The sequence below is a fragment of the Carcharhinus amblyrhynchos genome, chromosome 22, assembly GCF_965287045.1.
Source record: "Carcharhinus amblyrhynchos chromosome 22, sCarAmb.v2.hapA, whole genome shotgun sequence".
Lineage (NCBI taxonomy): Eukaryota > Metazoa > Chordata > Chondrichthyes > Carcharhiniformes > Carcharhinidae > Carcharhinus > Carcharhinus amblyrhynchos.
The window spans coordinates 3,073,801-3,314,427 of NC_137345.1; the positions used below are offsets into that span (position 1 = coordinate 3,073,801).

The 240,627-nt window shown below is 45.2% G+C and overlaps 3 protein-coding genes across 6 annotated transcripts; 1 reads left to right on the forward strand and 2 right to left on the reverse strand.

Annotated features, from left to right (window-relative positions):
• Window positions 1-29,443: 29,443 nt before the first annotated feature.
• On the reverse strand, window positions 29,444-107,854 carry tafa3b (TAFA chemokine like family member 3b). Of its 3 annotated transcripts, XM_080209716.1 has the most exons (6): window positions 107,315-107,854; window positions 59,953-60,040; window positions 55,452-55,567; window positions 44,535-44,687; window positions 38,337-38,461; window positions 29,444-30,412 (listed from the first exon to the last, which is right to left on the reverse strand). In XM_080209716.1, the coding sequence occupies exons 3-6, from the start codon at window positions 55,564-55,566 to the stop codon at window positions 30,359-30,361; spliced, it is 447 nt and encodes a 148-aa protein (XP_080065842.1). In that variant the 5' UTR covers window position 55,567; window positions 59,953-60,040; window positions 107,315-107,854; the 3' UTR covers window positions 29,444-30,358. The 3 variants fall into 3 exon arrangements, with proteins under 3 accessions (XP_080065842.1, XP_080065841.1, XP_080065843.1); XM_080209715.1 differs by lacking the exon at window positions 59,953-60,040; XM_080209717.1 differs by lacking the exon at window positions 59,953-60,040 and having other exon boundaries at window positions 29,444-30,544.
• An 8,511-nt stretch (window positions 107,855-116,365) lies between these two features.
• Window positions 116,366-159,962, reverse strand: LOC145356800 (protein phosphatase 1H-like). The gene is made up of 10 exons (XM_080209677.1): window positions 159,730-159,962; window positions 138,504-138,633; window positions 135,409-135,735; window positions 133,998-134,110; window positions 130,223-130,307; window positions 128,570-128,688; window positions 127,281-127,344; window positions 120,024-120,131; window positions 119,022-119,173; window positions 116,366-116,605 (listed from the first exon to the last, which is right to left on the reverse strand). The coding sequence occupies exons 1-10, from the start codon at window positions 159,957-159,959 to the stop codon at window positions 116,467-116,469; spliced, it is 1,467 nt and encodes a 488-aa protein (XP_080065803.1). The 5' UTR covers window positions 159,960-159,962; the 3' UTR covers window positions 116,366-116,466.
• Window positions 159,963-196,833: 36,871 nt separating this feature from the next.
• Window positions 196,834-225,719, forward strand: rhocb (ras homolog family member Cb). Of its 2 annotated transcripts, none has more exons than XM_080209698.1 (5): window positions 196,834-196,939; window positions 215,877-216,034; window positions 216,990-217,110; window positions 217,316-217,446; window positions 224,499-225,719. In XM_080209698.1, the coding sequence occupies exons 2-5, from the start codon at window positions 215,879-215,881 to the stop codon at window positions 224,667-224,669; spliced, it is 579 nt and encodes a 192-aa protein (XP_080065824.1). In that variant the 5' UTR covers window positions 196,834-196,939; window positions 215,877-215,878; the 3' UTR covers window positions 224,670-225,719. The 2 variants fall into 2 exon arrangements, with proteins under 2 accessions (XP_080065824.1, XP_080065825.1); XM_080209699.1 differs by having other exon boundaries at window positions 196,838-196,933; window positions 215,874-216,034.
• The last annotated feature ends 14,908 nt before the right edge of the window (window positions 225,720-240,627 follow it).

Genomic DNA, 240,627 nt, shown 5'->3' on the forward strand with positions numbered 1-240,627 from the left:
AAGTGGAAACTCTTTCCATTGGCAGGAGGCTCAGTGACCAGGGGACACAGGGCAGGATTTTCCAGCCACACATGCCCCAAGACCGGAAATTCCCTTCCCAGGTCAACGGATCTTTGTACGATCCACTGAATTTTCTGTCTTGTCGGCTGCGATGCCCGTGGCAGGCAGGCCAGAAAAATTCCACCCACGGTTTTCAGATAAATGACAGGAGAAGAAATGGGATGGGACAGAGATGGGGAGAAATGTTTTGACTCAGCAAGTTGTTGTGAACCGGAATGCACTGATCAAAAAGGTGGCAAACTCAGATTCAGTAACAACTTTCAAAAGGAGTTGGAGTTTTGCAGAGCCTATGGCAAAGAGTGGGGAAATGGCACGAATCAGAATGATTTTCCAAAGGGCCACAATAACAGAATGGGTCAAATGGCCTTGTCCACCGCTGTATCATTCAATGATTCCAGGCCGAGAAAGGGAGGCTGAGGGAGGTGGTGATTTCCTCAGATTCGGAGAGTTTGGAGAAAGTGTGTTTGTGTCGGGGTCTTGGACAATTCAATTTCAGCAACATGTGGGAATGAAGAGGTTAAGAGAGTAGAATAAAATAAATTAGGTGAGATACTTCGAGTGGTAAACATTAAGTTGCACTGGGGAGTCTCAGATATGAAATGCCACAATGACCAAATACAGATTGTGTGGGGAGTAGAGGGAGAGTCAAATGGAGGAGGACATTCTGCCCATCTTGACAGTGCTGGCTCTTTGAAAGAGGAAATCAGTTAGTCACACTCCCCTGCTCTTTCCCTATAGATCTATAATTCAATTATTCATCCAATTCCCTTTAGTAATATACTATTGAATCCCATTCTGCCATCCTTTTAAATACTTAAGGCCCCCTCATGTCATCCCAGATTCTTTAGCCAATTATTTGAAATCTGTCTCCTCTGGTTATCATCTCTCAGCACCTCACTGCACCACAAGCCCATGGATAACCTCACGATGCTCCACGTCTCCAGCTTCCACCCTAAACACATTAAACAAGCCATCCCGTACGGACAAGCCCACTACACAGGATCTATTCAGATAAGGACGATCGCAACAGACACCTCCAGACACTGAAAGATGCCCTCATAAGAATAGGATATGGCGCTCGACTCATCGATCAACAGTTCTGACACGCCACAGCGAAAAACTGCAAAGACCTCCTCACGACAAACACGGAACGCGGTGGACAGAGTACCCTTCGTCATCCATTACTTCCCCAGAGCAGAGAAGCTACGACATTTTCTCCGAGGCCTTCAACATGTCATCGATGAAGACGCACATCTCGCCAAGGCCATCCCCACACCCCCACTTCTTGCCTTCAAACAACCGCACAACCTCAAACAGACCACTGACCACAGCAAACTACCCAGCCTTCAGGAGAACAGTGACCACAACACCACACAACCCTGCCACAGCAACCTCTGCAAGACAGGCTGGATCATCGATACGATGCCATCATCTCAAGTGAGAATACCGTTCTCCAGATACACTGTACATACTCTTGAAACTTGGCCAACGTTGTCTGCCTGATACTCTGCAGGAAAGGATGTCCTGACGGATGGTACACTGGGGAGACCATGCAGACGCTACGACAACGGGTGAATGAACACCACTCGACAATCAGCAGGCAGGAGAGTTCAGTTCCTGTTGGGGAACACTTCAGCAGTCACAGGCATTCGGCCTCTGATCTTTGGGTAAGCGTTCTCCAAGGTGGCCTTCATGACACACAACAGCGCAGAGTCACTGAGCAGAAACTGATAGCCAAGTTCTGCACATGGCCTCAACTGAGATCTTGGGTTCATGTCACACTATCTGTAACCCCCATGACTTGCCTGGGCTTGCAAAATCTCACTAACTGTCCTGGATGGAGACAATACACATCTCTTTAACCTGTGCTTAACCCTCTCTCCACTCACATTTTCTGTACATTTAAGACTTGATAACCTGTAAAGACTCACATTCCACTCATTATCTTGTAAATTGAGTTCGTGTCTTTATATTCCCTGTTTGTGAACAGAACTCCTGTTCACCTGATGAAGGAGCAGCACTCCAAAAAATTGTGGCTTTGTGCTACCAAATAAACCTGTTGGATTTCAACCTGGTGTTGTGAGATTTCTTACTGCCTTTACTCCAGTCCAACGCCGGCATCTCCACATCATGATCATCCCTCCACCAGGGGAAATGATAGGCAGAATTTTCTGCCTGTTCACACCCCGTTCTCACTGCAAGCAAGGACGGAAAGTTTGGTGCTCTGTGAAATGTTTGTTCACTGCAGCGGGACTGGAGAATCTCACTGGCATAAGTGGCTGGATAATTCCAGCCAGTATGTCCCCCATCTACTCTACCCAAAATCTCTCTTGCTATTCCTCAAACCAACTCCAACTTGGTTTACCTCTTGTTTCCCAACCGTTCTCCATCACATGGCCCATCCTACCTTCTCTGGCCCTTCACAACTCATGGCTCCAGGGACCCGGATTCGATTCCCAGCTTGGGTCACCATCTGTGTGGAGTCTGCATGTTCTCCCTGTCTCTGCATGGGTTTCCTCTGGGTGCTCTGGTTTCCTCCCACAGTCCAAAAGACGTGCTGATTAGATGCACTGGCTGTGCTAAATTCTCCCTTGGTGTACCCGAACAGGCACCGGAGTGTGGCAGTTAGGGGAATTTCACAGTAATTTCACCGCGTTGTTAATGTAAGCCTGCTTGTGACACGAATAAATAAACTTTTAAAGCTTCGAACTTTGAAACTTGAAAAAAAACCAAACCAAGAAGGAGCTATAATTCTCCGATCTCGTCCACGGCTGGGATTATCCAGTCCCGCTGCAGTGAAGGGAGGTTTGGCTGAGTGCCAAGTCCTCCCTTCTCACTGGCGGGGGTGACAAGGCATGCGAGACTGGAGAACTCTGACCAGAAAGGACAGCGATGGCATCATACCGCCCTCCTGTAATCATTCTTTAACTGAATCGAAACCCTTTCAGAGCAGCCTGTATTTTTAGTTCATGTATTCCAATCATGTGTTCGCTAAATTCAACCAAATTAAATTATTCCTGGTTGATAGAAGCATTGTACAGATGCTGGAATATTAATAACATTCACAGTTGCCTAATTAGATTTATAGTCACATAAATACTCCGACTTTCATTTGCACACAAGAAAAGTATATTTATTTTTCAATTCCCACCAGATTTTCCTCATACTCCATCCCAAATTCCCCCGGATTGCATTGTTTATTAATCACTCTGAACATATTTAATTCACGTCAGTCTGAAAGTTTAACAAATACAAACTTTCAAAGTTATTTTCCATTTACATATTACAAATCTTTGCCACAAACCCAGACACAAAATCAAATAGGAAGAGATTCCATTCAGCTGTGTAATTGAGTGAGGTATACGGCAATGCTTATGGAAAATATAACTCAGGTTCAATTCTACCGGGCTTCTTACTTTGGTCTTTCGTTCCTTCTCAAATCCACCCAGAAATCGCAGAGCTTTACAGCACGTAGCTTTAATGGAACAATGGAAAATGAAGATTAAGTAAAATTCCATACTCGCTGACTTATTCTCCATTCAGAAGAATCATAGAATCCCTACCGTGCAGAAGGAGGCCATTCTGCCCATCGTGCCTGCACCCAGCACAATCCCGCCCAGGCCCTATCCCCATAACCCCAGACATTTACCCTAGCTAGTCTCCCTGACACTATTTGGACAATTTAGCATGGCCAATCAACCTAACCTAATCTTTGTACTGTGGGAGGAAACTGGAGAACCCAGAAAAAACCCACGCAGACACGGGGAGAATGCACAGACAGTGACCCAAGCCAGGAATCAAACCTGGGTCCCTGGCGCTGTGAGGAAGCAGTGCTAATTCCTGTGCCACCGTGCCAGCCCAGCCTCTATGCCGTCCCAGGCGCCATAAATTTAAAATTTTCACTTTAGTTTTCAAATTCCCTCCATTCCCTCATACCCTCCCCATCTCGTTAACCTTCTCTAGTCTGACAACACCCTGAGATCACTGCAATCTTACACCTCTGCCTTGAGTTGCCCCAATTTTAATCGCCAATGCCCGGGTCATAGAGATGGAATTCCTTCCCTAAACCTCTCTGTCTCTCCACCTCCCCTCTTCAAGACACTCCTTGAAATTTACTCCTTCAGCCACCTGTTCTAATAGCTCCTGATGCAACTCAGAGTCAAACCCTGTTCAAAAATTCTCCTGTGAAGCTTCTGAAACCTTTTACCACACCTAAAGCGCTATGTAAATGTAAGTTGTTCTTCTTTAAGAGAATTGCAGATTTGACCTCGGATGTGGTCTCACAGGGTGGGCCAGCCTTCATCGCCCACCCATCCTGATTTGCCCTTCAGAAGGTGGTGGTGAGCTGCCATCTTGAACTGCTGCAGTCCATGTGGTGTAGGTACATCATAGCGCTGTTAGGGTGGGAGTTCCAGGTGTTCAGAGGGACATTTAAGAATCAACCGCCTTGGTGTTCTTCTAGAGTCACACGTAGGTCAGACTGGGGAGGCAATAGTCTGGTGGTATTATCACTGGACTATTAATCTAGGAACTCAGCTATCGTTCTGGGAACCTGGGTGCAAATCCTTCTACAGCAGATGGTGGAATTTGAATTCAATAAAAAATATCTGGAATTAAGAATCTACTGATGACCATGAAGTCACTGTCGATTGTCAGAAAAACCCACTCGGTTCATTAATGACCTTTAGAGAAGGAAATCTGCCGTCCTTACCTGGTCTGGCCTACATGCTACTCCAGAGCCACAGCAATGTGGCTGGCTGCCAACTGCCCTCCAAGGGCAACTAGGGACGGGCAAAATATTCTGGCCAGCCAGCGACGCCCATGTCCTACAAATGATTGATAAAAAGACCAGCTGAGGATGGCAGATTTCCTTCCCTAAAGGACACTAATGAACCAGATGGGTTTTTACAGTGATTGAGGCTGGTTGCCATGATCATTATTACCAAGAACAGTCTTGAGTTCCAGATGTATTCATTAAATTCTAACAGTTGCCGTGGTGGGATTTGAATCTGTGTCCCCAGTGCATCAGCCTGGGCCTCTGGCTTACTAGCCAAGCAATGTAGCCTTTATACCAGCATCTCCTCTGTAAGATGTGGGGTGGGGTTTTCCCAAAATTGCACAGAATGCTGTAGCAGGCGGGAAAAGCTGTGGGAAGATCACTGGTTTCAGAGCTGTCTTTTCTAACCTTCTCATGAACATCGGGAGACCTCCCCCCCCAGGAAGATCTGGACCCTCCCCGCTACCTGGGACGTGGGTAACACTCCCGTCCCTTGCTCTTAGAGGGGTAGCCTGCCCCATCACTGAGAAACTGGGGCACCTCTCCCTCCTTCTACACCTAAGGGAAGCCCTTAATGAGGCATCACAAAGGTTGGCACAGTCACAGGGTAACAGTGCCAGGGCATGTCTCTCACCATTAAGGGGCTATGTTTACCTCTGTGCCCCCAGTGTGGTCATCACGACGGTTTGCATTTTTTAAAGCCAATAGTGAATTGCCTGAAGTGACATCACACTGGCAGGGTGTGGGGGTGTGGGGGGGGGGGATAATATTTAACGATCCCGGAAACAATAACGTTAATCCGTATAATTATATTATAATCCATTTAAGTTCATGGAAATCAGGCTCAGGCTCTGGGCATGAACCTGATTACATCGCTGGCAGGGTGGGGAGGGTGGGGGTGGAGGGGGGGCGGAGGGGAGGGGGAGGGGGGGGTGCTGAGGGGGCAGATCTCAGGCTGAAATCTCACCCCCACAAATCCCATTAAGGCGAGAGTTAGCGGCCATAACGGGATTTGCGCCCGTGGTGAATGTTTATTTATTTATTAGTGTCACAAATAAGGCTTACATTAACACTGCAATGAAGTCACTGTGAAAACCCCCTAGTCGCCACACTCGGGTGCCTGTTCGGGTTACACTGAGGGAGAATTTAGCACGGTCAATGCACCCTAATCAGCACGTTTTTCAGACTGTAGGAGGAAACAGGAGCACCCTGGGCAAGACGACAGCTCAGTGACTATCACTGATTGCTGTGCAGACACATGGATTTGGGCCTGTGTCTGTGGGAGTTTGCGCATTCTCCCCGTGCTTGCGTGGGTTTTCTCCGGGTGCTCCGGTTTCCTCCCACACCCCAAAGATGCGGTTTTAGGCTGACTGGACGTAATAAATTGTCCCGAAATTAGTTTTCCCTCAATGTGGAATGCCATAAGCATAGATCAGGGTCATGGGTGGAGGGGGGGACTGGTAATGTTGAAATGGCGGCGCGGGCTCGTTGGGCCTGTTTCCCAGGCTGTTTTTGTTCTTTGTTCTTTGTTCACCCGGAGGAAACCCACCCAGACACGGGGAGAAAGTGCAGACTCCGCACAGACAGTGACCCAAGCCGGGAATCGAACCCGGCTCCCTGGCGCTGTGAGGCAGCAGGGCTAACCATAGAAACATAGAAACTAGCATTCGGACCCTTTGAGCCTGCTTTGCCATTCATCATAATCATCCAATTTAATAACCTGATCCCCCCCCCTTCGCCCCCAAATCCCTCGATCTCTTTAACCCCAAGAACTGTATCGAATTTCTTGAAATCACACAATTTACCATGGCCGTAGCGAATGTGTTGTGAGAACCGTCTCTGCGGTAAATGATGATGGAGCGAGGAAAGTGGAGGCGGTTGGGGAAGACCAGGAGAAGGTGCTTTCCACATCCCCAAAAGAGGGATGAATTCAGTGTGGCTTAGAGGTGAAGGAAGCACTTCAGGAGAACTTTAACAAACCCAGGGGATGCTCCTGAGCTGAGCGAGGCTGGATCTGGGCAGTGCTGTTTGAATACTGATCACAGTGGTGAGGCAGCTACACCTATGCAGCAGTTCCCAATTTCACCGCGAGTTTATTCTGATCCCCTGTGTGGAACGAGACAAAGAGGAGGGCGTTGTTTGGGAGCGGTGATGTGTGAGATAATTTATACGTGTTCCCAGTTAGTAGTCATTTAATAAAAGATGTTTGACTTCATTCTCATTAAGGTCACACTAATAATATTAGATTAAGCACCAAATCCTCCAGTGCTGCGATTCTAAGCCATTCTCGCGTCTCTCAGCAAAGTCCCTCTTCACTCAATATTCCAGGTGCAGTTTTCACACAGAGAGAAAAAAATGATTACAGTTTTTTTACTGTTGCATTCAAATGTGTTCAATCTTCAATCTGACACGTGGAATATATCAAGCCTTAAGGAGGGAGGTTTTCATGGAGAATTTCTTCCTGACACTTTACATATCGTGTTTTCTTAAGCTACAGGAGAGCTGCGATTTTTTTCTGAGCGATTCCTGGGTTGAAGTGTTTCCACTCAGTCTGGACTGAAACTATCTGACTACACAAAGCTCACACATCAATGCGCGCAAGATTCCATTCAACCATCACCCTCCCTGCTCGCTGAACCCTAGTTCAGCAATGCCACGATTGTAACATTCCCAGCTGTCTTTCAAATTCTTCTACAACCACCCTGTCCCTTCCTCAGTTATCTCTGTAACCTCCTTCAGTCCCATGTCTGAGATCTCCGCCAAAATATACAATACAATCCCTACAGTGCAGTAGGAGGCCACTCGGCCCATCGAATCTGCACCAACAACAATCTCACCCAGGCCCCATCCCCACAACCCCACTTATTTGAATCCCTCTAACCTAATACAATACAATCTCTGTGCTGCTCCAATTTTGGCTTCACGGGCACTCCCCAATTTAATTGATCCAACATTGCGTGACTGCGCCTACAGTTGCCTGGGCTATGTGGTCTGGAATTCCTTCCTTAAATCTCACCGCTTCTCTCCTCCTTTTAGACTCTTCCTAAAACCTACCCCTTTGCCCAGGCTTTTGGTCGCCTGCCCTCACATCTCCTTGCGTGCCTCAATGTCAAATTTCTCCCTGAAAGTGCTTCTCTGAAGCACCTTGAATTTATTAGCTAGAATCGTAGAATACCTTCAGTCAGAAAGAGGTGATTTGGCCCATCGAGTCTGCACTGACTCTCCAACAGAGCATCTAACCTGGGCCCAGTGCTGCCCTATCCCCATAACCCCACACATTTACCCTGCTCGTCCTGATAACCCCCAACGTATTGTGGGACACAAAGAGACAATTTAACAAGGCCAATCCACCTAACCAGCACATCTTTGGACTGTGGGAGGAGACTGGAGCACCCAGAAGAAGCCCATGCAGACGGAGAGAATATGCAAACTCCACACAGTCACCAGAGGCTGGAATTGAGCCCAGGTCCTTGGTGCTGTGAGGTAGCAGTGCTCACCACTGTGCCACCCTTAAAAACTACATTAACAGTGCTTTAAAGATGCAAGGTGCTTTTGTCCAGTGGGTAATAGGTTGCCAAGGGTCAGCATACCTGTAGTTATCTATTGGTTTAGAGAATGCTTTGATGATTGCAATGCTCGGTCTCTGAATTGGAGCTCATCACACATAACTGTGTGCTTTATCGCTGCCCCAAATCCTCTCTCTATTGCTCTTCTAAACTACCTCTGCACCCTCTCATTCTCTCAAAACCATATCTATAGCCCCTATCTCTCTATTAACTCCCCTCCTGCCCCCTCAATCTCTTTTCAAAATTATCTCCCAAGTAATCTATCCCTCTCCTAAATTCCCTCCTGCTTGATTGGCACCCCATCCACCATGTTCAACACTCACTCCCTCCATAACCGATACACAGTGGCAGCAGTGTACCACCGATAAGATGTACTGTAGTAACTCATCAAGGCTCTTTAAACAGCATCTTCCAAATCCAAAACCATTTCCATCTAGAAGGATAAGGGCAGCAGATACATGGGAGCACCATCACCTGCAAGTTCCCCTCCAGGTTACTCACCACCCTGAATTGGAAAAATATCGCCCTTCCCACACTGTCGCTGGGTCAAAATCCTGGAACTCCCTCCCTAACAGTACTGGGGGTGTACACACACCTCACGGACTGAATATTTTTAACAAGTGTCAACAATCTCTCATGACGACTCTGTCAAAATCTTTCATGCTTTTAATAACTTTTATTAGTCAGTCACCCTTCAGCCTGACTCTGAAGAGAAAAATAATCCAGCTGTTTATTCTTTCCTGACAGGTTTAACCTCACAGCTCTGGTATCATCCATGTAAATCTATTCTGCACCCTCTCGAGTGCCTCCTTTTCATAATATAGTAACCAGGACAACACCCAATCCTCCAACTGTACTTGAACCAAGATTCAATACAAGTTTATCCAGTGTTGATTTTTCAATTCTGTCAATCCAGACTTCAGTGTCTGCTTTATTTTGTCTCAATGTTCTTGGTAACCTATCTCACTACTTTTGGAGATTTGCATACTTTTCTTTCAGCCTCTCCACTCTCTACAACACTTTGGTAGTCCAAGCAATATGTGACCACCTTATTGTTCTTGCCAAAATGTAATGCCCCATTCCAAAAAAATCACATTAGCATTCAAATTACCATACACAGATATGTACATTTTCACATACACACACTCACATGTACACATACTTTCACATACACATACTCACGCATACATACACACACTCACATACTCACATACACATAGTCACATGTACACACACTCTCACATACACACTCACGCATACACACTCTCACATACACACATACACATAGTCACACTCACAAAAACACACACATACATACACTCACATGTACACACACACTCATATACACACACTCACATGTACACACTCTCACATACACACACTTACACATATGCACACACGTATACACACACATATATGAAAACATACTCATTACTCACACTCTGATGCACACTTACACGCACTCACCCACTTACATTTACACTCAGATACACACACACATATAGCACATCCACACATACATACTCACACACACTCTCACATACAATAGACCCACACATACACACAGTCTCACATACATACTCACATGTACATGCACTCTCACATAAACACACTCACATGTACACGCACTGTCATATACACACACACATGTACACACACTCTCACATATGCACACGCACATGTACACACACTCTCACATACACACACTCACATATACATACTCTCACGTATACACACACACATATGCACACAAGTGTACACAAACATATATGAAAACATACTCACTACTCACATTCCCATGCACACTCACACACATTCACTCACAGTTACACCCAGGCACACCCACACATACAACAGACTCACAATTACATTCTCACACACACACTCTCACATACAACACACCCACACACAACACACATACTCACACATACAACAGGCCCACACATACACACACACACTTTCACCACTCACATTCCCATGCACACTCACATGCACCCTCTCTCACACTTAGATACACACACACAACACAGCCACACATACACACACACACACATTTTCACATACACACACACACACATTTTCATGTACACACACTCACACATGCACTCACATGTACACACACTCACACATGCACATACTCTCACACTTTCACACACCGTGCACTGACCCACACATTAAGGGATGTACTTGAATAGCAATCGGAATTTACACCAGGAAGAAGCAGCAGCTTTCAGGAGACAGAAGGGAGAAGAGTGGAAATAATGACAGTGTATTGACTATAAGTTCAAGAGCTCTACTTACTATTTAATTGGCCTTCTGTTGTAAAACAATCCTGACAGTTTTTGTGTGTTTTCTGGGGGATGTGTCATTTTTTAGCAGAAACTGTGTAAAGTGTCTGGTGAAACTGGTCTAAATACAAGTGCAGCAACTCAGAGCAGAAACCTTTCAGGATTTCAATCCAATGGAAATGTTGCGCGGTTTATTTTTTGCAAAGTGCTGTGAAGTTAAAGAGGAATATCAACATCTTACATCAACGGACCTACAGCAGACTGAAGACAGCATCAGTTCTGGGGGTCAGGTGTCAGCTTTACATTGGAAATCTCAATCTCAAAACTGATTTTCACTTGGACTGGATCAAACTTAGAGATTAATTTTAGAGATATCAAATCCTCAATCCTTAAACCTTTCCGTCCTGCTCTGTGATATAACAACAACAATTTGCATTTAATTAGCACCTCCAAAGGAATAATACATTCCAAGGCAATTCATGGAGGCAATTAGAAATTTGACTCTGAACCGTGTCAAAAAATACCTGGGGGGAGGGAGGGAAGAGGAGGAGGTTTTCCAGCCGCACTCACCCCAAAACCAGAAAATCCCGCCCGGGGTTAATGGACATTTGCAGGGGCAATTTTTTTCACACAGAGGGTGGTGAGTGTCTGGAACAAGTTGCCAGAGGTAGTAGTAGAGGCGGGCGCAATTTTGTATTTTAGAAAGCATCTAGACAGTTACATGGGTACGATGGGCATAGAGGGAGATAGGCTGAGTGTGGGCAATTGGGATTAGCTCGGGGTTTGAAATAAAAGGGCAGCATGGGCAAGTTGGGCCGAAGGGCCTGTTTCCATGCCGTAAACCTCAATGACTCTATAAGAATTTGAAAATAAGACACCAGACACAAGGGCTGGAATTTTTCCGTCCCGCCCACCATAGGAATCGGAGCGGGCGAGGGGTGGACAGTGGGAACGTCCATTGGCCTCGGGTGGGATTTGATGGTTTTGGGATGTACGAGGCTGTAAATCCCGCCCAGTTTTTCCCTGAGGAAAAGGATGCTGTCAGATGGAACACAGGTTCCCATTTTCCCAGTTGGGAATCACACTGAATTCTGGGCAGGACAATATCTCCGTCGCAATGGTTTTCTGACCATCACAGGCAGGCTGTCTGGAGTATATGACCCATCCAGTGGGGCAAGGTGACAGAAATGATCCTTTTCATTGAAAATTTCACTGAAAGTCAATGTTGCTGCCATTGCCAAATGCAAGAACTTGAATTTCTATAGCACCTTGCACATTCTCAAGAGGCTGCCAGTCTGTGCAATAGCAAGCTCACACAATCAACAATGTGATAGGGACCAATAACCTATCACTTCTTTACTGATGTTAGCTGAAGGATCTCTCTCTATATCCCATTGTGTCCTCTGACTATCCCAGGCACTATCAGCAACTCCACCAATCTTTGTGTCATCTGCAAACTTACTAATCAGATCCCTCACATCTTCCGCCAGACCATTTATATATACTGTAAACAACAGAGGTCCCAGCACTGATCCCTGCAGAACATCACGAGTTACAAACCTCCATTCAAAAAAACACCATTCCACCGCTACTCGCTTCTACAGCCAAGCCAGTTCTGAACCCATCTAGCTAGTTCACCCTTGACCCTGTGTGATTTAACCTTTTGTACCTGCCTGTTATGGGGGACCTTATCAAATGATTTACTAAAGTCCATGTAGACAACATCCATGGCTCTTCCCTCATCAATTATGACCTCCCTCGTACAAAACCATGCTTTCTGTCGCTAACAAGACCATTTAGTTCCAAATGTGGATGGATCCTATCCCTAAGAATCTTCTCCAACAATTTCACTATCACTGACATCAGGCTCACTGACCTATAATTACCCGTGTTATCCTTGCTACTCTTCTTAAATAACAGGACAACATTGGCTATCCTCCAATCCTCTGGGACTTCACCTGTGGCCAATGAGGAAACAAAGATTTCTGTTAGAGGCCCAGCAATTTCCCCTCTTGTCTCCCTCAGTAATCTGGGATAGATGCCAACTGGCCTTGGGGATTTTTCTACTTAATGCTTTTTAACGCATCTAACACTTCTTCCTTTGTAATGCTGTTTTGCTCTTGAGGGTTTACACATCCCTCTGAAACACTAATCAACGTGCCCCTCTGCTTTGTGAATACCGAAGAAAAATAAGGGTCTCTCCACTTCCCTTGGTTTGACACATAATTTCCCTCCTCTGTCCTTGAGTGGACCAACTCTTTCCCTAGTTACTCTCTCTTAGAAGAGAGTGACTAATAGAGGTATAAAATGCATTGTGATTTCATACATATATTAGAAACAACGACAGCATCATTGATAGTTGTTCTGGGTGTGGTCTGGTCAGGGTTTGGCGAGGGTTGGTGGGCTATCTCTACCTTCCTTAAGTTGATGTTTAGCCCATGGCCATCAGCCAATTTTTGAAAATCCTTTGAAGACCGTGCTGAGAATGTGACACCTTGGCACAGTGATCGGCAGGCAATGTGAATGGGTTAGTATGTACAGAGTTAGCGGTGAATGTCTTATCCCCAGTATATGGCTTTGGGGAATCATGTAGCACATTCACTATCATTCACTTAGCGTTTAAATAAAGTAGGAAATAACATTGGAATCAAACTAACGGTTCAAGCTACATTATTGAATCAGTTTAAATTGCAGGATAGTTAACACAGAGAATCAGGAAGACATAGACACAAACTAAAAATAAAATAACCAAAATATTGTCATTATTATGGAATATTCAGGTGGAAAAATATTGCAAAGTGGTTCAGAGGAGTATCTTCAGAGAGAGAAATGGAGATTATGCTAAACATTATGATAGACAGGAGGTCTGGAATACACTGCATGAGAGTGTGGTGGAGGTAGGTTCCTCTAAAGCATTTGCCAGAAAAGAGAGGTAGTTTTTAGTAATCACCCTGTCCACATCGATGGGGACAAAGTAGAAAGGGTCGAGCGCTTCAAGTTTTCAGGTGTTCAGATCACCAACAACCTGTCCTGGTCCCCCCCCCCCCCCCCCCACCCCCCTCCATCCCCCACCCCATGCTGACACTATAGTTAAGTAAGCCCCACCAACGCCTCTACTTTCTCAGAAGACTAAGGAAATTTGGCATGTCAGCTACAACTCTCACCAACTTTTACGGATGCCCTATAGACAGCATTCTTTCACAGTGTATCACAGCTTGGTATGACTCCTGCTCTGCCCAAGACAACAAGGAACTACAAGAGGTCATGAATGTAGCCCAATCCATCACACAAACCAGCCTCCCCTCCATTGACTCTGTCCACACATCCCTCTGCCTCAGCAAAGCAACCAACATAATTAAGGACCCCACGTACCCCAGACATTCTTTCTTCCACCTTCTTCCTTCAGGAAAATGATACAAAAGTCTGAAAATACACATTAACCGACCTATGAACAGCTTCTTCCCTGCTGCTGTTAGACTTTTGAATGGATTTACCTTGCATTAAGTTGATCCTTCTCTATACCCTAGCTATGACTGTAACACTACATTCTGCACTCTCTTGTTTCTTTCTCTATGATCAGTATGCTTTGTCTGCATAGCGCGCAAGAAACAATACTTTTCAGTGTAAGTTAACACATGTGACAATAATAAGTCAAATCAAATCAATCAAAGGGCATTGAGTAAGTTGAGTTTTATGTTTCTGTGTAAGAAAGGGTTAAAACTTTAGCTAGCTTCTTGTTAAACAAAGATGCCTGCATGTCTGTCAGAGTTGGTTATGTTAAACTGTGCCTGCGTTTTAATTAAAGGGTTCATGATATGAAAGTAAATAGAGTTCAAACGAAACTTAGGTTGTTGCTTAGCAACCAGGGGCCACCCTAGGATTGGAAGAACCTTTGAGTTTAGTGTTTAAGTTGACCCCAGGAGAAGTTGGATTGGACAAGGGAACAGCAGGGAGTAGACTTCCCAGGACAAACATCCAGAAGCCAGGGAATTGGAACAAAAGGTACGTCTCAGGAAGACAGTTCAATTAAAGAAACTTCCAGCCTGTTAAACAGTAATGTTCTTTTGGTGTGCCTGGGTATCTGGAAGATTGTGTGGAAGCTTGAATGGATGTGGCAATTCAATGCAGAGAAATGCTGAAAGGAGAGATTGAAATCCTGGTCCTGTTGGGTGAAGTTAAAATAAAAAGCAGGGAAACTGCGTGAGTTAAGGAGACATCTTAAAAAACCCAATTAAAAACCCAATGAGAAACTAGAAACCTGAGGTAAATCAAAGATTTGTGACATCTTAAAGTTTAAAGTTTATTTATTAATCACAAGTAGGCTTACACTAACACTGCAGTGAAGTTACTGTAAAAGTTCCCTAGTCACCACACTCCAGTGCCTGTTTGGGTACTATGAGGGAGAATTTAGCACGGCCAATGCATCCTAACCAGCATGTCTTGAGACCATGGGAGGAACCCAGAGCATCCAGAGGAAACCCACATAAACATGGGGAGCACATGCAGGCTCTGCACAGGCAGTGACCCAAGCTGGGAATAAAACCTGGGTCCCTAGCACTGTAAGGCAGCAGTGCTAACCACTGTGCCACTGTGCTGCTCTCCCAGCTGTTAAACAGTAATGTGCTTTTGATGTGCCTGGGTACCTGAGAGATTGTGTGGAAGCTTGAGTGGATGTGGCAATTCAACGCAGAAGAATACTAAAAGGAAAGATTGAAATCATGGAAGTGGATCCTTGGTGAAGGCACCCAGGGAAGGTATTGTTTGGGAGAAGATTCCAAGCGTGTTCTTCAAGAGTGGAGTTTGGAAACACTTGTGTGGAAGTCAGAGTTCCAGTGAGTCCAGTTGATTCACAGTATGAGAAGCATTTAGGGAGATTTGATGAGAAATCCATAGAAGTTACACTGGGTGGCATCAGCCATTTGGTTTCAGAATGTGGTGTATCTGACCACAGTTGGGCTCTTAGTTTACAGGGACTGTGTACTTACTGAGAACATGTGAGTATCAGACAGACACCTTTTGTAACCTGTGTTATCCTTATGAATCTGTGTACATTTGTAATGATATAGTTCGGGTGAAAGAATCTTGTATTATAGTTAATCCTTTCTTATTTAATAAATGTTCTATTCTCTTATTAAAAGTTAATCAACAGTCCTGTGACTCTGTTCATCTGTGTATCTACACTAAAAAATAGATTCAAGTTATGATCTATTGAGCCAGGATTCCGCTCAGGGATCTACTTGTCCAGTCAAAACATCAGCTGGCATTGTAATACATACAAAAGGAAATCAGACAGTTATCAGAAAAAGAGAGTGAACAGAGAAGATTTACCAGGATGGTGTCTGGCATGGAGGACATTAGCTATGAGGAGAGGTTGGGAAACTTGGTTCTCATTGGAACGACAAAGGTTGAGAGGAAGCTAATAAAAGTCTACAAGCTTATAATGGACAGTCAGAAGCTTTTTCCCAGAATCAATTACTAGAGGACATAGGCTTAAGGTGTGAGGGGCAAGGTTTAAAGGAGATGTACGAGGCAAGTCTTTTACACGGAGGGTGGTGGGTGCCTGGAACTCGCTGCCGGGGGAGGCAGTGGAAGCAGATACGATAGTGAGTTTTAAGGGGCATCGGAACAAATGCATGAATAGGATGGGAATAGAGGGATACGGTCCCCGGAAGGGTAGGGGAAATTCCGGCAGGATAGTCGGTTCAGGCTTGGAGGGCCTGTTCCTGTGCTGAAATTTTCTTTGTTCATTGGAAGAATACACAGAGCTACGGGGAAAAGGCAGGATTCGGAGAATCTGTGCAGACACCAGGGGCCGAACAGGCTCCTCCCCTTTCTTTCACACATAAATGTCAGAGGCTAAAGGGTGACCTAATGGAAGTTTACAAAATTAAACATGGATGAAGCGGATAGTTGGAGCCTTTCTTGCCAGGGTAGAAATGTCAGTTACTGGGGAACACTGGTTTAAGGTAAAAGGGGGGGAAAGTTTAAAGGAGATGTGAGAGGCAAGTTTTTTACACAGAGGCTGGTAAGTGCCTGGGTTCCGTGGTCAGATGAGGTGGTTAGAAGCAGATACAATAGCAACGTTTAAGAGACATCTTGACAGTTGCAAGAATAGGCCGGGAATAAAGGGATACGGACCCGTAGAGACAAAAGGCTTTTCGTTTAGAAAGGTGTCATGTGTCGGCACAGACTTGATGGGCAGAAGGGCCTGTTCCCGTGCTGTACTGTCCTATGTTTGTTACTTTGTTTCTTCTGCACTGTAACAATTCTGTGATCTTATGCTAATACCTTGGTCAAGAAATTAGGATTTTACAGCCTAAGGAGACATCAATAATTTTCAGCCTGCAAAATAACTAACAAAGGTCAAAGCTCCAATTACTCCAATCTGCTAACATTTCTGATGGAGGTTATGTGGGAAGGTGCTCGGAAACAGCACGCATCCCCCTGAGCTCTCCATGTGTAGAGAGGGGAGGAAGCTGGAAGCTACAGATCAAGAGGTTGCCATCAAACTATGCCCAAGTCCTTTCTTTCATGTCAACACGGAAATCTTTGACTTTTTTTTCACTCAAGGCTCGGCTACGGAAAGCGTTAAGCGTGGTTATCACTGAATCAGAGTCAATTTGACATGAAGCACTCAGGTGACTGGCAAAATCTGCCACTCCGCAGCCTCTGGAGTAGGGAAAGTAGCTGGGAGCTCACTTGCAAGAAGCTAGTGATGCAAGATGGCACAGTGGCACAGTGGTTAGAACTGCTGCCTCACAGCGCCAGGGTTCGGGGTTCAATTTCTGGCTTGGGTCAATGTCTGTGTGGAGTCTGCGCATTCTCCCCATGTCTGTATGGGTTTCCTCCCAAAAGGAGTGCGGGTTAGGTGCATTGGCCATGCTAAGTTCTCCCTCAGTGTACCCAAACAGATGCTGGAGTGTGGCGACTACAGGATTTTCACAGTAACTTCATTGCAGTGTTGATTAAGCCTACTTGTGACACTCATAAATAAACTTTAAAAACTTCATTTCCAAATGAGGTGGTGTGTGTCTTGGAGGGGAACTTACAACAGGTCACATCTGCCTATGATCTGATCTGGCCTATATGTGACTCCAGGGCCACAGCAAGGTAGTTGACTCTCTACTGACCCCAAGCAGCTAGGAGTGGGCAATAAATGCTGGCCCAGCCAGTGAGACACATGTCCACAATCGAATAACAAGTAAATTAGGTTGTGGAAGTGAAGGTGAGTCGGTGTATGAGGCATTTGAATATTGGGAACAGTGTGCAGAATGAAGGAATGTTGTTTCACCGCTCCCCACGTGCTAATTTTAACTCTACAATAAAGCATTTACCTAATGCACTGCTGTTTACTGCATTTTAATTTCCAGGAGCCAGACTTTGACAAAATATGTTAATGATCAAAGCCTAATCAGCAGTGCACAGGTTCACTATATGTGGAGTGTTATTATCTGTAATGGTGTCGCTGTGAGTTCTGTGTACGGTGCTGTGGCTGTACAATGTGAATATTGCGGCTATCTAATGGATGCAGAAGAGAACAGCCGGAACTGTTAAAGGGATGGAGTGATTGGATGATGATGACATCAATTAGACGTGTTCTCACTGGAAATCAGAAAGGTCAGAGGTGACATGATATTGGCGATGTTCATTAAGAAATAAATCTTACTCAGGGCACAGGGGATAAATCCCTCCCCCCATTGCCCTGCCCGACCTTCTTCAGAACGTTCCATATCTTTTCAAGAGTGGGTGGGATCCGCCCTGAAAGACAGCACCTCCGGCAATGTCGCACTCCCTTAGTAATGGCACTGGAATGTGACACTGGTTTATGTACTCAGGTCGAACCCATAAACAATAGAGAGAAGAGTATTAACCAGGGCTGGTATGGGTTATCATAGAATCCCTACAGTGCAGAAGGAGGCCATTCAGCCCATCGAGTCTGCACTGATCACAATCCCGCCCAGGCCCTACCCCCGTAACCCCACATATTTACCCTGCTAATCCCCCAACACGAAGGGGCAACTTAGCATAGCCAAGCAAGCTAAGCCTCACATTTTTGGAATGTGGGAGGAAACCGGAGCACCCGGAGGAAACCCACACAGTCACAGGGAGAACTCCATGGTGGCACAATGGTTAGCACTGCTGCCTCACAGCGTCAGGGAGTGGGGTTTGATTCCCGGCTTGTGTCACTGTCTGTGTGGAGTTGTCAGACTTTTTACTGTGCGGAGTTTGCACATTCTCCCCATGTTTGCGTGGGTTTCTTTCCACAGTCCAAAGGTGCGCAGGTTAGATGAACTGGCCATGATAAATTCTCCTCTCAGTGTATCTGAATAGGTGCCAGAGTGTGAAGACTAGGGGATTTTCACAGTAACTTCATTACAGTGTTAATGTAAGCCTACTTGTGATTCATAAATTTACTTTACTTCCCCACACAGACAGTGACCCGAGGCTAGAATTGAACCTGGGTCCCTGGCGCCGTGAGTCTGCAGTGCTAACAACTGCGCCGCCATGCCTCCGTTTGAAGGGACTCAAACAATAAAACAATTTCAGTGAAACACGAGATTGTCTGGAATATGGCACAAAACTGAGCAACATTTACTCTACACAAATACCCTGCTTATTGTCAATGTGCCTGTGGCTTCTGCTGCATTATTTAAGTATGTTTGTTTCGTTTGAATGCAGCAAGACTCCAACTGAGGGTGTACTTTGCCAAGGTTAACCTGGTAAGGCTTATTAAAATCCGTTCCATTTGATTTACATTCCGGGATGCATAATGTGTTGTAAAATTCCTTAAGCGCCTCATTAATTCCAATATAGTTCCACTCCCCTGACCCTACATCATTTTAACAAACTATTATATTTGACAGTTCCATTCTTCTGCTGTGTCCAACAACTGACTTCACCACCTTTTGTTCATGTTCAAAGCTTCCCAGCTTGGTCCTGTCCAGTTTTGACAACAACATGTGCGGCGAGGAATTAAAGGGCAAGATCTCGGCAAAAAAAAAACATTGAAGCGACAACAAAATAGCAGAGGTCGCATAAGCTAAGCAGTTGCTACAGACATGGCCCTCTGGCATTAAGGTAGCGAAAGGGGATTAATATTTCTATAGCACCTTTAAACAACATCGCAAAGCACTTTACATGCAATATTTTTGCAGCATAGTCGCTTTCGGAAAACACGACAGACAATTTGCGAGTAGGAAGATCCCACGTAAAAGATGCTGGGATAAATGAACAATATATTTTAGCGGGAAAAAACAGAAAACGCTGGAAGGTCTCAGCAGCTCTGGCAGCAGCTGTAAGGAGAGAGAAGAGCGGACATTTCGAGTCCAGAATGACCCTTTGTCAAAGCTTTTTATTAAGAACATAAGAAATAGGAGCAGGAGTAGGCCACCTAGCCCTTCGAGCCTGCCCCGCCGTTCAATAAGATCATGGTTGATCTGAAGTGGATCAGTTCCATTTTCCCGCTTTCTCCCCATAACCCTTAATCCCCCTGTCTATCAGAAACCTATCAACCCGCGTCTTAAATATATTTAGCGAGGTAGCCTCCACCACTTCAACGGGCAGAGGATTCCAGAGATTCACCATCCTTTGAGTGAAGAGGTTATTCCTTTTTTCTTTTTTGGTTTCAGATTCCAGCATCCGCAGTAATTTGCTTTTAGCGGTGCTGATTTTGATAGGACACTAGGGAGAATTTTGCTACTTCCTGTCCAATAGCAGGAGTGTGCATCCTCGAAGGAAAACACTGGGTGGAATTTTTCCGCCTCGTTGCAGGGAGATCGGGGACCTGAAAAAGCGGCGAGCTGTCAAAAAGTCTATTGGCTTCAGCAGGAATGGAAAATCTCACCTGCAGGAGGGACGGTCCGTAAAATGCAGCCGAGTGTTTCAGTTTAAAGTTACATCCAAAAGCTGACATCTCTTGATAGTGCAGCACTTACTCAGTACTGCAGTGTAGGTGTGAGTGGTGTCTGCCTGTGTCTGTGCGGGTTTCCTTCGGGTGTTCCGATTTCCTCTCACAGTCCGAAAGACGTGCGAGTTAGTTACGAGGGTTACTCGGATGCAACCGGGACTTGATGGTTTGAGTTATGAGAAGAGGCTGGATAGACTGGGACTCTTTTCTCCGTAGCGTAGAAGGCTGAGGGGTGATCTTGTAGAGGTCTATAAAATAATGAGGGGCACAGATCAGCTAGATAGTCAATATCTTTTCCCCAAAGGTAGGGGAGTCTAAAACTAGAGGGAAGGTGAGAGGAGAGGGATACAAAAGTGTCCAGAGGGGCAATTCTTTAACACAGAGGGTGGTGAGGTCTGGAACAAGCTGCCAGATGTAGTGGTAGAGGCAGGTACAATTCTGTCTTTTAAAAAGCGTTTAAATAGTTACATGGATAAGATGGATACAGAGGGATATGGGCCAAATGCGGGCAGTTGGGATTAGCTTAGTGGTTTAAAAAAATAGCAGTATGGACAAGTTGGGCCGAAGGGCCTGTTCCCATGCTGTAACTGTGACTCTATTTGGATTGGCCATGATAAATTCTCCCTCAGTGTACTCGAGCAACATATTATATTAAAGGAGGAGTTGATACCCTGTCTATCTATGGGTGGCACAGTGGTTAGCACTGCTGTCTCACGGCGCCAGGGTCCTGGGTTCAATTCCAGCCTCAGGTGATTGCCAGTGTGGGTTTGCACATTCTCCCTGTGTCTGCGTGGGTTTCCACCCACAGTCCGAAAGGTGCGCCGGTTAGGTGGATTAGTCGTGCTAAATTCTCCCTCAGTGTACCTGAATAGGCACTGGATTTGATTTATTATTGTCACATGTAGTAGCATACAGTGAGAAGTATTATTTCTTGCGTGCTGTACAGACAAAGCATGCTGTTCATAGAGAAAGAAACGAAAGAGTGCAGAATGTAGTGTTACAGTCACAGCTAGGGTGTAGAGAAAGGTCAACTTAATGCAAGTTAGGTCCATTCAAAATTCTGACAGCAGCAGGGAAGAAACTGTTCATGAGTCGGTCGGTACGTGACCTCAGACTTCTGTATCTTTTTCTCAAAGGAAGAGGGAGTGTGGTGACCCGGGGATTTTCACGGTAACTTCATTGCAGTGTTAGTCTAAGCCGACTTGTGACATTAGTAAATAAACTTTAAGCTTGGTTCATTTTTTGAAAGGGCCGTGAAGATGTGCGTGACATTTTTAAAATCTAGAACGGAAGGAAATCCTAAACCTAATTATTGGTTGGAAGCTAAATATCCAACCAGGAGCATAAGCAAGTTCATTCCATGCTAAAAGTTGCTGCATTGGTAAAGGCTCCCACAGGACAAAGAACAAAACAACATAGGAACTGGTCCTTTGGCCCATCAAGACTGCACTGACACCTGATGCCTTCTTAAACTAAAGCCCTTTTGCCTTTACACAGTCTGAAAAAAAAGAAAATCCTGCATCAGGATTTAAACTAGACCCCAACCAGTATGACCATGGGAATCAGCAGCATATCGCCAATGACGTACTTCTCTGAAGTGTCATAGAATTGTGACAGTGCAGAAGGAGGCTATTCAGCCCATCGAGTCTGCACCGACCACAATCCCACCCAGGCCCTATTCCCATAACCCCACATATTTAGCCTACCAACCCTGTGACACCAAGGGTCAATTTAGCATGGCCAATCAACCTAGCAGGCACGTCTTTCGGACTGTGGGAGGAAACTGGAGCACTGTGGGGGAAGTCCACGCAGACACGGGGAGAATGTGCAAACTCCACACAGACAGTGACCCAAAGGCAGAATTGAACGCACAGCCCTGGCACTGTGAGGCAACAGTGCTAACCACTGTACCACTGTGTAGTCACTGTTGGAATGGCAGAAGTGTGGTACCAATTTATACACAGCAAGCTCCCACAAACAGTATTGTGATAAAGACCCAGCGAATCCGATTTAGTCATGCAGGGCGAGGGATAGATTTCTGGCCAGGAATCCATGATTTGCAATTGCCGGAGTTGGACTGAGGTAGGCACAGGGATTTGTCTCACCAGGTTAAAGTCCAACAGGTTTATTTGGTAGCAGAGTTTTCAGAGCACTGGATCCAGTACTGATTGTGGGGCGAGATTGTGATCGATGGGATTCTCAGAGAATCCAGACTCCGAACGTGTTTTGTTACAGATCAGACACACGTAGTCCTTTGTGCTTCTAATTCCAAAGCACTCATGTCAAGTAATAATCAAGGCTCATGTATTTTTTTTTGAGATTATATATCAGTAAGAGGCCTATTGTCCACCTGCTGAAAGCAAAGGAGATATAACAGGATGACAATCTAAATGTTTACCAGGGAATCCGACACGGTCTCAGGTTTGTAGAGCACAAAGAAGGAATGTACCTGGAATCAAATCAAACAATTAGACCACTCTGCTGTTCTGAGATTTATTACCCTGACAGTAAAGCTCTGCCCCAGGAGTTTAACAGTAAATTATATTTCTATAATGTCTTTTACATAAGGAAAAATCCAAAGATTCACCACAGGAACATTATAGAACAAAATGGGCCACTGAGTTACATCTGGATAAAAGCAAATCATTGTGGATGCTGGAATCTGGAACCAAAGAGAAAATGCTGGAAAATCTCAGCGGGTCTGGCAGCATCTGTAAGGAGTTATCTCTGTAACTCTATGCATTTATCCCATTAATCCCCTTAACCTTCACATCCCGGACAACTAAGGGGCAATTTAGCTTGGCTAATCTACCTAACCTACACATCTTTGGACTGTGGGAGGAAACCGGAGCGCCCGGAGGAAACCCACGCAGACACAGGGAGAACGTGCAAACTCCACACTGACAGTGACCCAAGCTGGGAATCGAACTCTGGTACCTGGCAGCAGGGTTAACCACTGTGCCAATGTGCCACACATATGTGTCTGAAAGGGGAAGAGAGAGACAACGAGCTGGAGAGGTAGAGAGAGAATTCCAAAGCTTCTGAAGGGCAATTAGAGATGGGTAATAAACACCATGACGTCGATATCCAATCAGCAAATAAATAAGAAAATGGAGGCAAAACCTACATTTGTGAAGTGGTTAAAGTCGGATATGTCAAGGGGCCTGAATTAGGCCAATACAAATATCTCAGAGGATTGTGGGGCTGGGACATTGGGAAGTTACAGAGATAGGGAGGGAGGTGGGGCCATGGAGGGATCCGAAAAGAAGGGCGAGAATTGTAAAATCAAAACCCTGCTAGACTGGGTTTGTAGGCCAGTGAGCACGAGGTGATAGGGGAGCGAGGCTTGGTGTAAGCTTTGGATGAAGGTAGGATGTTGGGGGCCATCCAGAAACGCACTGGAATAATCTGGAGGTAACCACGGCATGAATGGAGCTGTCATCAGCAGATGAGCTGGGATAAGGAGTAAAGTCGGGCGATGCTACAGAGATGGGAGAAAGGCAGTCTTAGCGATGGCACTAAGGTTGCAAGCTTATCCAGCAATCACAAGGGGCAAAAGATTGCAATCAGATTGGCTTAATAGAAACCTAGAAGCAGAAGTAGGCCATTCACCCTTCAAGTCTGCTCCGCAATTCATTTTGATCATGGCTGATCATCGAATTCAATATCCCAATCTCCCCTCCCCCCCCATATCCCTTGATCCCTTTAGCCCCAAGAACCATTTCTCAGATTGTTGCCATGGAGAGAAATGGAGACGGTATCTAGGGAGTGGAGTTTGGAGAAGGAATCCACAGCAATGATTCCAGTGTTCCCAATTGGTGGAAATATCTGCTCCTCCAGCACTGGATGTTGGATGGCAGTCCGATCATTTAAAGGGGTATTGTCAACGCAGGGACAAACTGCGCCAGTGCAAGAGGAAATTCACAAATGGGTTTCAGGTTTAAACAGGAACAAATTTCCTCTCCTGTTTTACTGATTCCAACATCAGCCAGAACTACCTCCTACAGCAATGAGTTAGTGCGAGTGGCAATGTGTATGTACAGTATAGAATGAGGGATGGACAAATGGAATCTGTTGCTGCATCGTGTGGTGTTTAAGTTTTAAGTTTATTTATTAGTGTCACAGGTAGCCTTACATTAACGCTACAATGAATTTAATGTGAAAATCCCCCACTCGCCACACTCCGGTGCCTGTTCGGCACATCTTCCTGACTGTGGGAGAAAACCAGAGCACCCGGAGGAAACCCACGCAGACACGGGGAGAACGTACAAACTCCACACAGAAAGTGACCCAAGACAGGAATTGAACCCGGGTCCCTGGTGCTGTGCGCCAGTGTGCCACTGGTGTCAGTTGTGGTACGCTGAGTAACACTCTCACCTCTGGGTCAGGAAACGCTGGATATAAGTCCCCTTTCCAGAGAGTTTTAAAAATCTAGGCTGACGTTCAGGACGAACAAATGATGCACTGTTCGATCATAAAATCCCTACAGTAACAAAGAGGCTATTCCACCCAGGGCCCATCCCCACATATTTACAGCTCTAATCCTTCTGACACTAAAGGGCAATTTAACATGGCCAATCCATCTAACCCGTACCTCATTTGGACTGTGGGAGGAAACCGGAGCACCCGAAGGAAACCCACGCAGACACGGGGAGAACATGCAAACTCCACACAGTCACCCGAGGCCGGAATTGAACTGGGGCCCCTGGCGCTGTGAGGCAGCCGTGCTAACCACTGTGCCACCCGACATGTTACAGTTTGTGGGAGCTTGCTGTGCACTGATTGGCTGCTGCGTTTGCTACATTACAACAGTGGCTACATTTCAGAAAATTACTTAATTGACTGTAAATCGAGTTTCCGGGTGTCCGGAGGTGGTGATGTTCTTCCCCTTTTATCAGGAGAGAGAGAAAATGGTAAATGCAAATTGAATCTCAAATTCATCGGGATGTAATCCGAGTATTATTCCTGCCTGTTCCAGAGAGCTGTTTGAAAAGAGACTATTAAGTGAAACAGTAACTGGTCTAATCAGTATTGCTGATCTGTTTCCATGTATCGCCCTGCTTCTCAAAGTGATCTCAGAACAACTTCTGCTTTACCCACAGTTCAATAAATCTCTCCAACAATCCAGCAAACCTGTCGAGAGAGAGAGAGAGAGAGTTGGCTTATTGATTACCTAAGTCACAGGCTGCCGCGCCGTAATGTCAAACATTCAGTATTGTGTTCATTCTTGATAAGAACATCACCAGCTGCACATTGCAGGCACCAAGTGGCCGTTCTGATGTGAATCATGTTCAACCGCATTCGGGGATTTAAGGAAGAGGGTTCCCTTTATCCTGAAGTAGTGTAGGACAGAAATCGAGGAGCCAGAGACAAAGCAACATCAGAGTAACCTTCATTCTTTAGATAGGAGCCAAAGGGGAGTTCCCAGCTAGCACAATGTGAGCTGTGAACAACCGCAAGTTACAGAATGATTTGCGATGTTTTGTATTTAGCTTTACGCAAATTACAGCTTGCCTTCAACCCCACTGTGAATTTTGTGAAATTGCTATATTTAAATGCCAGTTAAACTCAGCACACAAACTTAGGGCTGGCCATTAAGAAATCTTTGAATGAAAATTTATGTTGGTGCAATTCCAGTCAACCGACTAGCTTAGCGGCTCAAAAAAAGGGGCGGCATGGGCAAGTTGGGCCAAAAGGCCTGTTTCCATACTGTAAACCTCTGTGATTCTTTGACTCCAGCCCAAAAAAGAAACAACTAAACTAGTGCAGTCTCATTCCTACAACTACTATACTCTTAATAGGGATATTAAAATGTTACGTTTGAATTTTTGTGCTCATTTTTCATAGAACATAGAACACTACAGCGCAAACAGGCCCTTCGGCCCACAAATTGCACCGATCACATCCATGCCTACCAGGACATAGAACTACCTGTAACTCCCAATCCCATTAAATCCCATGTACTCATCCAGAAGTCTTTTAAAAGAGCCCAGCGAGTTCGCCTCTACCACCACCGACGGCAGCTGATTCCACTCACTCACCTCCCTCTGAATGAAAAACTTACCCCTAACATCTCCTCTGTACTTGCTTCCCAGCACCTTAAACCTGTAAACCTGTTTCCTTTCCCCCTCCGCCCAGTCCTTCTTCTCCTCTCTTTATTTCTCTCTCTGTCCCTGATTCGAATCAAATTCTTCCTGTTTGCTTCCCTGTTGCCCCTTTCTTTCGTTCTTGTAATGACTTCAAGCAGGCCTCTCAGGTTGGCCTATTGGAGCATGAACTCCCTGATTAAGGGTCACCCGGTGCAGAGTAGGGGGCGGGGAAGGAGGAGAACCTCCTCGTGAACCTGCTCCTGGGCCTAGCAAGGTGCTCCATCTACAGGTCCAGGTAGCAGGTGATCGAGGGAGTCGTCCAACCTGACTGTCTGCCCTCTACCACTACATTCACAGCCGGGTGTCCCTGGAGAGGGAGCATGCAGTGTCCGAGGGCGCATTTGATGCCTTCCATGCCCGCTGGGCACCGCAGGGACTGGGGTATATTATTGACTCCTTTAATCACATTTTAATTTGATGTTTTAAGTTTCCTTTCCGCTTTGTCTTTTGTTTCTGGAGGTTCCTCTCCTTTTGGAGAGCTGCCCCTTTTGAGTTGTCCCCGAGTTAATTTGCTTTTATTTATTTGGTTGGGGAAAAAGAGTTCCCCAATTAAGCATCCAATTAATGGGCTAATCAGGGAGTCTTTGCCTTGTATTCAACTGGGAGTGTCAGTTCCTGTCAGTTCCACTGTCTGACTGCGAGCACTTTGTGTACTGTGGTTAGGGGTTGTAAATAAAGGGATTTTGGAGAAGGGACTTCTGCCTCTGAAGATTTATTGCAGTTCTCAATCCTAATTCCCCTGGGTTAAGGAGGTTGATATTGATCATATCATTCTAGAAGGTTGTAGATGCTCTTGTTGCCGTTATCAGCTCACACCCCCAGCAATGTGGAGGGCAAAATAAATGTTTGTGTAAGCAGTGAGGCAATGAGTTCTAACTAACAGGACGTGCTACAAGATGTCCCACTGCAGGAAGCTTGGCCCATTACTGAGCACCTTAAGTTGGATCCAATTTTTTGCTCCATCAATAATTGTTAGGCAGCAGCACAAATTCCACTGAACGATACAACTAGTCATTCCCCCCAGTGTGACTTCAGGATTTGGTGGTTTGCACTACCCCCAGCTGCTTGTATTGGGACAAATCACTAAAGCCCTTTGACCTCAGTGTGTTGCATGGAACCACATCATGCTGTGGAGGTGCCGGCGTTGGACTGGGGTAAATGCAGTAAGAAGTAACCTGGTGTTGTGAGACTTCTTACTGTGGAATCACATCATCCAGAGAGGAATATTCAAATAACTCATAGAAATAACAAGTATTTATGCCGCAGATTATTGAGCATGTTAAAGGATTGCAAAGACTGGCCAAGTGTTCTATCTCAACAAAGAAGTTCTGGGATATTATTTCTTTCTGAAGTTCTGGAATCCACACCTCACCCCCACCCCTGCAATGCCAAACCTCTCCTCGCCATGTCCTTAAGGACTCTCCTTATAACTCATCATTTTGACCACATTTTCAGTAACTCCTCCCAATTTCCCTTCAAAGCTTATTTTTGCTTCATTATGTTCCCAGAAAGAACCAGGGGACGTTTTAAGGTATCAGTCATCGTTCCCCACACTGGGGTGGCATGGTGGCACAGTGGTTAGCACTGCTGCTGCACAGAGCCAGGGACCCGCGTTCAATTCCTGGCTTTGGTCACTGTCTGTGTGGAGTCTGCACGTTCTCCCTACGTGGGTGTGTGTGTGAATTTTCTCCGGGTGCTCCGGTTTCCTCTGATAGCCCGAAGATGTGCTGGTGAGGTGCATTGGCCGTGCTAGATTCTCCCTCAGTGTCCCTGAACAAATGCTGGCATTTGGTGGTGAGGGAATTTTCACAGTAACTTCATTGCAGTGTGAATGTAAGCTTACCTGTAAATAAACTTTACTTTGAAGCTTAAATTATTCAATGTCCTGTCACCAATGAGGTATCTTCTTCTCCCCCAGCGCAATTGAGAAAGGGATCCACAGAATCATATTTTTATTCATTTGAGGGACACAGACATTGTTGGCTGGTCAGCATTTATTACCCATTCCCAGTTGCCCTGTGGGGGACAGTTGAGAGAGTCAACCATATTGCTGTGGCCCTGGAGTCACATGTGGGCCAGACCAGGTAAGGACAGGAGGTTTCCTTCCTCAAAGGACATTAGTGAACCAGATGGGTTTTTCTGACAATCGACAATAGTTTCATCTGTAAATTCATAATTCCAGATTTTTATAAATTAAGTTCAAACACCACTATCTGCCATGGCAGGATTCGAACCCAGGTCCCTAGAATATTAACTGAGCTCCTGGATTAACAGTCTAGTGATAATACCACTAGGCTATCACCTCTCTTTCAAATGGTTTCAAAATCTGAGGCAACATGATCGTAACTTTAAATTTGGTATTTACGATTCCTTCAGTGTAACAACAAGAACCTGCATTTACGCAGCGCCTTTAGAATGGTGTAATGACCCAATGCATGAACATTCACCCAACTGAATGACGGGGGAGAGGCGATGGAGGTGAGCGGTGAGATCAGACAGGTCAAAGGCTGCCTACAGGGCCTGAAGGATGGGAGTGGGTCAGCCTTCACAGTCAGTCACATAGCCAGTGAATCTTTGTTCGGAGTTGGGGAAGGAATGACTAAGTTTAGAGAGATAGATCTTTGTCCACCAAGTCTCAATTTTAACTGAACAAGCCCAATGAGAAGTCAGTAGCAATAAATTTAAAAGACGTGGCATTCTCTTTATCCGACATGAACATGTATTAACTCTGCTTTTGTACAGTAATGATACAATCTAACTGGGGGATTACAGAAGGTCACAAGATCTGATTCATTTCACTATTCAATCTTGTCTACAGAGTCACAAGGAGCCAATCAGGAGGCCCGTTATAAAAATACAGAAGTGGCATTGCGGCAGGCTCAGTAATGGAGGAGGGAGTGAGGACATCAGATCGAAAAAGAGCAGCGATCCCAGGAACCGTGTGACAGCAAAAACCAGTCTTAGTGTTGGTGAGTAAAACCTTCCGAGGAAAAAGACAGATTGGGCCCAGTCAGATGCAGCAGCAGGCGATTCTCAAGTCACCTCAACGCCGAGGCAATGATGCTGGCCATCTACTCAAGTCCGCCAAGACATCATGACTTTCGGACGTTAGTATTTACTGTCACATTCACCCATCCTGTGGACTGTGAAAATATTACAGTTCAGTCACACTCTCTGCCATGGTTACCAATGGCCACTCCAAGAGTACTGCCCACTTGTAGCAGTTTAGAGCTTTGATGACCGGACTTGGAAAGAGAGAGATGAAAAGCTAAGTTTTTTATTCGGGTAAACTTTCTTCTTTACTTTTGAAGGTGGCTTAACATCGGATCTTGAAGATCACGCACTGAGAGGCCTCGTAGAAATCCCTGGGCTGGGTGATTGAGCAGGGAATTATTGTCCCTCTGGGGCAAAGATGGAGGAAGAGGGGTTTTCCTTGTGCGCCAGGTTCTGGTGTGCTGAAGGGAAGTCGCGCTTTCAGCCCACCCAGTGTCCATTCCCCAGGAAGAGGAGTATATCGCAGCCTTTATCATCTCCGGCATCCCAGTGTTCGCCCGTCACCAGAATCCCATCGAAGCATCCTGTTCTCCCGTGCGGTGTCTCAGGTGCCCTCATTATATCTGATGTTCCTTTGGGAGCCCAGGCGATTCCCATTCAGACACAAGCAGCTGCTTGGGAATAAACGATATGTCAGGTTAACCGCTCCAATCTGTGTGGCCCTCAGTTGAAAGACGGAACACTTTTCAGCTTTTAAAAAATAAAACACTGCCTCCCGTATTCCCAAAGGACTATCGAGTGACCTGGAACACAACAAGAGTGAACAGTTAAATCAATGGTATGCAGTAGCGAGTCACCGTGAAGCAATGCCTTGTGCCGGGGACTCCACTTCTAACCCTCAGGCCCCACAGCTCCTGGCTGAGCCGCTAACGTCACCATCACAGTTCAAACTCACCACCCAGTTCAAACACCTCCACAGAATATCTCACTAACAAGGATCACACTTCACTCTTACGTGGGATTACACAAAAACTTATCTTTTAATTCATTCTTGGGACATGGGTGTCGCTGGCTGGATTTACTGCCCATCTCTAGTTGCCTTTGAGAAGGCGGTGGTGAGCTGAACCACTGTAGTCCATGTAGCGTAGGTATGCCTATAGCGCTGTTAGGGAGGGAGTTCCAGGATTTTGACCCAGCAACTGCGAAGGAACAGTGATATAGTTCCAAGTCAGGATTGGGGCACATTGCTGAGAATACTTCAGCCTTATCTTTTGCACTGATGTGCTGGGCTCCTCCATCATTGAGGAAGGAAATATTTGTGAAGCCTCCTCCTCCAGTAAGTTGTTTGATTGTCCACTACCATCCATGGCTGAGTATAGGAGGACTGCAGAACTTAGATCTGATCCATTGGTTGTGGGATCGCTTAGTTCTGTCTATTACTTGCTGTTTATGCTGTTTGGCTTGCAAGTAGCTTCACCAGGTTGACACCTCATTTTTAGGTATGCTCCTGGCATGCCCACCTGCACTCGCCATTGAACCAGGGTTGATCTCCTGGCTTGATGGTAGTAGTGGAATGGAGGATATACCGGACTATTAAGCTACAGATTGCGATTAAGTACAAATCTACTGCTGCTGATGGCCCATGACCTCATGGACGTGTATCTTGAGTTGTTTGATCTGCTTAGAGTCTGTCTCATTTAGCAGAGGGTATCCTCAATGTGAAGACGGGACTTTGTCGCCACACAGATGGTCACTCTTACTGATACTGTCATGGACAGATGCATCTGTGGGTTGGTGAGGCTGAGGTCAAGTATGTTTTTCCCTCTTGTTGGTTCCTTTCCCCACCTGCCGCTGACCCAGTCTAGCAGCGATATCCTGGCTTCGACCAGCTTGGTTTGTGATGGTGCTAATGAGCCTTCTTGGTAATAGACATTGAAATTCCCCCACCGGGAGTACATTCTGTACTCGCCATCCTCAGTACTTCCTCCAAGTGGTTCTGATTCATGAGCTGGGGTGTGGGGTGAGGGGATGGGAAGGTGGTGGTGCATTTAGATGTGGTAGCTGGAGGTGCCCTGACCTGGTGCCTTAAGACCTCTTGGTATCTAGAGTCAAGACTCTGGATACCCAGGACAACTCCCTCCCAATTATGCCATCACCTCTGCTGGGTCTGTCCTCACAGTGAGACAGGACATAGAGACAGAACATACCCAGGAATGGTGATGGTGATTCTGGGACATTATCTGGGGCATTATTCTGGGACATTATTAAGGTATGCTTCTAGGAGTATGACTATATCAGGCTGTTCCTTGTCTAGTCTGTGAGAAAGCTCTCCCAATTTCAGCACAAGGTCCCAGATGTCAGTAAGGAGGAATTTGCAGGGTGATCAGGACTGGATTCGCTGTTGTCGTTCCTGGTGTCTGGGTTGATGCTGGTTGTCCGTCTGGTTTCATTCCTTTGAGATCTTGCAGCAGGTTAAATACAATTGGGTGCTTGAAAGACCATTTTAGAGGGCATTTCAGAGTCAACCACATTGCTGTAGTCTAGAGTCATATGTAGGCCAAACCAGGTAAAGATGGCAGGTTTCCTTCCCTAAGGGACATTTGTGAACCAGATGGAACTCCACAGTGACCAATGACAGTTCCATGGCCCCATCGAGGTTTACAGCATGGAAACAGGCCCTTCAGCCCAACCTGTCCGTGCCGCCCAGTTTTTACCACTAAGCTAGTCCCAATTGCCCGCATTTGGCCCTTATCCCTATATACCCATCTTACTCATGTAACTGTCTAAATGCTTGTTAAAAGACAAAATTGTACCCGCCTCTACTACTACCTCTGGCAGCTTATTCCAGACACTCACCACCCTCTATGTGAAAAAAATTCTCCAATGGACCCTTTTGTATCTCTCCCCTCTCATCTTAATCCTATGCCCTTTAGTTTTAGATTCCCCTACCTTTGTTGGCTATCTACTTTATCTATGCCCCTCATTATTTTACAGGCCTCTATAGGATCACCCCTAAGTCTCCTATGCTCCAGAGAAAAGGCCCCAGTCTATCCAGCCTCCCTTATAACTCAATCCATCAAATCCCAGTTGCATCCCAATAAATCTTTTCTACACTCTCTCTAGTTAAATGATATTCTTAGATTTTTAATTCCAAATATATTTTAGTGATTTCAAATTTCACCATCTGCTGTGGTGGGATTTGAACCTGGGTCCCCTGGTCCAGTGACAATACCACTATGCCAATCCCATCTCTAACACAGAAACATAGAAGCATTGGGCCTTTCGAGCCTGCTCCGCCATTCATTATGATCATGGCTGATCATCGAATTCAATATCCTAATCCCCCCTTACCCCATATCCCTTGATCTCTTTAGCACCAAGAGCGATATCTAACAACTTACAACACAGAAAAAGGCCATTCAGACCCATTTTTCTTGACCAGTGTTATTCTCCACACCTCCCACGCTGCTTCATCTCGCCCCATTAATATTCCTTCCACTCTCATGTGTTTATCTAAGTCCCACTTCAATAAGTTTTTGCCTCAACCATCATTGTGATACTGAGTTCCACATTCACAACACTCTTTGTGTAGAGAATTTTCTCCTGAATTCCTCACTGGATTTATTCAGAGCTATATTACACTAGTAATCTATTTTTACTAATCTATTTTTGGATTCTCCTACAAGTGAAAACACCCCCCATGCCTGTCTTATCAAAATCTATCATAATTTTAAAGACCTCTCTCTCTCAGGCTGCCCTCCAGCCTTGTCCCTTCTAGAGAAAAGTGGTTAGACTGTCCATGGCTGACAAGAGGTGATCGTGTTTGAAAATGTTATCTCTCATGTTCATTAACCCCACTCATTAGCAAATAACTGTTAATTCAATTCAATTTAACTGTTCATCTCCCTGTTAAACTCACCAAGAGGTGATGGTTTAAAGCCCCAGTTCAGGATTTGAGTTCACACAGACTGACCCTTCAGTGCAATGCTGAGGGAACACTGCACTGTCAGAATTCTCAAATAAGATGTTAAACTAAAGCCCATCCAGTGAAGATAAAAGATCCCAGGGCACTATTGTGAAGAAGAGTAGACAGACAGACAGAGTAGGCGACACGGTGACACAGTGGTTAGCACTGCTGCCTCACAGCTCCAAGGGCCTGGATTCGATTCCCGGCTCGGGTCACTGTCTGTGTTGAGTTTGCACATTCTCCCCGTGTCTGCGTGCGTTTCCTCCGGGTGATCTGGCATCCTCCCACAGTCCAAAGATGTGTGGGTTAGGTGAATTGGCCGTGCTAAATTGCCCCTTAGTGTCCCAGAATGAATAGGTTAGAGGGATTAGTGGGGTAAAAATGTGGGATTACGGGGATAAGGCTTGGGTGGGATTGTCGTTGGTGCAGACTCAGTGGGCCAAATGGCCTCCTTCTGCACTGTAGGGATTCTATGATTATCATTTGTGTCCTGGTCAGAACTTTTTGCAAACACAGCAGTCACCAGTTTCACCGTGGCTCAGTGCTGGTTGTGGGAGCTCGTTGTGCACAAATTGGCTACTGCGCTTTCAACACCAGGTAACCAAACTTCCAGAAAACACAGTGTTGGTTGAGAAGTGCTTTGGGACATCCTGCGATGTAAAAGCAAACCCTTCTTGGTGAGTTGAAATAAAGGGACACAAAGTGACTGAACAGTTAGACCACTCCATTGCTTTGCAACCCAAAAGGTGCACATGGCTCTTAAATCACTCTTTGGTCACTAATCACGGATTTAACATAATTGTCAAAAGATCTCAAAGTGAATTGAGAGAAAAACATTCAACATGAATTGTTGATAAAAGCTTTGACAAAGACTCATCCGGACTCGAAACGTCAGCTCTTTTCTCTCCTTACAGATACTGCCAGACCTGCTGAGATTTTCCAGCGTTTTCTCTTTTGGTTTCAGATTCCAGCATCCACAGTAATTTGCTTTTATATTATGAGTTGTTGCGATCCAGAAAGGGCGGTGGAAGCAGATTCAATAGTCATTTTCAAAATGGAATAGGATTAAAATCAGGAAAGAGAGATATTTGCGAGGCTACGGAGGGAGAATCAGATATTCTTTTTAAAAAGCTAGCACAGGAATGAGGGATAGAATGGCCTCCTGGTATGCAATCTGATTCTATATCTGTGAAAATGGCACGTTCCCATAAAAACACACTCTGATTCTGAGATGGAAATGATCAGTGATTGGATTAAATGCTATTAGCAGCCTTCCTGCACATTATCTGGTTACATCGAAGAGCTGAAAGATTGCAAAGCTTGACCCTCACATTGTCTTTCAGCCCATCTTCTGCCTTGGCTGTGTCCAAAACCGATGTATTTCTTCTAGTTCAGCGCAGCAACAGTGCAACAAACATCCTGCAATTCTACCCGGCAACAAATACAACAGCTTCCATTTATATAAATATTCCAAAGCCGATCACAAAAGTGTAAATCCAACAAAATTTCGCACCAAGCCACATGACAAGACGTTAGGAATAGGTGACTAAAATCTTGATCAAAGAGACAGGAGGATCTTAAAAGAGAAAAGAGAGAGAGAGAGAGGTGGAAAGGTTCAGAGAGAGGGTCTCAAGGTTTAGTGTCCAGACAGGTGAAGGTGCGGCTGACAATGAAAGAAATTAAACTCTGGGACGAGCAGGAGGCTAGAATTGGAGTCACGCATAGATCTCAGAGAGCTGGGCAAGGGTTACAGACATAGGGAGGAGTGAGACATTGGGGTGATTTGCAAATTAGAATGAGAAGTTCGGAAATGAGGTGTTGCCAGGACTAAAAGACAGTTGGATCAGCAAGTGCAGAAAATAAATGCATCTCTGACGCAAATTGAGGTTAATGGGAATGATCTTACAGCCACTGCAGAGCCACGGTTACAAAGAGATCAAAACTGGGAACTAAATATTCAGGATTTTGTGCTTTTTCATAAAGACAGGCAGAAGGAAAGGATGGTGGGTTCTCTCTGTTAGTAAGAGATGGAATAAGCACAATATAATCTATAGGGAAACATATCAAATCCTGATTGGACTGGCAGGATAAGTACAAGAAGAATGTAACCAATGTTGGGGAAGTGCAGAACTAGGGGTCAGAGTCTAAGAGTAAGGCGCAAGCCATTCAGGATTGATATGAGGAAGAACTTCTTCACTCAGAGAGTTGTGAACCTGTGGAATTGTCTACTACAGAAAGCTGTTGGGGCCAGTTCATTAGGTATGTTCAAGAGGGAGCTGGATGTGGCCCTTGTGGCTAAAGAGATCAAGGGGTACGGAGAGAAAGCAGGAGTGGGACACTGAAAGTGCATGATCAGCCATGGTCATACTGGATGGCAGTGCTGACTTGAAGGGCCAAATGGCCTACGCCTGCAATTATTTTCTATGCTTCTATGTTTCTATAAGAAATGATCTTGGATCAGTAGATGTAGAATCCTTATGGGTGGAGGTGAGAAATAACAAGGGGAAGAAGGTGTAGCCTATAGACCCCAAAACGGGAATTATACTGTAGGACTGAGAATAAATGAGGAGATAATGAGGGCACGTAAAAAGGCAGTACCCATGGGTGACTGTAACCTTTATGTGGATTGTGAAAATCAAATTGGAGAGGTAGCCATGAGGAAGAATTATTGAGTATATTCGGGACAGTTTCCATAAGACTCTATGTCGTGGGTCCAACCAGGGATCAGAGTATTTTGGATCTGGTAATGTGCAATGGGGCAGGTTTAGTTACAACCTCAGAGTAAAAAATCCCCCAGGAAACTGTGAACAAAACATGGTAAAATTTAACATTCAGTTTGAGAGTGCGAAAATTGGATCAGAAATAATCGTGCTAAACTTAAGTAAGGGAATGACAACAGAACGCGGGCAGAGGTGGCTGGAGTGGACTGGGAAAGGAGTTTAGCAGAAATGATGGTCAATCAGCAATGGCAAACATTTATGTAAATATTTCATGACCCGCAACAAAGATATATCCCAGTGAGGAAGAAGGATTGTAAGGAGGGGATAAATCAATCAGGGTTAACCAGGCAAGCTACGGATAATATTAACCTGAAAGGGAAAACATATTGTGTGGCAAAGACTAGCGGTAAGCCAGAGGATTGGGAACGTTTAAAAAAAACAAAAGAAAGGCCAAAAGATAAAAAGAAAAAAGATAAACTGTGAGGGTAAACTAACAAGTGATATGAAAACAGACAGTAAGAGCTTCTTTAAACATCTAAAGAGGAATTGAGAGGTGAAAATGAACATAGGCTCCTTAGAGAATGAGACTACGGGAATAATAGTGGGGAACTAGGAAATGGCAGAAGGGTTAAGTAAAGATTTTGGGCAGGATTTTCCAGCACGCTCGACCTCAGGTAAAGATATATTGGCATTGGAGGCAGTCCACAGGAGGTTCACTAGGTTAGCCTGGGTAGGGAGGGATTTTTGTATAAGGTGAGATTGAGTAGGTTGGGCCTGTACACGTTGGAGTTGAAAAGAATGAGAGGCGACCTTACCAAGACACACAGGATTCTCAGGCTAGATGGTGAGATATTGTTTTCCTTGTGGGAGAGTCTGGAACCAGAGGGCATAATCTCAGAGTCAGGGGGTCGCCCATTTAAGACAGAGATGAGGAGGAATTTCTTTTCTCAGAGGGGCACGAATCTGAGGAATTCTTTACCAGAGAGGGCTGTAGAGGCTGGGTCATTAAGTATGTTCAAGGCTGAGATAGGCAGATTTTTAATCAGTAAGGGAATCGAGTGTTATGGGGGTAAGATAGGAAATGGAGTTGAGAATTATTTTATCTTTCAGACATGATCACATTGAATGGCGGAGCAGACTCGATGGCCCCTGTTGGATACAAGGTGAGGGTGGCACTGTGGTACAGTGGTTAGCACTGCTGCTTCACAGCTCTAGGGACCTGGGTTCAATTCCCGGCTTGGGTCACTGTCTGTGTGGAGTTTGCACATTCTCCTCATGTTTGCATGGGTTTCCTCCGGGTGCTCTGGTTTCCTCCCACAGTCCAAAGATGTGTGAGTTAGGTTGATTGGCCATGCTAAAGAATTGCCCTTAGTGTTCTGAGATGCGTAGGTTAGAGGGATTAGTGGGTAAATAAGTAGGGATATGGGGGTAGGGTCTGGGTGGGATTGTGGTCGGTGCAGACTCAATGGGCCAAATGGCTTCTTTCTGTACTGTAGGGTTTCTATGACCGAATGGCCTCCTTCTATTCCCACACCTTCTGATCTTATTGTCTTTAACTGCTGCGGCATGTCCCTATCCTCCTCTCTCCAACAGCAGACAATTCTCAATGAAATCTCTCCATGTTTCTGAAGGAATGTGTGAGGAACATTCTACAGATACTCTGGTGGAAAAGCGATGCTAAGATATTGAACAATTCCATTTGTTTGTCAGTAACTCGGGCCAGAATTGGAGGAGTGCAGAGATTGCAGGTAGCTGTAAGGATGGGGGGCTCAGGAGAGGGAGCTAATACCATCCAGGAATTTGAAAACAAGGGTGAGAATTTTGCAATGAGGGTGGATTGCACAAGTCCGAGACTAGTTGTGCATTGGGTGGGTGTCGCTGCAGCGTTGGTGAAAAGCTGGGACTAACCTTGGTGGTTTTGACTTTGTTTCCGGTGCTACAGCTCCAGCCACTGAGATCTGGGAGAACCTTACACTCTTCACCCTCCAAACATGGTTCCATGTGACACCACCACTTCTGAACAACAATGGAAGCTGCAATCAAGAGAAAGCACCCACAGTGAGACAGAAACTGAATTTCTCCCCATCACCTTCTCCCAGTGCTGGGCTTCGCAATGAGAGAACACATCCTAAAAGATCCCAAACCTCTCTTGCTTTTACAATGCAGGGTGACTAACATTAATGCTGAGAACAAACATTATTAATAACAAATTTTCATGACATAACACACAATGACAATGCATCTGCAGCCTTGGTACAAACTTCTCATATGTGTGATCTGACCTTCAAACCCCAGGTAATGTGTACCATATAGTATCTAATACTGGCATCTATAACCACAATCAATTATTATCACAGCATTTCCTTTTCTCAAACCAAAAACAAAACACTTCAGATTAGTTTCTGTTGGAAAAAAATAGAGTGTGAGTACAGCCTATTCAAGTACACAAACTTCACCACGTCGCCCACCCAGGAACTGGGGCAGGGAAAGTTCGCAGAACAGAATTCTCTGCTGGCCCCGGGTGAGATTTTACGAGCCTCACCCAGGCAAGGTCGTAAAGTCCCGGCCAAAATCTCTGATCTATTCTTTTGCCCTCTGTTTTGATCAGTTTACTCTGTCCTTTACTCATCTCTGTATCTCTGAGGGATTTTTTTCACAATTCTTTCACTGGATGTTCTGAATGGTGACAGGGGTGATTTTGATGTGTAAGGTTCTTCTCTGGCTCTGAGACCTGAATGTTACCATCCTGCCCACCAACGGGAATCGGAGTGGGTGAGGGGCACACCATGGAAAGGTCGGTTAACCTTAGGCAAGATTTTACAGTTTCAGAACCTGCGGGACTGGAAAATCCCAGCCCGAGTCACTTTCACTCCTGTGACCTTTTCGGGACTCTCAGGTTTTATCCAGTTATCTGTTGCTTCACTGGAGTATTCTGCTTCTTGATCTATAACTCCCCTTTCTGGTTCAGAGCAGGGTCATGTTTCATTTGTATTCTGTAGGGATTTCTGGTTTCTCCTGTACTGTTGTCCGTTTGGAGTCTGCACTGTGGAGTCTGCACCTTGGTTCTCCTGTGAATGTAGCAGGGTTCTAGCTCCCATCCTGCTGAAAGATAAGAACATAAGAACTAGGAGCAGGAGTGGGCCATCTGGCCCCTTGAGCCTGCTCTGCCATTCAATAAGATCATGGCTGATCTTTTTGTGGACTCAGCTCCACTTACCCTCCCACTCACCATAACCCTTAACTCCTTTCCTGTTCAAAAATCAATCTATGTTTGCCTTAAAAACATTCAGTGAGGTAGCCTCAACTGCAACTCTGAGCAGGGGATTGTAGAGATTCACAACCCTTTGTGTGAAGAAGTTCCTCCTCAACTCAGTCCTAACTCTGCTCCCCCTTATTTCGAGGCCATGCCCCCCTCCTCACTGTCTCTCCCATTTTCAGTTCAGACTGAAATTGAGCATCTCGTTTGAAGCTTTGTTGCTGCTTCTGCTGTCTCTGTTTGAGCACACAAACTAATTTCAAAAGATTTATAACAATGTTGCTGCTCTTCTCCTTTCTCGATGTGGAGATGCCGGCGTTGGACTGGGGTAAACACAGTAAGAAGTCTGAGAACACCAGGTTTAAGGGCGTTGTCAGACTTCTTACTGTCTCCTCCTTTCTCAACAGCAGCCCAGACTCAAATACTCGAGTAATAATCCACTGCTCAGTCAGTACTCACTGTTGTCAAATTTGGACAAGTCCTCGCCATCTATTTGCCAGGGAATACCTTGTGATTGAAGTTGTTCTTTTTGTAGTGATTTGCTGTACTCAGTGCACACACGTTCACCATTTCCCGGGTTTGTGTTCCTTTTCCAGTCCAATACATTTACAGCTCGAGCCCTTCTCCTGCGTGTTTTTATGCCAAGACGACTTGCATGCCAGCGTTGCAGCATTTCTCTCCTCAGTGTTGCAGGAAGTATTATCTTTTTTCCCTTGAAAAGTATCCCCTCTGTTATATGAAGTTCCTCACAGAAGTTCCGGTACTCCTGCAGTGTGGGCCAGCCAGTTTGCACAATTTGTGGAACTTTTTTCGGAGTGATGACATTCTTGGTCACTTCCCTGATCTCAGCCAGTTTGGTTACATCCACAGGTACGTCCTTTGTCAGTGTGTGAACCTGTTCTTCTGTAATGAGTGGGTATACATGAGACAGTGTCTGCAATGTACATGTCTTTGCCCGGTTTGTATTTGACTCTGGTACCTCTGCAGATGCAGTAAGGATATTTGGATTCTTGGTGGTCACAGATCAGGGAATTTTTAAGTGCAGCTTCCAAAGGTAAACGATCAGATTCTACCTCCATATCTTTGAAAGACAAACAGGTGGAAGCGTTCCACACCAAACACAACTGTTACCATTTCTATCTCTATAAATGAGGGGTGATAGATATAGGACAGATGTCAGAGAGTAGTAAAGGCATGGAATGCCCTGCCTGCAACAGTAATGGACTCGCCAACATTAAAGGCATTTAAATGGTCATTGGATAAATATATGGATAATATTGGAATAGCGTAGGTTAGATGGGCTTTAGATTGGTTTTTACAGGTCGGCGCAACATTGAGGGCTGGAGGGCCTGTACTGCGCTGTAATGTTCTATGTTCCATTGGAGCAGAACGTAGCTGTGTTTCAATCATTGTCTTTGAAGTGGATGCCATTTTTTGCAGGAAGCCAGCCCCCAGGCAGTTTTGGGAGCATCCACTGATATTTTGACTGGCTGATTGATATTGTAACACTTCAACACTGCTAGAAAAGCAGAATACTGTGGATGCTGGAATCTTAAGAACATGCTAACAAGAACAGCTTCTCCCCTGTTGCTGTCAGACTTTTGAATGGACCTACCTCGTATTAACTTGATCTTTCTCTATTCCCCAGCTATGACTGTAACACTACATTCTGTATTCCCCTTTCCTTCTCTATGAACAGTATGCTTTGTCTGTATAGCACGCAAGAAACAATACTTTTCACTGCATGCTAATACATGTGACAATAATAAATCAAATTAAATCTGAAAGAAAAACAGGAATTGCTGGAAAATCTCAGCATCTGTGGAGAGAGAATAGAGCCAACGTTTCGAATCTAGATGACCCTTCGTCAGAGCTGCTCAAATGCATGTTGGTCGGAAAAATGGGAAGGCAAGTTATCTAAACGGGGAGAGACTTTGGGGTGCTCCGGTGCAGAGGGATCTGGATGTCCTTGATCATGAGTCACAGAAAACCAGCATGCACGTACAACAGATAATAAAGCAAGTGAATGGAATGCTGGCATGGATAGCTAAAGGAATATAAAGGGAAGGGAGTATTATTGCAATTATACAAGGTGTTAGTGAGGCCGCACTTGGAGTATTGTGCACAGTTTTGGTCACCTTATTTGAGGAAAGATGTAGTGGCATTGGAGGCAGTTCAGAGGTTCACTAGACTGATTCCAGAGATGAGGGTTTTGTCGTATAAAGAGAGATTGAACGGTTTAGGCCGATACTCTCTGGAATTGAGAAGAATGAGGGGAGATCAGATTGAGGTATACAAGATGATAAAAGGTATGGATAAAGTAGATGCTTCCTCTTGTGGGGCATTCTAGGGCTCGAGGTCATATTCTGACCTCTACTTTTCCCAAAGGGTTGTGAATCTGTGAAATTCGCTACCCCAAGTTCCAGCTTCTCACTGCAACTGGGGCTACAGATTAAAATGCTGCTCTGGCCAAACGCGCCCTCATGCTGAGAATGAATTCAAAGGAATCCCTGCTAACCACAAGACTGATGCTTCCATCCAGTCACAGCCCCAACCTTTGTGTGTAATGGCCCCATTATCAAATGGTTCACAGAACCCCATCATCAATAAGGAACAAGCGGTAGTTCTGCCTGCTGCATATAATGGGCAATTATTGCACCAATTCTGTGCCTCCTTCAGTTTATCCCCTTGCCCTGCTTAGCGCAGGGATAGTGGGCAGGGAGCAGGATAAAGAGAGGGCCGATGTTAAGGAAGATCTCTGTGAAGTACTTTGGAGTTTCTAGCCTGACCCATAACAATAGATATAAGTTATTGCTAATTGTCTTATTATGTATTCTTAAATAAACTTTAGTTGAGAAAAGCTCCCTAGTGGATCACTTGTATCATACTTGAAGTGAAGCATGCGCTCATCCATACCAAAGTTCAAAGCAAAACCTATGGTCTAGGCTGACTTCATAACACACATTAACACACCTCCAGACCTGGAGCCTAACACTAATAAATTAAATAGTGAATTCAGGGGCAATTTCTTTACTGGGAGAGTGCTGAGAATGTACAGGGAGTGTTTGAGATGAATAACATTTAGAGGAAATCGAGATAAGAGCCTAAGGGTGATAAATTGAAAGGTGGTGAGGATGAGGGACTTCATTTGTGTAGTGAGAGTAACGAGTTAGAGGTCTTTTTTTTAGAGAAGAAAAAGTTAAGAGGGGGATTTAATCCTGATGGGTTTTGATCGAGTAAGTAAGGAGAAAGCGAATGCGCCATCAGAAAGGTCAGCAACCAAAGGCCACAGATATAAGGCCACTGGCAAGAGAAGCAGATACGAGATGAGGAGGATGCTTTTACACAGCAAGTTATTGGAATCTGCTACAGGAAATGGTACTGGAAGCAAATAACTTCCACAAGGAAATTAGCCCCATGCAGGGGATAGGACAAGGTGGGGGCTAGTGGAGCTAATTGAGCTTATTTATTAGTTACAAGTATTCTTACATTAACACTGCAGTGAAGTTACCATGAAAATCCCCTAGTCGCCACATTCTGGTGCCTGTTCGGGTACACCGAGGGAGAATTTATCATGGTCAATGCACCTAACCTGAAATCTTTGGGCCATAGAAGGAAACCAGAGCACCTGGTGGAAACCCCCGCAGACACGGGGAGAACGTGCAGACTCAGCACAGACAGTGACCCAAGCCGGGAATCAAACGTGGGTCCCTGGTGCTGTGAGACAGCAGTGCTAACCACTGTGCTACTGTGCTGACTGTTGGATTGTTCCTCCAAAGAGCCACAGCAGGTACAAAGGATCAGAGCATTTTATTCTGTGCAGAATGATTTAGATGGTATGGTGAGATGGAATTGGCTGACGGGAGGTTCCTTCTCGCTCAGGTACCACACCCTAAGAAAGCATTGACAACCATGGACTTCCACTGGATTGGTCCATGATTACATTTGGAAAAATGCGGCACTGGTTTGCCGTTGCCTTTTGCAATGTGACTGACGAGGAAACTCTCCCATTCCTGCCACCTGTCATCAGGTGTATCGGAATGATTAACAGGCTGATAATCAACCTGTTTGACCACATTAGACGCACACCTTCCATGACTTAGAATGCCGTGTACAGTTCTGCTCATCCTATTACGCAAAGAATATTATTAAACTAGAAAGAGTGCAGTAAAGATTTACCAGTTTGCTACCAGAACTTGATAGTTTGAGTTATAAGCAGAGGCTGGATAGGCTGGGACTTTTCTCCCTGAAGTGTAGGAGGCTGAGAGGTGATCTTATAGAGGTCTGTAAAATATTTAGGGGCATAGATCAGCTAGATAGTCAACATCTTTTCCCAAAAGTAGTGGAGTCTAAAACTAGATGGCGTAGGTTTAAGGTGAGAGGGGAGAGATACTAAATTGTCCAGAGGGGCAATTTTTTCACACAGAGGATGGTGAGTGCCTGGAACAAGCTGCCAAAGGTAACAGCAGAGGCAGGTACAATTTTGAGTTTTAAAGAGCATTTAGGCAGTTACTTGGGTACGATGAGTATAGAGGGATATGGGCCAAACGCGGGCAATTGGGACTAGCTTAGTGGTTTAAAAAATGGGCGGCATGGACAATTTGGGCCGAAGGGCCTGTTTCCGTGCTGTAAACCTCTATGACTCTATGACCATCAAACCTTAGAGTGAAACTTGGGTTCAGAGCTTCTGGGTCAATGGTTGGGTTGTTACCCACTCTGCCACTATAACAGGAGGCTCATATGGGGAACAAACACCAGAACAGACCCAGTGGTGTCTATCTCGTTCCCTATCTGCCCATGGTGTCAAAAACCTCACTTGCAATAATTTCAGTTTAGTTGGATCTTCTTACCATCAACACAGGATGGGGCCGCTCGCGTTGTCCCAGCCACCTGTCCAGGAAAGCAAGAGCATTTCACCGTCTGCGAACGTTCCTCGATCTTGTTCTTGTTGCAGCACCGATGGGCAGCGATCACCTCACATGTTCCAGCTTTAACATGAACCACTGCAAAACACAAACAAGAGTGAAGAGCAAATCCCTTCAGCACTCTCTCCATTGAATAGCGTGCATCAGATTACCGCCACGTGGGTTTGGGGATCCCACACGACTTGACGGGATTATGCCTTGTTTGATAGCACCCTTATTTCTCAGTCAGCAGGCTGTGTGTTCAAGCCCCACTCCAGAGATCCACGCTGACACTCCCAGTGCAGTACTGGGGGAGTGCTACACTGTTGGGTGAGACATTAAACTGAGGGCCCAATCTGCTGTAAAATACCCCAAGACACTTTCTGAAGAAGCGTCCTCTCTGGTTATAGAATCCCTACAGTACAGAAGGAATCCATTCGGTCCATCGAGTCTGTACTGACTCTCCAAATGAGCATCTTACCCAGGATCATACCACCTCACCTTACCCTCTTAACCCTGCAAGTTTACCATGGCTAATCCACCTAAACTATACATTTTTGGATTGTGGGAGGAAACCAGAACACTCAGAGGAAACCCATGAAGACATGGGGAGAGCATGCAGACTCCACACAGACAGTCACCCAGAGCTGGAATTGAAGCCAGGTCCCTGCACAACCATGCCATTCATGGTTTCTGTACAATATTTATCCCCTCAATCAACATCACCACTGAAGATTATCTGACCTGATTATCATTATCATACTGTTCTTCATGGAATCTTGCTGTGCATAAATCTGTTGCCATATTTCCCACATTGCTAAAGTGACTACACTTCAAAACACTTCATTGGGAGTGAAATGCTTTGGAACACCCTGGGGTTAAGGACAATATTGAAATGTAAATTTTATCTTCTATATTTATTGTGTTTGTGAGAGATGAATACAGGTTTCCACAGGGAGAGGTTCTGAAACACATTCTCCAATCTTCCTGAATCCTGGCTATAAATTCAATCCCAATTCCAGCCTGTCTGCTTCTAGAACTTTCAAGCCCCTACATCCTCTACACTGTTTGATATTAAAAGAAATAAATTGTATTCCTATAGCACCTTTCCCATCCTCAGGCAGTGCAAATCTCTACCCCGGCCAATGAAGTACAGTGGCACAGTGGTTAGCACTGCTGCCATACAGCCAGGGACCCCGGTTCGATTCCCAGCTTGGGTCACTGTCTGTGTGGAGTTTGCACATTCTCCCCGTGTCTGTGTGGGTTTCCTCCAGGTGCTCCAGTTTCCTCCCACAATCCAAAAATGTGTAGGTTAGATACATTGGCCATGCAAAATTGCCTCTTAGTGTACCCAAATAGGAGTGTGGCGACTAGAGGATTTTCACAGTAACTTCATCGCAGTGTTAATGTAAGCCTACTTGTGACAGTAATAAATAAACTTTTAAAAAAAGATAATCGTCATCTGGTCATTATGTTGAGTGAGGGATGAATATTGACCAGGAGACCGGGGAGATCTTCCTTGCTCTCACTCAAAGTAATGGTGGTGGGCTCTTTGCTACTGATCTAAGGGGATAGACAAGACCTTTAATGTCTCATCAAAAAAGTGTCACCTCTGACAGTGCAGCACTCTCTCGGTCCTGCACTGAGCAAGAACGTTTTGCCCATGGATACTGAGTGTGCAAGTCAAACACAAAGCCACAGTTTTACTGAGATGTTTATAAAGAATGTTTATTGACTATATTCCACTCATCGTAAAAATGATGCATTATTACAGGTTTGGTGACTGATGGGACTGTGATAAAAACTAAAATGACTCCCCACAGACTGACTCTATTTCACTGCTTATTTTACTAAATGAAATTGGTACAATCTCGATCTTTGTGAGCTCGACATAATAAAAATCATCTCTCCAAAAGTGATTAGGAAGATTAAGTTTAAATAGTTTGTTGCTTTAACCCTGATTAACATTTAATGCGTCTCTGTGCTGTTGAGTCAATAGATTTTGAATGCAGCACGTGCTGACGGCAACCCAGTACAGTGAGTGCTGCAGCGTTTAAACCCATTTGCCAGGGAATGTCACTGAGTTAGACAACATTTCGTTCATCTGATTCACTGGTTGCTGGTTTTGGAAAGGGCCAATTTTCCTGGTCCTTTCTTGGGAAAAAGAGAGGGCATGAGGTCATGGCCTCCAGCAGCTAACCAATCAGCTGGTACCACTGCAGTGAGAATGAGCTGAAAAGCCACAGAAAGGAGTGATAGTAAAAGAGATAGAGATAGAGCAAGAGAAACACACAGAAACGTAGAGAGACTAAGAGAGAGAGATTGAGCAAAAGAAGCACACAGAACACTAAGAGAGAGAGAGATCTGAAAATGCAGAGAGCCACAGGCAGACAAACACCAATACAGGCAAGCAGAGAAAGGCGGAAAGAGGCAGAAAGAGAGGAGAGACACAGATAGAGAAATAGAGTCAGACAGACAGAGAGTCTGCACAGATCAATGGTGAAACACTGAAAAAGACAGCCATCCACAGATAGAGACGTAAGGAGATTGAGAAAGAGACAGAGAGAGAGAGAGGAGGAGAGACAGGAGAGAATAAGGGATGGACAAAGTGTGATGATACTGTCTGTGTCTTTAAGAAATTTATTTGAGTCATGTATCATAGAATCTCTACAATGCAGAAGGAGGCCATTCAGCCCATTGAATCTACACCAACCACAATCCCACCCAGACACCATTCCCACAATCCTACACATTTACCCTACTATTCCCTTGACACTAGGGTCAATTTACCATGGCCAATCAACCTAACCTAGACATCTTTGGGCTGTGAGAGGAAATTGGGGCACCTGCAGGAAACCCATGCCGACGTGGGGAGAGTGTGCAAACACCACACAGACGGTGACCTGAGGCTGGAATTGAACTCTGGTGCTGTGAGGCAGCTGTGCTAACCACTGTGGCACCGTGCCAACCCTTGTGCAGGATTGTTTCATTTAACAGTTTTCTAATAGTCCTTCTAACCTGTGCCGCAGGGTCTATAACCAGCGTCTTCTATTGTTACTGCAGCAGTATAATTGCTAGAATGCTTGTTTTAATCTGGACTGTTGTTCTGATGTTTTTAGTGTTCCTGTGTGTTTTGCAGAGTAGGGCTTGATTAGGATGATTGACAGGGAACAAACCATGTGACTGGGTGGAGCTCGGCTTTCATAGATATTCAAGTCAGATGCCACTTGGAGGTGTTAGAGAGCAGTGTCTCTTGTTTCCCCTCTCTGACATTGGAATCTGAGAGGAAATAAGTCTCTTTCTCTGAGATTCTGCTGTTTGTTTCCAAAGAAGGGATCTATGTGGGGTTACTGCTAAATTGGAACAATAGAATAATGGAACCATTTCCACTCCTAAGCCAAGAGATCAAAGTCAGGAAAGTTTCCAATTCTTCAGATTTCTATCTGGGTAGGAGTGGGGGCAGGGCTATGCTAACTGGTATTGGCCCATCGACCCCAGAAAGAGTTCAGAGTCAGCAACAAAGGTTGCTGGGTGCTGGGACAGATTCATTAAAAGGCTCACTTTGCTGCTCTTAAACTTTGTCCCATTTACCATAAAATTAGTCTTGTCTCTCACAACCACTCGCACCCCTCCCCACCCCCCACACTCCTCAGTCCCCACTCATGCCAACTCATGCCACCTCACCCACACTCTCCAAGACATATTATGCCTTTTCTACCTATCCTCATTGTCCATCATACCCTCCATACTAACCAATGCCACTCTACACACTCCCATAGCCTTTTATAGCCCTTATATCAACATCGTGCTGACTCATGCCAACCCAAGATCCCCAACCTGCCATCCTTTGCTCTTACATGTTCCAAGCAAACTCACCTAGCATCCACCACGGGCAGACCTCAAGAGCCATGTTGAGATGAAATAAAATACTGTTTGAAGTGTATATTGCAGATTTCATTTTAAAAAACTTATTAATGAAATCCCATTCAAGAGATTTAAATTCCTTCAACTGCTTAATGCTTTATGAAAATAAGGTGTGGGGGTTGGTGACAGAGATGGAGAGGGGTGTGGCCATGGAGGGAATTGAAAGCAAGGGTGAGAAATTTAAAATTGATGTGTTGCCAGACCTGGAGCATAGAATCATACAGCACAGAAGAGACCCTTCAGCCCATCAATCTGCACCAAAACACAAGTAACACCTGACTTCCCACCTAATCCCATGGGCCAGCACTTGGCCTTTGGCTCTGAATGTTATGACGTACCAAGTGCTCATCCAAGGATCTGAGACAACCCACCTCCACCACCCTCCTAGGCAGCACATTCCAGACCATCACCACCCTCTGGGTACAAAGGTTTTTCCTCACATCCCCTCTAAACCTCCTACCCCTCACCTTAAACCTACTTACCTCAACAGGAACAAATGTGATGGGCGAACAGTTCTTGGTGTGAGTTGGGACACCTGGCTGGTGTAAGCTTACGGAGGAGGGGAAATTTGATTTAACTTATTATTGTTACACGTGTCAACATACAGTGAAAAGTATTGTTTCTTGTGCACTGTACAGGTAAAGCATACCATTCATCGGGAAGGAAAGGAGAGGGTGCAGAATGTAGTGTTACAGTCATAGCAAGGGTGTAGAGAAAGATCAGCTTAATCCAAGATAGGTCCATTCAAAAGTCTGATGGGAACAGAGATTAGCTGTTCTTGAGTCAGTTGGTACATGACCTCAGACTTCTGTATCTTTTTCCCGAAGGGAGAAGGTGGAAGAGAGAATGTCTGGGGTGCGTGGGGTCCTTAATTATGCTGACTGCTTTGCCGAGGCAGTGGGAAGTGTAGACAGAGTCAATGGATAGGAAGCTGGTTTGCGTGATGGACTGAGCTACATTCATGACGGTTTGTAGTTCCTTGTGGTCTTGGGCAGAGCAGGATCCCATACCAAGCTGTGATACAACCAGAGAGAATGCTTTCCAGGGTGCATCTGTAAAAGTTGGTGAGAGTTGTAGCTGACATGTCAGATTGAGAGGAAGTGCAAAGTTGGAGCAGTCAGATCTGGGCATGGATGAGGATTTTAGCCGCAGATAAGACAGGGTTGGACAGAAGTGGCCTGAAATACGGAGGTGGAAATATTTAGGTGAGGGAGGAGATATGCGGTCGAAAGCTCAACCCCGGGTCCAGTTGGACACTGAGTTTATGAACAGTCCTGTTCAGCCTGAGACAGGAGCTGGGCATTACTGTACTCCAGGTCTGCGAATGGATTTATTCACAACACAAAGGGCCTCGAGTTCAAATCTCACCAGAAAATTGTAAAATTGAATTCAATAAATCTGATCATTTGTGGGCTGGAAGACAGGAGGAAAAATACAGTGAATTATGTCAGATTATCATAAAAACTCAATTGGTTCAAAAATATCCTCCAGGGAGGGGAATCTACCACCCTTATTCCATCAGTCTACACTTTGTGGTTGACAGTAAGGCGCTGAGAGTAACTGGGGATGGGAAATAAATACGGCAGCAAATAAAAGTGGGATTACAGCAGCATGGTGTCACAGTGGTTAGCACTGCTGCCTCAAAGCGCCAGTGACCCTGGTTCAATTCCAGCCTCAGATCACTGTCTGTGTGAAGTCTGTACGTTCTCCCCATGCCTACGTGGGTTTCCTCCGTGTGCCCCTGTTTCCTCCCACAGTCCAAAACATGTACTAGTTAGGTGGGTTGGCCGTGCTAAATTAGCACTTAGAGCGGAATTTTCCCATCTCACCCACCACGGGAAACCAGGTTGACCACAGGTGGGATTTTCCAGCCTTGGGACAAGCATGACCGAAACATACTGCCCTCTGTGTCCCAGGATGTGTTTGTTTGGGGGGATTAGCAGTCAAAACACATGATGTTCTAGGGATGGGGTCAGGGTAGGACGCTCTGTTGGAGAGTCGGTGTAGACTTGACGGGCTGAATGGCCTTCTCTTGCATTGTAGGGATTCTATGATCAATAGGGCAATTCGTTGTTGTTAGGTTACCAAAGCAGCCCAACGGTTTCTCAAAATAAATTTACTGCTGAATGGCTACTTCATTATCTTACACACTTAAGCTTAAGTTTGTTTATTAGAGTCACAAGTAAGGCTCACATTAACACTGCAATGAAGTTACTGTGAAAATCCCCTAGTCGCCACAGTCTGGCGCCTGTTCGGTTACACTGAGGGAGAATTTAGCATGGCCAATGTAACAAACCAACACGTCTTTCAGACGGTGGGACGGAGGAAACCGGAGCACCCGGAAGAAACCCATGCAGACATGGGGAGAACGTGCCAATTCCGCATAGACAGTGACCAAAGCCGGGAATCAAACCCAGGTCTCTGGCGCCATGAGGCAGCAGTGCTAACCACTCTGCTGCTGTACTTCCCTCGTACCTATATTGTATCTAAAATATCGTGCACACAAAGCTGTACATCAGCATTTTCTACTGCTTCTTTTATGGTAAACAATTAAAAAACAATTTATTTCAATAAATGATCTGCTACAGACACCTCCAGTCCCGGGTCACACTCACAAGTGGCAAGAGAATTGACCTGAGATTTATTTCAATCAAAAATATCCTTGAACAAGATTAGATGGTTTGCAGTAATGAATTCAATTAAGTTCCTTGCAGACGGGGTCCTTGCGAGGTGTCTTACACAGTAAAACAATCTTGTTCATACCTCATAATCCCAATGAAACACTAACTCCACTGTCAATTTAACTTTACTGGAATACTGACCAATGTGCTCAGACTTTGACGAGATGGGTACATGTTAATGAATCTCGCTGAGGGCTTTCACTTCTCTTGATTAATTATTCATTTCTTACATCTGTGTTCGGCAGAAGACATTTGATCCATTTGGGTAATGGAGTGCCTCATCTGTCCTTTCCGGCAGTGGTGAAACATCCCCAGGCAAGATTCGGAAGATGAGCAGGGGGGACCCCCGTGTCCTGGCCAATGTTTATCCCTCAAACTACATCGCCAATATCTGGTCGTCATCACATCACTGTTGTGGGAATTTGGGGTAACTTAGCTGCTGTGTTTCCCACATTGCAACAATAACCACAATCCAACAGCACTTGATTGGTTGTAACATACTTGGGAATGTTGCTAAGAGAGGCACTATATAAATTCAAGGGCTGCACGGTGGCATAGTGGTGAGCAATGCTGTCTCACAGCGTTAGCTAAGGACCAGGGTTCAATTCCAGCCTTGGGTTGCTGTCTGTGTGGAGTTTGCACATTCTCTTTGTGTCTCCAGGTGCTCCGGTTTTCTCCCACAGTCCAAAAATGTGCAGATTAGATTGATTGGCCATGCTAAATTGCCCCTTAGTGTCCAAAGATGTGTAGACTAAGTGGATTAACAGGGTAAATATGTGGGACTATGGGGACGGTGCTTGCGTGTGATGCTCTGTTGGAGATTTGGTATAGGCTTGATGGGCCAAATGGCTTCTTTCTGCACTGTGGGGATTCTAAGTCTTTTTTAACAAGATAATTTATATCAGTGGGTGTGGATGCAGAGGAAAATGTTAGTCACAATAACAGGAAGAACTCATCTGTTGTTCAAAATAATTTAATGGGATCTTTTATAACTACCACAAGATCAAACAGGGCCTCAGTTTAATGTCTTATCTAATAGCTGATACCACTGACAGTGCTGCACTCTCTCAGGATTGCATTGGGCGTATCAGCCTAGAACTTGTACTCAAAGGTAGGATTTGAACCCATTGACAAAGATGACATCGACATAGAGACAAAGGGATTGTAAATGATGCTGATCATGGCTAGGAAGGGTGCTAATAGCGGCACATTAAGTAATCAGAATGTGTATGTGGCAGAACAAAGATAAGCAGAGCGACTGAGGACAACCTGGAACAGTTAACATCTAACATCGCTATATTCAATTGTTGCAAAAACCCATTTGATTCATTGATGTCCTTTAGGGAAGGAAATCTGCTGTCCTTACTTGGTCTGGCCTACATGTGATTCCAGTGCCACAGCAATGACTCTTAACTGCCCTCAGTTTAAGGGCAATCAGGGATGGGCAACAAGTGTTGGCCTTGCCAGCAATGCCCACATCCCATGAAAGGATAAAGGAAAAAAGCTATTGATGCCGTGTTTATGTTCCATTTGAGCTTCCTCCCATCTATCCTCTATTTCTACCTTTCTCTTGTGTTCATCCCATTTCCCCTTAAATGCATCGATACCATTCATACCAACTACTCCCTCCAATAGCAAATCCCACATTCTTTCCTTGAAGAAGTTTCACCTGAATTATTTATTGGATTTCTTGGTAATGTTGGATGTCTGGCTACAATCAACACAAGGCACTAAGAGCAATTAACCTTACAAGCTTTATTATTTGGCAGTTATAGTTAATTATAGCAAAGGATAAACAAGCAGCTTTACCCATAGAATCCCTACAATGCAGAAGGAGGCCATTCGGCCCATTGAGTCTGCACAGACCAGAATCCCACCCAGGCCCTATTCCTGTAATCCCACATATTTACCCTGCTGATCCCCCAACATTAAGGGAAACTTAGCATGGCCAATCCATCTGACCTGCACATTTTTGGACTGTGGGAGGAAACCGGAGCATCCGGTGGAAACCCACGCTGACACAGGGAGAATGTGCAAACTCCACACAGACAGTGACCCGAGGCTGGAATCGAACCCAGGTCCCTGATGCTGTGAGTCAGCAGCAGTGCTAATCACTGTGCCGCCCCCTTTCTAATCCTTCATTTGCATATGTAGTCTACCAATCATAGCACAGCTTTTTGCCCTTTCTTATCAATAGAAAACTGTCTCCTTCATTAGCATAATATGCTAACATGTCTTTTTTTTGGCATTTGTCATGGTAACTTGTCTTTGTTTCATCCTGTGGCCAAGGCCTAGGGAATGCAGTGTTTATGAAACTGACACAAGGTTAGATTAGCCTCTTTCCTGAGTGCACAACCACATTCTGTTTTTTCCCATTCTCACTGACAAGAGTTGCCTTGTTGTTGTAATTTAATTTCCACATCAGCATCTGCAGTTTTTAGCTGCTTTTAACTGTAGTTTCACAAGTCCAGCAACCCCAAGGTGCTTCATGTGAAGTGAGCAGCCTTAATATTGCAGAACAAAAGTGAATTAAATGTTTGACCATAGCTGGAATTACAATTTCATTTCCACAGTAACTATGTTATATCGATGACTCTTCCCCACAATTGGAAACATTCTTTCTGTCTACTTTATCAGAACCTTCCAGCATTTCAGACATAGGAAAGGGGAGGAGTAGGCCATTTGGCTCCTCAAACCTGCCCCATTTTTCAACTAGATCATGGCTAACCATCTACCTCAACAACATTTTCCTGCACTTTCCCCATATCCCTAATCTACTTCATACCTAGAAATCTATCAATCTTTGTCTTAAACATATTCAATCACTAGGCCTCTCTAGTTCTCCAGAGTAGAGAATTCCAAAGATTCACCACCCTCTGAATGAAGAATTCCTTCTCATTGCAGTCCCAAATGGTCAACCTTTGATTCTGAGACTATTTCCCCCTAGTTTTAGACCCATCCTCCCCATCCCCAGCTAGGGGAAAACATCCTTCCTGGATTTACCCTGTCAGGTCCTGTGAGAATTTTGTAAGCTTCAATCGATCACTTCTCATTCTTCGAAACTCTCAAAGACCTCGATTGGGTCACCTGTCTGCCTAATATTCTCGAGAGGAAAGTTTTCTTCAGAAAAAGTTGTTCAGTGCGATACCTTCTGGTCTACTTGCCTTCTGGACCACATACCATCAATCTCACAAAGGAAAACATGTCTTAGAAAGTAGGCCAATCAACCCTGCAGGTTTATTAAATCGTGACTGATCTGTATCTCAAAACCATTTTGTTGCATTTATTCCGTTTCCCTTGATACCCAACAAAAATCTATCAATCACAATCTTGAGAGCTTCAATTGACATAAAACATCCAGAATCTTTTGGAACAATTCCAGATCTCCATTATCCTTTAGTGTGGGAATCTGCTATCTAATTTCACTCCTAAATAGTCTAGTTCTAATTTCAAAGTGATGTCCCCATTTTCCTTCTCTCTAGTTTCTCTCCACCTATTAAATCAAATCCCTTTAACATCTTAAATACCCCAGTCAGATCGCGCCTACATCTTCTACACTTAAGGAAATACAAGCCTTGCGTTCTCACCTGAGGAAGGATGCCCTTGCTGTAGAGGGAGTGCAGTGATTCTGGGGTGGCAGGACTGCCACATGAGGAGAGAATAGGTCAGTTAGGATTCTATTCATTGGAGAGGGGATCTCAAAGAAACTAACGGGATTAGAAAGGATAGATCCAAAATGTTCCTGATGGTGGAATAGTCCAGAACTAGGGGCCATAGTTTGAGGGTAAGGATAAACCTTTTAGAACTGAGGTGAGGAGAAATTTCTTCACCCAGGGAGTGGTGAATGTGTGGAATTCACTGCCACAGAAAGTAGCCAAAACCTTGTGTGATTCCAAGAAGAAATTAGATATAGCTCTTGGGGCTAAAAGGATCAAGGGACATGGGAGGCAGGAGAGATCAGGATATTGAATTTGATGATCAGCCATGATCAAAATGAATGGCAGGGCAGGCTGGAAGGGCCAAATGGCCTCCTCCTGTTTCCTGTTTCTATGTTTCTATCCTCATAATTTAACCCTTTGGCTCAATTTGGTGAATTTCTTTGCATTATTCCTGAGCGGCAGTGTCAAGAACTGAAAGTTGTGTTCTAGATACAGATGCTGTGTACAACTGAAGTCTTCTGAAATGTGGCTATCTCATGCCCAGAACAACAGAAGGTACAGATTTAAAATACACGGATGATATATATATATCTACGTACCTGAGTGGCTTCGATGGTGGGTTGAAGCCAGAGTCACTCTTCCCCAGATTGTTATCAGGCACACACTGAGCAGGATTATCCACTTGCCAACGTTTTGTAAGTAGTTCCCACTCATCCTGTAAGCAATTCACAAAAATAGAGATGAAATTAAATAAAATAATTACTCTTTCTCTCCCGAAGGCACTCACACTTACTGGAGTATGTTTCCAGGGCACCTGGGATCTTCCTGTGCCTCATCCAAGTGGGAAACAGGGGTGAATTCTGGGATAATAGCCAACAATAGGGAGGTACAGAAAAATAATCGGTTGGGATTATGGGTGTCACCGCGAGCATTTCTTGCTCATCCCTTAGTTGCTCCCTTGGGAATGTGATGAGCCGCTTCCTTGAAGCGCTGGGGTCAGGGAGGGAGGTCCAGGAGGTTAAAGAAACAACAACGAAGGAATAGTCAATGTATGTCCAAGTCAGGCTGGTGTGTGACTTGGAGAGGGAGCTCAGAGGTGGTGGAGGCCACAGATTGGGGGGGAGGGGCGCATTGGTGAGTTTCTGCAGTGGAAATGCTAAACCAGTCTTACACCCAAATGCAACAACCATTCCACCAAGGGTTTGCAGGATCTGAAGGTGATGTTTCAATGCTTTACTCAGGAGTGCTGAGGTTGATCCCAGCATCAAAGGCCAGCATACTCTCTCCGAGCAGCTAACCAGGCATAAACCAAGGTTCCAACTTCCGATCTACACGGCTCAACCTTCAACAGTTGGGAAAAAAACAGAACTTTATAAACTTTCATTTACTGATGCCGAACTCTGAAGACTTCTTGAAGAATTGTTCCACCGTTCCAACTCTTTAAAACGCAGAGGTCATTATCTTTTATCTATTTCCATTTTTGTTTTGTCAACAACCAGCATGGTTCAATAATTCTGAAATTTTGACATTTCCCCGTGGATTGTCAATCGATTTACAAAAAGGAAATTAAATTATGAAGAGGATGCACCATTTACAAGTGATGTAATGGAACCTGATGTGATGGGGTTTGGAGTGACAGGATTTGGAGTGACACTTTGTGTTTCCTTTATTAATGATGCACTTCATGTGTTGGACCAGGGACAGGATGGACAGGAAGCAGCAACTCTGCTCTTGGCCAGTACCCCTGGGATGTGCTGCCATTATGTTCCATGTTAGAGAAAAGTGAACAATTCTAATCTCCATGTTACACAAAGGATATAAAGGCACCAAAATGAGGGTGTAATCAGAACAGAGAGACTGTAACTATCAGGAAAGGCTGAACATTCTGGGACTCCTTCCCCTAGAAAAGGGCAGGCTGGAGAACAGGGGGTGAAGGCGCTGGTAGAGGTATTTAAAATTATGAAGGGGATTGCTAGGGTAGATGAAGAGATGATAGCCAATATTTTCCAGCCCCGACCACCAGCGAGATCCTACAGTCCCGGCGAAGGCAATGGGCTTTTGGCTGGCTCACAGCATCCACCAGAATGGAATTCGCCGTGGTGAGGACAAAAAGTCCCAGTCTTTGCTTTTATTCATAGGAGAGTCAAAAATTAGGCACCAGAAATATAAGATATTCACTAACAGATCTAGCAAAGAATTCAGGGGAATAATTCTAACCCGGCCTGTCATAAGAACGTGCTCCTGCAGGGATTGGGTGAGGTGAACAACACAGATATAGGAGGACTCTGTATAAGGATGTAAGGGGAAAGGAATAGAAGGATATCCTGGTGAGGTTAGAGCCAACAATGCATGCCATATCCAACAATGCATGCCATATCCAATAATGCACGCCATATCCAACAATGCATGCCATATCCAATAATGCATGTCACACCAAATGATGTTCCTCAAAGCCAATAATTGATGTCATATCTAATATGGATGCCACACCCAACCATCCCTTTTATCATAGAATCAGAGAATCATAGAGTGAAGAAGAGGCCCTTCGTCCCATTGAGTCTGCACCAACACATTAGAAACACCCAAACCTCCCCCCTCATCCCAACTGCCAGCACTTGGCCCATAGCCCTGAATATTATGGTGTGCCAAATACTCATCCAGATACTTTTTAAAGGATGTGAGGCATCCCGCCTCTGCCACCCTCTCAGGCATTCCAGACCGTCACCACCCTCTGGGTAAAAAGGTTTTTCCTCAAATGCCCCCTAAACCTCTTGCCTCTCACCTTGAACCTATGTCCCCTTGTGATTGACCCTTCAACTAAGGGGAACAGCTGCCCCTTCTCCGCTCTGTCCATGTCTCTCATAATCTGGTACACCTCAGTCAGGTCACCTTTCAATCTTCTCTGCTCCAATGAAAACAACCCAAGCCTCCATAACTTAAATGTTGCATCCCAGGCAACATCCTGATAAATCTCCTCTGCACACCCCTCCTCCTTCCTCCCTCACACCCCTCCCCCAACCCTCCCACAGTGCCCTGCAGTGCAATCACACCCTTCCAATCATGTGGAGACCAGAACTGCACACAGTACTCTAACTGTGGCCTCACCAAAGTTCGATACAATTCCAATATGACTTCCCTGCTTTTGTAATGTATTGATTGATAATGGCAAGAGTCCCATATGCCTTTTTCAACACCCTATTAACATGCCCTTCTGCTTTCAGAGATTATGCCCAACAGTATCCCTCATGCCCAACAAGGCATGCCACACTCAGCTTATTTTCGCAGCCAACAGTGCACGATACAACTAACAATGCATGCCATGGTCAACAATGTGCTGCCAACAATGCATATCCCACCCAATTATGCATGGCACAGCTAGGAATAACATGTGTGCCACCAACAATGCATATCACAACCTAGAAGCCATGATACATATAACATGGCATTCGATCCACAACAATGTATGTTGCAGACATACATTGATTCAGCAAGCCTGTCCCAAACTGTCACAAACTGAACTCAACATCATGATACCCAGAGTAACTTTCACCATGTAGTCATGTAATTCACTTGGATGGACAAAGAATTGTGCTCATAACCCACGTACCCTGTAGGTCATTAAACTGAGTTCCAGGAATTCACAGTGACCGTGAGGTACTAACTCAGAAATGACCCACCTTTTGCACTGAGCGATATTATTCACAGATTTGTTATTCACGGCCAGTTCCCCTCGTACCCTGAAGGTGATTAAACTGAGTTCCAGGAAATCATAGTGACCATGAGATATCTTTTGTACTGAGTGATATTATTCACAGCAATGAACTAACCCAACCCTTTTTCATTGGTTAAGCGGCGAAACACGGGAACAGATAACTTGTTCCAAATCTTAACAATATTCAAGAAAACCTTCCTGATATTTATCATAGTCCTAGACTTATGTACTTTATATAGATGACCATTCACCTTCTTAACATGTCCAACTCCTGTAGTCTCACTGTACAGGCACAGACAACACAAGAACATAAGAAATAGGAGCAGGAGTAGGCCATGTAGCCCCTCGAGCCTGCCCCACCATTCGATAAGATCATGGCTGATCTGATAGTGTTTCAGTTCCATTTACCCGCCTGCTCCCCATAACCCTATTCAGCATTTTAAATACTTCAATTAAAACTCCCTGAAGGTACTGGGTGGGATCATCCAGCCCTCCTCCCTGCGGTGTGGTTAGCAGCTATGGAGGCACCCTACCATTGGCTAGTGATGGGATCGTTCCGGTCCCACTGCTGTCAACGGGGTTTCCGCGGCAGGGGGTCACCATCAGCAGGCGGGATTGGAAAATCTCACCAGCAGGAACAACTGGAAAACCCTGCCCCGTGTAGAAAGACACAAGTTGCTGAACCTACCCTTAGAACAAATGGAATGGCCTCTGTTGCGCCAACAATGCATGCCACACCCAGCAATGCATGTCACTGCCAATGTTGCAAACGTATCCTCCCTGACAATGCAAGTTGCAAATATCAATGCATGCCAGAAGCAACAATGCAGGCCACAGTTAAGCATGCATATGACAGCCAGAAATGTTTAAAAGGCATTGCATGTCGTACCCAACATTATATATTGTAACCAGCAATGCATTCCACAACCAACAATGCACTCGATGGGCCGAGTGGCCTAATTCTGCTCCTATGTCTTATGGTTTTAAGTCATAGTGTGTTACAAACTCAGGATTCCTCCTGCCTCACTAAAATCCTAAGTCCCAGCAAGAATCCCTGGGACAGTGCTGCTACAGTGCATCCTGACAGATCACAGCCTGTCTCAACACCAATTCAGTGTCCTCTTAATCCTGTCAATCTTTCTTTGAGGAGCTGTCAGAGTTTTGACTCATTTCACCAAATTCAGTCTTGTCAGGAGCAGTGATGGATGGTATCTGTTAGAAGGGGGCAAATATAGTTGTTGGGAAACACTGCAGCTTATGCTCTGGTTTTCAAATCATTTGTATTGGCTTCATGCGTTATAGAAAAGCTGCAACCAGCGGCAGGCTTCGACATGAGATTAACTAAATGTGCAGTGGGCTAGGTGGAAAGGAGCGACAGAGCGCTGTACCTTGTTAGCAGCTGCAATCTTATGGAGTGTGCATTAGCCAGTCGAAGCTCAATGTTCTCCTGAAGCGGAGCCAAATATATGGATGCATCTGGAAAGAAGCAATTCAATTAGGGATGATCTACAGGGAACCCATGCCCTGCGATACGCATTAAACCTATAACAGCAGCTGCATAAAAACGAAGGGGAAATTGTCTGTGGTGCAGCCCAAATTGAATGTAGAGTATGGGATACTCATAATTACAGTGCGGCACTCGGAACCAAGAAGTCATGGGTTCAATTCCCACCAGGACAAGGATAGCACAGTGATTAGCACTGTTGCTTCATAGCACTAGGGACCTGGGTTCGATTCCTGGCTTGGGTCACTGTCTATTTGGAGTCTGCACATTCTCCCCGTGTCTGCATGGGTTTCCTCCGAGTGCTCCGGTTTCCTCCCACATTCTGTAACATGTGCCGGTTAGGTGCATAGGCCCAGACAGGCGTTGGGCTGTGGCGACTAGGGGAATTTCATAGTAACTTCATTGCAGAGTTAATGTAAGCCTTACTTGTGACTAATAAATAAATTTTAAAGATGTTAAATTGAATTCAATAAATGTGCTATAAAATTACACAATGTTCAGCGCAATCTCAGAGTTTCTTCAGAAGGAACTCTTCAAAACTTACTGCAACTTATAAATCAAATAAACGGTTTAATAAAGGACCATCATTACTCCAAACTTGAGGCCTCACCCATGGCCACTCCAAGCTCCCCATAATTCTGCGTAGTTCCTTATTTATAGTGAATCAGCTGGTCAGCTGACTATTACATCCCTCTGTAATTGGTTCCATGTTCTACTCGGTCAGTTGACCCATATGTCTTTTCCCATTGGTCACATTACGTCCAATCAAAGTTGTCACCAATTACATTCTAATACTCAGATTGTCTGAAACCTGTACACACTCAGAGTGTAGTCACTGTGATAATAATTTGATAATTGATTTGATTTATTAACATCACATGTATTAGTATACAGTGAAAAGTATTGTTTCCTGCGTGCTGTACAAATCATACTGTTCATAGAGAAGGTAAGGAGAGAGGGCAGAATGTAGTGTTACAGTCATGGATAGAGTGTAGAGAAAGATCAACTTAACGTGAGATGGATCCATTCAGAAGTCTGACGTAGCAGGGAAGAAGCTACTCTTGAGTCAAGTTGGCATGTGGTCTCAGACTTGTGTATCTTTTTCCCGACAGAAGAAGGTGGAAGAGAGAATGTCCAGGGTACGTGGGGTTCTTGATTAAATTGGCTGCTTTACTGAGGCAGTGGGAAATGTAGACAGAGTCAATGGATGAACATGAATAGGCCAAGTGGTCTTTCAAACATGCTCCATCATTCAATAAGAATATGGTTGGTCTTCAACCTGGACTAAAGTTTAACATTTATTTATTAGTCACAAGTAGGTTTACATTAACACTGTAATGAAGTTACTGTGAAGATCCCCTAGTCGCCACACTCCGGTGCCCATTCAGGTATACTAAGGGGCAATTTAGCCTGGCCAATCCACTTAACCAGCACATCTTTTGGACTTTGGGGGGAAACCGGAGCACCCAAAGGAAACCCATGCAGACACAGGGAGAACGTGCAAACTCCACACAGACAGACACGCAAGCCGGAAATCAAACCCGGGTCCCTGGCGCTGTGAGGCAGCAGTGCTAACCACCATATCACTGTGAAGCTTAGTGTCCTACACTATTCCCACAGAATCCAAAAATCTATCAATCTCAGTCTTGAATAGGTTCAGCAACTGAGCACCCCATAGCTCTGTGAGATCGAGAATCCCAAAGATCCTCAACCCTCTGAATGAACAAATTTCTCTTCATATCAGTGCTGATTGGCTGACCCCTTATCCTGAAAGTCTTACCCCTAGTTTTAGACTCTCCAGTCAAGGGAAACAACCATTCAGACAGTTACATGGGTAAGATGGGTCGAGAGGGATCTGGACCAAATGTGGGCAATTGGGCAAAAACTAGGCAGCATTGACAAGTTGGGCTGAAGGGCCTGTTTCCATGATGTAAACCTCTATGACTCTATAACCTATCAGCAATTACTTTATCATTCTAAGAAATTAACATATTTCAAGAGATCATCTCTATTTTTCTAAACTCCAGAACATATATCGCCTTCTGCTTGATCTCTCCTGTGGGACAGCCCTCTTGTCCTAGGAATGAATCCGGTCAACACTTGTTATCTCGCTTCTAAGACAAATATCAATTTCATTTAAATATTAAATGAAACTTGAACTATGGAAGTTATTCTAAGTGTGGTTTCACCAAAGATCTATATAATTGCAACAACACTCCCTTACTCCCATTCTCCAATCTCCTTGCAAGAAAGGCTAACATACCATTTGCTTGCCTCGTTTCTTGTCTAGATGTCTTACAGATTATTTGGGGGTGATCTTGTCTTCATCCCACAACTTGATGGGTGGGGTGAGCTGGTAAGGTTGAGAGAGAGACACCCCAATTATTGCCTCTTGTGATCTTACCAGGCCTGGATTTCTGGCAAGATCAGCCTCACGCCCGGGAAGGGGACCTGTTGTGATGGCCTCACCAGTAGGACCAGAGGCCATTGAAGCCCCCCCCGGCGAGGTAGGGGGCAGAAGGGTGCATCTTGGGCTGTGCCACCCAGCACACTGACAGTGCCAGCCTGGCACCCTGGCACTGGCACCCTGGCAACCTGGCAGTGCCCACCACTCACCCAACAACAACTTGCATTCATCCAGCACCTGAAAGATAGTAAAACATCCCTCGGCACATCACGGGAGCATTAGCAATCAGAATTTGGCACCACTTCACATAAGCAGGTAATAGGACAGGTGACCCAAAAGCTTGATCAAGGTGGTAGGATTTAAGAGGCATCTTAAAGTTGGAGAGAGAGGTGGAGAGATTTAGGGAGGGAATTCCAGAGTTTAGATTCCAGGCAGTCGAAGGCCCAGCTGCCAAGTCTGGAACAATTAATACCAGGATGCGCAAAAGGCCAGAATTGCCGGAAGGTAGAGATTTCAGAGGATTTGGTGACTAGGAGAGATTACAGAAATAGGGAGCGGTGAGACCACCGAGGGATTTGAAAGCAGGATGAGAATTTCAAAATCAAAGCATTGCTGGATCGAGATCCATCCGAATCATATCAGACCACAATCATTGAGTTGAGATAGTGAAGGGTGTTATTATAGATTGTGCTGTGCTCAAACAAGAATCAGAATCATAGGGTGGTTACAACACAGAAGGAGGCCATACAGCCCACCATTTCCACCCTAGCTCTCCTACTCACATTCCGTTACCTTTCCCTGCAGCCCCACAATCTGCTTCTCTTCAGCCAATGACCAAATTATCTTTTGAAAGCTGCAGTTGAAATCTGTCTCCATCACTCTCTCTGGCAGCACATCCCAGGTTCCAGCCACTCGCAACATGAAACAACTTCCCATTTTGATGTCGCTTTTGGTTTAGCCAATCGCTTTAAATCTATGTCCTCTGATTCTGGACCCTTCCACCAGCAGGGAGAGCTTTGTAGAATAAAGGGTTAATCAGCCTCCCATCCACAGACTCTGTCTACACTTCCCGCTGCCTCGGCAAAGCAGCCAGCATAATTAAGGACCCCACACACCCCGGACATTCTCTCTTCCACCTTCTTCCGTCGGGAAAAAGATACAAAAGGCTGAGGTCATGCGCCAACCGACTCAAGAACAGCTTCTTCCCTGGAGCTATTAGACTTTTGAATGGACTTACCTTGCATTAAGTTGATCTTTCTTTACACCCTAGCTATGACTGTAACACCACATTCTGCACTCTCTTGCTTCCTTCTCTATGAAGGGTATGCTTTGTCTGTATAGCACGTAAGAAACAATACCTTTCACTATTATGTTCATACATGGGACAATAATAAATCAAATCCAACCAGAAGGATACATGATGCTGATGTAATAACAATACCAGGTCACATGGCTGAGAAGAGAGAATGGGAAAGAGGAGAATCTCCTACGTTGTGTGGGGGCCTAAGTATGCAAATACTTGCTGTAAATAAAGAATAATGGTTTTAGGAAACTGCCCTAGAATTGAGTGGCTTGTTTGTCCATTTCAGAGGACAGTTAAGAGTGAGTCATATTGCTGTGGGTCTGGAGTCACATGTAGACCAAGAATACTTTGGAAGAATAGACAATGCCCAAAAGCCCTGCCTAGGACCCAACCATCCAACAAAACACAGATGGCACGGTGGCACAGTGGTTAGCACTGCTGCCTCACAGCGCCAGGGACTTGGGTTCAATTCCTGGCTTGGGTGACTGTCTGTGTGGAGTTTGCAGGTTCTCCCCGTGCCTACATCGGTTTCTCTGGGTGCTCTGGTTTCCTCTCACAGTCTGAAAGATGTGCTGGTTGGATGCGTTGGCCATGCTAAATTCTCCCCCAGAGCACCTGAACAGAATGTGGCAACTAGGGGATTTTCACAATCACTTTGTGCAGTGCTGATGTAAGCTTACTTATGACACTAATAAAGAAAATTTGAATAAAACAAGTTTCTCGTTCTAGCGAACAATCAGTGACCAGAAATGTTCACTCTGTTTCTCTATCCACAGAAATGCCAGAACTGCTGAGAATTTCCAGCACTTTTTGCTTTTATTATAACAGTGTACTTGGAGCGACTATATCCATACCTACTGATAATATCATTAGTGGAGGCATTAAGTGGGAGAATAGAAAGTCTCAGTGACGGAGCTTAGATCTTGTTGGGAAGAAATGAAATATTTACATTGTCTGTCACCATCTCAAGACATCCTAAACCATTTTACAGCCAATCAAATGCTACACTGAAGTGCAGTCATGGCTCTGAGGTGGGAAACACAGCAAGCTCCCACAGAAAAAATGAGGTGCTACAACTGAGAGCAACCTGCAGTTTTGGTCTCCATAAACATAGAAGCCCTACAGTGCAGAAGAAGGCCATTTAGCCCAATAAGTCTGCACTGACAACAATCCCACCCCAGGCCCTATTCCCATAACCCCACACATTAACCCCGCTAATCCCTCTAACCTACACATCCTGGGACACTATGGGCAATTTAGCATGGTCAATCAGCCAAACCCTCAAATTTGGACTGTAGGAGGAAACCGGAGCACTCGGAGGAAACACAGACACGCAGAGAACGTGTAAACTCTACACAGACAGTGATGCAAGTCAGGAATCAAAGCCAGGTCCATGAAACTGTGAGGCAGCAGTGCTAACCATTGTGCCACCGTGCTGTGCCAAGAATATACTGGCACTGGAGAGAGTACAGCAGAGGTTTACTCCATTGGTTCCATAAAAGAATGTTGTGTTATGGTGGGAAGTTGAGTGGGCCTACACTCTCTGAAGTTGAGAGGCATGAGAGGTGATCACAGTATAATGAAGGGGTTTGACAGGGTGGACACAGAGATTGTTCCCCTTGGATGGGGAATGTAGAACAAGGGAGCACAGCCCTAGAATGAGGCATTGATCATTTAGGGCTGAAATAAAGAGATGGAAGGAGAAGTTTACGGTCAAAAAGCCATGAATCGAGAAAATTCCTCATCCAGGAGGACGTTCCATCATCAAAGAGATTTTAGACTGGGTGAGATGGATTATTATTCAATTAAGGAATGAAGTGATTTGGAGAGAAGGCAGTTGTAGCAGATGTTTAACTGTGCAGGAGAGATAGTCACACAATGGTAAGATCATTGGGCTAGTAACTCTAAAAATCACAGGCTAATGTTCTGGGGACCTGGTTACAAATTCCACCATGGAAGCTGGAAGAATTTAAAATTCAACTAATAAGATCTGGAATTAGAAATTAGACTCAGTAACAGTGACCTTAAAACCCATCTGGTTCATTAATGTCCTTTAGGGAAGGAAATCTGCCATCTTTACCTGCCTACATGTTACTCCAGAGCAATGTGACTCACTCTTAACTCACTCATAGGGCCGAAGGGCCTGTACTGCGCTGTAATGTTCTATGTTCTAACTGTCCTCTGAAATGGCCAAGCAAGCCACCCAGTTCTTGGAGAATTTGGATGGGCAACATTGGCATTGTCAACATTCCATGAAAGAATAAGTTGTTAAAAATTATCTTGAATGGCAGAGCAGGTTTGATAGATTGTGGTATGATTTACCTCTCATCCTAGTTTGTTACATTCTTATGAGATAAATATTCTGTTTTTAGTGGTGAGGGCCGTAAGGTGTCTCACAACACCAGGTTAAAGTCCAACAGGTTTATTTGGAATCATGAGCTTTCGGAGCGCCTGATGAAGGAGTTACCTGATGAAGGAGCAGTGCTCCAAAAGCTCGTGATTCCAAATAAACCTGTTGGACTTTAACCTGGTGTTGAGAGACTTCTGACTGTGGCCACCCCAGTCCAACACTGGCATCTCCACATCATGTCATGAATGGCGTTAGCTGATAAATCGTTATTGACCAGCACACCAGGGAGAAATCCTACGATATTTATTTCAGTTAGTGATCCTTCACGCCCACCTGAAATAATAGACGGAATCCCGGATTAGCCTTTCATTTGAAAGGCAGCACCTCCTGCAGTGCAGCACTCCCTCAGTCCTGGCATGGAGAGAGATTAACACTACAGAGGCACACTCAAGTATGTTGGGAAATCAGACCAGAACTTTCACAAACAAAAACATCGCCTCCTAAAAATAAAAATAGATAATGAAATCATAAACAGGAAGCAACGATTAAAGACCCACTTCTGAGAAGTTGATATAATTCCAGCTAATGCATCAGAAACAGGATTAGCAGCTATGTTGTTGCAAATGTACAGTTGTCAGTGGCAACGGTGCACTTAGATTTTACATACACTGACTGAAACAGAGGCAAGATCTACGCAAGTTGACGAGGAACCTGCTAGCATTGCTTTTACTTGTAATTAGTCCAATTAGTTTAGGTTAAACTATGAGTCATTGTGTGAGTAAATCATTAGTTACTTCAGTTAGAAATAGAAATACTGAGTGGATTTGGCAGCATCTGTGGAGAAGGAAAAAGAGTTAATGTTCCAGATCGATAACTCTTTGTCGGAGCAGGTTCGCATTCCACAAAGTGGGCTGAGGAAAACAGGCACTAAACACCCCCCTCTCCCCACCTCCCCCCGCCCATCCTTCACCCCCCACTCCCAGGAAGCACGAAAGGCCAAATTCCCCCGTCATCTCACACCATCCTGAAACTTTACATAGGCATCTGAGATGAGAAATCAAAATGAAATTACCTGTCCTGAAATAATAACTGCAGCAGACGTGAATAGAGTCGGAGAGGTTTAAACACAGAGCAGGGAAAGGGGGAAATCTGTGAGTGGATGGATATCAGTGCCCTCAGTACTGCTCTGGAGTGTCACTTTTATTTTTGTTCTCATATCCTGGAGTGGGACCTGAACTCACAGCCCGCTAACTCCGATTGAGGGCACTATCCACTGATGCACAGTTAACGGGAAATACAGTTCTGCTGCTAGCTGCTGGGTCAATGTTGTCCAGGGCGTCTATCTTTAAATGAGATCTGAGATAGATAGGTTCTTGATTAATGAGGGGATGAGGGGTTATGGGAAAAAGGCAGGAGAATAGGGATGAGAAAAATATCAGCCATGATTGAATGGCGGAGCAGAGTCAATGGGCCGAGTGGCCTCATTCTGCTCCTATGTCTTATGGTCTTACCCTTTTACATTCACCAGAGCCACCTGGTGGAGACTCAGTTTAAAGTTCATCCAAAATATGTACTTCTGCTAATGTAGCACTCCCGCAGCACCACACACAGAGTCAGCATGGATACTGGAAAGTTGGAGGAAGGTCTGAAGCAAGAGTGTTACCGACTGAGTCCGGCTGAAAAAACTGGGCTAGTTCTGTTTAGAGTAGAGAAGATTAAGAGGAAATGGAACAGTGGTTTTCAGAATTACGTTAGGTTTTGGTAGAGTGGACAAAGATAAACAGTTCCTAGCTGGCAAAAGGATCGCCAGGAGACAAAAATGTAAAGTAATTGGCAAAAGAAGCTGAGGAGAGAGGAAGAGATTTATTTTTTCACAACGAGTCATTGTGTTTTGACGGGGAATGAAAGTGTCGAGGAAGCTGATTCATTTGTAACTTTCAAAGGGAATTGGATCAACATTGGAGCAGCAAGGAGAATGAGGCTGATTGGCTGGCTCCATCAACGAGTCCAGTGGGCCGAATGGCCAACCTGTCTGCTGTATGAATCTAGGATGGGAGAGGAGTGTACTGCTCCTATCCACCCCCCCCCCACTACCCCTCTGACCCCAAACCCACCGTCCCCCTCTACCCTCTCCTGTCCACTACACCTCACCCCAACACCCCCAATCCCCCCACCCCCCCACTACCCCCACCTCTCCACTACCCCTCAGCCCCAACACCCCCACTAATCCCCACCCCCACTACCCTTACCCCAAATCCCCACCCTCTACTACCTCCCCACCCCAACTACACCCCCACCCCAACATCCCCTACCCCCGACTCCAACCACACCACCCCGCACTCCACTTCCACCCTAACTCCCCCAACCCCACCCCAACCCCCAACCTCCACTAACTGCACCCCCCACCACCCACCATCCTCTCGCCCCTCACCCCCTCAATACCCCCCAACCCAATAACCCCCACACCCCACCCACCCCCATCTAACCCCCCCACTACCTCCCTACACCAACACTCCCCACCCCACCACTACCCCCCACCCCAATAACCCTCACCTCCCCACTATCCCCCCACCCAACAATCCCTACCCCTCCACCCCAACTCCAACATCCCCTCATCCTCTCACTATACCCTCCCCCCATGTAAGGAATGTAGGTCCCACCCCAACTAAAGCGATGTTACATAAATGCACCTTCAAAGATACAAATTCCATTTTTTCTTTATCTAACTGGATTCTCAAAAACGGAAGCCCTCCTGCAACAAGGATGGGGTATCAACTTTCTCACCAATCTCACCAACCCATTATAGGGAAGGATACATGGCAGGTGGGAGGATGGCGGGCTGTCATATTTGACATGCCACCCTGCCTTCTGCCTGGGGGTCTGCGGGGGGGATGCGGGGGTGGGGGGGGGGTGTGGGGGAAGCGGGACAAAGTCCAACCCTAGACTTTGCAGCGAAGGGTTGTGAGATTTTCAGCCCTCCTCCCCTCGATCCATCGGGTTCCTCGCTCTTACGCAGCATGTTTATCTGAGACAGAGCCTGACAGGGTAGCCAGCCATGTCTGAGCCGGGGAATGGAATGGCAATTTAGCATTTCGGAGAGAATGGGAAGATTAATATTGGAACTTTCCACTAATTAACTTGTCAGCTGAGTCGAATGTTAAGAGAAGCCAAAAAAACCTTAATTGCATAATGTGTCTAATTTTCAGTTCAGTCACAGTAATGATCATTAAAATCATTAATTAATAATCAGAGTTTAGAAGCTGCAAACATTATCCAGTCTTTAACCTCCTACTAACCAGTCAGCAGATCTTCCTCCTGCCACTGCTGCTGCTCCCTACAGATTTTAACCCTTAAATGTCTATTTTCTCGGCAGAGTGAGGTTAATAGTTAAACATACCATCAACATGCAACACAATGACCTGATTAATGTCTAGTACAAACAGGGTCACATCTCCAAGATGCTTCTTTCCTCTCTCTACAACAAAAAAACATTATTTTACAATAATGACATTTATTGACTTTATTGCATTTGAGACCATTTCTCTATCACAAGTCCACCCAACTTTATTATTATTATTGACACCATCCTGTTGAATAAGCAACTCCGATTTAATCCAGAACACAGAGTTGGAGATGGCCTTGTATTCACCACCAGGGCAGCACAGTGGCACAATGGTTAGCATTGCTGCCTCAAGCGCTAGGGACCTGGGCTTGATTCCCAGCTTTGGTCTGTGTGGAGTTTGCACATTCTCCCTGTGTCTGCATGGGTTTCCTCCGGGTGCTCCAGTTTCTTCCCACAGTCCAAAGATATGCAAGTTAGGTGCATTGGCTGTGCTAAATTGCCCCGAGCCCTCTCCAACTTCCAGTGTTCCCTCTGAGCCCTTTTCCCAGCTCCTCAGAGGTAACAGCAGCACCTTAACCGCACCAAGCTTCTTTCCTCTCCACCTGAAACAAAGTGCCTCAAGAAGAGTTACTCACTGACCCATAAACCTATCGAGACTTTCTCAGAGACTGACCTCCCTGGTTATTAGGCAGGACCCAATGTAACAAGCACTGGAACATCCTGTACCTTAAATATTACGACCTTCACAGATGACTATTTTAACACCCAGGAACACGTAGGTTTAATGACAGTTTCCACGTCCACTACTGCCACATCCGAACCATCATCATTATTTAATTCGAACTTTATTCAAGCATTTTTTTGAAATCTCTGACCAGAATTAAATTAAATGCCACACTTCTACAAGTTCATTTTTGGTTTCCCGAGAAGTTATCTGATATTAATGAAAAGTTACTGGGCCCAATTTTACCCATCAAGTTGCCCCTGTTTTTGGGCGTGAAAACCTGGTAAAGTCGGGCGTGAGGTGAGTAGCGCTATCCGCCCTCTACACAGCGCCGTCTCCCCCTTCACCAAGGCCCAAAAATGGCCACGATTGGGACTGCGCCCGAAACGGGTACGATGGCCATTTAAGTACATTTGCATGCATTTAAATTGACTTACTTGGCTGTATGCCCAATTTTACCAGCACTTCCCCCTTTACCGTCACTTTTGCCCATCCAGGATTGGCGCGAAACAGACGAGCTCCACAAAAGTGCATTTTGGGCACTCCAGTTGGTGAGGAGGTAGGTGCCAAATGTCCGATGGCTCTCTGTTTGACATCGCTGGGGGGGGGACTCAAGGGTCAGCTGCTACTCTACCTGAGACCAATGGGAGAAAGGGGGGTTCCGCTCCCGCTCTGCCTGAGATCTGCCTGGGGGGGGGGATTGGCGGGTGGCAGGAGGATGGGGGATAAGGGGGTCAGTAATGTTGTGGGGGGTGAGGCAATGTCTGTAAGGTCAGGGGGAGGCATTATCCAATCTGGGAGGGATGTGGCAGGGGAGCGGCATTCTCTGTTTTTTCTGCACATGCGCAGTGAGAGGCGCTGATCAGAGCTGCAGGATTTCGGGTGCCCCCCACCCACAGGCTTGTGCAGCACGATTCGGAATCACTGACATTTTTGCAGGCAGTGCGCGTATGAGAACGGGTCTAAAAGTCAGATCTGAAACACTCCAAGTTTCAAGTCCGCCCAGCACTTAGAATCAAAATGGTAAAATAGGGCCCAGTGTCTCATTAAAAAGGTATTCCAACTGAAAGGACTCAACTTTCTATGGTGAGTTTAGCCCATATCAAGGAAACCTGTTCAGGGATCTCTTGCTGTTCACTACATTCTCACAGTCAGCCAGACAGCAAGATCTCAGGTGGAGACGTTGGAACATTGGAACAGGAGAAGTCCATTTGTCCCATTGAGCCTGCTCCAGCATTCAATGGGATCATGGCTAATCATCCCAGTGCCACGTTCCCACACTATCCCTATCCCTATGTCCAGAAATCTATCAATTTCTGCCTTGAACATGCTGAATGAGTGAGCTTCCACACCCTCTGGGCTAGAGAAGTCCAAAAATTCCTCGATGACTATAAAGTGAAAGAGTACGCTTCAGAAGGAAATCGGGGGGTGGGGTGTGCAAAAAGAGGGTTTGAGATGGATCTGGCAGGTAATGTTAAAGAAAATCCCAAGAGGTTCTACATCTATATTAAGGGTGGCTAGAGAGAGAATAGATCCTCTTAAAGATCAGCATGGCTGTATACGTGTGGAGCCACAGGAGATGGGCGAGATTGTTAATGAATATTTCTCCTTGGTATTCACTGAGAGAACATCATGGGTGCTGAAGAAATAAGGGAAACAACTGGTGATGTCTTGGGCAACAAGCAGATTGTTTAAGAAGGTAGCAAAGACACGCCATGGAATTACAGGCCAGTGAGCCGAATATCAGTGTGGGTAAGTTACTGGAGGGGGTTCTGAGGAACAGGATCTACCAACCTTTGGATAAGCAAGGTCTGATTAGGTTTAGTCAGTGTGGGCTTTGTGCGTAGGAAGTCATGTCTGATAAATTTTTTAGAGTTTTTTGAAGAGGTAACCAAGCAGATGGATGAGGGTAGGACAGCAAATGTTGTTTATATGGACTTTAGCAAAGCCTTTGACAGTCTCACATGGTAGGCTAGCCTGAAAGGTTAGGTTACATGGGATCCAGGGACAGCTCATAAATTGGATTGAAAATTGGCAGGATGGTCGGAAGCAAAGGGTGATGGTCGAAGGTTGTTTCTTGGACTGGAGGCTCATGACCAATGATGTGCCTCAGGGGTTGGTGTGGGAGCCTTGTTGTTTGTTATTTATATAAATACTTTGGATGTGAATGTGGAAGGTGTGGTTAGTAAGATTATGGATGATACTAAATTAAGAGGTACTGTTTATAGTGAAGGTTATCAAAAATTACAGGGGGACTTTGACCAGTTAGGGAAGTCGGCCAAGGATTGGTAAATGGATTTCAATACAGATAAGGGTGAGGCGTTGTCTTTTGGAAAGTGAAACCAGGGTAGGACTTATACCGGGAAAGGTAATGCCCTGGGGTGTGTTGAGGAACAGGGCAACCCAGGAGTACAAATGCATAGTTCATTGAAAGTGTCATCATAGGTAGGCAGGATGGTGAAGAAGGCATTTAGCACACTGGCTTTCATCAGTCAGGGCATTGAGTATAGGAGTTGGGACATGGTGTTATAGTCTGTAAGTCATATGAGGCCATACTCGGAGTATTGTGAACAATTCCTGTTATAGGAAAGACATTGTAAACTGTAAAGAGTGCAAAGAAGATTTACGAGGATGTTTCCAGGACTAGTGGGTCTGAGTTATAGGGGGCAGTTGGCCAGGCGAGGACTTTTTTCTTTGGAACGTAGGAGAATGAGGGATGACCTTATTGAGGTATAAAATCATGAGGGGCAGAGATAGGATGAACACACATAGTCTTTATCCCAGGGTAAGGGAATAGAAATCTAGAGGCATGGGTTTAACATGAGAGGGGAAAGATTTGGAAGGGACACAGAGGGAGGTGCCTATATGGAACGAGCTGGCAAAGAAAGTGGTTGAGGCACATTCAATAGCAATATTTAAAAAGCATTTGGATAAGTATTTGGATGGGAAAGGATTAGATATGGGCCAAACACAGACAATTGGAATTAGCTGGGAGAGCACCATGGTCGGCATGGACCTGTTGGGCCGAAGGGTCTGGATGCTGTATTCCTCTATAACTCTATAACCCTGAGTGAAGCAATTACTCATCATCTCAATTTTAAATGGCCTACCCAACATCCTGAGATTATGTCTCCTGTTTTTAGACTCGTCAACTCAGGGAGACTACATTCACCCTCCCGCGCCCTGTAAGAATTTTATAAGTTTCAATGAGGCAACTCTCATCCTTCCGAGCAGTAGGGAATACAGACCCAGACTCAAACATTCCTCATAAAACAATCCTGTCACCCCAGGGATTAATCTGGTGAACATCTGTTGCACTCCTTCTGTTCCTAGCACATTCCCCCTTAAATAAGGAGACCAGAACTGTGCGTAACACTCAGGTGAAATCTCCCCAAAGCTCCATGTAACTGCAACAAAACACCTTGCCTGTAATCAATTGCCCTCGCGATAAAGGCCAACACATATTAGTATTCCTAATTGTTTGCTGCACCTGCATGCTAACTCTTAGCATCTCACAAACAAGGGCACTTTTGGACACCCACATTTCCCAACCCCTCACCATTGAAGAAATATTCTGCCTTCTTGGTTTTTCTATAACAGAGAAAATCTTCACACATATTTACGTTATATTCTATCTGCCATGTTCCAGTGCATTCACTTAGCCTGTTGAAGCCCCCTTGACACAGTAAGAAGTCTCACAACACCAGGTTAAAGTCCAACAGGTTTATTTGATAGTAAACACTACTAGCTTTCGGGGTTTGCCCCTTCGTCAGGTGAGTGGGGAGTTCTGATCACAAACAGAGCATATAAAGGCACACACAGTTTACAGAATACTGATCAGAATGCAAATCTTTACACCTAATCATACTAATCAGACTCACATTCTAATCAGTATTCTGTAAACTGTGTGTGCCTTTATATGCCCTGTTTGTGATCAGAACTCCCCACTCACCTAACGAAGGGACAAACCCCGAAAGCTGGTGGTGTTTGCTACCAAATAAACCTGTTGGACTTTAACCTGGTGTTGTGAAACTTCTCACTGTGTTTATCCCAGTCCAACACCGGCATCTCCACATCATGAAGTCCTCTTGAACCATCCTTGCATCCTCCTCCCAACTTACACCCACTTCCAGTCTGGTGTCATCAGCAGATTTGGAAATATTACAATAGCTCCCCATATCTAAATCATTAATACAGTTTGTGAACAGCTAGAACTGGACCTTGCAGCACCCCATTAGTAACAACTGCCATCCTGAGAACGATCTGTTTATTCCTACATCCTACTCTCTGTTTTCAGTCCGTAACCAAATCTTAACCCATACTAGTATATTTCCCCCAGTCCTACGTGCTCTCATTTTATTTACTAACCTCTTGTGTCAGATCTTCTCAAAAGCCTTCTGAAAATCTGAATACACCACATCTACTGGTTCTTCTTTCTCAACGCTACTAGCAACACCCTCAAAAAACTCTACCAAATTTGGCATTTAATTTTTCCCTTTCCCATGCTGACTCTGCCCAATTTGACCATTATTTTATAAAGGTCCAGTTATTACTCCCTTTATAATAGATTGTAATATTTCCTCTACTTTTGACATCAGAGTAAGATGTCTATAGTTCTTCATTCTCTCTCTCTCTCCCTCCCTCCCTTCTTAAACAGTGGGATTACATTTACTACTTTCTAGTCGACAGGAACCTTTCCAACTCCATAGAATGTTGAAAAATAATCACCATGCATCCACTATCTCTCTAGCCACCTCCATCAATACTCCGGGATAAAGCTCATTTGGTCGAAGGGATTTATCAACCTTCAAATTTTTGAGTACTACCTCTTTACTAAGATTAATTTCTTTTAGGTTTCTCAGTTTCACAAGTCTCTTGGTCATCGAGTATTTCTGGGAGATTTTCTGTATCTTCTTCTGTAAAGCTAGACGCAAAGTAACTGTTCAGTTTTTTTTACTATTTCTCTGTTCTCCACTATAAATTCCCCTGTCCTTGCCTGTAATGGGCCCACATTTCTTCTAGCTAATCTTTTCCTTTTCACATATCTAAAGAGGATTTTACAATCTGTCTTTATGTTCCTCGTTAATTTGCATTTAGATTCTCTTTTTCCCTTTTGTTCAGTTTCCTAGCCCTCCTTTGCTGGGTTCTAAATTGCTCCCAGTGCTCAGTCTTTCCACTTTTTCTGGTATCCTTAGAAGTCACTTCCTTTGATCTTATAAAATACAATCCTTACAGTGCAGAAAGAGGCCATTTGGCCCATGGAGCCTGCACCAATAACAATCCCACTCTAGCCCTATCCCCATAAGCCTATGGATTGACCCTGCCAATCCCCCTGGCACTAAGGGGCAATTTATCATGGTCTAATCTGCACATTTTTAGACTGTGGGAGGAAACCAGAGCCCACCGGAGGAAACCCACTTAAATTTAAACTTAAAACCACGTGTAAGAACATTAAGAGACACAGGGAGAATGTGCACCTGAGGCCAGAATTGAACCCAGGTCGTTGGAGCTGTGAGGTAGCAGTGCCACCATGCCATCCTAACACAATCTTTAATTTCTTTCATTAACCTTGGTTGATTTACCTTTCACTTGGGTACATGAGCCTTAGTAGAATGTATATCTATCGCAGATCATGGGGGCTCTTTAATTACTAGCCATTACCTGTCTACTATCAAATCTTTTTGTGTATTTTCCCAATCCAGCACAGCCATTTTGCCCTCCATACCTTCATAATTTCCTTTCTTCAGATTTAAGACACCAGTTTCGGAATGATGTATAACGTATTCAAATTTAATTCTGAAGTCTATCTTATTATGGTCACTATTTCCCAAAGACTCCTTTTACAACAAGGTTATTAATTAGTCCTTTCTTATCACATAGCACTCAATCCAAAATAGCCCAATCTCTAGTTGGCTCCTCACGTACTGCTCTAGAAAGCCATCTCATACAGACTTCAGGAGTCCTCCTCCATAGCACTAGTGCTGACTTGTTTTACACATGATGTGGGTATGCCGGCGTTGGACTGGCGTAAACACAGTAAAAAGTCTGACAACACCAGGTTTTAGTCCAACTGATTTATTTGATAATAGACTCACAAGCTTTCGGGGTTAGCCCCTTCATCAGGTGAATGGAGAGTTCTGGCCTCAGACAAAGCATGTCTGTGCTTTATATGCTCTGTCTGAGGCCAGAACTCTCCATTCACCTGATGAAGGGGCTAACCCCGAAAGCTTGTGAGTCTATTATCAAATAAATCGGTCGGACTAAAACCTGGTGTTGTCAGACTTGTTTTACACAATCAGGATTTTAACATTTAACTACATGTCACCACCCCGCAGTGGAAATTGCTATCTCCTTTGCATTTAAACAGTGGTAAACACTCTCCATCTGTTCTTACACATGGTTTTAAGTTTAAGTTTATTTAGAGGTGTCACAAGTAGACTTACATTAACACTGCAATGAAGTTACTGTGAAAATCCCCTAGTTGCCACACTCCAGCACCTCTTTGAGAATTTAGCATGGCCAATGCACCTAACCAACACATGTTTCGGACTGTGGAAACCACACAGACATGGGGAGAACATGCAAAATCTGCACAGACGGCGATCCAAGCTGGGAATTGAGCCCAGGTCCCTGGCGCTGTGAGGCAGCAGTGCTAACCACTGTGCCACCATGCCACCTACTTCAATCCACGGAACTACCAGTTTACTATAGGGGCTTGGACGGTGTTAATTCACTGGGGTGGGGTAAGGTTTTCACTGCCAATTGCATACTGGGGGTTCATTGGTAATTGTTTTCGTGGATGCCAGTTCATGGGGCCATCCCCCTAGAGACGGGGGCCTCAAAAAGTAGCTCCATGAAAATAGCTGCTCTTGAAAACATGGACTCGTGCTGGAACCTGAGTACCGTTGTTGTTCACACTGATAAAAGCAGCAGATCGCAGAAGAAGAAATGAGTGGTGCTGCTGCTGGCTGCCTCCAGCAAGTATTATTATCAGTGGTATGTAGTGGAAAGGGAAGCTGGTTCTGGTGGAGTGTCAGCACTGCAACATGTCTTCACTCTGTAACATTGACATCTGTCCAAGTTCAACACTATTGACTTGCGTAAATAGTTAAGTTGAGTGAAGTGAGCTGTTACAGCTGTAGACACAGAGATCACATACTTCAAATCCTGTATTTTAATTGACCACTAGGCAATAAAACAATAAGTAGCAGCAAGCAATGGCCAGAGTGCAGGGTGCAGGCTTTAAACAAGGAGACCTATTTAAAAATAATCAATGGATTTACTCTTTATATGAACTTCTGTCAATGACAACTTTCATTTCCGTTTAGGTTTCTCGCAGTTTGGAGCAATCCCAGCTCCAAGACAGAAAATTGTTGATTCAGTTTTCTGAATTGAATCAACTCAGAGGCTTCACCACAAAATCCAGACCAACACTCCCAGAGCAATGCTGAGGGAGTGCCGCACTGTCAGAGGGTCAGTGCTGAGGGAGCGCCGCACTGTCAGAGGGTCAGTGCTGAGGGAGTGCTGCACTGTCAGAGGGTCGGTGCTGAGGGAGTGCCGTACTGTCAGAGGGTCAGTGCTGAGGGAGTGCCACACTGTCAGAGGGTCAGGGCTGAGGGAGTGCCGCACTGTCAGAGGGTCAGTACTGAGGGAGTGCCACACTGTCAGAGGGTCAGTACTGAGGGAGTGCCGCACTGTCAGAGGGTCAGTACTGAGGGAGTGCCACACTGTCAGAGGGTCAGTGCTGAGGGAGTGCTGCACTGTCAGAGGGTCAGCACTGAGGGAATGTTGCACTGTGGGTCAACCATAGATTCATAGAATCCCTGCAGTGCAAAAAGAGGCCATTCAGCCCATTGAGTCTGCACCGACTATAATCCCACCCTGGCCCTATTCCCGTAACCCTAGACATTTACCCTGCTAATCCCCCTGACACTAAGGGGCAATTTAGCATGGCCAGTCAACCTAACCTGTACATCTTTGGACTGTGAGAGGAAACCGGAGCGTCGGAGGAAACCCACACATTCACGAAGCAAAGGTGCAAACTCCATGTAGACATGCGGAGAATGTGCAGACTCCACACAGTGACCTGAGGCCGGAATTGAAACTGGGTCCCAGGGCTGTGAGCCAATGAGCCGCCCTAAATCTTAAGAGTTAAACTGGCAAAATATCTAAGTGCTGAACTGAGTGCCACCATTGTAGTCATGCAATAGCCTATAACTGGCTAAGGTAGCGGCCACTAAAAGTATTGCAATTTAGGACTAAATTAAGTAGAAAGCTGGAGGAAACTTGCGTTGTTCCAGAGGGTGGCATGGTGGCACGGTGGCACAGTGGTTAGTGCTGGTGCCTCACAGCACTAGGGACCCAGGTTTAAGCCTGGCCTCGGGTGACTGTGCGGAATTTGCACGTTCTCCCTGCTTCTGTATGTGTTTCCTCCGAGCGCTCCAGTATCCTCCCACACACTAAAGGCGTGTAGGTTAGGCCGATTGATTATGCTAAAATTGCCCCTTAGTGTCCCAAAATGTGTAGGTTAGGTGGATTGGCCTTGGGACACGTGTGGGCTATGGGGATGGGGCAGGAGAGAGGGCCTGGTTAAGATGCTCTCTCTGTTGGATAGTCGGTGCAGACTCAATGGGCCAAATGGCCTCTTCTGCACTATATGGATTCTATGACACTCTATAACATAGCATTAAAAATCCTGCAACAAGGGAAAAGATGACCACAAGATCTCCAGAGCTCAACTGGAAAGCAATGAATCTCCTATCTGAGTTTACTCTGCTCTGACACTGCGCCAAGCTGTTCTCTCCGGACTGCAATTCTTTCTGCACCAGGTGAGTAAGCCATTAAAATTCAAATTGCTGGGGGCAGTGAAAGGCCTCCAGAGGTTGAATGTGTTGGATCTAACCACTGAACATCTGAAAAATTACAAGTGAAGCTTAGTTTCAGAACACACATCTGGAATTCATGTCCTTGAGGTGACCACCAACAGAGACATTGACCAACTTATAACAGGATTAGGGGCATGACTGGGGCTTCCTGGCAGCAGAGCCAGCCAATCGAGCTTGCGATAGCATCTGCCCCAACGGATGCATTCCAAAAAGACCTCTTGGGCCAACCCAACTGTTACAGTACGGAAACGCTGCTGCAAAGCGGATACATGTATGAAGCAATGCCAGTGGGTAGACTGGGTCCATAGGATATACATAATTCATCCACCATTGGCACAACAGCCAATGCAGGCTCGCCCAATAAACAATGCGGGTGGCGCGGCCTCATACATGAAGCCTAGAAAGAGCTCAGCTTTTAACACTGTATGCAAGTCTTGTGACACCAGAGAGGCTCGACAGGTATTAGTCCCGCTTCTGCTGCCAATTGGCAAGCCTTACGTGACTTTTAGTGGTAGTTGTTGTCGGCGCAGACTCGAAGGGCCAAAGGGTCTTTTCTGCACTGTGTGAGTCTATGACAAGCAGCAGAACGGAGATCAGGGGTGAAATTCTCCAGCCATTGACACCGGCAGAATTCTCCAGTTCCACTGCTGTAAAAGGAGATTTGGCCGAGCACACATTCTCCATTCTCGCTGGCAGCAGCGATGGGGTCACTGAACGGCCAGAGAATTCCGACCCAGGTATGCTACACTCAGCCGACCATGTTAGACCAATCTGTACATTGTCTGATCTTCAGATAAAGAACCTGTATGATTGCTTCACTGGTCCTTGTGTTTGACTTGTGCATTTATGTTGAACAGAGGAAGGAAGTGACATTGTGCGATATTAAACGGAGGCCCCTCTGCTGTGGTGGGCAGATACTGAAGGTTGCATTATTTGAAGAGTTCTCCATAGTGTCCTGTTCAACGTTTATCCCTCAATCAACATCACCAAAACAGACCCTCCAGCATCACCTTGTCGTTTGTAGGAGCTTACTGTGCACAAATTGGCTGCTGGGTTTGGCTTTGTCACGATAGCGATTACATTTCAGAAGCATTGAATTGATTGTTGAGCTTTTTGAGGATGTGAAAGATCTCTCTTTCCACTTCTTAAAAATTGACTCCTCGCCTCTTTGAACCTGCCAATATAGTTATCAAACATCTCAAACACCACCATTCACACCTTCCAGCTTCTCTGCAAAAAAAGAAATTCGACATTTAAAAATTCATGTCAAAAGTTGCATTACTCTCTGATCGGAAGGTAATATTTTGGTGATATGCTTAGCATGTTCCTCCTATATAAATTTATTTAACAAATTCGACCTTTGTGTAAAAAAAAGTGTTATGATTTACAAAATGTCATTGAATTCTTGCTGTATCATTTCCATCCAGTTAAGAATTAAAAGTCTCGGTGAGACTGAGTGCAACAGAAACCGAACAGTTTTTTCCACAACTGCTGTCTCTGGAAAGGATCTGAATTTCATTGTGAGTTAATTTCCTGTGGAAGGGAGATAGAGCTTTAATATAGACAGACAACCTAAGACATTGAGCTGATGAGGGAGAAGTAATTGTAGCCAGGGTATTAGTGCAGACGATTCCAATCTCAAAGGCAACTCAATTTCCGTGGGCCTTTCAGAGTGAGAACAGCATCAGGCAAGCTGCGATTAACACGAGGAGTGGATGCAAAGCTCGTAATAATCTTGGGAATGCCATCCAGATGGAAGGTAGGCTTAAAAAGCATAAATACTGCAACATCCAGCTAGCCAATGCTTCCGTTCTGCTTCCTGATCAGAGGCAGCGAAAGATGAAACAAATGATTGCGTTCTACCTATTCCTGTAGGAAACACAACAGAAAAAGTCGCTCAATAAAGTAATTGCCATGGGCATCATGGAGTGAAACAGGCACTTCAGCCCATCAAGTCTGTGCTGGCCCTTAAGCCACCCAATATAACGCACAGAGAGCAAACAGGTGACACTGCCGCTTAATCTGGCAGCGTGACCACAACCTTCCTGCCATTTCAGTTCACCAGCTCACTCTCACACCCACATGTCCATCCTCGGCCAGCTGCCCTGTTCCAGTGCAGCTCAACGCAAACTGGAGGAACAGCACCTCTGCTTCAGCACTTTACAGCCATCTGGACTCAACATTGAGTTCAACCACTTCAGACAGTGAACACTATCCTCCATTCTATCTCTACCTTTAACCAAGTGCCAGTCTGTGTCTGCTTTCCACGGTTCTTCTTGGCAGACGGAGGTATCTGTTACTATGCCATTAACATTTACTCCTACCAATGTTCTGTTCCTTTACTACAACCATTGCCACTCCAGTTGCCTTTCATTCCATTACATCTTTCTCATTTAATATCTTCAACCCTCTAAGCAACCTGGCCTTTCTGCGTTTAAAACAAGACAAGATGTTTCTGCCTCTGTGTAATTCCGAAGAAGTCATATCGGCCTCAAAACTCTAACTCTGTTCCTCTCTCCGCAGATTCAACCAGAACTGCTGAGCTGCTGAGTGCCGGAGATCCAGGTTCGATTCCTGGCTTGGGGGATCGCCGTCTGTGCAGAGTTTGCACATTCTCCCCATGATTACGTGGATTTTCTCTGGGTGCTCTGGTTTCCTCCCATACACCAAGGCTGTGCGGTTTAGGTGGATTGGCCATGCTAAATTGCCCCTTTGTGTTGTAGGGACGAGCTAGGGTAAAAGCATGGGGTTTTGGGGATGGGGCCTGGCTGGGACAGTAGTTAGTACAGACTTGAATGGTCTCCTTCTGCACTGCAGGATTCTAAAGTGTAACATTTGAACTCACAATTCTAGATCACCTCTCAAAGAAGAAAAATGTGATAGCATTATCCCTGGATGAGGGAGTCAGGAACTCCATGCTGTAAACCTCTATTGGAGGATTATGTAAGTTCAGAAAGCATCAAATAGTTTATTTTTATTGTGACAGGACATCCAGAACACTAAGGAGTTTGACACCTGGTTTGATGCATTTTTTACCATTTTGACATTGATGAGAATGAACCAGGGTGTCATTTCTGTTATTTTTAAAGTAAAATCCATCAATATTCCAAACCCACTCCCAAACTTTGGCAGTTTTGCATGTTACCAGGACAAGAATTGTCAAATAAATCCTGTTAATGGATTCATACCTGGGAAAGTTTGAATTATCTGAAACAAACTGTTACAGCTCACATTAAAGAGGATAAACTCTTACATAAGGTAACAGCCAGGAATGACCCAGAAAGTTTCATCTGAGTAAAATAAGAAACTTCTAGAAGTTTTGACAGCATAAATAGAAAGAAGTAGCACGTTTGCCAACCTTTGCACATCCCCAAATACTTTAAGGCCAATGAAGGATACTGCAGCGTTCCATGTCCATATACAGCAAGGGTCAGGCTTGGATTGTTAAGTGGCAAAAACATCCATGCGATGACCATCTCCAACAAGAGGAAATCTAACCATCTCTCCTTGGCATCACCATCACTGAATTTTGATTTTGATTTATTATTGTCACTTCTATTAACATACAGTGAAACGTATTGTTTCTTGCGCACATTACAGATAAAACATACCGTTCATAGAGAAGAAAAGGACAGAGTGTAGAATGTAGTCATAGCTAGGGTGTGGAGAAATATCAACTTAATATGAGATAGGTCCATTCAACAGCCTGACAGGGAAGAAGCTGTTCTTGAGTCATTAGGTATGTGATCTCAGACTTTTGCATTTTTTTCCCAATGGACAAAGGTGGAACAGAGTATGTTCAGAGTGCTTGATAATGTTGGCTGCTTTGCCAAGGCAACGGGAAGTGTGGATAGAGTCAATGGATAGGAGGCTAGTTTGAGTGATGGACTAAGCTTCATTCACGACTCTTTATAGTTTCTTGTGGTGTTGGGCAGAGCAGAAGCCCATACCAAGCTGCGATACAACCAGAAAGAATGCTTTCTATGGTACATCTGTAAAAGTTCATGACAGTCGTAGCTGACATGCCAAATTTCCTTAGTCTCCTGAGAAAGTAGTGGCGTTGGTGGGCTTTCTTAACAAGTGTCCATGTGGAAGGATCAGGATAGGTTGTTGGTGGTCTGGACACCTAAAAATTTGAAGCTCTCGACCCTTTTTACTTTGACCCCATTGACGTAGACTCGGGTGTACCCGCAATTACGTTTCCTGAAGTCGATTAATATCTCCTTTCATTTTGAGGGAGAGATTATCCTTGTCGCATAATATTCCCCACTTTCAGCAAATCATAAAATCAGCAAATAAATAGAATTCCCCACGATCAACATCTTGGAAGTTTCTATTGATCAGAAACTGAACTGGACCAGTCATATAAATACTGAGGCTACAAGAGCAGATCAGAGGCTGGGAACTCTGAGGTGAGTAACTCGCCTCCTGACTCCCCAAAGTCTACCTACCATCTACAAGTCAGGAGTGTAACATAATACGCTCCACTTGCCTGGATGAGTGCAGCTCCAACAGCACTCAACAACATCCAGGACAAAGCATCCCGTTTGATTGACAGCCCATCACCACATTCAACATTCAGTCCCTCCCTCACTGGCACACGTTGGCAGCAGTGTGTGCCATCTACAAGATGCATTGGAGGAACTCACCAAGGTCCCTTTGACAACATCCTTAAAACCCACAACCTCGTCACTTAGAAGGAGAGGTGCAGCAGACACAGTGGAACACCACCACCTGTAAGTTCCCCTCTCAGACCCACACACCGTCCTGACTTGGAAATATATCGCTGCTCCCTCACTGCTGCTGGACCACAGATAGCACTGTGCATGCAGCACCACCACAGACACTGGAACGATTCAAGAAGGCAGCTTGTCACTTTGCAAGAGCATTAGGAATGGACAACAAATGCTAGTTTTACCAATAACACCCATACGAAAGTATAAATAAAAGCACTTTTGAAATATAGTCACTGAAAACTTGCTGTCCATATTTTATCTCACTCAAAGCCCCGTTCACCCATCACCTCTGGGCTTTCTGACCTGCACTGTCTCCCCATTTAGCAACATCTCAATATGAAGATGATCCTTCTTTGTTTTCAAATCCCTTCAGCGCTGACGAAGGGTCATCCAGACTCGAAACGTTGCCTCTATTCTCTCTCCACAGATGCTGTCAGACCCGCTGAGATTTCCCAGCATTTTCTGTTTTTATTGAAGGGAAGCGAGGATTATGGGGAAAGGGCAGGAAAGTGGGCGTAAGGAATGTTGGATCAGCCATGATCCGATTGAATGACGGAGCAGGCTCGAGGGGCCGAATGGCCTAACCCTATTGCAATTTCTTTTGGTCTTCCATGTCTTCAGCAGCCCCCCCCCCCCACCTATCTCTGTTACCCCTTCCAGCCCCAACAGCCTCTTGAGATATTCAGAGTTCATCTAATCCTGGTGTCTTGATCATTCCCATTTTGTCTGCCACGCCTTCAGCTGTCGGGGTCCTAAGCTGTGCTAAATATTTCTGTCCCTCTCTACTTCTCTCTCCCTCTTTAAGACACTTCTGTAAACCTACCACTTTGACCAAGCTTTGTGACATCTGTTGTCATGTCACCATAGATGGTTCAATGTCAAATGTTGCTTTATAACTCTTCTGTAAAGTCGTAAAATCACAGAGTTGTTACGGTGTAAAAGGAGGCCATTTGGCTCATCTGCGCTGGCTCTCCAAACGAACGTTACGACTTAGTGTCATTCCCCTGCCCTTTCTCCATGCCCCTGTTCCTATTCAAGTAGTCATCTAATGTCCTCTTGAATGCCTCAATTGAAGCTGCCTCCAACACAGTTCCAGGCAGGGTATTCCAGTCTTCAGCCGCTCGCTGTGTGGAAAAGATGTTTTCACATCACATTTGCTTGTTTAGCAAATCACCTTGAATCTGCGCCTGCTCGTTCTCCATCCTTTTACGAGGACAGTTTCTCTCTATCTATCTTGCTCTATAAACGTCAGTTATTATTGTTTGTAGTATAGGAAATGGAGAGAAATCATTTCCACTGGCAGGCGGATCAGTAACACATTGACACAGCAAGTCACTGCGATCTGGAAGGCACTGCCTGGAAAGACGGTGAAGCAAATTCAACAAGAGCCCAAAACAGATATAGAGAAATATTTCAAACAGAAAATGTGTGCGGGGGGATAGGGGACTGTAGCACAATGAGAAAGAGAGTGAGATTAGTTGGATACTTTTTGGATAGAAGTCTTTAAAGTTTATTTACTAGCATCACAAGTACATAGAACATAGAACATAGAACATTACAGCGCAGAACAGGCCCTTCGGCCCACGATGTTGCGCCGACCAGTTACAAAAACAATGACCCACTAGCCTATACCAATCCCTTTTCGTCCATAAACCTATCCAGAGATCTCTTAAACGCCCCCAAACTAGACGCATTTACAACTGCAGCAGGCAGGGCATTCCAATCCCTCACCACCCGCTGGGTAAAGAACCTACCCCTGACATCCGTCCTGTAGCTACCCCCCCTTAATTTAAAGCCATGCCCCCTCGTGCTAGCTTTCTCCATCCGAGGAAAAAGGCTATCACTATCCACCCTATCTAAACCTCTAATCATCTTATATGTTTCAATAAGATCCCCTCTTAGCCGCCTTCTTTCCAACGAAAACAACCCTAAATCCCTCAGTCTCTCCTCATAGTAGGCTTACATTAACACTACAATGAAGTTACTGTGAAAATACAGGCTCTGGCGCCGGTTCGGGTTCACTGAGGGGCAATTTAGTATGGCCAACGCACCTGACCAGCACATCTTTCAGACTGTGGGAGGAAATCAGAGCACCCAGAGGAAACCCATGCAGACACAGGGAGAACGTGCAAACTCTGCACAGACCGTGACGGGAATCGAACCCGGGTCCCTGGTTCTGTGAAGCAGCAGTGCTAACCGCTGTGCCACCATGCCACCCCCAGAGGCAGCACAGACACAACGAGCTGAATGGCCTCTTTCTGTGCTATACCTTTCCATGGTAGGCTGACACACAGGCTGAATCATTGGTTGCCATGAGTGCATCATTATCACCATCGTTTCTTGGTGTTAACATCAGAAACGAGAGCGAGGATTGGTGGCCACTCAGCCCTTTGACCCTGCTCCACCGTTCAACTTCATATTCCTGCCCGTCCACCCTCCACCCCATCCCCCCGTAACCCTCCACAACTCCCTTGTCAATCAAAACTCTGCCTAACTCAATCCTAAATATATTCAGCCACCCCCTGCTCTCTGGAGAAGAGATTTCCAAAGATTAACGGCTTTCCGAGAGAAGAGATTCTTCCTTCTCTCCTGTGCCTGAGTCCAGTGTGAAATGCTCCTCTAGCCAAGAGCTTTGTAACCAAATCAATGTGAGTGCGATGCGTGAGGACACTCTAAGTACAGCACTTCACTCTGACATTTTGTCCAGCACACTTGGCCAATCAGTCTCAATGCGATTGATTCTCCGAATTCCTGGCAGCTGGAACTTTGGATTCAAGGAATTAATCTTCAGAAGAAACAAGATGTTTCTCCTTCCTTATCAACAACTCCACTGCAATCAATAAAGCCATTGAACCCTGGTGAAGATTAATTCCTTTTCAAGAACCACTTTTTCACTGTGGAATAATGAGTTCCGAGAGCTACAAGGTTTAGGCAATAAATGCAAGTTGAAGACCACAGGTTGAAGTTGTGGGCTTCACGTGCATCGTGCTGTGTGGCACAGTGTGAAACACACCTTCACAGCTTCACCAGCGAGGGTTTAGTGGGATGAGAATTACCACTGACATGGTGCTAAGACAAGTGACTGTTCAGTGACCTCTGCAAGGCTGCCTCACCTCTGATTCTGGGTCAAAGTTTTAAGTTTAGATTTTTTTATTGGTGTCACAATTCGGCTTACGTTAACACTGCAGTGAAGTTACTGTGAAAATCCCCTAGTCGCCACACTCCAGCGCCTGCTCGGGTACACTGAGGGAGAATTTAGCACAGTCAATGCACCCAACCAGCACATTTTCGGAGGAAACCAGAGCACCCAGAGGAAACCCACGCAGACTTGGGGAGAACATGCAAACTCCGCAAGACAGTGACAAGCTGGGAATCGAACCCGGGTCCCTGGCGCTGTGAGGCAGCTATGTTAACCACTGTGCCACCATGGGACTAGACTGTTCTGCTCAATCTTCACAGAAGCTAAAAGACAGAAAACTGTTTTACAAGTTTGGCAAAACAACAGCAACCGGAATGTATTTATTAAGGAAATATGCAAGCAATGTCAGTGTGAAGCAAGACTTAAAAAACAAGAGCAATAAATTACAGAGCATGATCCCATTGCAGATTGCAGTGGGTGCATCTGGGAGTGTCAATTTGGGGAGTGTGTAGGGGGGGTGTCAGAGTGGGGGTTGTGTTGGGGGAGGCAGTTGTAGGGAGTGTCATGGTGGAGTGTGTGTGGCAGAGTGGAGGTCAGAGTGGACATCAGTGTCAGAAACGGTGGCGGGGTGGGAGGGTGTCACCATGGGTGGTGGGGTGGGTGGGGTTTCCAAGAAGGTGTCAGTGTGGAGTGTGTGTCAGAGAGGGTGACAAGGTTGGGAGGGGCGGTGGTGTCCAAAGAGGAATCAGGGTGGGGGAATGTATCAGGGAAGGTGTTGGCAGGGCAATAGGGATAGCAGAGGGAATGGCCAGATTGGGACGGTTGACAAGATGGGCTTGGTTTCTTCATGTGGACGAGCAGAGTGTGAGGAACGGGCAGAGGCTGGGTCAGGGGCGACAGAGAGGGGGATGGCAGGGTGTGGGAGTGGGTGTGAGGATGGGTCAGGGATGTCAGGGGAGCCGTGTCATTCCTCTTGTTCTGCAGCTGATGTTGCCAGCTGTTGGATTGGCCATCACAAATTCATCAGAGTGAAAGGAATGAGAAAAGGGAATGAAAGTGAAAGGTGAAGAAATTAATTAAAACATTCAATCAAAGTCACAGTGACAGCCAGGACTGAAATGCAGAAAATCCCTCCCACAACATTCCATAGGATGTCCTTGTATTAAATCCATCCGACTCCATACAGGTTAGATACACAATAAAACTCTCTCTACACTGTCCCCATCAAACACTCCCAGGACAGGTACAGCACGGGGTTAGATACAGAGTAAAGCTCCCTCTACACTGTCCCCCATCAAACACTCCCAGGACAGGTACAGCACGGGGTTAGATACAGAGTAAAGCTCCCTCTACACTGTCCCCATCAGACACTCCCAGGTTTGTCTGTTGTCTCTGTACTGATTTTACGAATAATTTGATTTGAGCAGTGAGTGCTGGTGACATCACTCCAGATGAATTTCCTGAGGTTTTGTCTGAACAGACTGTGTGGGGGCGATGAACTAACAGGTACAACTTCAATCTTCAAACTCCACGATTGCTATCTTTACATCTCCCTTGATAAGCCTTCCTCACATTCAGCGCTGAGTAATCCTTACGTGCTTCCTGTGGGTTCTATAAGCTGACACTGTACTTAGGTCAGCTTTTCCGCACTAAAGACAACATTCGCATCATTAGGGCCAGGACTAAATGCTTGCTGCTAATTCGTCAGTATCAGTTGGACACACATGTGAGACGGGAATATTGTAAAATCAATCTGAGAATCACAGAATTATAAGAACAAAGAAAATTGCACACAGGACAGGCCCTCCAAGTCTACACTGACCATACTGCCTTTTCTCCGGAAGGTGTTGAGCTTCTTGAGTTTTGCTGGAGTTGCACTTGTCCAGGCTAGTGGTGAGTATTCCATCACACTCCTGACTTGTAGGTTGTGGACAGGCTTTGGGAGTCAGGAGGTGAAACCTGTCCCTTTGACCAAGTGTTGCTCACCTTGCCTGGAATCTCCTGATGTGGCTTGGTGTCAAGATGTGTTTGATAATCACTCCTGTGAAGTTCATTGATGATTTATTTCATTAAAAGGTACAATATAAATACAAGGTGTGTGAAAGTTTATTTCCCTCCAAACCAACTGCAGCCAATCTATTTAGATAATTGAGAATGTGCCCTGGAGAACTGTTTAAATATCATTATTCTTGTAACTACACTTTTAGAATTGCATTTGAAGAACTCAATGTAATTCCCGAGAAATCATTTACAGGCAAGATTCCAGGTATTCATTCTGTGCAGAAAGAAAACCAAATATCAAGGAAAAACAAATCAAACTGATTTGTTGTCCATTCTTATTGACGACTGAAGAGGTTAAAGGGATAGGGTAGCGAAGAATCATTAATTTTATCTTAAATATCAGAGACATGGAATTGCAGCTATATTAAAAATTCTACACACTGAAATCTGGTTCTGAAATATATTCCACTGTTACTGGATTTTGTGAGAGCATTCAACACATTACTCCCTGCTCCTAGTTCTGCTTCACGGTTCTCCTCGCACAAGAACATACTTGTTACCGGTTAGACAATCTCTGATGGACTCTTACGCCAGAATTTTACCGCTCCGCCTGCCACAGAAATGGAACGGACAATGGCTAGGTGCATTGATCTCGGGCAGGATTTAGCGGTTCTGGGATGAGAAAGGCCATAACATCCTGCCCTCACTGTCTGGTAGACACTCTCTGTCTGGTAGACACTCTCTGTCTGATAGACTCACAGTCTCTGATAAACTCTTTCTCTCTCATAGACGCGCTGTCTCTCTGATAGACACTGTCTGATAGACACTCTCCCTCTGATACACTCTCTCTGATAGACTCTGTCTGACAGACACTCTCTCTCTAATAGACACTCTCTCTCTGATAGACACTCGCTGTCTGATACTCTGTCTGTGATAAACACTCTCTGTCTCATAGACACTCTCTGTCTGATACTCTCTCTGTGATAAACACTCTGTCTCATAGACACTCTCTGTTTGATACTCTCTCTGTGATAAACACTCTCTGTCTGATAGACACTCTCTCTCTGATAGACCCTCCCTGATAGACACTCTCTGATAGACACTCTCTCTCTGGTAGATACTCTGCCTCTGATAGACACACTCGCTTATAAACACTCACTCCCTGATAAATACTCTCTCTCTGATACACTCTCTCTGATTGACACTCTCTCTCTAGTTGATACTCCCTCTCTGATAGACACACTCCCTTATAGACACTCATTCCCTGATAGACACTCTCTCTCTGATAGACACTTACTCTCTGATAGACACTCACTCTCATAGAGTCTTAAAGGTTTACAGCATGGAAACAGGCCCTTTGGTCCAACTTGTACATGCCATCCTTTTTTTTAAACGCCTAAGCTAATCCCAATTGCCCACATTTGGCCCATATCCCTCTATACCCATTGTACCATGTAACTATCTAAATGCTTTTTAAAAGACAAAGTTGTACCCGCCTCTACTATTACCTCTGGCAGCTTATTCCAGACACTCACCACCCTCTGTGTGAAAAAATGCCCCTTTGGACTCTTTTGTATCTCTCCCCTCTCACCTTAAACCTATGTCATCTAGTTTTAGACTCCTCTATCTTGGGAAAAGAGATTGATTATCTAGCTGTTCTGTGCCTCTCATTATCTTATAGATCTCTGTAAGATCACCCCTCAGCCTCCTACGCTCCAGAGAAAAATGTCCCAGGAGGTTTACTAGGCTGATACCGGAGTTGAGGGGGTTGAGCTATGAGGAGAGGCTGAATAAACTAGGCTTGTACTCGTTAGAGTTTAGAAGAATGAGGGGAGATCTCATTGAGACGTATAAGATGATGAATGGGATGGATAGGATAGAGGTGGAAAGACTCTTCCCGCTCAAAAAAGACAGTAGGACTAGGGGGCACAGCCTCAAGATAAAGGGGGGGCAGTTCAGAACGGAGTTGAGGAGGAACTTCTTCACTCAAAGGGTGGTGAATCTCTGGAATTCTCTGCCCGTTGAAGTGGTGGAGGCTGCCTCGCTAAATATTTTTAAGAAGCGGGTTGATGGGTTTTTGATAAGAGAGGGGATTAAGGGTTATGGGGAGAGGGCGGGAAAGTGGAACTGAGCCACGACAGATCAGCCATGATCTTATTGAATGGCGGGGCAGGCTCGAAGGGCCAGATGGCCTACTCCTGCTCCTATTTCTTATGTTCTTATGTTCTTATGTTCTTAAGTCCTGGTAGCATCTTAGTAAATCTTTTCTGCACTCTTTCTAGTTTAATAATATCCCTTCTATAATAGGGTGACCAGAGTTGCACACTGTATTCCGAGTATGGCCTTACCAATGTCTTGTATAACTTCAACAAGATGTTCCAACTCCTGTATTCAATGTTCTGACCAATGAGACCAAGCATGCTGAATGCCTCCTTCACCACTCCGTCCACCTGTGATTCCACTTTCAATGAGCTATGAACCTGTACCCCTAGATCTCTTTGTTCTCCCCAATGCCCAATTGACTGAGTAAGTCCTGCCCTGGTTCAATCTACCAAAATGCATCACCCCGCATTTGTCTAAATTAATCTGCCATTCGTCAGCCACTGGCCCAATTGATCAAGATCCTGTTGCATTTAGAGGTAACTTTCTTCACTGTCCACTATGCCATCAATCTTAGTGTCATCATGCCTCCTATATTCTCATCCAAATCATTAATATAAATGAGAAATAACCATGGACCCAGCACTGATCCCTGAGGCACACCGCTGGTCACAGGCCTCCAGTTTGAAAATCAATTCTCTACAGCCACCCTCTGGCTCTGTCAAGAAGTCAATTTTGTATCCATTTAGATACCTCACCCTGGATCCCGTGAGATTTAACTCTATGCGACAACCTACCATGTGATACCTTGTCAAAGGGCTTACATAAGTCCATATAGACAACATCAACTGCACTGCCCTCATCTACCTTCTTGATGACCCCTTCAAAAAACTCAATCAAACTTGTGAGACATGATTTTCCATTCTCAAAGGCATGCTGACTGTCCCTAATCAGTCCTTGTGTCTCTAAATGCCTGTAGATCCTGTCTCTCAAAATACCTTTCAACAATTTACCCACCACAGATGTGAGGCTCACTGGCCTGTAGTTCCCAGGCTTTTCCCTGCAGCCCTTTTTAAACAAAGGCACAACATTTGCCACTCTCCAATCTTCTGGCACCTCACCTGTGACTATCAATGATTCAAATATCTTGGCTAGGGGACCTGAAATTTCCTCCCTAGCCTCCCACAATGCCCTGGGATACACTTCATCAGGTCTGGGGGGTTATCTACTTTGATGCGCTTTAAGACTTCCAGCACCTCCTTCTCTGTAGTATATACAGTCCTCAAGACATCATTATTTATTTTCCCAAGTTCCCTAATACCCATGCTTTTCTCGACAGTAAATACTGATGAGAAATATTCATTTAGAATCTCTCCCGTCTCTTGTGGATCCGCACTTAGATGACCTTGTTGATCCTTAAGAGGTCCTACTCCCTCTCTTGTTACTCTTTTGCCCTTTATGTATTTGTAGAAGCTCTTTGGATTCTCCTTTGCCTTATCTGCCAAAACAATCTTGTGTCCCCTTTTTGCCCTCTCTAATAGACACTCTCTCTCTCTGACAGATTCTGTCTGTGTGGAATTTGCACTTTCTCCTCGTTTCTGTGTGGGTTTCCTCTGAGTGCTCCAGTTTCCTCCCACAGTCCAAAGGTGTGTGGGTTAGGTTGACTGGCCATGCTAAAATTCCCCCCTAGTGTCCTGAGATGCGTAGGTTAGAGGGATTAGTAGGTAAATATGTGGGGATATGGGGGTAGGGCCTGGGTGGGATTGTGGGCAGTGCAGACTCAATGGCCAACTGGCCTCCTTCTGCACTGTAGGGTTTCTATGGTTTCTATCTAAAGAACTCACTCTCTGGTAGACACTCTCTCTCTAATAGACACTCACTCTCCGATAGACACACTCTCTCTGATAGACACACTCTCTCTGATAGACACTCAGTCTCCGATAGACACTCAGTCTCCGATAGACACTCACTCTCCGATAGGCACACTCTCTCTGATAGATACTCTCTCTAATAGACACCCACTCTCTGATAGACGTTCACTCTAATAGATACTCTCTCTGATAGACACTCACTCTCTGGTAGACACTCTCTCTCTGACAGACACGCTCTCTCTGATAGACACTCTCTCTCTGACAGAAACTCTCTCTCTGATAGACACTCTCTCTCTGACAGACACTCTCTCTCTGATAGACACTCTCTCTCTGACAGACACTCTCTCTCTGACAGAAACTCTCTCTCTGATAGACACTCTCTCTCAGACAGACACTCACTCTCTGGTAGACACTCACTCTCTGGTAGACACTCACTCTCTGGTAGACACTCACTCTCTGAGACACTCTCTCTCTGATAGACACTCACTCTCTGATAGACACTCACCCTCTGATAGACACTCACTCTCTGAGACACTCTCTTTCTGATAGACACTCACTCTCTGGTAGACACTCACTCTCTGTTCGACACTCTCTCTCTGATAGACAGTCTCTCTCTGACAGACACTCACTCTCTGGTAGATGCTCACTCTCTGGTAGACACTCACTCTCTGAGACACTCTCTCTCTGATAGACACTCACTCTCTGATAGACACTCACCCTCTGATAGACACTCTCTCTCTGAGACACTCTCTGATAGACACTCTCTGATAGACACTCACTCTCTGGTAGACACTCACTCTCTGTTAGACACTCTCTCTCTGATAGACAGTGTCTCTCTGATAGACACTCACTCTCTGATAGACACTTACTCTCTGATAGACACTTACTCTCTGATAGACAGTCTCTCTGACAAACAGTCTCTCTCTGATAGATGCTCACTCTCTGATAGACAGTCTCTCTCTGATAGACAGTGTCTCTCTGATAGACACTCACTCTCTGATAGACACTTACTCTCTGATAGACAGTCTCTCTGACAGACAGTCTCTCTCTGATAGATGCTCACTCTCTGATAGACAGTCTCTCTCTGATAGACACTCACTCTCTATCACGTTATCTCTGATAGGCAGTTGTCTTCTGTTACCCTCTGTGATATCTCTATGGCAGGATTTTTTCTGATAGAGATTCTTTTTTTCTTCTACCTCCTACAACCTGTTCTCCTCCACAGACTGTTTGGGATTTCTGATGGCATTGAGCAGGTGAGAGGTTTAACTCATTAGAATCGGCCTTTTGTCCTGGTTCAAACCTTCCAAGTCCCTGTCCGTTTGCTCCCTCCCTCGCTACAATACTCTGGCAGGCATTCTGAAGAAACTTAGCGGAATCCCAAATACACCATCGTTGGGGAAATTATTCTCCCCGGTGTCACTGTGTTGGGGTAACATTTACTGTCACCCTCCCTAACCTCACAGTTGCTTGACTTCAAACTATATGGACATCATCACCTCCCTGAATCCCGTGGTGTCACCTAGCGATGTACCATTCCAGTTACCACAATACAGGAAGGATGTTGAGAGGATGCAGGAGAAGGATTGGACTGTGAGGAGCAATTATGTAAATTGGGCATGTTCCCACTGGCACCCTTGGGAGATAGCAGATGCAATATCAATTCATTCAAATGCAAATTAGATTGATTTCTTAGAGAAAATAATGCTTTAGGATACTGGGGACGAGGAACTTGAGACACGACGCACTGCAATTTTAGAAATAAACATGTAAAGTGGTCTATCAATTCACTGTCACTCTTTGATGCTATGTCACAAAGGCAGAATTACCCCCCAGTGTGATAATTGAAAGGATGATCATCCACTCGCTCTGTCAGCGAGAGGAATTCTGAAGCATGGAAGGCAGCCTGATGATAAACAGAAGTACAATAAGAACTAGACCCAAGGAAGCTGTATAACTATATAAAGAAAGATAATTGACAAAAGAACCAGAAGAGGACAATTTCCTTTTACTCAGTGAGTTGTTATGATCTGGAATGTCTGTACAGGTACTGAAGGAAGATTAACAGTGATTTTCAAAAGGAAATTGAACACAGAACATAGAACATAGAACATAGAACACTACAGCACAAACAGGCCCTTCGGCCCACGAGTTGCGCCGATCACATCAACACCTACCAACCTACAGACCTATCTATAACCCTCAATCTCATTAAACCCCATATACTCATCCAGAAGTCTTTTAAAAGACCCCAGCGAGTTCGCCTCCACCACCACTGACGGCAGCCGATTCCATTCACTCACCACCCTCTGAGTGAAAAACTTACCCCTAACATCACTTCTGAACTTCCCTCCCTGCACCTTAAATCTGTGTCCTCTCGTAGCAACCATTTCAACCTGGGGAAATAGCCTTTGAGAGTCCACCCTATCTATTCCTCTCAACATTTTGTAAACTTCTATCAGGTCACCTCTCAACCTTCGTCTCTCCAGGGAAAAGAGTCCCAGCTCCCTCAACCTAACTTCCTAAGGCATGCCTCCCAGTCCAGGCAACATCCTTGTAAATCTCCTCTGTAACCTCTCAATAGCTTCTACATCTTTCCTATAGTGAGGCGACCAGAACTGCGCACAATACTCTAAATGAGGCCTGACAAGGGTCTTATAAAGTTGCAGCATTACCTCCCGACTCCTAAACTCAATCCCTCTATTAATGAAGGCCAGTACACCATACGCCTTCTTGACCACCTCCTCCACCTGCGAGGTCGATTTAAGAGTCCAATGGACCCGGACCCCAAGATCCTTCTGCTCTTCAACACTACTCAGACTTCTGCCCTTGATAGTGTACTCGTTCATCCCGTTGGTTCTGCCAAAATGGACGACTACACATTTATCCGCGTTGAAGTCCATCTGCCACTTCTCCGCCCAGTCCTGCATCCTATCTATGTCCTGCTGCAACTTTTGCCATCCTTCCAGACCATCCACAACACCACCGACCTTAGTGTCATCAGCGAACTTACTTACCCATCCCTCCACTTCCTCATCCAGGTCATTTATGAAAATGACAAACAACAAGGGTCCCATAGAACAGTACAGCACAGGAATGGGTCCTTATTGGTCAAACATGGTACCAAATTAAGCTATTTCCTTCTGCCTGCCCTTGGTCCATATGGTAGGGCGTTGGGAAGAGTTAAAGAATAAAGAGATCTAGGAGTGCATGTTCATAGCTCCTTGAAAGTGGAATCACAGGTGGACAGAGTGGTGAAGGAGGCATTGGGCATGCTTGCTTTCATTGGTCAGAACATTGAATACAGGAGTTGGGGCGTCTTGTTGAAGTTGTACAAGACATTGCTAAGGCCACACTTGGAATACTGCGTACAGTTCTGGTCACCTTATTATAGAAAGGATATTATTAAACTAGAAAGAGTGCAGAAGCAATTTACTAGGATGCTACCGGGACTTGAGTTATAAGGGGAGCCCGGATGAACTGGGACTATTTTCTTTGGAGCGTAGGAGGCTGAGGGGTGATCTTATGGAGGACAATAAAATAATGAGAGGCATAGATCAGCTAGATAGTCAATATCTTTTCCCAAAGATAGGGGAGTCTAAAACTTGAAGGCATAGGTTTAAGGTGAGAGGGGAGAGATACAAAAGTGTCCAGAGGGGCAATTTTTTTCACACAGTGGGTGGTGAGTGTCTGGGACAACTTGCCAGCAGTCGTAGTAGAGGCAGGTACAATTTTTGTCTTTTAAAAAGCATTTCGAAAGTTACATGGGCAAAATGTGTATAGAAGGATATGGGCCACATGCAGGCAATTGGGACTAGCTTAGGGGTTTAAAACAAAAGGGTGGCATGGACAAGTTGGGCCCAAGGGCCTGTTTCCATGCTGTAAACCTCCATGACTCTATATCCCTCTATTCCTTGCATATCTACCAGCCTCTTAAACACCTCCAACACACCTGCCTCCACTACCCCTGACAGGGCATTCCAGACACCTACCAATCTCTGTGCAAAAAAACTTGCCCCTCACATCTCCTTTGAACCTTCCCCTCTCATCTAAAGTGTGTGCCCATTAATATCAGACATTTCAACCCTGGAGAAAAGATTCTGGCTGTTAACTCCATCCTCGCCTCTCACCATATTGTAGATAATTTTATATTAAAAGAGAATTGACAAGGAAGAATTTGTCGGGATATGAGGACAGAGTGGGGGGATTGGGATTCATTGGATAGGTTTTTCAAAGACCCAGTGCAGACACAGTTGGGTGGAGTTTTATCTCTCTCCGTCGATGGGTGCAGTGAGTCGGTAAAATTGGTAAATCTTTTTCACCTTTTCCAATCTTCTCTCGAGGGATGTATAATATCCATCCCCAGTCTCCGTTCTCTGTAACACTTTAGTGTGCCTGCAATGGAATGAGGGGACTGTCCCAGGAGAACAGATTGAGTAGACTCAGCCTATAGTCCCTTAAAAAATTAAGAGACTGCAACAGGTAATGTTTTTGGACAGAGGAAGTTTTGACATGAGGAAGAGCAGAGAAAATGATTGGCCACCCTAAATTGACCCTTGTTTTGGGGGATTGGCTGTGTAAATATGTGCTGTTACGGGGATAGGATTGGATTATTGTCGGTGTAGGATTGATGGGCCGATTGGCCTCCTGCACTGTAGAGATTCTTTGATTTGGTCATTTCTACGTCAGTTGGTCATTAAGCACACAGTGTTGGGGTGAACATGACCCAGTATGGATATCGGTAGCACAAGTTTTCAATGTTGTCAAACTCCTGGAGGGTGCAAAATGGGTGGCCAGCCATGAGAGCGTTGAAATAGGTGCGTAGACCGGAAGGAGTCTTTTTTCCAGTCTATGGTTAAACTGGTTAGGGATTCCAGAAAACAGCTTCGGGATAAGAGGTCGCCAAGTCATGACTAAGATGGGAAATGTCTTCACTCAGAAGTTGTCTCGGTCTGAGAGAGAACCCTGGACACCCAGTCATTGAGTATATCCAATACAGCGGTCCATAGATTTTAGCCCACCGTGAGAATGAAGGATTATGGGGATAATGTGGGTAGTTGGAGTTGAGATAGAAAATCAGACATGATCCTATTGGAACATCCTTGACTCCAGGTCTTATTTCTTATGTTCTTCATAATACCTGGAAGTCTTCAATCAAGTCACCTCTTGATTCCCTCAATTTCAGAGAACACAGCCATGTTTTGTGTAAACTGTCCTCACAGTTTAACCCTTAGAGCTTCAGTATCTTTTTTGGACTCCCTGAAAGGCCAATATATCTGCAAAGTCCAGAACCAATCACAGTAACTTCAGGTGTAGGCTAACCAGAGCTTTGCATGCCAGGAGCATGACTTCTACCTCCTTGTACTCCAAGGCAGTAGATGTAAAGAACCACATCCCATTAATCTTTTAAGTGTTCTCTGAACTTCTTTTTGACATCTTAATTATCTATGTATTTGAATGCCCAAATTAAATGAGCAACTGTTAGCTTGGGAGAAAATACAAACTAAGATAGTGTAAGGTTGAAATTTGGAACAAAAGATTGAACTAAAATTGGGACTAAGTAAGTAAAGAGGTCACTCAGTAGAGCGTATACCCCCACCATGTTCTGTGAACTCAACTTTGTTATAATTACGCAGCTCTTCCTTCAGACTTTTCCCTGCTGGGCTGATGCTCTGTAACTACCAAACTGAGAACAAAAATCTTTTTATTAAGAGCTTCCATCCCATGAGGAGGCTTCTGGCCAATCTAGATGCCACAACCTGCTCTGAAAACTCTGCTCACATTTTGACATCCGTGACACACTGCCTCCACCACAACAGCGGGCACAGTCCGCAACATTCAAAATCAAACAAACGCTAATACTCTAAAACAATCCACAACATTGCAAGAATAAGTCTATTATCCGAATTTCCCAAATTATCCCCATCTTCCTATATTAACAGATCCTTTAAAAAAATACCTGAATCCAGATCCCCATTTTCTGCAAAAACTAACCTGTTCTTCCTGAGGTTGTATCCTGTGTATCACATTTTAAAGTTAAAATTTATTTATTAGTGTCACAAGAAGGCTTACATTAACACTGCAATGAAGTTACTGTGAAAATCCCCCAGTCACCACATTCTGGCACCGGTTTGGGTACACTAAGGGGCAATTTAACATGGCCAATTCATCTAACCAGCTGTGCCACTGTACTTCCGTGCAAAACCAGCCATTGGTTTTGAGATTTATTGACTAGCAGGTGTAAATGTTACCATAATGAGATTAAAATGCAAACGCTAGATCCCAGGGTAGAATGAAAGTGAAAGATCTTTTCAATCTCATTACCAATGATCTACAAGTTTATTGTGTGATCCACCAGCAATCGGAGGATTGGACAAGTGGTTCAACATCACAGCAGGGTAATCATCGTTGCAATGGATGTATTAGGGTCGTTCCTAAGGTCAGCACCTCACAGCGCCAGGGACCCGGGTTCAATTCCCAGCTTGGGTCACTGTCTGTGTGCAGTTTGCACATATCCCCCGTGTCTGTGTGGGTTTTCTCCGGGTGCTCCAGTTTCTTTCCACAGTCCGAAAGATCTGCTGATGATGTGCATTGGCCGTGTTAAATTCTCCCTTTGTGTACCCAAACAGGCACTGGAATGTGGTGTCTAGGGGATTTTCATAATAACTTCATTGCAGTGTTAATGGAAGCCTATTATGACTTTAAACTTTGAATCTGTCTACGCACTAACCAATTGGAAGGGTATGCCTTTCCCAGCCCTTTTTCCCCACAGGTGGGTGAGTCAGAGCCTGTAGGAACAAAGAACAAAGAAAATTACAGCACAGGAACAGGCCCTTCGGCCCTCCAAGCCTGCACTGACCATGCTGCCCGACTTAATTAAAACCCCCTACCCTTCCGGGGACCATATCCCTCTATTCCCATCTCATTCATGTAATTGTCAAGATACCCCTTAAAACTCACTACTGTATCCGCTTCCACTGCCCTCCCTGGTAATGAGTTCCAGGCACCCACTACTCTGTGTAAAAAATCTGCCTCGTACATCTCCTTTAAACCTTGCCCCTCGCATCTTAAACCTGTGCCCCCTAGTAGTTGACTCTTCCACCCTTGGAAAAAGCACCTGACTACCCACTCTGTCCATGCCTCTCATAATCTTGTAGACTTCTATCAGGCTTTCCCTCAACCTCTGTCGTTCCAGTGAGAACAAATCAAGTTTCTCCAACCTGTCCTCATAGCTAACGCCCTGAATACCTGGCAACATCCTGGTAAATCTTTTCTGTAACCCTCTCCAAAGCCTCCACATCCGTCTGGTAGTGTGGCGACCAGAATTGAACACGATATTCCAAGTGCAGCCTAACTAAGGTTCTACAAAGCTACAACATGACTTGCCAATTTTTAAACTCAATACCCTGGCCAATGAGGGCAAGCATGCCGTATGCCTTCTTGACTACCTTCTCCACCTGCATTGCCACTTTCAGTGACCTGTGTACCTGTACACCCAGATCCCTCTGCCTATCAATACTCTTAAGGGTTCTGCCATTTACTGTATATTTCCTATCTGTATTAGATCGTCCAAAATGCATTACCTCACACTTGTCCGGGATAGAAAGAGACAGGCAGTAAAATTTACTCCCAGTTACATGTGCACAGGTAAAGGTGCAATTGAACTTTAGATGCAAATTGTTATGCTTCCTTTACAAAACATAAATCACTGAGAAATTCAATTTTGATGCCATTGTGACAGGTTGATGTGCTGAGCACTAATTCTCAGGACAGGTACTGAGGGGGTTAAGATGGACCAGAAGGCCGGTTCAAAGCATTCGATTCGAAACCCGTTTAACTTCTGTTCAGTTTTATTGCTGACCCACTGGATTTAGTGAATTGAGACTTTCCATTCAGTTTGATGAAAGTCATGACTTCTTGACCTGTTTTATTTTGACTTATAACCTTTGATTCTGCAATTATAAATGTCAGTGACAAGATGCTCTACATCTCATCTGAAGGTGTGTACGGAAGTACTGAGTATCAACAAGTAGGCAGGTACAGCACGGGGTTAGATACAGAGTAAAGCTCCCTCTGCACTGACCCAATCAAACACTCCCAGGACAAGTACAGCACGGGGTTAGATACAGAGTAAAGCTCCCTCTACACTGTCCCCATCAAACACTCCCAGGACAGGTACAGCACAGGGTTAGATACAGGGTAAAGCTCCCTCTACTTCTAGTGATCAAGAAGGCGAATGGGATGCTGGCCTTTATAGCGAGGGGGATAGAATATAAAAGTAGGGAGGTCTTGCTGCAACTGTACAGGGCACTGGTGAGACCGCAGCTGGAGTACTGTGTGCAGTTTTGGTCGCCGCACTTGCGCAAGGATATTTTGGCCTTGGAGGGAGTGCAGAGGAGGTTCACTAGGCTGATTCCAGAGATGAGGAGGTTTGACTATGAAGAGAGACTAAATAGATTGGGTCTGTACTCGTTGGAGTTTAGAAGGATGATCTTATAGAGATGTATAAGATAATGAAGGGGATGGATAGGGTAGAGGTAGAGAGATTCTTCCCACTCAGAAAGGACAACAGGACTAGAGGGCACAGCCTCAAAATAAGGGGGGGGCGGTTTAGAACGGAGTTGAGGAGGAACTTCTTCACTCAAAGGATGTTGAATCTCTGGAATTCTCTGCCTGTGAAGTGGTGGAGGCTGCCTCGCTAAATATATTTAAGACAAGGGTAGATAGGTTTTTGGTAGGCAAGGGGGTTAAGGGTTATGGGGAGAAAGCGGGAAAGTGGAACTGAGCCACTTCAGATCAGCCATGATCTTATTGAATGGCGGGGCAGGCTCGAAGGGCTAGATGGCCTACTCCTGCTCCTATTTCTTATGTTCTTATGTTATGTTCTTACACTGTCCCCATCAATCACTCCCAGGACAGGTACAGCACGGGGTTAGATACAGAGTAAAGCTCCCTCTACACTATCCCCCCATCAAACACTCCCAGGACAGGTACAGAATTATGACACTCAGGAACTAGTGAGTATTTGAAATTCTGCTTCAGAGACACTTCCATCATTCACTGACACATCATCTTTATGGAATGTCACAGCTGAAGATACTTATGTGAGAGATCACACACAATCAGAGGAAGAGGTGGCAGGAATCACTCTTTAGTCTCTGCAAAGCTTGACCTGTTTCGAAAGTCCATGTAGGTATATTGTAGGAGCTGTTACTGCTACAGAAGTAGCAACAATCTGACAGAATTTTTACACAACTCTCAAAGACTCTCTGCTGTTTAAATCTGAAAATATTGATCTGTTTTTCTGGGCTTTTCCACAAGGGCAGAGGGAGAAGTCTGGGAGGTGCAGTTATTTGGACTTCAAATGGAGACACAGGTAGAAGGTAGACACTCACACTCACACACTCAGTGTAAACACACACTCACACACTCAGTGTAGACACTCACACTCACACACTCAGTGTAGACACTCACACGCACACACTCAGTGTAGACACACACTCACACACTCAGTGTAGACACTCACACTCACACACTCAGTGTAAACACACACTCACACACTCAGTGTAGACACTCACACACACACACTCAGTGTAAACACACACTCACATACTCAGTGTAGACACTCACACTCACACACTCAGTGTAGACACTCACACACACACACTCAGTGTAAACACACACTCACACACTCAGTGTAGACACTAACACTCACATACTCAGTGTAGACACTCACACTCACACACTCAGTGTAGACACTCACACTCACACACTCAGTGTAGACACTCACACTCACACACTCAGTGTAGACACTCACACTCACACACTCAGTGTAGACACTCACACACACACTCAGTGTAAACACACACTCACACACTCAGTGTAGACACTAACACTCACATACTCAGTGTAGACACTCACACTCACACACTCAGTGTAGACACTCACACTCACACACTCAGTGTAGACACTCACACACACACTCAGTGTAAACACACACTCACACACTCAGTGTAGACACTAACACTCACAAACTCAGTGTAGACACTCACACTCACACACTCAGTGTAAACACACACTCACACACTCAGTGTAGACACTCACACTCACACACTCAGTGTAAACACACACTCACACACTCAGTGTAGACACTCACACACACACACTCAGTCTAAACACACACTCACACACTCAGTGTAGACACTCACACTCACACACTCAGTGTAGACACACACTCACACACTCAGTGTAGACACTCACACACACACACTCAGTGTAGACACACACTCACACACTCAGTGTAGACACTCACACTCACACACTCAGTGTAGACACTCACACTCACACTCACACACTCAGTGTAGACACACACTCACACACTCAGTGTAGACATTCACACTCACACACTCAGTGTAGACACTCACACACACACACTCAGTGTAGACACTCACACACACACACTCAGTGTAGACACTCACACTCACACACTCAGTGTAGACACTCACACTCACACACTCAGTGTAAACACACACTCACACACTCAGTGTAGACACTCACACTCACACACTCAGTGTAGACACACACTCACACACTCAGTGTAGACACTCACACTCACACACTCAGTGTAGACACACACTCACACACTCAGTGTAGACACTCACACTCACACACTCAGTGTAGACACTCACACTCAGTGTAAACACACACTCACACACTCAGTGTAGACACTCACACTCACACACTCAGTGTAGACACACACTCACACACTCAGTGTAGACACTCACACTCACACACTCAGTGTAGACACTCACACTCAGTGTAAACACACACTCACACACTCAGTGTAGACACTCACACTCACACACTCAGTGTAAACACTCACACACACACACTCAGTGTAGACACACACTCACACACTCAGTGTAGACATTCACACTCACACACTCAGTGTAGACACTCACACACACACACTCAGTGTAGACACTCACACACACACACTCAGTGTAGACACTCACACTCACACACTCAGTGTAGACACTCTCACTCACACACTCAGTGTAGACACTCACACACACACACTCAGTGTAGACACACACTCACACACTCAGTGTAGACACTCACACTCACACACTCAGTGTAGACACTCACACTCACACACTCAGTGTAGACACACACTCACACACTCAGTGTAGACATTCACACTCACACACTCAGTGTAGACACTCACACACACACACTCAGTGTAGACACTCACACACACACACTCAGTGTAGACACTCACACTCACACACTCAGTGTAGACACTCACACTCACACACTCAGTGTAAACACACACTCACACACTCAGTGTAGACACTCACACTCACACACTCAGTGTAGACACACACTCACACACTCAGTGTAGACACTCACACTCACACACTCAGTGTAAACACACACTCACACACTCAGTGTAGACACTCACACTCACACACTCAGTGTAGACACACACTCACACACTCAGTGTAGACACTCACACTCACACACTCAGTGTAGACACACACTCACACACTCAGTGTAGACACTCACACTCACACACTCAGTGTAGACACTCACACTCAGTGTAAACACACACTCACACACTCAGTGTAGACACTCACACTCACACACTCAGTGTAGACACACACTCACACACTCAGTGTAGACACTCACACTCACACACTCAGTGTAGACACTCACACTCAGTGTAAACACACACTCACACACTCAGTGTAGACACTCACACTCACACACTCAGTGTAGACACTCACACACACACACTCAGTGTAGACACACACTCACACACTCAGTGTAGACATTCACACTCACACACTCAGTGTAGACACTCACACACACACACTCAGTGTAGACACTCACACACACACACTCAGTGTAGACACTCACACTCACACACTCAGTGTAGACACTCTCACTCACACACTCAGTGTAGACACTCACACTCACACACTCAGTGTAGACACTCACACTCACACTCAGTGTAAACACACACTCACACACTCAGTGTAGACACTCACACTCACACACTCAGTGTAGACACTCACACACTTACACACTCAGTGTAGACACTCACACTCACACTCAGTGTAAACACACACACACACTCAGTGTAGACACTCACATTCACACACTCAGTGTAGACACTCACACTCACACACTCAGTGTAGACACTCACACTCACACACTCAGTGTAAACACACACTCACACACTCAGTGTAGACATTCACACTCACACACTCAGTGTAGACACTCACACACACACACACACTCGGTGTAAACACACACACACACTCAGTGTAGACACTCACATTCACACACTCAGTGTAGACACTCACACTCACACACTCAGTGTAGACACACACTCACACACTCAGTGTAGACACTCACACTCACACACACAGTGTACACATTCACACTCACACACTCAGTGTAGACATTCACACACACACACTCAGTGTAGACACTCACACACACACACTCAGTGTAAACACACACTCACACACTCAGTGTAGACACTCACACTCGCACACTCAGTGTAGACACTCACACTCACACACTCAGTGTAGACACTCACACACTCAGTGTAAACACACATTCACACACTCAGTGTAGACACACGCACACACACTCAGTGTAGACACTCACACTCACACACTCAGTGTAGACACTCACACTCACACACTCAGTGTAGACACACACTCACACACTCAGTGTAGACACTCACACTCACACACTCAGTGTAGACACTCACACTCACACACTCAGTGTAAACACACACTCACACACTCAGTGTAGACACTCACACTCACACACTCAGTGTAGACACTCACACTCACACACTCAGTGTAGACACTCACACTCACACACTCAGTGTAGACACTCACACTCACACACTCAGTGTAGACACACACTCACACACTCAGTGTAGACACTCACACTCACACACTCAGTGTAGACACACACTCACACACTCAGTGTAGACACACACTCACACACTCAGTGTAGACACTCACACTCACACACTCAGTGTAGACACACACTGACACACCCAGTGTAAACACTCACTCTCACACACTCAGTGTAGATACACACACTCACACATTCATGTAAACAGACACTCAGTGTAAATACTCACACTCAGTACAGACACACACACTCACACAATCAGCGTAAATACACACTCACACAGTGTGTAGAAAACACTAACACACTCAGCGTAGACACTCACACTGACGTACATTATAAACTAATATTTAACCTCCTCTTTCACACAAAGATTGCAGACAGGGTTTGACCTCGGAGATGTATCCAACCCGTCCCACGAATGCTTCATAACGTAGACACTTTGCACCCCACCCAGAGTCAGCACAGAATCATCACAGTGCCGAGAGCGGCCATTCAGCCCATCAACTCTACACTAGCTCTCAGAAATGTACCCCACCCAGGCCCTGTTCCCCCCACCCTCTCCCCTTGGCCCTGTGTTTTCCGTGGCCACCTCACCTGCACATATTTGCATTGGCAGATAAAACTCCAGAACAGGTGTGGGGAGTGGGGACAAGGGGGAAGCTTCATCATCTGAACCTAGTCCAAGAGTTCAATTTCACACTGATTTCACTCACCGCTGTTTTTTGCTCCTTTACCAAGCGCTTCTGTTGGTTTTAATCAGTCATTTATTTCAGTAAAAGTCACTCCGCACATTTTCAAAATTACTCAGATTAGAGTGTGAAAAGGATTTGAACCGTATTAAATTTCATTCGAACATCATTCCCGTTCCATGTGACAGCCATAAGTACAGAGAATCTTTGTACATTACTCCATAGATAGGAGCACCACCTCACAAGGAACGAATGAATGAGTTAGTAATCAGCCCTAATCAATCTGCAGAATTATCAGTGTCCGGAGAGCGGGTAGATCCAGGAGGAGTGCCCAGATTTCGAAGTTTCCAGTAGCCTCTACTTTATCCTCATTCAAAAAATCCAAGGAACACCGTACCAGTTCTCCCAGAGAAGGAAAAGGCGAGACAGAAGAAGAGTGAGGGGAGAAGGGAGAGGGGAGAGAGACGGGAAGGCAAAGAGTGGCAGAAGGAGATAGAGGGGGAGAAGGAGAGAATGAGGGAGGGAGAGAGATGGGAAGGGAGGGAGGTGGGGAGGGAAAGAGAGAGGAGACAATGAAAGAGAAGGAAGGAGAAAAGAAAAGAGAGAAAGAGGGAGAGATAGAGAGAAGGAGGGAGTAAAAGGGGAGAGAAGGAGAGAAAGAGGGAGGAAAAGAAGTCTGGAGAGATAGAGGGGAGAACAAGAATATATATTCTATTCACTCATCCCTCTTTCCACTTTCCCTTCCCTGCTCCTTACCTGCTGTCCTGCTCTGAACACAAAGGCATCAGTGACGCTCCACTCCTCTAAATCCTCCCAACATCAGGAACACCATCCCGGGATCCTCTGCAGGGCTGGAGATTACCAGCAATGCTGCTTCCCCTCTCTCACCCTTCCCTCTCGTCTCATCAACCTGAGGGTAGTTTTCTCCCCCTCCTCGAACGGTGGATTCGGGCAGAAGGGGTTGGGTCGGTTTCTGGAACAGAACCTCTTCAAACTTTCAGTCTGTCGCCTCATCAAAGTCTTGGCTTCACCTCCAGGAGAAGGTGGCAATTCTTCTGCTCGGGGAGAAGATGAGGAGGTCCACCTGCAACCTGGGCTTGAGTTAGGTTTTGTTTTTTTTTGTGTGTAGCAGTTTCTGTTCCGTGCTGCTAATAAGGAAAGATGTCTGTTGGCTCTGTCAGTGTGTGTGTGTCAGTGTGTGTGTGTGTGTCAGTGTGTGTGTGTCTGTGTCAGTGTGTCTGTGTCAGTGTATCTGTGTGCTGTGTATCAGCAGATAAGCTGTGTGAGAGTCTGAGATGCTGTGTGATGTGTGCGCTGTGTGGCTACAGAGAGCTGGGCTGGGCTATTCCACTGCTGCTGTTGTTGCTGATGCTGTCCTTGTTCCACAGGGACCCCACACTCGGTGTGTTAGGGTACACTGCCACCCTGAGAGCATTCCGACAAAGAGCAAGCAGCAACAGGAACCCAAACAAGAGTCAAGATATAACGACCCGGGTGATAAGATGACCCTTAACTAGTGGGCAGAGGCGGCCTGAGTACAGAACAAATCAGAAACACCCCCTCCCTGCCTCTGTAACCCCCTGCAGTCCCTACACCCTCTGTGTGAGTGTGTGTCTCCATGGATGTCTAAATGCATACAATTGTGTGCATCTATCTGCAAAGTAAGTCAATGGAACTAAAACTCTGCAGAGAAATGTAAAAGGTGCTGCAATTCAATATGAACTGTTATACGCCATTGTATAAAGGCCACAAGGTAAAAGGAAAAATGATAATAATGCAGAGAGATAGATCTCTGTTTAAAAATTACCCATTTCTTGAAGAGTTACTTGCTTGGTTCCTGGTACTCTGCTGCCACTATGTGGTGGCTTTGTAGATTGCTCACCACAATGCACAACACAAACTCATGACCTCTGCCACTGAAGGTGGACCAAGGTAATATTTTCGCCTGTTGTTACTGTGTGACAATACTGTGCCTTTAAGAAATGCTCTTGAGCCACGATCCTGAACAGGGTCTGTTGTAGCAGTTTTTTTAAGCACCCTGAGCTGTTGTGTCTACTAGCATACTGTATTGTTGCAGCAGACTAATTGTTTATGAAAGCTAGAATGCTAGTTTTAATCTGAATTAATAGCATTCTGCTCTTTCCCCCTGGGATTTTGCAGAGTGGGGCTTCATTTGGATGATTGGCAGGCATGGTCATGTGATGGGTGAAACTGGACTTTTCATAGATAATTCAAGCTCAGAGTTACTTGTGGTGTTGAGGGAGAGCGGAGTCTCCCTTTGCCACTGACTGAAGTTGGAGACTGAAAGCTGACAGAATTTACCTCTCTGAGGTTTTGCAGTTTTGAGGAAATTTCTCCTTCTCTGAAAACTGCTTCCCGGACCTCTGTCCAAAATGTAAAGAAGTTGAAAATCCAGCATCACGTGAGGGTGCTTAATTTTTGTGCTAACTGATTTTGAAGAAAGGTGTACGTCTATGGGGGTATTGCTTTACATTGGAATAACAGAAATAGCTAGCTGTTAAGGATTATACTTTGTGCTGTTTGTGCTGTAGTTTTTCTATGTTCTATCTGTTAGTCTTTAAGATATATTGTTTAGAAACTAACTGTTATGACCCAGGCCAAAAACTGTAAGATATTTTGTGAAATTAGCCTGGACTCTAAAGTTTTACGTTTGATTTTGGTGTGGGTGATAGGAAAGGGGATGTCTGAGTATTGTAATCAGTAAAGGTTATGCTGATTCTTTTTATTATATTCTAACTATGTTCTTAAATAAACGTTGTTTGATAAAAGCTCCCCAGTGGGTCACATGAATCATACCTGAGTGAAACACCCTAATGCTCACATGTTGTGGGGAGTTTCTTTTACGATGGTGGTCAGTTTTTAAAACTTAGATTCTACTTTAAAAACTCACAAAAGGCAGTCCACGTTCAAAAAGAAATAACCAAACTTTATTTATTTTAGAACTTAGAAATCATACAAGTCAGACAATACATTAACATACAGCCGTGAGAGGCCTTCGAATGGTCAGATAGCTCTGATTCAGCGCTACAAGACCCCTCCAAAGCTCTGGGTCACTCAGCCAAATTACAGAACAATTATACTTTTCATCATCTAGGCTACATCTTCTAATTAGCTTAGATTCAATTTCATTCAGTGTTAATATGTCAGTCCAATACAAGACAAATCACCTCAATCATTCACAATATGCCACTCGACACAATCATTTGTCCATTTAATTCTGGACATTTTTCCACTTGCCTCAGTCCACTTCCTGGTTGCTATGTTGTGAGGGACGCTTCTACTGTTCTACCGTCCCACAGGCACATTGCCAAGACAGCGAGATATACATCTCTCCAGGCCTATTAGAAAGATACTTTCTTATGTCTGGACAATGGGATGCCTCTATAATATTACATTAAATTTCAATAACTGTCCTGGGACTTAAAACTATTAATGCTCATTCTGCTGACTAATGGACTTCTAACATTGAACTTTTGAACCTTATCATTATATTTCTGCAACATTTGCAATTTTGACTGAAATGAAAAATACATTTATTAAAAATTCATTTAAAACATACATTTAATATTCCAATATATACTTTAAAATCATATTTTATCCATTTAATACTGTTATTGCATTCACATATGAGCAAACTGTTAACATTATTTTGTTAGGTTGAATCATTTAACTCTTCCAGTTTCTCTGTCGCCATAAACTAAGGACCTATCTGTGGATCTACCTAAAATCCCCTTCCCTATCACCCACGCCAAAATGAAACGTAAAACTTTAGAGTCTAGGCTAATTTCACAAAATATCTTGGAGTTTCTGGCCAGGGTCATAACAGTTAGTTTCTAAACAATATATCTCAAAGACTAACAGATAGTTTCCACTTTATAACCAGACAGGGAATGACACAAGGAAAAGCTGGTTAATTTTGGGGAGGATCCAGATCCTGGAATTATTTAAATGATCCGTTTGCTAAAGTGCAAGTTAACTTTTTGTTTGAATGTTCTGGGCAGTTTTAGTTAGAACGTTGAAGAATATTTTAGAATGTTTTGTATTGATTCTGATTTGATTTGATTTGATTTATTATTGTCACATGTATTAACATACAGTGAAAAGTATTGTTTCTTGCGCGCTTTACAGACAAAGCATACCGTTCATAGAGAAGGAGAGAGTGCAGAATGTAGTGTTACAGTCATAGCTAGGGTGCAGAGAAAGATCAACTTAATGCAAGGTAGGTCCATTCAAAAGTCTGACAGCAACAGGGAAGAAGCTGTTCTTGAGTTGGTTGGTACGTGACTTCAGACTTTTGTATCTTTCTCCCGATGGAAGAAGGTGGAAGAGAGAATGTGCGGGGTGTGTGGGGTCCTTAATTATGCTGGCTGCTTTGCCGAGGCAGCGGGAAGTGTAGACAGACTCAATGGACGGGAGGCCGGTTTGCGTGATGAATTGGGCAACATTCGTGACCTTTTGTAGTTCCTCAGCTGCGGCGGTGGAAGTTGCCACGGCAGTCAAACCGTGAGCAGAGTTTTCAGAGCAGGCTGATGGATGTGGATTGGTGAGATGGAAGCTCTTAATTAAAAGATTTAATTTTTCAGCTCACACGGTAAAATATGATTCACCGAACATTCCTCAAAAGAACAACCTTTGGTTAGGCACACAGGTAAACACTCTTTAGGCAAATCACCCTTATAGATAGAAAATGCTGCAAAAACTCAACAGGATGTGGCAAGGAGAGAAAACAGAGTTAATGTTTTGAGTCCTTTGGGTCTTTATCAGAATGTGTAGGAGCTCTGAGAGATTGCAACAAAAAGTAGCAACTTCGAGAACAAAAGATAGATGGTCTAGTGAGGAAGGGGATGCGGGTTTGCACTGAGGCGATACTTGTATGGGATGTTATTAAAAAAAAAGGTTTTAAGATTGAGGAAAATTTTTAAAATCTAAAGCTGCCAAACTCCATGTTGAGTTCTGACGTCTGCAACGTGCCACACTGGACGATGAAGTTCTGCTCCTTCAGCTTACTCCGAGCTTCACTGGAATGCTGCAGCAAGCCAAGGATGGACAAATGGGTATGGGAGTGAAAATGGCATGCAACAGGAAAGCTGTGGTCACACTCGCCAACTGAGCTAACGTGTTCTGCAAAAGCAGTCACCCAGTCTGCCTTCAAGTTTTTTTAAGTTTCTATTTATTATTGACACAAATGGACCTACATTAACACCACAATGAAGTTACTGTGAAAACTCCCCCATCGCCACACTCTGGCACCTGTTTGGGTACACTGAGGGAAAATTTAGCATGGACAATGCACCCTAACCAGCACGTCTTTCCGACTGTGGGAGGAAACCGGAGCACCTGGAGGAAACCCACACAGACACGGGGAGAATGTACAGGCTCTGCACAGACAGTGACCCAAGCCGGGAATCGGTCACTGGTGCTGTGAGGCAGCAGCACTAACCAATGTGCCACCGTGCCACCCCAATATAGAGGAGGCTGCATTGGGAGAAGCAAATACGATAGGGCAAGTTGAAGGAGATGCAAGTGAAACACTGCTTAACCTGAAAGGAGTGTCTTGGGCCTTGAACAGTGAGCAGGGGGGAGATCAAGGGGCAGGTCTTATACCTTCTGTGATTGCTCGGGAAGATGCCAAGGGAAGGGAATGATCCTGGGGGGGCATGATCCCTGTGGAATGCTGATAGGGGCGGGTGAAGGGAAGGTGTTTCATGGTGAAATCATGCTGGAGTTGGCAGAAATGGTGTAGGGTGACTCTTTGAATGAGGAGGCTGGGAGAGTTGGTATAATGTAAATGGTAAAAATCTGGCAAAAATCTGAGCAATGATTTTGTACTCGATGCATTTATAAATTCAGGATGCACCTTAAAATGCATTTGTTCAGCTTCCGCTTCCTGCATCCACCTTACCCCAGCCCCCCGCTCCCCCTGCTCCACCCCAGCTCCCTGCTCCACCTGCCCACCGTCCCGCTCCACCCCCACCCCCCACCCCCCACCCCCCAGGTATTCACAGGCATTCGGCCTCTGATTTTTCAGATAAGGGTTCTCCAAGGCAGCCTTCACAACACACAACAGCACACTGTCGCTGAGCAGAGTCGCTGAGCAGAGACTGATAGCCAAGTTCCGCACACGAGGACAGCCTCAATCGGGATCTTGGGTTCATGTCGCACTATCTGTAACCCCCATGACTTGCCTGGGTTTCCAAAATCTCACTAACTGTCCTGACTGGAGACAATACACATCTCTTTAACCCGTGCTTAATGCTATCTCCACTCACATTGTCTGCACCTTTAAGACTTGATTACCTGCAAAGACTCGCATTCTAATCAGTATTATGTAAACTGTGTGTGCCTTTATACGCCCTGTTTGTGATCAGAACTCCCCACTCACCTGACGAAGGGGAAAAGCCCCGAAAGCTAGTGGCATTTGCTACCAAATAAACCTGTTGGACTTTAACCTGGTGTTGTGAGACTTCTTACTGTACCCACCCCAGTCCAATGCCGGCATCTCCACGTCATAATTGCAACATCACATCCCTGTTCCTGTACTCGAAACCTCTCGCAATGAAGGCTAGCATACCATTTGCCTTCTTTACCCCCTGCTGCACCTGCATGCTTACCTTCCGTGACTGGTGCACAAGGACACCCAGGTCCCTCTGCACACTCCCCTCTCCCAATTTACAGCCAGTCCGGTAGTAATCTGCCTTCTTGGGATTTTGTTTCCAGAGTGAATAACCTCATGAATGAGGTAGCAATCTAGTAAATGTAACGTGAGGGCTAACAGCATTTTTTTGCATTCAGTTGCTGCTTATGAGAGAATTTACTTTGTGATCTGTCGGTGTTCGATGTGTTTTGTTGCGTGTTTTTGTTTCTGTTCAATTTTAAGAGAAGGTTGAAAGAAGTGTTCAAAATCACCAGCATGGAGTAGATTGAGAAAAACTGCTCTTATTGCTGAAAGGACAGAGAACCAGATAATACCAATTTAGTGACTGGCTAAGGAACCAACAGCAGCGATATGAGAAGCACCCTCTTTCGCAGTGAATGGTTAGGGTTCGGAACGCACAGCCCGAGAGTCTGCTGGAGGCAGATTCAAATCGTGGTCTTATAAAAAGAATTAGATAATCACCTGAAGGGAAAGATTAGCAGAGCCATAGAGCAAGGCTGGGCCAGGCGGACTAACTGAGTCTCCCTTGCAGAGAGCCAGCACAGACACAATGGGCCAAACGGTCTCCTGTGCTGTAACCATTCTGGTTGTTGCAAAGCTCAAAGGAGGTGTGATGATAAAGACCAACTTTATTCCCTCCACAAGTGTTTCTTCCTGTGTTTGTAGGTAGGTTCTTTAACAGGAATAGGTGGAAGGGGCCAATGGTCTCCTCCTGATCTTCTGTCCCTTCACAACACACACACACACACTGAGAATCTTGCATTGCCAGAGTCCACTGATTCCTATCAACTCCATCTTTTGGAAACAGACAAATCAAGTTGTGCCTCTTTATTTATGTTACTAACTTTATGACAATAGATAATATTCACAATTTATTTTTAACAGTTTCTTCCTGAGGACTGAAAACTGATGAATGTGTGTGTGTGTGTGTGTCTCGAATCATAGAATCACTACAGTACAGGAGGCCATTCAGCCCATCGAGTCCATACCAACCACAAACCCATCCAGGCCCTATTCCAGCTACCCCACACCCACCCTGCTGATCCCCCTGACACTAAAGGGTCAATTTAGCATTGCCAATCCACCTAACCCACCCATCTTTGGACTGTGGGAGGAAACCCACACAGACACGGGGAGAATGTGCAAACTCCACACAGTGACCCAAGGCCGGAATTTCAACCTGGGTCCCTGGCGCTGTGAGGCAGCAGTGCTAACCCACTGTACCGTCCCATGGGCGGACTGGGGTGGGGGACCGGGCAGGGGAGATAATTTGGTGCACAGGGTTCCACACAAATGATACCCAACTCCCACCTTCCCAGAGCTTTAGAAAGTTCATTATTTCTTATACAAGAACAAATGTTAGTGATACAGGCGGCCAGCATTCAAAGAAGTTTCAGCTGGAGAGTTGCTCATTCCTCTGTTCTAATTAAGAATGAACACAAAGAATGAACAGCTCTGGAACTTGAGGTGGGGCAAATACACTCAAACTAATCATTTAACAATTAGATGTTGGCCTGGTATGCAGATGGTGGAAGGTTCAGCTGATCAGATACACTAAAATTAACTCCACCAGCATTTAGCTTTTGAGGTGCAAGCATTAAAATGGCTCAAGGTTCTTCTCAAAAAAAATTTGGGGAATCAGAGGGTTCCTCATTCTGGGTAGAGGTATCAAAGCAAAATACTGCAGATGCTGAAAATCTGCACAGGAAGTGCTGGAAAAGCTCAGCGGGTCTGGCAGCATCAGTGGAGAGGGAAACTGACTTAATGTTCCAAAGAGGAGTCGCGTCAGACTTCTCATTTCTGATGTTCCTGGAGATGACATCACATAGATACCATCTCCTAGCTGACAAAACTGCCTTTTCCCTCCAGTCAGTATTTGGGGGGGGGGGGGGGGAAAGGATTTTTCCCACCCTGCCCACCATGGGAATCATTGCCAGCTGGGTGGCGGGAGTGGGGTATGGGACTATGCAAAGGTCCATTGACTTCAAGCAGGATTTTCCAGTCCTGCGGCGAGTGCAGCTGGACAATTCCACCCGGGAAATGCTAATGCCGAAGAGTTTTCCACCAGGATTATGTTTGCAGCCCCCCCCCCCCAGGGAATTTAATCCTTCATATCTGCTTGATCCAGGGTAATCCTGGAGGGCTGGCAATCCTAAACGTGTCTGCTGTCTGTCTCCGCTATTTCCTGTTTTTATTTCAAGTTTACAGAACACTTTTGAGTTGATTTCTTCAATCTCTCTCTCTCTCTCCCGGTCAGAGACTGGAAAGCAGAGGTTAAATACAACCAGATGAGTACGGGAGGCCAGCCTGAAATCTCAGCTCTCGCTGGGGTCAGAATCATCACCTCACCGGGCATCGCGCTGGGACCAGCAGCCTTGCCTGGGTAGGCGCTCAGTATCGCGTGCACACCGTGCCTCTTTGCGGGAGCGAGAGGTGCAAAATTTAAACTAACCCACCCACTGGGAGAGTGCAGCCCCGTTGTGGGGGGTGAGGTGCCGAGGGGTGGAGTGTCCAGCGCCAAGGTGGGGGTGGGGGGGGGAGTGTGTCTGGCGGCAAGGGTGGGAGGGTCTGGTGCCGAGGAGGAGAGAGGGTGTGGCACTGGGAGGGAGGGTGAGGCACTGAGGGGGAGGTGAGGGGTCTGGTACCGAGGTGGGGGAGAATCCAGTGCAGAGTGTGGGGGAGGGGGGGAGGGTGGTGTGGTGCAGCACTGGTGGGGAGAGGGGGTTGTGGCACCAAGGTGGGCGGGGAGAGAGTGTCCCACACCGAGGAGGATTGTTGTGGGCATCGCCTCTGTGTGAGTTGTCAAACTGAGGTCCAGTCTGTCCTGTCAGGTGTGTGTCTCCCATGGCCATATCTGGCAGAGTTGGGCATCCCTCAATCAATATATCAGTAAACACTTTTATCCCCAGGTTATTTACAGCATGGTTATGGCAGCTTGCTGTGCACTGAACAGTTCCCGCCTTTCCAACATTACAATAACCACGTTTCACATGCACTTCATTGGCTGAAAAGCACTTTGGAGATGTTCCCTGCTGAAAGGTGCTATATAAATGCAGGCTTTGCTTCTTCTGTCGATGATTCTGATGTGAAGATTTATATTTCGAGGGGAAGTGGGGGTGGGGGGGGGGGGAGATTAACAAGTAGCAAATAAAATAAATCCCACCATGGGATTGGGTAGTTGTTTCGATCCTAACAGCTGTGTTATCAGTCTTTGCGGAGTTCCAGAAACAGGTCATGTGTGGCCGTGAAGAGGAATAACAAAGACCGAGATGTCATCACCCGAGCCGAGCCTGTCATTGGACAGCCGCCAGCCACGTTCCTTCAGGATTCCGCGGGATCTCATCACCAGTTCCTGAGCAGCCAGTGTGAATCTGTGCGGAGAGAATTACACACAATCACATACAATATACAGCACAGGAACTGGCCACTTGGCCCAAGTAATATGTGTTGATTGTGATGGTGCTGTGCCTTTAAGAAATGTGTTCCTATCATGTTCCTTGCAAGGGGTATGTTTAAAATTCAGTTCTGTTCTACTGAACCAATTGGTCTGCACCAGGCAGCACGCATGCTGAGAATACAGGCTAATGACTGAATTCAGCTAGGGATATGTTCGTTCTAATCTGAGTTAATGTATTTTTCTTTATTTGGTCTTTCCCTAGGGTTTCAGAGTAGGGTTTTAATTAACAGAGACAGTCATGTGTTAAGGGGAGGAGCTAAGATTACAGGGAAAAGCAGGCAGTTACTGTCAGATTCTGAAAGAAGCAAGAAGTCTCTATCTCTCTCTCTCTGGAGGCTGCTGTTTGGGAGCTGCCAGGAGAAGTAGTTTACATAGAAGTCTACAAGATTATGAGGGGCATGGACAGAGTGGATAGCCAGAAGCTTTTCCCCAAGGTGGAAGAATCAATTACTAGGGGGGCATTGGTTTAAGGTGCGTAAAGGCGAAAAGGAGATAAGAACATAAGAAATAGGAACAGGAGTAGGCCATCTAGCCCTTCGAGCCTGCCCCGCCATTCAACAAGATCATGGCTGATCTGTCGTGGCTCAGTTCCACATTCCTGCCCTCTCCCCATAACCCTTAATCCCCTCGCTTATCAAAAACCCATCAACCCGCGTCTTAAAAATATTTAGCGAGGCAGCCTCCACCACTTCAACGGGCAGAGAATTCCAGAGATTCACCACCCTTTGAGTGAAGAAGTTCCTCCTCAACTCCGTTCTAAACCGCACCCCCTTTATCTTGAGGCTGTGCCCCCTAGTCCTACTATCCTTTCTGAGCAGGAAGAATCTCTCCACTTCTATCCTATCCATCCCATTCATCATCTTATACGTCTCAATGAGATCTCCCCTCATTCTTCTAAACTCTAACGAGTACAAGCCTAGTTTATTCAGCCTCTCCTCATAGCTCAACCCCCTCAACTCCGGTATCAGCCTAGTAAACCTCCTCTGCACTCCCTCCAAGGCCAAAATATCCTTGCGCAGGTGCGGCGCCCAAAACTGCACACAGTACTCCAGCTGCGGCCTCACCAATGCCCTATACAGCCGCAGCAAGACCTCCCTACTTTTATATTCAATCCCCCTCGCTATGTACAAGGCAAATCTGTTACTCAGAGGGTGGTGGGTGCCTGGAAGTCACTGCTGAGGGAGGTAATGGAAGCAGATAGGATAGTGACTTTTAAGGGGCGTCTTGACAAATACATGAATAGGATGTGAATAGAGTGATATGATTCATAAGAACATAAGAACATAAGAACATAAGAACATAAGAAATAGGAGCAGGAGTAGGCCATCTAGCCCTTCGAGCCTGCCCCGCCATTCAATAAGATCATGGCTGATCTGTTGTGGCTCAGTTCCACTTTCCCGCCCTCTCCCCATAACCCTTAATCCCCTCTCTTATCAAAAACCCATCAACCCGCTTCTTAAAAATATTTAGCGAGGCAGCCTCCACCACTTCAACGGGCAGAGAATTCCAGAGATTCACCACCCTTTGAGTGAAGAAGTTCCTCCTCAACTCCGTTCTAAACCGCCTCCCCTTTATCTTGAGGCTGTGCCCCCTAGTCCTACTGTCTTTTTTGAGCGGGAAGAGTCTCTCCACCTCTATCCTATCCATCCCATTCATCATCTTATACGTCTCAATGAGATCTCCCCTCATTCTTCTAAACTCTAACGAGTACAAGCCTAGTTTATTCAGCCTCTCCTCATAGCTCAATCCCCTCAACTCCGGTATCAGCCTAGTAAACCTCCTCTGCACTCCCTCCAGGGCCAAAATATCCTTGCGCAGGTGCGGCGCCCAAAACTGCACACAGTACTCCAGCTGCGGCCTCACCAATGCCCTATACAGCTGCAGCAAGACCTCCCTACTTTTATATTCAATCCCCCTCGCTATGAAGGATAGGGCGTTTTAGTTCAGACAGACAGCATGGCCAGTACACGCTTAGAGGGCCGAAGGGCCTGTTCCTGCGCTGTAATTTTCTTTGTTCTTTGTTCATTATCACCAAAGTTGAGTTCCTAAAATAATCTGGCTTGTGGGATCTTGCTGTGTTTAAACTGATGGTGACTGCTCTTCAAAATGTTGATTGACTTGGGAACATTCTGAGGTTGTGCAAGGTGCTATGTAAATGCAGGTCTGTTGCAACATTTTGCATAACTTCCTTTTTATTTCAGTGCGCCCCCCCTGGATATGCGGGATTGATTCCATGAGGGAGATCACTTAGACTTTAAGAAAACCCCCATTAAGAACATATGTTGTTATGTTCTTTAGACTTTAGGGAAACCCCCATTAACTCCACAAACCTGTTGGGATTGTCAGCCTCGCAGTTGGACAGAACGTGGATGACCGTGTCAGCTACCTCTCGGTCCGAGACCACGTCCCACAGGCCATCGGTCCCCAGCACTATCACATCGTCCACTCCATGCTCATGCTTAGTGACGTCATACACTTTCACCTGTCAAAGTTAACAGCAGAAGCTAGCTTTAATCAAACTAACACCTCAGTGACATCAGTTATGTTATACTTACAGCATGAAAAAACCAGGCCCTTCAGCCCAGCAGAACTCTGGTAGTATTTAAGCAGAAGCAGAGCTCCAAAAGCTAGTGGTTCGTGCTACTAAATAAACCTGTTGGACTTTAACCTGGTGTTGTGAGGCTTCTTACAGTATTTATCTACGTCATCCCCAATACAGTCTGCTATTATTTTCTCCCTCATGTGTTTAAGTTCCTTAAATGTAGAATTCATAGAATCCCTACAGTGTAGAAAGAGGCCATTTGGCCCATCAAGTCTGCACCAACACTCTCACCCAGCCCCTTTTTTTTCCATGCTCGTGGGACATCGCCGTCACTGACTAGGCCAGTATTTATTCCTAGTTGCCCCAAAGGCAGTTGAGAATCAACCACATTGCTGTGGCTCTGGAGTCACGTGTAGACCAGACCAGGTAAGGACGGCAGATATCCTTCCCTTAGGGACATTAGTGAACCAATAGCGATCCCTGAAGTTCCACATTTTTACCTGTAGATCCCCCTGAGACTAAGGGACAATTTAGCCTGGCCAATCCACCTAACCCATAGATCTTTGGACAGTGGGAGGAAACCGGTGCACCCGGTGGAAACCCGCACAGACGTGGGGTTCAAACTCCACACAGTCACCCAAGGCCAGAGCTGAACATGGCTCCATGGAGCTGCATGGCAGCAGTGCTAACCATGGTCCTAATGTTGGAGGGAAAACCCTCAATGGAATCAAAGTCTCTCTGCATCTACTGGATAACCCATTTTTTGATGAATTCCGTTGCTGACTCTCACCTCTGGCACGCACGACAGGAAAGGTTTGATATGGATATTGGAACAATACACCTTCAGGTTGTGATCGCCCAGTCCACGAGTCACTCCAATGGTTGCCATGACACGAGCCTGCGGGGACAGCGTCAATCAGTCAACACCTCAGTAATTCTCATTCATCGGGGTAAACCTCCCCCCCAACCCCCTCCCCAAGAGTCCGCCAAATATGTTTCTTGTACTTTGATACATGGAGAGGAAGTGTTACCCTTTGGGATGTTCCCCAACTCTGGTGGTCAGATGGTACTTTGCATAAACTGGGTCTCATAATAAACCAAAACCCGTGCTGTTATTCTCGGCTGCCCACGTGGCAGCGCTCCCAGGTTCAACGACGATGTGCCCCTTTCTCCCCAGCCCTGGCAAACTGCGTGACTGCGGATCCCCCGGGGAGCTCATCTCGCCCTCCCTCACTTCCTAAAAAAAAGGGGAAATTTCAAACAAGCTTTGCCAAGATAGTTATTTCTTTTTCAAGAAGAGAGAGAGCCCAGTCCGGGCGCTGTTATTTGTCCTTAACAAAGCGCATCAGAGTTTATCCTAATTTTACCCAACGGAAAAGGTATTTTGATTGTACCAAAACAGAATCTGGCCAACTGCTACTTTCAGCTGTTCTCTGTTCTTGTTCAGTCTAAAGAGACAATTCTCTGATTTCGTTGGTGTGTTTCACAAGTATGACGCCAGCCTTGTCCTCATGAAGGTGTGAGGGGTAAGGCTTAAACAAGGTGTACAAGGCAAGTTTTTTTTCCCCACATGTGGTGGTGGGTGCCTGGAACTCGCTGCCTGGGGAAGCAGATTCGATGGTGACATTTAAGAGGCATCTTGATAAATATACAAATAGGATGGGAAGAGAGGGATTCAGTCCCCGGAAGGGTAGGGGGTTTTAGTTCAGTCGGGCAGCATGATCAGTGCAGGCTTGGAGGGCAGAATGGCCTGCTCCTGTGCTGTAATTCTCTTTGTTCTCTGTTTTAATTAGCAGTGTGCCGGCTACACTATTGCATCGGGATTAACTATTTGATCGGATACATTTACAGGTAAAATCATCGGAATCAACAAAAACACAACATACAAAAAATTATATTCATCACAAAGAAAAGTATAAACTTTCCAATCAGCGCTCCTGTCATCGGATAGTCAGCAAATTAGATGAGGTGGTTACTCGAACAGCACCAGGATTGAGGAACCAGTTATGTTGAATTCTGGCCTCAGGTCACTGTCTGGGCGGAGTTTGCACATTCTCCCCATATCTACGTGGGTGTCCTCCAGGTTTCCACCCACTGTCCAAAAGTGTGCAGCTTAGGTGGATTGGACATGCTAAATTGACCCTTGGTCTTTCAAAATGTGTGGATGAGGAGGATTAGTGGGGTAAATAGGTGGGGTTACAGGGATAAGGCCGAGGTAAAATGTTCTGTCGGAGAGTCAATGCAGGGTCGATGGGCCAAATGGCCTTGCAGGGACTTTTTGACTCTATGACACGTAGACATTGGAGAAACTGGGATTGTTCTCAGAACAGAGCAGGTTAACAGGAGGTTTAACGCGCAGCTTTGATTAGATAACAAGTAACTTATTTCCACCCGCTGGAGAGTTGAGAAGAAGGGACCCGTGGGAAGATGTATGGGACACTGGCAGCGGTACTCAGGAAAGAGGACGTTGTTCGCTCGGGATGTGGTGCAGTTAGACAGGGCTGGGAGTAATGGCCTGGAGGAGTTGCAGAACTCACACAGTGGGGGATGTGGTTGGGTAAAGGCAAGACAAGAGAAGCCAAGACAAGAGGGGTAGGAAAGAATAGTGAGATTAATGGTAGTTTAGTTTATTTATTAGTGTCACAGGTACAAACATTTAAGAGGCATCTATTATTATTATTTTTATTACTGGTACAAGTAGGCTTACATTAACCCTGCAATGAAGTTACTGTGAAAATCCCCTGATCGTCACACTCCGTTGCCTGTTCGGATACACTGAGTTAGAATTTAGCATGGCCAATGCACCTAACCAGCACATCTTTTGGACTGTGGGAGGAAACCAGAGCACCTGGAGGAAACCCATGTAGACACGTGGAGAATATGCAGACTCAGTGACCCAAGCTGGGAATCGAACCCGGGTCATTGGCGCTGAGGCAGCAGTGCTGTGATTATAATGCATCAACAACCAAAGCCCATGCTGGAAATAGTACTCAAAAATTAAGGGCTCTTTATTGGAATGTGTTGAACACTCAACAATATAGATGAACCAGTGGCTCAAATAGAGACAAATGGTCTTCATCTGATTAGCTTTATAAGGTTCACATAGTGGGAAGGTGACCAAGTTTGGAAAATAAATATTCCAGGATGCATAACATTTCGAAAAGACAGAGTGGAAAAGGGGGTGTATAGCCCTGATAATAAAAGATGACACAAGGACATTAGTGAGAAAGGATCTTGGCTCAGAGCTCAGGGCAGGATGTACCGTGTAACCCACACCAAGTGTTTCACTGTGTCAGGAAATGGCCTGGTATTAACCAGCAATGGGGTCAGCTGGTCCCACCATGGTCAATGGGGTTTCCTGTTGAATTCATCCCTCACCACTGGAAAGCCCACAGCAGGGGTGCAACATCGGCAGGACTGGAAGATCCCACCTACGGAAAGTTCCAGGCCAGGAAGTAGAACCTGGATAGTGATGATCAGGAATAACAAGTAGGAGTAATTTATAGACCCTCTAACAATAGGTAAAATGGAGATCAGAGCATTAGACGAGAAATTATTGGAGCATGTCACAAAGGCAATTAAATCGTTATGAGAGACTTTAATCTTCGACTGGATGAAACAGATTGTAAAAGGTGGCCTCGACAATGCATTTGTAGAACAATTTCTTGACACTTTTCTGGAGCAATAGGTTGTGGAATCAACTAGGAATAAAGTTATCCTAGATTTAGCACCTGCAATGGGGCAGGGTTACTTAGTAATCTTATAATAAAAAATCCACTGAAAAATAATGTCCATAATACAACTGAATTCCATATCAAAGTCTGAAAGTGATATATTCCAATCACAAACAAGAATTTTAAACTTAACCCGAACCAATTACGTAGCTACGAGCAAAGTCACAGAGGGTTTACAGCGTGGAAACAGGCCATTCGGCCCAACTTGTCCACGCCGACTGGTATGATTGGGCAAATAGGCTAAAAGGTATGTTAGTAAATAAACATTGGGAAACATATAAAGAAATGTCTCAAAATATTCAACAAAAATACATTCTATTGAAAAACAAAATCTCTGGCTTACTAAAAGGAGGTTAAGGATACGGTTGTATTAGATTTTTTTTCAGAAGAAGGGCTGGAAAAGAATAGTAGCTCTAGAACCCAGCAAAGAACCACTAAAAAGGGGAAAAAAGTAGAAGAGTAAACTGGCCGGAAATATAAAAACATAAAAACAGATTGTAAAAGCTTTACAAGTACATAAAAAGGTAAGAGAGTAGCTAAAGCAAACATTGATTCCTTAGAAGCAGCAGCATAAATGATCACGGGGGATGAGGAAATGGCAAAGGCACTGGACAAGTATTGTGGCCAGAATTTTCCAGCCATTCACACCATTCAGTCGCTGCAAGCCGGGATGGAGAATTTGGCGCTCTGCCCAATCTCCATTCACTGCAGCGGGACCAGAGAACCCCACCAGTGTAAATGGACAGAAAACTCCGGCTTTAGTGTCAGTCTTCACACTGGAAGGAAATTAAGTTAATTAATATCAACAGTAGAAGCTATTACAGAAACTCACAGACTAAAATTCCAGCAAATCTCTAGGTCTTGGAGGCCTACATCCTAGGATTCTAACAGAGACAGCTGCAGAGATACAGGAAGCACTAAATATGATTTTCTAAAATTCCCTGTATCCTCATAACAATTCCAATCCTGGGACATACCACAATTCCTGGCAACATCATAAACCTCTCCCTTTATTCTGGGAAAGTCCCAGCAAATTGATAGTTAGCAAATGTAACATCATTAACCAAGAAAGGAAGTAGAGAGAAAATACGGAACTACAGACTAGTTAGCCTGACATCAGTCATTGGGAAATGCTCAAATCTATTATTCAGCATGTCTTAGCAACGCACTTAGAAAAATATAGCATGATCAATCAGAATCAAGATGGTTTTACAAAGGAAAATTGTGTTTGACAGATTTATTGGAGATTTTGAGGATGTGGCTGGTAGGGTAGATAAAAGAAAATCAGTAGACATAGTATATCTGGAATACCAAAACACATTCAACAAGGTGTCACACTAAAGATTAATGAGTATGATAAAGAGTCATGGAATTAAGGGCAATTTTTCAGCATATAGTCTTGGTTGACAGACAAGAAGTCTAATTTTTTTTATTATTAGTGTCACAAGTAGGCTTACATTAACACAACAATGAAGCTACTATGAAAATCCCCCTTTTGCCACACTCCAGCACCTGTTCAGGTACACTGAGAGAGAATTTAGCACAGCCAGTGCACCTAACCAGCACGTCTTTCAAACTGCAAAGCACCCAGAGGAAACCCCCGCAGACATGGGGCGAATGTGCAGACTCCTCACAGGCAGCGACCCAAGCAGGCAATCAAACCCAGTTCCCTGGTGCCGTGAGGCAGCCTTGCTAATCTCTATGCCATCATGTAAAGCAAAGAGTAGGGATAAGTGGGTCATTTTCAGGTTGGCAGCCTATGACAGATGCAGATCCCAGCAAGATTCAATGCTGGAGCCTCAGCTACTTACAATCTATGTTAATGACTTAGGTCTGAAGACAGAGAGTAATGTATCTATGTTTATTGTGATACAAAGATAGGTGGGACTGCAATCTGTGTGGAGGACCCAAAGAGGCTGCAAAGAGATATAGATGGGTTAGTGAGTGGAGTCTGAAGTAGCAGATGGAGAATAATGCGGGGGTATGAAAGGTTATTCACTTTGCTCGTAAGGATATAAAGGCACAATACTTCTAAATACTGAGAACAGAAACACTTGGGTGTACTAGTACAAGGAACACAGAAAGTTAGCATGTAGGCACATGCAAATGGCACATTTCCCTTTACTTACAAGGGGATTAGAGGATAAGAATAAGCAAATCTTGCTACTATTTTATTGGGCATTGGTGAAACCACACCTGGAATACTGTGTGCAATTTTGGTCTTCGCAGTTAAGGAAGGATTTACTTGCACTGGAGACGTTACAGCAAAGGTTCACTAGATTGGTCCCTGGAATGAGAGGATTGTTGAATGATGCAATGATGTGTAAATTCTGTACAGTTCAAAAGAGCATAAGGTGATCTTACTGAACGGTAAAAAATTCTTTAGGGCCTCAAATGGTACAGGATTTTCCACTGGCTGTCAAATCCGGAACATGGGAATAACCTCAGGATCATTTAGGGCTGAGATGGGGAGAAATTTCTTCATTCAAAGTTTTGTCAATCTTTGGAATTCTCCACGCTGAGGGTTGTCGATGCTCCAGCGTTGAATATATTTAACACTGGCTGGACAGACTTTGGTCTCTCAGAGAATGAAGGGATACGAGGAGCAAGCGGGAAAATAGGGTAGAAGACCAACATCAGCCAGAATAGTACAAAAAGGCAGAACAATTTCGATGGGCCGAATGCTTCCTCTGCTCCTATTCCAGATGTTTTCCAGAGAACGCAGATTTTAAAATAATTAACTGAAGAAAGAGAGAGAGAGAAAGAGGAAAGGGGGAAACATTTATATATCTGAAACTAACAGGTGGTGGAAACAGATTCAGTAATAACTTTCAAAAGACGGTTAGATAAAGTGAAAAGCAGGCAGAGAGAGGCTTGGGGTGGCACAGTGGTTAGCATTGATGCTTCACAGCGCCAGGGACACGGGTTTGATTCCCAGCTTGGGTCACTGTCTGTGTGGAGTTTGCACATTCTCCCCGAGTCTGCGTGGGTTTCATCCGGGTGCTCCGGTTTCCTCCCTCAGTCCGCAAGACATACTGGTTACATGCACTGGACATGCTAAATTCTCCCTCAGTGTACCCAAATAGGCAACTAGGGGAATTTCACACTAACTTCATTGCCGTGTTAATGTAAGCCGACTTGTGACACTAATAAATGAACTGTAAACTAATCAGCTCTTTCACAGAGCCAATACAAGTGCGATGGCCTGAACAGCCTGTTCCTATGGTTAGCCTTTTCTATGTATGCTTAATAAGGAAGCAGGATCTTCTGAAATGAACTGAACTTCTCCATTCTGTAGCTGGAAGCCACATGGTGACATGTCTGGCCTCGCGAGTCTGCAAACTATTGGCAACAGTGAATCACCAACATCATATCAAGGAGAATCCCTGTATGTAACCAAAATGACACTTCCCCCCCCATTCCAATGCTGCAAGTGGTGTGTTTACACACTCAAGGACTCAAAAGATTAAATCATATGACAGTGTTTTAAAGCGGAGTTCGGAAACCATGATATAAACAGTTTAGAAACCTGGGGACAGAGACATAGTTCCTGTATAGATTTTGCTCAGACCCTATCAATGGACCTCACTGAGGTTAATCCTAGTTGCTACATTACTGTTTCGCAATCCACGTACATCAACATATCCAGCCAGCTGAATAGGATGAGACACTAAACCCGGGCTGGAGTTACTATTTCACAGTTGATGGAATAGATTGCTATTTAAAAATGAGCAGAGAAGCTGCCATCCATCAGTATCCTGACCAAGATTCACCCTCAACCCCAGCAAGCAGATTGACTGATAACTCTATAGAATGTGACAACACTGAAGTGACCATTCAGCCCACTATCTCTATACTGGTTCTTTGTAAAATCTCCCCAATGAGTCCTATTCCCCCTGTTCCTTCCCCATAGCCCTGTAAACACGCTTTCGCAACTTGCTCTGCCCTTTGTGTATACACACCCCACACCTTTCCATTCCTGCACCTCATACTATTTAAGCCGTAATGATTACAGCAGACAAACTGTGAACTCAAGCAGGATAAAAGGTATTGAGGTGTCCAATCAGCCATGATTGTATTGAATGGCGGAGCAGGTTAGATGGGCTGAATGACCTCCTCCTGTTTCTACGCTGCTAACTCACTGTTACGCAGGAAAACCCAGTGGGTCAGTGGCTGTGAAACGGGTGTCCAGAGGATGTGACGGACGTTAAAAACACAAGTTTGTTGTTTCTTTCATACGTGGGCCAAAGGTTCTCTCCAGGATGTACACGATTTAAACCGTTCACCAGCTGGTTTCTGCGAAATGCTTTTACCTTTTTCCCCTCACCGTACACCAATGGGAACTTCAGATCATCTGCCTCTATCGTCTTGTATGCCCTGTAGGGAGGAGGAGGGAGGTTAGTGGTTAAAATTAGAGATTCTGCTTTAACCAAGCGTCTGAATTTTTCCAACGATCAAAGACTCAGACTTTGGAATTTTACTGGCAGGCCCATCCTGGAATCAGGGTGGGCGCGACTCGCAGAACGGAATTCTCCACTGGCCTCGGGTGGGGTTTTACAAGCTTCACCCCCCCCAGAGAGAGAGGTCAGAAAATACCGGCCAGAGAATCTTAAAGCGCAGAACAAAGACCATTTGGCTCATCATTCCTGCGCCAGCTCTTTGAAAGATCAATGAGATAGATAGGTTCTTGATTAATAAGGGGATCAGGGGTTATGGGGAAAAGGCAGGAAAATAGGGATGAGAAAAATGTCAGCCATGATTGAGTGGTGGAGCAGACTCGATGGACCGAGTGGCCTCATTCCGCTCCTATGTCTTATGGTCTTATAGCCTCCACTCCCCACCCACTCATTGCCACCACCACCACTCTCCACCCAGCTCCTCCTTCCTCCTATGCCCCACAGCCCTGCAAATATCTTTCTTTTTCCCGTATTTATCCAATACCCTTTTGAAAGTTATTATCAAATCTGCTTTCGCACTTGTTTTGGACACTGCATTCCAGAACAAAACAACTCACTGCGGGAAATAAATCTTTCCTCATCGCATCTGATTCTTTTGCCAATTACCTTGGTCGAGATGCTCCAGCCTCCCAGTACCATATTTCATAGAACGTAGAACACTACAGCACAAACAGGCCCTTCGGCCCACAAGTTGCGCTGATCATATCCCTACCTACCAGGCCTATCTATAACTCTCAATCCCATTAAATCCCATGTATGCATCCAGAAGTCTCTTAAAAGACCCCAACAGACCATACAGACATGGGGAGAATGTGCAAACTCCACACAGACAGTGACTCAAGCCGGGAATCGAACCCAGGTCCCTGGCGCTGTGAGGCAGCAGCGCTAATCAGTGTGCCACCGTGCCGTGCCGATGAGCAGGGTCTGAGCACATTCAGTGAAACACACTGTAGTAATGATGTGTTTAACCTAACGCTCACCGTGTTTCCTGTAGTTTTTTTTTCACCTGTCTCCCCACCGTCTGGGGGCCTCGCTGCCCCACAATCCATCCCTCCCCACGAAGCTACACAAAGGCATTTGCCAGTCCCCATTCCCCCCTCCCGACCCTCTCCCTCCCCGATCACTGGTCCCTGTTGGCCTCTCACCAGCCTGTCATGCTGTAATCCCGAAACAGCATTTTCCGTCCAATTTCCCGATGCTGGATTCGCCTGGGAAATTCCAAATGTGTGAACTCGTTTCCGAGGAGATGCGGTTGTAGATATCCCTAAATGACAACAACATGCATTTAAATAGCGCCTTTAACAAAGGAAAACATCCCGTCGTGCTGGATAGGAGCAGTGATCAAACACAATTTGACACTGAGCAACGCAAGGAGACATTAAAGGAAATGTCCAAAAGTTTAGTTGAACAGATAGGTTTTAAGGAGCATCTTAAAGAGGCAGAGATGTTTAAGGAGAGAATTCCAGAGCGTGGGGTCTCCGTAGTCTAAGGCATGTTTACCAATGGTGAAGTGATAAAAATCAGTTACATTCAAGAGGCCAGAATTGGAGCAGAGTTAAGATTATGGTGGCACAGTGGTTAGCCCTGCTGCCTCACAGGAGCCCGGGTTCGATTCCCAGCTTGGGTCACTGTCTGCGTGGAGTTTGCGCATTCTCCCCATGTCTGCATGGGTTTCCTCTGGGTGCTTCGGTTTCCTCCCACAATCCAAAAGACGTGCAGGTTAGGTGATTTGGCCATGCTAAATTGCCCCTTAGTGTCAGGGGGACCAGCTAGGGCAAATGCATGGGGTTATGGGGACAGGGCCAGGGTGGGATTGTGGTCAGAGCAGACTTGATGGGCCGAATGGCCTTCTTCTGCACTGCAGGATTCTATGATCTCGAAGGTTCGGGACACGGTTTGAGAAATGAGGTATGACAAGGTCCCGGAGGGATTTGAAAACAATATTGAGAATTGTAAAATGGAGGTGCCATTGGGCAGTGACTAATGCAGATCAGCAAACACTCTGCGGGTAAACTGGAGCTGATTCTGCAGCACACACACATTCCCAAACCACTGGCTCACCCACAGGTCTGGAACAGCTGGAGAGGTACACAGAATACGGGAAATACCCTGGTTGAAGTGAACTGGCTGATTGCGGTGAGCACGGCAGGAACTGGTCTTTGGGGATGGAATCATACAATGATTACAGTGCAGGAAAAGGCCATTCGGCCCATCAAGCCTGCACCAACCACAATCCCACCCAGGCCCTATCCCTATAACCCCACGTATTTACCCCACTAATCCCCCCAACCTACACATCTTGGGGCAATTTAGCCTGGCCAATCAACCTAACCCGCACATCTTTGGAGTGTGGGAAGAAACCGGAGCATCTGGAGGAAACCCACGCAGACACCGGGAATAACTCCTGATGTTGAACCCGTTTCCTCTTCAAACTGAATGAGAAACTTGTGTTTGCAAAGCACTTGCCACCACCAAAGGATCTCCCAAAGAACTTTACATCAATAAATATTTTTGAAGCGTAGTCGCTGTTGTAATGTAGGAAACCCAGCAGCCAATATGCGCACAGCAAGATCCCACAAACACCAGTGTGATAGATGACCAGACCATCCATTTTTTGTGATGTTGGTTGAGGAACAGATATTGGCCAGGCTAACGGCAGCAACTCCCCGCTGCCCTCCCTCAAAATAAGTGGTTAGATTGTCCCGGGTGCTCATAACTTGTCTGCCGAAGAAACAAAGTTTATAAAAGCATCGTTCTTCACAGAACGTAAAACGGAGAGGCAGAAAACGCTTCCTTACTAAATACTGCAGTCGCTGTCGTTCCGATTCTGGAGTGAACTCATTGGATAGTGGGATAATTTCACCGCCACGGATTAAAATGGCTCTGGAATTAAAAGGAGAAGCAACAATTAATGTAACAAATGTTAAAGTTGTACAAAACCGGCGTTAGAAAATCAAGGGGTTGTTCTTTTCCTGTGAAATACTGAATCTCTGGGACAGGCACTGACTCATGTGGTGGACATCAACTCACGGAATTCCTTTGAACAAGAACTGGATCATTGTCCGGGGGTCAGGCATCAACTCAGAGAAGGGACAGGAATAACGGGCGTTATCAGGTTCAAAACAATCTACTGGACTAACTTTGACCAATCAGGGTCGGGGAAATCAGGAAGAAATCTCCCAGATTGTCATCCACAAAATTAACTGGGATTTTTATCTGATATTTCCTTATTTGCCCGATCATAAGTGCTGGGTGAGACAATATGAGCAGATGGAATAGGATTAGAGGTAGGCCATTCAGCCCCTCAAGCCTGCTCCATTCAATATGATGGCTAATCTGTTTGTATTTCCCATCTACCCCCAATTCCCTTACCAAGCAAAATCTACCTACTACTGCCTTAAAAATATTCAGTGACCCCACCTCCATCACCTTCTGAGGTAGAAAGCTCCAAAGTCTCCAAGAGAGAAAAACTTCTCCTCTTCTCTGTCCTAAGAAGGGTGACCTTGAGCTCTGGACTCACCCCCCCAAGAAGAAACATTCTTTTCACATCCACCTTGTCAAGACCATTCAAGATCTTGTATATTTCAATCGAGTCAATCGACAGAGGTCGGAGAAACTTGGTTTGTCCTCACTGGAGCGATGGAGGTTGAGGGGAGGCCTGATAGAAGTCTACAAGATTATGAGAGGCATGGACAGAGTGGATAGTCAGAAGCTTTTTCTCAGGGTGGAAGAGCCAATCATTAGGGGGCATAGATTTAACGTGCGAGGGGCAAGGTTTAAAGGAGATGTACGAGGCAGACTTTTTACACAGAGAGTAGCGGGTGCCTGGGGATCTTTGCCAGGGGAAGTAGTGAAAGTGGATATGGTACTGACTTTTAAGGGGCGTCTTGACAAGTACACAAACAGGATAGGAATAGAGGAAATGGTCCCGGAAGGGTAGGGGGTTTTAGTTAAGTAGGGCAGCATGATCAGTGTAGGCTTGAAGGGCCCGAGTGCCTGTTCCTGTGCTGTAATTTTCTTTGTTCTTTGTTCATAAGACCACAAGACAGAGGAGCAGAATTAGGCCACTCGGCCCAGCGAGTCTGCCCCACCATTCAATCATGGTTGATTTTTTTCTCATCTCCATTCTCTTGCCTGTTCCCCATAACCCTCTTCCCCTTATTAATCAAGAACCTATCTATCTCTGTCTTAAAGACACTCAATGACCCGGCCTCCACAGCCTTCTGCGGCAAAGAGTTCCACAGATTCACCACTCTTCGGTTGAAAAAATTCCTCCTCATCTCAGTTTTAAAGGATCGCCCCTTTAGCTTGAGGTTGTGCCCTCTGGTTCTAGTTTTTCCCACCAACGGAAACATCCTCTCCACATCCTCTCTATCCAGGCCTCGTAATATCCTGTAAGTTTCATCTTTCTAAATTCCAATGAGTACAGACTCAGAGTTCTCAACCATTTCTCATACGACAAGCTCTCCATTCCAGGGATCATTCTTGTGAACCTCCTCTGGAATAACATGCACTGTGGATAAAGGGGAACCAGTAGAGGTACTGTACTTGGATTTCCAGACATCATTTGATAAGTGCCACCTCAAAGGCTATTGTAGAAAATAAAAACTTATTTGCTTTTTCCTTAAGTTTGATGGTTTCTCAAACTTCTTTAGTTAATCATAGATGGTGGGTCCTCCCCTTCTTTATTGTTGGAATAAACTTATTCTGATTATTCTGAAATATCCCCTTAAATACATGCCATGAACCTGATGTTGGGAGGGGGAATGAAGTGGGAGGATATAAGTGGATTTATTGTGACACAAAACTGCGCACATTATTCGAGATGGGGTCTCACCAATTCCCTGTACAACTGAAGCATAACATCCTTGCTTTTACGTTCAATTCCTCTGATAACAAAGGATAGCATTATTTCTTAATGATTAATTCTAACACCTTCCCCGTCATGGGCATCAAAGTCCCTCATGACAGACAGGTGCAGAAGGTGAAGTTGTATGGGGTCAGAGGTGGATACAAAAACTGGCTCAGTCACAGAGGGTAGCAGTGGAAGGGTGCGTTTCTGAATGGAGGGCTGTGACAAGGGATGTTCCTCAGGGATCAGTGCTGGGACCTTTGCTGTTTATAAATGATTTAGAGGGAAATCTAACTGGATTGATTAGTAAATTTGCGGACGACACAAAGGTTGGTGGATTCACAGATAGCGATGAGGACCATCAGAGGATACAGCAGGATATAGATCAGCTGGAGACTTGGGCGGATTGGCTGGATGGAGCAGAGAGGCTGTAACCAATCACCCATAATTGTAACTCACACATTTTACATTGTTCACCAAGATACTCAGCAATGTCTCCAGTGATGTTGGACATTTTTACAGAGATGCACATCTTAACCCCTCTGGTAAATATTTTAAAACACATCAGTTTATACAAAGGTTGCATTGGTTTCTCATGCAAATAAATACAGCAGCCATTAGTGCTGTTAGGTGACTCAAAACTAGAGCAAGATAATGGTAGCACAGTGGTTAGCACTGCTGCCTCTCAGCGCCACAGACCCAGGTTCAATTCCAGCCTTGGGTCATTGTCTGTGTGGAGTTTGCACATTCTCCCCGTATCTGTGTGGGTTTCCTCTGAGTGCTCTGGTTTCCTCTCACAGCCCAAAGATGTGCGGATTAGGTGGATTGGCCATGCTAAATTGTTCCTTAGTGACCCAAGATGTGTAAATCAGATGGATTAGCCAAGGGAAATGTGTAGGGTTACAGGGGATAGGGCCTGGGTAAGATACTCTGACAAAGAGTCAGTGCAGACTTGATGGGCCAAATGGCCTCTTCTGCACTGTTGGGATTCTGCAGTAAATGACCAGTTACGAGAACTGAGAAATTCAAGATTCTGGTATTTCCCGAATTCAGAAAGTCCAGACTACCTTACAGCCAGTAAAATGTTATCTCTGGGATTACAGGAAATTGGCAGCCAATTTTCACACAGCAAGCTCCCACAAACAGCAATGTCATGACAACCGGATAACCTGTTTTTAGTGACGTTGATCAAGGGATAAATATTACCAAGATACTGGGTATAATTCCTCTACTCTTCTTTGATTCTCATCATGAGGTCTCTTACATTCACCTCCATGAGCAGATGGGATCTTGGTTTGAAATCTTGGTAAGGGGATCAAAGGTTATGGAGGAAACGCGGGAGAAAGGGGCTGAGTAACTTATCAACTATGATTGAGTAGTGGAGCAGACTTGATGGGCCAAATGGCCTAATTCTGCTCCTATATCTTGTGATCTTACCTGAAAGATGACACATCGGACAGCACAGGACTTCCCTCATTACAGCACTGGCAGTGCCAGTCTGGATGTCGTGCCCAAGTTTCTGGAATGGGATTTGAACCCAGAACTCTCGGTCAGTGGCATTCATTCTGCTGCAGCTGGTACTTAGCAAGGTAGGACTGGGGTGGCAGGAATGGCAGGCAGCTTGAGGTCCGATAATACCTCCCCCATCTCTGCCCACTCCAATTGACCATGTGGCACTGACCCACCATGCAATCTGCCACCGGGGGGATTGGGGTTCATACCTGCTGTCACCCGCATTCGCCACGTAGTATTTCCCCAGTAGGTACACAACTGCCAGTGCACAGCAGCCTCCCAGGATTCCGTGCGTGCTCTGTTCTCTTTCAATCTGCTCATCCTGTAAAAACATCCAACATCAGATCACACACACACACCCCTGTGAACAGAGACCCTCATTACTAATCTAGCTCCTTCCCCTATAGCACGGTCTCTCCTGAAGGTGGTAGCTGCTTTCTCGGTATTACACGTTCCAGGGATAATACAGCATCTCACCAGCATCAGGGTGGCACAGGGGTTAGCGCTGCTGCCTCACAGCGCCAAGGACCGGGGTTCGATTCCCGGCTCGGGTCACTGTCTGTGTGGAGTTTGCACATTCTCCCCGTGTCTGTGTAAGTTTCCTCCGGGTGCTCCGGTTTCCTCCCACAATCCAAAGATGTGCGGGTTAGATTGATTGGCCGTGCTAAATCGTCTCTTAGTGTCAGTTAGGGGGTAACAGCAGGGGAAATTTGTGGAGATTACTGGTCTAGGACAGGGGGACAGGCATTGGGCAAGGTGCTCTTTTGGAGAATCAATGCAGACTCGATGGGTCGAATGGTCTCCTTCTGCTCTGTAGGGTTTCTATAGATTTTCACACAGTTTGCAATCAAATTCTGTTTGCATTTTAGCAGCGAGGCTGAGTCAGAATGTTGTGGTTTCAAATCCTGCCCAGGTCACAGGCTTGAGTCTCGTTTCTCTCTCTCTGCCGATGGCGCCCGAGCTGCTGATAATCAGAAACACGAGAGGCAGACAGAGCCTCGATTTAATGACTTATCTGAAAGATGGCACCGCTGACAATGTAGCTCACCCTCAGTACTGCTCATCATCAACCTCGACTTTCACAATCGAGTTTCTGCAGGGGGATTTTGGGGGAGGCGATGGCCTAGTGGTATTATCACTAGATTATTAATCCAGAAACTCAGCTAATGTTCTGGGGACCCAGGTTCGAATCCCACCATGACAGATGGTGGAATTTGAATTCAAAAAAAATTATCTGGAATTAAGAATCTACTGATGACCATGAAACCATTGTCGATTGTCAGAAAAACCCCTCTGGTTCAGTAATGTCCTTTAGGGAAAGAAATCTGCTGTTCTTACCCAGTCTGGTCTACATATGACTCCAGAGCCACAGCAATGTGACTGACTCTCAACTACCCTCTGAGGGCAACTATGGATGGGCAATAAATGCTGGCCAGTCAACAATGCCCACGTCCCAAGAATGGATAAAAACAAAACTTAACCCTACCACCCTCTATCTCAATGGCAAGACTGCAACTCAATGAATCCATGTGTCAATGAGGGCCTGTGAGAGACAGCATGACAAAAAGCAAAGCCCCAGTATCGGTTAAAGAAGGAACGAGGTTCCTGAGGAAAGCTTACCATCTGCCGAAAGGCATTCTCGATTGCGCCGATAACGAGATACTCGTGAGAGATTTCCTTCTCCAGCAGAAAGCGTGACTCACTGTCGGTCGGGGGTTCCCAGTCTCCCGGGTGTGGGGGGTTTTTCACACCGTCTCCTGTAGCCGCCCCGACACTGTTGCTGAGGCTGATGGGAGGTGGGACGTCGCTGGCTTGCAGGATGTCAACAATGTCTTGCAGCTGTTCGCAGATGTGAAGGTGAAGGAGCTTGGCAGCCATCACAGCTGCATCTGCCCCCGCGTGGCCATCAAACAGCGCCCAGTAATGGAACTGAAGTCCGTCACTCTCCTTGAAATACAAGATGTAAAAAGGACCAACTTATTGTACCCTGTGAATTACAAATTACACGGGATCTTCCTTGGTGTTTGGTTGTCAAGTAACATCAGAACAGGTACCACCGCTCTGACAAAGGGTCATCCAGACGCAAAACATTGGCTCTATTCTCTCCCCACAGATGCTGTTAAACCTGCTGAGATTTTCCAGCATTTTCCTAACATCAAAATGGCACTGGGGTGGCACAGTGGTTAGCACTGCTGCCTCACAGCCCCAGGGACCCAGGTTCAATTCCGGCCTCTGGTCTTTGTCTGTGTGGAGTTTGCACATTCCCCCCCCCGTGTCTGCGTGGGTTTCCTTCGGGTGCTCCGGTTCCTCCAACAGATGTGTGGGTTAGTGGATTGGCCATGCTAAATTGACCCTATGTGTCAGGGTGATTAGCAAGGTAAATATGTGAGGTTATGGGAATAGGGCCTGGGTGGGATTGTGGTTGGTGCAGACTCGATGGGCCCAATTGGCCTCCTTCTGCACTTTGGGCATTCTAAAAAACAGGTACCTAAACATTTAATACAGTGTGGTTTGTGGGATCTTGCTGTGTGTAAACTGCCTGCTCTGTTTCCTACATTACAACAATGGCTACACTTCAAAAGCATTTCATTGGCTGTAAGGGACTATGAGACATTCCTCACATCCATCGTTTTAACTACACGATGTGAAGAAATATTTGGAGAATGCACTTCGCAGGATTTCCCAAAGCGTTTTACCAGCATTTTTCACTGCTGTGATGCAGGAAATACTGCAGCCAATTTACTCAAAGTAAGATCCCGCAAACAGCAATGTGACAAGGAGCAGATTTTTTTTTCTCAGATTTGGCTGATTGGCCCAGACAGAACTGCCAATTCCCCTACTCATCTTAAAATATAGAGCCTCGGGGTCATTAGAACCATGGGAGGTCAGTTAGTGCCTCAGTTTAACATTGTCGGTCATATACGAACACGATAACACAGCTACGTAGGAGGTCACATGGCTGGAGCGTGTGATCCTAGGATCTCACACTGAGCACAAGTACTGGATGTAGTTGCTGAACTTAAATTATTAACTTGGCTCTCAATAATACAGGACACCATCATGGTGAAGGAGTTGATTCTTCGATTCTTTGAAGAGTCACCGTGACACGAAATGTTCACTCTATTCTCTCTCCACAGACACCATCAGACCTGCTGAGATTTTCCAGTGTTTGATTCTTACACCAGGCACATCGCCTCATCAAGGGTTCATTTAAAATACCCGCTGACTCTCTTCAGTCAGATTGTGCGGCATTTTGGTGGCTAGCGTTGCTCCCAGCTCCCACTCCTAACAACGACCACCAACTAGGGAGTAACTGTGGCATTAGTCTCAACTTCAGGTGTTGGTTAAAGGGATAGTCACAGTTTCGTGTTCATTGTTGCTGAAGCTGTGAAGAGAACCACCTGAAACCCATCAGCGGAATTTCTAGTGAACTGTCCAGGGCAACACCGACCCTTCAAAAACATTTACTCCAGAAATAATCTCTCTCGGTAAAGTTTTCAGGTTCTCTGCATTCTCCAGCTTATCAGACACTTTATAGGAGTCCTTTGGGCAGCACGCTGGCACAGTGGTTAGCACTGCTGCCTCACAGCACCAGGAACCAGGGTTCGATCCCCGGCTTGGGTCACTGTGTGTGTGGAGTTTGCACGTTCTCCCCGTGTCTGCTTTATTAATACTGAATTCATTTAGCACCAGCTTGTCACCCTCCGGCCAAGACAGACACAACTGGACTGTGATACTTGGTCAAGGAGCAATGTTACCACTCAGCAACATGGAAGGTCAAAGGTCAAAGTGTGAAACAGGGATCAGGGTCAGGGGACTAAGACTAGGCAGAATGCTCTTGCAGAGTGACAGTGCAGACTCAATGGGCCGAATGGTCTCTTTCTGCATTGGGACTTGACAGGGTAGATGTTACTTCTCCATGTGGGACAGGCTAGGACCAGCGAGCGTCACTCTGAGTCAGGGGTCACTCACTGGAGACAGTAACGAGGAGGAATTTCTTCTCTCAGAGGGAGTAAATTTGTGGAATTTTTTTTTAAACCAGAGAGGTCAAGAATTAGGGTGGCACAGGGTTGAGCACTGCTGCCTTACCAGGGACCCAGGTTCAATTCCAGCCTCGGTCACTGTCTGTGTGGTGTTTGCATGTTCTCCCCATGTCTGCATGGGTATCTTCTGGGTTCTCCAGTTTCCTCCCAGGTTCAAAAGATGTGCAGGTTACGGGGATTGGTGCAATAAATACTTGAGGTTACGGGGAACAGGTCTGGGTGGGATTGCTCCTTAGTTTCAGGGAGATTACGTGGGGTTACAAGGGTAGGGTCTAGGTGGCATTGTTGTCAGTACCAACTCAATGGACTGAATGGCCTCCTTCTGCACTGCAGGAATCCTATGATTCCAGATGGTTTAGCGGAGACAGGCACCTCCCATCTCAGAAAAGGCCAAATAAGGCAAAGGAGTGAGACTAGGCAGAACGCTCTTGCAGAGTGATAGTGCAAAGTCGATGGACCGAATGGTCTCTTTCTGCATTGGGACTTGACAGGGTAGATGTTATTTTCCTGTGTGGGACAGGCTAGGACCAGCAAGCATCACTCTGAGTCAGGGGACACTCACTGGAGGTGGAGACGAGGAGGAATTTCTTCTCTCAGAAGGTGGTGAACGTGTGGAATTCTTTACCCCAGAAGTCAAGAATTAGGGTGGCACAGTGGATGCCAACCACTCACCTTGCCCGCACTCCCATCGTCTTTGACTGTCTCAGCCGCAGTTCCATTCTTCCAATCCCTCCTCTCCACCCACACTATTTCCCGGGCTGCTTGGTCTTCATTGAGGACACTTTTTCCTGCATTAATCACCCTTTAGAACAAAACAGAACAGTGGTTGTTACTGTGGGTGTGGCAGAGAGTCCCTCACCACAGGGGTACAGACAGGTTCCAGCCATAGGGAGCTCGTGTGGAATGAAGCACATACACTGGGGTACGTATCACCGTGACCTAACTGAACGATGGAAAAGACTCATAAAATCCCAGCAGTGCAAGAGGAGCCCACTCGGCCCATCATGTCTACACCCAACTCTCCAAAAGAGCATCCCATCCAAGCCCTATCCCCATAAAGGCAAAATAATGCAGATGTGGGAATCTGAAAATGCTGGAAAATCTCAGCAGGTCTGACAGCATCTGTGGAGAGAGAATAGAGCCAACGTTTCAAGTCTGGATGACCCTTCGTCAGAACCCCATATATTTACCCCTCTAATCTCCCTAAACTACAATCTTTGGACACTAAGGGACAGTTTCCCATGGCTAGTCCCCTAAAATACACATTTTGGGATAATCGGGGACAATTTACCAATCCACCTAACCTACACATCTTTGAACACTAAGGCGCAATTTAGTACGGCCAATCCACCTAACCAGCACATCTTTGGACTGTGGGAGGAAACCAGAGCTCTCGGAGGAAACCCATGCAGACACGGGGAGAATGTGCAAACTTCAGACAGTCAGTGACCAAGACTGGAATTGAACCCAGGCCCCTGGCGCTGTGAGGCAACTGCGCTAACCACTGTGCCACCGTGCTGGCCAGGCTCAAGGGACTGAATGGCCTCCTCACATTCCCATGTCCGCAACGGCAGCATCCTGTTACTTGGCACCTTGTCACTCCACCTGAGTGGGTTAGAGCAGCAGACTGACAGTCACGATTCCTACATTATAACAGTGATGTACTATCCTGCAGAAAGACTTCAGGAGCTGTGAAAACCTTTGGGATGTCCTGAGGAGTCTGAATGGCATTGTGTAAATACAACCTTCTTTATTCTCAATGTGGGAATCGTTCCTGCAGGCGCGTTTAGGAAGAACGGCAGCCTTGCGAATCGTTAATCTGATTCAGGAGGAAACTCATCATGTTGATTTTTCTCAGAAGGGTATCTGAAGGAAGTGCTTACATGTGGTATCCAGGTTAAAATTAGCACTGGCCTTGTAAAACATTATGGCCACTTCCTGTTGCTACAGTTCTTAACTCCTAACAGCGCTAATGTTTCAATCTTCTAAACCTCTACAAGCGACAATTTAACTGTTGCGTTTTTAACTCTCAAATGATCGGGCAAATAGGCCTCTATCCCACTGGATAACTCTCTAAAAGGGCTTCACAAGCACAATGAGCAGTCCCTCCACGCTCTCGCCCCTTTGAAGTATTTATCCGATCACCTTTAGAAAGTTACAACTGAACAAAGAACGGCACAGGAACAGGCCCTTCGGCCCTCCAAACCTGTGCCGATCACGATGCCCCAATTAAACCAAAAAAGAAACTTTCTGCCCTTACTCGGTCCGTATCCCTCGATTCCCTCCCTATTCATATACCTATCCCAGATCCCTCTTAAATGTCGCTAATGAGCCTGTTTCCACCACCTCCTCTGGCAACGCGTTCCAGACACCCACCACACTCTGTGTGAAAAACCTCTCTCACATCTCTCCCGTAAACTTTCCCCCTCCCAGTGAAAATAATCCTAGCTTATTCAACCTCTCCTCACAGCCAACACCCTCGAGACCAGGTAACATCCTGCGCGTGGGAGAGAGGCTGAGCGTGAGACAGAGGCTGAGTGTTCACAGCCCAAAACTTAATAAAATCAACAAGTTCTCTATTTTCTCAGAAGACTAAAGAAATTTGGCATCTCACCAATTTTTTGCAGATGCCCCATAGAAAGCATTCTTTCTGGTTGTATCACAGCTTGGTATGGGCTCCTGCTCTGCCCAAGACTGCAAGAATCTACAAAGGGTCATGAATTAGGCCACCACCAGCCTCCCACCATTGACTCTGTCTACACTTCCTGCTGCCTCAGCAAAGCAGCCGACATAATTAAGAATCCCACGCACACCGGACATTCTCTCTTCCACCTTCTTCCGTCAAGAAAATGATGCAAAAGTCTGAAGTCACGTACCAACCGACTCAAGAACAGCTTCTTCCCTGCTGCTGTCAGACTTTTGAATTGACCTATGTCACATTAAGTTGATCTTTCTAGCTGCGACTGTAATACTACATTCTGCACTCTCTCCTTTCCTCCTGCCCTGTGTACTCTATGAATGGTATGCTTTGTCCATATAGCCTGCACATAACAATACTTTTTTACTCTATCCCAATACATGTGACAACAATAAATCAAATCAAATCTATTAAAAAAAAAGACATGGTTTATTATTTGAACCAGGGATCCCATGGCATTATTCAAAGACTGACTCTCTGGGTGTGGTTCTGTGGGAATGCTGCACTCTCAGAAGTCCCATCATTTGGAAGAGACATTAAAACCAGATTCTACTGGCTCTCGCAGGTAAATAAGACCCTGTATTTTGCACAGATGCACAACCTCAGGCTAAAGGGACAATCCTTTAAAACAGAGATGAGGAGGAATTTTTTCAGCCAGAGAGTGGTGAATCTGTGGAATTCTTTGCCGCAGAAGACTGTGGAGGCCGGGTCATTGAGTGTCTTGAAGACAGAGATAGATAGGTTCTTGATTAATAAGAGGATCAAAGGTTATGGGGAAAAGGCAGGAGAACGGGGATGAGAAAAAAAAAAGTCATGACTGAATGGCAGAGCAGACTCAATGGGCTGAGTGGCCTAATTCTGCTCCTATGTCTTGTGGTTTTATAACGCAGGGGAGAGTCCTTTCCAGTCCTCAGTCAATAATACAAAACCAGATTATTGGGCCATCATCCTATTGTTGTTTGTGGGATCTTGCTGTGCGTAAATTGGCTGTCATTTTTCACAATGCCTCGAGATGTTGTAACGACTTTAAATCAGGCCATTGGGGTGGGCCTGTTAGAATACAAGCTCCCTGATTAAGGGCCCAATCGATGGGCCAATCAGAGAGCCTCTTACTCTGTACTTAACCAGGACTCCGAGTGTGGACTGCGAACCAAAAGCACTTGGTATCTTGGTGAAGGGACTTCTAACTCCGAGGATTCCTTACAGATATGCCGAGATTGTGAAAAGCACAATCAAAGGTCTCTGGTCTCATGTTCAGGAAGAAAGCTGGAGGGAGTAACCTAGTCAGTAAACAACAGTCACTCATCGATGCAAATTAAACGTGTGACCAACTTGGCACTTGGAAACCGAAACGCAGAAGAATAAAAATAGGAAATTAGGGAAGTCACTTGTGTTTCTGTGTTTGTGCTTCTCTCTCTTCTGGATTCTGTGCAGTTAGCACCAGGGGGTGGATACGATTCACAAACCTCAGCAACGCCAAGAGAGCCAGGAAGAGAACAGATACCCACAAGCACTTTTCACCCAAGGGAACTATGGGATTCCCACAGTGACAGTTCCCTGGATTAGACCCAACCAATCTATTGGAAGACTTTTTTATTCATTCGTGGGACATGGGCGTCGCTGGCTGGCCAGCACTTATTGCCCATCCCCAGTTGTCCTTGGAGGGCAACTGAGATTCAACCACATTGCTGTGGCTCTGGAGTCACAAGTAGGCCAGACCAGGCTAAAGACGGCAGATTTCCTTCTCTAAAGGACACAGATGGGTTTTTCCGACAATCAGCAACGGTTTTGTGGTCAACAGTAGATTCTTAATTCCAGATTTCTTTTATTGAATTCAAATTCCATCATCTGCCATGGTGGGATTCGAACCCGGATCCCTAGAACATTAGCTGAGTTTCTGGATTAATAGTCTAGCAATAATACCAATAGGCCATCGCTTCCCCCTACAAGCACACTGGAAGCTCGGTTAACTGGACACGTGACCTCCTCTCAAACATGTTCACTTATGCAGAACAAACTGACTTTCCAACTAATCATCACTCTGGGTTAACAGAGAAATGAGGGACTGGAAAGAAGCAGGGAAATGGGAGGAGAAAACATCTACTCCAGATGGGGGAGAAATCTCCAGAGAGGGGGGAAGGAGAGTGCATGAGAGCAGCTAGGTACAAAGAGGCTTGTGTTCATATGACACCATTCAAAATTTCAGCTCATCCAGCAGCCAATCAAGTACTTTAAGTGGGCCCACTGTTGTAAAGTAGGAAAAATGAAGGCCGATGTGTGCACAGCAAGATCCGACAAACAGCAATCTGATCATCAGATAATCTACTTATTTTGTAAGTTGAGCCAAGACACCAGAGAACATCTGTCCAAAAACTGCAGCGAGAGGATGTGACATTTTAACCCTGGAGATAACAAGTCACGGGGTGGCCTTCTGGTGCCTGGGCTCTGAATCCTGATGAGGAAAGCCTGGGCAAGCTCAGCTTTTCCTGCTCAAAAGAGGTGACTGAGGTCAATAAGATGTAAACAGCACAGTAAATCCGAGACACTACTTCAAACCAAACCCTGACGTTTTTACACAGAGGATGGTAATTGCCTGGAATGTGCTGTCAGGGGAGGTAATAGAAGCAGATACAATAGAACCATTTAAGAGATATCTATTATTATTATTCTCTCAAGTAGGCTTACATTAACACTGCAATGAAGTTACTGTGAAAATCCCCTCATTGCACCTGTTCGGATACACTGAGGGAGAATTTACCGTGGCCAATGTTCCCTAGCCAACACGTCTTCTGGGAGGAAACCGGAGCACCCGGAGGAAACCCAAGCAGACACGGGGAGAACGTGCAAACTCCACACAGTGACCCAAGCCGGGAATTGAACCCTGGTCCCTGCCACTGTGAGGCAGCAGTGCTAACCACTGTGCCACCATGCTTGACAGATACGTGAATATACAGAGAATAGAGGGTTATGGACCTGTAGAGGCAAAAGGTCTTTAGCTTAGAAAGGAATAATGTGTCGGCACAGGCTTGGTGGGCCGAAGGGCCTGTTTCTGTTTTGTACTGTTCTTTGATGGCTCAAGAGTCGAGCAGGGGAACAATAAACTGAGGACAGATATTGGGAAGGAATTCTCAATGCACAGGAATGAACTTTGACAATGAAAGCAGACCTCACAGACAGCTGGTTTCTACAATGGCAGCCAGGACGCGATCCTACCAGCCGTTCGCCCCACACTCCCGCTGCAGCAAGTTCGGTGAATTTGGCGGCCAGTCAAATTGCCATTCGCCGGAGCGGAATGGGAAAGTCCCACCGGTGCAAACGGTGGGAAGGTTCCGGCCTCAGATATTAAACTCTCATCCTTGTGTTCAAATCTCTCCAAGGGCCTGCCCCCTCTCAACCTCCGTAATCTCATCTGGCCTTACAATCGTTCGAGATCCCTGCACTCGCTCTATTCCAGCCTCTCGGAGTAATCACCACTCCCTTCGCTCCATCACTGACGCCTGTGTCTCAACACATTTAGGAGGGCGGCCAAGCTCTAGAATTCCCTGCCCAAACTTTTACCTTCTTTAAGGCACTCCTTAAAATGTTTCTCTTTAACTAGGCTTTAAGCAATCACTCTGAACATCTCCTAAGGGCAATCTAAGTTGAATAGCTGTCTTTATTTGAACCTATCTCGTGATACTTTGAAGCCACCAGAAAAAAAATACTTGCTTTCATTCATTGTCGTAATCTTTCTCAGATCTGACCCGCAATAGACCTACATCATCTCTCAAACCTATTTAAAGAGTTGTTTTATTATCAGAGTCACAGCTGGAGGGTGCGAGCTGATTTTCCATTGACAACTAACTCAATGCCGCCTACAGAGAGGGGGGCTCTCGTTCATAGAGATTCGTACAAGCGAGTGCGAAGATCTATCTCCACCTCCACATCAAACCTGGTCAACAGCGGAGGAGCGGGGGAAAAGGAAGGAAGCAAAGAGAGGAAGAAAGAAAAAGGCAGATTTGCTGCACATTTCACAAGCTCAGGGTTCGTCAAAGTCCTTCACAGCGAATTGAATTACTTCCGCAATGTGATTATTGCTGTAATATTGGGGACTCAGTTGGGCTGTTCTAGGCTTCAAGTCCTCTCCAACCACACCCCAACTTTCCTGCTTACAACCATTTCACCTGTAAATCAAGGAGGGTCCTTGATTTGATTTGATTTATTATTGTCACATGTATTAGTTTACAGTGAAAAGTATTGTTTCTTGTGCGCTGGTTGATTAGTCATGCTAAATTGACCCTAGTGTCAGGAGTAGTAGCAGGGTAAATGTGAGGGGTTAAGGCAATAAGGCCTGGGAGGGATTGTGGTCAGTACAGATTTGATGGGCCGAATGGTCACCTTCTGTACTGTACGGATTCTATGATTCAGTCTACTTTCTTGCCTGCTCCACACAGCCTTCAATTCTCCAATACTCCAGGAATCTATCTCAGCCTCAAATACGCCCAATGATTGTGATTTGATTTGATTTATTATTGTCACGTGTTAGTATACAGTGAAAAATATTGTTTCTTGCGTGCTATACAGACGAAGCATACCATTCATAGAGAAGAAAACGAGAGAGTGCAGAATGTAGAGTTACAGTCCTAGCTAGGGTATAATGAAAGATCAACTTAATGCAAGGTAGGTCTATTGAAAACTCTGATGACAGCAGGGAAGAAGCTGTTCTTGAGTCGGTTGGTACGTGACCTCAGACTTTTGTGTATTTTTCCCAACAGAACAAGGTGGAAGAGAGAATGTCCGGGGTTCACAGGGTCCTTGATTATAAGACCATAAGACATAGGAGCAGAATTAGCCCACCCAGCCCATCGAGTCTGCTCCGCCATTCAAACATGGCTGATATTTTTCTCATCCTCATTAGAACATAGAACATTACAGCGCAGAACAGGCCCTTCGGCCCACGATGTTGCGCCGACCAGTTACAAAAACAATGACCCACTAGCCTATACCAATCCCTTTTCGTCCATAAACCTATCCAGAGATCTCTTAAACGCCCCCAAACTAGACGCATCTACAACTGCAGCAGGCAGGGCATTCCAATCCCTCACCACCCGCTGGGTAAAGAACCTACCCCTGACATCCGTCCTGTAGCTACCCCCCCTTAATTTAAAGTCATGCCCCCTCGTGCTAGCTTTCTCCATCCGAGGAAAAAGGCTATCACTATCCACCCTATCTAAACCCCTAATCATCTTATATGTTTCAATAAGATCCCCTCTTAGCCGCCTTCTTCCCAACGAAAACAACCCTAGATCCCTCAGTCTCTCCTCATAGGACCTCCCCACCATACCAGGCAACATCCTAGTAAACCTCCTCTGCACCCTCTCCAACGCCTCCACATCCTTCTTGTAATGCGGGGACCAGAACTGCACACAGTACTCCAAGTGCGGCCGCACTAGAGTAGTGTACAGTTGCAACATTACACTGCGACTCCTAAATTCAATCCCCCTACCAATAAACGCCAAGACACCGTACGCCTTCTTGACAACCTTATCTACTTGATTCCCAACTTTCAGGGATCTATGTACACACACACCTAGATCCCTCTGTTCATCCACACTATTCAAAGTCCTCCCGTTAGCCCTATACTCGACACATCTGTTGCTCCTACCAAAGTGAATTACCTCACACTTCTCCGCATTAAATTCCATCCGCCACCTCTCGGCCCAGCTCTGCAACCTATCTAAGTCTCCCTGCAGACTATGACACCCTTCCTCACAATCTACCACACCTCCAACTTTGGTGTCATCAGCAAATTTACTAATCCACCCAACTATACCCTCATCCAGATCATTAATAAAAATTACAAACAACAGTGGCCCCAAAACAGATCCCTGAGGCACACCACTCGTAACTGCACTCCATGATGAATATTTACCATCCACCACCACCCTCTGTCTCCTATCTGATAGCCAATTCCTGATCCAACTTCCTAGATTACCCACAATCCCATACATCTGCATTTTCTGCAGAAGCCTACCATGGTGAACCTTATCGAACGCCTTACTAAAATCCATGTATACCACGTCAACTGCCTTACCCCCATCCACCTCTTTGGTCACCTTCTCAAAAAACTCAATAAGGTTAGTAAGGCACGACCTACCTGCTACAAAACCATGCTGACTATTTCTAATCAATTCATTACACTCCAAATAACTATAAATCCTATCCCTAGTAATTTTTTCTAAAACCTTGCCCACAACAGAAGTAAGACTCACCGGTCTATAATTCCCGGCAAAGTCTCTGTTCCCCTTCTTAAACAATGGGACAACATTCGCTATCCTCCAATCCTCCGGGACTACACCAGAGACCAATGACGACCTGAAGATCTGAGCCAGAGGCTCTGCAATCACCTCTCTAGCCTCCCAGAGAATCCTAGGGTAGATCCCATCCGGACCAGGGGACTTATCTATTTTCAGCCCCTCAAGAATTTCCAGCACATCCTCTTTATCAACCGTAATACTTTCTATTTTACACCCCTGCGACCCAATGTCCTCCTCAGCTATATTCATGTCCCCCTGCGTGAACACCGAAGAGAAATATTGGTTCAATACTTCTCCAATCTCCTCCGGTTCCACACACAACTTCCCCCTGCTGTCTGTAACTGGCCCTAATCTTGCCCTGACCAACCTTCTGTTCTTGACATACTTATAGAACGCCTTAGGATTCTCCTTAATCCTATCAGCCAAAGTCTTCTCATGTCCTCTTTTAGCCCTATTCTCCTGCCTTTTCCCAATAACGCCTGATCCCTTATTGATCAAGAACCTATCTATCTCTGTCTTAAAGACACTCAATGACCCGGCCTCCACAGCCTTCTGTGGCAAAGGGTTCCACAGATTCACCACTCCCTGGCTGAAGAAATTCCTCCTCACCTCCATTTTAAAGAATCATCCCTTTAGCCCAAGATTGTGCCCTCTGGTTCCACAATTTTTCTACCCAGGCCTCGCAGTATCCTGTAAGTTTCAATAAAATCCCCCTTCATCCTTCTAAACTCCAATGAGAATCTCCAACCATTCCTCATGCGACAAGCTCTTCACTCCAGGGGTCATTCTTGTGAACCTCCTCTGGACCCTTTCCAATACCAGCACATCCTTCTTTAAATACGGAGCCCAAAACTACTCACAATATTCCAAACGGGGTCTGACCAGAGCCATATACAGCCTCAGAAGTACATCCCTGCTCATGTATTCTTACGCTGGCTGCTTTGCCAAGGCAGCGGGAAGTGTAGACGGAGTCAACGGATGGGAGGCTGGTTTGCGTGATGGATTAGATCCTTGGATCCTTTTCTCTCACTCAAAGCTGATTTTCCCCAACACCATTTTTTTGGCAAAACTGTTTAAGGAAAATGCAAAGATAATTTCCTTCTTAAAAATGACTTTTCTCCCAGGAACGTTTTGGCAGCTGTATCCAGAGTGAATCTTTAATTCCTGGAGACAAACAATTCCGGGGGCGTTGGCAGTTTCTGCCGAGGTCCACGGCAGCACAATTCCACACCCATCCCTCCCAGCACTGGTACAATTCCATGGGCAAGATGAGAGAAAGCAACATGGACTGGTCATCCACCCAGATCTGAAAACACAACCTGGATCAGGGGAGTGGGGATTGAGGAGGAGGAGTCTGTAAGAAAATATACAGCAATTGTTCAGGCTTGTGAATTGTAGATTTTTTAAATCCATTTGTGGGATATGGGCATCACTGGCTGGACCAGTATTTATTGCCCATCCCTAATTACCCTTGGAGGGCAGTTGGGAATCAACCATACTGCTGTGGCTCTGCAGTCACATGTAGGCCAGACCAGGTAAGGACAGCAGATTTCCTTCCCTAAAGAATATTAGTGAGCCAGGTGGGTTTTTCTGACAATGGTTTCATGGTCATCAGTAGATTCTTTATTCCAGATTTTTTTTTACTGAATTCAAATTCCACCACCTGCTGTAGCGGGATTGGAACTCAGGTCCCCAGAACACTAACTGGGTTTCTGGATTAATAATCTAGCGATAATACCACTAGGCCATCGCCTCTCGGGCTGCTTTGATCACATTTGTCTGCTTGCAGAGGAACTTGAGTCATTGCGGTCTACAGCTCAGAAAAGGCCGTTCGGCCCATCTCGTCTACGCCAGTCAAAAACCCCCATCTGACTATTCTAATCCCAATTTCCAACGCCTGGCCCACAGCCTTGAAGGCCTTGGCATCGCAAGTACACATTTAAATACTTGTTAAATGTTACGAGTGTCTCTTCCTCCAACACCCTTTCAGGAAGCAAGTTCCAGACTCCCACCACCATCTGGGGGAAAAAGATTTTCCTCAAATCCCCTCCAAACCTCCTGCCCTTTAGTTCTAATCTATGCCACCTGGTCATTGAAACCTCTACCAAGGGGCATACGTTCTTCCTATCTACTCTATCTATGCCCCTCAATTTTTCACAACTCAATCATGTCCCCCTCACTCTCCTCTGCTACAAGGGAAACAGCCCCAGTCTATCCAATCTCTCTTCATAAATAAAATTCTCTAGCCCAGGCCACATCCTGGTAAATCTCTGCACCTTTCCCAGTGCTATCACATCCCTCCCACAATACAGTTTCCAGAATTGCACACAATACTCCAGTTGTGGCTTAACTAATATTGTATATAGTTCCAGCATAACCTCTCTGCTCTTAAACCTCAATGCCTCAGCTAATAAAGGCAAAGTTTATTTATTTATTTGTCGCAAGTAGGCTTACATTAACACTGCAATGAAGTTACTGTGAAATTCCCCTAGTCGCCACCTGTTTGGGTACACTGAGGGAGAATTTAGCACAGTCAGTGCACCCTAACCAACATGCGTTTCGGACTGTGGGAGGGAACCGGAGCACCCAGAAGAAATCCACGCAGACACGGGGAGAATGTGCAGACTCTGCACAGACAATGATCCAAGTCGGGAATCAAACCTGGGTCCCTAGCGCTGTATGGCAGCAGTGCTAACCACTGTCACTGTGCTGCCCAATGCCTTCTTAACCATTTTGTCCACCTGTCCTGCTACCTTAGCGTACAAGCACACCAAGGTCACTCTGATCCTCGGTGCTTCCTATCAATCATCATGTATCTCCTTGCCTCGCTTGTTCTGTCCAAGTGCATCACCTCACACTTATCCAGATTGAATTGTACTTGCTACGGATCAACCCACGTGTGTCCTCCTGTGGTAATATCAGAGGGAGAGAAGATCCCAAACGGCCCTGTGTAAACACTGTCCTATCAAAATGATCGGAGAAGTGAATGATTCCTATCAGGAACAGAGCACGTGACATGCGCTGGAAGTGCCCTCTGGGTAACAAAGCTTGAAGTTAAATATTAAAGTTTATTTATTAGTCACAAGTAAGGCTTACATTAACACTGCAATGAAGTTACTGTGAAAATTCCCTAGTTGCCACAATCCAGGACCTGTTCAGGTCAATGCACCCTAACCAGCACGTCTTTCAGACTGTGGGAGGAAACCGGAGCTCCCAGAGGAAACCCACGCAGACATGGGGAGAACGTGCAAACTCTACACAGACAGAGACCCAAGCCGAGAATTGAACCTGGGTCGCAAGCAGCGGAGTCACGAGGGTAATGAACGGAGTGCGAATCCACTAACTCTCTATCATGTGAGCTCTGTCTCTTTCTGTAATGTCCACCACAAACTGCCTTCTCAGCACTGAGTCCAATGTTTTGCAACGATCTAAACCAAGGTCATCCCCCCCCAGGCAAAGGAGACATGCCCTTTGTACATCGCTTTACTATGTTTCTTAAATATCAGAAATTGCTTCACAAGCAGCACTCGTACATTCACATTGAATCACACTCAGCACTAACCACCCACCATCTCATTTATCATCTCCATTGTCAGACTATCCAGAATTTTCTCCAGCTGAAAGCTTCAAGGAAAACCAACAGCATCATCTTTAGCCCCTAACACCCCACCCCAGCCCACACTGTACTCGATGGACCGAATGCCCTCCTTCTGCAATGCAGGATTCTATAAACTCTGAAACTGAACTTCACAACCTCAGTGTCCTCTCGAACCCACGATAAACTTTATAGAATCCCTACAGTGCAGAAGAAGCCCACTCAGTTCACCAGGTCTGCACCACTTCTCTCTGAGAGCGTACCTCACCTGGGTCCTTTCCCCTACCCTAGCCCCGCAACACCACACCTTTACCACGGCTAATCCATCTGACCTGCACATCTTTGGACTGTGGGAGCAAACTGGAGCACCCAGAGGCAACCCAAGCAGACACGGGGAGAATGTGCAAACTCCTCACAGACAGTCACCCAAGCCGGGAATTGAACCCAGGTCCACGGCGCTCTGAAGCAGCAAGTGCTAACCACCATGATGCCCTTCAGATCCCAGACTTGCTCCATATCAAAGATTGCTTACTTACACGTCTCTGTTACTCACCCTTGGCCTCTATGTGCTACAGGAACCCTCATCCACACCCTTGTCACCTCCACACTTGTTCATTTAGCCAGTAGCCCACCTTCTTAAGCTCCAACTCAGTAAAAACTGCAAGTATCCTTTATCCTTTAGAAGAAATCTGCTGTCCTTACCCAGTCTGCCCTACATGTGACTCCAGACCCACAGCAATGTGGGAGATTTTTACATGCCCTCTGAAATGGCCTGGCCATTTGTATAAACCACTAAGAAGGAGTCAATAAGGAATAAAATCCGACAGATCACCCAGCATTGACCAACACACTGGAAACAACAACATCAAACCCAGTCCTGACGACCCTGCAAATTTCTCCTCACCAACTTCTAGGGGCTAGTGCCAAAATCAGGAGAGCTGTCTCGCAGACTAGTAAAGCAACAGCTTGATACAGTCACTCTCATAGAATTATACCTTACCGATAATGTTCCAGACAAACATTACCATCCCTGGGTATGACCTGGCCCACTGCAGGACAGACCGAGTAGATGCAATGGCATCACAGTGGCGTATAGTCAGGAGGAAGCTGAAAAAGATTCATGGCACCAGGTCAAACATGGTCATAGAGGTTTACAACATGGAACAGGCCCTTTGGCCCAACTTGTCCATACCGCTCAGTTTTTGCCACTAAGCTAGTCCCAACTGCCCGCATTTGGCCCATATCCCTCTATACCCATCTTACCTATTTAACTGTCTAAATGCTTTTTAAAAGGCAAAATTGTACCCGCCTCTAGTACTATTTCTGGCAGATCGTTCCAGACACTCACCATCCTCTGAGTTAAAAATGCCCCTCTGGATCCTTTTGTATCTTTCCCCTCTCACCTTAAATCTATACCCTCTAGTTTTAGACTTCCCTACCTTTAGAAAAAAATGTTGACTATCTCCCTTATCTGTGTCCCTCATTATTTTATAGACCTCTATAAAATCACCCTTAGCCTCCTATGCTCCAGCAAAAAAAGTCCAGTCTATCCTGCCTCTCATAATACAAACCATCAAGTCCCGGTAGCATCCTAGTAAATCTTTTCTGCACTCTTTCTAGTTTAATAATATCTTTTCTATAACAGGGTGACCAGAACTGTACACAGTATTCCAAGTGTGGCCTTACCAATGCCTTGTACAACTTCAACAAGTTATCCTAACTCCTGTATTCAATGTCCTGTAAGAAGTCTCACCACACCAGGTTAAGGTCCAAAAGGTTTATTTGGTAGCAAAATCCACAAGTTTCCAAAGTGCTGCTCCTTCATTAGGTGATCACTCATCTGACGAAGGAGCAGCGCTTCGAAAGCTAGTGGCTTTTGCTACCAAATAAACCTGTTGGACTGTAACCTGGTGTTGTGAGACTTCTTACTGTGTTTACCCCAGTCCAACGCTGGCATCTCCATTTCAATGTTCTGACCAATGACACTAGGCATGCTGAATGCCTTCTTCACCACTCTGTCCACTTTCAAGGAGCTACGAACCTGTAGTCCTAGATTTCTTTGTTCTATAACTCTCCCCAACGCCCTATTAACTGAATAAGTCCTGCCCCTATTCGATCTACCAAAACTTATCTAAATTAAACCCCGTCTGCCTTTCATCGGCCCACTGGCCCAACTGATCAAGAATTGGCAAGGAAATCTCTTGCTGAATATCACATACCGTGCCCCCACCCCCCTCTCAGCTGATGAATCAATATTCGTCCATGTTGAACATCACTGTGAGGAAGCACTGAGAGTGGTGAGGGTGCAGGATGTACACTGGGTGAGGTGGGCATCAATGCCCATCACCAAGAGTAGCTCAAAAGCACCACCACAGATCTAGCTCAACAGGGCATAACTACTAGAATGGGTCTGCAGCAGGTGGTGACAGAAACAATAGGAGGGAGAAACATACATGACCTCACCCTCACTCAACTCCTGACCTCATTCCAGCCTTGGTTCAAACATGAAAAAAAAGATGAATTCCAGAGGTGAGGTGAGGGTGACTGCCCTTAACATCAAAGCAGCATCTAACCGAGTGTGGCATCAAGGAGCCCTGGCAAAACTGGAATCATGGGGAAAACTCTCCATGGGTTTGGAGTCATACCTGTCACAAAGATTGTGGTGGTTGGAGATCAATTATCTCAGCTCCAGGACACCACTGCAGGAGTCCTTCAGGGTAGTGTCCTTGGCCCAACCATCTTCAGCTGCTTCAACAAATGGCTTCCCTTCCAACATAAGGTCAGAAGTGGGGACGTTCACCGATGATTGCACAATGTTCAGCACCGTTCGCAGCTCCTCAGATACTGAAGCAGTCCGTGTTCAAACGCAGCAAGACATGGACAGTATCCAGGCTTGGGCTGACAAATGACAACTAACATTCACGCCACACAATGCAGAATTTAACCATCATCCCTTGACATTCAATGGCATTACTACGGCTGAATCCCCCACTCGCAACATCCAGGAATTTACCGTAGACCAGAACTTGAACTGGACCAGCCAAATAAATACAGTGGCTAAGGAACAGCTCAAAGGCTGGGAATCCTACTGAGTGGGGGTAATTCACCTCCTGACTCCCCAAAGCCTGTCCACCACCTATATGGCTCAAGTCTGAGGTGAAGCGGTGTGTAGTAGTACTGTCATTAGACTAGTAAGACTTGGCAAAATACTCTGGGGGCCCAGATTCAAATCCCACCATGACAGATGGTGAAATTTTAATTCAATAAAATTCTGGAATCAAAACTCTACTGCTGACCATGAAACCGTTGTCGATGGTTATAAAAACCTATCTGGTTCAGCAATGTCCTTTACGGAAGGAAATTTGCCATCCTTGCCCAGCCTGGCCTACATGTGACTCCAGGGCCACAGTAACGTGCCTGACTCTTCAGAAAAACATGCCTTCTGAAATCGCCCAGCAAACTGCTCAGCTCAAAAGCAATTAAAGACGGGCAATAAATGCTGGCCAGCCAGTGACGTCCGCATCCCAAAAATTAATTTAAAAAGCCAGGAGTGTAATGGAATACTCTCCACTTGCCTGGATGGGTGCAGTTCCAACAACACTCAAGAAACTTGACACCATCCAGGATAAAGCAGCCCGCTTTACCCCACACACAAACATTCACTCCCTCCACCATCACCGACGCACACTGGCAGCAGTCTGCACCATCTACAAGATGGATTGCAGGAACTCACTAAGGTTCCTGAAACCTTCCAAACTCATGACTGTTAACATCTAGAAGGACAAGGGCGACAAAAACTTCAGAACACCACCACTTGCACGTTCTCCTCCAAGCCACGCACAATCCTGAGTTGGAAATGTATTGCTGTTCCTTCGCTGTCACTAGGTCAAAATGCTGGAACTCCCTCCCTAACAGCACGGTGGGTGTACCTACATCACATGGGCTGCAACAGTTGAAAGCAGCAGCTCAGCACTACCTTCTCGGGGCCAGCTGGGGTTGGGCAATAAATAATGGCCTAGTCAGCTATGTCCACAGCCAATGAATGAATAAAAACTTACTAATCATCTTTGTCTCACTGACTTACATTGGCTCCCAATCCCCCAAATTTCTCACCCTAATATTGAAATCCCTCCATACCGTTGCCTCCTGCGCATCCATGGTAGTCACCGTTCCACCGGCCCTTTGTTCATCCTCAACTTCCTTCACACCTTCATCAGCAGCCATGGCTCACGCAATCCAGAACTATGCTCTGATTAAACCTGTACACATGCTCCAGGTGCAATCTCACCAAATCACTGAGCATTTACAGCAAGACATTCTTATTCTTATCCCCCAACACTTTGCAATACTTGGCATTTGCCTTCCTGTTTGCTTTACCTGCATGTTTAATGCCCATGTTTTGTGGGCAAAGTACCCATAATCTCTCTGAACACCAATATTTAATAGTTTCTCAATGTTCAAAACATTTTGGTGGTGATCTTACCTAATAAGTTCTAAGTGCCAAATGAGCATGAAAACCCCTTTTTTCAGAGAGCTTCCAGACACAATTTTATGGCACTTAGTGCAAAAAAAAAGACAAATGTGATTCACGTCATTAGAGGGAGTGGACAGTCTATTCACGCCATAAAGCTGGCTGTTTACACTAAAGGGTGCTATCATGATCTTACCAGAATGATGAGCCAGTAAGATCGCCCCCATTCTTTTTTATTCTTCCAACCAAAACAAATCACCTCATTTTCTCCCACATTTACTCCCCATTCACTTACCTCTATCAATATCCCTCTGTAGATTCCTTACGGGGACTTCCCAAAGGTTGGGTCCATCCCTCATGCCCATCCCACTTCTCACCCTGACTTCCGAGGGTCCCTACTCCCAGACAGCAAATAGTTAAAATTCCTCCCTCCCTACCCCCCTCCTTTGTATTCTCTTAACAGCTCACTTTCCCTGTTAATTTAATATCATTAGCAAGTTTGCGTACATTACGTTCAGTTCTTTCATCTAAGTCACTAATTCTTAGTGTAGTACTAAGTAGTGTAATACTAAGTAGCTGAGGCCCCAGCATTGATCCTTCCAACACCCCACTAGTAACAGCCTGCCAACCCAATAATGAACTGCTTATTCCCAATATCTGGTTTCTGTCCATTAACCAAACTTCTACACATAAGGTTCACAACCCCCAACCCCTTGAGCCTTTATGCTGCGTTACAAACTTCCCTCTGATACTTTGTCAAATACTTTGTGAAATTTCAAATGTACCACACCCATTGGTTCCCTTTTATCCACCTTGCTGGTAACATTCTCAAAACCTCAAATGGATTTGTCTAACCATTTCCAGGTCTCTGTCTAATCATTACGCTTTTTTAAGCGTTCTGTTGCTACTTCCTTCATGGATTCCAGTATTTCATGTTTTGCAACAAAAATTGCTCCATGTCCTTCTGAAATTCTACTCAATGTGCTCTGCCCCAGAATCTTGTCCTTCCTCATTTGCTCAGTGGAATTAGAGAAATGTAATAAATCCGTTCAACACAACAAACCCCAGGTCCGACATCGCACTTGCCCAGATTCCCTTCTGCTGTGCACGTTGCAAAAGGGTTTGGCACAAACACTTGGCTTTTTGAAAATGTCTCAGTTATCTCAATCAATCAAGCAATGGAAACGGATTTCTGTGCCCTGTTCTCCAAGAACCGGTTTGTCAACCACTCCATTAACATTCCTTCCTCCCACACCCCACAGCTCATTAAAATTTCAGGATTAGAATCAACATCCATTATCTCATCTCCTGCCCTGCCCCTCTCAACCTCAACGCAGCTCAGAAACACGGATTCCATCCGGCTAGACCTGCCTCCATCACCCCAGCTTCATTTAAATACCATGTGGAAATGAAAGCTAGAGTTAAGAAGGCCCACCAACACTAAAAGCTCAAGTTAAGAGAGCCCACTAATGCCTCTACTTTCTCAGGATGCTAAGAAAATGTGACATGTCCACTCCGACTCGCATCAACTTTTACAGATACCCCATAGAAAGCATTCTTTTTGGTTGTGTCACAGCTCGGTATTGCTCCTGCTCTGCCCAAGACTGCAAGAAACTATAAAGAGTTGTGAATGTAGACCAATCCATTTTGCAAACCAGCCTCCCATCCCTTGACTCTGCCTACACTTCCTGCTGCCTCTGGAAAAGCAGCCGGCATAATCAAGGACCTCACACACTCTGGACCTATTCTCTTCCACTTTCTTCTGTTGGGAAAAGGCACAAAAGTCTGAGGTCACGTACCAACTGACTTCCCTGCTGCTGTCAGGCTTTTGAATGGTCCTATATCGTTTTAAGCTGATCTTTCTCTACACACTAGCTATGACTGTAACACTACATTCTGCACCCTCTCCTTTCCTTTTCTATGTTCTGGTTGTATCACAGCTTGGTATGGGCTCCAGCTCTGCCCGAGACCACAAGGAACTACAAAGGGTTGGGAACATAGCCCAATCCATCACGCAAACCAACCTCCCATCCATTGCTTTGTCTACACTTCCCGCTGCCTCGGCAAAGCAGCCAGCATAATTAAGGACCCCACACATCCCGGACATTCTCTCTTCCATTGGGAAAAAGATACAAAAGTCTGAGGTCACGTACCAAGAGCAACTCCTTCCTGCTGCTGTCAGACTTTTGAATGGACCAGCCTCGCACTAAGTTGATCTTTCTCCTGCACCCTGGCTATGACTGTAACACTACATTCTGTCCCCCTCTCTCTTCTATCTCCCCTGTGTACTCTGAATGGTATGTTTGCTCTGTGTAGAGCGCAAGTAGCAATACTTTTCACTGTTTAACCCTTTAAATGTATTTAAAGGGCTTCCCCGAAATATAAACCCACCCCCTCCCGCAGGTAGGGAAATCCCCCCCTCACCAGTGTAACGTTGCATCGGCGAGGTTTACAAGAGCTTTGGAAAATAGGAAGCTGTCTCAGCGAATCCGCCGGAGACGCAAAGGTAAGTATAGCCCCCGGGGGGAGGGGGTCATGGTATGGTAGTGCCAACCTGTTTGTGGGAGGTTGTGGGGTGGGGGGTTCTCTCTAACACAGATCGGGGCACCCTCTAAAGATGGTGCCACCCCATCAGAGTGTTGACACAAAGCATGCCCCCAGATTCTCTGTTGCACCCAGTACCAGATATTCCGGAGAGAAAAACCAGCAGTGCCGCTGTAGAAATACCAGTCAGTTGTCCGCCTGCAGCTAACATTCTGATAAATTAATGGAACATTCCGCACACGGCTTTGAAGGGAAGTGAGAGGTCTCCCAATCTCCTGGCTAAAAACCTACTCTCCAATCGACATCACTTCAAGAAATTCTTGGATCAATATCATACTGCTGTTTGTGGAGTCTTGCTGTGCAGAAAGTGGAGGCCATGTTTCCTTCATTACAACAGTGACTACATTTGAAAAGTATTTAATTTGGTTGTAAAGCACTTTGGGGTCACTATAAACAGAGAAATTTGCTTTATTTCATGAACAGCCATGTTGTAAAGTTGACTTATCCTTGTTCTCAGTTACCCACATCAGAGAGAATTATTACCATCTATCTACACATTCTGAACACCTCAATCGGAACACCCCCACACAGTCTTCTATACTCAGGGGAAAACAAACAAAGCTTAGAAAACGTGTCCTTATTATCCCTTTAATCCTGGGTATTGTTCTGGTGAAGGTGCACACAAACACGCGCACTCAGTTTCATTTTCTTTAAAGAACTAAACTCCACACAAGATACTGAAAAAAAAATAAACCAAATGACGTCAGCTAGCTAGATTTCCTCATAGAATGAAACAGCACAGGAGGCCATTCAGCCCTTTATGTGTACGTTAGCCCTCTGAAAGAGCTATCAATTAATCTCACTACCTCTTCCTTGCCCATAACTCTGCAAACGCTCCCTACTTCCAACATTTATCCAATTTTCTTTTGAAAGTTGTTCTGAATCTTTTTGGGCTGGATATTTCTCAGAAGACTAAGGAAATTTGGCATGTCAGCTACGACTCTCACCGACTTTTACAGATGCACCATAGAAAGCATTCTTTTGGGTTGTATCACAGCTTGGTATGGGCTCCTGCTCTGCCCAAGACCGCAAGGAACTACAAAAGGTCGTGAACGTAGCCCAATCCATCACGCAAACCAGCCTCCCATCCACTGACTCGGCAAAGCAGCCAGCATAATTAAGGACCCCACGCGCCCCGCTCATTCTCTCTCCCACCTTCTTCTGTAGGAAAAAGGATACAAAAGTCTGAGCTCACATACCAACTGACTCAAGAACAGCTTCTTCCCTGCTGCTGTCAGACTTTTGAATGGATTTACATTCAGTTGATCCTTCTCTACACCCTAACCGTGACTGTAACATTACATTCTGCACTCTCTCCTTTCCTTCTCTATGAACGGTATGCTCTGTCTGTATAGCGCGTAAGAAACAATACTTTTCAGTGTATGTTAATACACGTGACAATAATAAATCAAATCAAATCAGAGGATTTCCAAACTCCACATAGACAGCCACCCGAGACGGAAACTGAACTGAGGAAGCAGCGCTAACTGCTGTGCACTGTGTCAGTCTAATGGATAATACAAATCAGGGGGATTTCAACTAAGAGGGGCTGACTCTACATGCAGTGATTAAAGAATAAAGGAACACACAGATGGATCATAATCTAATCGAAGGATTCTGATGGTTTATATATAGAATCCTTACAGTGCTATTCGGCCCATTAAGTCTTCACCGATCACAATCCCACCCCAACCCTATCCCCATACATTTACCCTAGCTAGTCCCCCCGACACTAGGGGGCAATTTAACATGGCCAATCCACTTAACCTGCACATTTTTTGGAACCGTGGGGGGGAAACCGGAGCACCCGGAGGAAACCCACGCAGACACGGGGAGAACGTGCAAACTCCGCACACAGACAGTGACCCGAGGCCGGGAATCGGACCCGCGTCCCTGGCGCTGGGCGCCCAGGGGTGGGGAGCGCATACCCCGTTCTGATTTAATCATCCCTCGGAATCTTATCGCCGTTAACACCAGCAGGATTTTCCCGTCCCGCCGCAGCGGACTGGGATGCGCCAAGTTCTCCGGACTCGCTGCGGCGAGAGCGTGGCGTGAACGGCTGGTGAGATCGTGCCCTTTAACTTTCCCTACTCTGCCAGCCTCTGTAATTGAAGACATTGCTTTAATTCTGGGAGGATATCTGCTGCTCTCTCTCTCTCTCTGCAATGTTTCCCCTGAAAGTTCAGTCTCTCTCTCTCTCTCTCTGAGTTTCCTGACTCTTCCTCTGTACTCACTCTGCGTATCCAGTGTGCCAGGGCAGTGCCAGTCGGCTGCGGCTGCCCTGCGCTGGCACCAGGATGGGTCTGCCGTTGTGATCCGCCGCTCGCTCGCTCTCCTCCGGACTCAGCTGCAGGAAGGCCGGCCGCGAGTACGGAAATCTGGGGCCGGAGTCCGGGCAGCCCCCGGAGCTGGAAGACGGACCCCCCACCAGCTGAGCCACCGCCGCCTTCACCCTGCTGATCATCCTCCGTCCCTCCCTCCGCCCGCCCGCCCGGCGCAGCGGCGCAATCCCCGTCCCGCCCCATTTTACTGGAAGGGCGTGGGAATGACTGACCCCACCCTGTGCCCGCCTCCGTCCCGCCCCCAGGGGGAGGGGGAGGGGGAAGGGAATGTCCTGGGGTGTGGGGCTGGTCATCTGGGGGTAATGTGGAGGAATTTTTAGAGAGCAGGGGAAAAAATGGGGGAAAAGGGGGAAAATGTTGGGAGAATGACCGGGGGGTGGGGGGGAGAAGGAACAGCTGGGGGAGGGGATTTTTGGGGAGCACAGCTTAGGCGAATTCTCCGGTCTTGCCCGCTCCACCGTCGCGGCCAGCGAGCTCAGAGAATTTGGCACTCAGCCAATATCCCATTGACAGCGACGGGACTGGAAAATCCCAGCAGCGGGCAAGGTCAGAGAATCCTGGCCCTGGGATCCAAGCTGACAAAACACCTATTGGGCCTGATCCGATGCTTGGAATTCTCCAGTCTCACGCCCCCCACTGCCAGTGGGAATGGAGAATTTGGCACTCAGCCGAAACTCCGTTGACTGCAACGGGACTGGAAATTCCCAGCAGCGGGCAAGGTCGCCCTGGGATCCAAGCTGACAAAACACCTATTGGGCCTGATCCGATGCTTGGAATTCTCCAGTCTCACGCGCCCCACTGCCAGCAGGAATGGAGAATTTTGGCACTCAGCCAAAACTCGCAGCGGGACTGGAGATCACTGCAGTGGGACTGGAGAATCCAGCGGCAGGTGAGGTCGGAGAATTCCAGCCAATGGATTGGAGGATGGCATTGAGATATGGAAGTGGGAAGAGATGAGGTAGGGAAACTGAGGGGGTGATTTGGGGGGAGAGGATTGGGGGAAGGGGGTGATATGAATCGATAGTTGCTCTGCCTGAGCTCAGGGGATGAGGAAATGGGAATGAGGGGTGGGGTACAGATAGAGAAAGGGGCTTTAGAGAGATGTCAAAGTGGGGAGGCTTCTTAATTTATTGGTTCAATGGGATAAGGGTTTCACTGGCATTGCCTGCATTTATTGCCCATCCCTAATTGCCCTTAGGAACAAAGAACAAAGAAAATTACAGCACAGGAACAGGCCCTTCGTCCCTCCAAGCCTGCACTGACCATGCTGCCCAACTGAACTAAAATCTCTTACCTTTCCGGGAACCATATCCCTCTATTCCCATCCTATTCATGTATTTGTCAAGACACCCCTTAAAAGACACTATCCTATCTGCTTCCATTACCTCCCCCAGCAGTGAGCTCCCACCACCCTCTGTGTAAAGAACTTGTCTTGTGCATCTCCTTTAAACCTTGTCTCTCGCACCTTAAATCTATGCCCCCTAGTAATTGACTCTTCCACCCTGGGAAAAACCTTCTGACTATCCACTCTGTCCATGCCCCTCGTAATCTCGTAGACTTCTATCAGTTTGCCCCTCAGTCTCCGTTTATAGAATAAAGGAACACACAGATGGATCATAATCTAATGGAAGGATTCTGATGGTTTATATATAGAATCATAGAATCCCGACAGTGCTATTCGACCCATTGAGTCCGCACCGATCGCAATCCCACCAAGACTCTATCCCCATAACCACATGCATTTACCCTAGCTAGTTCTCACCTCTCGTGAGAATACCATCCACCAGGTACACGGTAAATACTCTTGCAACTCAGCCAACGTTGTCTACCTGATACGCTACAGGAAAGGATGTCCTGAGGTTTGGTACATTGGGGAGACCATGCAGAGCTACGACAATAGATGAATGAACATTGCTCGACAATCACCAGGCAAGACTGTTCTCTTCCTGTTGGGGAACACTTCAGCGGTCACAGGCACTCAGCCTCTGATTTTCGGGTAAGCATTCTCCAAGGCAGCCTTCACATAAGAACATAAGAAATAAGAACATAAGAAATAGGAGCAGGAGTAGGCCATCTGGCCCTTCGAGCCTGCCCCGCCATTCAATAAGATCATGGCTGATCTGTCGTGGCTCAGTTCCACTTTCTGGCCCTCTCCCCATAACCCTTAATCCCCTCTCTTATCAAAAACCCATCAACCCGCTTCTTGAAAATATTTAGCGAGGCAGCCTCCACCACTTCAACGGGTAGAGAATTCCAGAGATTCACCACCCTTTGAGTGAAGAAGTTCCTCCTCAACTCCGTTCTAAAACGCCCCCCCTTTATCTTGAGGCTGTGCCCCCTAGTCCTAGTGTCTTTTCTGAGTGGGAAGAGTCTCTCCACCTCTATCCTATCCATCCCATTCATCATCTTATACGTCTCAATGAGATCTCCCCTCATTCTTCTAAACTCCAACGAGTACAAGCCTAGTTTATTCAGCCTCTCCTCATAGCTCAACCCCCTCAACTCCGGTATCAGCCGAGTAAACCTCCTCTGCACTCCCTCCAAGGCCAAAATATCTTTGTGCAGGTGCGGCGCCCAAAACTGCACACAGTACTCCAGCTGCGGCCTCACCAATGCCCTATACAGCTGCAGCAAGACCTCCCTACTTTTATATTCAATCCCCCTCGCTATGAACGACAAACGACAACGCAGAGTCGCTGAGCAGAGACAGATAGCCAAGTTCCGCACACATGAGGACGGCCTCAACTGGGATCTTGGGTTCATGTCACACTATCTGTAACCCCCATGATTTGCCTGGACTTGCAACATCTCACTAACTGTCCTGTCTGGAAACAATACACATCCTTTTGACCTATGCTTAATGCTATCTCCACTCACATTGTCTGTACCTTTAAGACTTGATTAGCTGTAAAGACTCACATTCCAATCATTATTCATGTAAATTGAGTTTATGTCTTTGTGCCCAGTTTGTGATCAGAACTCCCACCCACCTGACGAAGGGACAGCCTGTTCCGAAAGCTTGTGGCGTTTGCTACAAATAGACCTGTTGGACTTTAAGCTGGTGTTGTGAGACTTTTTTGTTGAAAGAATAGACCAGGAGTTTGGAGTTGAGGGAGGATTTGTACAAAATAGATGAGATGCACTTTGGAAGGAATGACAAGACAAGAGAGAACCCAATGAATTAAAAGACAGTAGGAAGCTCAGAGGAACAGAGGGATCTTGGGGTGCTTGTCCACAGATCCCTGAAGGTGGCAGGATAGGTTAATAGGGTAATTAAGAAGGCATACGGGATGCTTGCCTTCATCAATCATGGCATCAGTGGGAGTCTCCAGTCCCGCTGCAGTGAACAGAGATTTGACTGCGCGCCCAATTCTCTGTCCCCTCTGCCAGCAGAGGAGGGACCGAGTGAGAGGAGCTGAAAGTAGACATGAGGGAAGGGGAGGTATGGAGGAGAAGGAGAGAAAGGAGGAGAGTGGAGAGAATAGGAGGGACAGGAGGGAAGGGAGTTGCATGTGGTAAGATGGAGGGGACAAATGGAGTGGTATGGGAGAGGGTAGCTGAACCTGGAGGAATGAAAGTAACGGAGCGAGTGTGAAAGAACATAAAGGACAGGTAAGGGGAAGAGATGGATGGGCAATCGATAAGGAGGGTGAGAGGGAGGAGCCTTTTTTTTAGGTCAAACCAAGTAAACAAACTCAAATTACATTGGGACAAAGAAAAAGGGGCGGCTCCCCAAAAGGAAGGGGAACGACCCGAACAAAAACAAGAAGTACAAAGGAAACATAAGACGCATCAAATCAAAATGTGATTTTCGGGGTCTATAACGCACCTCAGCCCCTGCGGTGCCAAGCGGGCACGGAAGGTGTCGGTGAGAGGGAGGAGTATTACAGCTCTCCTTTACACCTCCCTAACCCAGCGTTAGTGAAATGAAGCACAGCACTTCCACTGCCATTACCCCTTAACCAGTGGGTCTGGACCACGCTGACAGGCAGCGCATTGTCTCTGAGATGGTTCACATTGCATTTTCAATCCTCAGGCTCTGAAATAATATAAATCATGGAATCCTACAGTGCAGATAGCAAAGTAAACTAAAGTGTATTTATTAGTCACAAGTAGGCTTACATTAACACTGCAATGAAGTTACTGTGAAAATCCCCTAGTCGTCACAGTTCAGCGCCTGTTCTGGTACACTGAGGGTCAATTTAGCATGGCCAATGCACCCTAACCAGCGCAGCTTTGGACTGTCAGAGGAAACCGGGGCACCCGGAGGAAACCCACGCAGAAACAGGGAAAATATGCAAACTCCACACAGGCAGTAATCCAAGCCTGGAATCGAACCCAGGCCCATTCAGCCCATCGAGTCTGCACCAGCCACAATTCTACCCAGGCCCTATCCCCATGACCCCATGCATTTATCCTAACTAGTCTCCCTGACACTAAGGGGTAATTTAACATGGCCAATACACCTAACCTGCACATCTTTGAACAGTGGGAGGAAACCGGAGCACCCGGAGGAAACCTACACAGACATAGGGAGAACGTGCAAACTCCACACAGACAGTCACCAAACCCGGGTCCCTGCGAGACAGCAGTGCTAACCCCTATAAATGCTTTATATAATCAGAGATTGCGGTCGGAATTCTCCGACCTCACCCGTGGCTGGGATTTTCCTATCTCGCTGGCAGCAGGGATGGGGTGAACGAGATCGGAGAATCCCAGTTGTGATCCAAATAATTGCAAATTACGAATTAAAGATTGTTCTGCGATTCCTGCCCATGGGACACTGACATTGTGACAGACACTGATGTTTGGGAATTTTTAAAATTCATGTGTGGGACATGGGCGTCGCTGGCTGGGCTGGCATTTATTGCCCATCCCTAGTTGCCCAAGGCCAGTTGAGAGTCAACCACGTTGCTGCGGGGTCTGGAGTCACGTGAAGGCCAGATCGGGTAAGAACAGCAGATTTCCTTCCTTAAAGGACATTAGTGAACCGGATGGGTTTTCTGACAATCCACAATGGTTTCATGGTTATCAGTAGATTCTTAATTCCAGATTCTTTTTATTGAATTCAAATTCCACCATCTGCCGTGGTGGGATTCGAACCCGGGTCCCCCAGAACATTAGTTGAGTTTCTAGATTAATAGCCTAGCGATAATACCACTAGGCCATTGCTTCCCCTTCAATGAAATTGCGTCATTTACAATTCTGAATTGTTTTTGTTAATCAGCTAGTTTTCTGGGAATTATTAAAGAGGAACTTGTAAAGTAGTCAGTGTCCACATTCCTCTGCCACATGCAGGAATCTCAAACAGTTCTCATTTCTCTTTTTTATTTCTGACTCTCCCCATTTCACTAAAAGTAGCTGATCTTTTCTAAAGTAAAGCTCTTGTCATATCCACCTCGCCCTACTGCCCGTCTGCCTGGTGCACACTAGGTAACAACACCTTGCATTTATTTAGCAACTTAAATGTATTAAATCACACTTCATGCGGGCCATCAGACAGAAACTGAGAATAAACCACGCAAGGAGGTATTAGCACATGTGATTAGAACTTTAGACGAGGAAGTAGCTACGTAAAGGAGAAAGAGAGAGGTTCAGGCAGGGAATTCCAGAGGTTGCATCTTAGGCAGCTGAAGGCAAGCCCCTCAGTGACGGAGCAAGTTGGATATCTCTGAGGTTTGGAGGATGGGGAGGAGGTCACAGAGATGGGGGCGAGCAAGATCAAGGAGAGGTTTGAAAAATGAGGCTTTGTTGAACTGGGAGCCAGTGTAACCTGCACCTCCACCCAAAGTAACAATGGCAGTAGGTGCATGAGAATGCCACCACTTCAAGCCCACCTTCCAAGTCGCACACCATCCCAAGTTGGAAAGTATTTGGCCATTCCATTATTACTGGGTAAATAATGCAAGAACTCTCTACCCAGCCCCACATCCATGGCAGGTCGAAGCAATTCATTATGGCAGCTCCCTACTGCTTTCTGAAGAGCACCTAAAGATGACCAATAAATGGCTCACTTGCCACATCCCAAGGTTAACTTAGAAAAGCAACAATGATTGCACTACAGCCGGAATTTTCCTGTCTCATACTCCCCACTACTGCTGCCAGCGAGGACAGAGAACTTGGGCAAGGTCAGAGAGTTCCCGCCTACATTTCCAAAGTAGGTTTTGATGCGACAGGATTGTTTAGGCATTGTGCTGAGCTCCCAACCTCTTATTGTGCTTTAATCCCACCCTCTCTGGAAGGCACTGCCTCTCTCTGCGGAACATTTCACATGGGGACCAAACTGCCCACCAGGACATTACTAAATTTCCCTAATCTTTCTGCTCAGGGCTTAGTGAGTGTCGACTGCATATTCAACCATGGGCAGCATCACAGCTGAACCTCAATCTGTCCTTACACGACATTCACAGTTACACACACTGCAACATGCCAATTGTGGTCATCAACGGAGTGGAAAATCTTTTGAGTTTAGCGTCTGGGGGCCTTTAATTGCAGTGAGTTTATTGCTGCTTTAACTGAAGTAAGTCAGCAGGCCCGGATTTGAAACTTAGCTATTAGACTCAGTACAAAAGCAGGAAGTGCATCAAATTAAGAGCTATGAAGAAGGCCTTTTGATTGTTCACTCAGTGTCCCATGCTCTCTGGCCTTGTGAAAGAGTCAAGTGACAAGTGTCACTGTCGTTCACTTAATCTTCACACTTGTGGTATCTGCAGAAGCTTAAACTTTGCACCTCTTCTCTGACAGACTCCGCACGGCAGTACATTTCTCATATCCGTTTCATTCTCTGTAACCGCCTCCAGTCCCGCAAATTACAACTTCTTTAATTTGGTCTCTTGCACATCCTCTATTCTCATTGTTCCATCGCTGGTGGCCATGCGTTCGACCACCAGGATCTTCAGCTCCGTCATTCCTTCCCGGAACCTCCCCACCCTCTCTCCCTTCCCTGAAAGAACTCGTTAGACGTTATCTCTGACCGGTCCTTTGTGGGGATATCTGACCATGTGGTCCAACGTCAAACTCTGTCTGGTAAAGCTTCAGTGAAGTACCTCGGGATGTCTTGTCCTATCAGAGGCACTGTGCAAATACAAGGGGTTGAACTGGACAGGTGCTACTCAGAGTGTGTTCCCCCAGGGAGTCTGCGGACTGGTCCAAAATGCATGTCACTGATGGGCAACATCATGGTCAAATGAGAGAAGAGGCCAGAATCCTCATTTCCCCACCCCTGCCCACCCCCCACCACCCCCCCCCCCACTCCATCCCACTCATTCCCCCCCCCCCCCGCACCCCCTCCACCCCACCCCGCCAGTGCAGCGCAGATGCTGATAAACAATAACAATATTTTTTCTGTTCATTCATGGGACGTGGGCATCGCTGGCTGGGCCCAGCATTTATTGCCCATCCCTAGTTGCCCCTTGAGAAGGTGGTGGTGAGCTGCCTTCTTGAATTGCTGCAGTCCGCGTGCTGTGGGTTGACTCACAATGCCGTTAGGGAGGGAATTCCAGGATTTTGACCCAGTGACTGTGAAGTAACGGTGATATATTTCCAACTCAGGACGGTGAGTGACTTGGAGGGGATCTTGCAGGTGGCGGTGTTCCCATGTATCTGCTGTCCTTATCCTTCTAGATGGAAGTTTTATAAGAAAGATTTATGTAACTGCTGACTTTGTTTGCTTAATATCAATAATATTAATTATTGCACGGTGGCACAGTGGTTAGCGCTGTTGCCTCACAGCGCCAGGGACCCGAGTTCGATTCCAGCCTCAGGTCACTGTCCGTGTGGAGTTTGCATGTTCTCCCCATGTCTGCGTGGGTTTCCTCCAGTTGCTTCAGTTTCCTCCCACGCTCCAAAGATGTGTGGGTCAGGGTGATTGGCCATGCTAAATTGCTGTTTAATATCAGGGGGATAAGCAGGGTAAATACATGGAGCTACGGGAATAGGGGCTGGGTGGTCGGTACAGACTCAATGGGACGAATGGCCTCTTTCTGCACTGTAGGGATTCTATGATTCTAATGATTGAGTCCTTGGGGCACAGGGGGTTTGTGTGTCCCTGCCTCTGAGCCAGAAACTTCAGGTTCGAGTCCCATCCCAGAACTTGATGGCCACGGAAGGGATCAAAGGTTTTGGGGAAAAAGCAGGGATAGGCTGTTGAGTTGGATGATGAGCCATGATCATAAACGAAGGGGGAAAGCAGGCTCAAAGGGCCGAATGGCCTCCTCCAACTCCTATCTTCTATGTTTCTATGACGGTGCAGTCATAACGCAGCCAAACAAACAGAGTGTCAACCTGCAAGTCCTTCCAACACGGTAATGGCACGAGAAATTCTGGGTCAGCTGTGTGATGGGAAATTGGAGCCTCCACCATCACTGTCCACAGCTCCAGGCTACAATGGTTCATGTTCCCACTGCTACTCGGACCCCCGGAATGAAGTGTAACACATTACCACCAAGATAGGCATTAGTCCCATACAGGAAGATTATTGTGTTGATCTCATAACACATTAGAACATCTCAAATAAATGGATTCTTTTATAATGTTAATGTTTATGATATGAAAATGTCCACACATTTTCAATATAAATTAATAATGTACGTATCATGGCTCTTTTTAAAAAGTGCACATAATTTTCATTCCGTAGTGAAAAATCAGCAAAATATTTATAGTTTCCAATAGATCCATTTAATTCTGATGAGTTTTATTTAGTGGTGGACAAGTGAGAGAGGATAGGGTTGGATTGGTCAGTGATCAAAGGGGTCTCAGTAATGGCCTGTTGAAATGAAGTCTGCCGGGTTATTCCGCGTGCCAGCAATGAGTGTTTGAGCTGCTGGAGTCCAGACTTGGACAATATACACAAGAATGCAAAAGCTACAGGAGATCTCGCCTTACGTTTTGGTGTAAGGTGATCAGCTCTCACCTTCCTCACATGGTAGTAAATATCCTGGCTTTATTTCCTTAGCCATAGACCATTCCATGGCTCCACTTCCGTGACATTTTCCTTCAGCTGCCATACATTTTACCTTTCCACAGCGTTCTGCCTTGTATGAAGAAGCACCTCGAGTCATAGAATCCCTGCAGTACAGAAGGAGGCCTCTCGGTCCATCAAGCGAGACGGGTGGCACAATGGGGCAGCATGGTGGCATAGTGGTTAGCACTGCTATCTTACACCAAGGACCCAGGTTCAATTCCAGCCTCGGGTCACTGTCTGTGTGGAGTCTGCGCATTCTCCCCGTGTCTGCATGGGTTTCCTCCAAGTGCTCCAGTTTCCTCCTAAAGTCCAAAGGTGTGTGGGTTAGATAGATTGGCCATGCTAAATTGCCCCTTAGTGTCAGGGGGATTAGCAGAGCAAAAATATGGGGTTATGGGAATAGGGCCTGGATGGAATTGTGGTCGGTATAGACTCGATGGGCAGAAAGGCCTTCTTCTGCACTGTAGGGATTCTATGATAAGCCCGCACCAACAACAATCCCACCCAGGCCCTGTCCCCATAACCTCACATTTTTACCCTGCTAATCCCCCTGACACTGGGGCACAATTTATCTTGGCCATTCCATCCAACCTGCTCATCTTTGGAGTATGGGAGGAAACCGGAGCATGCAGAGGAAACCCATGCAGACACGGGGAGAACATGCAGACTCCACACAGACAGATACCCAAGGCTGGAATTGGACCCAGATCCCTGGCTGCTGTGAGGCAGCAACGCCAACCACTGTGTCACCCGAACTCTTTGAACAAAGGGTAGTGGAAACCTGGAATATCATCCCCGGAGGACTGTGGGTGCTGGAAATCATCAAGTGAAGTTTTCCTGATGGAAGTTGAAGGATTTTTATTTGATAATGATACATGGAGTTGATTGAATGGTGCTCACGCCTGACCCTATGTCCCATTGTTGGAGAATGTAGATTCTAACGATTCTGCCAGTAGTTTCTATTCTTGTGTATAGGCTTTCACCACAGGAAAAGGGTGATGTGCAATGGAACACTGTGTAATATCCTATATTCATAGTAACCTCTCCTTGAACCTGTTCCCACTTGGAGATATCAGGCTCAGTGCATCAGAACAATGCTACTGCAGGAACATCTGTACATTTTATCACAATTACATAGAGTCATAGAGGTTTACAGCAGGGAAACAGGCCCTTTGGCCCAACTTGTCCATGCTACCCTTTTTTTAAAATCCCTAAACTAATCCTAACTGCCCGCATTTGGTCCATATCCCTCTATACCCATCATACCCATGTAATTATCTAAATGTTTTTTAAAGCACAAAATTGTACCTGCCTCTACTACTGCCTCTGGCAGCTTGTTCCAGACACTCACCACCCTCTGTGTGAAAAAATTGCCCCCTAGACACTTTTGTATATCTCCCCTCTCACCTTAAACCTGTGCCCTCTAGTTTTTGACTCCCTCACCTTTGGGAAAAGACATTATCTACCTTATCTATGCCAAGGTTAGGGTACACGGAGTTGGGGGTAAAGTGGATTGAGGATTGGTTGTCTAACAGGAAGCAGAGAGTTGGTATCAATGGGTGCTTTTCTGGTTGGCAGTTGGTGACTAGTGGAGTGCCGCAGGGATCGGTGCTGGGGCCTCAACTGTTTACCATTTATATAGATGATCTGGAGGAGGGGGCTGAGTGTAGGGTAACAAAATTTGCTGATGACACGAAGATGACTGGAAAAGCAAATTGCGTGGAGGGTGTGGAAAGTCTGCAGAGAGACCTGGATAGGCTGAGTGAGTGGGCAAGGACCTGGCAGATGGAGTATAATGTTACAAATGTGAGGTTATCCACTTTGATAGAAATAATAGTAGGAGGGATTATTACTGAAAGGGTGAAAAGCTGCAGCATGCTACGGTGCAGAGGGACCTGGGGGTCCTTGTGCATGAATCGCAAAAACCCAGCCTGCAGGTGCAGCAGGTGATCAAGAAGGCGAATGGGATGTTGGCCTTTACAGCGAGGGGGATAGAATATAAAAGCAGGGAGGTCTTGCTGCAACTGTACAGGGTACTGGTGAGGCCGCAGCTGGAGTACTGTGTGCAGTTTCAGCTGCCGCGTTTGCGGAAGGATATATTGGCCTTGGAGGGAGTGCAGAGGAGGTTCACTAGGCTGATACTGGAGATGAGGGGATTAGCCTGTGAGGAGAGATTGAATAGACTGGGTCTGTACTCATTGGAGTTTAGAAGGCTGAGGGGGGATCTTATAGAAACTTACAAGATAATGAAGGGGATGGATAGGGTAGAGGTAGAGAGATTCTTCCCACTTAGAAAGGAAACCAGAACTCGAAGGCGCAGCCTCAAAATGAGGGGGGAGGGGGACAGTTTAGAATGAAGTTGAGGAGGAACTTCTTCACTCAAAGGGTGGTGAATCTCTGGAATTCTCTGCCGGTTGAAGTGGTGGAAGCTACCTTGTTGAATATATTTAAGTCACGGGTAGATAGGTTTCTGATAGACAGGGGAATTAAGGGTTATGGGGAGAAAGCAGGAAAGTGGAACTGATCCACTTCAGATCAGCCATGATCTTATTGAATGGCGGGGCAGGCTCGAAGGGCTAGATGGCCTACTCCTGCTCCTATTCCTTATGTTCTTATGCCCCTCATTATTTCATAGACCTCTATAACGTCACACCTCAGCCTCCTACACTCCGGAGAAGGAAGTCCCAGTCTATCCAGCGTCACCTTATAACTCAATCCATCAAGTGCCAGTTGCATCCTAGTAAATCTTTTCTGCACTCTTTCTAGTTTAATAATATCCTTTCTATAATAGGGTGACCAGAACTGCACACAGTATTCCAAGTGTGGTCTTACCAATGTCTTGTACAACTTCAACAAGACGTCCCAACTTTTGCATTCAATGTTCTGACCGATGAAACCAAGCATGCCGAATGCTTTCTTCACCACCCTGTCCATCTGTGACTTCACTTTCAAGGCGCTACGAACATGTACCCCTAGATCTCTTTGTTCTGTAACTCTCCCCAGTGCCCTACCATTAACTAAGTAAGTCCTGCCCTGGTTCAATCTACCAAAATGCATCACCTCGCATTTGTCTAAATTAAATTCCATCTGCCATTCGTCAGCCCACTGGCCCAACTGACCAAAATCTCGTTGCAATTGGAGACAGCTTTCTTCACTGCCCACTATGTCACCAATCTTAGTGTCATCTGCAAACTTACTAACCATGTCTCCTATATTCTCATCCAAATCATTAATATAAATGAGAAATAACAGTGGGCCCAACACTGATCCCTGAGGCACACCACTGGTCACAGGCCTCCAGTTTGAAAAACAACTCTCTACAACCAGCCTCCGGCTTCTGTCAAGAAGTCAATTTTGTATCCATTTAGATACTTCACCCTGGATCCCCTGAGATTTAACCTTATGCAACAACCTATGATGTGGTACTTTGTCAAAGGCCTTGCTAAAGTCCATGTAAACATCAACTGCGCTGCCCTCATCTACCTTCTTGGTTACCCTTTCAAAAAACTCAATCAAATTTGTGATTTTCCACTCACAAAGCCATGCTGACTGCCCTAATCAGTCCTTGCATCTCTAAATGCCTGTAGATCCTGTCTCTCAAAATACCTTCAACAATTTACCCACCACAGATGTGAGGCTCACTGGCCTGTAGTTCCCAGGCTTTTCCCTGCAGCCCTTTATAAACAAAGGCACAACATTTGCCACTCTCCAATCTTCAGGCACATCACCCATGACTATCGATGATTCAAATATCTTGGCTAGGGGACCCGCAATTTCCTCCCTGGCCTCCCACAATGTCCTGGGATACACTTCATCAGGTCCCGGGGATTTATCTACTTTGATGTGCTTTAAGACTTCCAGTACCTCCTTCTCCGTAATACGTACGCTCCTTAAGACATCACTATTTATTTCCCCAAGTTTCCTAACATCATGCTTTTCTTAATGGTAAATACTGATGAGAAACATTCATTTAGGATCTCACCCATCTCTTGTGGATCCACACATAGATGACCTTGTTGATCCTTAAGAGGCTCTACTCTCTCCTTTGTTATTCTTTTGCCCTTTATGTATTTGTAGAAGCTGTTTGGATTCTCCTTTGCCTTATCTGCCAAAACAATCTCGTCTCCCCTTTTCGCCTTCCTGATTTCTCTCTTAAGTCCATTCTACACCCTCTCTACTCTTCAAGGGATTCATTTGATCCCAGCTGCCTATACATGTCATGTGCCTCTTTCTTAGGTAAGGGCACCAGGACTGTACACCAGACTCCAGCTGCAGCCTTAGCAAGGTTCTATACAATTGCAGCAAGAGCTCTTTATTCCTGCACTCAAATCTTCTTGCATTAAATTCAACATACCATTTGCCTTCCTAATTGCTTGCTGCACCTCTATGTTAGCTTTCAGTGATTCATGAACAAGGACACCCAGGTTCCATTGGACAACAATATTTCCCAAGCTCTCTCCATTTAAAAGAATACTCTCCATTTCTGTTTTTCGTACCAGAGCGGATAACTACATGTATTTCTATCTGCCATGTTCTTGTCCATTTACTCAGTCTGCCTAAATCCCCCTCAAAGCTTCTTTGCATCCTCCTCACAATTCACATTCCCACCTAGTTTTGTGTCATCAGCAACTTGGAAATATTTACAAGTAGTCCCCACATCCAAATGGATTGTGAATAGTTGGGATCCAAGCACTGATCATGGTGATACCTCACTTGTCACGGTCTGCTGTCCTGAGACTCATCCATTTCATAGAGTCATCGAATCCCTACAGTGCAGAAGGAGGCCATTTGGCCCATTGAACCTGTACTGACCACAGTCCCACCCAGGCTTTATTCCCATAACCCCCATACTTACAGTCGAATCCCCCCCTAAGGGGCAATTTAGCATGGCTAATCAACCTATCCCACACACCTTTGGATTGTAGGAGGAAACTGGAGCACTTGGAGGAAACCCACACAGACACGGGGTGAATGTACAAACCCCACCCAGGCAGTCATCCAAGGCTGGAATTGAACCCGGGTCCCTGGCGCTGTAAGGCAGCAGTGCTAACCATTGTGCCACTCTGTCACCCCTATTCTCTGTCTTCTGCTCATTAATCAATTCTCAAACCATGCCAGAATATTATCCTCCATTCTCTGTATTCTAATTTTATTTACTAACCTCTTGTGTGGGACAGAAGTTTTCTGGAACTCTACATATACCACATCCACTGGTTTCCCCTATCTGTTCCGCAAGTTACATCCTCAAAAAACTCTTAACAGCTTTGTCAAACACAATTTCCCGTTAATGATCCATGGTGACTCTGCCCGATCTTAGCTTTATTTACTAAGTGTTCAGTTATCACATTCTGCATAATAGATTTGGGCATTTCCCACTGCTGATGTCAGTCTAGCAGGCCTGTTGTTCCCTGTTTTCTCCTTCCTTCCTTTCTGTAATAGTGGGGTGACATTTTCTATTTTCCAATCTACAGGAACCATGCCTGAGTCTATAGAAACTTGCAAGGTGACCACTAATGCATCCACTGACCCTACAGCATCTCTTTCAACATTCTGGGGTGTAGATCACCAGGTCCTGAGGATTTAACAATTCTCAATCCCATTGATTTCTCCGGTAAGACTTTATTAATCTCTTTCAGTCCCTCGTTCCTCGGTTCAACGATATCACTGGGATGATTTCTACAATTTCCTCCAAGACGTCAGACACAAGGGTCCGGATTTCCACCCCCCTGTCAACCGTCCAGAGAGGGGAGAATCATAGAGCCATAGAGGTTTACAGCATGGAAACAGGCCCTTCGGCCCAACCTGTCCATGCTGCCACTTTTTTTTAAAAATGCCTAAGCTAATCCCAATTGCCTGCATTTGAACCATATCCCTCTATACCCATCTTACCCATGTAACTGCCTAAATGCTTTTTCAAAGACCAAATTGTACCCACCTCTACAACTATCTCTGACAGCTTGTTCCAGACACTCACCACCCTCTGTGTGAAAAAATTGGCCCCCTGGACACTTTTGTATCTCTCCCCTCTCACCTTAAACCTATGCCCTCTAGTTTTAGATTCCCCTGTCTTTGGGAAAAGATGTTGACTATCTACCTTGTCTATGCCCCTCATTATTTTATAGAGCTCTATAAGGTTACCCCTCAGCCTCGTACGTTCCAGAGAAAAAAGTCCCAGTCTATCCAGCCTTTCCTTATAACTCAATCTATCAAGTCCCAGTGGCATCCTAGTAAATCTTTTCTGCACTCTTTCCAGTTTAATAATATCCTTTCTACAAATAGGGTGACCAGAACTGTGCTCAGTATTCCAAGTGTGGCTCAGAATCCCTGGATCTGTGAACGCATCCTTAAAAAATGGCTGCCCACTGGTTTGATTTTCGATAATGGGGAGATGGACAGTTGACCCTAAAGGACAGAGTCCACAGGCCTGGCATGGGATCGGGGGCCTCTGAGAATGCCCCCCTCAGAGATGTCAATCTGAGTATTAGTTCCCGAATGCTGCACATCCCAGGCCTTGGGAGAGATGTCAGGTTGGCGTCAAGGATGGAAATGTTGACCAACTGTGAGATTACCCCGGACCAGATGGCCCACCATGGGCTTTCCCTAGTGAGAGAACTGTCATTTGCTGCTGTCCAATCAAAAAGTGAGCTGAACTGAACCACACTGTGTGGATTCCCAGGACACAGTGACGGAGGTCGTGTTGCCAGCACTGGCCATGAGATGTAGATAATACGCATTGATTAAGTCATCAGGCCAGACTCAGCTGGTGAACGAACAACTTTGCCTTGCACATTATCCCATCCCCTTCCACTCGTCTCTCCGGATGTGCCCACACTGTGGTCCCGTGACCAGCTCCCCGCACAGGGTGGTGACATAACAATCTGAATGAGACAGAGTAAACCAGGAGGGCTGCCAGTTGTTGTTGAGATCAACATGTCACCTCGGAGTGACAGTGGCACCACGCACGGCACCCAGCAAATGTGTGGCTGCCTCCTCTCAAACACACTGTAAAGGATATTCATGGATGAGATGGTGTGAATGGTTAGTCCATGTAAGCAAACAAGTTTGTTTATTCGTGTCACGAGTAGGCTTACATTAACACTGCAATGAAGTTACTGTGAAAATCCCCTAGTCGCCACATCAGGCACCTGTTCAGGTACACTGAGGGAGAATTTAGCACGGCCGATGCACCCACCCTAACTGGTTAGGTTCCTCCTCAGACTGTGGGAGGAAGTTGGAGCATCAGGAGGAAATCCACGCAGACACGGGGAGAATGTACAGACTCCGCGCAGACAGTGACCCAAGCTGGGAATCGTAGCCGGGTTCCTGGCGCTGTGAGGCAGCAGTGCTAACCACTGTATCTCCAAACAAAAGTGAATTAGAACATTATATTCTGATTTGCTCAATCTCATCTTCCCTTTCGTTGATGGAATGTGGCAGAGAGGGGCTGCCCTGGAAGAAGTTGGGTCCAACTACCCCACACTTTCCAACCGGGAGCCTGAGGTCCTGGTAGACCAGGTGCAAAAGTGAATCACAGCCCACATGCTGTGAACAAGCTGGCATGAGTCCAGATTGCGGTCGTGATGAGTACCAATGGTGGCCATTGGAGGTTCTGGATCCAGTGCATTCTGGTACAGTGAGTAGATTGGCCTTTTGACCATTTGGCTCAGATTAAGTGCGGGTTCAAGCGGCAGATCCGGTGTAACACCTGTTCTTGTCAGCTTGGATATAGTTTGTCTCTCTTGTGGGGACGATCAATGGGATTCAATCTGAATTTGAATAGGTTTTTGGAACAAGCAAAGAGATGGATTAAGGCCCCGTCCACTCTGGCTTTGTAACTCTGAGGAAGGTAAAAAAAATTTTTAAAGTAGCTTGCTGCTAGATACAGAGGTCCAAGGGAAGTGTCACATCTGCAGGCTGCAGGTAAAATGCAACATCTGGCACAGCCAGCTGTGATGCTAATATACCTTCAAGAGTTTTTTTAAAATCATGTCCTCTGCATAGGTGTGTGAGTAAGTGTGAGTTTGTGTCTGTGTGTGATTGTATGTGTGTGTGTGTGTGTGTGTATAAGTGTTGTGTGTGTGTGAGTCTGTGTATGAGGATGTACGTGTGAATGTGCATGTGTGAGTGTCTGTATGTGACAGTGAGCATGAGTGTGAGAGTGTGTGTATGTGTGTGTGGGTCTGTGTGAGTGTGTGTGAGTGAGTGTGTATGTGTGTGTGTGAGGGTGTGTGTGTGTGTGTGTGCCTGTGTCTGTGAATGTGTGTGTGTGTGTGTGATTGTGAGTATGAGTGTGAGAGTGTGTGTGTGTGAGAGAGTGTGTGTGTGGGTGTGTGTGACTGTGAGTATGAGTGTGAGAGTGTGTGTGTGTGCCTGTGTGTGAGGATGTGTGTGTCTGTATGTGTGTGTGTGTGAGGATGTATATGAGTGAGAGTGTGTGTAAGCATGTATGAGTTTGTGTGTGTGTGTGGGCTGGTGTGAGGGTGAGTGTGTGTGTGTGTGTGAATGGACGTGTGAGGGTGAGTGTGTGTGTGTGAATGGACGTGTGAGGGTGAGTGTGTGTGTGTGTGTGAATGGACGTGTGAGGGTGAGTGTGTGTGTGTGAATGGACGTGTGAGGGTGAGTGTGTGTGTGTGTGTGAATGGACGTGTGAGGGTGAGTGTGTGTGTGTGAATGGACGTGTGAGGGTGAGTGTGTGTGTATCTGTGGTTGGTGGTAACTGTTAATGGGAATGCGCTGAGTGGTTTTTGCCAACTCATTTGATCAATTAGTGCAAACTGTGGTCAGGCAACATTTCCAGTTATTTCCTATTTATGACCTTGGGTAATTTTCAGTGTCCAAAACATCCGGTGATAGTTGGGGATTTGTGTGTAGTGGGACAGGAAGAGTGTGTGTCTGTACAGACAGCGGATCTCTGTAACTGCAGTAAATAGGCGTGCGTTCAGGAGCTGGTGGAGGTACAATTCTGATGTGCCCAACTCAGACATTCCTGAAGTGAGATGTTTTCTGACGTTTGGAGGGATTGAAAAGGGAATACAGAGGTTGGCGAAATGTAAAACCAGTCTGAGAGTCCCTTACACACCGGTGGGAAGCAATTGCAGAGACTATCAAGAGGTTATTCATGCTCGAAGGGGTTCAGAAGGCGAGGGGGAGAGAGGGGGAAGGTGCGGGGGTGGGGGTATGTCCCAGCTCCAGAGAAGTGTCTGTTCTGGGGGTTGATGTTCGAGGCTCTCCCGCTCTCTTGGATAGAGGACAGGAAGGGCAGGGAGGCCGTGTTGATTGAGGTCTTCACTGTTAACTCTAGATATGTCGACCAAGGCCCATGAGTCCTTGGAGATGAGTAAAAGCCCCAGTATTGACAGCTTACCAGGTTCTGTGGGACTGGATGGGCCCAGACCTGCTGGAAGTGTACGAGCATTTCCTTCTGATGGCAGCCTCTCAGAATCCATGAGGAAAGGCATCAATAACTTCATCTACAAGCGGAGGAGGGAGAAGGTTAGAAATTGGTGACTCACCTCAATATTGAACACTTTTGATTTGATTTATTATTGTCACATGTATAAACATACAGTGAAAAGTATTGTTTCTTGCGCGCTATACAGACAAAGCATACCATTCATAGAGAAGGCAAGGAAAGAGTGCAGAATGTAGTGTTCCAGTCACTGCGAGGGTGTAGAGAAAGATCAACTTAATGTGAGGTAGGACCATTCAAAAGTCTGTCAGCAGCAGGGAAGAAGCTGTTCTTGAGTTGGTTGACATGTATCTTTTTCCCGACAGAAGAAGGTGGAAGAGAGAATGTCCGGGGTGCGTGGGGTCCTTAATTATGCTGGCTGCTTTGCCGAGGCAGTGCGAAGTTTAGATAAAGTCGGTGGATGGGAAGTTGGTTTGCATGATGGATTGGGCTACATTCACGACCTTTCGTAGCTCCTTGGGGTCTCGGGCGGAACAGGAGCCCAGACCAAGCCGTGATACAACCAGAAAGGATGTTTTCTATGGTGCATCTGTAAAAGTTGGAAAGTGGATTGAGAATGCATCGTCACTCAGATCTGGTCCGCCCTCAGTGATCCATCCTGACCAGACCCGCTCTGTACCCTGCTCTGCGGGAAAATCTCTGACAGCCTCCCACCACTCGATAGCTCACTGCCCACGGGGCAAGAGCCAGGGATACCTGCCTCAGCAGCCTGGAGCAGGAGAAGATGTTTGACAGAATACTGAAATGATGGATGCGTACTCCAAAATGGGGTTTGGGAGGGAATCTGCAGGAGGATCCAACTGTCCTGCACAAACATCAGTAACGCAGTCGCAATCAATGGGGGGGGGATTTGGAAATCTTTCCAATTAAATCCGGAATCAGGCAGAGCTGCCCTCACTTTCCCATCCTGTTTGAGTCTTGTATAGAACCCTTTGCCAAGTCCATCAGCAAGGATTATTCATTCGTGGGATGTGCGCATTTCTGGCTGGCCAGCATTTATTGCCCATCCTTCGTTGCCCTTGTTCCGAGGGCAATTGAGAGTCAACCACATTGCTGTGGCTCTGGAGTTACACGTAGGCCAGACAGGGTAAGGACGGCAGATTTCCTTCCCTAAAGAAAATTAGTGAACCAGATAGATTTTTCCAACAATTGAGAATGTTGGGCAGGGAAAAATCCTGCCCAAGGAGTTTGAGTTGTGCACCGTCACAGGCAATTCACAGGATCACCACATGGTGGCGGCAGCGTATCAGACACCAAACAAGCAACGTGGGCTGTTAGACCTTTCCCTTCACTTCTGGGCTGCTGCAATGATGTAAAAACCATTCAGACTGAATCAGCAGCCTGGTTTACACCTCTCCACCATCACCTCCAGTGACTCCACATACAGGTCAATGCATGAATGCAGGCAAACTCATTCTGCGTGTGTATACACACACACACACACACACACACACACTTTGCAGACAGGCCACTGGACAGTGGCCAGGAATTGTCACTCTCTGTGTCCTCCCCACGCTTGCGGAGGCCCCTGTTTCAAGCCCAGTTAATGTTATAGTCTAAATTTCAGACCTGGGACCTTCTGATTGTTGGCGAGTTCTTATTGGAGCTGCCCCCATGATAGACACACACACACACACACGGATTGTACAATCCTTACTGACATCAGTAAAAAAAAAATCACATTCTCCAAAGAAGAATAAAGAACAAAATCAGCCTGGGAAACAGGCCCTTCGGCCCAACGAGCCCGCGCCGCCATCTCAACACCACCCCTCTACCCACGACCCCTGCCTAATGTTTTATGATGTGGGTGTGCCGGCGTTGGACTGGCATAAACACAGTAAAAAGTCTGACAACACCAGGTTTTAGTCCAACCTATTTATTTGATAATATAATGTTTTATGGCCATCCAGATTGAGGGAAACTGATTTAGGGACAATTTATTCCTGCCAATCAGCCGAACAGCACATCTTTGGGGTGTGGGAGGAAACCGGAGCACCCGGAGAAAACCCACGCAAGCACGGGGAGAATGTGCAAACTCCCACAGACACCGGCCCAAATCCATGTGTCTGCACAGCAATCAGTGATAGTCACTGAGCTGTCGTCTTGTCCAGTTTAGGCACACACTAACGACATGAAGCACTAGGCCAATCTCGAACAACCAAGGGCAGCCCAAGTACGACCCATCGCGTGTATGCCCCTCGTTGGACACGAGGTGGACCGACTTAAAACCTGTGAATGAAAGGAGAAAAAACATTATCATTATACTATACCCATTTACATTACCAGGGACGCCCCAATGCTAATGACCCTTATTTAAAAGGTTCTCCTATATCCACCCATCTCCAACTCACTCATGTGCCTGTCTAAGTTACTCTAAAAGGACTCTAGCGAGTTTGCCTCCACCACCTTACTTGGCAGAGCATTCCATACCCCCATTACCCTCTGTGTGAAAAACCTCCCTCTAATATCTGTGTTGTACCTCTCCCCCCTCACCTTAAGTCCATGGCCCCTTGTCCTACATGTCTCTATCATAGGAAATAGCTTACCTCTGTTTATCTATACCCTTCATAATCTTATATACCTCTATTAGATTCCCCCTCAGTCGGCGTCTTTCAAGGGAAAAGAGCCCCAATTTCTTCAATCTTTCTTCATACCCCAGTCCTTCCATACCAGGCAACATCCTGGTAAACCTCTTCTGCACTCTCTCCAGAGTCTCCACGTCCTTCCGGTAGTAAGGCGACCAGAACTGGACGCAGTACTCCAAATGCGGCCGAACCAACGTTCTGTCCAACTGCAACAGTAGACTCCAGCTCTTATATTCTATACCTCTTCCTATAAAGGCTAACATACCATAGGCTTTCTTCACCACACTCTCCACTTGCACTGCCACCTTCAAAGACTTGTGCACTTGCACCCCCAGGTTTCGCTGCGATTCTATACTCCTTACGGGCTTACCCTTAATCGTATAACTTCCCCCTACACTATTCCGGCCAAAATGCATCACCTCACATTTATCCGGATTAAACTCCATTTGCCACATATCTGCCCAATCAACCAGCCTATCAATGTCCCGCTGTATTGCCAGACACTGCTCCTCACTGCCCGCCAATCCAGCCATCTTGGTGTCATCAGCAAATTTGCTGATCACACCACCTACTCCCTCTTCCAAATCATTTATATACACTACAAAGAGAAGAGGTCCCAGTACTGAGCCCTGCAGCACACCACTAGTGACAGACCTCCAGCTAGAAAAAGACCCCTCCACTACTACTCTCTGACTCCTCTTTGCAAGCCAGTTCTCTACCCATTTAGATACCTGACCACATATCCCATGAGCTTTAATCTTCTGTACCAACCTACCATGAGGGACTTTGTCAAACGCCTTACTGAAATCCATACAGACGACATCAACGGCTCGACCTTCGTCAGCCGTTTTTGTCACCACCTCAAAGAATTCTACCAGATTCGTAAGGCAAGACTTCCCCTTGACAAAGCCATGTTGCGTATCCTTAATCAGATCGCAACGCTCTAAGTGCGCATACATCCTATCCCTAAGAATCCTCTCCATCAACTTACCTACCACTGACATTAAACTCAGCGGCCTATAGTTACCTGGGCTATCCCTCCTACCCTTTTTAAACAACGGTACCACCTTCGCTATCCTCCAGTCCTCTGGGACCTCACCTGTGTCCAAAGAAGAGACAAAGATTCGCGTCAGAGGCCCAGCAATCTCATCCCTCACCTCTCTAAGCAGCCTAGGATAAATGCAATCGGGCCCCGGAGATTTATGGGTTTTAATGCCATATAAAAGCCCTAACACTTCTTCCCTCGTAATCAATAGATCGTTCAATCGGTCTACCGCTCCCTCAGTGACCGTACTAGACATCAAGCCCCTCTCCTTTGTGAATACCGACGCAAAGTATTCATTCAGGATCTCCCCCATTCCCTCTGCCTCTAAGCACAATTCCCCACGTCTGTCCCTGAGAGGACCAATTTTACCCCGAGCCACCCTTTTGTTCTTAAGATAGGAGTAAAACGCCTTTAGATTCTCCCTAACCCTACCTGCCAAAGCCATCTCATGCCCACTCTTTGCTCTCCTAACTCCCCGTTTGAGATCCCTCCTACTCTCTCTGTATTCCTCCAACGCTCTCTCCATTCCCAGCTGCTTAGACCTGACATACGCCTCTTGTTTCTTCCTAACCAGGTCTTCTATTATCTCTAGTAATCCACAGTTCCCTAATCCTACCTTTCCCATCCTTTCTCCTAACCGGCACATGCCTTTCCTGCACCCTTTGCAGTTTTCCCTTGAAAGACTCCCACATGCCTAACGTGGTCTTGCCTTCCAACAGCCTATCCCAGTCTGTATCCCTAAGCTCCTGCCTAATCCGGCTGTATCTAGCCTTCCCCCAATTTAGCACCCTCCCCTTAGGACAGGTCTCATCTTTTTCCATTCGTATCCTAAAGTAGACGGAGTTGTGGTCACTATTAGCCACATGTTCGCCTACCGCAACCTCAACCACCTGACCCGGCTCATTTCCCAGAACTAAATCCAGTATCGCCCCCTCTCTAGTCGGGCTGTCTACATACTGTTGCAATGATCCTTCCAATACACATCTTACGAATTCCTCCCCATCAGATCCCCCAGCTCTAGGCACCTTCCAATCCACCCCAGGGAGATTAAAATCTCCCACTACAACAACCCTGTTCTTCCTACACTTATCCAAAATGTCCCTACATATACCCTCTTCCACTGCCCGTGGGCTATCGGGCAGCCTATAGTAATGGCCCCCTTCCTATTCCTCAACTCCACCCACAGAGACTCAATTCCCAACCCCTCCATGTTATCCACCCTCTGCACCGCTGTGATCTGCTCCCTAACTAAGAGTGCCACTCCCCCTCCTCTTTTCAACCCTCCCCTATCACACCTAAAACACTTATACCCTGGAACATTTAGCTGCCAGTCCTGCCCCTCCTTTAACCACGTCTCTGTCACTGCCACCACATCTAAATTCCTCGCCAACATCAAGGCCCTAAGTTCATCCGACTTTCCCATCACACTTACCACACTTGTCCGTGGGGGCTGGCTGTGTTTTGGGTGAGAATGCGGGATCCCTGTCCCTGCAGTGACATTCCCGACAAGGGCACGGGTTGATCTGTTTTAAAATGGGATTAGGAAGGGCGCCTGTGTGTCTTTGGGTTGGCCTGGACCAGATGGGCTGAGTGGCCTCCTTCTACGCTGCATCATTTCGCTGGTTCTAAGATACCTAAAAGAATACAGGCCTCTGCTGCAGGCATTGCTGCCCTGGGATTAACACGTCCCTGGGCAGCTCACTTCAGGAACAACACGAACGACATCCCAAAATATCAGAGGTGGAGCCCGGAGATAAATGGGTTGGAATGTCTCACGTCAATCCCAAAACCCTATCATTCCCTCAACAGAACAAAGGAAAAATACTGCCAGTGCCGGAACTCTGAAATAAAAAGTATTGGGAATCCCCGGAGGTCGGGCAGCATCTTTTAAAAAATATTTCAGGGGATGTGGGTGTCGTTGACTGGGACACCATTTGTCACCCATCCCTAATTGCCCTTGAACTGGGTGACCTGCTAGACCCAGAGGGCAATTAAGAATCGACCACATTGCTGTGGCTCTGGAGTCACATGTAGGCCAGACCGGGTAAGGACGGCAGATTTCCTTCCCTAAAGGACATTAGTGAACCAGTTGGGGTTTTTCTGACAATGGTTTCGTGGTCACCGTTACTGAGAGCAGCTTTCCATTCCAGATTTTCATTCATTGAATTTAAATTCCACCAGCTGTCGCGGTGGGATTTGAACCTGTGATTCCCAGGGCATTAACCTCTGGGGAGGCAATGGCCTCGGGTTATTAGGCTGCTCACTGCACCCCCCCAGCCCTCTCACTTACTGTGTCCCAGACAAACTCATTCCGCTTTCAGTCTGACTCTCTCGCTTCTTATGCTATTAACGCTCATCACCAAACTGGAGGCAAACAAAATCTGCTGCCTTCATAATTCAATGGGGGGAGCCAATGGCCTGGTGGTATTGTCGCTAGACTATTAATCCAGCTAATGTTCTGGGGACCAAGGTTCGAATCCCACACACGGCAGGTGGTGGAATTTAAATTCAATAAAAAGTAGCTGGAATTACGAATCTACTGATGACCATGAAACCATTGCCAATTGTTGGAAAAACTCATCTGATTCACTAACGTCCTTCAGGGAAGGAAATCTGCCGTCCTTAACCGGTCTGGCCTACATGTGACCCCAGACTCTCAACTCCCCTCCTCGGGCAACTAGGGATGGGCAATAAATGTTGGCCAGCTACACCCATGTCCCACAAATGAATAAAAATCCACTGCCAGTGATGTCCAGTGATATCTCACCTGATCTCGGGAGAGAAACGGGGTTAATGTTTGAGGATGATGACCATTCTTCAGAACCTCACTCTTTCTCTAAAGAGAGTTGGCACACTTTTCCCGTTCTAAGTGTGTAAAATCCTTTGGGCTGTTTGCAGCAGTGGATGTGTGACATTAAATATAAATCCACGTTGTAAGTATAAATTCTCGTGGCTTGTGTAATGAGGTGTCTCATGTACAGCTCTACTTTTATCTGACGTGACATTTGAACATTTTGTGTAGCGTAGCAAAAAACAAGCATTCCTGAATGCAGGCTGTTCCCGGGAACGCAGGCTGAGACAAACACCTCCTGGGAGGGAAATCAACTCAGTGAAAAGATGCTCTTTGGTCTACCTACTGATCTCTGAAGAGCAATCTGCTGTAGAATGGCACATTCCAAGCAGTGTGAAACATTACAGTTATACAGTCATAGAGGTTTACAGCAGATAAACAGGCCTTTTGGCCCAACTTGTCCTTGCTGTCCATTTTTTGTAAAACTTCTAAACTAATCCCAATTGTCCACATTTGGCCCATATCCCTCTATACCCATCTTACCCATGAAACTATCTAAATGCTTTTTGAAAGTCAGAATCGTACCCGCCTCTATTACTGCCTCTGACAGCTTGTTCCAGACACTCACCATCCTCTGTGTGAAAAAATTGCCCCTCTGGACACTTCTGTATCTCTCCCCTCTCACCTTAGAACCCTACAGTGCAGAAAGAGGCCCTTCAGCCCATCGAGTCTGCACCGGACACAATCCTACCCAGGCCCTACCCCCATATCCCTACATTATTATACCCACTAATCCCTCTAACCTACGCATCTCTGGATACTAACGGGCAATTTCTTAGCATGGCCAATCAACCTAACCTGCACATCTTTGAACTGTGGGAGGAAACCGGAGTACCCAGAGGAAACCCACGCAAACATGAGGAGAATGTGCAAACCTTAAACCTATGCCCTCTAGTTTTTGACTCCCCACCTTTGGGAAAAGATATTGACTATCTAGCTGATTTATGCCCTTCGTTATTTTATAAACCTCTATAAGATCACCCCTCAGCCTCCTACGGTGCAGAGACGAAAGTCCCAGTCTATCTAGCCTTTCCATATAAGTCAAGCCATCAAGTCCCGGTAACATCCTAGTAAATCTTTTCTGCACTCTTCCTAATTTAATAATATCCTTTCTATAATAGGTTGACCATAATTGTACACAATATTCCAAGTGTGGCCTTACCAATGTCTTGTACAATTTCAATTCCTAGAGTAGCTGCCACAAATGGGGAAAGGCCACTCACCATCTGAGGCCTGTGACCATATCTTTTGTGTCATGTTTCTTGTGAAGGAGATGTTAAGATTCAACTCTGTTTAAACAGTGTCGCTTTATCTGCTCCAGGTGGCCCACCTACTGTGACTGCAGAAGAATAATTCCCCCCGGAGTACTGTGTGCAGTTTTGGTCGCCGCACTTACGCAAGGATATTTTGGCCTTGGAGGGAGTGCAGAGGAGGTTCACTAGGCTGATACCGGAGTTGAGGGGGTTGAGCTATGAAGAGAGACTGAATAGACTGGGCTTGTAATCGTTAGAGTTTAGAAGGATGAGGGGGGGATCTCATTGAGACGTATAAGATGATGAATGGGATGGATAGGATAGAGGTGGAGAGACTCTTTCAGCTCAGAAAGGATAGTAGGACGAGGGGGCACAGCCTCAAGATAAGTTTAGAACGGAGTTGAGGAGGAACTTCTTCACTCAAAGGGTGGTGAATCTCTGGAATTCTCTGCCCGTTGAAGTGGTGGAGGCTGCCTCGCTAAATATATTTAAGACACAGGTAGATAGGTTTTTGGTAAGCGAGGGGATTAAGGGTTATGGGGAGAGGGCGGGAATGTGGAACTGAGCCACGACAGATCAGCCATGATCTTATGGAATGGCGGGGCAGGCTCGAAGGGCTAGATGGCCTACTCCTGCTCCTATTTCTTATGTTCTTATGTTCCTACTTATTGAGGTGTTTGTTTTAATCTGAGTTTTCTTATTCGTAGAATTCATAGATTCCCAACAGCGCTCAAGGAGGCCATTTGGCCCATCGAGTCTGCATCGACCACAATCCCACCCAGGCCCTACCCACCATAAATCTACTTATTTACCCTACTAACCCACTGATACTAAGGGGCAATTTAGCATGGCCAATCAACCTAACCCGCACATCTTTGGAGTGTAGGAGGAAACCAGAGCACCCGGAGGAAACAGGGAATCTGGAAATTTTTGGGTTGTACCCTGGGTTTTCAGAGTAGAGTTTAATTAGGCAGCTCGAGAAGAATCATGTAAATGGGTGAAACTAGACTTAGAGGGAGACAAGCAGGCAGTTGCTACTTGAATTTCAAAAGAATTGGCAGCTCTTTTTCTCTCTGCTCCCCTTCTCTCTCTCTCCCTGCATATTGGAGTCTAGGACCTGATAGAAAATATGTTACCTCTCTCCAGATGTCTGCAAAAGGCAAGAGATTTTTCTTCCACCTCCCCCACCCGCCGCCCTCCTGGAGATCTGCTGTTTGAAGACAGACCTTCCTCCGGAGGCTGCTGACTGAGGGTCAGAAGGCTGGTGTCTCTCTGTATCTCTGTCCAGAGGTGTTAAAAGGCTGGAGGACTGGAAATCCACATAAGCCACTGTGTTTGGCCAACTGATTCTGAAAAGGAGTTTCCATCTATGGGGAATATTGCTTAAATTGGAACCAATAGAGATAGATTAGCAGTTAAGAATTATAATTTTGTCATGCTTAAATACTTCAATTGGTAAAAGTTATGCTAATTCTTTTGGTTATAGTTAAACCATATTGTTAAATAAAGTTTTTTTTTAATCAAAGCTTCCTAATGGGCCAGTTGATTCACACCTGGAGTGAAATACCTTATGTTCATATTAATTCCAAAATCAAAAATAGTTAGGGTCCAGACTAATTTCATAAGTAACCTTGGACTTTCTGATCTGATCCTTACCAGGCTCCTCCACCACGGTCCAGACTGGCTGGAATGTGTCCAAAACGCCTCAGGCTGCATTATCCGGAGAATGGTTGACAGGAAATGTTAGCCAGAATTTTCCAGCCTCGCCCATGACTGGGGTTCTCCTGCAGTGAATGGGCACCAAATTCTCCATTCTCACTGGCATGCGAGATTGGAGAATTCCAACCTGTCTCTGTAAGTGAAATGAGGCAACTGAGAGTGTCATCGTAAATTTTATGGCAATTACCTGTAACTTTGTCCTCCTGTGTTATGGTTTCATGTTGAATTTGACAATTAACTGTCAGCTTTGACTCATTAGCATTCTTAATTACATTCCTGTTTAACTACTAACTGTACCTGGGTATTGTGCTGCAGTGGGGAGTGGCCCTGCCTCTGGGCTGGAAGCTCTGGGTTCAAGTCCCACTCCAGGACTTGATGGCCAAAAGGAAGGTGTGTTCATAACACGGCCAAACAGTTTGATTATCAGACGTAAATCCTTCCTGATGGCAAGCTGTGAGAGTGGGAGAGTTTCCTGGTTAGCTACGTCGCAGAAGGCAAAGGCAAACAGTGACAGATAGGTTCTTCATCAATAAGGGGATCAGGGCCGGAGAATGGCAATGGGAATCATATCAGCCATGGTTCAATGGAGGAGTAGATGGGCCAAATGGCCTAATTCTGCTCCTATATCTTATGGTCTTATGCTGAGACACCAGTGAGTTCAGGAATGATTACAGTGAGTGATTATACTGCCGGACTTTACCAAATGTAATCGTGGACCAGTCCAATGTCAGTCCCTTGCTGTCACATCCCCCTAGAGAATGGTACCTGATAAAGCAGAAGGATTTACATTCTAAGTTAGTTATCAATAAAGCTATAACAATTAGCTGCTGTTTCCTGGCCCTCACCATCTCCTCTTCACCAAGGGCACCAGCCTCTCGATACCTCATTGTCACTAGCACAGTCTGAGGGCTTTCCTCTTCTTCTGCAGATGGAGGCTCGCCCAGCCCCAACATGCGCCTCCCTGAACTTCTTCTCACTCTCAGCAACTTCTCCTTTAACTCCACTCGCTCCCTCCGGAGAGAAGCTGCTGCCTAGGTACCCACACGTGTCCTGCCTCTATCTCCCTTTGTTGTGGGGTATCTGGGACGTGTTGTGTTCCAGTCCCACTCGGGTCCTCTCCTGTCACACATTTTCCAGGATACTGATGCCCGTGCCGGTGCTCTTTCCTGCCCTCACCCCGAATTGGGAAATTCCATCTACTTTGCTTCCAGTTTTCACCCTTCTCTCCATCTTCACCTGGTCCATCTCTGACTTTCCCCTTCCCACCCTTGATTTTTCTGTCTCCAGTTGTGGGAATACAGGAAGTCCTCAATTTGATAATGTTCCAGTTGTGGTGAATGGTGCTGACATCATTCATAAATTGACATCCTGTTTCGACTTTACAGTGTTGGTTTTGGCTTTACAACACCAGCCCAGAACATTCATACGTGCGCATTGACGTTCTGCGCTGTCCATCTGTACTGTGTCACAGTGCTGCCTCACAGCGCCAGGGGATCTGGATTCGATTCCCGGTTTGGGTCACTGTCTGTGTGGAGTCTGCACGTTCTCCCCGTGTCTGCGTGGGTTTCCTCCTGGCGCTCCGGTTTCCTCCCACAGTCCGAAAGATGTGCTGGTTAGATGCATTGGCCGTGCTAAATTCTCCATCAGTGTACCCAGACGGGCACTGGAATGTGGCAACTAGGGGATTTTCACAGTAACTTCATTGCAGTGTTAATGTAAGCTTACTTGTGACACTAATAAATAAACCTTAATTTTAAACTGGACAATGTGTCACTCCAGCTATGGCACTGTCTTTACTACAATGGAAATGAGTGGTTATTGTGTTAATCTATCTGTAAGGCAATGTCAGGTCACTTTTAATACAACCATTGCGACAAACCTCAATCTACTGTCGAATATGTGCTCAGATTCACAAGGTTAAACAGGAAACTAACAGTGACCGAAGGATCATATTTTTCACACTTACCGAGGGACTTGTGCTCAGGCGTGCAGACAGCAACAGACACCTCAGTGACTTTACAGCGTAAGAACATAGAACAAAGAACACTACAGCACAAACAGGCCCTTCGGCCCACCAGTTGCGCCGATCATATCCCTACCTACCAGGCCTATCTATAACCCTCAATCCCATGTACATTAAATCCCATGTAAATCCCAAGAGTTGAGTATTTGACACCACCAGGCACCCAATGAGTGATCTCTCGATTTCTTGGCTCTCGTGATCTTGCCAGAACTGGTAGAGGGATTGAATTTTGGAGCCGTGAGGTCACGTTACAACTGTACAAAACTCTGGTGCGGCCGCACTTGGAGTATTGGGTACAGTTCTGGTCACCGCATTATAAGAAAGATGTGGAGGCATTGGAAAGGGTGCAGAGGAGGTTTACCAGGATGTTGCCTGGTATGGTGGGAAGGTCTTATGTGGAAAGGCTGAGGGACTTGAGGTTATTTTCATTAGAGAGAAGAAGGTTACGAGGTGACCTGATTGAGGTATAGAAGATGATCAAAGGATTGGATAGGGTGGACAGTGAGAGCCTTTTTCCTCAGATGGTGATGGCTAACACAAGGGGACATAGCTTTAAATTAAGGGGTGGTAATCATAGGATGGATGTCAGAGGTAGGTTCTTTACTCAGAGGGTAGTAAGGGCATGGAATGCCCTGCCTGCAGCAGTTGTGGACTCGCCAACTTTAAGGGCGTTCAAATGGTCAGTGGATAGGCATATGGATAACATTGGAATAGTTTAGGTTAGAGGGTCATTAGATTGGTTCCACTGGTCGGCGCAACATCGAGGGCCGAAGGGCCTGTACTGAGATGTAATGTTCTATGTTCCATGATCTAGAACCGGATTTCCAGTGAGAAGCTGAATAAATTATTTAAATCCATTTAAATCTTAATTTCCATCTATTTCACTCAGGCTCACTTCCCCTTATGGCCTCACGGGGAGAGGTTCTCTCCGGCGAGGAATGCACCTGCTCACCGTGAACGGGGAACAGCCATGCTGTCCTCGCCGATGGAGCCAAAGGCGATTGAGACCCCTGCCAGAGAGCCAAGGGCAGGGGGAGAGCCCTTTAGGCAGTGCCAGCCTGGCACTTTGACACTGCCAGCCGGGCAGTGCTGGGGGTGAGGCCTATAGGGTGGGGTTGGAAGGGAGCAGGGCCTGAAGGGGTGGCCGGGCTGGCCCGATCGCGGGGGAGTAGCACCGCACACTCTGCAGCTGTGAGGGGAAGAGGGGAAGTCTCACGACACCAGGTTAAAGTCCAACAGGTTTATTTGATAGTAAATGCCACAAGCTTTCGGAACACTGTTCCTTCATCAGGTGAGTGGAGAGTTATGTTCAGAAACAGGGCATATAAAGACACACACAGTCTCCACTCACCTGACGAAGGAACAGCGTGTTCCAAAAGCTTGTGGCGTTTACTATTAAATAAACCTGTTGGACTTTAACCTGGTGTTGTGAGACTTCTTACTGTGTTTACCCCAGTCCAACACCGGCATCTCCACATCAGGGAAGAGGGGCTCAGTGCTGCCCTACTTATGATTGATGGTGGGGAGGGAGGGTTGTGCGATCGATCTGGGCAGCGGGAGTGGCTGAAGCTACATTTTCAGATGGGTGTGGGGCTTGTGATCAGCTGTAGACCCCCGCGATTGCAGGGAGTGGGGCTGGCTCAGGCTGGCTCCAGGAGCCTGTCATTGGGAACCCAGCACTTCTACATGGTGTCAGGAGTTGGCAATGTGGCACAAGAACTTTGCCCCATCGAGCCACTTGTGTTTTATAAAAGCACTGCAGACAGTTGGGCAAAGTTTGAAAAGGAGTGGCATAAATACTGCGGTGCTGGATTATCAGATAAATCTAAAAAGGTACAGATTACTCCCTACTGAACCTAACAGATCCTGTTGAGATGTTTTAATCATTTGTGTTGTGGAGGAGAAAGATGACAAAGTAATTCTAAAAATAGTTTGAAAACATTTAGCTTCCAGTAAAGAATATAATCCTTGACAGGTACATATTTAATTCGAAGAACCAAAGAACAGATAAATAAATACAATCATACACAGCAATCTTCAAAATCTTCGCAAACTAACGTGCATTTGGCACTCACTACACCAGTGGGGATGAAGTAGAAAGGGTCGAGAGCTTCAAGATTTTAGATGTCCAGATCACTAACAACCTGTCCTGGTCCTGCCCATCCTGTCACTATCATTAAGAAAACCCACCAACGCCTCTACTTTCTCAGAAGACTAAGGAAATTTGGCACGTCTGCTACGACTCTCACCAACATTTACAGATGCACCATAGAAAGCATCCTTTCTGGTTGTATCACAGCTTTGTCTGGGCTCCTGCTCTGCCCCAGACTGCAATAAACTATAAAAGGTCATTAATGTAGCCCAATCCATTACACAAACCAGCCTCCCATCCATTGACTCTGTCTACACTTCTCGCCGCCTTGGAAAAGCAGCCAGCAAAATTAAGGACCCCACACATCCCGACATTCCGTCTTCCACCTTCTTCCATCGGGCAAATGATGCAAAAGTCTGAGGTCACGTACCGACCGATTCAAGAACAGCTTCTTCCCTGCTGCCGTCAGACTTTCTACCTTGCATTAAGTTGATCTTTCTCTACACCCTAGCTATGACTATAACACTACATCCTGCACCTTCTCATTTCCTTCTCAATGAACAGTATACTTTGTCTGTATAGCGTGCAAGAAACAATCTTTTCACTGTGTGTTAATACGTGTGACAATAGTAAATCGAATCAAATCTTACTGATGAGGTTGTCAGGGATCGAATAGTCTGCGGATGCCATAATCACCTTGTCCTGCAGTGGGAGAAAGCTTTAACATCGCAGACAGCCATTCGCATCTGCACACTAAACAAACAGTCTGGAACAAGCAACACAGTGGGAAACAGAAGGTTTCATGGTTCAGGGCATGCCCTGCTCCAACTGCAGTGGCCATCACCCTCAGAACAGAATCACATGTTTGGCATATGGTAAACGCTGCAATCAGTGTGGCAACTGGAACCGTTTTGCAAAATGCTGCTGATTGAAACCATGCTTTTGCCATCAACCGTATCACAGCCACTCAGTCCTCCAAGGATAGGAGCATCAGCAAGGTGAAGGAACTGGAGCTCAGGCAGAGCCAACCATTGAGTCTCCAACAACGCTCTATTGGGAGAGTGTCAACACTGTCACAGAAAAGTGGGGAGGTCTTCACCACCTTCAATGTGATTTACAGCAACGCAAGACTGAGGGTAAAGATTGATACTGGAGAAAAGTGTCAATGCTACAGGGACTGGACCAGGTGAGTGCTACAGGAACTGGACCAGGTGAGTGCTACAGGAACTGGACCAGGTGAGTGCTACAGGAACTGGACCAGGTGAGTGTTACAGGAACCGGACCAGGTGAGTGCTACAGGAACTAGACCAGGTGAGTGTTACAGGAACTGGACCAGGTGAGTGTTACAGGAACTGGACAAGGTGAGTGCTACAGGAACTAGACCAGGTGAGTGTTACAGGAACTAGACCAGGTGAGTGTTACAGGAACTAGACCAGGTGAGTGTTACAGGAACTGGACCCATCTACAGCAGTGGACTCTAATAGCCAGGTGGACCTTGTGGCCCATGACAGTTAAACCATCCATAGGGAAGGTGAGGCACACAGACCAGTTTCATAACTATCTTAAAGAAACCTCTTCACACTGTCTGCACAACTGCAATGATGCTGAAGCTGCAATACTCCTTCTCATCTACAAACATGGTAAGGAGCTGGACTTGGCTCTTGCCCTTCCTACCATCTATAGGCCAGGCAGATTGTGAGGAAGGCAAAGACATCATGACAATAGAGGTGTTGTTCTCTTGTTGAGTCCAGGAACTCAAAGACATCTACACATGCTCATCATGAGGACTGGCCTGAGTCCTGCAGGAGCTTCCCCGCAATCTCGGCACATTCCTGGTTATCATGACAAGTTGGTGGTGGTACACAGCCACATCCCACAGCCAAACAGTCATGTGGTAGCCTCCGACGGTGCCCACAATTAACAGGATCACCGTCACAAACTCCAGGTACTTTTACCAGCACCAACAGATGCTACAGCACTGCAAACTACAAAAAACCAGACCCCTACACTAGTGGGCATGGGGGCTCCTTCAGAGGCTTATGTAGCAAGCCCCTGCATTCACTGGCTACACTGACAGAATGCACCAGGTCATCCACACCAGGGACACCAACCTGACCAAACCAAACACAAGGGCTCAGTAACAAACCAATCCACAAGTGGCCTTTGATCTCATATTCACAGAACAAAGATGGGTAAGATGGGGGGTGGAAGGGAACGCAATGGGCTATACACCTGCTGCAACAGCTAAATCTGTATGTCACCAAGTGTAAATACTTACGTATCATAGGATTCCTACAGTGCAGAAGGAAGTCATTTGGCCCATCGAGTCTGCACCGACCACGATCCCACCCAGGCACTATCCCCATAACCCTTCATATTTATCCTGCTAATTCCCGACACTAGGGAATGTAGTCATCAGTTTAGCCATCAATTTAGCATGGCCTATCAACTTAACTTGCACACCTTTGGACTGTAAGAGGAAACTGGAGCACTTGGAGGAAACCCACGCAGACACAGGGAGGACGTGCAAACTCCACATAGACAGAAGCCCATGGCCAGAATTGAACCCGGGCCCCTGGCGCGGTGAGGCAGCAGTGCTAACCACTGTGCCACCGTGCCATCCTGTTCAATCTGGATGTTATAAAAACGGTTTGCACACAGTTACTATTCGCGCTCTGTTATATCTCAATAATACCGGCTGTCCCAACATAAATGGGACGATGGAGACCAGGTGGTGACGTGATGATGTGGCTCCAAAGGGGACATGCGTTGGAGAGCGGGTGTTCTCCCCAGAGTGTGGACAGATTACAAGCACGGAGTAGCTGCTCAGCTGGTAATTAAAGTATTGTTCGCTGCAAATCTATAGAAATCCAAAACATTGCAATGCTCCTTGAACATTTCTCTACCAGATATAAAAATATTAAATTTCAAGTTTGCTGATGACACCACCCTAGTGTGTCAGGTCTCGAACAATGATGAGACAGAGTACAGGAATGAGATAGAGAATCTGGTGAACTGATGCGGCAACAATAATCTCTCCCTCAAGGTCAACAAAACAAAGGAGATTGTCATCGACTTCAGGAATTGTAAAGGAGAACATGTCCCCTTCTGCATCAATGGCAATGAAGTAGAAAGTGTTGAGAGCTTGAAGTACAACCTGTCCTGGACCCCCCCATGCCGACACTGTAGTTAAGGAAGCTCACAAATGCCTCTACTTTCTCAGAAGACCAAGGAAATTTGGAATGTCAGACTCTCACCAACTTTTTCAGATGCACCATAGAAAGCATTCTCTTTGGTTGTATCACAGCTTGTATCACAGCCCTGTCCAAGACCACAAGAAACTACAAATGGTCATGAATGAAACTCAGTCCATCACACAAACCAGCCTCTCATCCATTGACACTGTCTGCACTTCCCGCTGCCTCGGCAAAGCAGCCAGCATAATTAAGGATCCCAGGCACCCTGGACATTCTCTCTTCCACCTTCTACCACAGGGTAAAAGATACAAAATTCTGAAGTCACGTACCAACCGACTCAAGAGCAACTTCTTCCCTGCTGTTGTCAGACTTTTGAACGGGCCTACCTCGCACTAAGTTGATCTTTCTCTACACCCTAGCTATGACTGTAACACTACAATCTGCACTGTCTCCTTTCCTTCTCTATCAACAGTATACTTTGTCTGTATAGCATGTATATGGGGCGGAGGGAGGGGAATGTTTGTGTGGCTGATAATCAACCATCAAGCAATTGGACAATGAGTTTTTTTTTGCTTTTTGATTGAATCACAGAATCATAGAATCCTTACAGTGCAAAAGGAGGCCATTTGGCCCATCAAGTTTGCCCAAACTCTCCAATAAGCATCTTAACCAGACCCACTCATCTACCCCCAACCCCGTAACCCTATGCATTTATCCTGCTAATCCTCCTAACCTACACATCTTGGTAAACAAAGAGGCAATTTAGCCTGACCGATCCACTTAACTTGCAAAGCTTTGGACTGTGGGAGGAAACCGGAGGACTCGGAGGAAACAAATGCAGACAGAGGGAGAACGTGCAAACTCCGCACAGACAGTGACCCAAAGCTGGAATTGAATCTGGGTCCCTGTCACCATGAGGTCCTTTGGTGTAGGAAGGCATTATGCCACAAGGATCTGTACTGGGTCTGTACTCGTTGGAGTTTAGAAGGCTGAGGGGGGATCTTATAGAGACATATAAGATAATGAAGGGGATGGATAGGGTAGAGGTAGAGAGATTCTTCCCGCTCAGAAAGGAAAACAGAACTAGAGGGCACAGCCTCAAGATAAGGGAGGGGCAGTTTAGATCGGAGTTGGGGAGGAACTTCTTCAGTCAAAGGGTGGTGAATCTCTGGAATTCTCTGCCCGTTGAAGTGGTGGAGGCTACCTCGCTGAATATATTTAAGTCACGGGTAGATAGGCTTCTGATAGACAAGGGAGTTAAGGGTTATGGGGAGAAAGCGGGAAAGTGGAACTGATCCACTTCAGATCAGCCATGATCTTATTGAATGGCGGGGCAGGTTCAAAGGGCTAGATGGCCAACTCCTGCTCCTATTTCCTTTGTTCTTATGTTAGGATGGATGTGTTGGCTGACTAATGGCTGAGGTATGGGGGGAAAGTCATGTAAGGATATCTGCAGGAATACATTGAATCAGAGTTGGCTGATAATCAACCATCAAGCAATTGGGCAATGAGTTTTTTTTGCTACTGGGTAAGAAGCTGTGTTAGACATTCCAATTGTGGACACTGCATTTAAGGGAGGAGTGACCCCAGCCCACCAAAGCCAGACAGCCAGGTTCCAGAGGAGCTGGATAGCCCCAGGGTCTGGGTGGACTGCTCCTTTAAGCGTGTGAAAGGGGGGGGGGGGGGCAACTGCGCCTTTAAGAATGTGGGCGGGGACTGGGCGATTTGAATGGCCGCTCCCGTGATCCCCGGCGCGGTCACGTGCGTCTGATGTCACGTGGGGGAGGGCTGTGGGTAATTGCTCATTAACCGCACCCCCACCCGCCCATCCGGAGCTCAGGCGGCGGCCGCGATCCAACCGGCAGCGAGACACAGACAGAGAGACGGGCGGCAGGAGCAGCAGCAGGTAGGGGCCGCGCCCGGCGCCCGGGGCGGGGAAAAGGTACCGCTACAGGCCGGCCGGCCGGCTGGCTGGCTTCCCGGGGAGTCTCCGAGCTCTCGGCCGCTGGGCCGGTTTCGCCGCCACACCCAGAGCGGCGGCCTCGGCAGCGCGCGAGAGAGAGAGGGATCAAAGGGCGGGGAGATAGAGGCCCGTTAATGGGGGAAGGGGAGGCCGGCCTAGCCTGGCCTGGCGGCCCGGGGGAAACAAGGGGGGGGCTGAAACTGGAGGAGAAGGGGCTGGTTAATGGAGGGAGGGGGGGTTAATATGGGGGATGGGATGTTAGAGAGAGGGGGCTGGTTAATGGGGGGGGGGTGGGAAAGGAGGCTGGTTAAAGCTGGGTGGAGGGGTGAGGTGATATGTGGGATGAGGAGGGGGGGGCTGTGGAGAAGATAGCTGGCTGTTTTTAATGGGGGAGGCTGGTTTTATATGCATTAATGTGGGTTATAAGGGAGGAGGGACTGGTTAATGGGGAAGAGGAGATTAATATGGGATAAGGGGGGGTTAGAGATGGGGCTGGTTAATGGATAGGTTGGAAAGTGGGGGGGGGGGATGAGGCTGGGAAAGGGGGCTCATTAATGCTGGGAAAGGGGGCTGATTAATGCTGGGTGGAGGGGTGTGGGATGAGGAAGGGGTTTACAGAGATTTAATGGGGGAGGCTAGTTAACCATCACTTAATGTAGGGATTGGGGGTTACAGGGGAGAGGGGGCTGTTTAATGAGATGTGGAGGAGGTTAAGGGGGTTTAATGAGGGTGGGGAGGGAAGAGTGGGCTGGGTTAATTGGGGAAGGCTGGAAGATGGGGAATGAGGGTGGGAGGGGAGAGCTGGTTAGTGTTGGGTGGAGGGGAGAGGTGATATGGGAGTGGGATAGGAAGGGGGGGTTAGAAAGATGAGGGGGGGGGAGGTGGAGGAGCTGGTTAATGCTGGGTGGAGGGGACAGGAGGTGGCTAATGTGGATGATGGGAAGAGGAGGGGTAGTTTAATTGCGGGTGTCAATCTGGTTACCATTTGGGGCTGATTAATGGGGTCAGGGGAGGTGATTTAATATGGGAATGTGGGATAATAGGTGGGGTTAGAGAAGGGGGAGTGGAGGCTGGTTAATGGGGTGGAGAGGAGATTAATATTGGTGTGGGATGGGGGCTAGAGGGTTTTAGGGGGCTGATTAATGAGTGGCTGATATAGGGATGTGAGGGAAGTGGGTTAGAGAGATGGGCTGTTTAATGGGGAGTGGGGGCTGGTTAATGCTAGGTGAAGACAGGAGGTAGTTAATGTGGCAGTGTGGTATAAGGGAAGTTAGGAGGGAGGGGGCTGTTTAATTCAGGAGTGGGAGCTGGTTGATATTGAGGAGGCCAGTTAATACTAGCTGGAGGAGATAGGTGGCTGGGAGGGTGATGGTTAATGGAGCATTTGGAATGAGGAGCAGAAATAGGCCAATTCAGCCTTTGAACCTGCTCAGCTGGATTGGAGACACTAGAGAGATTGGAATAGCAGTTTTTCCCCATTATTCCTTTTGGAATTGGGTGAAGGAAAGACAGGAGACTGGTTAATGGTGGGGGGAAGAAGAGGGAGATTAACTAGCCTCCTGCAATGTCAGTCAGTAAGGCTGGAAGGTGGCAAGGGAATGAGATTTGGGGGGTGGGGTGGGGAGGGTGAGGTGATATGGTTAATGTTGGGTGGAGAGGTTAATATGCAAGTGTGGGATGAGGAGGGTTAGCAAAGGGGGGCAGTTTTGGGAGGATCATAAGAACATAAGAAATAGGAGCAGGAGTAGGCCATCCAGCCCTTTGAGCCTGCCCCGCCATTCAATAAGATCATGGCTGATCTGTCGCTGCTCAGTTCCACTTTCCCGCCCCCTCCCCATAACCCTTAATCCCCTCTCCTATCAAAAACCCATCAACCCGTGTCTTAAAAATATTTAGCGAGGCAGCCTCCACCACTTCAACGGGCAGAGAAATGGTTAGAGTATTGGCATTAGGGGCAGCAATAGAAAACTTCAGCCCTTTGGCAGAGCAGGTTCAATCAGATTATGATCTCTCCCTGCTCTAACCCACCTGTTTCTCCCCACATCCCTTTCCCCCTTTGGAATGGGGTGAAGGAAAGACAGGAAACTGGGGAGGGGGCTGCTTTGTGGTGGGCTGGGGGGGTGATTAATGGGGATGTTGAGTCAGGAAAGGAGATTTGGCTACTGGTTGGGGTTGTTTATCCTGGTTAATAGGATCAGGAGGGGTGGAATGCTGGTCAATGGATGGGGCGCTGCTCGGCAAAGGTGCTAGTTACATGCAGGATGAGGTTAGTGGGAGGGGAACTGGTTAACATTAGCTGGAGTTGTAAGGTTGGTAGGTGGTCATGATAGGAAGGAAACAGGTGTGATGTTTAGTAAGGTGCATTGGACTGAAAACTGGAGTGGGTGAGCTAGATCCATCTTGGGATGGTTAACTGATGCCTTTCTGAGCCCAGTTGGCTAAAATCAGCTGGAGATTGTAGCTGGAATGAGGTTGTTTGGACAGCTTGGCTGATGTGCTACCCACAGAGTAACTTGCTGACTGATAATGATGCCAAGAGTGTGGACTCAACTCCTGTAATGGCTGAGGTTGTTCATGAAGGCTTTGCCTTCTCAACCTTGCTGTTTGCCCAAGGTGTGATAGTCCTTGAGAAATCACTGCTAGTCAGCTCTTGTGTGCCACCAGCATCATTTGGTAGTGAGCCTTTATTGTCCTAGGCCAGACCCTGATTGGTGGGAAACCAATAAAAAATAAAGCCACAGATTTCATAGGAATAAGCAAAAGTGAACTTTTACAAGGTCAGAATAAAAAAGAATCCCAAATGAGGAGAGATAGTAATGAGGTGCATGTGAACAAAGATGGAAACTGGTCAACACCTCACTGCACAACAGGTTCCATAGACTTTTCAACACTTGAGAACTGTAAACACAGGATTCCAGTCTTCACCACCTTCAAAGATCTCATCTTGGAGTTCCTCTGCAGTTGCTCCAATTTTGATCTCAATGGCCTGCCTTACCAAATTTGTCCTCTTTCTGCTGAGCCTCTTCTGTGCTCCTGTTAACTGGGACTTCCTTGTTTCCTTTGTGATTCCTCTAATTGAGTCACACTTCCTGGTCATATGATTAGGATTTTCTATTTGCAGAGCTGCAGTAGGTCTGTCCTTTGCCAGATTGCAAGGAAAACTCCTGAAGCATGCTGAGTTGTGGTATCTGGCCTCTGCTTTTGAGATACTTTGGATCTCTTGAGGCTTGGATATGAGTGGTAGCCCCCATTCCAATTTTATTGCTAAATGGAATTGATGTCTTTGGGAGGAGAAAAAGGTTTTAAATTCAAAATGTCACTCGGACCATTTGGCTGATTTAGTACTTCAGTTTTTCAGGGTCATGAATAGTTTTTGATCCCTCTGAAGTAAAAGACTGTCTTTGACTATCTTGGTCTCAGTGCTGTCAACCTAACCCCTGATCCCTTCTGACCTCTTGGGCATTTGACTTTTATGGCTGTCTACTTTATTTCTTCCTGTCTGTACTGTGCAGCCTCCTTTAAAACCCACTTGTACAAGTTTTAGGTCACCCCTTATGTATTTAGCCTTTGGCTCATTATCCTTTTTGATATCCAGGCCTTTCAGTATTTGTTTCAATGAGATTCCACCTCATCCTCCTAAATGCCCATTGGGTACAGACCAGGGTCTTTATATGTCAAGTTTTTCATTCTTGGGTTCATTCTTGTGAACCTCCTCTGGACTCTCTCCAAGCCAGCACATCCTTAGATACAGGCTCCTAAACTGCTCAAATGCTCCAAATGTGGTCTGAGCAGTACATCCCTGCTTTTGTATTCTAGTCCTCCTGAAATGAATGCTAATGTTGCATTTGTCTCGACTGCCAACTCAAATCTGCAAGTTAATCTTAAGAGTCCTAGTTCAGGATTTTCATCCCTTGGTGCTGAAGTTAACTAAGAAGGCAAGTGAGGAATTTAGGAATTACTTTACTGGCTTTTTGTTCTTTGTCTGCAAAATTGTGTGGATTTCACAGGAACTATCAAACCAAAATTTGAGTCAAAGGGAGCTCTGTGCGAAAAGGCCAGAATTGGAAACATGCAAAGATCTTAACAGGGTTGTATGGATGGTGAGGTGGGACCATGGAGGGATTTGTAAAGAGTTCTCAACAATTGAAATCTGGAGTTGAGACATGTTTAACTTCAATATCACTGATGCAGAAGTTTAACAATTGTGCTATGAAACAGGAATTTTCCTTTTGTCGCTGCAGTATTTGCATTTCATTGTTTTGCATTCTACTTTGCATTGCAGGTGATGCTTTAATCCACCAGAAATATTTGATATTGTACATAATCTGATTCATTTACCAATCTGACACTGACTCCATTTGTACAGTTTGTCCTTAGTCTTGAATTGGTTGGATGCAAATTATTAAATGTTTGACTTTCATTTTTGATCTAAAATGGAGGTCATTGTAACTAGCTTTCTGCAGTAAAGCAGCAAATTGAGGTCACTAATCTGACACTGTTCCCAGTTGCAATAATTTGGGATCTCAAGTGTATTTTTAACAGCAGATTCAAATTCCATGAAATTTTTGCCTTCCTACAGGGCAATATAATTGAGAACCAACAAATGTCATGTTTTTGTGAAGTAATTCTACCACTATCTTTACTGAGAAGTTGACCTTGCTTTGCAGCCTATCCATGACTCTTCCTATTTCAACACTGCCTGCCTCAGTCCCTTAGCGGCTGAAGCTCCTGTGGTTTAGTCACCTCATCTTCACTTCCACATACTCCTTGCTGGCCTTTTGATCTCCTTCCCCCATTGTGTTCAAATGCATTTACATCTTAACTGTCTCCCTGCAGTAACCCATATCTAAGGTTAAATCCCTTCCCCATACATTTTGGTCTTGTCTAACATCAGTTGATGCAGATCTCCTGAGGAAGTAGAAATATTGGTGACAGCACAGGAGGACATTCAGCCCATCAAGTTTGCACTGATCACATTCCCACCCAGGCCCTATCTCCATAAACCCATGCACTTGCCCTAGTTAGTCCCCCCTGACACTTGAGCAATTTAGCTTGGCCAATCCACCAATCCTACACCTTTGAATCCTTTCTATCTTTTGCCACTTCATAAAAATCTTCCTCTTTGACTAAACTTTGTCCACTGCTGATATTTGTCTATTTTCTTAGCTTGCCAGCTATAATAAATGGCTTTGTTTTAATGAGTAATTATAAAGTGATGGTAAATATAGCCTAGTGGTTCTACTGCATTGCTTTGCAGAAGGGTAACATGTCTGTTTGCACAGATGGTTAGGAACCCACCATATGGCATCACATGATTGGGGGAGGGGTTCCTCTAATTCCTCCCCCTCCAGAAATGAGGACTGTTTGCCCTGCAAGCTGTTCCTGGCAAGAGCTACTGAGAATCAGGAGTTGTCTTGCCAATGTTGCATTGAGCAGAAAGTTATCAGAAAATAAGTATCTGAACAGTCTTCTAAATTGCCCTTTGTGAATTTGTTCTGTAGATTTTTTTGTAGTGGCTGTATCATTGTAGGAGTTTGCTTTGTGGAATAGAAATGGCACAAGTCCAGTGACTGCATCAGTGAGTGCACAGTTACAAATATAGCTGGGTGGGGTCAGTGTTGCTGTGGAATTCCCCCAGCTTTGTTAGAGGAAATGGCCTGTCTGACCATTTCTTAAAGCCTTTGCCATCCTGAAAAATTGCAAAGGATTGCTACTCTTACTTTAATGGTTTGTTTCTGATTAATACAACATCTCAGATGCACAAATGTTCAAGTATATGAATCAGAAAAATTAGTAAACAGAAGGTCTGTGTTCCTAGTCATAGCTGATCTCCACTGCAATAGTTCACCATATGAACAGTCCCCTTGCTTCTGACTAGGGAGGAAAGGAATCGGTCAGTGTTCTTTCCAACCAATGACTAAATGTCAGCTGGCAGGATTGGGCTGGAACATAATGAAAGGCTGCTGGCTGACACTGCCCCATTCACATCTGAATGGCAGGTCAAGTGCTGTCAGTACTCAAGGAACCATACCTTGTGATTCGTGAGTGAAGAAAATGTACAAATGGGCATCTCTTCCTACCATTTTAAAAAATTATCCAACTTGAGCTTTTACTGCTAATGTGGGAAATGCAGGACAGCAAATGATTGTCAGCCAAGGCTCAATCCCTGATTAGTCAGTTCCTGCTGCAGTCAAATTACAAAACATGTTCACTAATAGGGCTCCACTGGAGTAAAAGTATTAGCATTTACAATTGAGACCTAATTGTGTTTAGTTCAGCTAGATGGTGTGGTGGAGTGAAACCAAGCAATCCTTGGATTGGGCTGTAGTAATTAATGGATGTTTGCCTCTTGACTTTCCCTGTGCTTGATGCAGAATTGTCCCCCTAAGCTGTCTAACATAAGGTACCTGTGGAGCCTCATGGGACCCTTAATATGGAGATTTTTGGACTCCCAAGGATGTTTGGGGAAGGCAGTCAAGTGGCATTGAGGCCACATTCCTTCAGCTATGATCTTGAATGGCAGAGCAGACTTGAGAGAATGCTATTAATATACATTTCTAGCAAGAAGGTAGCTAGGAAAGAGTAAGCCCACTTGAGGATAAGAGAAGTTGTGTGGAGCCAGAGGAAGTAGGTGAGATCCTTGATGAGTATTTAGAATTGGTATTCACCAGAGGGACATGGGAGGTGTTAAAGGGTGTGTGAATACTCAGTGAATATAACAAAGGAGGAAGTGTTGGGTATGTTAAAATACATTTAAGGTAGACAGGTCCCCAAGGCTGGATGAGATTCCTCCCTGGATACTTTGGGAGGCAAGGGAGGAATTAGCTGTGGCCTTAATTGATATCTTTGTAAGAAGCTGTAGTAAGTTGTTTAGAGGTATTGAGACATGATCTACAGGTGTTTGGAGGGGTGAGGACTGATTGGGGAAGTCAGCATAGCTGAGTGGAAAATCATGTCTTGAATGTGACTGTTTTGAAGGGGTAACCAAGAAGTTAGATGAGAGCAGTGTAGTCATGTTGTCTACATAGACTAGCAAGGCCTTTAAGTTACTGCATGGTGGTTTTGCATAAGTTAAATCTCAGGATCCAGGGAGACCTAGCATTAGGTACAAAATTGGCTTGATGACAAGCTTTTCAAACTGACCAGTGATGTTCCTTGGCTGGTGCTGGGTCCATTGTCATTGTATTAATGATTTGGATGAGAATATAGGCATGGTTAGTAAGTTTGCAAATTACACCAAGATTGGCATAGTGGACAATGAAGGTTATCTATGATTGCAGAGGGATCTTAATTGGGCTAAAGGTCTGATTGGCAGCTGGCGTTTTAGATGAATGTAAGGTGGTGCATTTTGGTAGATCAGACCAGAGTAGGAATTATCAGTTAATGGGCATTAAATGTTATAGAACAGATCTAGGGATACAGGTTCATTCCTGTTTGGAAGTGGAGTCATAAGTGGACAGGGTGGTGAATAAGGCATTCAGAATGCTGAATACAGGACACCTTGAAGTTGTACAAGATATTGGTGAGGCCACACTTGGAATGCTGTGCATAGTTCTGGTTACTGTTATAGTGCAGAAAAGATTTACTAGATGATACTGGGACTTGATGGCTTGAGTTCCAGACTTTTTTCTCCAGATGTATTAAAGGCTAAGGGGTGATCTTGTGGAACTCTATGAAATGAGGGGCATGGATGAGGTAGATAATCAACATATTTTCTCCAAGGTAGGGAAGTTTAAAATTTGGACCCTTGTATCTCTCTCCCCTTTACCTTAAAGGGTCCAAAGGGTGGTGAGTGTATGGACTGAGCTGCCAGAGGAGTAGAAGTAGATACAATTGTTGTCTAAATGCTTTTTAAAAGACATGGGTAAGGGATATTAAAGGATATGGGCAATTGGGATAGCTTGTGGTTAAAACTCCTAACTATGGACAAGTTAGGCTGAAAGACCTGTTTCCATGCTGTAAACCTGACTCAACTGAAGTTGGGGAAGATGATTTTTAATTACATTAGTTCTAGCTAATGGTGCTAAGTGAAAGCTGTTTGGAAAGATCAATTTTCACTACATTGCAGTGTTATTGTAAGCCTACTTGCACAAACTTTTAAAAATTAAAAACTTGAATGGAGATGTATGGTATTTGCATCAGTTGCAGTCAATTTAGGAATGGGACCCAACATTAAAGCCTGACTTGAGTTGTGTTCATTGAAATTATTCAAACCTTAGCAAGGATATTCTGGAATGTGCATAGGCATTACAGGATCTAGAAGGAATGATGGGTGCGGTTGTGGAAATGAGTAAGATGACAATGCAGTAGGGGTTTTGAAAATCAGTTTGAGTTCCACAATGTATTCAACTTGTAAACAAGGGAATTTAAAGTTGCACATCAGACTGAGCTTAAAGTATCTTGTCTAAGGTAAGATCTCAGTATTTAAAAATTGAGTACATTGAGGGTGGGAAGAAAATTGACTAAGGTTGGTAATCTGAGGGGATAGGCTTTGGTCCTTTTGAGAATTAATTTGAGGGGTGATGAATCATAGAATACCTACAGTACATGAGGCCATTCAGCCCATCAAGACTGCACTGATGACAATCCCACCTTATCCTCATACCCAGCATATTCAACTTGCTAATCCTGAAACCAGAGTTGATTTAGCATGGCCAATCAACCTACCTCACTTTTAGACTCTGGGAGGAAACACATGCAGACATGAGAATGTGCAGATTCCACACAGGTAGTGACCTGATGCTGAAATTGAGGCAATAGTGCTAATGGCTGCTGTCCCAATGTGGTGTTAAACACAAATTGTTTGCACTCCTGGGGGGTTGTGGTGTGCAGCAAATTCACTAGCAACTTTCAAAAGGGAATTGGATATGCTAAGGGGAAATTTGCATGGCTAGAGGGAAGGAGCAAAGGAGTGGGAATAATTGGATGATTCTTGCTGGAGGAATTCCCAATCAATCCCCCAACATGTTACTGTCATGCTTGTAATGGAAACAAGTTGTAGAAAGATGAATTGCTGTAGTTGGTGACAGGCATTATTGTTATCACTAATGCTTTTGAATGTAATAGTGCATAACTGAAAATAAGCTACCTATTCAGTAGCTACACATGTTCTTGATGTCAGTCCTCTATTGCATAGAGTATGCAGACCAATAAGTCTGGACCTGGCTGGTGGGAAGTTTGCCATCTTAGGAGGAAAAAATAAGTCAGGACTCGAGTGCTACTCCAGGATCATGTACTTGGATCCATAATTAAGGAGGGGGTGGGGCTTGATTATTCTTTTAATCACTGTTCACTTAATTTTGGATGAGATAATTGAGGCCAGCACTTATGAAATAACTGAGGCAGATGAGGGAGGAGGAATAGCCAAGAATTTTAATTCCATGTCAACAGACCTCCCACTCTTTGAAATGCTGCATTAGTTTTATCCTTAGTGGTATAGCAAAACTAATGGATTCCAGGTGTTTGAATTACAGCTATACATTGAGGTTCATTATATCTTCTGTATGTAGTTTGTATTTGCTCAAAGGCAGGTACACTAAACTGCAATGTTGCCAATTTGTATTTATTGATTTAACAGTGCAGTAATGTGCTTCTGTAATGGGTGGGATTTTGTATATCAAACTATACAAAGTGGGCAACTTGAGTGTTTTGAAGATTTATTATTCCCATTCTATTTGCTTTAATTTTAAAATCCTATACTGAATCTTTGACTTGAGCACAAATTGAGCCAAAAATGAACAGTTTTAGTGCTGTTTGTAATGTCTGATCTAACTAAGTGCACAAGGGGTTAAATTTGAGACCTATTATAGTCTCAAGTGACTGCTTTCCATACTTCCTTGAAGGACTTGTACTCTTCCAATGGCTGTGGAATTTGCTTTTATATATGCTTGACTATAACCCTTAGATTCAGAAATAGTGCCACTAAATTGGAAGCTAGCAAATGTTACACCACTCCTTTAGGAAAGGAGGACAGGTAGTGAACTGCAGACTGTTAATAACTGGGGAAAATGCATTCATCTACAAGTCTTAATGCACCTTTAAGCAGAGTTGTCAGCATGCTTTTACTAAAGAAGAATCATGCTTACCAATTGTCTTTAAGGATGTAACTATTAGGGTAGATAGTGGAAACCAGTAGATGTAGCATATCTGGATTTCCACAGATTGAAATGCTGTACTCAATGGATAAGGGCTCATGGAGTCATCAGGCAATGCTGCATAGGTAAAGATTGGGGGATTTTCAACTTCATAGGCAGTGATTTTGGCCTCTGCTATTTGCAACTTAATAAGAGGCAGTGATACAAAGCTAGTTGGAAAGATGAGCTGCAGGGAGAACACAAATGGAGCAAAAAGTTGGGTGAAGTTGGATAAAAGGTGGCAAATTGAGTAAATGTAGAGAAGTTAGTCACTTTGTTTGTAAAAGTCTCTTTAAAAGGTGAGAAACTTGTACATAATGTTCAGACTTTGTGTACAATTGCTGGAAGCTAGCAAGCAATTAAGAAGCAAATGGCATGTTGGCCTTTATTGCTTTATTGTAACAGGGTTAGAGTACAAGAATAAGTCTTGGAATAGTGTGGTGTTTTATTCTCAGGATATACTGGCATTGATAGTACAGTAAATTGGTACCTGGAATGAGAGGGTTTTGCTACTTAAAATTAGGTTTTCTATTCAGGGAATTTAAAACATAGGTACAAGATTAGGGATCAATTGTTTGGGACTGATGCCAAGCAATTAATTCACAATCCTACAGTGCAGAAGGAGGCTGTTTGGCCCATCAAGTCTGCACTGACCGCAATCCCCCCACAGGCCTTATTGCCTTAACCTCGTGCATTTATCCTAGTTAGTCCCAACAGACAATTTGGCATGGCCATTCAACCTAACCTGCACATCTTTGAACTTTTGGATTCTTAATCCCAGAAGGTTGTGGGTGCTATCCTGGTGAAAAGATTCCTGGTGTCTTGGGAGTATGGAGTCAAGGCAATGAAGTTGAAGCTGAGATTAGCTATGATGTCAAATGATGGGAGCAGGCTTGATGAGCCATAGCTTTGAGCTGGGTTGAAAATAAACTTGTTGGTCCACAAGTCCTTGGAACTAACTTAACAGAATTTGGTGTGCTAGCTTTAGCACAAGATGGCAGTCCAGCTATCTCCTGGCCTGAGTCCAATGTATTGAGACATGTATAAAACCACATTGTTTTGGTGTGCAACTTTGTTCGAGACTTCAACAAAGGGACATTGGTGATTTATGTTTCTGAATTTTTATTTGTCCTGAACAAACCAAGAGCAAGTGACCTGTAATTGATCTTTGGCATTAAAAATTAGATCTTTAATGCACCTATAAAATTCCTTATCAGTGCAGTGAGATAACGTGTTCCTAATTTTACATAAACCCTTCAACTTTTAAACAGGTTTTCCTTGAGCTTCACTAGTAAGGTCCACACTTGCTGTTCAGTCTTAATTGTCTTTCAAGGTGAGCCACTTTGAACTGTTGATGTCCACCTGTTGTAGATGTGGGCATTGTGCTGTTCAGAAGGGAGTCCCAGGCTTGTGGTGCAGTGACACTGAAGGAATGGTGTAGTTCAGGCAATGATGGTGTGGGTTAAAGGGTAATTTGGTGGTTGTGCACACCTGTCCTTCTCTGCCTCGATAGCGATCACCACCTTGAAATGTGCTGTCTAAGGAGACTTGGCGTGTACTGCTGACAGCACTGCAAAGGAGCAATGTTTAAAGTGGTGGATTGAATGACTATCAACACAGGCTGCTTTGTTCTAGATAATGCTTGAACTTTGAGTTTTGAGCTGCATTCGCCCAGGCAAGGGAAGCATATTCCATCTCCAGTCTTGTAGATGAACAAGATTTGGGGAGTTGAGTGCATTACTCACCATAGAATTACCTACCTCTGCCCTACTTTGCCAGTTTTTGGCATTGCAAGTGACTTATCAAATGCTTCAGTTTTATGGATAGATTCTCTTGTTGGAGATGGTCATGCCTGGCAGTTTAAGTAGGCTGATGCATGGCACAAAAGTCAATGTTTTTCCAGCTTTGACTGGTATGGTGTACTGCAAACATCCTTCTGACCAGATGAAGCAAAGCAATTTAAGCAGAAAATTAGAGGTGGTGGTGGTGCTAGAAGTCCTAAAGCAGATCCAGATAGATGAATCTGCAGGACCTGATGAAGTGTATCCTAGGACATTGCAGGAGGTTAGGGACAAAATTGCAGGTCCCTAGCTGAGATATTTGAATCATCCTCAGTCAGGTGCCTGAAGATTGGAGTAGCAAATGTTGTGCCTTTGTTTAAAAAGGGCTGTAGGGAAAAGCCTGGGAACTACAGGCCAGTGAGCCTCATCTATGGTGGGTAAATTGAAGGTATTTTGAGACAGGATCTACAGGCATTTAGAGATGCAAGTCCTGATTAGGGACAGTCAGCATGGCTTTGAGTGGAAAATCTTTTCTCCTTGAAGAATGAGTCTTTTGAAGGGGGTAACTAAGAAGGTAGATGAGGGTACTGCAGTTGTCGACATGGGTGTTAGCAAGGCCTTTGACAAGTTACCACATGGTAGGTTGCATAAAATTAAATCTCATGGGATCCAGGGTGAGGTATCTAAATGGATACAAAATTAGCTTCACAGAAGCCAGTGGTAGAGTTTTTCAAACTGGAGGCCTGTGACCAGCAGTATGCCTCAGGGATCAGTGGGCCTGTTGTTTGTTGTCCTTTGGATTAATGACTTGGATGAGCATATAGGGGGCATGGTTAGTAAGTTTGCAAATGATACCAAGGTTAGTGGCATGGTGGACAGTGAGGAAAGTATCTCCAATTGCAGCAGGATCTAGATGGATTGGGTTAGTGGACTGACAAATGGCAGATCACATTTAATCTACATGAGGTGATGCATTTTGGTAAATTGAATCAGGCAGGAGTTAATGGTGGAGTGTTGGAGTTACAGAACAACAATCTTGGGATACATGTTCATAGCTCTTTGAAAGTGGAGTCACAGATGGACAGATTGGTGAAGGCATTCAGCATGCTTGGTTTCATTGGTCAGAACATTGAATACAGGAATTGGAATGTCTTGAAGTTATACAAGACATTCCAAGGCTACACTTGGAATACTGTGTGCAATTCTGGTCACCCTATTATGGAAAGAAGATATTAAACTAGAAAATGCAGAAAAGATTTACTAGGATGCTACTGGGACTGATAGATTGAGTTAAGGAGAGGCTGAATAGATTAGACTTTTTCTCTGGAGCATAGGAGGCTGAAGGGTGATCTTATAGATGTCTATAAAATGAGGGGCACAAATCAGCTAGATAGTCAATATCTTTCCCAAAAGTAGAGGTCTCTCAAACTAGAGGACGTAGGTTTAAGGTGAGGGGGGAGAGATACAAGTGTCCAGAGGGGTAACTTTTTGAGGGTGGTAAGAACATAAATAGGAGCAGGAGTATGCCATCTAGCCCTTTGTCTGCCCCACCATTCAATAAGATCATGGCTGATCTGAAGTGGATCATTCCACTTTCCTGCTTTCTCCCCATAACCCTTAATTCCCTTGTCTGTCAAAAACCTATCTACCTGTGACTTAAATATATTTAGTGAGGTAGCCTCCACCACTTCAATGGGCAGAGAATTCCAGAGATTCACCACCCTTTGAGTTCCTCCTCAACTCTGATCTAAACTACCCCTTGTGGTGAGTGCCTGTAACCAGCTGCCAGAAGTTAGAGGCAGGTACAATTGGCTTTTAAAAAGCATTTAGATAGTTACAGTGGGTATGATGGGTGTAGAGATATAGGTTAAATGCAGGCAATTGGATTAGCTTAGGGTTTAAAAATGTGGCATGGACAAGTTAGGGCCTGTTTCTATGCTGTAAACCTGACTAAGATGGCTGGTCCTTGGCATGTACCCTGAAGGGCTTGTGCAGTGATCTGGGACAGATTCTTAGCCTCCAACCACAAACCCCTTCCTTTATTGGGTATTGCTTCAATTAGGGTCATAAAATTCCTACAATGCAGGAGGCTATTCAGCCTATTGAACCTGCAACAACAACATGCCACTGAGGCCCTAGCTACATAACACTACATTTAGTGGAATACCTAGAGGAAACACCAAGTGAGTTTTCCCCAGATTCCCAGTGATTTCATACTTTGTGACCTGGATGTCAGGCAGTCATTCATCTCACCTTGCCTCTTGAATTTTGTTCTCTTGGCCATGTTTGGATCAAGACTAATGAGGTCAGGAGCCAAGTGGCCCTGGTGAAACCAAACTGGGCATCAGTGAGCAGGCTGTTGCTGGAGAGAACTGTCAGGCACTTTGTCACTGGAATATTCCAACAGTTTGGGTCCTCTTACCTAAGCAAAGATACTGGCATTTGAGGCAGTCCAGAGATGGTTTACTAGGTTGATTCCAGGTATGGAGGGATTTTCTTAAGGGACTATCTGTTGGAGTTAGAAGCAACCTTACTGAGACTTGCAGGATTCTGAAGGGGGGGTGGGGAGGGAGTACTTGACAGGTAGATGCTAAGACTGTTTCTCCCTTGAAGGAGAGTTGGGACCAGAAGGGCATAATCTGAGTAAGGGGTTGCCCATTTAACACAAATTTTTAATTGTAGATTTTGGCTCTGATATTTCTTCAGAATTGAAGCTTATGGAATAAGATTGTGGACTTGAACTATCATGTCAATCTCATTGAATGGCAGAGTAGACTCTATGGGCCAAACAGCCTACTTCTGTTAATCTTGTGGTCTATCACTCAATAAACTGAGGCCAATTGACTGGATTGAATTTGTCCTTTTGTGAACTGGATATAACTTGGGCAATTTTCCACATTGTTAGTTGCTAATGTTTTGCTTTGCTGCAACAGTTTGGCTAGGGGTGCAACTAATTCTGGATTTGAGTCTTTAGCACTCCAGCTGGGATGTTGTCCAGGCCTTGTAGCCTTTGCTGTTAACACTGCCTTCAGCCACTTTGCATTGTGTTTTGAATTGGCTTAAATTGCCACCTGTAGTGCAGACTATTGCAGGAGATAGATGGATCATCACGCTTCAACCTTGTCTTTTGACCTCATACTGAGCTCTGCACTAAGTGGAGATTTGTGGAGCCTCCTTATTGCTTAATTGTCCACTACCATTCATGACTGGCATGAAGAACTTTGATCTGCTGGTTATGGAATTTTGACTCCTGTCACATGATGCTTCTGTTGGCATGGCTGTAGTCCTATAGTAGCTTTACAAGGTCACCTCATTTAGGTATGCCTGGTGCTGCTGCTGCATTTTCTGCATTGAACCATGATGTCAGATTGTGGCTGAATACAATTTTGCTAATGGCCACAAGCAATTTTCAGGAGTTTGATCTGTTCTAAATCTGGCCTATTCTGCATGAATGGCAGTAGTTAGCAACCTGGGTTTGGTTTGGGTCTGGAGTAACTCTGCAAACTTCATTCTCCCAGAGTCTGCATGAGTTTCTCCCACAGTTGGGTCTGGTCTCAACAGATGCTGATTTTCTTGTTGATTCCAGCATCTACAGTATTTTGCTTTCCTTTGTCTTTGAAGGCAAGACCTCTTGACTGTCACTTCTACCAATAATCATGGACAGATGCAACTGGGTAGTTTGAGAGAATGGAGGGGTGGCTAAAGTTTGTAGAGCTCTAACACTGCCCTCTGGGGTCAAAATTGAGTTAAGATTGCCACAATTGTGATGTGCTAATATGTATTCAGAGCAAAGGTTGTACCACTCAGATGGATGTTGAAGGTGCTCTGGTATGATTCAAACAGGTGTCCAAGTATCTGGCTGTCTTTCATCCTTTGACCAGTATTTCAAAAACTAAATTCTTGGACATGGTAGCCACATCAAAGGCCATTACATGTTTTGCTTATCCATGCTGTTAGTATGTTCCTGTCACTGTTACAGTAATCCAGGATTTATCACTTAGCTTGGAAACCAGGACTTCATTCCCCTGGCAATAGTTGCAGACCAATTGGACATTGTCACTTGACCACTTTAAAGTGTTTAGTTTCAAGCTGGTAGCCCAGTAACAAATAGGATTAGATATCCATGGTGACCATGGTTGAATGAGGCAAGGTCAGTTGACACTACATGTGACTGCTCCCTGATCTTGCCAACTTGAATACTAGGCTGCTTATCCTGAGCTTGCTAAAGTTGTAGGCCAGTTTTAGTTCAGTGGCATCTTAAGCAGCTTGCTAGAGTATTAAAAGGACAACAATACAGGATGAATTGGCACCCAAAGTTGGTTTTTGTAAACTTCTGAAGTTAACTCATTGGGTATAGTTCTGTATTTGCAGCTTACCAAGCAACCATTTGATTAGTTATACAGCTTGGTCTGAGTTCTCTACTTTGCATACTCTAGCACCAGATATCAGATTGCACTTTCAGGCAAGGCAGAGAGCTGGGTTGTTCAGTCCTGACTGAATTCAAAACTTAAGCTTGTTTGTCAGTAAATCATTAGCTTTTGCCTTTGAACTCTTTTCAATCTATTAAAATAGAAATAAACTTTGATTAGAAACAGTGATCTGCCAGTCCTGTCATCTTGAGCCCTTGGAATAGAGCATTGTGCTGAGGTGGAAGTTACTCATGACAAGTTTAGCACAATGCAGTGTGGAAGGCCCTTTTTTCTCATTCCTTTACATGTTGAGTGAAGGAAAACTGAGGGTTGATCTAAACAAGATGTGGCTGGCAACGAGTGTACACCTTTAGTGCAGAATTGAGATTGAGGCTGCAGTCCAAAATAAACTTGAAATCCTCAGAAGAATTTACTGTAAGACTGGAAAAAATTTGCAGTATCCTAGCCAGTTTCATGACTACATAATTAAAACCTTGTCTGCATTGAAATAGGCCACTGACTTGGCTGGGTGAATGTCAGTGAAACATTGAAGTTGGGGGGTTATCTGCAGGTTATGCAGGAAGCATTTGGCCCCACAATGCTATGCTGTTTATGTCCAAATTAAAGTATCACTTCCAGGGTTTCCCCATGCTGCAATGGGGTTGATACCACTAGTGTCTCCCCATAATACTGCTAAACTGAAGGCTATTGATAGCACATCTCTTGTATTTGTTTAGTACCAGTCAGTAATCTACATAAGTTTACTTCTGTTGTGATCACATACCAAACCTTGAATTCTGGTCTACACCCAATTCAGCATTTAAGCTGTTATTCTGTTCATTAATCCTGCAGTAAATGATGGGACTTGGCCCAAAGCATTGTCAGGTACTTGTTGCAGCTTAGATGTTGCCCTTTATCTTGGTAAGTGGGGCCTTCACTTGCATGTTAACCAGCACAGAACAAAATTTTGGTTACTAATGTGACAGGTTGCTAGCTATTGCTGTCTTCTCTGCTTTTAAAATATTTCATGGGATGTTCACATCACTGGCATCTATTGCTCATGTTAATTGGCAGTGATTAGCACCAGGGACCCAAATTCAATTCCCTGCTTGGGTAACTAGAGTTTGCAGATTCTCCTTTAAATTTCCTCCCACAGTACAAACAGGTGGAGTAGGTGGATTGGCTATGCTAAATTCCCCTTCAAGGGGACTGGCTAAGCTGAATGCATGTGGTTGTGGGGACAGGGTCTGAATGGGATTGTAGTCTGTCGACTTGGGCTGAATAGTCGTCTTCACTATAGGGATTGATTCTAATTTGGTGAGGCAGTGGTGGTGAGCCCATACTTGGAGTTGCTCACTTAATTCTAAATGAGCATTAACTTGCTGATTTTAACAACTTTTCCTGGACCCTATTTACATTGTGTGCACTCAAAACCAGAGAACTGATTAAGAAACAGGAGCTTTAATTTCTTTGCCTTCAGACTTGGACCACTAGTTTAATTGTCTAGTGCTGTAACTGAACTGTTCTAATTTCCCCCTTGATCTCTTTGGGTTACATTTGGTGAACTGGTTTGCCTCTTTGCCACGCTGCTTTTTCACTACCTATTATGTGGCTCAGTATTCAATAGGCTGCCTACTTTCCTGATTTGATTGGAACTCATCTCCACATCTGGTCCTACACTATCAAAATTTAAAATTCTCCTTTACTAAAGGAATGTTTCTATTTTTAGTAACAGTCCATTTCTCAGATCTTTTACACTGGGATAGTTATGGAATAGTAGAAATAAATTGTTTCCTGGAAGTGCAATTTGGCTGAAGTGAAAAGGTTTCTAATTCCATTTGCTGTTTTGATCAGGTGATCCCCTCTTCTACCATCTAACTGGCATCTGTCTCCTGACAGAGATCCAGCATTTATTTCCAAACCCATAAGTAATGATATTTCTGACTCACAACTGTAACTTGACAAGCATGTGTTACTCAAGATTTAAAACTTTGTGCAGTGCACAATGAGCAAGGAACTTCCTTCAGGGCTCTATCTGTGGTGTACCATTTTGTAGTTTCCACTGATCTGAAGTTCTTGGAGGCCATTAATCTTGTTCAATATTATGCAGAATTGTCAAAAGCAACATGGGGGTTCTCACTAGTGTCTTGGCCAGTATTCATCCTGTAAGCACTATACATTGCTGTGTACAAATTGGGTGTCACTACTTATAAAAGTGACCACTTCAAACTGACACCAAGTATTTTGGAATAAAACAGCTATTATAAACTAGTAGGGGCAGTTGTCAAAACCCAATTTACTTAATATTTGAGAACCTCAACCAATGTCTAACTTCAAGCAAACTAGTGTTTGAACTAGATTATAAAGTTTTTGTAATCTATTCCCCATTGTCTAGAAATGTCTGATCCAAAGGCATTTCTAATCATGCACACATATTTGAGCTGGCCTCAGTTTCTCCAGTTCTGTACTTTGCTTGCTTTGATTTATCTCTAATCATTGACATTCCAGGTTGTTACATTCCTGATTCTTAATTTCACCTTTTTCTCCCCTCACCCAGAGATGGCAGCCATTCGGAAAAAGTTGGTCATAGTTGGCGATGGTGCTTGTGGCAAGACATGTCTTCTGATTGTGTTCAGTAAGGATCAGTTTCCTGAAGTTTATGTACCAACTGTCTTTGAAAACTACATTGCAGACATTGAAGTGGATGGCAAACAGGTGAGCTTGGTTTGTCAGAATTCAATTCTAAAAACATTTCCCAAAAATTCTCATTTTGTGCCCATTAGGGGGAAAAAAACCTTGTAGTTGCAAGTAAAGTGTGACCTATTTTTTGTCCCCATTCTGGTACTGGTGAAATGAGTGAAAATTGCAGCTATTAATCACATCTTGTAATTATAGCATCTAACCTAAAAATGTCTCAGGTGCTTCAAGTGAGGTAAAATTAGACACTCAACCATGAGTGATATTAATACAGATGGCCAAAAACTTGGTCAGTTTGTTTTGAAGGCCAAGGTTTAAGCAAGGACTTCAGCTCAAGCTTATTAATCGCAAGTAGGCTTTCATTCATACTGAAATGAAGCTACTGTGAAAATCACCTAGTCACCACACACCTGTTCGGGTACAGTGAGAATCAAACCTGTCCCTGATGCTGAGGCAGCAGTATTAACTACCATGCTGCCCTACTGAAAATCTGTCTTCAAAGGTGAAGTGATTTGAGAACTTGATGCTTGGGGTCCAAATTGGAGGATCTCCAATATAACTATAGGTTTGGGAGAGGAGATTTACTAGTTTGAACCAGTATTTTGTGCATGACTGAGTTTGTCATAGACAAAATTCATACTGGTCATGTGAGTAAACATTATACTACACCTGCCATTTTGGCTGCAGGGAGAACTCAATGGGAACAATCAAAGCTACTTGAGCTTTCAGCAGATTGCCATGCAATAATGCTACAGTTCCAGAACTGTAGTGCTCTAAAATGTCTTGGCTCACTTGGCAGCTGTTAGCTAGCAAAATGGTTACACTTAAAATGCTATTTACATCAAATTTATGGGGTTTGAATTTGGGGGCTACTGTTGCTTGTAGTTGGTCAAGCTCCCTCACACATACTGAAATCTTAAAATAGGATGTGTTTTCAGTGCTTCTAAATAAGTTGCACTTTTTTGTTTTGCAGGTTGAACTTGCACTCTGGGATACAGCTGGACAAGAAGATTATGATCGACTCCGACCCCTCTCCTACCCTGATACTGATGTTATTTTAATGTGTTTCTCAATTGATAGTCCAGACAGCTTGGGTAGGTTCAGATCCTAGTGTTTTTGTGCATGACTGGTGATGCTTGAACTTGTTGTAACTTTTTGCATTATGGTGGCAATTTCAAAATGTTATGTAGTTGTGATCGCAAATATGATTCTGGAGCTGCTATTTTGGCAACCAGGAGAACTTAATCTTTTGAACTTTACCTGAAAAGTTACTGACAAATAACTCTCTCTCCCCTGCAGAAAATATCCCTGAAAAATGGACACCTGAAGTGAAGCACTTCTGTCCCAGTGTGCCTATAATCCTAGTTGGAAACAAGAAGGACTTGAGGAATGATGAGAACACAAGAAAAGAGCTTGCAAAAATGAAGCAGGTAAGTGTTCTCAGGTGAAGTGCATATCCCAGCAAGTAATGCTGATACTAGGTTTTAGAAAAAGGGTTACATTGTTCATACCAGTTGCATACAGCAACTTGCATTCTCTGGAGACTAAAAAATTCGATTTGAATGTTTGGGTAGAGTAATTGAGGGGCTATTTACTTGCCTCTAGGACAGAGGAACAAAATCTTAACATTGGAAGCCATTCTGAAATGATCTTAGGAAGAGCAGAATTAAGCCACTCAGCCCATCAAGTCTGCTCTGTCATCTAATGGCTGATAAAAACATTTTCACCAGAGTAATGAAAATCTTAAATACTTTCTCCAAGCTGAAACTGGGGTGAGGAAGGTGATCTGTTAAGTTGAAACAGATTGAAGTTAATATGCAAGGGCAAAAGACATACCAGTAGTTGGGATATAGATCATGGCAAGTGCATTCATGTTGTAAATAGTTCCCTTGTTATCTTTGGGTCCTCATGATTGGAAGTGTGGTGCAGGATCAGCAGAACGTGAACATCTGCAGCTGTCATACTGCTGGCCTTCTGAGCATGTTGGATGTTGAGTATAGTACCAGCCTGATCTGAATCACTAATACTAATGAATACACTTGGATTGTGTCTTGCACTTTTCTGCCTGCCTCATTTTTGTTCTGAGCCAGCAGTTAGCTAATCCATTAATACCATAAGAACCATTGAAAGGCTAGACAATCTAGGACACATGCAAGTTCACAACATCATGATTATGAAACTAATTTCTTAATGAGGCTTTTAGCAAATGCTAAACTCAGCATTCACATGGCTAATTAGCACAGTTAAAAGACAGGATAACACCACTCACAATTCCTCATTCTTTGGAAATCTGATTAGATTTGTGAGATTAATCATTGAATACAGGACAGTCTTGTGCTATGGTGTAGAGGCCCATTTATGAAGTTCACTGTAGTGGGCAGCCATTCACTACCACTCCATCCTCACTGCAACCCCATTTTGATATAGATTGCAATAGTTGGCATTACCACTTTCTGGGAAGTTTGTGGGTTTGAGCACTAATTCTCCACTTATGCAGGTGAAGAATTTGGCACCCTTAATGGAGCAGTTGGCTGATTCAAATTGTTTCCTGTTTTTGAGACAGTGCTCTTGCTGCTTTATCTACATTTTGTATTCAGCATTGACTTGGCATTTCCTAATTTAGTTTTAATTGTCTCTCTGCTTTGTTTAAAGCATTTGAAATTCTGTGGCAGACAGTTGAGTCTGGCTGCATAACACTAATTGGTGTCTTCATTAAGTGAAGCTGGAAGGCTTGGAGTGTAAGACACATTACTGATACTTTGAGTACCACTTGACAAGGGGGTAATACAATAATCTGTGATCAGGAAGACCTGTTGTGATTTTGATTTGGATTAAAGGAATAGCCAATACAGTTAGTTAGAATTGTAGATTCTTTAGCCATCCAGCTTATTCTCTCATTCATTTGAGACATGGCTGATCTGTGATCTAACTCCATGTACTCTTGCCCATTTGGATTTAAGTCAACTTGGCCAGTACTTTCCATGTGAGTTATTCTTAACTGAAAAATTAGAATCATATTTTATGTCCCCTGTGAAGTATGAGTAAATGAGATTATCCACTGGGATCTTGAAGCTCAGTTTCAGAATGGTGAATTAGCAATAGCTGTCCAGAGACTGGAGTGTGTACCTAATACCTAGCAGTAAAAATGGGGTATTGTGTGGAGAGCAAGAAAATCTGAAGGTTATGTATTAAACTTCACAGCTTAATCTGCCAAGGAGTCAACTTTGGTTTGTGTAACATTATGGACTCCCATAGCTGTTACACATAAGTGCTGATCAGAACTCTGATCTAACTAGGGCTGAATCATGGCTTTGAAACTTTGTATTGCCTTTTTAGATGTAAAGACCAGCATTTTGTTTTTTGAGTAAAATACTACAGAATTTGGAATTAAAACAATTTGTTCAGATCTGGCAGCATCTGACAAAGAATACAAGTACACTGAAACAGACCCTCCAAGCCTATGCCAATCACGATGCCCTAACTAAACAAAAATAGCTTCTGCTCATAGTCCATATCTCCCCTCTTCCCTTCCTATTCATAGGCCCATGCAGATGTCTCAATGTTGCTTATGTGCCTGCTTCCACTGTCTCCTGACTTGGGTACCCCTGTCTCTAGGCAGCTATTGCTAACTTCCTCAATTTAAAACTGAGGCCCCCCTTGAAAGCAGATAGTCAGGCAGTAGATTTCAGATCCTAACTACTTGGGATAGCTTTTGGGCATCTGGGGAAGTGCTAATACAATCATGTAACCCCCACACATACCATGGCTAATCTATTTAACCTACAGATCTTGACTGGGAGGAAATGGAGACTAACACAGCTGGAATTGAACCTGACACTGAAGCAATAATGCTAACCACTGCACTTCCTGTTTGAGGACATTGCTGTACAAGTTCCTTGGCAGTCTTAGGCCCATCAGCTGTTTCATCAGTGACTTTCCCATTTCTGACATGGAGGGAAAGTTTGTGCAGTAGCCAGCACCATAAGCAGACTTGGCTACTGAAGGAGTCCACCTGCAGCAAACTTGGCAACACTCAGACTTCATTTAAGTGGCAAGTAGCTTTTATGCTAGTTCCAGGCCATGATCACCTTGACATTCAATAGCATGACTATGAATGGCAATCCCTTGGATTGCCATTCAGCAGAAACTGACTGGAGAAGTTGTATTTGTACTGTAGTTACAGGAACAGGCAAGTCAGATGCTGAGAATTCTGCAGCAAGTAACTTGTCTCCAGACTCCCAGAAGTCTTTCCACCACAAGAAGGCAGGTCAGGAGTGATGGAATAACTTCCCTTGGCTGGATGAGTGCACTTGCAATGGGCTTAGCACTACTAACCAGGACAGTGGCCTGCTTGATTTGCCCCCATCCATCAACTTGCATTCACTCTCCCCACTACAGGTAGCAGTGTAGACATCAAGATGCACTGCAGTAATTTGCCATTGCTACTTTTGGTACCTTTCAAATGGCGTCCCCACTCTCTAGAAAGAAGTAAACACCACTTGCAAGTTCCCCACAACATCCAACTTGGATAAGTGCTGTGGTTATTCCTATACTGCATAGTCAACCACAAGAAGGCATCTCACCTTCCCAGGGTAATTGGGGATAGACAGTAAATGCTGGCCTGGCCAAAAATTCCTACATTTCCCAAGAAATGATCATACTAGCTCAGGCAAATTTGAGGTTCACTACACATCAGCTTCCCTCAGTGGAATATTTGAAGCAGTGGCAAAATCTCATCTATTCCAATGGTCTATCTACCCAAAAGTCACATCTGACAAGATCTCATTTCAACAAACAGCCTTCTGTAAAAGCGCATCAATTCCCCTCATTCTTTCTCTTCCAGTATCTCCATCTCAGTGTAACTGTAGTCATCTATCCCTGGCAGTGTGAATCTACACTAAGTGGTTTATGTGCTTATCCCAAATGTCCCTAAACTGGTCTAATCAACATTTTGTACAAAACTATTACTTGTGCATTTATGAAGCAAAAAGCTTCATCTACCACTAATTTGTATATTTGAACCCTTGGATCTGTTTATCACCATTTGTCCTTTGATTTATCTGCATTATCTGTCCCAACAATTCATTTTTATCTTTCAGATCTGCACCTGTTTTCTCTGTCCTAGGTTTTAAGATCACACATCCACTTGTGTCAACTTTCACAATTCATTATGCCTCCACTTGGCCCTTGGCATTAGTTGATGTATAGTTAACTGGTTTATCCTTTAACTTCTTGAACAAAGGAATTGTACTTGTCTGCAGCAGTTCCAGTGCAACTTGCATAGACAATTGTGAAATTTATGATATCTGACTTTCAGCAGCTTTGGGCTGATGTAATCAGGGCCCAGTATCTAATGTCTACTTTGAGTTCTAATGAAAACTAGTTCTCATTCTTGTAATAGCTAAACAGTTGCTGCAAGTGCATTTTCAATTGTCATTGCCCAAAATAAAATAGCAATTAACTATCCACAATTAACTTTGATTCTTATGAGCTACTTTCAATCTGTAATTTGAAAGCAAAATATTAGATTTTTGAAGTTAAAAACAAAAGCTGAGAAAAATCAGCTCTGGCAGCATCTGAAGAGACTTGCCAACCAATTTGACTCCAGTAATTTGCTACCTTCCAACTACACTATATAGTGCAATATGTATATTAGAGCTCTGACAAAGGGTCATTTGGACTCAAACATAGCTCTTTTCTCTTTTAATAGATGCTACTAAACTGATTTTCCAGCATTTTCCCTCTTTGGGTACACTGTATACAGTTGTCTTCCATGTTTAGCCTCCAGTTATCTGCCTTCAATTTTTGTAGAGCAAGTGGGACTAATTGAAAGGGCTTGTAGGTGCAGCAGGTTGAATCAATAGCCTCCTGTGCTGACATGTAGTTTGGGGGGAATGGTGCAAATGCTCAGCCAAACTCTTGACTTTCCTGCCCTTAATCATCATTTATCACTGACTTGTGACTTTCATAACTCCAATCTCAATCATGCCTTCAAGTTTGTGAAGGCTTGAAATGGTGTAGCCAACAATTTCCATCTGCATAATCCTTTTAGTGGCCAGTATTTTGTGAGGAAGCAGCATTAGAGATGACTGCAATCTAGTATTTTTCAAATGGGTGAAACTATACATATCTGGGCTGTTTTTTAGGTCAGCCACTGAACTGGGTCAGCTATTTTGAGTGGAAGTGGGATGTTTGCACCATCCTCAATTTTTCTCAAACACACCCTGGGATTGATACTTGTTTCCTCCAGTTTGAGGAAGCATTTCTATTTTGTTTGTTAATCTGATATGCTAGCAACTGAGCAGAAGTGCCAAAATATCTGTGGGTTGACCTTTTTTAAAAAAAAACTGTCCATCACTGCTGAGGCCAAGAAATTATCACACTTACTACTTCAGTTGACTTATGATCAAACACTTAGAGGCAATTCCAGGTTACAATATGGAGCTATCTTAGGCTCCAGGGCAGTTTTTCTTGTTCACTTGACTGAAGGTGTTATGTCTACATAATTTGACTTTCAAATTGTGCACTCCTAATCAGTTTATTTTTAAAATTGTTCAGACCATGGCTTCTCCTATAGTTGAGGAAGGCTTAATCAAGGAAGATGCAGGAGGCATGAAAAGAATTTAAAATATTTTAAATTATGACAATGTAATTGTCTAGAGGACAATTTCTAACTCAATTGGGTTTCTATAGTGACATGGGATTTCTAGTATCCATTGTGCCAGATGTACTAAACTCACTTGAGGACAACACCTCAGTACTTTACTGGAGAGCCTTGACAATCTTTCAATGCTGCTACACATGCCTTTGCTTTATTTCTAAGACTGAGGAACAATTCAGTAATTGATCAGAAGGCTGTACTGAGGATAGTCAATTGTAAAATGTAATTACAGCAGAAATTGCATTTGGAGAATGAACATGGTCTGATATGATCTCTTAGCACTAACTTGGCATAAGGTTTCCTTTCTACTCCCTAGTGATCTGTTTCTGGCCTCTCCCTCAAACCTAGTGGTTGATCTGCAAGCACTTAAGAAAAATATAAACTCAAGTCAGCACACTTGATCAGAACAAATTTAGTAAAAAGGAGCATGGATGAGGGTGGTGATATGGAGTTTAAGTACCATATTGTGCTTGACCAATTACCTTGATTGTCACATTATGCAGTGGAAAGTGTGCATTATATACAGTCTACCATACATGAAGGAAAGAGTATAGAATATCATGTTAGAACTAGGGTGTAGAGAAAGATCAACTTTAATGTGAGGTAGGCCCACTCAAAGTCTGGCAGCAACAGGGAAGAAGCTGATCTTGAGTCTGTTATGTGATCTTGTATTTTTTTTCCTGGTGGAGTCTGGGGTGCATGGGGTCTTTATGCTATCTCCTTCAAGGTACCAGGAACTTAGACTAAATGGGTGGGAGGCTGATTTGAGTCTTCAAAGGGTCGTGAATGAAGCCCAGTTTAGTTTCTTGCAGTCTTGGTCAGAGCAGGAGCCATAAGCAGCTCTGCTACAGCCAGAAGGAATGTTTTCTATGGGGCATCTGTAGAAGTTGATTTGTAGCTGACATGCTAAATTTCCTTAGAAATTAGGTGTTGGTGGCTTTCTTAATTAGAATCCCTGCATGGAGGGACCAGGACAAGTTGATCCAGAAACTTGAAGTTCAACCATTTCTACTTCCACCCCATCAATGTAGGTGGGCATGTCCTCCACTACCAAAGTCAATTTCTATCTCCATTTTTGACATTGAGGAAGAGATTATTGTCACTGGGCCAGTTCACAAGGTTCTTTCTCCTGTACTGTCATCAGTGTTGGAATCTGACCCATTATGGTGTCAACACACTTGAATAGAGTTGGTGGCGAATTTGGCCTCTCAATCATGCGTGTATAAGTATAGTAAGGGACTGGGGTTAGAGCCTTGTGGGTACCAGGTGTGGTGTAATAACAGCTTAAATACAAAACTGGCAGGCTATTTGAATTGAGGGAGTAGTGATTTCTAAGTTAGCACGATGGCCATTGCTGATTTTTTTGCCATGTACTAGATTTGGATATAGGGCACAATTCATATAAATGATATGAAACTTGAATGCTAAGGAAGGTATTGGTGGACTTGAGAGCCTGTAGAAGCATAGAATGTTGAATTCACAAATATGGGGCATTTGTACAAGAGGATACAAACAGATTTAAACTGAAAGGATGAACTTGTATGGAATACAGTCCCAGCTGGTGTCTTTGAGCACTCTTTTGGAAGACTATACTTTGGAAGACATGAAAATAGTCCAAGTCACAGGGGTGAGGGATTCATTAAGTGGATAAACTAAAGCTAAGGTCGTTCTCCTTGGAACAGTAGGTTAAGATGAGACTGGGTAGTCTTTCATGAAGGAATGAAATTGAAATTCAAGATCCAGCAGGGTGAGTCACATGGTGATCAGTACTGTACTGTTCTATAATGGTTTGTACATGCTAATCTGGTGTTTTCACTGTAGGAACCTGTGAAGCCAGAGGAGGGACGGGACATGACCAACAAAATTAGTGCTTTTGGCTATATGGAGTGCTCTGCCAAAACAAAGGAAGGAGTTCGGGAAGTCTTTGAGATGGCCACACGAGCTGCATTACAAGTCAAACACAAGAAGAGACGCAAGTGTGTGCTGTTGTAGGATCTGATGCGTACTGTATCAGTCATAACATTTATCAAACTTTTTACACAGTATATGGAGATTTTCCTCTTTCTTCCCCCTGGTTTCCAAATGGCTATTTTTCAAACACTTTAGTCTGAGCCTTTTTGACTTGCTGTGTAATGCTTAGTATTTGAATAGTGATGGGAGGAGTCTAGTGTTGACCTGAGACCATGAACACCAGCACCTCATGACAGTGGGTTTAAGTACTGTAAGTTGGGGGTGAGGGGGAATTTAGTACCATTTGGGTATCTACATTGTTATAAAAAACTCATTATAAAACAAGATAATTATATAGTGTCAAAACAACTTTTCTGCATAGTTCCATTTAACTTGAACGTTTGGTACAGAGCATGAGTTAGTTTGTATAATCATCTTCTGTAACCTGATCACTTTATTTGCTGAAATGAATTATTTCTCTACATTCTAAGTCTGTGCTGCTGTTTTTTCCTGTTTTCTAAGCATTGCAGGCCAAACTGGGAGTAGTGCTGCAGACTCCTGCAAATGGTAGCCTAACTAGCTTTTGTATAATTGCAACTTTTGATTTTCTTTTGTAGATTTATTGTATTGAGATTCAAGTTTGTATTGAACCTCTTTGTATAAAATGCTAACTGTCAACACTTTTAGTAATTGTAAACCCCTGTCCTCTCAAAGGGTTTACATAATGTAATCCTGCCTTCTCAATTTTGTAATAGTTGTGCAGAAATGACTCAACCACAGTTCATTGCAATTGTTCTGAAGCCCTGCTTCCTGTGGTGCACACTCTTGTATTGCTGCCCCTTAACTAAAGGCTGAAGCAGTTTTCCCAAAGAACATTCTGCAATTGTTTAATTTACTCTGGTGGTCTGCAACCTGCACAGCTAGCATGTGCATCTCCTTTTCTCCTCTTTTGAACCTGTTGATCTCAAATCTTGTATGCAATAACCAATACTGTGGCTTAAATGTAAAATCTTTTTGCTTTCATCCTGGGTTATAACATTCAGACAGTTGGCACTTAAATGTAAAAAAATAAATTTAATGGAACACTTTAAACTCTGCCAGTAATCAGCAAAGCTTTTAATGTTATACTTTGGAATGCAGAGAAGCATCTTGCATGCATTCCAATCCATTAGCATTTTCCTGAGATGCAGAAAATTGTTGAGGTAGTTTGGCTCATACCTTGTGGACTGTGTATATATACACACATCAAGAAATCTGCCACTCAGGGCTCCATTTGGACAGTAGGTGAGAGGCTGTATTTTCCTTAACTGAAGGATTTAGACTTGTGTACATAGCTCAAGAATAGGAGTCAACCATTTGGGGCCAAGATGAGAAATTACTCCACTCAAGTACCCCCAGAAAATGATGGATGTTCAAGTTATAGAACCTTAATTAGGCTGCACTTGAAAGTGTTCAATTATGGTCACCACACTACCAGAAGGATGTGGAGGTTTTGGAGAGGGTACAAAGATTTACCAGGGTGTTGCCTGACATGGGCATTAGCTATGAGAAGTTGGAGAAACTTGGTCCATTCTCACTGGAATGGAGGTTGAAAGATGACCTGATAGGAGCCTACAAGATTGAGGGGCATGGACAGTAGTCAGCTTTCCCAGGGTGGAAGTCAATTACCAGGAGACATAGATTTAAGCTGAGGGGTAAAGTTTAAAGGAGATGTATCTACATAAGAAGTAGGAGTAGACCATCTAGCCCTTCAAGCCTGCCCTGCCATTCAGTAAGATCATGGCTGATCTGAAGTGGATCAGTTCCACTTTCCCACTTTCTCCCCATAACCCTTAATTCCCTTGTCTGTCAAAAACCTATCTACCTGTGACTTGTATATTTAGCAAAGTAACCTCCACCACTTCAATGGGCAGAGAATTCACCACCCTTTGTTCCTCCTCAACTCCAATCTAAACTGCCCCCTTGAGGCTGTGTACTCTAGTCCTGCTATCCTTTCTAAGCAGGAAGAACCTCTACCTCACCATCCCTTTCATTATCTTGTATGTCTCAAGATCCCCCTCATCCTTCTAAACTGAGTACAGACCCAGTCTATTTAGTCTCTCTTCACAGTCCAACCCCCCTCATCTCATCAGCCTAGTGAACCTCCTCTGCACTCACCACCCCCTCCCCCCCAGCCAATATATCCTTGCACAGTGCAGTGACCAAAACTGGTCAGCTGCAGCCTCACCAGTACCCTGTACAGTTGCAGCAAGACTTCCCTGCTTTTATATTCTATCCCCCTTGCTATAAAGGCCAACATCCCATTTGCCTTGATCACCTGCAGACTGGGTTTTTGAGTCATGCACAAGGACCCCCCCAGGTCCCTCTGCACCATAGCATGCTGCAGCTTTTTGCCCTTAAAATAGTAATCCCTCCTACTATTTCTGCCAAAGTGGATAACCTTGCTACATTATACTCCAAGTATGAAGCAGCTTTTTTAGATGGTGGGTGCCTGGAACCTGTTGCTGGGGAGGAAGTGGGTATAGTGACTTAAGGGGTGTCTTATCAAATACGTAAGATGGGAAAAGGGGGTATTCAGGCAGCATGGTTGGTGCAAGCTTGGAGGGCCAAAGGCCTGTTCCTGTGCTGTAATTTTCTTAAGACAGCTGCTTAGATTTTGGGGGATTTGAAGTACAAGGTGGGAAGTAGGATTGCTATAAATTGTGCTGAATAGCCTGCTCCTGTTTCATAGTGTTTTGAAATTGCTTATCTGACCTAGTGTTTGAAGGGGAACCAAGTTGGGAGCAGTTTCCCATTTTCAGTCTTGAAGATAACCACAAAGCACCTGTGGCATGATGTATAACTTGCTGTTTTCTTTTCCAAAAGGGTTGTTCCAAGTGATCACTCCACCAGACAAATAGTTGTCTGCAAATCACCAACCTTTAGTCCACAAACTTAATCCAGTTACATTTTCCTCCATATATTGCAAATGTCCCAGCATTGATCCCTGAAGAACACTGCTTGTTTCTACTAACTGCAAGACTGTTTAAACAAAAACCAAAAATGCTGAGGTCTTACCTGGTCACATCTGGGAGAAAATTACCATGAGTCCATATGACTGAATTTCTCCTCAGGTATCAGACTTGAGCATTTTGTTTTTATTTCCGATTTCCAGCATTAGCAGTATTTTGCCTTGAGATAGAATTCATGACCTGAGTAAAGGACCCTTGATCCTCACTTGAAAGTGAGATTTTAGTGTCAAACTGGCTTGTATTAACATGGCAATGAAGTTAGTGAAAATCCCCTCATTGCTACATTCCAGCATCTATTCAGGTATACCAAAAGAGAAGTTAGCTTAACCATGTACATCTTTTGGGAGGAAACCCCCAGATATGAAGAGTTGTGTGACCCAGGCCCCTGGTGCAGCAGTGCTGACCACTGCACCATATTTGGCCCTAAGCTAGTGCCTAAACTTCAAGGTTATGAAGACCAATTTGGCTAAAGTGGACTGAAAATAATAGGTAAAGTTACAGATGCAATAGTAGACATTTTAACTCAACATGACTTAAGGGGGGAAAATAGTGTCTATGAACAAGTACTTATCAGATAAGAGCATCCAAAGAATAGTAGAAAATCAAAGGGAAAGATCACCAGTACCATCTTTTATCTGAAACACATCTAACCTGGTCATCCTCCCTCCAGAGGCAGGTCCTGCATGTACCCCAGCCAGAACGTGGGCCAAACACTATGCTGTTTGCACCAATCTGATCCACACTGGTTCAGTAACTGTCCTTTGCCTCCTTGAATCAGTTGCCACCAGAACATGTACTGGCCTGAGCTATGAATAGAGGGGCTAGAGGAATATGGCTACTCAGAATATCCTTTTGCATCTGGCATAACAGTATTGATTTACCAACATACTTATCAACCTTCCTTGGCTGTCAAGTGGATTTACATCCAGATCTCCTGGCATAGGCAGTTGCATTGTGCCACAGGACCTCCCCAAGGAAAGCTAACAGGGCTAAAAACAAAGTCCCAAGGCTTGCTGGCTTTCCTTGTATTCCTCATAGTGGGTATATTGAGTTCATTAGATTCTGGAAAGGTCCCAGCAGATTAGGGAAACCACAAATTCCACAGCATATTCAAAGCTAGCAGTCAAAAAACAGATCTCAGTCTCTGTGCTAGAATCCATGAGGTAGAAGCCTAGTGTTTAAAGTTATATAAATCAGACATTTCAACATGGTTTTTGTGAAAGGCAAAGTGACAAATGTAAGCAAGTTGGATATAAGTAAAGTTTATTGGTCACAAGTAGCCTTGCATTAACACTGCAGTGAAGTCACTGAAAATCCTGTAGTTGCTACACACTAGCACCTATTCAGGTCAATGCACCCTAAGTAGCATGCCTTTCTGATTCAGGAAACTAGAGCACCCAAATTCCAAAAAGTATCCAAGGTGGTTGTACAAGCTAAAGCTGGGGTTGGGGTGACACTGGTGTAGATAAAGGATTGTTTTGTAGTCAGTTTGGGGGGGTGGGTCACTAGTGGATTGCCTATTGCACAATGGTCTGTCCCTTCAAAGATGAGATGTTTCACTTGAACATTGGCAGATTGTGTAATGAGGGGGGAAAAAGAAAAGGTTCTTGGCATATTGGCACCAGCTCAAAGTGGAACCTGTACAGGCCTGAGGGGGCTGCACCTAAATAGAACCAGGACTGAATTGCTTGTAGGGTGATTTGTTAGTGGTACTAAAAGTGTGGAAATATTAGAGGAATGCCAAGTACACAACACCAGGAGATGGCTTGTTCTGGAGTTGGTATAAAGTTGAGGTGAGACTAGGGCTTAGTCTCAGTCATGGTTAGCATGTATGCAAATGCATGGAGTAACATTTAATAGTGAGTTACAGTTGTGGCTCAGAAGGACATGACTGAGTCTGAGATTGGACAAACTGGGCCTCTTAGTTTTGAATGCAGTGATCTAATTGAAACCTACAAAATATTTTGTACTTGCATCCACCATGGCTATTTCCTTTGGGGAGTCTAAAACTGGGGGCTACAATTTCAAAATGAGGATGCCACTGAGGATTAAGATTAGAATTTTTTTGAGGGGGGATCTTTGGAATTCTCAGGGCTGTGGAAGCTCACGTAGTCAAATGTAAAGGGTTGAGGATAATCGGCTTAGGTGGCACAGTGGTTAGGATTGCGGCCTCACAGTACCATGGACCCAATATCAATTGCAGCATTGGGTCACTGGAGTTTGCACTTCCTGCCTGTGTTGGTATCAAATTCTCCTGGGTGCCCCAGTTTCCACTTGCAGCCCAAAGATGTGGGTTAGGTTGATCCTAGTGTCAGAGGGATTAGCAAGGGAAACATGGGGCTATGGGAATAGGGCTTGGGTGGGATTGTATTCAGTACAGACTTGATGTACTGAAAGAATCACTACAGTACAAGGAGGCCAAAAAGGCATCAATGTTTGATCAGCTATGATTATTAAATGGTAGGACCAGCTTAACTAGCTGGCCTACTTCTGTTCCTGAATATTCCTGCATACAAGTGTTCAGGGAAGATAATGCAAGAAGAGGGAGAGTGATGGTTTTAATCTGAAGGTAACACTGCTGCCCATGTTGGATGGAGAATACCCCACAGAGGTCCAGGACACAATTGTTTTAGGAAGAGCTAAGGGCAGTTGTGAAATTGCATTGTTTTACTAGAGATTACACAATGTAAATTAACAATTTTACAAAAATTACAATTTGGTACAAATGATACAGGGGAGAGAGAAAAGGCATTAAAATAAATGATCACCCATGACTATTGGAGGCAGAGTGGGCTGCTTGGCCTACTCCTGCTGCTATATGCCTACAGAGTGGTGTGAGAGTTGACTAGTTATGATAGGTGACTTTAATCTCTAAGGATGTACTGGGATAGTAATCGACCAAGAGGAGAGGTCCTGCTAGACCAGTTTTGTTTGGGGAATGAGAAGGGCTAGGTTAATGTTCAGTAGGAGAACACTTAGGAAGACTGATCATTGTATCAAAGGTTTATATCCTTATGGAAAAGGACAAACAATTTGCAGGAAGAATTATTAAAATGAAAGCTAACTTCAGCAGGGATAAAAATGCATCTGGGTCAAATGATTGAAATCCAGATCGGCAGGAGAAACAGCTGAAGAGTTCAAGCCCAAGCAAGGTATATTTCCTTGCAAGAGAAATTTAGGGTAAATAAGTTCAGAGCTCCTGGATATTACACTGGAGAACTTGAATGTAGAAAGTTGGGCAAATAAAATAAGCAAAGTGAGTATAAAGACTGGCAGCAGCTAATATAAAGGGGAATTTGATTTATTGTCACATTAACATAGTGAAAAATACTGTTTCTTGCACACTATACAGACAAACATACTCTTCATAGAGAAGGAAAGGAGTGTGCAGAATTTAGTGTTAGTGATAGCTAGGGTGCAGAGAAAGATCAACTTAATGCAAGGTAAGTCCATTCAAAAGTCTGATAGCTGCAGGGAAGAAGCTGTTCTTGAGTTGGTTGACATGCTCTCAGACTTTTGTATCTTTTTCCTGATGGAAGATGGTAGAAGAATGTCTGTCTGGGGTGCATGGGATCCTTAATTATGCTGGCTGCTTTGCCAAGGCAGCAGGAAGTATAGACAGCTAATGAACAGGAGGCTGATTTCCACTAATTTTGAAGGGAAACAAATGCTGGCCTTGCCTCTGATACTGTCATCCCAGTGGAAGTATAAAGAAAAGCCTTTTAATTCTCTTGGTGGTCTCCTCTGTCAGGGTAGTACATTCCAGACCTGAACTTGTTGTGTTGACTAGCCTAGTGGCTTTAAAAACAAAGGGTTGGTATGAATAAGTTGGGCTGAAGGGCCTATTTCCATGCTATAAATATAACTGCCTCCCTATTTCAAGATGATTTTGCAGGTGGGAACAGTTTTACTGTACACAGTTCCCTCATGACCTTTCACTTATTTTTAAAAGGAAAACAGCCCCAACTTCTCCAATCTATCTTAACTGAAGTTTCTCAGCCGTGGAACTATTCTTGCTGCAGTTTCTCTGACACCATCACATCCATCCTAAAGTACAGATCCTAAGACTGCACCCTGTGCCCAGCTCTGAACTGGTGTCTTGTACAAGAACACAACTTCCAGGCTCTTGTAGACGCTGCCCCTTATTAATAAAGCCTGTTTGTGGCAGAGCACAATGAACATCAATTGAACAGAATCCCTGCAACTTGGCACGAGCTCAGGAGAGAGAAGTGAAACATGAGGTAGAGGGGAGAAGTGAGGTCATGGCTACATTTGTAAATGGCAGTGACTTAGTTTGTAGGCAAATGTGGAAGTTGTTTTGCATGTAGCATTTACCTGTACGGCATTGAGGTAGATTGATTTGCGTGAAGCCAGATGTTAAGTTTAACTAAAATAAGGATCTGGCTCATGTTGATATTTAAATGTTTAATTATAGTAACTGAGTAGAAGAATGAGTGGGATTTTGTTTTCTTTCTTAGCCTCGTGAGTCACTTCCTAAAATTTACTGCACTTCCCCAAGTCATACAGTACATGTGTGGAGGCACTTCAGCCCATTAATTCAGCTCTCAAGACTGGCAGCAGTTCATATAAAAAGGAATTTGATTTATTATTAACATAGTGAAATGTATTGTTTCTTGCATGCTATACAGACAAAGCATACCGTTCTTAGAGAAGGAGAGTGCGCAGAATTAGTGTTACAGTCATAGCTAGGGTGTAGGGAAAGATGAACTTAATGCAAGGTCCAGTCAAAAGTCGGACAGCAGCAGGGGAGAAGCTGTTCTTGAGTCAGTTGGTACGTATCCTCAGTTTTGTATTTTTTTTCTCAAAGGTGGAAGAGAGAATGTGTGGGGTCCTTAATTATGCTGGCTGCTTTGTGGCAGCAGGAAGTGTAGATAGTCAGTTAGTAAAAGGAGTAGAGTTGATTTAAGGACTAAACAGCCACTAATCAGTTTCTCCCTCACCCTTTTTTTAAAGTATCTGAATTTTGCTGAAGAGACATTTTTTCATCTACTACTCATCAGGACAAAGACAATAACATTTCAAGAAAAAAATCAGTTTATACTACAGGCAAAAAGGGTACTGATTGGTTGCAAGTCAACTCTGGTTGAAAGTGACGTTTTAGTCACAAGATTTACATTAACACAGTAGTGAAGTTACTCTGGCACCTGTTCAGGTCAATGCACCTAACCAGTACGTCTTTCAGGCTGTGGGAGGAAACCAGAACAGACGTGGGGAGAATGTGCAAACTCCACACAGTCAGTGCCCCAAGCTAGGAATCGAACCTGGGCCCCTGATGCTGTGAGGCTGCAGTACTAGCCACTTTGCCACCCACCTGAGGTGTTACCATGGAGAAAGCAATGGAGCTTTCAAAAAATACACAAGGCTTGAATGTATTCCTTTTTGCATCCGTAGGCTCCCTTTCAGTGTGTGTTTGTTTGTTTGTCTCTTCCTGCAAATGTGCAATCTGGACTGATTACCTTGACTGTTGGTGTAATTATTAGAGTACTTAGGAGTTTTCAGCATATGCTATCCAAATCAGATCTTGCAGTTTAGGACTTTTTGGTTTTCCAAGCACAGGGTAGCTATACTGTACCTATTTATGAACACCCAAAGGGACATTGACTTGATCAGCTAACCACTGGGAATGTTTGTTGTAAACAACTAACTTCTGTGAATCTGCTTCCACCATCCTACTGCCACTCAGTAATTTTTCAGCTTTTTGGTGTTGCCTTAAATCTGTTCTTTGGTTGTAAATGGCAGTGACTTAGTTTGTAGGCAAATGTGGAAGTTGTTTTGCATGTAGCATTAACCTGTACAGCATTGAATGAGATAGACTGTCTTTGATTTGCGTGAAGCCAGATGTTAACCTTAACTAATAAGGACCTGGCTCATGTTGATGCTATAATTAAATATATTTAAATAACTGAATAGAATGAGTAGAAGAGTGAGTGGGATTCTCTTTGTTTCTTAGTCTCCTGCCACTGCAAGTAGTTTAAATTCCCCTCTATCAAAATTGTGAAAGGGTTTGAGTACTTTTAATCTTGCCTTATCTGTGCCTGTTCTCAGAACTAATCCCATTTTCTCTCGTCTCCACAATTTGAGGTAATTCTAGTACATCTCCCCTGAACCCTCCTTAAATCCTTGACATCTTTATAAACTTCTTGTTTGTAACAAGGCAAGCCAGAAAAGTACTGTGATACCTGTGAATAAGGGTCCATAGCTTTCTCAAAGTTAATGGCCTCCAAGAATTAGGTGGTTCCTACCTATCTTATGCACCTTTTTATATATTAACGATTTGGATGAGGGAACTAAATTTGCAGATGATACAAAGTTGGGTGGGAGGATGAACTGAGGAGGATGCAAGATGCTTCAGCTTGATAGGGGTGGCATGGTAGCACAGTGGTTAGCACTGCTGCTTCACAGCACCAGGGACATGGCTTCAATTCCTTTATCGTGATGGCCTTTATCACGAGGGGGATAGAATATAAAAAGCAGGGAGGTCTTGCTGCAACTGGAGTACTGTGTGCAGTTTTGGTCCCTTTATTTGCGAAAGGATATATTGGCCTTGGGAGTACAGAGAAGATTCACCAGGTTGATACTGGAGATGAGGGAGTTAGCCTATGAGGAGAGATTAAATAGACTGGACCTGTACTCATTGGAGTTTAGAAGGCTGAGGGGGGGGATCTTATAGAGACTTACAAGATAAAAAAGGGGCTAGATGAGGTAGTGTTCCTTTCTACTTAAAAAGGAAACCAGAACTAGAGGGCACAGCCTCAATATAAGGGGTGGGGAGGGCAGTTTAGAACAGAGTTGAAGAGGAACGTCTCAAGGTGGTGAATCTCTGGAATTCTCTGCCCATCGAAGTGGTGGAGGCTACCTCGCTGAATATATTTAAGTCACGGGTAGATAGATTTCTGATAGACAAGGGAATTAAGAGTTATGGGGAGAAAGTGGGAAAGTGGAACTGATCCACTTCAGGTCAGCCATGATCTTATTGAATGGCAGGGCAGGCTCAAAGGGCTAGATGGCCGACTCCTCCTATTTCTTAAGTTCAATTCCTGGCTTGGATCACAAGTTTGTACGTTCTCCGTGTCTGCATGGGTTTCCTCCTACATTCTGACGTGTGCTAGTTAGGGTACATTGACTTGAATAGGTGCTGGACTGTGGCAACTAGGTGAATTTCACAGTAACTTCATTGCAGTGTTCATGTAAGCCTCACTTGTGACTAAAACTTATGATTGGGATCAGACTGTGTGTGTGGGCATACACATGCCAGATACTGTATAATGTGGATAAATGTGAGGTTATCCACTTTGGTAGCAATAACAGGAAGACAGATTACTTGAATTGGTGTAAATTGAGAGAGGGGGATACTCAGCAAGAACTTGGTGTCTTCATGCATCAATCAATGAAGGTAAGCACACAGGTGCAGCAGGTAGTAAAGAAGGCAAATAGTATGTTGACCTTTGTAACAAGAGGATTTGAGTCTGGATCACTCCCCACAGCAATGTGGGTGATGTTGAAATGTCCTACCAAGCCACTTGATTGTATTCAGAACAGTGGCTCAAAACCACCTCCTTGAAAGGCAATTAGGATGGGCAATAGGTGCTGGCCTTCCCAGTGATATCCATGTCCTAAGAACGAATGCACAAAGTTCCTGGTTCAAACTGCCTGTAATATTCTGATCTACAGCCCTCCTGCCCCCTGCTGGGTCTATACAACTCATCTGTTCATCAGATTCCCCAAGGGCAAGTTGTCCCCACCCATCACCAGCATCAGGCAGTGCTGGTTGGGCCCAGAATGCTTGTCAGTACCACAGCACCCCTCTGCTTCCCATCCACCTGCATATCCCAAAAAAAAGGGGGGGGGGGGGGTGCAGGCAATGGCACAGTGGGATGCCAGAGCCTCAAGATAATGTCCTGGGTGCTCAGTTTTAAATCCCATCACAGTAAATACTTAAATTTGTATTTTATAACATCTGGAATTCTAATGACAACCTTGAAACCATTGTCAATTGTCCTTTTTTTTTTAAAAAAAAGTCTGGTTCACTAATGTCCTTTTTTAGGGAAAGAAATCTGTCCTTACCTGGCCTGACCTCCATGTGAATCCAGACCCACAGCACTGTGGTTGACTCTTAAATGCCCCTCTGAAATGTGGTAAGCTGCTCAGTTCAGGACAATTAGAGATATGCAGTGAACAAAAAGAGAAACTGTTCCCTACTCTGCCCCATTCCTTCTTTGCCCTCTGCCCCTTTCTTATTGGTGAAGAATGTCCGTAAATCCTTGAAGATAGCAGATCTGGTCAATGAGGTGGTTAAAAAGGAAATGGAATCCTTCCCTTTTATTAGCTAAGGGATAGATGCAAGAGCAGGGAGGTTATGCTGGAACTATGTAACTAATTAGTTAGGCCGCAACCTGAATAGTGTGTGTAGTTCTGATCACCTCATTACAGAAAGGATGTCATTGCATTGAGAAGGTACAGAGGAGATTGAGAATGTTGCCAGGACTGGAAAATTGTAGCTAAGAAGAAAGATTGGATAGGTTAGGGGTTAATCTACGTGGAACAGAGGTGGCTGAGGGAAGATTTGGGTGGCACAGTAGTTGGTACTGCTGCCTCACAGCACTAGAGACTGGATTCATTTCCAGTCTTGACTCGAGTTGGCACAGCCTCCCTGCGGCTGCGTGGGTTTCCCCCACAATCCACAGATTGCAGTTTAGGTTGATCAGCCATGGCTAAATTGCCCCTTAATGTCAGGGAGATTAGCAGGGTAACTACTTGGGATTACAGGGCTAGGGCCTAGGATTGTTGTCAGTGCAGGCTCGATGGGCTGAAGGGCCTGAACGGTGTATTAACTTTAGTGATGAGAGCCCTGAGCATTAAAATGATTGATAGAGAGAAGAGCAAAAGTTTTTTCATCTGGGGGGTCAAACTGATCGAGGCAGAAAATCTCATTGACTTTAAAAGGAGTCTGTACATACACCTGAAGCGCTGCAACCTTTAGACCAGACAGGGATTAGATTGAGCTCAGATTCAGCCACGCAAACAGTGGCCTCTTTTTGTTCCAAAAACGTTTTTCTGATTGCGATTAAAAAAAGCACGCACTGGAGTTTCTCCCTTGGTAACAATACAGAGCGTGCTGCTTTACAATCAGCTGTAACTTGGTTAAAAAAAATCCATTTCTGACAATGTTGACCTTGTAGGATAGATTAACTTAGATGGATGATCTGTGCTTTTTTTGAAATTTTTCTTCTATCTATACCCCCTCCAGTGCCACTTATTTTCAGAGCAAACAGCAGATGGATGCAGACAGTTGTACAGACTTGAGGGCTGCATGGGAGCAGGAAACTGTATCTGTACCTGTGGCGGTTGCAAAATCCAGGACATCTTTTGTGTAGCAGCGTGTAGCAAAGACCGGCTGTTTCCACCTATTCCTTTCCCAGGGTTGTCTTGATTTTTTTTTTGTTTTAATCTCTAAAACGCTGGAGGATAGTACTGTCAATTTACTGGACAGACAAAAATCAAGACAACCCTGGCTAGTAATATTTAACTTAAAATTCTATGACTCAACAAACACAGCAAGGAAGGGGGAGTTTCAATGGAGGAAGGAAAAGTATCTTTTCTACCACTGCCTCTTGTTGGAGTTGACCTTGATTTAGTAGCTAAATCTCCAGTGACTGTTGTTAAGTTTTAGGCTTACATTAACACTGCAATGAAGTTGCTGTGAAAATCCTCTAGTCACCACACTCTAGCATCTGTTTGGGTATGCTGAAGGAGAATTTAGGGTAGTCAGTGCATCTAACCACCATGTCTTTTGGCCTGGGGGAGGAAACCCATGCAGCCTCCACGCTGACATTAGGGGCAGCACAGTGGTTAGCATTGCTGCCTCTCAGTGCTGGGGACCCAGGTTCAATTCTGGCTTAGGTCACTGTCTGTGTGGAGTTTGCACATTATCCCTGTGTCTGCATGGGTTTCCTCTGGTGTCCTCCTCCAGTCCAAAGAGGAGTGGGTTAGGTTAATTGGCCATGCTAAACTGACCCTTAGTGTTAGGAGATTAGCAGGGTAAATATATGTGGGGTGATGGAAATAGGGCCTGGGTGCGATTGTGGTCAGTACAGATGTGATGGGCTAAATGGCCTCCTTTTGCTCTATAGGGATTCTGAGACAGTGACCCAAGCTGGGAATTGAACCTAGGCCCCTGGTCCTGTGATGCTAACCACTGTGCTGCCCTAGTTTATAAAGTCAGGTCAATAAGGTGATTAAGAAGCAAATGGAATCCTTCCCTTTATTAGCCCAGGGGTAGATACAGGAACAAGGAGATCATGCTGGAACTATATCAATCATGCTGTAGGCCAGAACTTGAGTGCTCCAGCACTAAGGAAGCCTATTCAACCCAACCATGAGAGTTTATGTTCCATGTGAACTTTGTCCCACCACCTCTTCTACCCAATCACTGTCTCCACTTCCTTATATGCTGATGATGGAGATCAGCAGTTGCCTTACCCTCTCCCCCTAGTGGCAGGTTCCACATTCTCACCACTCCCAGGTAAAGCGGTTTTAACTATACTGATGACCTCTAGTTCTGGTCTCGCCCATGTATTCTCCAAAGGCCAGAATTTTACTGAGCGTAGGAAAGAGATAGAGATTGTTCCCGCCCCCCCCCCCCCCCCCCCCAGAAGGAATATCTTTTGGTTGGAGCATGGGTTTCCTCCAGGTGCTCCAATTTCCTCCCACAATTCAAAAAAACGCGCTGGTTGGGCGCATTGCAATGCTAAATTCTCCCTCGGTGTACCCAAATTTGCACAGGAATGTGGCGACTAGGGCATTTTCACAGTAACTTCATTGCAGTGTTAATGTAAGCCTACTTCTGATACTAATAAATTAATCAAAATAATTTAAAATGTGTTCCAAGAGAAAGGTTAGAACACAGCCACACATGAAAAATAACCCATCTTACTTTTTCTTCCCCCTTAACCCCTCCAGCTGATCTTCTGCCCTTCCCCCATTCCATTTCAGTAGTACAGCAAAAATTGACAAATAGCTGAAAGCAGAATATTCGTACCACAGCTTTAGTGAGAGATCAACCACTGGATTTATCAGTGAATTATCTGAGTTTAACTGCTAGCTTTTTGATTAACAGCTAATATTTACGTAGCATCTTTAGTGAAGAAAGGCTCTTCATAGGAACAATATCAGACAAAATTCAACACTAAGCCACATATGGCAATTATGAGAACATCAGGAACAAAAGCTATAGAATCCCAACAGTGCAGGAGGAGACCATTTGGTCCATGAGGCTAGCACCAACCACAAGCCCACCTCTGTAATTCCATGTATTCACCCCACTACTTCCCCTGACACTAAGGGGCAAGTTATCATGGCCAATCAACCTAACCCACCCATCTGTGGCATGAAACCAGAGCACCTGGAGGAAACCCATGCAGACACAGGGAGAACATGCAAACTCCATACAGACAGTGACCCAAGCCAGGTCCCTCGCACTGAGAGGCAGTAGTGCTGCCCGGTTGGCTGATCCACATTCCTGTATCACCCCCATGTTCTTGAATTGGAACAGGTGACCAAAGATTTTGTCAAAGTCAGGATTCAGAGATTTAGGAAGATCAGTGCAATGAAATACAGTGGATCTTGGCAGTACCAGCTTCCAACTAATCCCAACTAGCTGAACGAGCTCAATCTGTTGCCACTGCTGGAAATACTAGGATAGGAAATGAAATTATTCCATATCACCTCAGTTTTCGGAACTTTGATCCAGTCAGTTCCACCTGCCAGCAGCAGCCGACCTCAGCACTGATTCAGAATATACTCTCAGCCGGTTACCAACTGACCACTTAAAGCAAACATTAAAGACCGTGTGGTGGATTGGAGAAGAAGTCACAGGTTTGATATCCCAATCAATATTCCTCTACCAATCGACAACATGGAAGACAGATTAACTGGTCTCCTATATTGCAAAAGGAGGTCATTTGGCCCATCGAGGCTACACTGACCACAATTGCACCCAGGCCCCATCCCCATAACCCCATGCATTTACCCTTGGCTAGTTCCCCTGACATTAAGGGACACTTTATCATGGCCAATCCGCACATCTTTCAGACTGTGGAAGGAACCGGGAGGAAATCCATGCAGACACAGGGAGAACATGCAAACTCCGCAGAGTGACCCAAGGCCGGGAATTGAATCTGGGTCCCTGGCACTGTGAGGCAGCAATGCTAACCACTGTGCCACCGTGTTGCCGCATCATTGGGGGAAATTGTGCTGTGTGTGTGTGGGCACTTTGCCATATTTGTTAAGACTCAAGTCAGTGCTTGATAAACACAAGTGCTGGTTCTTTATATATTATTTATTTGAGACATCCAAATATTGCAACTTCCAAATGGTATGCCGCAGACAAAATAATCCAATTGTTTATGTAGAAAATAGAGCGAAGCGGCCTGCTTCCCGCTTTCACCATTACATCTAAACCACCAGGAAGCAATGAGGACTGGGTATTTAAAACCAAACAATGCACGTATTCACATTTGGAACCAAGCCTCCCATTATTTTCTCCTCTCTGTATCAACTCATTACCCTGTTTGTGAAGTTGGGGACTGCAGCTGCTGACTAAAACCACCGAGACACACACGCACTCTGACTCTGGGTGGTTTCCGATCAGCTGTCCATTGTGTGAGTCTGCATGTTTTCAGTTCCAGAAATGTTTAATAGTGGTCAATCCAGTTTCCCCCACCCCGCCTTTTATACACTAAAATCAAAGTTACGCTGACAGATCTGAAGTGGGACACAGTCAGAACACGGGCGGTGCATTACAAGAATTTCTGTGCATTCTGAAAAGGCATCCAGATTACAAGGAGTTCTCGATAATATACACACACTCAAATCAGTAAAATGGATTTAGATATTGATATATGAATTTGGATTGGCAATAGTGAAAGGAGCTGCCTCCTCAAAGGAGCACGAGGTAAGTCATTCGTTTC

Bases quoted from the DNA above. Each gene is read 5' to 3' on its own strand.
- tafa3b (XM_080209715.1), bottom strand. From the start codon at position 107,343: ATGCCTTTGTGTTCAGAGCAGGACAGCAG. The intron at 44,688-55,451 runs GTACGTAGATAT...TGTGTTTTGCAG, and splicing joins CCACCATCGAAGCCACTCAG to TGGTTCATGTTAAAGCTGGA. The intron at 38,462-44,534 runs GTAAGAAGATCC...TCTTGATTGCAG, and splicing joins GGCCCCATCCTGTGTTGATG to CTTCCATTGTTGTTCAGAAG.
- LOC145356800 (XM_080209677.1), bottom strand. From the start codon at position 159,959: ATGATCAGCAGGGTGAAGGCGGCGGTGGCTCAGCTGGTGGGGGGTCCG. The intron at 134,111-135,408 runs GTAAGCTTTCCT...ATGTTTTTACAG, and splicing joins AGAATGCCTTTCGGCAGATG to GATGAGCAGATTGAAAGAGA. The intron at 130,308-133,997 runs GTATGAACCCCA...TTTTAATTCCAG, and splicing joins GCGAATGCGGGTGACAGCAG to AGCCATTTTAATCCGTGGCG.
- rhocb (XM_080209698.1), top strand. From the start codon at position 215,879: ATGGCAGCCATTCGGAAAAAGTTGGTCATAGTTGGCGATGGTGCTTGT. The intron at 217,111-217,315 runs GTAGGTTCAGAT...TCTCCCCTGCAG, and splicing joins TGATAGTCCAGACAGCTTGG to AAAATATCCCTGAAAAATGG. The intron at 217,447-224,498 runs GTAAGTGTTCTC...TTTTCACTGTAG, and splicing joins AGCTTGCAAAAATGAAGCAG to GAACCTGTGAAGCCAGAGGA.